The sequence below is a fragment of the Grus americana genome, chromosome 5 (assembly GCF_028858705.1).
Source record: "Grus americana isolate bGruAme1 chromosome 5, bGruAme1.mat, whole genome shotgun sequence".
Taxonomy (NCBI): domain Eukaryota; kingdom Metazoa; phylum Chordata; class Aves; order Gruiformes; family Gruidae; genus Grus; species Grus americana.
In genome coordinates this window covers 645,210-907,486 of record NC_072856.1, presented here as the reverse complement: position 1 = coordinate 907,486, position 262,277 = coordinate 645,210, and the positions used below count along the sequence as shown (strand labels likewise).

General features: G+C 49.9%; 13 protein-coding genes, 1 long non-coding RNA gene and 1 other non-coding gene across 25 annotated transcripts; 9 read left to right on the top strand and 6 right to left on the bottom strand.

Annotated features, from left to right (window-relative positions):
* Positions 1–8,087: 8,087 nt before the first annotated feature.
* Positions 8,088–46,472, top strand: BAHD1 (bromo adjacent homology domain containing 1). Its single transcript, XM_054828319.1, has 7 exons — positions 8,088–8,405; positions 32,893–34,545; positions 37,952–38,313; positions 40,300–40,459; positions 41,442–41,518; positions 43,930–44,021; positions 45,429–46,472. The coding sequence occupies exons 2-7, from the start codon at positions 32,910–32,912 to the stop codon at positions 45,616–45,618; spliced, it is 2,517 nt and encodes an 838-aa protein (XP_054684294.1). The 5' UTR covers positions 8,088–8,405; positions 32,893–32,909; the 3' UTR covers positions 45,619–46,472.
* Positions 46,473–56,926: 10,454 nt separating this feature from the next.
* LOC129207215 (uncharacterized) lies at positions 56,927–62,224 on the bottom strand. Of its 2 annotated transcripts, none has more exons than XR_008577402.1 (5): positions 62,005–62,224; positions 60,001–60,197; positions 59,619–59,775; positions 57,557–57,671; positions 56,927–57,130 (listed from the first exon to the last, which is right to left on the bottom strand). It is a non-coding gene; the product is annotated as an uncharacterized LOC129207215 (long non-coding RNA). The 2 variants fall into 2 exon arrangements; XR_008577401.1 differs by lacking the exon at positions 62,005–62,224 and adding an exon at positions 61,637–61,748.
* A 41-nt stretch (positions 62,225–62,265) lies between these two features.
* CHST14 (carbohydrate sulfotransferase 14) lies at positions 62,266–64,604 on the top strand. The gene has a single exon (XM_054827837.1). The coding sequence runs from the start codon at positions 62,393–62,395 to the stop codon at positions 63,479–63,481; it is 1,089 nt and encodes a 362-aa protein (XP_054683812.1). The 5' UTR covers positions 62,266–62,392; the 3' UTR covers positions 63,482–64,604.
* Positions 64,605–97,650: 33,046 nt separating this feature from the next.
* LOC129207048 (prolactin-releasing peptide receptor-like) lies at positions 97,651–101,212 on the bottom strand. The gene has a single exon (XM_054827355.1). The coding sequence runs from the start codon at positions 100,628–100,630 to the stop codon at positions 99,503–99,505; it is 1,128 nt and encodes a 375-aa protein (XP_054683330.1). The 5' UTR covers positions 100,631–101,212; the 3' UTR covers positions 97,651–99,502.
* Positions 101,213–110,612: 9,400 nt separating this feature from the next.
* On the bottom strand, positions 110,613–117,463 carry CCDC32 (coiled-coil domain containing 32). Of its 4 annotated transcripts, none has more exons than XM_054825928.1 (4): positions 117,347–117,463; positions 115,962–116,211; positions 113,791–113,947; positions 110,613–111,925 (listed from the first exon to the last, which is right to left on the bottom strand). In XM_054825928.1, exons 2-4 carry the CDS (start codon positions 116,200–116,202, stop codon positions 111,787–111,789), a joined length of 537 nt encoding a protein of 178 aa, XP_054681903.1. In that variant the 5' UTR covers positions 116,203–116,211; positions 117,347–117,463; the 3' UTR covers positions 110,613–111,786. The 4 variants fall into 4 exon arrangements, with proteins under 4 accessions (XP_054681903.1, XP_054681902.1, XP_054681900.1 ...); XM_054825927.1 differs by lacking the exon at positions 117,347–117,463 and adding an exon at positions 116,617–116,640; XM_054825925.1 differs by lacking the exon at positions 117,347–117,463 and adding an exon at positions 116,586–116,638.
* LOC129206547 (protein-L-isoaspartate(D-aspartate) O-methyltransferase-like) lies at positions 116,193–122,563 on the top strand. 5 transcript variants are annotated; one of them, XM_054825921.1, is made up of 9 exons: positions 116,193–116,216; positions 117,566–117,705; positions 118,548–118,652; positions 119,159–119,190; positions 119,682–119,787; positions 120,424–120,540; positions 121,217–121,302; positions 121,565–121,734; positions 122,056–122,563. In XM_054825921.1, the coding sequence occupies exons 2-9, from the start codon at positions 117,591–117,593 to the stop codon at positions 122,066–122,068; spliced, it is 744 nt and encodes a 247-aa protein (XP_054681896.1). In that variant the 5' UTR covers positions 116,193–116,216; positions 117,566–117,590; the 3' UTR covers positions 122,069–122,563. The 5 variants fall into 5 exon arrangements, with proteins under 5 accessions (XP_054681896.1, XP_054681895.1, XP_054681897.1 ...); XM_054825920.1 differs by having other exon boundaries at positions 116,195–116,216; positions 119,682–119,786; positions 120,420–120,540; XM_054825922.1 differs by lacking the exon at positions 116,193–116,216 and adding an exon at positions 116,770–116,843 and having other exon boundaries at positions 119,682–119,786; positions 120,420–120,540.
* A 236-nt stretch (positions 122,564–122,799) lies between these two features.
* RPUSD2 (RNA pseudouridine synthase domain containing 2) lies at positions 122,800–126,266 on the top strand. Its single transcript, XM_054825917.1, has 3 exons — positions 122,800–123,321; positions 123,687–123,983; positions 124,708–126,266. The coding sequence occupies exons 1-3, from the start codon at positions 122,947–122,949 to the stop codon at positions 125,509–125,511; spliced, it is 1,476 nt and encodes a 491-aa protein (XP_054681892.1). The 5' UTR covers positions 122,800–122,946; the 3' UTR covers positions 125,512–126,266.
* Positions 126,267–128,817: 2,551 nt separating this feature from the next.
* TRNAS-GCU (transfer RNA serine (anticodon GCU)) lies at positions 128,818–128,899 on the bottom strand. Its single transcript has one exon. It is a non-coding gene; the product is annotated as a tRNA-Ser (tRNA).
* KNL1 (kinetochore scaffold 1) lies at positions 128,886–155,257 on the top strand. The gene is made up of 26 exons (XM_054825914.1): positions 128,886–129,417; positions 131,259–131,328; positions 131,747–131,786; positions 132,025–132,084; positions 132,580–132,641; positions 133,123–133,178; positions 133,646–133,685; positions 134,991–135,028; positions 135,376–135,428; positions 136,793–141,898; positions 142,672–142,816; positions 143,792–143,859; positions 143,986–144,084; positions 146,677–146,792; positions 147,610–147,700; positions 148,686–148,802; positions 149,418–149,505; positions 150,239–150,307; positions 150,595–150,634; positions 150,752–150,853; positions 151,292–151,392; positions 151,681–151,749; positions 151,896–152,005; positions 152,462–152,580; positions 153,851–153,973; positions 154,085–155,257. Exons 2-26 carry the CDS (start codon positions 131,294–131,296, stop codon positions 154,188–154,190), a joined length of 7,053 nt encoding a protein of 2,350 aa, XP_054681889.1. The 5' UTR covers positions 128,886–129,417; positions 131,259–131,293; the 3' UTR covers positions 154,191–155,257.
* A 5,266-nt stretch (positions 155,258–160,523) lies between these two features.
* Positions 160,524–168,703, top strand: RAD51 (RAD51 recombinase). Of its 2 annotated transcripts, XM_054825918.1 has the most exons (9): positions 160,524–160,630; positions 161,110–161,247; positions 162,392–162,509; positions 163,029–163,120; positions 164,025–164,119; positions 165,854–165,967; positions 166,781–166,910; positions 167,182–167,303; positions 167,609–168,703. In XM_054825918.1, the coding sequence occupies exons 1-9, from the start codon at positions 160,544–160,546 to the stop codon at positions 167,730–167,732; spliced, it is 1,020 nt and encodes a 339-aa protein (XP_054681893.1). In that variant the 5' UTR covers positions 160,524–160,543; the 3' UTR covers positions 167,733–168,703. The 2 variants fall into 2 exon arrangements, with proteins under 2 accessions (XP_054681893.1, XP_054681894.1); XM_054825919.1 differs by lacking the exon at positions 167,182–167,303.
* Positions 168,704–183,052: 14,349 nt separating this feature from the next.
* On the top strand, positions 183,053–184,755 carry LOC129206544 (cytochrome P450 1B1-like). Its single transcript, XM_054825915.1, has one exon. It carries the CDS (start codon positions 183,054–183,056, stop codon positions 184,602–184,604), a length of 1,551 nt encoding a protein of 516 aa, XP_054681890.1. The 5' UTR covers position 183,053; the 3' UTR covers positions 184,605–184,755.
* Positions 184,756–189,436: 4,681 nt separating this feature from the next.
* Positions 189,437–230,099, bottom strand: RMDN3 (regulator of microtubule dynamics 3). 2 transcript variants are annotated; one of them, XR_008577248.1, is made up of 13 exons: positions 229,884–230,099; positions 227,488–227,683; positions 226,750–226,896; positions 222,720–222,987; positions 221,107–221,209; positions 220,188–220,248; positions 203,778–203,853; positions 202,893–202,970; positions 200,540–200,638; positions 198,575–198,628; positions 196,143–196,223; positions 192,419–193,745; positions 189,437–189,740 (listed from the first exon to the last, which is right to left on the bottom strand). XR_008577248.1 is itself a non-coding variant. In XM_054826272.1 (12 exons), the coding sequence occupies exons 1-12, from the start codon at positions 230,041–230,043 to the stop codon at positions 193,692–193,694; spliced, it is 1,377 nt and encodes a 458-aa protein (XP_054682247.1). In that variant the 5' UTR covers positions 230,044–230,099; the 3' UTR covers positions 189,437–193,691. The 2 variants fall into 2 exon arrangements, 1 of the variants encoding a protein (XP_054682247.1); XM_054826272.1 differs by having other exon boundaries at positions 189,437–193,745.
* Positions 230,100–234,293: 4,194 nt separating this feature from the next.
* On the top strand, positions 234,294–241,973 carry GCHFR (GTP cyclohydrolase I feedback regulator). Its single transcript, XM_054827135.1, has 3 exons — positions 234,294–234,427; positions 236,682–236,776; positions 241,075–241,973. Exons 1-3 carry the CDS (start codon positions 234,392–234,394, stop codon positions 241,196–241,198), a joined length of 255 nt encoding a protein of 84 aa, XP_054683110.1. The 5' UTR covers positions 234,294–234,391; the 3' UTR covers positions 241,199–241,973.
* A 244-nt stretch (positions 241,974–242,217) lies between these two features.
* On the bottom strand, positions 242,218–258,966 carry DNAJC17 (DnaJ heat shock protein family (Hsp40) member C17). Its single transcript, XM_054827133.1, has 11 exons — positions 258,794–258,966; positions 256,591–256,660; positions 255,358–255,416; positions 253,717–253,804; positions 253,249–253,331; positions 252,687–252,783; positions 251,023–251,072; positions 250,418–250,495; positions 249,653–249,733; positions 248,772–248,900; positions 242,218–242,440 (listed from the first exon to the last, which is right to left on the bottom strand). The coding sequence occupies exons 1-11, from the start codon at positions 258,869–258,871 to the stop codon at positions 242,318–242,320; spliced, it is 936 nt and encodes a 311-aa protein (XP_054683108.1). The 5' UTR covers positions 258,872–258,966; the 3' UTR covers positions 242,218–242,317.
* On the top strand, positions 244,009–245,322 carry C5H15orf62 (chromosome 5 C15orf62 homolog). Its single transcript, XM_054827134.1, has 2 exons — positions 244,009–244,233; positions 244,668–245,322. Exon 2 carries the CDS (start codon positions 244,792–244,794, stop codon positions 245,320–245,322), a length of 531 nt encoding a protein of 176 aa, XP_054683109.1. The 5' UTR covers positions 244,009–244,233; positions 244,668–244,791.
* Positions 258,967–262,277: the final 3,311 nt, after the last annotated feature.

The window sequence follows — 262,277 nt, the reverse complement described above, 5'->3', positions numbered from 1 at the left end:
CTCTCAGTGTGCTCTGAAGGAGCCGTACTGCATCAGCTTGGACTTTGGGGGAAAAGCAACTTTTGTGCAGGCACCAGCCGAGGAATATCCCTTGCCAGTTTTTATTTCAGATGGCCATCAGGCAACGAATGCCGATGGATGCAAAGTGGACTGAGAACTGGAAACCGGTTCTAACAGCCAGGGAACCTCCTAACACCCCTCCCTACTGCGCTTAAAAGGTGCAAAACCTGGTAGGCTCTCCTCACCTTTCTGCAGAGATTTAATAGAGTGAAGTCTCATGGGAATTGGATTTCATTATTTTCACAACATACACTACGGATGCCACTACGAAGTATTATCATAAATAATTCAAACAAAGCTACAAATGATAAAATAAATAAGCAAAGTCCATTCTGAGACACATTACCTTCCTTTTTTGCCTACGTTTTCTTTGCTTAGGTGCTAATTCACAATTCCAGCCGTTTGCAGCTGGCTTCACCGCAAACTAGCGCGGTTCTGCACAACAGCATCGTTAACCTGAAAGGTAGGATGGCAGAAGGGCTTTTTCTGCGGACGTCACAAAATTCCCGGCCAGCTCGTAATATTTGAGGTGACTTTTGTGGGTACGAGCCTTGATGACGCTCGTGTCAGGTTGGAGAACCAGGTCGCCCAGATTGATACTGGTGCAAGTCAGAGCAGACAGACGGAGGAGGGATGGTTTGCCTTCGCAGCTCAAACCACTCGGTTATTAAATCAAGTATCCTGGCTGCGGGCTGAAGGCAAAGTGCTCCTCGGTGCCCCCAGAAGCGCCCGTGGGGAGAGCGGGGATGCTCCTCACCACCACGCAGTCCCGCTGGTTTCCTTTGACTCCTGAACCCACGATTTCGCCTTTGCCTGGGACGCCAGAGCTGGGGACGTGGGTGCTGGGGCTGGTCGGAGGAGCGGCGGGGCGGGGGGGGGGCTGTTCCCAGCTCTTCTGCTCCTCGTTTGCCCTGCGGCTCCCTCGCCTACTCTAAGGTCGTGCCCGGCCAAGGCAGCGGCATCAGCACAGTACGGGGATATTTAGCTGCTTGTGCAACACCAGAACAATATGATCTTCTCTGTTTTAAGCCCGGGGAGCCAGAGCTGCGGCAGCCAGCGAGCAGAGGAGCCAGCTGCAGTGGTTTAAAAAGCTGCCACCCCTCGTCCTCCCCGCTTTTCCCCGGGAGACATCACCTCCCCGCCGGCCCAGCCAGAAAAACAGGCCGGCTTAACGCAACCACCCGGGAGCGTGGAGGAGCAGAGACGCGTCCCCTCTGCAGAGCGATGTCCCTCTCACGTCCTGTGCTGGCACGAGCTCCCGTCCGCCTGAGGGACACAACGAGAAGGGGGCTGAAGTTTGTGCTGGTGATGCAGCTGTTTCCTATGGAAACACCGATCAGCCCGGGCTGGTGCCTTCGGGATTTCTTATTAGGTTTCCTGTATTAGTTCTGCGCAAGGGGAAAAAGTCAACGTTTTGAGTTGTAAACATAGTGATGGTTTTGTTCCCGCTGACTTATCCAAGCTGATCGTAGCTAACGCGCTGCCCTGAGCCCAGCAACCAGCCGCGGGGCGAAGGAACGGCTCCGGTCGCTGCAGCCCTGCCGAGCGCAGCCCTCGCACGCAGCTGCGCTCGCAGCCCACTAAAACCCCATCCTTTAGCATCGCCGTTCGCAGATGGTCATATAATTACTGTTTGCTTTCCCATCGTGTCTTTTTGGGACATGTGTTTTGCGTTCAGATTTCTCCAGCCTCCCTGGTTTTGTGAATCACACTTCATAAAATAATGGCTACCTAGGGAATGTAAGGCATAACATTTTATTCTTCCCGTGCATATGAATTTTTCACTAGCGCTGCCACGATCCAGCTCATAAAGCAGAGTCCTCGGTTTTAATCCTTATTTTGCAATATGCTTAAGCACACACCTACATTCGTGGATGTGCTCCATCCACGATAACATGTAGGTACGTTTTTAACCCTTACTCCTGCGATTTTCTGCTTTAATTTAATCCAGGTCTCATTTCCTGGTCCCCACCAAGCTCATCTCAAGCAAAATTCATTGTCCCTCCGTTGTTATTCTCCATCAATAAATTTGGCTAATGATGCTTATATATTCCTCACTAAAGCACTTTAAAGATGAGAGGTGAAATAAGAAATACAACATAGCAATCCCCTTGCTTTTGCAGTGCACGTGGGCTGAGCTTCCCTGGCACTGTTGCTTGGTAGATAATAGCATCTGATACAAGCAGCAGCAACTTTTCTAAAACTAAAATATAATATAAATTAAGCCTTAATAGCAGTAACAAAGCTAAAAGCCTGCAGGTGATTCCCTGAGACACAAATACAGTACTTTTTATTTGCCTTTTTGCCAGGTAGGTAATGAGATCACGTATGATAGCTCTGTGCTGGCAGACCCCTCTCATCTAGCCCGAATCCCTCCTGACTTCTTTCGATGGAAAAAGGGAAATATTTCACCCAACTAAGAACCAGCAAAAACCTGATGTTTAAACAGAAATCCCAAAGGAAGCTGCCTATGTAACCGCAGCTGGTATGCTGCGTACCTAAATACTGACAGCCAATTTGCTTTTTTGGTGTAATATAATTCCAAGTCAGTCAATAGAGCTCCACCAGGGATTTATCTGGCCTTTCGTATTTACTGGGTTAGCCCTGGGGGGGAGGAAAGGAGGGGACCACTAAAACCCCTCTCTTTTGCCACTAGAGCCAGCGCAGCACAAGCACTTTTTACGGTGAGGCATTGGGTGGGATGGGAACACTCAGCTGATTCGGATTTGGGGATGTTTTCTTGGTGCCGGCCCATTTGAGGAGATGCCTGGAAAAGGAGGGAACCACGGGGCACACAGCGGACACAGGCTGAAATAAAGAAGAGTTTTTAACCCAGCCCTGTCGCTGCAATCGGCTAGGAGCCCTGTAAAGACACGACCGCGGGGATCCTGAGCAGACGGGACGGGTTTAAGCCCCATCTGCGGCCGCGGAGGCTGTTTGGGAAGGTGGGGGCTGGCGATCCTCCCCCTCGCAGATGCGCCGTGCTCTTCCCTGCAGCCAAGTCCTTCCCCGAGGCCTGGCCGGGGAACCAGGCGGTGCAGGATCCTCCAGACCGCTGCGACTCCTTGCTTTTAGCGTATGAGCTTACTCGGTTTAAGCCTGTTGCTTAAGCTTCCGTGCCTGTTCGCAAGCTGCCCGTGCAACGGGAGCTTTCCATCAGCGGCAGAGCAGTTTGCAGGTGCTGTCGTGGGTGCGCGTGAAGCTCTCAGTGCTGCGCTTCCAGGGGCGCGCTGCCTGCCCGCTCGTGCTGGAAAGGGGTGCCAACGGCCTCCTAGCGAGCACGGACCCGGGAGCTCGAGGCTTCTGTTCTCTGTCCTTGCAGCATCGCTGGGGGATTTTTTCCTTCTTCTTAGATTTTTCTGCGGCTTTTTAACACTTGCCACAGCTGTTGCTGAAGGTCGAAAGAGCTCTGAGTGTTGCTGTGGGGGTGCACAGTGCCAACAGCCCTTCTCCCAGCCTGGGTTGCCGATCCACAGTGAGCGGGGTGATGCTGGGGCTCTTCCCCAGTCTCTCCGCTGTACGCTCCCGCGGGACAAATCCAGCTTTTACTCCTGAAACGAAGAGTCAAGAAATGCAAAGATCTTTTCTTCCCAGTAGCCCGGTGTTCAGTGGTGAAATCCTCTTTTCCCTTCCTTTACCTTTCAGCGCTGGTTCAGTTGTGTGTGTCTCTCCCAACAATACCTGTTGAGATGAGGGTTGCAATGACAAATTCTGGCCCCGAATCTCTGCTGCTGCCCAGCCCGTGCTGGGGGGGACTGTGGGGCTTTACAGCCTCTTTTGCCAACGGGGATAACCTCAGCAAGTCGCTGCCGTAGCCCAAATAATGAGACGGGGATTGCAGCAGCAGCAGATCCCCATTCTGCTGCAGTAGGTAGCAGAGCAGTCCTGGATGTTGTCCCTTTCCCAAAAAAACAGGCCAGAAGTTGGGGTAGGAAGATCTCGTGTTGGGACTTTGGTGGTTTGTTCTTCCCAGTTAATGAGGGAATTAAAAAAAGCGAAGCCATTGTCTCGGCTGCGCCTCTATGCTGACAGGTTGAAGAACAGCAGACACGCAGCCATAGTGTTCTGTAATCAGCAATTAGCTTTATATTTTTTTTTTCCCCTCATTCCTTTGAGAAAGGGACAAGGAAAGGCCCCACTTGAGAATAAATTAGTTTCTCAAAAGGGAGGGAGCTCTGCAGATGGCTTTGTTGTGCTTTCCACTCTTGTACAGCTCTAGAGCACAGAGTCCTCCATCCTCAACCCCTCCGTGCTCCAGATGTTCTCCTATGCCAAACACCTGGAAGAGGAGAGGTGGCCTCACCTCCACCTTCACCAAAAAGCAACTGTTAAATGTCTGCAATTTATTGCAGCATTCATTTTGTCCAAGTATTTGCCTTCCGAATGCTGTGAAGCTGTAGGTTTATTGCTGGTTTGCTGGAGCTGCAGTACGGCTTCAGCTATGGCTGACTTGGCCCGGGCATGGCGGTAGGAATGGGGTGGGGGCTATTTATTAAAGAGCCACTAATTACAACATGGGGTTCATTCACGTGCCCTGTTTCTTCATGAAGTGCAAGAGTTCAACGCGTGTGCGAGGGAGGTATGTTTACACCGATACTCTTCTCCCACAAAACGACTGGCTGAGCAGGGAGGATTTTAGAAACCGCTTCAGCAGGCAGCAAGCTGCTGGCCGGGATCCCCATGCCCTAACTCATCCTCCTGGACAGACCCTCCTCTTCTGGGGAGAGAAACCCTCTACCCTGCTGCAGCCATTGATCCCCGCTACGGACAGGCCTTTTCTGGGGGTGGCTGTCCGAACCCCCAGGTGAATGCTTTCTCTCAAAACAGCCTGTTCCAATCACGCTTGGGGTGTTGTGGGGTTTTTGGGGGTTTTTTTTGCAGCCTCATGGTGGGTAACTCCGTGCAGGGGAAGGTTTTTGGCAGCCTGTTTGTAGCAGTGCTCTGCGGGGCTCTGGTTCTCTTTCTGTGCAAAACCAGCCCCGAGCATCCCTGCTGAATTATTGTATCTACACGGTGAACATCGCGGCAGCAACATACAGTTCCTGAAACTTTATAATTTCCAGTCTCTTCATTTTCCTGCTCCAAATATCGGTCCTGTTCAGCTAAGTGAGCCCAAGGCGGTAGATTTCTGAAGTCACTCAAACACATCTAACGACTGGCGGGGGTGCGCTCTGTATTACACTAAGATTTAACTCGCTCTGGTGCTCAGCAGAGCTTCAGTCACCCTCCTGTTGGCTGGGGCTCACAGCAGAGGGGGGACTTTACTAAAAATGTCATTTTTAGGGGTGGCTCTGGCAGCAAGATGAGCTGCCTTTGCTTTTCAGGTGGGGAGCAGCACAGTGCAGCTCTGGTCTGAGGAGAGAGGCAGCCCTTTGCACTTCTAGAGCGGCTCTCGGTGATGCTCAGCTGTGCTAAAGGGAGTCCGCGAGAGCCTCATCCGAAGGGGACATTTCTACACCGCAGCCCCTACGGGAAGCAGTGAAACGGGGTAAGAAAGAGTGGTTTTAGGGAGAATTGCAAACCCCTAAGGCAAGCGATGGAGAGCAAGAGGGAGCGTGTGGCACCGAGCAGGCTGTCATGTGCTTTTTGCCACAAACCCACTTATTTAAAAATTAAAAAAAAGTATAGTCCTGCACGGGGAGGGTAAAGTGTGGGCTTCAGCGAATGACTAACCGGAGGCTGTGACTGCATTGTAGAACATGGTCACAGCCCCCCGGACTGTGGTGAAATCCCGAGGCATCCCTATTTTTCCACCTCTTATGTTCGGCTGGGTAGGTAACGCATTTGCTAACTTCTCGTTTGATAATGATCTGGTGGTGGTCTCATAAACACTTCCCTGCATGAGTGGTTTCCCATCTGAATGCTGCCTAAACAGCCAGGAAAGCTTATTATTCAGTCCTATATGAGCGCGCAGGATTATATTCCGAGTACGCTAAAAAGGGGATCTGCTACGATGGGAAGGTGCAGATGCTGCTACTGCACATTGCCCTTGCGGGCTTCCAGGGTTGTAGCTGTTAAGGTTATTTATTTTAACTCTGTTCTTTTCCGCTGCATCACCAACGATCGGTATTTGTTTCGGGCAGGCTTCTGGTTTATTTGTATGTCACGCTCAGACGTGGTGCTTGCTGCTGGGGACTCCCATGCCGAGCTCTGACCCTCTAGATGGGCCTTCTCTTTGCCCAGGGCACTCCAGAAACACAGTGGTGAGCACAATTTATCCGCCCGGCTCATGTTCACTGATATACCAGCAGGTACAGTCCGACCGGGCAAGAAAAACGTGCCGATCCCTTTTCCTAGGTGTGCTACCCTGCTTGAAGTTGGTGCTGCCGAGCCGGTGTTGTCCGCAGCATTGCTTGGTCATCATGTGGGAGCCGCTGCTGCTCGGAGCTCACAAATCCGGGTTGTGGAGAACGGTTGGATTTATCGCTCATCTTGTACGCAGAGGAAGGAAGAGAAACTTCAGCTTCAAACTTCAGATACAAAGGAAGCCATGCATTTTTGGAGTCGGTGTCTCCAAATAGCTGAATTTTCCCTCAATCTTCTCCTGTGTAGCATCTGGGTCCTGCAAAGATCATACCAGCGGCTGATCTTGCTCTTGCTTGCGAGGTCCCTGTGGACCAAGGACCACAGCAACGAGGCAGAGAAAGTATTTTAGCCTTCCTGCAGTTTTGTTGTATTTCAAGCAGACCCCGAGGGCTTTGGGGGGTGGGCGGTTAACCCATCGTGTGTCTTTTTCTCCCCTGGTGTTGCTTGTCCCCATGCACTAGGTGCTTCTCAGAAGGTTCCTAGGTTTAAAAGAAATAGGACCGACAAGAAAACCCTTTCTGCAGCTGATGGAGAGACTTTAGCGGTAGGGGACTGTGGTCCTGCCAAAGACACCACATCACCAAATAAACAACTGCCAAGGCTTGTATCTCCTTTAGGGTTTTTAGCCCATTTTTCAGGAGAATACGGAGAGTTACAGACGCTGTCCTGGTTGGGAAGAAGAAATCGCCGCCGTGTCTCAGGCCTATCTGTGGAGTCCATGTAGACCAGGTCCCGGTGGGGTCGGGCTGTGCCGGGGAGCTCCGGGACACCCGGTAATTCCCCGTTGGCCTTTCCCCCCCTCTAAGGAGCGGGGCGTTTCACCGATGCCGGGTCACAGGGCTGCTCGGGGTGGGAAGCAACCAGCCACGGAGGGTCCTTGACCTTTCAGGTATGCCGGTGCCCGGCCTCGGCTCCTCCGGGACGAAGCGGGAGGGAGCAGCGGGAGCACCCGGAGCCCCGCGCCTTCGCCCGCCTCGCTCCCCTCCGCCGCTGCCTGCCGAACCCCCCCCCCGCGACCGCAAACTTTTCCAGAGTTTGGATGCAAAGACTCGGTTTCGGGCGGGGGGGAACCACCGGTGAGCCCGGTGGGGTCCCCCGGGAACGGGGCGGTGGGGCCCGGCTGCGGTCGCCCACCGGGCCGCGCAGGCCGCCGATGGCCGGGCGGGGAGCGCCGGTAGCGGCTCCGGGGTGTGAAGGCGTCTCGGGGAGCGCAGGCTCCGCTGGGGAAACCGCCGGTGGCCGCCGGTCCCCGCAGCCGGGGCGGCGCGGAGCTGACAGGAGAGCGCGGGGCCGCGCCTCACGCTCCCCGTCCTGTGAGGAAACCGCCGGGCTCGGGGGGGCTTCCCCGGCGCCCCCAGCTCGGCTGTGCCCCCCCCCGAGCGTGGAGGGGGCGGCACCCCGGCACCGCGGCGCTTATCCCGGTGCCTCCGGGCCGCGGGGGAAGGGGGGGGGGCCGGGCGCGGCCGGGGCTGTGAGGGGCTGGGGGGGGGGGGGGGGCCGGGGCCGGGGGGGGGGACCGGGGCGGAGGGGGGGCCGGGGGGGCGGGGGCAGACGCGGCGATTGGCCGGTGGCGGCGAGCAGGAGCGCGGGCGATTGGGCGACGCGGCGGAGCGAGTGGCGGAGCGGCGGCCGGCGATTGGCTACGGACGAGGAAGCAGGAAGGAGAACGGAGGGGCTCGCGGCTTGCGGGGAGTTCGCGGCGGCGGCGGCAGCGAGCGGCGGTGCCTCCTCCTCCTCCTTTCCCCCCCCCCCCTTCCCCGCGGCCCCGGCACCCGCCCCCGCCCGCCCGCTCCCGGCCTCTGCGCGCCGCCCGCCCGGGCCGTGCCGGATCGCGACGCCCTGCGGCGAGGGCGGGCGGCGGCAGCGGGGGCGCCTCATCCCCATCCCGCAGCCGGGCGGCTGCCGAAGAGGCGGCAGAGGAGGCGGCGCTGACGCAGCAGCGTGGAGCCCGGGACTCGGGCGCCTCGGGAGGGCTCCCGTCGCTGGATCTCGCCCCGGCCGGGGCCTGCGGCTGCCCCGCGGCGCGGGAGCGCGCCCCGGTGAGTCCCCACGCGGCCGTGCCGAGCGCCCGGAGGAGCCCGCGGCGCCGTCTCGTCCCCTCCGCCCCCGGTAACTCCGGCGGGCCGGGAGCAGGTGCCGCCGGGGCCGGGGGGGTGGGGAGGGTGGAGCGGGGAGGGCGCCGGGCCACCGGGAACTTTCCTCGCCGACGGGGGTGGGCGGCTCCGGCGCCGGCGGCGGGAGCCCTGGGAGGGCATCGCGGGCGGCCGCGGCTCGGCGCCCCGCGGGGAAGCGGCCTCGGCGGCAGGTGGGCCGGGCCGGGCCGCCCTCAGGTGCGGGCGGCGGTTGGGCACGCGCGGCGGCCGTTAACTTGCAAAGTCCCGGCGGTGCAAGGCCGAGCCTAACCCCCATCCTCCCCCCCCCACACCCTTCGGCGGGTCCTCCCTCGGGGCGAGCCCGTCCGGCCCCGGCGGCTCGGCAGGACAAAGGCGGCGGGGCCGGCGGCCGCCTGACAGGCGGGGCGGGGGGGGGGGGTGGCGGCCAGGCCTCCGGGCCGGGGAAGTTGCGGGAGCCGGAATGGGTGCGGGCTCGGTGGGGGCTTATCGCCCCGGGGGTGCGTGCGGCGGGATGGCGAGGGGTGTGAGGCGATGCCCGGGGAAAACCGCCGCTCTCCCCCGGCTCCCTCCGTGCCGGCCCCTTCTGGGGCACCGGGGAGTGTTTCGGGGCGGCAGCCAAGAGCAAAACCAGCTCTGCCCCTTGAGAAGTTCGCGCAGGGCGGACGTGGCGGTGGGTCGGTGTTTTGGGGGGGGGGGGAGGGCCCGGCCCTGAGCGTGGAAATGAACCCCTCGCCTGGACGGCCGTGAATTGAGCGGGTGAGTTTCTGGACTTTCTCGTCGTTCGCTGTGAGGTGTCGGCGATGCCGCGCAGGTGGGGAGCGGTGTGTCTCCGTGAGCGCAGGTGGCATCCAGCCTCTTCGGGGGACGGCGGCGGAGTTGGGGTTTTCCTCGTGTGTTAACCCCCCCAGCCTCCTCTCTGCCGCGCTTGCCGTGTGTTTCCCGAGGCCCTGGACATCTCTGTTTTCCTGTCGGTAGCTCCGGTGGCCGAGAGCTTGTTTCCTCTTCTCCTTTTGTGTAGCGGTAGCTCCTAATGGAGGCAGCTCCGCTGGCTCCCTCTTTTCCAGCTGCTTCTACGAGGCGCAGGAGCCAGCACATGTGACTGGGCAGATCTCGGCAGACTAGCAAGTGCTCTCCGGGCTACCGCTCGACAGCCGGCCGCCGATGCAGGGATACCCGCGCCCCGGCACCAGGAGTTGCAGGGACCCCCTCTCTTTCAAAAGAGCAGCCGTGAAAACTTAAAAAAATACAAGCATTTGGGATCTATTCTGTTTGCCTTTTCTTTCTCTCCCCCCCCCCCCCTTCCCTCTTTCCACGAGCGCTTATCTGAAAGAGGTTCTGGGTTTGTTTTGTTTTAAAGAATACAGCTGCCCCTCGTGCTCGCTCTCCATCTGAAGTAATCATTGTCAGGAGCAGGCAAACCTCAAAGCGAAAGGCTTTTCTGGGCTTTTGCTAGCCTGGTTAATTGATCTGTCCATCAGTTTGCCACAATTAGAAAGCGCTCGCTCCAGACTGGCGGGCTCTGTGTGATCTTTGGTGCCGCGGTTGCAGGACCCTGTTCTGGGGTCTTGGGTTTTTGTTTTAACGTTTCCAGTCCTTACGGTTGTGAGAGGTTGGGTGACGTGAGCTGTATGATAGACTGATGCTTTTGAAATCTTAATGTGATTTAAATACCAGCACGCTGCTGATCGCTTTAACAGAAATATCCTGTTAACATATTCATCCCGAACCATCCTTCACGTTTGTCATGTCCTGGCTACCTGAATCGTTCTCGAGCTTCAGCTGGCACTGTCTAAATATTTGCTTGCGATAGGAAACTGTGTGTTAGTCTGATTTAACAGGACATTTTGGATTTAAACATTGATTTCTGTTTGTTTTCCTAATGAATTCAGTGTAGCATTTTAAACGGAGCAGCAGCATAGGCTTTCCAACTGCTGTTCTCGACCAGACCAGAATCGCTACCACGGTGAAGTGTAGCAGTGCTTGTAGGTGTAAAATCAGCTGAAAAGCGCCAAACCTGCGGGTGAAAATAATTCCCTCAACTTTGTGAGAGTGAATCCTTTCTGGATGCTCCGTTCGCTGTGGGTTGATGGTGACGATTGTGTGGAAGAATATAATGTCGCTTAGAAGTGTAGCGTTCGGGGGGGAAAAACAGTCACAACCTTGGTCCCGTAGCAGAAATGTTGTTATTTCAGAAGCCGCTGAGGTTTTCTCATTCAACTACATCAATTAGTCTAATGTTGGCGCTCTGTCCTTCTTGCCAGTCATGTGCAGCACCTTTCTGTCTCCAGTCTGACAGCCTTATTATTTATCTGGGTTTTTTAACCTCTCTGGGCAGAAGACATAAGCTAATTGTGTTTGCTGTGATGGTGTTAATTGCTACTCTTTGATTCGGGGGCTGTACGGACCATGGGATGTGTGTACTGGTACAGGCTGTGGATATCTGATTTGGGTAGTGCTTGGCGATTATTTTGGGGAAATACACCCTTCAGCAAATGCTTTTCTAATACTACTGCAGCACTGAAAGTAAGCCCTTAGCAGCAAATCTATCCAAAATAAACAATTGAAAAATAATTAGGAATTGTAGGCAAAGGCGTGCTTGCTGTTTGGCATTAAGTTCAGATCACGAGAAAACGAATGATTATATCAGGTGCTGCAAAAATAGGAAGGTATGTGCAGATATTGCATCCGAAAGGAGCTGTGCGGGGCTTTTTTTCGCCCCATGTAATACTCAGTTACCCATGGCGAGACACCCCATGGAAGTAACGGCAGGAGCAACCCCTGCTTTGTGCCCAACCAGCCAAACTAATTAAGTCACAGCTATCATATTGTTAATAATACATGAAACGGCAGTTCAGATAACTGGGAAATACAAAAACTGAAAAATAAACACCCCAAAGAAGTCGTAAAACTAAAAATAGCTTCAAATACAAGCTGTGCGCTTTGTGCCATCGGCCGTCACGGGCCGGGGTAGCCGTGTACATGATGGCTGGGGAAGTTTGGTCATCCGGGAGCTTTCCTCCGAGTGCGGAGGGCTTTCTCACCGCCTGGCTTGGCTTTCTGCTTTGCCTCGCGATGTGTTTGCCTGCCTGTTTTCAGGCAGGTTATAGGTGAGCTGCGAGTAATCTGGTTATATTTGCTGCTGTAGATCAGTGTCTGTCTTCAGATATTCCCTCGAAGTGTAAAGACTGGGGAGCGTTCGGAGCGTCTGGGTGCAAACTGTGTTTCAGGGAAGAAAAAGGGGGATGCTTTGTACGGTGCTCAGGAGGAGTCGTGCCTCAGCGTGAAGCCTGTGAGACTTTGGGACAGGGGCTTCTTCAGAAATGCTTATAGCTGTCCGGCACAGCAAGCTCCTCTTCCATTTGGACCAAAGGCATGGTTTTTAATGACACAAAGTACTAAAATTCATGGCCAGATTGCTACTCTGAGTGAATGAGTTATCTGTAACAAGACCATTACGACTTAACCCTCTAAGCTTTGGCCCTTGCAACCCCCGTACTGGCAACCGATACTCTTTAAATGGGGAAAATGCACTTAAATGTAATACTACTGGTTTTATTTCTTACGACTGAAAGAAATGTGATTGTATGGGACAATGCAATAGGCCTTTATCCAGTTACTGTCCAGACTTGATATTCTAGCATGAAGCTTTTTTATAAAAAAGTAGAATAGAGCTGCAGTGGTATTTCATGTGAGAGTAAAAATAAATAAATAAAAAAAATCTTCCGTTAGAGGAACAGGACCGTGGAAATCTTTATCTTGCTGTAAAGTGAAGTGAGGGACTGATGTTATCTTTAAAAAGTTAAACTAAAGGATGTCATTAAGAAGAATAAATATAAATCTGACTTAAAATGAGTTTGTTTTGCACCTGTTCTCTGTCCCCATCAATATTTGTGCCACTGGAATTCAATTCATCTGTTACATGTTATTTCTTCTCTTGCAATGTGGGTGAAAACCCATTGAAAATGGGAGAGAGTATGGAGAGCTGGTGAGATGTGGTCAGCTGAGTGAAGTAAGCAACCTGAACCTCGTATTAAAATCTCTGAACTGTCAATATTACAGTAATATAATTTCCAAAGACTATTTTGAGTTAAATCATAGTGGAAGCCCCTCAGCTAGGGACGGCAGTGCTGCTCTCTGGTTCTGGTGAAATGTAGCTGCAAATGAGGATAACGTGTCTGGAGAAGCAGTTATTTTTCCCATATCCAGCTAATCGTTGATGTACATTGAATTTCATGAAATCTCTCGGAGGGTGCATGGCTATTAACTCCATGCGAGTCAAAAATAAGACGGGGGACGCTTCTGATGTTTGTCCGGGTTCTCTCGGGTGTGAGCCTGCTCAGGCAGGCGTTAACGGCCTCTCGGGGATGGGGGCTGAATGTCTCTGTCCTTGGCCAGTTACAGACCATGGGAATGTGCAGCATGACACGCCGTAAGTCCGGCAGCACTGAGCAAGCACCCTTGGTGTCTGAGCTGTGCCGCTGCAGTGGTGTATAGCAAAGAAACACCTATTAAGATGGGGAAGGAATGTGTGTCGGCTCACCGAGAGCACAGCGTGTTCAGGGCCTTGCGTCTACGCTTTTCACACGTGGCACAGCTGGGAATGCTGCTTTTATCTGGGTTTTTTTTTAATTCTGACTTAGATTATAGGTGCATCTTCATTAAAGACTCTTGGATGAAATCTTGCTGAGGGCTGCTTTCAGTCACTCGTTTTGTAGTTCTCCTTCCTTTGCCGTTTAAATTTCCCAGCGTGTTTAGAGACTGGCAGTACGGGCTTTCGAGAGGTGTTTACTGCAACACGTGCGGCCAAGCACCGTGACGAAAAAGAGTGTCGTGGCGTCGGCAGGGTGTCAGCTAATCTTGTCAGCACGTTGGGTGCTGTGCTGGCGCTGGAGAGCGGCTGGGGCAGGGAGGCTTTGGGATGTGTCCGTGTCGTGGCCATTTCCTTCCCCTGCCCGAAGGAGTGCGGCACAGCCCGGGTAGGCTTTTTTTTCCTGCCGCAACGCGCTGCCGATCGGGTGTCGCGGGTGTAAGCGCTTCTGGAAATTGCATGCGAAGCAAGTGGGCTCCTGCGTGGCTGTGCTGGAGTGGTTTTGGCATTGAAGAGCGTGGGGTTTGTGTTAAATGTGTTGTGTTCAGGAATAAGACGATGATTCGGTTCAGAGCTGCCGGTTGCTGTATTCCTCGTGTCCCAGTTCTCTTGAACAAAGGTGTGACTAAACAAGAAAATTATGATTTTCATATTTTTTTTCCCCCCTTTGTAAACCACATCACAGGAGTGCTTGCTGGCACCCATTGTTCTTCAAGCAGTTTTTTGAAGGGCTTTCTCATGCTCAGCTTTGGAAATATACAGCTTGCCCAGCTCAGCAGGCTTGATTTTTTTTTTTTTAATAAAAGATCTTGGCTTTTAGTGACTGCATGTGTATCAATATTTCAAATTATTTACGATGCTCTTAGGAATAAAAAGGAGGCATTTTCCTAGCATTGATTTGAATAAAACTGCTTTGCTGGCAGCTTATTTTTCGGTGTCTGAATTATCATCCTTTAAATAAAATCACAGTGCTAGAGAAGCATCGAGATCCATGGGCATCGCTGAACTGTGCTGCTTCATACGTACACCATGCATGGCCTTCTATTGTTCCTGGCTGTGGCCTGTGCAAAGCACTGAAAATAGCAAGCTTTAGCCTGCCTTCATGCAGTACAGCATTATCCTCTGCCGCTTGTCTTCATTGTATCTTCGAGTGCCTGCGGAATACCTGGAACGGGCTTAAATTGGCAGCGAAGAAAAGAAATTAGGAGTTAGAGGCATGCAAGGAAAAAGATGGTTGAGTTGACTTTTGCAGGCTGGAAGGGAGAAGGCGCTGCTGCGGGAGTGCGGCCGAGCAGCTGCAGCAGCACGTTGCTCGCAGAGCAGGCGGATGCTGCCCGAGCCGAGAAGCACCCTCTCACGCCGAATCCTCGCCGGGGAAGTTCTTTAAAGAGCGTTTTAACTAGACCCTAAAATGGAGGGGGCTCGGGGCTTTGCGAGAGCGGCAGCGTTACACGATCGTTTGCTGTGAGTATTAGGGCAGTTGGCAGCTTGAGCGCGTTCTTGCTGGTTTAGGTTTGGGAATACTGTAAAAAGGATTTGGGGGGGGGGGGGCGGGTGGGTGGGTGGAGAGGGGCACTGAGGCATCTCCCTCTGCAGAGGGAGGATGGAGAGGCACCGGGGGGATGCAGGCAGAGAGGAATAAGCAGCAATAATCACATATTGATAAACACAGAAGACTTGGAAGAAAGAGGAAAGCGCAGGCTTGTGAAGGAAACTAGTGGGCAGCAGCAGGGGTTTTTTTATTCTGTTTTTTTAATTTAAAAAAAACCCCAAAAAACAGATGCAAGAGGCATGTTTGGTTTTGTTTCTTTGTTTGCCTAGCTCAGTTAAAATCAGTTCAAGAAAGCAAGGTTGGAGGTGGTTGAGATCTCTCCAAGGTGAGCAAGGTAGCAAAGGAAAAGGATTTGGCAGCTATAATCACTTGTAGACAGAAAGGAAGAGATTTTCTTAAAATCCTGGCTACATGCCAGGTGGCAGGATGGGTGTGAAAATCCTGACGACTTGGACAGGTAAATCCCAAACTGGGAATTCCTTAGACCTCAGCAAATTGCATGAGCAGAGGGAGTGAGCTGGGCTTTTGGGGGATTTGTGCCCTAACCCAGCACTTGGTAACCCCAACTCTCTTGCGCACCCCTAATTATCTTGAGGTGGTACATACAATAACCAAGCAAGTGCTGGGCAGAGCGCCTGGCGAGGCAGAACCTGTACTGACTGCTGTCTGCCCCCCTTTCATTTGCGAGAGCCCTGTCATCTTGTCTCTCCCTTTCTTAGATGCTGGATTTCCTGAAAGATCTCTAGGAGTGTAGTTATTCGGGATTTCTACTGTTCTTGCGTTCTGGTTGCAAAGCAGTGAATCCTTTCAAATCCCGTTAGAGAGGACAGACAGCGTTATTGGGAAAGCACAGTTTAGCCAGCCTTCAAAAAAAAAAAAAAAAAGCCATTTTCATTTCTTGCCGTTTCCATTTCTTCCCACATAGTGGAAGAAGAGCCAGGGAATAATTCCTGCTTCAGAATAAATTACCAGCTTTGCTGAAATTGCAGTCCTGACACCTCGGGGGCTATAAAGGTGTGATAAAAAACCTGCCCCTCTTGGTGCTGGGGAAGAAGGGGGCCGCAGCTCTGCATGGGGGCTGCGGGTCAGCATCGGTCATTAGCAGCAAGTTCAGCCTAGCGCCGAAGTTTTTGATGCAAGTAGCATAATTACAGCGCGGATAGCGCACCGCTACCTGCGAAAGGCGCTTGTCTGCGCTCAGCATACGTGTGACTTGCATCAGTTGTCCTGCCCGAAACCGCTAATGAGCTTAAGAACTCTGCTGTTTTCTCTGTGCTTAACAAAAATTAAATCCTTCCCTCCAAACAAATGTTGTCGCGTGCTTAGCCCGATGCTTTCATACAAGTACAATGGGTAATCGCTGACCGTGCCAGAGATGCCACCTCAAAGCTCATTACTGAATAATTAGGTGATCCTTAACCTTTCCACAAAGTTTGGGGGTTTTGGGAGCTCGGGGCGGTGGGTTTTGTACTGATAACACGACTTATCCCAAGACTCGGCCTTGAATTTCAGGTACTGGGCTGTTCCAAACTCCATCTGTCCACTAAGTGAATGTCAATCCAATTTAAGCTTGCATATGTTTCCAAGGAAACCATCAGAGGCAATGGTGAGAAATGGACCACAGAGGGACGGGGAAGTAAGCGCAACAGCAGCATTTTTACTTTTCAGTACTTAAATGTCATTAAAACCTAGTTAGCTATAATAACCCTACATAGAGCAGTGTTTAGGTACTTGAAGGTCAGGGAGTTCCTCTTGAGGAGTCTGTTCTGTGTGTAAATGAAACATAGTCAATTTAAAAAATAAAAAAAGGGGAAAGTAGCTTCAGGTGCTGCTCCCGAAGTCTCATTCCAGCTCTTAGAGCTTTACACTTTCCCATATAGATTATGGTCTTACATAGTGCAGTCCTAATTTTCTTTCCTTTCTGGCGCAGGCTGGAAAACTCCTGCAGCCATATAAAAACCTGTCCAGCCCCTCAGCTGAACAAAGCGAGCTGTAAATTCTTTCTCCCTTTTCTACCCAAAGGACTCTTTATATGCATAATTAGACACCTCTCCCCAAAAATATAAACTGAAAGTGTTTAGATAAGTTAAAGATCAGTGTCCTGGTCATGCTAAAAGAGCAACAAAGCATCTTAGTGCTGCATGCTGTGTATTTCTGCGCTGGTTTGGAGGGCAGTAGCAGTGATGCGCCTTGCCTGAGGAGCAGGAAGGCAGATGAATATTTGGATATTTGCTTCTGATCACTCAGACCAACCCAAGGTGTTGTAGTACCCCAAGGGCTCATCTTTTACCCAAGGTGTGAGAATTTCCAGACCCTTACCAGCTCAAGTATGCCTTTTAGAGATATGAAAGGGAACCCATAAGGTTAGACTGAGCATAAGGCTGCGTAGGTTGGTTGCTGCTTGTTACCTTTTGTAGATCCTGCCAGCGGGCCGTGTCGACCACAGCAGAGAACCAGTGGGACTCGTGGCACGCCCTGTGTCCGCAGGGCTCTGAGAAGCATCTCTCAGCTCTGCTAGTGCTCCCGTGCCGCGTGGCAAAGTTGTGAGCAGAGTGGGAAGCAGCAGAGCAGTCTGGAGACTCAACGGCAGAATTTGTGCTTGGTTTCTGTTTAGAAGAAATTAAGGGTTTTTTCCCCATTTAGTGGAATTCATCTTTAATTGAGAGTTTAAATTCTGCAGAAGCTAGAATTGCAAGTCTGCCTTGCTTTCTGAAGAGAAGTGTATTTCTGCCTGTTAATACAGCCATTAAATAAAATGTTTATCTTGGTTATTGAAATGAGTAGCAAGGTTCTCACTTTGGAGCTCTAAAACGGGATATTATCTGTCATTTTAGTTTAAAGAATGCTGCTAGTACGTTTAGGCTTAAAATGTTTTACTATGACAAATAACTGAAGCAGGAACTGAAATTCTGGTATCTGGGGATATCCTGCGTGGGTATATTGTATCCTGGTGCATTGTAACTGCAATATGAGGCAGAAACTCCTCAGCTCAAAGCTCTGTGCAGCTGTTGTCCAGCATCAGATTCTCTGTGGATCAAATCTCCAGAGATTTGGACTGCCAGCGGCAAAACTGGCTCTGGGGAGGTGGGCACCCGGGCACGGGCGCTGGGAGACGTCCTTGGGGCCGAGACGACGCGGTAGCTCAGCGGTTCTGCCCGGCAGAGGGGGGGCTTTGCAGCATGTACCTCCTTATCAGCTGTTTACCCTTCCACGCCTGGGCATGGCATGGGAAAGCAGAGCTTGCTGCAGCTTTCCTGTATCTTCCGGCAGCTCCTGGGAACTTTCTACCAGTTCTTCTGCCGTTCGACCGGTAGCTGCCACTTTGGCTCTGCTTCAGCTGGCAGCTCCTGCAGCTGCAGGCATCCTTCTCTGGTCAGATTTGCAATGGTCTAGCTTCAGATTTTGTCTACTTGTACCCCAGCCTGCTGGAGTCTGTAGCTCTAAACTGTTTGAATCTTTTCCCCTAGTGCTCTTGTGTCAGTGACTTGGATGCATGAGGGCGTTTTTCTCTTCCTCATCTATCTGCCGCATGTGTTGAACATCTCAGTGTTCAATGTTCTCAAATCCTGTAGCTGACAATCGAGAGGTAATGCTAATTTTATTTTTTTTTCATTTCTCCATTTGTCAGTGCTAGGAGTTCCTCAAAAGCTTTACTTTCTTCTTCCCTGTTACAAATATGATCTCCTTGAAGCCAGAGCTGGAGGAAGTATGGGGGAGGGTGGGGAGGGTGGGGGGTCTTCCAATTATCAGAGCACTTGTTTGTGAAGAACAGCTTGCGTAGCACTTGTTAGGACTCTTGTTCCTGGTACTCAACGCACTTAGGTATTTTGAAGCCACAGCCTGACTTCAAGGGACCTTCCTGAAAATCCAGTTGGAGGCACCCATGACACTTCCATAAAACTAGGCTCAACTGTTTAAAAGCTTTGTGGTTCCCAAGAGGAAGTCATAATTATGCTCCTTAGCCAGAGATCTGATGGTTTATCCTCTGGACTTCACGCTGGCTTTGCTGTGACCTGCACTGGTGTGAAAATGGAAGTCTTCAAAGACTTGTTGCTGGGCTCCCCTTGAGATGAGACAGTGCCTCTGTTTAGGGAGCAAATGTCTAAATGGGCCCCTCTGGTAGCCACAAGTTTGCGTGTGAAACATTCAGGTATGAATAAAGTTAGAGTAACTGTAGGTGAGATTTGCGTTGGAGCTGGAAGACATGTAATGGAAGTGGTCTAGTCTCAAAGCAAATTGTAGCTCTTGGTGCTCAGGACTTTCTCTGCACAGAAAACGCCTGTGCTGTACGTGAGCTAAACTGCTTCTGATGGTTCTCTTGTAACGCGTGGCATGTAGCATGGCAATGTGGTACAGAGGTACCACAGCGCTTGTTTGGGTTAACTCGCCCCCCCCCCCTTTTTTTAGTGCAATCTCGTGACAAGTGCTGTTAGCCTGAAATTGCGGTGCTAGATGGATGTGGAAGTTGGGGAGAGATGCAATACTGGATGTGTGTGCTCTTAATATAAATGGTGAAAATAGCAGTCAAGCTTTAAAGCACCTTTACTCGCTGTACAGCCCCCATTTATGTGTACCCGTGGCAGTAGTGGGTCTAGAGAAGGAACTTGGAGTGGCCATAGTCAGCCGTGCTGTAGGGCAGGGGACGAATTGTACCAAAACATTGCTGACAGATGTTCCTCTAACCGTTCTTTTTAACCTCAACTTCTTCAGGCAATCTCCTGCTTTTTCTAGCCCTGCAGGAAGGAAAGATGTAGGAAAAGACTCCAAATCTCCGTAAGTGCAGTTTAAGTCCTTTCCTTCTCTCATTCCCTAGAGAATGCTATATCATCATCTTAGTACATGTTAGGAACTTTTTTGTCCACTCTGTTTTGTGATTGGGTTTTTGGTTTGCTTTTTTTATTGTATGACGTGAGCCCCTACGCCCTCTCCTTGCTGGTCATCTCCAAGCCCTTGGCCGTCGCTGCTCCCTTGCTGCTCCAGTATTGTGTGCAGCACGGAGAGCAGTGGGCCAGCTGGAGCCGGTTCCCACTTGGAGTCCCTCCACGCTGCGCGTGGTGTGGCTGACACGCAGCGCTCCTGGGCATCTACTCCCGGGGTGTTTATTTTTTCACGACAGTGGGATGTTGTTGACCCCTCCAGCTTGTGCTCCTCAATAGACCTCAGCAGCTTTCTGCAGAGTGCCGCCTTGCTGGCATTAGTGTGACTGAGAATTCCTGCCTGTCTGGTGTGCAAGTTGTGTATTTATCCTTGTTGGGGGGCTCTTTACGTGTTTTATTTTTTTAATGCTTCTCTGGTGCATCAAGATCATATGTGAACCCATAGCTTGTCTTCTGACTTGCTTGCTGTCTCTCCAAGTGTTACCTGCAAGTGAGTCTGTGACTCAGTAATAAAATACTGTGTGACTTGCTAATAAAATTCTGAATAGTCTTAGGCCTGCTCCCGAGGAACCTGCTGTGTCTGTTGGTGTGTCTTGTCACCGAATCTCGTTAGGTTTGGGGAAAGGCTGCATTGGGGTCTAGCGTCTGTGTTCTTCAGGCCATATGTCCCTGCCGGGGAGCAGCCTGAGAATAATTGAGGAGCAAAACCTAGCAGAGCACTGGGCGTATTCAGTGGCAGTAACCAAGCAGGTTCAATAGATGATTCCCAGATATTCTCCTTGTCTCCTATTCTGCCATGAGCAGGGTCTGCTCGCCGGTCGCTCTTGGGGCATGCTTTCTGCATAAGGTTGGGTGGCTGAGCCGGGTGTCTGTGCCGCAGCCAAGGGAGCGTAACCCCGTAGGGCTCCCATGGGACATGGGGCACCTTCTTCAACCAAAACCCCACATACTTCAATTCAGAGCTCTTGGTATTGTGTAACTCGCTCATTGTTCTTAATTGTTCCTGACTTTGTCTGGTTTTCTTTCCAGCTGTGCAAAATGCAACAGAATCTAAGTAGTACTTTGGTGTGATGTAGTTTCAATGGCTCACCTTATTGAAAACGCCTTATCATACCCATTGCTTTGAAAGCTAAGTGTGTTTAATCACTCCCTTTCTGAATGGCCAAATAGTGTCACGCATGTATAGGTAGATAAATGCCAGTTAATGAGTGGATATAAAACAAATCACTCCCAGCGCAGGTCTGCAAATGCTGTCCGGTCTATTTAAAGGTGATATTTGTTGCCATGACTGATCAAACCTGGGGTGCAAGCAAATGTGTGTATTTAAATATACCTCTAATGATATGGGTAAATGATGAAAGAGCTGGGCCAGCTTCTAATGGGAGTTAAATGGGCTCTCGTGGAAGTGGTGTTCCAGTGATTGGGCTTCTAGTTGTCGAAAGTGGCTGAATTGCCTGTGTTTGGCTTGTGGTTTCTGTTATTTTAATACCACTTAACAGTTCTTGTATGGAGACATGTAACAACATCCCACTGTCTTGCTTGAGAGCTTTCTCTCATCGGATTTGTGATGACAACATCACGCCGGTTGCCGTTTGCTAGAGGTGATCTTCTAGCTCTGTCTGGGACCTTTGGCAGCAGGGGCGTTGAGTCCCTCTGCTTTCCTGGGCTTAAACTGTCGAAATGAAGTTTTTGCAAGGGATGGTGATCCCTCCGCCTGGGCTGGGAGCAGTGTGGCAGGCGTGGTGCTGGCCACGGTGAAAGGTCCACACGTGGGTTTCCCCAGCCCCACCTGGACCCCTGTTAATTCTGGAAAGAGCCGGTGCTGGGCAGTTAAAACCTTGGAAGTGCTAATTGCTTAGTAATGACAAGTGTAATCACCAAGCAATTAACTTTAAGCACTTTGTGGCTGGTGGAGGTTCAGGCTGGTAACTTTAGGTTCCAGACTAAAATCTCATCCATTTTCTGTACAAGTGCGATTGTGCTTTGGGGCTTCCTGTACGCTTCATGTTGACTCCCTGAGTCTGTAAATGTCTTCCACCTCTCTACCTGCCACCTTACCGGAGTGTGTATTCCTGTGTGCTGATTCCCTTTAATGGAGAATCAGTTAATAAAATGCTCTTTTAAAAAACAAAGCAACTAAAACCCCCTTGTCTGAATTGAGCTGTACAGGTGAGTGTGTTAACACCACCTTAGGAATTAAGAAATTTGTTCTCCTTCAAGAAATGCAAAGGTGTTGCAGCACTGTTCAGTTGTGCTGAATTTTTTTTTTGACTGACCCAATACATTGAACCAGTTGAGTTGTGAAATTTTTAAGAGGAGCTTTTTCACTTACCTTGTACTCATTCGTAACCACTGTGCTCTCACATTAAAAAGAGGGGGGGGAAGGTACTACGGTGAGTTCAGGGAGGCTTGGCGGTTTTACCTTGGTTGTAACTGTGCCGCTAAAAGATGCGTAGACAGACATCTGTATGTGTAGTGTTAATTGATACTGTACTTAGTGAAGGAAAAAAGGAAATTGTAAGTGTATTTTTAAATGCATAAAAATATTTCACACAGATGTCTTCAGGTGGGTTAGTGTCTCAATGAAACCTGTGTGGACGCCTGATAATTATAGGTCCTGGGATGGTAATGGGAGTCCTGTCACTCTACTCTTCCCTGCTTGGAGCTCCAAGTTTCTAGACCTGCAGAAGTTGTGCCCTATTTGATGAGAAAGTCTGAAGCTTCAGCCACATCTGGACTCCTACTGCCTAAGTTCAAATGCTGCAGTCAGCTTCAGATTTAAGTTCTCTTTAGCATTCAGTGTGGTGCTGTGGGTTGTAAGACATCCAGGAAAGGAGAGTGTTTGGCTACAGGGGTCCTAGTGGGAATGGATGAGTTTTGTAAAGTCTGTCTTTGACTTGAATTCTGGATTGGTATCGAAGGGATTCCCCAAAGGGAAAACTGCTCAGCATGAGTTGTCGTCTGTCCCCTGTGTCCTCAGCTGGGGAAGTGTGTGGAGGATGCTGGTATTTCAAGTGGTGGTAGGAAAGTGAGAATAAAGAAATAGAAAGTCTGTTTTTGTTTGGAATATCTGTTGCACTTTGAATATAAAGACGGATCAAAATTTAGGATGGAGGAAACTTGAAATCCCAGAAAGGTGTTCTGCTTTATGGGCAACTGGCTTTGTATAGACCAAGCTGAAGTAATGTGGTACTACTTTTAAAACTGCACAGAAAGAAATGAAAGATGATACTGTGTTAAGTACTTAATCTAGAACCGAAAATACATTCAGACTACAGTTTTAGTCTGAAGAGGTAGTTCTGGTCAATGTATTTCAGCTGGGGATGAGTCAGAGCACAGGAATCCTCAAAAGTATTACATGAACTTGTTATTTAACATAGCCTTCTTTTGCCTGCCTGGGTTTAAGGCTGCTGTAAATTTCAGTCAAGGTTATAAGCATGTGTGTCTGTTAAATTTTAAAATCCGGTCTCTCTTCTGCACTCCTCTCGGAGATGATAACTGATAGAGTCCGTACCTGGAGCTGCGATGCCAAGGATTTGGACACGGAGCTGGGGCACTGTGTTGTCAGACGGTTTTGAGGGATGCTCCTCTGAGGCAAGGAAAATAAGATGGAGATTATTTAAAGGGAAAAAAAAATGTTCTTGAAACTGCATTTTGGGACAGATTTTAGGCTGGTTAATTAAATGTTATATTGAAGGAACACCTTGCCCTTCCTTGAATTTCCTGTGTTGCTTTTTTCTCCCCTAAAGCAACTTTGGAGTTTGCTGAGTAGTAACATGTTGTCTTTGGATCTCAAGGGTGCCGTGCTGACAGTTTCCAGTTGAAAGAGTTGAGAGAGTGAATGGAGACCTTTGTGGAGGGAGGCGGACCGGAGAGAGGAGAGGGGAAGTCCCGATCCAGAGATAGGATGGCAGTGACAGCTTCGTGGAGAGGAGCTGGCGGGGATGCACCTGCCCTCGACATTCCCAAAGGCAGCACGGTTTTGCAGATGCACGTGTAATACATGAAATCACGGCGCATCTTGAATTATTTAAGCTGAGCAGCTTGGAGGAAGTTCCTAAAGCGGTTGTGGAAGGGTGTGATTATAATATATAGAAGAGCTTTAATATTTACTATAGAAAAATCTTGCACCTTGTTCTTCAAAATAAAGTCTTGGAAATAATTTGTTATTCCATTTTGTCCACTCCAGGAGTGGTGCCAGAGCTATCTGAGCAAAGTGACATATGATTGATATTTTACCAGACTCAGCCTTCTGCCGTGAAGGAATTTAGTTTGCATTTTGCATACATGGAAAATCAGATGAGCAGGGCTTGGGTTTTTTTTAAACCTTGATTAACTTGATTGGCAAAGCTTGTGCTCCTTCTAAAAACATGACTGTCAAAGCTGTCCTGAAGTATTTTTGACTTGGTTTTTCAAACTACTTATAGGCATCTTACAGGGCGTTGTTAGTGTAGCCGTCACATAGACAGCTTTCTGTGGAACCTATTTAAAGTTCTAATAGGCAATTCTTTGTAAATGTGTGATATTAAATATATCTAGTATTTTATGTGTAGTAGTAGTTGCTGCTGATGTTCTCTGGGCTGTTTCAGAAGAATTGCCAAATCTGTGCATGCTTCAGCCTTCCTGTTTCTCAGGTGGTCCAGTCTGTGCACCTCCCGTCCTTTCTGGTGCTCGTCTTGCCTAATCTCTGTACTCTGCCTGCCTTCATTAAAAGGAAACCTTAATGACTGATTCACCGGGGAGTGATATAGCAAAGGCCAAGTGTCAAAGTGTCTCTTAAGTGTGAGTGCTTTAGTTCAAAGTTGTCAGCTTTGAGACAAGCTGAGCTTGATTTCCCACACGCACCTCCACGTACACATCTCCTGCACTTGCAAATGCCGGGGATTTCCTTTGCCTTACCTAGGCTTTTGTTGTTGGGTCAGGTTATCCAGGGTGCGCGCTCTGTTGTTTTGTTGGGGGTTTTCCTCTGGTTTTGAGAGGCGAGAAGCTGATGGTGGGCTCTGCACCATGGGAATAACAGTGTTTGCACTGGCAAAGAACTGGTTTCTGTTTGGGGAGGCGGTTGGCTTTCTGTGTGTGTGCTTGTTTGCTTGTGTCCTTAATGACATGGTTGCATATTATTTTTCCCTAGAGCCCCTGAACGGCTGGGTGCACAAAGAGATAGTTTAGAGAATAACATCCAAAGCTGGTGGCTACTGGCCCCAAATTTTGGAGTGGCCATGGGTTCCTGCTGCTAGGGCTGCAAGGCTCTCTTGGAGGAAGCACGAGTGGGGAAGGTAGGATCAAAATGCTGTTCGGGAGCTGCCGTATGCTTTACCACCCTTAAGACGTCTATTGGCCCAAAGTTTTGTTCTCGTCCTGGTGCATCCCTCTTTAACTTGTTGAAAGGCAAAAGAAATGTGTCCCCTCGGAGGAGGGAGGATGGTCACTTTGTCTATCTCTGAGCAAGCTAAGGGAGCAGAACAAAAGCCTGATCACCAATTGCTTCCAGTTTTTCCTGGTTTTGTAGTGAGTTTGGAGTTTTAGGGAGCTGAGGGTGGCTTTGCTTGTGGATAAGCACAGCTTTTGCATCTCTTCTCCAGGGAACGAGTATGAAGCTGTGGCTGTGCCGTTGCCTTTGAGCTCTAAACTCACCTGAACCGATTTCACGGTGCTGTTTGCCAAGGCTGTAAACAGCAAAAGCATCAGAACTTGATGCAGACACACAGAACACCACTGCTTTATGTTTGGGTCACAAGCAAAAGGCTTGTGGCAGCTATTGGGGGTGGAAACCTGTAGTTCCTATAGGCCATAGGAAGTGGGTTTTGCAAGTATTTGCCACGGCTGTACAAATAGGTGTTCAGCGAAGGCTTAGCATTCAGAAACTTTGGTTTTACTTTAATGCAAATATGTAAACAGACCGCGGCTGCTAAGCTTCATCTGGTTTTGGCAACTGATGTTTGAATTGCTGAGGTCACATATTACTTCCCGCACTTATTTTTTACTATGGCATTTACCGAATATTCAACCGAAGCGGCAGCCTTTCATTGAAAATGAATCGCAGGAATATGGCTTCTTAGCATCAGTAATGGGGAGAGGAAAGCTGGTGCCTTGCTGGAAAGGAATGTGCTTTTTCCAGGTGTTGCGTTAGTCCCCCAAACAATATGTCTTGTCATTGATTTTAAGGAAACATCTTCCCAGTCTCCCCCAAACTTGTACATCATTCTCTCCCAGTGGTACTGAAAGAGCTGGCTTTTCTCAACTAGATGTGAGTTGAATTAAGCAGTTTACTCCTAAGTGGAAAAAAAGTTACTTGGCAGCTAGAGTTAGTTGAACAGTTCTTGATACAATCTCTTCTCCGAAAGCATGTGCCTGCCTTTGTGGAGGATGTAAAGGTCTGAAGCTAAACCTCCCTGTAGCTGTGGGCATATCTGTGCAGCGCAGCTCTTGGAGCAGGAGCTTGCACGTGGCTGCTGGCTGGTCGCTGTGCTGTAGCAATGGCAGGGGAGGCTCAGCAGATGCGAAACGCCCTCCCTGCCCGTGCGGTGGGCCTCTTCGGGCTTTCCAAATTGCTTTTGGCCAGGGAGTTTTGAATTCCACTTTCTGCATTTGAGGCTATGAAAGGGCCATTTTCCCCGGGGCTGGCAAACTGTGTCGTGGTGCTGGTCGTAAATGCTGCCTGCAGAGAGGAGATGAGAGCTGGGATCGAGGGAGCGCCTTCTGCCCAGGGCTCTGCGCCTGCTCCGGATGCTCCTGTTTATTAGGCTCTCATGCGTTGAGGTCTGGCTTTGGTGGTGCAGCAGGGATTTCTCTTTTCATTTTTTCCTTTTTTTTTTTAAAAAAAATTCCTCGTGAATGCTGCTTGCTGGGGCTGTGGAGAGTGTGAGAACAGCCAGAGAAATTTAATTTTGGCTTCCCTGCAAAGCACTTCAGAGCACTGCCACTAGGCAAGGTCTGAAACCAGATAATCAAGGCTAGGACAGGCCCTCCCAAGAAATCAGCTGAGGAGCCTCTCTGCCAGGGTGTTAACAGGTCCAGCTCGTGTTTATGCAAGCGGTCAGCCCTGCAAGCAGGGACTGCACCCCAGCGTGTCTCATTCTCAGCTTGCCATTGCTTTCAGACAGGTACAGCACTTCTGTTTTTAAAGCATCGGATTGTAATTGCAGTTGTTTGAGCACTGTAATTTATCACGGCCACACGTGTTCTGCAATACTTCCAGCTGTGTGGCTGGAGCACCGGCTTTCGCAACGAAGTTATAATTACTGGTGTTGGACCAGGGAGTGGAGCGGAGCATAGTCCCGTACAGCTTCCAGAGAGCCTCTCTTGACTGTGCAAGAGTTGTCCCAGATCCCTTTTTCCAACCGAGCGTTTGTGGAGCTAAGGAGGCATGGGCTGCGTCCTCCAGTACAGTGTGCACGTGGCTTTCAGGAGGTGTTGGCAAATGGTTAGGGTTGTGTTGATGAGAGAGGGATGCAAGCCTTTTCTGCAGTCTAATGAGCTCTGTATAAACAGTTTTCTCTGGAGCATGTGGATGATGGAGCTTTCGATGGGCCTCTGGAGAAAAATTGGGTCTGGACCCTGGGAAGACAAATTACAGCCTGCAACAATTATGGTTTTTCTAAATTTTTGAGATTGAAACAATGCTTCCACTTGTGGGACTTGGGCAGCGTTTAGCTAATTCAGCCTGGGATACCTGATGCTTCTGTGATTTGTCTGGATTTCCAAGAGCTCCTGGGAGGCTTCCTTCATGCAACATGTTCCCTTATAGCACCGAGAGTTATTCGACTGTAAAAGCAGCAGGGAAAAAGGAGCCAATCCTCCAGATACTTACAGTTATACGGCTGTTGTCATAGCATAAGCTGCGCCAATTTAAATGGATATAACTTCTTCAAGTAGTCGGGGGCTGGAGGTTGACAAAACGATGCTGTGCATGGAGAGGAAGATTCGTGTTGTCGTAACTCTTTGTGTATTACTGAAGTGCCAAATGGATTAGGAGCTTTAAAAGCTTTAAATTTCTGTGCTTTTGGCATCATCTCCTTGGAACGAGTGCATCTCCGTAGTGAAGCTTTGGAAAGGAAATGGTGCTTGAATGGGTAGTCCCAGACTAGTTTCTTCTAATTTCACTTGCAATCAAGTGATAGAGAGGGAGAGACAGATGCTGCAGCTGCATGATTACAGAAAATGCAGCTGTTAACACACTTGCTTATTTTCCTGCTAATGAGGCATCAACTCTCTTCTGATTTTGCTGTTTGGGTAGTGGTTTTACCCTAGCAGGAAACTGGACCAGTGTTTGGGGGTTTTCTCTATTCTGATGTGGTTTGGGTTCAACAGCTGTCAAGACAGTTTTTCAGAACTAGTCCAGTTTGAGGGAGGAGGCAGCAATTCCAACTAGCTTTAAAATGCTCAGTGGGCTCTGGATGCAGCTGGTTAGACTGAGCTGCTGCTTTGAACTTGTTTCATTTCTGATAGTTATACCTGAATGTCTTCTCTCCAACAATTCAGTTCCTCAACTGCAAGCAGTAAATGGGTGGTTCTGGCTTAAGTATCTTTGCTTTCAGTTCTTGGATTATCTTGTGATTTCTCAGAGACCTCTGGCACAGCTGGTTTTTCTTCTTTGCTTTGTGAACCAATACAGAGGTGGAAGGAGGATGAAGAGCCCGACGCTCTCCCTTCCCAGCTGAAATGAGTACAGTGCTCGCTGTAAGTAAACTTGGCATGACTCTGCCTTTGAGGCATGATACACTTGACTGTCAGATGGTTTAGTTTTGAGCAGCGTTCAAAAGCTCTGCTTCTGTGTTATGCTGGGGGAAGAAAACGGATTGCTAGATCACAGGTAAGCCGGTAGTCTGAGCTGCTCTGTGCTTTTTGCTGAGAACTGAAGGAGCAGGAGCATCCCCCGGCAGTGCAATCCATGCAATACAGGTGACTTTGTAGGCATGGAAAGGTTTCTTGGTAGTCCAGCATGCTAAGGATGACCCTTTTCACTAGGGCGATCTTGTAAAGCTATTTGGTGCCTGTTGCTGGATGTGTGCCTGCCATGTGCATGAATTGCTGGTTTTGTAGGTTTTTTCTTCATGCCTATCAGAACACCTCTCCAAAACTGGTGGTGGCATCACTATAGCAGTCTTGTAGCAAGCCCTTCTTAGCGTGAGGCTCGGGGTGACTCTTTCTGCACGTGTTTGACAAATCATGGAGAACAGAAAAATAGATTAAATTCTCCAGGCTCCAAAAGAGATGTCAAGGAACAGATTTAAATGTTGCACTTGGTTTCTGTGGGATACAGAGCCAGCTGTTGGTATCTTCCCCTCCTCATTGGTCATGATGGTTTGTAGTAAATTCATGTTGCGTATGACTCTGGAACAACAAGATTCATTACAGATGCTAAACCTGGTTGTTCCCACCTCCATTAGGGTATTATGTCAGAACAAGGACTTGGGAGATGAACAACACTCCAGCTCCTACAAACCACTCTGCAGGTCGTGGCGGTGGTTTTGTCATGGTGATATCATGAGGAAGTTCCCTGTGTAGAAACTGAACCTCTTTTAACCATGCTTTGTAACTGATCCACTCAAACCTGGTTTATTTCTACTGATAATGTACTGATAATATGGAGCCAGTGCAGAGCAAATGGGATTCAGTCATGCATTTGAAGGCAAACAGAATTCACCTGACTTTGGACTTCAGATTTTTGATGGGATGTGATCTGAAAGAATGACTTTTGGTTTCCAAACTGAGTAGGTCGGAGAGAAACTTGGCTCAGGGGTTTTTTTGGGGTGGTTTTTGTTTTGTTTTTAGCCAAGGAATCCATCGTGGAAACTTTTGAAAGTAATGCTGCCTTCTGCATTTGCTTAAGTTACTTTGATTGTATTTCTGCATGTTGTCCTGTGTTTCTGCTGTAAAGCTGGATTTCAAAGGGTTTGCAGTCACATGGAAGTGTTGCTGGACAGTACTGGTGTTTTTCTTGCTGGCACTTAAAGGATTGACTTGGCTATGATGCCAAAATGTGAGGGGTTGGCTTATTTTTGTCTTTGCACAAATTTCCAGATACTTTGTTCTTCATCTACAGATAAGTGCTTTGTAGTATTAGAGCAGCTGACCTCTGAGTGTGGGGGAGAAAACTTAGAGACCAGATGCCAAGGAGGAGATCTGTGCAGATATAACCTCCTTTTATTACAAAATAATAAATAAAAACCCCAGCTGCCTGTGATTGCTTGATTACTATTGTGCCTAAGAACTGGTGTCAGAGGACTTAGGCATCTGAGAGTCTTAAAATGGATTGCATTGAATCTTAGTGCTCTTCCCGCTTTAATGCGTTTTTGACTCGATATTTCTATTGTCATCTTTGTGTGTTCAACTCGAGAGTTTCTCTTGACGTTCCTGGTTGCAGCCTGTCAGCGATGAAAGCTGGGTTAGAGTATTAGCTGTAAATGTCTTACAACGCGGCAAGACGTTGCTACCTGTTCCGTGCTGGAAGACGGGTCTAGCTTGGACTTTGGAGGGAGATGGATTTCTCACAGTTCTAGGAAATGCATGTAGAAAAAAAGAGGGAGGGGAAAAAAAAATCAGTTTTCATTTTGGGTATTGCTACTTAAAGCATTCCTATGCTTTAGCTTAGGAAGCTTAGGTTCCAGAAAAGATATTTTATTTAAGCTGTTGTTTGTCTTGGCATTCCTCATGGGGTCAACCAGGGAAGAAGGTCACTGTGCTGTTAATGACTCTACTTCCCTGATGGGAAAATCCCCTTCCCTCAATCCCTACCAGACTTTTTCTAACTGTAGAGCAGATGTGGCATGAACAGAGTCATGGCTATAGTACTCAGTTTTTGATAGGTACTGTAACTCGTTTGAATGCTAACGGGCTATAAAGCGCCAGCAAGTGAGGGATGTGTGGTGGGTGGCCAGAAGCTCAGGCTGCTGCTTGCAAAAGCTTGAGGGGAAAGAGGTGGCTGCCGCTGGTTTTAGGCAAGCCACAGCTGTTTATTTTGGGGTTTGCACCTCTGCCAGAGGCTCAGTCTCTTGGTAGGGACAACAGAAAGTAGCATGAGAGTTGTAAGGAAACCACTGGTCCATATAGCTGGGAGAAGTTATCCTCCCCAGGGCGTGGTTCTATAGGATGCCTGACCTACCACTGCCAAACCCTGCTCTGCCTGAGTTATTTTTAAAATTACAGTCCTCTTGCAAACTCCAGAGGTTGTGTGTGGTCAGTTTGGCCTCTTGTGCAAGAAGAATTCAAATTCTGGAGGAAATTGTCTGTCTGACTTGATAAGCATCCTCCTAATTTCCAGAACCTGTTTTTCTTATCAGCGAAACATGGATGTACATAAATGCTTGCTGCCCGCCGAGCACTCCCATTTGGGCACTAGCCGTGGGAGATATCCTGTGTGTAATGGGATGTAAGGGGGCAGTGACGCCAAGACATGTCAGGAAGAGCCCGATATCTAGAAAAGCAATGTGCAAACCACAGTGGGTTTCAATTCCTAAGTTTCTTTTAGTTAATGCATATATAAGCAAGTCAGTTAAAACACATTGAGCTTATTTCAAATAGATAATCTAATTATCAGCTTGATTAAACCATCTCAAATAAACAGTTCTTGTTGTTTGGTAGCTTTGCTCTAATTGCTGCAAAAGCAGTAGTAGCTTTAATTAAGAGCCTCAAAAGTGGCAGACCAGTGTTGATTTGTGTCAATTGAGAGGTGTTCCAGCAAATACCTGATGCAGGGAGGATCGAATTGCTCCTAGGTTGATGTTAATATGAAAACCGACCCTTTGGTGCCAATAAAAGGAATCTGCCTATTTATTAAATACCGTTAAATGCAAGCAGTTGCCCTTTTCTGCTGTTTCCAGTGCTCAGATACAGGCTTCATTAATCTAATCCAATATCACTCAATTAGGCTGACTTTTTTTTAATGTTTATAGGTTAGTATCACCTACCTGTAGCCTTTCTTGGCATTAGACCTACAGCTTATGTGAATGTGTGCTCCTCCAGACTGAAAAATTGCTTAATTCCTCCAATACCTGGCACAAGCCTGCTGCAGCTCACTTGCTGAAGTTGAAAGGCCAAAGATGTGGTAACCCTCCTGCTAAAAATGGAGCAGGAAAACTAAAAATCAAGTTTAGTCTGCTGGATAACCCGGGAAGTTAACACATGGCTGAAGGGGCTCTCCTGATGGCACTGTTCCTCTCGTATCGCTTGCTTACTAAATACGTAGAGGCCAGTGAGTAGTAAGCTCCTACTCATGGTGTGGCCAGAGAGCCTGCGATGCACTCATTGCGTGACTGCAGGAGAGCAGGCAGCCGCTGATGCTTTGGGTGAAGGCGATCAGCAGTTGTCTCCATCTCTTCTGGGTTTGATGCTTCCTCCCCGTCTTTCCGCGGAGACCTCTTGCAAGGTATTGCATGGAGGGAGCCATCCTCCTCTGGAGGCTGGCATGCCCTCTGTGTTGAGGCTGGCATGCCCTCTGTGTTTGCAGGCAAAGTTCCCTCTTCGGTAAACCAGAGCCAGAGCACTTCTGTAAGGTTTTGCCTGGCTGGGAAAGGCCAGATGTGCTGAAGCTGTCCGGTCTGCCAGCAGGTTCCGTAGGGTGCTGCGTGTTGGTTTGCTCAGCCCTGCCTTCAGCGAGGTGGATCCTGTTCCAGGTGCAGCTTCTTCTCTTTATGTTTTAGTAATTTGTGTTGGTTTTGAACAGTGACTTGACATAACGTCTAAGTGAAAAGTCAGGAATGACCTACAGATGAGTAATTATTTTTCTTCCCATAAATGTATTTTTAGGACCTCTCTGCTGAATGTGATGATTTGGTTGTTTAATGTCCACACTGTTTGTAAAATGCAACTGTAGGGAAGGACAACAGCAGTGGGTAGCCAGGTTCTAACCTGCATAGAGATTTGCATGTATTTAGTAATGTTGGCAGATCTCTGCTTAGTAGACCAAGTTTTCTTTTTACATGAGTAGGTGGACTTTTTGTCTAATTGTTTCAGAAAACAACAATGAAACAGCTTGCCTGTATCAACATGCAAGCAGTCAAATACCTGGTGTTTATTTCTGCTGTATGCCCTGGACCAGCATTCAGAGCAGCTTTAGTAGATTTGATGAGAATTTTGAACGTGTTAGAAACAGCATCGGTGTAACAGGGAACCTGCTTGGGCTGGGAGCAGGGTGAAGCAGCTTTCTGGCCGTACCCTGGTTTTCCCAGCTGCTGTGGCATTTGCTGTCACCACCTTGCTTTTAATTACTGTCATGTTCTATGGCTTAATATTAAACCACATCTCATTGCATCCTGTCCCTTAATTGGCTTAACTGGCCTTCACCCAAAAAGACTCTACTGTGTATAGAAACAAGCTTCCCCAAATACTTCCTAATTGGCGGTTGGTGCTTTGTGAGGAGATGGTTAATAGATGTTTTCTTCTGTTCATTCCCAGGATTGGACATTGATCCTATGACGCATGCCCGGAAGAAACAACTTTTCCTTCTGAAACATCCAACTGGTTCTGCTGGCCAAGCTTCATCACCAACAGGCGGCAGGAGGATGGACAGGACCGAGGCAGAGTGTGGCGAGCAGAGGGATGGAGATGCCACCGAGGCTGCGAACTGTCCGAGTGGGTTTGCAGGGACGAACAAAACCAAGAATTTGCATGAAGTGCGAAAGACGTACCCACTGCGGAGACGCATGCACCCCTCGGTGAACAAAAAGACCTGCAAAGTGCTCCTCACCAGGCTGGAGGATGTGGCTGGATCTCTGTCGAAACAGACCCAGAGCTGTAAAAAAAAGGACCTTCCTAGCTGGATGGAGGGTTTGGGACCTACTTTGTTCCCCGAACAGGTTCAGCCTGTGGGAGCAGGGAAGAGTGATTCATCTGGGGAAAAGTGCACAATAATGTATCCAGGGACAGAGCAAGACCTTGATACTGCTCAGTCAGAGCCCAGGAAGCGCAGGCTGGCCTCGTTGAACGCAGAGGCAGTGAACAATCTGCTTTTCGAACGGGACGACGGCTTATTATCTGGCAGGCGTTTTCGGAGAGACTCCGTTAAAGCTGGTGGAGACTGTGCTGTTAAGAGCTTGCATTGCAAAGCTGGTGACAACTGGCCTGCATTGGAAAAAACGGCGGTGAAAACAGGTAAAGGAAAAAACCGGCATGAGCCCAGTCAGAAATGCAATAGCTGTGACCATTCACTAGATGAGGTCTTTGATGATGGGACAAAGAGGGAGGATGGTGCCATCTCCTATCATCCCACCCCAAAGAGACTGGCCAGCCTGAATGCCGTGGCCTTTCTGAAGCTGACCCATGAGAAAGACCAACCCCTGAAGCAGAGGAGTAAATCGGACGGAGAGGGCAAGTCCGAGAACCACTGTTCAAAATCTACGCTCAAATGGGCCAAAGCCAGTAGGAAGAATTGTGTCAAATCCAAGAAGGAGATGGCTAGCTTAAAAATGGAAGGTCAGCGTGGCTGGCGAGGACTTACTCTAGGCGCTTTTGGGAAAGGAGAGCAGTGGGACTCCTCTAGGCTCTACGGGACGACAGAACCTGTCGCTTACGAGTCGCTGTCTAGTTCCTACGCTAGCACGGAGGGTTTCTACCACAGACTGCCTTTGCTTATGGGTGGACAAGCTTCCATGAAGCCGGAGTATGGAAGACCCGGAGAGAAATCCCCGACCCCCAAACAGGAGTTTCATCAGCCTTCCTTTCCTGTGCAGCAGTTCCCTCCTTTGCCTGTGCCCGGAAATCACACGGATTGTGGATGTCTCTACGAATCCTCGGATCTGACCCCATTGAACGGGTTTTACGTTTATTATGGCCAAAGTGGATACAGTGGCTACTCTCACTGCTCCGTTTATCCCAAGGACGAGCTTTCACAATCTGCTACCTGCGAGGGGCTCTTGGTATCGCCCAGTTCCTTGCCATCAGGTGCTCATTTCCAGCCACTCCACTGGTGTAACTCTCCGTACTGTTGTGGAGAGGGAACGGCAATTAACAGTTACAGCGTCTGTGGAGTCGTGCACGTGCCAGAGGGCAGGATTAGCAGCGTGCACGCAGGACGGAACAACTACCCTTACAAAATGCCTTTTGCAGCAGGTAAGGTGCAAAGTGCGAGCAAATCCTGTTTGGCGTTCCTAGGAGCAGAGGGCTGGTTCGGCACAGTGGCTAACGAAGGTAGCTCGTTGCCAGGAGGCAGGCCGTGTGGTGCAGCTCAGCTCTGGCAGCCAAACCGTGGCTCGGAAAGAATCTGCGTTTCACCTCCCCTTCCCCCATTTTTAGCCTGGAGGGTTTTTCCCACTGAAAGGTCTTATTGGTGTGGAAAGCATAGAATCGGTGGAAGGATTTGGGCAGTGAGAAGGTGACTTATGACTTGTCACGCCGGAGCTAACTGCTTAGCTTTGATCTGTGTAAAACGAGTGGGTTTTAGTTCCTACATGCTCTGCAAGGCTTCTCGCCATCCTGCTGTGCCGCTCTGAGCGGAGAGTCTAAAGCACATCGGGCTGAGTTACTCCTCCGTTCCCAAAAGCTCACTCTCAGGACTGAAGCATCCTCGCGGAGCGGCGTGAAGAAGCAGGCATTGCCTTGGTCATTAGACTCTTGCTGGTGCAAGCTGTGTGGGGCATGCGGTCTTTTCAGATTTTATAGATTGGCTCTGGCAGGGCTGTGTAGCAATTTGGTTAGAGTCTACTGTTTGGACAGATGCTTGAATTTCACTGTGGTGATAAAAGTGCCAGGTACACTCTTAGTTTGGTGAGTAGTGGTCCCATCTTTGCTCTTAATGTCTGAAAATGAGAACAGGCGATGGTGTAAGAGGTGATGTAGTTATTTGCCTGGCTCTCTTCTGTCCTCTGTCTGTTTTTAAGACTTTGTCCTCCAATGTGCTTTATCTTGGGGCTTTACCTTTGCTATTGAAAAATATCTTTTGAAATATTTAAAACTGGATTGTTGCGTGGGGGTTATCAGACACCAGGACGTTGTATAAAAGCCATCCTGCTAGACAGCGCCGCCTTCCGCAAACGGTGTGGTCTATAGATGAAGCTGCTGCTTCAGTTAACCACGTGCTCCAGTCAAAAGGAGGCATGACTTAGCCGCTTGAAACAGATTTTCAGGTAGGTGGATGAAGTTTTGGTTCAGCGCTCGGTTTGAGCGAGGCTTTGTCATCTTCCCTTGTAGGAAGCTGCTGAAACTCAGGAGCATTTGGTGGAAGTATAATTTCCGTTTTCCCTAAATATCCCCGCTGTCATGGTGCCGCTTCCTACGGTAGCAGCTAGACAGTGTTCGCTAGTGGCTTCAGTGCTCTTTAAAGCTGAGTGCTTGCAAGACAACCAGCTCAGCAACGTGTTCTTGTCTGACAGTTTTCTGTGTAGCGCCCCGAGGTCGTGTCAGTCTACTCCGTTCCTGAAATTTTGCATGACTTCGTGCAACCAGAAGGATGCAGGCGGTACAAACAAAGTATTTCTTGGAGTTCAGCCCTCCCTGCAAACTCGGTGATCCCTCATGGTGCTGGCAAGGGCAGTAGTGGTTCCAGGGACATGTATTTACTAGCAGTGTGTCACCCCGCTGCTAAGGTCTTTCTCAGTGTAGGTTTGTAAGTGGCAAGAAAACTTCTTTCTCTAGCGCGTGTTTTGGATGCGGTGCGTTCTGGGTTAAAGCTGGCTCTAAGTGTAAATGCTTCGCTGACTCTGATTTCCTTCCTGCGAGGAACTTTGATTTAAAAGCCTGCAACATCGGAATAATGTAGACGTCGTTTTGCGGATTGAAATGTATAAGGAGGTCTCCTAGAATATTAACAGGGACTTGGGCTTAGGAGTTGATTTTTATATATGTGTGCACCTCAGAAATGTTATCCTTCCCTAGAGCGGGTTATTTTAGTGAATTAAAGGAGTACTTTGGCTGGAAGCAACAGGCTTCCATCTGAGAGCGTTGGTATGAGGGGATCCAGCTTGTCATGTCACATGCCTTGTAGTTACATCTGTCTTATTTGGTGTGTTTGAGATGTTCATGTGGAAATACCAGTGTCCGTTTGGTATAAATTGAGGGATCAGGCTGTAATGTTGGACAGTCGTGGTCCCCCATACGTGGGGGAGAGGCATTGCTTTCCCCATCCCGTGCATGGTTTGCAGCACGCAGTGTGAATGGGCGTGAGAGCGGACAGGCACGAGAGATGCTTTGGTGCCGGTGGAGGGGCTGGAAGCGTGTGTACCCAAGGAGGAGGAGTCCCGTGGTGCCGGCAAGGCCAGGTCTGCACTGCTTTCCTGGAGTTTAGTAGATGCTTTTGTGGAGCTTCATCCTGCTTTAGTTCAAGCTTGAAAACTGCTTTTGTAAGCAAAATACTCCGGAGGTGATTCACTGCTCTCTGGGTGCTGTGCCTGCCAAGGCCAGGCAGGATACCTGAACTCGCATCCCGGCGTCTCGGCTCGCTGGGGGACTTGCTGCGGCATTTGCTGCTCGGGGTCAGCACGGTCTACGACGGTCCGTAGCAGCCCTCGCGCTTGCAGTTCAGCGGCAGCTTAGTTGTAGCCCTCGTGGGGAGGGTCAAGTGGGAGAGAGGAGGCAATAATTTCCTGTTATTGTGAGGGGATCTCAGCAGTTATTCAGCTGGAGCTTGGTGACTTCAGATGTTTTTTCACTGTTAGATCTTTTTTTGCAGCTCTGCAGCAGTGCAATCCCACAGATCTGCTTGGACGTGCTCCAGTCTGGAGGCATCTCCCGGAGGTGGCCTGAAGCTGCCCTCTTTGTCATCCCAAAAGCCCACTTTCTGACGTGGGGAACAGGGGGTGTGTTGTAGATTGGTCTGGGAGTTTGCTTCCTGCTGACAGCAGGTAATTCAAATCCGACTTGCCTTTGTCGGACGTGTTGGCCTGGGATGAGGGCTTGGTTTGTGACTCCTGGAGCGGTGTGAGGTGTTCTGGGATGCTTCTGAGAGGCAGCGTTAGCTGACTTACTAACCTGTTGTGGTTGATGCGTCTGCTTTAGGGACATGGTTTTGCTGAAGGCAGCACTAGGCATCATCTTGCATAGTTTTGTTCCACGTAGTTTCATATTGCTGGAGTTAATTCAGAGAATCTTCTCAATTTTCCCTGATTAGTAGAATTTGGCTTTTTGAAGGAAGCTGGCCGCTTCTGCTAGTGTGGTTTAATCCTTCCCATCGTTTTGATAAGCCTTTTATTTCTTGTATATGTATTGACAGGCTGGAGCTGCTTTGGAAACTGGCCAGCCTTGTGTGTATTACTGGCTGGCATTACTTCGGGGGATTTCAGATGGGTTTGCTGTAGTGCAGTGTCATCGGCAGCAACATATTGGAGCATCGCAGGCTTAGAAGTGTCTTTGCTTTTAGAATCCAGTGACGGTGCAAAATGAAATCGCAACGTGAAGAGTCTTTACTGCTCTAATGCAGTAAAGGGAATTTCGGGGGAAAGCGGTGATAGTTTGGGACAGTCTTGATGGTGTAGCCATCTTATATTTCAAATGAGATACATGCCTCTTTCTTCCCTTCTGTTAGAAGGCTGCAAGTCTCTGGACCAGCTGAACCTCACAATCCCTGTGGCAGGGCACCCCGCGTCACCTGCCCACCCGCTCTCAGGATGTCCTGTACCCAGCGTGCCACCGGCTGCAGAACCCGTTCCTCACCTGCAGACCCCCAACTCTGACCCTCAGACCATGGCCCGAGAATGTCCACAGAGCTCAAAGCCTCCCAGCGGCTCCAAATCCGGTCTCCGAAATACTACGGGCTGTCTCCACGCCTCTGACAGCAAAGCAGCGGGAGGGCATTCCCATCCAAAGCAGCAACGCATTAGCAGGAGGAGAGCTACCAACGGCTGGATGCCCGTCGGCACAGCCTGCGAGAAGGCCGTCTACGTTGTGGTAAGTGTCTGTGGAGCACGAGTGTTTGTGTGGCTACGGCTATAGCCGTTTGTGCTTCTTCAGGGGACTGAGATCATGAAGGCTCGAGAGAGTTTTGAGTCTCGCTTCAAAGCGGAGGTGGTCACTAGATGCCATCTAGAACCTCCTGCACAAGCAAATAGTGCCTTTTGGCTGGGTTTCGAGGGCGAGCTGCTGTTGGCTTTGTTTTTCTCGTGCACCCTGATATTACCTTCCACAGCATGACAGGCGGTTTGGAAAGGAAGGAAAACCTGCTACTCCTGTGCTAGCATCAGCTGGAATGCCGTGATGATGAACACTTCTGGCTTCGGCATTTGCAAGGGTGGCACCTGTTGCACCCATGAGTCTGTCCTACAGAGAGATCGTCCTCCAACTGCTTCCTCCTGGGTTAGGGCAAACCTGTTTGGAAAATGAGGGAGGTTTGAGCCTTGTTATAAGGAGTGGCTGTCTAAAGGTGGCTCTTACAAGGTTGTTCTCACTGATGGTGGCTGTAGCCCAGCAGGGATCTCCCTGAGAGTGCAGAGGACTGAGACGGTATCCCGGCTCCCAGATAGAATTTTTCTAGCAGCCAGTATCCCCCTTCTTATCTGGTGTCATGGCCAATCACTCCTTCAAGGATTTCTCGTCTGTACTTTCCCATTTGTTGTGTTCAGGGGCAAAGACTGGCTCCTGCAAGATGGGAGATTTCCTGCCAGAAAATTTAATTAACTGTACTAAAGTCCACTTCAATTGAGAGAGAAGGCAATATCCTTCACGTTATTAAAACATAAGAGCTGTGGACTTGAAATCTGGACCCACGTGCTGTCTGGGAAGGTGGGACACGGCATTGAACTGCGTGCAGTAAATGTCAGCAGCAAGGGGAGCTGTGGTCCAGGCGAGCTCGTCTGTGCTGCAACTTGGTGCAGTGGTGTAACCTTGAGCTGCTGAGAGCATCGTGCAGGACAGGTTTTGTAGCTCCTGCTCTTAGGGCTGTGTCCAGGTACCGAGGGCTGTGCAGGGATGATGCCCGTGAAAGCAGGAGACGGGCCTCTTGCATCCACCGCTGAGGCTTTGACACTCTGAAAGGAGCAGCGTGCCGTTAATCTCCTTAAGTCCTGGCGCATAATGCTTCCAATTTTGCCTGGACGATCTGGCCAGAGGTTAAACCCATCCTGCTCAGGCATTCTGAAATGAGTTTTCAGAGCAAAAATAAAATAACCCCCCCAGTTCATAGTGAAAAAAGTGAAGGTATTGTAAAGTTAGAGGGTACAGAGGAAATGTTAGCAATCTCGTTAAGGAAGGCTTTATGCTACCATCTCCCTGCCACTCCCTGCCCTGTTCATCTGAAATATTTCATGTTTTATTTGTTTTCTTACAATGTTTGTATCAGAGAAACACAGCATTCAAAATATGTCTAATTTTCCATGCTGTTGGATATGAAGGAAATGCACACCTACGGGTAGGCTGATGAAACGGTGATTTTTCTGAAGGTTGGTTTTTCGCATGCAGCATTGAAGGAGAAAATATTTTTTAATTTGAAATAAGGATATTAATTTCAGAAATACGTGCTTTTGTGAGACTTGCTGTCCAGCTGATGAGCTGCTCCTTACTGCCAGCACTATGTAGGAGGAGTAGCTGTGTCTTCCCCTAGTTGAAAATGATGGCTGTGTATGATCTGTGAGCACTTGGATGCTGTTCCCCAGTGAACTTCCTTTACCTATGAACGCCCTACCCGTAGAAAAAGGAATTCGTTTGACCCAATCTTTGTGGTTATAAACCATCCTGGTGGGAATAGAGATGCCACGAGTGCTCTAACTGTATGATGTCTCTCGGAGATCTCGTGGGGTGGAAGCACTTAGCTCAGAGTAGGCTTAGGCAAGTTTTTAGTTCACAGCAGGGCCGAAGGAGTCATGGGTTGGGGTAGCAAACAGTAAACTGACCCTTTGACTCTACGCTCAGGTTGCGTGTTTTTTGTGTGTGTTCTAATAGAATGAACCAGAGCCGGCTGTTCGCAAGAGCTATCAGGCTGTGGAGAGAGACGGCGAGATTATCCGGGTACGAGATACTGTCCTCTTGAAATCAGGCCCCCGGAAGAAATCGATGCCGTATGTCGCGAAGATATCGGCGCTGTGGGAAGACCCCAAAACAGGTACTGTGCCAAAAGAGTATGTCTTGCCTCTGTGCTTGACAGATGAGGGTGAGCTGGAACCGGGGAAGTGATGGATCTCAGGAGAGCTGCAGGCTTGTCAGGGTACTCCACTGCTGCCAGACCGGGTGATGAAGAGGAAGAGATTAGCTCCAGGGCTTTCGTTCAGATTGTTCCAGGAACCGAAATGCTCTTTAATCACTAGCCTGGGACTGGTAATCAAAATCTTCCTGGTCATGAAAGCAGATAATATCTGCCAAGTGCCTATCTTAGCAACGATCTCCTTTATTATTTCACTGCATCAGACATCCCAGGAGCTGCTGTTTACTCAGATGCTCTATCCAGCATCTGGGCTGGGAGTTGGTGTGGAGCACGGGCTGATCTGCAGAAGCTCTGGATGGGACCCGAGTAGAGGCAGTGACTGGAGTAGCGTGGCTTGATGTTAAGGTCCCGTGTCTGACTAGTGATACCTGGGCCAAGGAGGCTGTGCCAAATGTTCTAAAGTACAGGTCTTGCTTAAAAGTAAAAAAAAAAAAAAAAAAAAAAAATTATGTGTGAAAGAAGTGATCAGTGTGTGGTGAGGCCCATCTTGGTCATGTCATCCTGCAACAGCGCTTTTGCCATTAACCTGGGAGTTAATGCTTAGGGTGAGCATTTTTTCCAGCAGCTTGCCATCCGGATGGATACTTTTTTCAGATGGGAACATTTGATTTTTTTTTTTGTGCCTAACTGATCTCTTTGACGATGTAACGCAAGTAGAAGGAGGTGAAGGTGTAAGGGAATAGCAGCGTGACTGACTTCATACAGCTTCTTGCTGTAACAAAAGGACACCTAGTTCAGCATGAAATATTTATCACGGCACAGCTGCCTCTACGTGAGCGCTATGGGAATGAAAGGGATGAAGTGGGAGGAGGGAGCTGGATATTAGTGGGAAAACCCTACAAGAAAACTGAGGCTTGACATATTTTAATAAATCTTCTTGCAGGGGAGCTGATGATGAGCCTCCTGTGGTATTACAGACCGGAGCACACTCAGGGAGGCCGCAATCCCAGTATGCACCAGGTGAGCCATCCGAACGCCAAACTGGGGGCGAGGGCATCCTGGCACATCTGTATTCCTGCAGGAAGAAGGGATTGGCCCGAGTAGCTCCCTGCATTCCTGGGTGGCCTCAAACTCAGGGGACGGAGCTTCTGTTTTGAGTCAAATGGAGCTGTCTCTTGGCTGCGATGCAGCTGTTGCCAGATGTGTTGAGTGGCAGGGTCCTGTATATGGGCTTTTCCCCAATTTATTGTCATGTGTGGAAAGTCTGGGCTGTAACAGAAGCTGCTGCGTTCTTTACGTGGCCGCCTCTGTTAGCTTTTAATGTTTCTCCCTTTAACCTGAGAAAATCCTGTGCATTAAGTGAAAAGTTGTTTTGACTGCTACCTTAGGAGTAAGGAGGAGTGAGCTTATACTGAATCAAGATCAGAAACCTTTCCAAAAAGAAATTTCACCCAGAAATGCAGAGCTCCATGCAAAACCTCCAGCTGCAATTCTGCAAGACACCAGAGTACCAATATCATATGCTGCCTTTTTATCCTAAATTCCTTATTCTGCTGCTTAAACTCCAGGAACTTGTTTGTTTTGTGCAGAAACATGGATGCATCATCCTTTACCTGTATAGATTTATGACGAGAATTAAAGACTGACTCGAGGATGTTGTGCCAGTATAATAGAGTTTGCTTTTTAAAAGGAAAAATGCGTGAATCATTATGACTTCATGCCTTGCTCTGCTTTGCATGGGCTTGTGTTGGGTGACAGAACAAGCTGGTTTTAAATCGGGAATGGAGAATTCACTGCTGTTTTCAAACCACCAGAATACTTGGTGCCTGTTTACTTTTTTTTTCCACTTTTTTTTAAATAAAAGGGGAGGGAAGTGGTGAGAGCCAGACTGGGGAACAGCCGGGGAATCGTACCTGCCTGACTTGCAGGGCACAGATGAGTTTCTAAACCAAAATGTAGTGCCTTTCTGGTCCATAAATGAAGCATTCCTGTCTCCAGTTGCGTTTTGGCATACAGAGAGCACCAGTAGTCTGGCCAGGAAGAATTAAGCCAGTTTTTTGCACACCTGCTTAATTACACACGACCTCAAATGAGAGAGTGCCATTTGGGCTGAGAGCTGGGATGGGCTTGCCAAAGGTGACTCAGATAGTTCTGATTTAAGGAGTAGCCCAAAACCCCAAAGTGCTGAAGCAAGGTGTGGCATTTTCAGTTTCTCTGGTTAAGCGTGTCCCCGAACGGTGACCCTTTCACGAGTCTTTCCTTCAGCCTCCTTCCTCGGGGTTGTGAGCAGAAACAAAGCCTGCTGGTAATGCTTCCGGACTGGTGCAGAGCATCCCTGTTCCCAGAGATCATCTTTGCTGATCTAACCGCACCTGAAATTCTTTCAAATGGCTCTATCTGGGTTGCCCCATATCTAACCAATCCTGCCTGCTGCAGAGCCAAGTTTCCTAAATTACCCTGGGAAAAAAAGCTATTGCTGCTTCCCTCACCAAACCAGCCTTTTAAATTGAATTGGGATGAGGAAAGGGTTGGAAAAGAAGGGATTCCTTTAGCTTTGATATAGAGATGGCTTAGAAAGACTGGTCGCGTGTCAATGTGTAAAGACAGCAAAGTGCTATTCAACCTCCATTTCAATTCTTAACCATACAAACGAATTGTGAAGGGTTTCCAGCAGAAGAAAGGGAAAATGAATGAAGATGATCCCTGGGAGCTGGGAGGAATGTGTGGGTGGAGAATGCTCCGACCTCCTGCCTGCAGGAGCATTGCTCGCCGGGTTTTCTGGACGTGGTCTCAAGGCTCCTTCCACGTGGAGTCTGTGCAGAGTCAGATGTTAGATAAGCTGGAGCAAAGGCGCCTTTTGCAGAGATTTTTCTCTTTTGGAGCCTCTGTGGTACCTCCCCGATGGGACTCAGCCTTCCTCCCTCTTACCTGTCTCGCTGTTCCCAGACATTACAACAGCGCTTTCAAAATGCTGCTTTTATTTTTTTCCAGTGCAGCATTGCAAAAGCTCATCTCCTCGGACACTTCTCAGCGGTGGCCACAAGTTCTGTGTCATCCCCAGGAGGAAGGCGGAGGCTGAGGGGGGGTAGCCGGTAGCGGCCTTCTGCTGAAATGCTTTTGTGGTGTTGGCAGTACATGTGGGTTTTGGACATGGGCTCCCAAGCGTGCTGGGCAGCGTTAAATGATGGTTAGGACTCTTAATGCTTTGCTCATGTGTTGCTGGATAAAATTCTGGTGCATGCTATAAATAGGCCCCAAAACACATGGAAGGTGTCTGAGTCACGTGAAATACTCCTTAGAGTCAGTATCTGCTATGAGCATGCTTTGACAGACTCCTCTTTAAGGTGATGGGTAAAGGTGTGGAGCTGGCCCTGCCTCCCTGGGGCTCCTGGCCAGCTGGGTGACCTCTTCTGTCCTTCCTTCTCTTGCAGAATGAGATCTTCGCATCCCGGCATCAGGATGAAAACAGTGTTGCCTGCATAGAGGAGAAATGCTATGTGCTGACCTTTGCAGAGTACTGCAGGTAGGTGGTGCTCTTAACTTGCTGCTGCTCCCAGACCTTCATCTGTCTCCAGCTCTTGTCACTCTCTTCCCATTTCCAACCATCACCCAGCAGAACTGTCCCAGCCCTACAGACTTTGGTCTAGCAGGAGCTGGATGAATTACACTCTATGTACAAGTTGGGTATTGCAGGGTACTTCTTCCACGCCAGAGTCCGTGTGTGTCTGTTTTGTGTAAGATATATGCTTTGGAGGGCTCAGAAATGTTTATACTTGTATGACCTTGGTAACACAGCATGTCGACATCAGTGGAGGACAGCGAAGGAAAAGCCGTAGCTTGGAGCCAAAAGCTAAGGTGGCAGGAAGTGATCCTGTGCATCGGTCCCTCGTGGTACCCAGGTGCTGGGGCTGGCCAGAAAGCCAGCTGATGTACTTTTGTCGGTGTTGCTGCTAGACACTAGTGTTGTGCTTGCAGATCTGGGTGTTCTGGCAGCAGCATCCCTCAGAGTAGTGACTAAGGGTTTTACTGTTAAGCTCTTGCTGATTGAGCTGAAACTTTGTCAGGAAGAACTTCCGAGCATCCGTATTCAGGACTGCCATCCTTGGATGGATGGATGCGCAGGGCAGAATGAGCATAGGGGTTGAATGGACACACAGATCCATAATGCAAAATGGTGCTTTAAATCTCCGCAGCTTTGCTGGGTGCATCCTGTTGACTGTGCAGCCTTACAGCGGAGGGGATGTTTAAGCCCCAGTGCACTCTCCTGCTCCCAGCCTAGGGTTCTGCTGTTTGAATTTCTAATAACAAACTGTTTTACAAATTCTTTATAAGCTGAATTTTGCTCTTTCTTTTGAAAACACTTTAAAAAAAAAAAAAAAAAGACCAAAACCCAACCACAACACAAAAAACACCCACCCCAAAAAACCCCACCAACTGACCAAAAACCCCTGAGCTTTGGGTCCACACAGCTCATTTCTGTTCTAACAGCCCGGTCGTCTGGGCTCTGGAATAGCTATTGGCAGGAATTTTTTTGTGCTGTTGTGGGTAAAGTCACCTTTGAGAGAGATTCCCTGAAGGCAATCCTGAATTCTTTGTTTGCGTAAGCAGCAGCCTGATGCACAAGCCTTTTCTGGGGCTAATCAACGAAAATGAGGCCAAAGTAGTAAAAGCAAGGTGAATTAATCATAGTCATCTTTCGTACTGTATGGCATCCACCAGTATAGAATAGAAACCGTTGTGCTGCTTCCTGCAGTTCAGGGTGGGATCAAAAGCAATAGCTACCGCACATCCTCTGGAGCAAAGCTTAATTCCCCTTCACCCCCCTCTTCCTTGGGCAGCCACGGCTGTGGCGTCCGGCGAGACGGACCAACACAAACAGTGGGAGGTGACACGAGTTCGTGCTAACTCCTCTAATGTAATTGCGTTGCAGATTTTGTGCCTTGGCAAAGCGTCGAGTCGAAGGGATCCCAGGCAGGAAAACCATGATGGTTCCTCCCTCGGAAGAGTACTCCACACCTCTGCACCGCAAGGTGCCCGAGGACACTGACCCCGAGCTGGTTTTCCTCTGTCGTCACGTCTACGACTTCAGACACGGGCGCATCTTGAAGAACCCGCAGTAGCACCGTTCTTCGGTCGGACCGCGGTGAGGAGAAGCGGCACCGGAGAGCCGGCGGCAGGCTGACTGCCTGGGACATCTGTGCGCTCCCGATGACGTACCTTGTGCTGCTTGCGGACGAGAGCGCCCGGTGCTCTTCCCTCGGACTGAAAAGCGTGCGCAGGAGCAGATCCCTGCGGAGGAAGGCAGCAGTTGAAAGCACAGCACTTCGTTAAAAGCATAAATGAAAATATATACGTATAAAATAAATATATGTATATAGATATAGGTACTTGCATATGTAAATCTATATCTATATATGTATCTAGAGATGCATATATTGGGAGGGGTTTGCAGGGGATAAAAGCCAGTAAACTGAGTCCAGAGCCATCGCTGGTGGGGACGGTGGAAGGTGCAGGAGGGATGCTTTGGCACGTTGTGCGAGTCAAGCTGTGACAGTTCTGTGGTTTTTGTGCCCTGGCGTGAGGTGTGAGGACTGAGAGCGGATCCTTGGCAGAGCACAGGAGGCTGCTTTGTCCCACAGGACAGACTGTGAGGATTCCCGGTGGGCAGAGCTTCGTCACAGCGCACCCGTTGCTCTGGAACCTGCCTGGATGCAGAGTGGCCTTGTGTCGTGCTTGAATCGGTTTTGCTCTGTCAGGGAAAGAGCTGACCCGTTTTCCCTCATCCTTCTCTTCCCTCACTTCGCCATTCTGTGATTCACCGCCTGGACTGGGGCTCGCAGCCGGGCTTGGCAGTCGGCTCCGTCGCAGAGCAGAGCGGGAGCCGGCAGGATCCTGGGCTTTACATCCCCACGCGGTGTTATGCAGAGCTGCGCGTCTCTCGCAGATGCCCTGACCGTGCCCCGGAAAGCACAGCGCCGGCAGTGAACCGTGTTTCCTCCTCTCTCCCGAGGATTGCCCTTCCCCTGATGGCGTAGGGGGCCGCAGCGATAGCAGTGGGTTTACTTTCTTCCCGGTTTGTTTTCTTGTAATGTCGTTTACAGTCCCTGTTTAACCCCATACATCTTCAGAGTGAAGAAGCTAGAGGCTGGAGGGTGAAGTGGCAAACCCTTTTCTTCAGTGTTTTTGGCTTTTTTACAACTTTAAACCTCCTCCCTGTATGTGACTGTCCTGACCCTGGGCGTACTGTGAAGCCATCAGCGGCGCTGTCTCAGCGCTGCCTTGCAGCCTCCCCCCTTCCAAACTCATCCTGGCGTCCGAGCGAGCTCACCACCGTGGCTTCGTGGCTCCCGAAAGGAACTGAGCATGGTAAAGGTTCGCATCGGCAAATGCGGCCCGAGCCCCACAGATATTGCCTCTTGCCTTACGTGTATAGATCCTAGATAGACGTTAGTTTATCTTAACGCAAACTGTTTGAGTTAATTCTAAAGCAAACCAAAGGACAGCGTAACAGTCCATTGAGTCACTCGCGCCAAGCTGGGAGTCCATTTCTAGATTGCACTACTGTAGAGAAGGAGAACCCGCACCGCCTCGGCCCACGTTCTGCTGGCTGGCTGCTCACTGAAACTAGGGATCTGCATCTTTCCCGTCTTCTGGGGCTTCTGAACTGGTGTTAAATGGTGGAAGTGTTCATCCTGCTCTAACGTTGTCCTGTCAGTGGAAGCAGCACTACCCGCGCTCCCCGCAGACGCCGGTGCGGTGGGAACGGAGGGCTTGCTGGCTTGCTGTGACGGCTGCACGCCTGCCTGGCCTGGAGAGAAAACCCCACAGCATCAAATCCCTTGCGTGGAAATAGTTTGGTAATGCAGGAGTTCTCCAGAGATTCGCTCTACATACCAAAGAGGGGAACGTGTCTAGAGGATGACGACTTGATGAAATGACAAGATCTGGCACCCACCACAGAGGGCGAGCAGGGCACGTGTCTCCCTGCTGTCGGTGGCCGATTCCTGCTGGGTGTTGCAGAGGATGCTGGAAAAGTCCTATTTGTTCTTGTCTGGTAGCCCGGGGAAGACACTCAGCTCCGGGAGGGTTGATCCTAGGTGTGCAAGCAAGAGTTTGTAGGTGAAGCATCTTATCTCATTTATACCTCGAGATGCTGTTAGTGTCAAAGTAACTGCTCAGATTTCTCCTTACCGATTAACTCGGGCGCTGGCGGTCTCTTGGAACGCCGCGGTTGGGCTGCTGACGTGGTGGTGCCGTATCCGGATGGGAGGCAGGAGCGCTTCTGGGGCGCTCGGATGAAAGTGCCACGGGGGTGCAAGGAGGTGTTGGAGAAAGAGGATATCAAGTGGCTGCCCCCCTTAGCAGGGAGGGAGGATGCTGGAGAAGCAGAGCCGCTCCTGCCCAGCGTGGGAGGGAAGGGAGCAGCTGCACCCCGGGGCCGTGGAAGGTGATGGGAAGCCCTCAGCGCACGCGTTTGGCTCGGCACGGACTCCAGTGACGCCCAGCCCGCAGCAGGCAAGCTGCCTGCGGCCGCCTTGCTCTAGCAAAAGTGCCATCAGACGCAGGATGCTTCAAACCCCCCCGGCCAGGTAAACCCTGGGCGCTGCTGCAGTCAGGGAAGGGTTTGAAGCCCAGCCTTGGAAACACGGTAACTCGCTGAAACTCCTCCTGACCCCTCTTCCCCCCCGCTCCTGCCAACGTCCTGGCTCCTCTCCAGGTAGAAGAGAAATTGTACTTGCCCTGCATCTGGGACGGGCTTTAGCCCATGTCCGGAGAGGACAAATCCTGACTCCTCTTGTGTTAGAATCTGCTTCAGGCCAAGAACATCAAGATTCACGTGGTTGCTTATGCTGTTGCGCAAACAGCATGTAAATGAATTGAAATGTCTTATCCATAATGAAAATATTTCATGCTTTTTTAATCTATTAGATATGGAAATATTTTTTGAAACTGAAAATGCAGTCGGTAGAATTTAAATTGAAACGTAATACATGTAAAATATATTTTAGTTGATAATTTTGTAAAATGCACTTTTTTGTGTCTCTTCCCTGGTTTCCCAGATCTGTATTTCAGTGTTTACAGATGGAATGAGAACATTCCCTATACCCTCCTTCTGTGAGAAAGATATATTAGAAGTAATTCTTAAAAAATAAATTTGAAAAATCGTATTGATTTAGAAAACAACCCCGTGCCACACTGTTCTTTTCCTTGCCCAAGCCTTCCTCGGGCCCGCCGGGGTGCAGGAGTTACAAGCGGTTGGAAGGCGCCGCCGGTGTGGGAGCAGACCGGGGTGCTCGGGGTCGGGGGGAGCGGTCGGGATGCAGCCCAGAGATCAGCTACCGCTGCGTTTCTGGGGAAAATGGGGGAAGCAGGGTCGGCTGGCGCTTGGCTTGTTTCATTTTTCATTGCTCTCGATAGCTGTTGCTGCAGGAATATTTAAGGCTCTGCCTTCCAGGCAGGGAGGGTGTTGGTGGCAAAGCTTGTCTCTGCGAGGCTGGTGTGTCCGCCCGTGCTTTGGGAGCCTGGGAAGGAAGCGTTTTGAGATGTTGTTTTGGAAAAGCACCTCACTCGGAGCGCTGCCTGGAAGCTGGCCGACAGCTCCCTTGGGGGCATCGCTCTCAGCTCCTGCCCTCAGGTCCTGGCCCTGCGGCACCCAGCGCTACGCACGCGCGAGGACGGGGCCGACGGCCGTGCGGTCTGCTCAGATATCCCAAAAAGGTTCGTAAGTGGGAGCGAGAGCGGAGAGGGATAAAATAACGGTCTTGAAATGGCGCAGCGGGGTCAGTGCCCGCGTGAGGAATGGGAGCGGGCTGCCCCGTGGAAGTGTCTGCATTTAAACACGGGTGAGCGCTGTCTGCAGGCGCTGAGTGGGCAGCAGGTCTCGGGGTGCAAGGCCAAAGCTGCTGGGCTGCACAAGAGGTGTACGAAGGGATTACAAGTGCTCTTGCACACTCATCCTCGGTGAGAGCCACTTGCGTGGTCCCTGGATGGTGGCAGGGCTGTTTCCCACGTGGTCCCTTCTCAGCCGCTCCTCGAGCGGTCTCGCAGGTTCTGCGTGAGCCTTTTCGAGGTTTCCCTCGTGGCCCTGAGTGGACGTGGGGGGTTCACCACCTGCAAGGGGATCTCTCCTCCTCTTAACCATAAGACAACGTCTGTGAATCTCCCAGCGTATCTGGGAACCGTCTGGTCCAGCCTCGCTCCCTCGGCCGGAGCTAACTTTGTGTTTTGGCCGCCTTATCTGGTTTCTGCAGCACTAACTGAACGCTTAACGATTTCTAGGTGCTTCCCGGTTTCCAGGAAAGGCTCCTCTTAGGCTTTCATGATTTTTGCTCCCTGCTGAGACGGTGGTGTTTGCCTTCCCTCTCCTGGTGCTGCCCCTGCTCGTGCCGGGGATGCTGGGCAGGGCAGGGTCCCGCTGCAGGCTGCTCCGCTGGGACATCAGGGAACTCGCCCCAAAACCCCAGCGACCTCGGTAAGGGCTCGGCGCTCTTCCCGTGAGGGGCTGTGCCCAGCGTCCCCCCGTGGGTGGGTGCCGAGGGGTGGGGAGGTGACGCGGGTTAGTTCTTGGCTGGGCGGCTGGCCCGCGGAATTGGCTATCTCTATAAATAACGCCGTGTGTTAATTAGAGCTGGCCCCTTGCATGCCCGGGGAGGGAGAGAACGAGTTCTGGGAACAAAACGAGTGGGAAGAAAAAGCAATGTGCTACCGACGCTGAATTAGCTCCTAGTGACAGAGGGGAGCAAGTGGCAAGTGTGGTTTGTGGGCTGAACGCAGATGGGCTGGGCACGGTAACCGCATCCTTAACGCACACCTGGGGGGCCGGGCCGTCGTCTCCCCGAGCCGGGGAGCGGTGTGGCAGCAGAGCTGGGGTTTGCAGCGTCTCTCGCTCCCGGGTCGCCTTGAACAGGAGATTTTGAGATTGTCCCATCAGGGGAGCACTGCTCCAAGCTGCTTTAATCGCTGTCCCCTCAGAGCCCTGCCAGCGTCGTAGCCTGATCTTAAATTCCTGCTTGGACTTCTCGGTGGGACGAGGGGGGGGTTGCGGTGAGACGAGGGGGGTTGCTACAGGATCCCTGCCTCTTGCTTTCTGCGCCCGTCACATTTAACGAGGAGCCCTGTTACAGCCCAGCTCCTCGCAGGGAACGGCGGGCAGGTTAGGCGCAAACCTGCAGAAGCGGATGGAAACCAGAGAATTCAAGATGGTTTCCTTCCCAGCCTGATAAGTCACCGTATTAAGCGGTGAATTACTTCCCCAGAGGGAGTAAGGAGCTCATCCTGTGACATTTAAATTTGCAAGCCGGTGTGGGGTCAGCGGGCGTGATGTTCCTGACCCCATGGCCTTGGGTTTTTGCTGAAGAACCAATCTGAAATTTTCCAGCTGTATTTAATGTGACTCGGCTGCCGGAGGCATCGTAAGGTGGGTGCCAGAGACGGAGCTGGAGCCCTGCACCCCGTGTGCGTCCCGTGGCTCCGGCGCTTTGTTGCACGGGGACAGGCTCTCGTAGGGGTCAATTAAAACCGAGAAAAAGCTTTTCTGCCCCAGCTCTTCCTGCACAGTGAGCCATCGTCAAAAGGATAATCTGTGGCGGACTGAAAAGTTGGGATTAATGTCAAACAAAATTGGATTTACTGTTGAAATCTGCCACCCGAGGGAGCTGCGCTCAGTCGTGCCCAGCTCCTGCATCTGACGTTCACCAAACTCCCGCTCTCGTACCGTGACTTTCCGCCGCCACGTTGGCGGAGTCCCGCTGGCCGCAGGGTCGTCCTTGGAGGTGACGCCGTGCGTCGGTGACCTCACCCAGCTGGGGAAGGCGGCGCTGGGAAGGAGCAGTGGGGGCTGCAGGTACCCGCAGAGCCTTTGGGTAAGGTTTGGGCGCCGGGATGAGCGTGCTGGATGGGTGGGGGGTGTTCAAAAGCTCACCCTGAGCTTTGGGAATTCCATCCTTTGAGAAGCACGGCATGGTTTGTCCGATTTATTGCTGCGCTCTCCTGCAGCCTCGGGGGTGCTGGTGCGGCTCTTCGCTCCGTGGCTCGAGCAGCTCCGTGCGCCAGGGAAGACGCCAGCTGGGCCCAGGGCACACGTTGCTGTGGGGGCTCCCCCCGCCCCCCCCCCAACGCCTCGCTCCCCACGTCTCCCAGCCAAGCAAACCCAGCGTGACGTTCAGGACTTGCTCTGGATGCCGAAGCATCTTCCCACCCGGAGCAAAAGCCACGAGCTCCTGGTTACGTTTAACTGCTGCTGCAATGCCGCTAATTATAATTGACTGTAATTGTGCCAAAATTCATCCCAGCTAAGAGATGGGAGCAATTTGGACTGTCATATTAACGTGACGGAGCGCTCAGTCGCTCTCCCAGCTCGGTCCCTCTAAAGCGGCTGCTGCTAAAGGAGCTGTGCCGGAGCCCAGCGCCTGCGTGGGGTCTGCCCCGTCAGCCCCGGGCAGAGGAGGGGTGCACAGCCCCCAACTAACCCGGTGTCCCCGGGGACCTGAACCGCGGGCGATGCCCCGTTTTTACTGTGCCCGTCTCACCCCGTCCATATGGGGGGGAAAAAGGTTTGGCCCAGAGAGTCGGGGGTTTGGGGGGGGGGGATGACGGAGCAAACGCTCTCTAGTCCCCGCACGGTGCTGTTGGCTCTGCCGCGCGCCGCTCTGCGTGCTTTGGCCGCGCACCAGCAGCCAACGGGAGACACCAGCTCCGCTCGGCGCAGGCTCCATCAGATGGGAAAGCATCCGCAGCCTCTCAAAGCCATCTTCTGTCTTGCTCCTGCACTGGCTGTTTCGTTTGAAGCCGAATAAAAATGACGTTAAGCTTCGAATGTTCCTCTCCGGCTGCTGCTTCTGCCGGGTGCCGCATCCCCGCGCCTGCGCTGCTGTGACCGGAGCCACCAACGGCAAGTTCAGGGGCCACCGCATCGCAAGCGGCCGCTGGGCAGCGTCAAAGGATCGAGGACAGTCGGCGAGAAAAAGGAGAGCAACGAGCCCAAAATGAGGGGAAGGGAGGAGAAATAAGGTCAGCGTCGCCTGCCTCGCCGGGAAACGCGTACGTCCGCCATCCGTACGTTCGGTACGGGATGGGACCCCCAAGGCTTTTGCAAAGGACCCGCCGGCGCGATGCGAAGTCACGGTGCTGCGCTTGGCGCCGGCCTCAGGGAGGTAATTCATAACGGGCAACGCGGTAACGGCGATATTTGGAACGGGACGATAGAGCGGATCCCACGGAGCCGAGCGAGCCGTGCGGAAGCCAGGGGTGCGTTTGTGGGACTTGTTGCTATAGAGATGCGATGGCTTTTCTGTCAGAGCCTCCAGCGAGAGCAGTTAATCCATTTTTAAGAGGAAAGGATATTTAATAAAGGAAACAATTTAAACTGGATTTACAAGATACGCTGAATGGAAGCACCATTTATTCTGTGGTTTCGTATTTAATTTTAATATCTCAATAAACCTCTCCAGAGTCTTCTGCAAAAAGAAGCCGGAGTTGGAGCGGGTTCGACCGCCCAATATTTCTTAAAAGCAAATCAATTTGACAATGCTGGAAAAAAAAAAAAAGCCTGCATCTCAATGAGTACTTTTCCGCTCTCCTTAGCGGCAGGAGCACTGGAATAAGCGTATTAGAAAATGGACAAACTGTTCTAATGGAGAGGCGTTTTGGAAAGGATATCGAGTGAAAAAGCTCGGCAGAACGGGGTCGGGAGCGCGCGGGGCTCAGCGGCAGCTGGTGCCCTCGTCCCCGCAAACTGCATCCTCTGTGAACTACGCAAGATTTCGGGGATTGGGGGGGGGGGGTGTTAGGATGAAGCAAGAACAGAAGAGACGACGCTTTGCACGCAGCGGCCGGGATGGCCGCCATCCGGGGCCGTGCCTTCCCCAGGGTCTCCGTGAACCCCCCCTGTGCGACGGCATCCTCGGCACGGGGCCGCGGCGGCTGCCTGGTTTCGGGCGTAGCTGAGGGCGCAGCACTGTCCTGTCCAAAAGCCCCCCGAGCGTGAAGCGGGGAGGGATTCTTCCGTGCTCTTCGTTTGCTGCTCTGTGCCCACCCAACGGGGGAAACACGCGCGTGTCGTGCTTAATAACTAAGCCGGGGTGGAATAGCTGTTGTCTGGGTCCCCGCCGACTCTCGTGTAAAATTAATCCCATCTTTTGGACGTCAGAGACGCGCGTCACGAACCCCAGCGCAGGTGACGCTGCGCTTTTCCGCGTAGCCCTCGGAGCGAGCCGGCAGAGCAAAGCCACCAGGAATCCGGCCCCGGTGCAAACGCCTGTTCAACGCCGGCCAGCTTGTTAGGAGGAGTTTTCTTTGCTCCGAGTTTTCCCTGCACCCGTAAATAATGTGGTTTGTGATGGAATAGTTTCATCGATAACCCAGCTTTTCCTCCCAGCCATGCTCGCCGCCGTGCCCGTGCTGCTGCTGAGCAGGGATGCGGCGCTGGGAGGAGGGCAGGCTCCTGCGTGGAGAAGCCCGTCGGAAGATCGGGATGGGGACGGCGGCGCCCGGCAGCGCTTTGCACTCACTCGATAAATGAGAAGGTTACAGAAACGCCGCAGGATTTCCCGCTGGGAAGCGGTTTGTTGCCTCTTCCCAGAGCGTTACTGCTTCCCGTGCTGGGAACGTCGTGGTTTCACACGCAGCAAGCGCTCTGGGAAGAGCCGGGGGAAGCATCCCTCCCTGCCCCTCCAGGAGGTAAATTCTCCCTCCTCCTCGATGCCGCGGCGCAGGGGTGAATTCTCTGGGCTTTCCCCTGTCGCTGGGGATAACCTGGCCTTCATTTCCTCCTTAATACGCAGGGACTGAACCGCGCAAAGCCGGCCGCGGTTTCTCCTCCGTTCAAAGCACCAGATGTCTGTTTGGGCGTCCTCGAACGCCGATGTGGAAAGCGGAGCGCGGTGTCCTCCGCAACCTCGGGCTGGTCAGCAAGAGCAGCGGCGAGAGCGTTAAGGAACCTCGGTCTGCGCCTTCAGACGTCTCTTGCCTTCGCTTAAGTGGTTTTTCCCCTCGTTTTCCTCGTCACCCCCCAGGCAGATGAGCCGGCCATCCTCCGCCATCAGCGGGAATTTCTCGGGGAGGGGACCCCGAATTGCTCAGCGCGAGGGTCGTTTAGCAATTAATTGGTTCTCCTCCGTGCCAGCCCGGGGGATGTTTCTCCACAGCTCCCTTCCGTATCGCAGGGAGTAAGCAGGGCTGAATTCGTGCCACGTTGTATAATTACAGCCTATAAAAAGGGAATTATATGGCATATTAGTGCCATTTATTTTACCGTATTAGCCGTTTTCACGCACGCAAAGGAGCGTGGTCGGGTTTTGTTCTCGCCTCCCTGCGAGATGAAAGCTGGGATCGCCTGTGGGAATGGATTTCCCAGAGGGATGTCCCTGTCCCGGGGGCAGTCGCTTTAACGCCCAGCGGCAGCGACCCCGCAGACGGGGGGCTCGGGACCCGGGGAGCGGCAGGGCTTGCCCGCGCACCCACCCCGGTCCTGGGGACTTTGGCCAACTACAAGTGACCGCTTGCTCCCAACTCATTTATTTTTTTATCTAATATTTGCAAAAGCTTACTTCTAATTGTGCTTCCCCCCTTTGCAAGGGGTTTTGTTAGACGTTGTGATCTGAGGAGGATGACTGCGGACCTGGCTGGCGATTGAACAAACCGTTTTTCCCCGACCTCAAGCTCCCGGCGAAGGCGGTGACAAGGATCGCTGCATCCCAAAGCAGCCAGTGGGGCAGCGCAGGGCCGCGGCGTGGGGACCTGGCTCTGCCCCGGCGTCCTGGGGAGGGCCGCTGCCGCTGGAAGGCGCGGGCATCGTCGTGGGGCAGAGGATTCCTTTGAGGACCGCGGTGCTTCATCATCCAGTGCGAGAACTGCAACGCCTACCTCAGCCTCCTACCCAGTTCTCCTCTAAAATCTGGAAAGAATGCAACATTATTTGGGGGGGGGGGGACCCCTTTCCAGTGCTTTTCTGCAGAAAGACTCATTCCTCCATGGTAAGGAAGCAAGCGGGGGCAGATTTACTTATTTATTTTATTTCTCTGGATGTTTATTTTAAATTAATCCTGTTGGGACAGATGTCAGACTGGAATTCTTGCTTGAGTCGCTTCCTTTAGTTGATCTAATCAACAACAGCGCATGTTTTGTAATAATTCATTTCTCAAGAAGGATGGAATTTGCTTACTCTTTTCTGTTTCCTTTTACCTAGATCCTGAGTTTCCTCCCTAATTTTCTTCTCTCCAATGCTCATTTTCAAAACCACCTTTATGCTGATATATTTAAGGCTGGAAAACATTGCAAGCACCTTTCCAAACATGCTGTATTTATAGAAACATTAAGATTAATCATACGTGTTCGTTCATTTAAAAGCAAACCCCACAAAAATCAACCTTTGCTTGCAGCATCTCGTTTTGGACCTGGTTTGCCCACTCTCTGTCAGGGCAGCCGTGCGGCTCCGACCCTGCGGTGACGGCAACGCGGCTCTTCCCGGCACGCTGAGCACGTAGCGGCGATGCCGCAGCCCCCGGGCAGCCCGGGGCTTACTCGGTGCCCCAGGTCCGGCTGTACGGCGCGCTGCGGCGGCGACGGGGATCTGCATTGCGAAGATCCAGCTGTGGCTGCCATCTGGTGCTGGTTTTCTTCCTCTCTTCAACTGCAACTTCCCTGCCACCCCAAACGATACCTGTAACGCGCCGATCGCGTGTGCAATCTCAGGGCGCGTTTTAGCAAGCGCGCTCCTGGCCTCGCTGATGCCGACCATCGTCCAAGCGCGAGGCTGCAAGGAGATGACCCGTGTCCGCAAAGCAGGCAGAGCCCCGCGCGGCGCAGGAGGAGCGCAGCACGCGCTTAGCCAGCCTTCACCGTGCGCGTAGGGACCTCCCGACGGCTTCGTGGCAGGTACCGACGGAGACCTGCCCGCTCGCTCCATCCCTGCCCGTGCCAGGCGATCTCCCGTTTGGTTCCTCACCCAGCCCCAAGCCTTCCCCCCGTGCCCAAAGCCTGGGTCTGCACCGAACCCCGCCTGGGAGGCGAACGAGGTGCTGTCTGCCGTCGCAGCCCCAGGCCCTGCCTACGAACGGGTGCCTGGGCAGGGGATTAACTTGGGGGGGGACCCAAGGACAGAAGCAAACGTGAGGTGTGGGCATTAAGAAATGCCACGTCTAATGGAAACAAGGCTTGGCGAAACGGGGGGGCTGGGGGCTCGTGTGGGTTTTTCCTTTGCTTTCCAGGTAACACCCGGGATGCGGTGCCCTGCCAAGACGACGCTGTTCTTTTGGAGCCTGCCAGCCTGGGTCCCGCGCAGATGGCACCGCTTCTCCAGGCAACCCCCTCTGATGCTTGGCTGTCCTCTCAAGGACGAGTTCCCCTCTCTCAGAGCCATCATCTCCCAGTGTCCATCCGCCGCCCATCTCCAACCTCCCCCTCCAACAAATTTCCTGAGGCAAAGCACGTGGTTTGCAAGGTGTTTATTGCTCCCGACGCACGGAAGGATATTGCAAATTGAAACAGGGCTGAGTCAAATGGGTAACTATCAGTCCCTTTCTGCACACCGGGGTTTTTGGGTTTTTTTGCCTTCTGACGATGACTTCTGGTGTCGGAGACGAGATGCTGCAGGTTTTGGAGGCATTGGAGTAGATTCAGTCCTCGTCCTGCTGCCTGTGAAATTAAGTGGGTCACAAACATTAGTTGGACAAATTGAAGCAGCAAACAGGAAAAGACTTGTTGGTGCTGCGAGATACTAGGAAGCCACCCGGGTTACGGTGTGATGACCTGGGCTTTGACTCCGTACATTTTGCTGGGAAGATATTTCTTATCCTGATGTTTGATATTGTTTTATTAAGGAATGTAAATAATTTAGAGACAGGACACCCAGAAAAGCATTATTAGGAGCCGTGTAGCATTGACAGATATTTCTGCCTCCCAGTTAAGGCTTAGGAGGAATGCCTGTAACGAAGGCGGATGGTTAGGAACCCTAACCATCTATCGCACTCGCATCAGTGAGAACAACGGGTTTTCATGAGACGGTCAACCCTTCTGCAATTATTCTCCTACTGGAAACAACGTCTTGCCGAGCACACTTACGCTGGTGGTGATCCCCGGAAGGGACCTGCGGGACTCACAACTTCATTACAGCCCCACAAGAGCCGTTTGGGAGCCCCAGGCAGCTGCTTGTTGTAAAGAGTAGTAGCAGATACACCTAGAACGAGATAAGAGACTTTGAGACTCTCTCGCAACACAGGTTTCATCGCTGTGTCGGGTTTAACGTGTGTTTGTATTGAAAACTGGTGGTAAAACCACAGCTGGCTGCCGACCGCGCGGGTGTTTGCGTGCGAACCCGGTAGCCAGAGGTAGCCCTGCTCTGAAGGGGTTGAGGGGATTAGAGACTGGTCAGTGGGTTTGGGGAGGATAAAGGGTAGGAAAAAGGGAGTTGTGGTTGTTACTGACTTTAAGTTGAATATGCTCAGCCTGGGAACGGTCCCTGCACATCGACCTGCTCTTGTTGGGAAGGCTGGGAGCGAGTGCCCGTGGCAGCACCAGGAAAGCTCTGACTCATGGCGACAGTTACCCAAACGCCGGCCCCGTTGTGCTGGCGCCTGCGGTATTTCTGAACTTCCTCTGACCTCCTGCCCAGCTGGAGCGGATTTGCCTGCAACACTGGCTCCTATATGGCGTGCGCAGCCCTCGGCGGGAACGTATAGCCGTGCGGCTTCTGCCAGGCGCGCTGGCTGCCTTCGCAGGCTCCCGGCCGCCTCCATGTCTTGTCCCACAGCCTCGTCGTCCTCGCGATCCCTGGGGACCTGGTCCCCTCCTGTGCGTCAGCGTCCCAGCCCTGCGCTGGGAAGGTGGGCAAAGCCCAGGCGGGACGAGCTGCTGCTGACTGTGTGGGTGTGCGGTGGTTTTCCCTGCGCGGAGCAACTAAAACTCCTGAAATGGCTCGGTTCAAAAGCAATTTCATAGCTATGCACCACGGAGCAGGGGAAAACGGCACCAAGCTCGGCGTAAGGTCTTTGCAAGTTCAGCCAGCTGCAGATCAATTAATTTGCAGTTGCAAGATAAGCAGATCCTTCAGCACTACATTTGCCTTGAAAAAAGTGATTTTTGTTATGAGGGAGATAGACTGAGCCTATCGCAACAATCTCCTCCGAATTATTTAGCATATTCATCCAGCAAGTTTGACTTTGCTTAAAAAGACTTTTTTTTTTCTAGAGATAAGAAACTCTGCCTTACATAGCGAGCCGATTGTGAAATGGCTTCTATGCTTATCCACTTGGTTAAGAGGCTTTATTATTCTAAATTACTGGATAACCTTTGGACGCACAGCCACAACACCAGATTTCTTCTTCCTCTGCTTGTTTTACTTTTTGATCCGGAGCCGCTCAGCTCCATCCACGGGGTCTCCTTTGCCTACGTTAGGAGTCACTGTCCCATTGCTTGTTTGGAAAATTGGCATCAGCTCAAGCTGTTGTTCTTTACAGAAACCTCCTTTCTCTTGCTAAGCTTTTCAAGGGGCCTCCTTTTTGCAGTTTCTCAGATCAAAATAAGTATCTGGTCATGCCCAAATGGCCACTTTCCTTATCAGACCATCGTTTCTGATAGCTGAGGCTGAATTCTGCAGCCTGCTTTAAACCTGAGTGTGCCCCGCATAAATGGTGCTGGGAGACTAGCTCAGTGTAATGCATATCATACTATAATGCATATAATAGTAAAGCATTTTAATGTTACTTTTCTGCTCGTGTGAGTTAGCAGTGAGGAAAAGGCCGAGGGGATTATTCGAACCAGCGGGTGGTTATCTAGGGTGGAGGTCTGCTGCTGCTACGGTGCTCTGAAGGCAAAGGCAAATGTTGGGCTTTGAAAGCATCTTGGAAAGTGCTGAGAGTTACAAAACCCCTCCTTGTGTACCTGTGATTGTGGGGAAGGGGCTCCTGCTACAGCCCCAGGTAGATGAGGATTGCTCTGAGCAAAGCATTTCCACGGGCAGGGCTCCGCAGGTTTCCCTTGTCCCGTGGAGCTGCGTATGCCCGTGGGATGCAAACAATTTCAAGTGGCTTGGGGTTTTGGTGAATGGGTCTCACTTCTGCGCAGTTTATAGGGAGTCTAGGATTCTAGAGATGAAAGGCATACTTAAGCGCAGGCCACGACTTACCTGTAGATAGTAAAGTCAGCTGGGTTTGGTTAATCGATGGGCATGCAGCAAAGCCTGCCTGTTTTCCCAGGCACTCGCAGTGGGCTGGACTGAGAACGTCGCTCTGCGCAGTCACACGTGCTGTCCGAGTTACAGGAGGGCACGGGTTTTAAAGCTGCTGTGGATGTCGTCGTAAATGTGGAAAAGCAAAGGGACAGACTCTTAAATTTTACATTTGAGTAAGTTGGTACGCTTTACTTCAGACTGTGTTGAAGGTAGTTTCTTAACACAATGCTCTACGTGCTCTGGCAAGCCCCGGCGATAACATCGGGTTGCTGTGGCTAGTCGTGGCACGCTAGTCTGGGCTCGGCAACCAGGTGGTGACTCCTGCCGAAATACTTACCTGCAGCAGGGAAACAGGGATCCCAGTTTGTCCGGAGTGCAAGCGGCACCACGAAGTCAGCAGATCAGGCAGATGAAAGAGCACATCTGGAAGCCTCTTCCTTCCCAGGCTCGCAGTTTCTCATTAGGATCAGCGGACGCTCGCAGACGCTGTCATCGCCGGGCCTCCTGCTCCCACGTGCATCTCCCACACGGGTCCTGTAACCGGGGCAGAGCCAGAATATGGATTTACTCGGCCACAAGAAGGGGGGTTTGCCCTTAGCTATGTGGAATAACGTGACAAAGGTAAATGGTGGGGGCTGAAAGCACCTTGAAAAGGGCTGTGAATTATAAAAATCCTCCTGGTATATCTGTAAGAAAGAACTAAACGCTTCCATCACATGTGGTTTGTAGTATAAACTCGTAGGCAAACCACAGCAGCCTAAAGTTGGGTTTCCTCAGTGACACTTTGTTTTCTAAATGTACCCTTTCCGAAGGAATGGATCTGTCTGTGAAATACGTTCCCGTAGTTTTGCACGCTCTGAACATGAGGCTTCTTCTAACTGCTCTGAAAATCAAATTAATTAACATCCAGAGCGATCAATAGGCATGTCCAGTATAACCACGGTGACATGGGGCTTAGCCTGGCAAACGACCAAAGCCGCCCTGAAGCCCGTGTTTTTTCCGTAGCGACTTTGCATCCCCCCAGATACCTGTGCTACCCAGAGCAGTCCTTAAATCAAAGTTCCCTTGCGCACCTAGGAGAAACATAAGCCCACTGACATCAAGGGCAGCCTTCTATTTCTAGCAGTCCGCAATATACTTTCAGAATCACTCTGTTACCATATAGAAATACTCTAGACCTATAGATATGAGGGGTGAATAGAAACAAAAGAGGACAAGCGGTGCCAGGCTGTCACGCCTTCTAAGAAACAAAAATTTCCCTTGGCTGCTTTAGCACTAGTATTAGCGCCTGTACTGGAGTTTACCGTAATCGAAGTCTTTTTCTCTAAGAGGAGGGCTTTCCAAAGAGGCCTGATTCTCGCCTCGGTGCCACGGATTATATACATTGGTGCAACTTCGGTTAACGCTGGAGTTGAGATCAAGATCAGATCCTTGGACCTGCCCTCAGAGGAGAAATGTGATAACACTACAGAGCGTGCAGATTTACAGCTGTGCTGCTGGTGGCAGGGCAGAGTGCACCAGCTCTTCCTAGAGCTAATGCTATATTTACATCAAAATAAAACCGTAAAATGCAAAATAATCTAGCTTCAGGCTCTCACACTTCACTACAAATGCTTTGTCTGCCTTGGCTGACAAAACGCTCTTGGCTTTTGATCAAAGAAAACTAAGTGGAAGCTGTTTTTTCTCTTGATGTTAAGAAGGCTTTTGACAGAGAGTCCCTGCAAGACTAGTTAAGGCGTACAAGCCCCGTGGTACGCTCCGAAAACGCACTGAAGAAAATATGCACAGAACAATGCCGGTACGAAACCATTTCTGCTCACGTAGAAATGGCATCCTTACAGCACGCTGCTCAGGCTCGGCCCACGAGCCGCTGGCTGCAGCACGTTGCTGCTTTGGTCCAAGCCGCAGCATCGGGCGGTTTGCCTCGAGCAGAGGCCGCGTTAGGAGAGTAACGCTTTGGGGAAAACACCTACGAGGTTTTACAAATCCTGTCCTTTGGCTTCCAGGCGGTGGCACGGCCGTCCCCGGCGCGGGCTCGGTGGCCCTTGGTGCACCAGGTAATCTGTCTCTCCTCCTCCGGGCTGCTAAAACTGAGCGGTAATCAAGCATGGCACGACTACTAATTAAGGTTACTTTGGCCTGGTATTGCAACAACCACTACAGGCATTTAATTAAGGCCTGTATCGCTGCACGCAGCCACAGAAAAGGGCTAAATACGAGCTGGGAAGCACCGGGCGTTACGCTGTGCTGCGGGCAGCGCCCCGTGGCTCCCAGCAAGCCGCCGAGAGGGTTATTTTTAAGGTATTTTGGGGAGAGGGGAGCGTGGCCGTTACTACGACACCTGTTACAGGCAGCAATGGACGCGGCCGGGCGGTTAGAGAGCCCTCGGGGTGCCGGAGCACCGACTGGAACCCCGGCGGGGGCCTTCGGGCCCGCTGCCCCGCACGAAGCCGCCGGAGGGGCCCCGGCGGGGCGCTGGAAGCTCCCTCGCCTTCCCCGTCCGGGAGCCGAGCGGCGGGGCGGAGCCGCCGCGAAATGGCCGCCGCCTCCCCGCGGGTCGCGTCCCGCCCTCCGTGGCCGTCACTGCCGGCCGCCGCCCCGCCTCGCTCCGTCCCCGCGGCCCCCTGACGGCGCCGGCAGCCGGGCGGGGAGCCGCCGGCCACCCCCCCCCCCTCCATCCCCGGCATGCGGCGCAGCGGCTGAGGCGGCGGCCCGAGCCCTCCGAGGCCATGTTCCCCCGGCCCCCCTTCCCCGGGGAGGTGAGGCGGGCGGCCGCCTCGGGCCGCAGCCGGTCCCGCCCGCGGGGCGCTGGCGGCGGCACCGTGCTGCTGCCCTCCATGCTGATGTTTGGCGTGATCCTGGCCTCCAGCGGGCTGCTCCTCATGATCGAGAAGGGTATCCTGGCCGAGGTGAAGCCGCCGCCGCTGCACCCGGCGGCCGGGGAGCTCTCCCGGCGGGGAGGAGGTGGCGGTGAGGAGGCCCCGGGCGACCTGGACTACGAGGTGCTGCGGGACATCCGCAACCGCACCATCCGCGCCGTCTGCGGGCAGCGGGCCATGCCCCGCAGCGTCTGGGAGCTGCCGGCCGGTCAGCGGCGGACGGTCCTCCGGCATCTCCTGGTCAGCGACAAGTACCGCTTCTTGTACTGCTACGTGCCCAAGGTGGCCTGCTCCAACTGGAAACGCATCCTGAAGGTGCTGGACGGGGCGCTGGAGAGCGTCGATGTCAAGCTGAAGATGGACCACAAGAGCGACCTGGTGTTCCTGGGGGACATGAAGCCGGACGAGATCAGCTACCGCCTGAAGAACTACTACAAGTTCATCTTCGTGCGAAACCCCATGGAGAGGCTGCTCTCGGCCTACAGGAATAAATTTGGGGAGATCAAGGAGTACCAGCAGAAGTACGGGGTGGAGATCGTCAGGCGGTATCGGAAGAACGGGAATTCGGCGGGCGACGACGTGACCTTCTCCGAGTTTCTCCGGTACCTGCTGGACGAGGATGTGGAGAGGATGAACGAGCACTGGATGCCCATCTACAACCTGTGCCAGCCCTGCGCCGTCAGGTACGACTTCATCGGCTCCTACGAGCGGCTGAACGCGGACGCCGACTACGTCCTCGAGCGAGTCCAGTCGCCCTCCTTCATCCGCTTCCCCGAACGGCAGTCGTGGTACAAGCCCGTGACGGCGGAAACGCTCCATTACTACCTGTGCAACACCCAACGCCGGCTGATAAAAGAGCTGTTACCAAAATACATCCTGGATTTCTCGCTCTTCGCCTACCCCCTTCCCAACATAACCAGCGAATTCTGCAGGCAATGAGTCGTTCCTTTCGGGATCTGGTGTAAACTCTGCCTTCGCTGCGAGGATTTGCTCGTGCGGCCGTTGCTGCGACTACCACCTTGCTGCAGGGCCTGCAAAACACGCTCTTCTATGCATTATTTCCTAATTTTATACTTTTCAAACACTGTTTATATAAAATATTATATATTGCTTTTGCTACTAGAATAGTTTTTGTATTGTTCTGGTTTTAATGTGTACATATGCCGCTGACTTGAGCACAGTAGCTTTTGTATATCTATTTTGCTTTAAATTCTTTTTTATGGCACAACATGGAAAACATCCGTAAGGAAATTGAGGAATGGATATATTTTAAGCATTTTCTCCTCCTTTTTTGTCTTTTATACTAAACAGTATGTGGCTGAATTGCAATCATAATATAGTGGTTGATGTGCTAATACCAATATAGTGGTTGATGCGCTAAAAATTAGCGCTGTTAAAACTGGTTCTGGATTAGGCAGGAGATAGGTTTTTTGAGTAGAAGAAAAGGCTTTTATGATCTAGGCCCTATTTATCCTTTATTTTCTCATCTCTAGATGGTGCTTAAATGAGGCTGCTCTCTTTTTCTGTGACAGTAGTACCTCTGTCTTATTAATTATTATTAATTATTATTATTATTTACCATTCAAATAAAACTAGTGATAGGATAATATTCACTTTTGTGCAATTTTTAAGATTTGAAAGTACCAACTATTTACCCAGCGTAACTTATCAGATGCAATATCAAGCCATAACAATTTTCTCCCCTCTCTGTCTCTCTGCGTTAAAGCAATACAGATTTCTGATAAGCTCAGAACCCGTCCTGGTTCCTGGGACAGAAAGCAGCAAAGCCCCAGCCGCACGCAGCGTGCCAGCTCGCAGCCTCGGTGGTGCCTGCGTGCCCACGTGCACGCAAACCACCGTGGGAAAAATGCTTTCTCCGGCCCTGTTTGAAACAATGGCGATTTGAGGATTAGTTCTCCCTTCTTTTATATGCGCGCACGCCGTTTTTGTAGCTACTGGTATTTAATAACGACCGTTAAATTGTAAAAGATTGGGAGGTAACGTAGAATGTTGCTCCTGGGAGGCTGTGTCCTCGTTTGTAATAAAGTTTTTATATGAATTAGTCTGTTGCTGAGTGCTTTTCCTTCGATGTTAGTGTTTATTTGCATTCTTGCAGAGGTCGCCTGCCCCTCCTGCTAAGCCACGGCGTGGAATAGGCTGGAATAGGCAGTTCCTGCCCTGATTAATTTGTGTTTTAAGTGCCAGATCGGTGGTAACAAGTGGAAAAAGAAATGCATCCGAGACGATTACGCGACACGGGCAATTGGATGAAAAGCGGCAGTCAGCAGCAAAATAGGCGCCTAATTGCTGTGGAGTTGATACAAAGCAGTAGGGATGGATTACGGATGCTGCGGGAGCCGGTGGTTTCCCGGGATTAATCTCTCTAAAAGGGGGAAGGAAAATTAAGGTGTTTTCTTTAGGATTTGTGAAATGCCTGAAAGAAGGGCATGGAGCCACATCCGGGCGCTGGGATGAAAAATCCTGCCTAGGGCCTGACTTAAGTAACTTTCCAGATTTACCGTATCTATAAACTCTCCCGGCGAAATCACCATCTCCCGCTGTTGAAGCCCGCAGCTGAGCAGAACCTTTGCCTCGGGTGATTTTTACCTTTGCTGACGGGGTCGTGGCTGGGTACGAGAGCGATGACGGCTGCGCTCCTGGATTTCACCTCCTGGCTGCCTCCTTGCCTCTGCGGCCACCTACCCCGTACAAAAAATGGGGCAGAAATTGGCTTCGCTCCCCTCGCACCCTGTCTGGAACCTGCAAAATCTCTCTCTGTCCCCAGCGATTCCGGTGATGACACGGGAATGTTTGGTGCCCGGTGCTGGAAGAGCTGGAGATCTGACTTGTTCTCCAGCCAAAGGCACCAGATACCGGCGGGGAATTGGATTTGGTTTTGTAGAACAGATGCCGATGGTGGGGTGATCTGAGTTTTAATTAAGCCTGACCTTCGGGTCCCTGACTAGGAATAAGCTGGTTAGACGTCGCTTGTCTTTGTCTGCTGCTGTGAAGCTGAGGGAACGTTTCCTGCTTGTTTAGCGATTGGGTTTTTAATGAAATGTTTGTTTCTCAGTAGTTTTAAAGGTTTGTGCTGCTTGTTTGTTTATCTGCTGCAGCTCCTGTTCTCTATATTAAATTTTTGTCTCTTGTCCCCTTAATCTAATTTATTGCACACAGAGGGAGTTTGGTTTTTCTTTGACTGTCTCCTGCTCCTTTTCTGGATATCATTGATCACCTTTGTCTCTTTAAATAAAAGCAAACGGCCTCCCACCTCCTCGCACCCTCCCGTAAGGAGGGTTTTAACGCAGGCAAAACCTTGTAGCTTGGGCCGAAGTTTGTCCCATTCCTGGCAAAAATGCGTGGAGTGTGGAAAAGTCCCCCAAAAGCTGAAGCGAGGGGTGTTTTTGTGATGTCCCTCTAAACCTTATTTCTCTTACGTGATCGAGGTTACGGACCATCTCTGATTTTCTTACCCCTTTGCTGCAATATGAAAAATCAATTAGGTTTCCATTAGCAGTACTTCATTTTATCCACGGCCAATAATACAATTTCCTGAGAAAGCTTTTGGCCAAGTTGGAAGCAAAAAAAAAAAAAAAAAAACCAAACCTCATCTCCCTCAGCAGCTGTATCGTTTCTTTCTTTTGTCAGGTGTTTCTCCGGTGTGGAATAAATGGGGAGCAAATTCCGCAGCCGACGGGAGCGGCTGGAGGTGGGAGATGCCGAGCAGGATCCAGCCCTCCTCTGCGGGGAAAGGGGACGCGTCCGCGAGAGCAGGGAGGAGGGGACCTCGCAGCAGCTCGAGTACAAACGAGGAGGAAGCCATGAAGTTATGAGCTGTCTTGGTTTAATCAAACTGGTTTAACGTTTCTGCTTTCCGATCTGTCGCAGTGTGGCAGTTCCGTTTCCCACCCTTCCGTCTCCACGCTTGCAGTCACCCAGCAGAACAAAAAGGTGACCTTGCCTCTTGAATTACTGTATTTTACTAAGCCTTGACGCAGTACCGAGAGCCCCAAACTTCCCCAGGTAAACGACGTCAGGTTTTGGCGTTGGGGGTTTGTCGCTGCGTCTCCCTCCCTTGCTTTTTCCGATGCGTGTCCGTAACTCCCAGCCCTGACCCTGCCGTTCTCCTGGATTCCCCGTGGAAGCGTGCCTGGATACGTGGAGATGCTCCAGCAGTTTAATTCCACCCCGTTCTTTGGAGAACTTCCGATTCCCTCAAAATTACCACAATGTCATTTTATTAATTTGTCGTTAGTCCCTTTTTAGCCTGCTTGTCTAAAAACAGCCAAACAACAGGAAGCGTTTTGCGTGCTCGTGAATTTGGCCGCTTACGTGCGCGTGTTTATTCCTCCTTCCCAGGTAACTCTTGGACCTGCTAACCCATTTCCACCAAAGCTGAGAGGAGAATTTATTTTACTGCGTCCTTTCATTGCTCACAGCTCTTGTGATTTTAACGCGGTGCCGCAGAAAGGAATCGAGTGCTTTGCTCTTCTTGGGTGAGTGCTGGGGAACGGGGACCTGAGGGTTTCTCTTTCCCTTGAATCGGCGCCCGCACGACGTGCGGAGCTGCGTGCGCTTGCCCGCTCTGATGTGGAGCGATGCTTTTTGCACGGAGGTCCCTTTAGTCCCACAGGGGCTCAATCCTCTGCTAATATTTTTTCTGCCGGGGGGAGAACTCGGCCCTTTCCACCCGATGGCCGTTTGCATCACCCTAAGGTGACGACGGCACCTTAACGGCTGGTTTCACCTGGGCGCTTGGCTGCTAATTGCACGGCACCTTCCAAGGTGTTTTATGGATACCTTAATCTCTTGTTTAGGAAATGGCGACGGATGAAGAGTCTGGCAGGGAAAAATCTCTCTTGTCAGGTCAAGTTCTCCGAGTTCATGTTGCCAAATACGTGGCTCACGACGCGGTTCATTCGCAGGTGGGGAGTCGTGCTCGGGGCACCTTCAGTCCCGGGCTGCTTGCTGGCAGCAGTTGTGCCCAGCTCCAGGCAGGAATACATTCCTATATTTTATTTTGGTGTTATTTATATTATAAGGAATATGTAAAGATTTAACAATGTGAAGTTCTGTGCTGGAGAGAGGACGGGGCATAAAATCCTTTTTCTGAAGGATTTCGTGATCCAGCATCCGAAGATAACTGTCCCTTGTTTGACCCCCTGTCCCGCGTATCCCTGTCCGTCCAGTTTGCTGCTGAAGGGAAAAAAGACCCGACAGCAAGCAAGGAACGTTTTCCAAAGGCAATAACCAGCTTCCTAAATTGTTGAAACTCACCGTTACGGGATGCAATCGCAAGGAATTCCCTATTTATACAGGCAAGCGTTTATGCCGTGCTAATTTCTGTATCGCTCTGCTTTAGGAGTTCATTACACTCAGGATGGTTTTTCTACACACAAACATAAACCAGCGTACTCCTGCCCCACGCAAAAAAATGAAGATAGGCAATTGCAGCCTGGCATTACGATTGTTCCTTTGGTTGGGTTTTTATTCGTTTCCTGGGTTATTTCTCATAGCTCCTCTGTTATACCTGAGCTTGATTTCCTTGCTCATGGAAAAGTCTGGTTAAGGTGATCCTCCTGTGCAGGGAGTCTCGTGCATTCGGTTCCTTAATGAGCACTGGAAAAGCCCTTCACTTCTGCAGCCAACGAACCGGAGCCGTGAGCGCTTCCATCAGGAACGGCCGCTGGCACGTGGGACGAGGGAGGGAGGCAGGGTGCCTGTTTCCCCGCGATTAACCAGCGCGTAGGTGTTTTCTGAGAGGTGGGGGGGGAACTCCATCCCTGTTCGGTCTTCGCGTTGTTTAAATAATTGCAGCGAACGTGTTTAATATCTTCAGCATCGTGCTTGGGCCACGGTGGCGGAGAAGAGGAGGGCTGTTTGATTTTTGGCATTCGGAGCTGCCGGTTCGGTATTGCCCTTCGGACGAGGGAGCGGGACAGGTCAGGATCCTTTGCTGTTTCAAAAATCCCGTTTCGTGTGTCGTCTCGTTTACCGATTCCAAGGTTATGCCAGCAAAGCCTCCCGCCGGCGTACTAACGCCCAAGCGGTTGGCTTTTTGCAGTGCAACGCTGGGAATGAGTATTGAAGCTCCGTGGTTTCAGAGCACGCAGAAGAGGTGACTTTATCCGGGATGATTTGGGAGGGTGCATCGGCCACCGGCAGCAGAGCCAGCTCTGGTGAGGAGGAGCACTCGCTGAGCTAAAATTTGGCGTCCGCAGCCTGCTGTCCCTGAATTTCTAACCCGGGGTCAGCACAGTCAGCCGCTGGCAGAAAGCAAAGGGCTTTAATCACGTTCCCTCTGGTCTCCACGCTGAGCTCCAGCGCGTGTGTCGGATTTTTCCTCTTTCCTGTGGGCTTTTTCCTATTGCTTTTGCAGAAAGAGCTAACTTCCTTGCCAGGCAGCGGCGCTGAAGTGAATGCGTGAAGGCTGCCAGTCGCCTTGCTGGCTGGTAGCCATGACCCCGGATCTAACGGGAATAAAGCTTTCCGAAACGCGCCGGGAGTAAGCGGTGCCACGGGCGGCTGCTTTAATGCCCGCACGAGGCGTAAACCCAGCTCTGCTTCTGCTCCTCTTTGTTTTCAGCTCGCTTTATGGCGGAGCGGAATCCCCGCAGACCGCGGCTCTCGCTTGCGGCTGCGTTTCTTTTTTGCGCAGAAGCACGAGCGTCCTCGGGTCGTTTCTTTCATCGCAAGGTGGGATTTTGAAAGAGCCGAAAGAAAACGCCACTGGTGGGTCCGTTGTGTATAATGAGGCCGAGATATTTTGGTGGGGTCGGTACTCCGCACGTACCGGCTCGGGGCTCGTCAACAGTGTGTGATTAGTGAGGGTCTGAGCTGGCACTGAACGAGCTCTGTGTAATCGGCGAGTCCTGCGTCGTTCTTGAGGGGGTGCCTGTGGTTGGAGAGGGGCTCATCCGGTCGCACACGCTGTTCGGGAGCAGGGACTGGAGCTCCGGTCAAACTCAGCAGGGTGGTTTTTACCGAGATTTTTGGCTCCAGATGGAGGAAACTTCATGAGATGGGTCTTTCGATGAGATTTTTTTTGCCTTTGGGGTGCTTCTGAGCAGACCACGGAAACAGTTCTTGGGTCAGAACCTAGCCAAATCCCCGTGGCCGAGGACTGAGAGGTAAATAGAGTTTGTAAAATCTTTTGAAAGCCTTGAACTAATGCGCTACAAAAATGCAACGAGCTGTTAAAACAAAACCGTGGCTGCCCCCGTATCTGGCTCCCGCAGATAAGACGCTCAGCCCTCTGCATAACAGGGTGTGCACGAGCAGTGTGCTTTTCTGGGCAAGAGACTTTATCTTGGGTTTTCAGGCAGACTTTATTTGTAGATGAAGCCAAATCAATACCAGCCTGCTTTCCTGAGAACTTTTTATTAAAAGACGGAAAGAACCAGAGGCATGAACCTCTGTAATGTTAATCAGCGACGGAGCTCAGCGGTGCAGCAAGGAGTCGTCTCCTGGGATGGACGGGATGAAGGTCCCATATGTCCTCAAGATAGGACACATCCAGGTCTGGGTTCCCCTCCTGTAGCTCCCAGGCGGAGGCTGAGTGGTCCTGGGTCCCTCTGCCTCGTGCAGGACTCGGGGTCTCCGAGGGCTGGATCGCACCTGGAGATGCCCCGCCAGGGCGGGGTGTGGATGAGGAGGAGGGTCGGGGCAGGACCTGCGCTCCCTCTCCTTGCTCACAGCCTGGCTCATTTCTCCAGCGTCTCTTGCGGATGAATCTCGCCGTACGACCCACGACTGAAGTCCTGACCTCCGTGGTGTCAAACGAGGCTTTCCCCAATGAGTCTGCTGGGGCAGGGTTTTGGTGTGAATCCCCTCGGCGCGTTTGGTTTACCCAGAGCGTATCTCTACCCTTTCTACTGTTTTCTTCCTGCAGATGGATGTAAAAATTTTATTGCAGGTCTGCTTTTACGCGCAAGGCTCAGATAGCGTCTGCGCGCAACAGCAAGATGAAAATCTGGAGAAAACCACAGTGTTTTTGATTTGTGTGCTTCAGGCATGACTTTGCTCTTTACAGAGCCGCTTCCTGTGCTCCCCGTGAGTGCAAACGCACCCAAAAAGGCCGGTCCTGTGCCCAGGGGATGTCCACCCCCGGAATGAGGTAAACACCCTGCCTGGTTTTTTTTTGGTTAACTCACACAGAGCATGCCCTGCCTTGCCCTCTGGCAATGCAGGACCGAAGGGTAGCAAAGCAGCTAAAGATAAAAACGTTGAGTTAAAAAGGTGCTGGGGTGGCAGTTTGGGGTCAGACTGCCGCTGCCTCAGAGACCAGGCGTCTTTCCTGGTTTGTGTTTGCTGAGACCGGGATGCTGAGGGGGGGAAGAGGCAAGCGAGCTGCAGATGGATTTGCAAAATCAGCTGGAGCTGACACAAGCGCGAAAGGCTCCGGGCTGGAGCTGGGGTTTCCTCGTGGCTCAGCGTACGCACACACACGCGCCAGCGACCGCGGGACTCATGGAAGGGTTTATTTGGTGACGGGGGAAAAAAATACATTCATGGAGTGAAAACATCGCAGAGGCTTTTGGGGCCCTTCTGTGGGTAATGATATCAGCAGAGATTTGCCAAGACAGCGGAGCTCCGGCATCACCGTTGGACCCACAAAGGTCCCGGGAAAGGACGGCGGGGCCATGGTCGAAGGCATTGAAAAAGGTTGTGGGGAGGGGTGGGATATTCAATGCTCTCCTTTTGGAGGCCTGCGTTTCCCGGGTCTTTTTGTTCTTTCCAGGATTACAATTTAAAAGATGCTTCATCTAATTGCCCAGGCAGGCAGCGAGGCAGGCGGCACGGACCTGAGCCCACTGCGCCAGAGCCTGCTACTGCCGGAGCCGGGGAAGCCATGCGATGCTCGGAGCAGAACTGGTTTTCGTCATCTCCCTCAGGTTCTTAACGAGGTTTTACAGAAGAGATTGAAGTTTCTCTGGCTACCGGCAGACGGCTTCTTTTTGGGGATGCCCTGGCAAGGCTGCGTTTCCAGCTGCCAGCCCCGCTTCCTTGCCTCCCTCGTTGCCATCGAGGTTGCCTCCAGTCCCAGTTCTGTACTGGTTTGTGTTGGGAGATGACAGGAAAAGGGCTTCAACGAGAAGAGGTCGGTGCGAAGGGCTGCTGCCGGCTCTAGGCTGCCGCAAAAGTCAGCGGTAACAGAGAAAGTGAATGCACAAGCACGAAATGCTTCTTAGTTTCCCGCTTTTTCTAACGAACAGCCAGATTATTTGGCAGGAGGTTGACTTTGAAGTTAGTCGTCTTCTGGGAGAAGAAATACCCCTCTTACCCTAGGACGCAGGGCAAAGTTGTTTTGGGTGAGACCTCTGGGGCAAAAATTAGGGATGAGGCCAATGGATCCTCTAGGCTGAGATTTTGGGGGGCTTAGGAGACTTCCAGGACTCCGATGAGCAAAGAGCCAGGTACGAGCCGGTGTCCCTACATCCCAGCGAGGAGCTGGGGAAGGCAGGGCGGCAAACTCGCACGAACCACTTCTGATTTCTCAGCCCTGGTAGACGGGCAGCAGCGATGAGCCCCCCCGTCCCCTCGGGCTGGGGTTTCGGCTGCACCACGCGCTCAGCAGCAGCACTGGCATCTTGGGCATCTTTTCCCGGAGTGACGACACAGAAGCCCCTCCGTAGCACGTTTCGGATGTTAATTTTAGGCTTGTCGAGAGCTGAGAGGCGACGTGATGGAAGCTGATGCTTCCTGCGAGGAGGGGACGGGGGGCAGAGGACCTCTTTGGCCTAGGAAGGGGCTGGGGGGGGGGGGGGCTAGGAGGCATCAAGAACATTCCCACGAGGCCCCAGGGTGGTTTTGACAGAATCAGATCAAAGCTCCCATTGAAACAAAGAGATCTCTTTTCGGTAAGGAGGGGGAAATCCCGTTCAGGCCCATGCCATCTCTGGATGAGGCTCTTTCACACGGCGTAAACCAAGCGAAGGAGGAACGGTGGGATGAAAAGCAACGTGCCCAAGCGATGGGCCCCCCCCACCCCCCGCACCCCTCGGCTATTATTGCAGCTATTTTGCATTTGAATGAGAACTTTCTCCTTTCGCAGCCCACTTCCTTCTGGGGCTTGAATTGGCGAATGGAGTTGTTAAAAATCTCCAGTCTTGAGACCTGACAAAAGATGGTTGCTATGGAAATAATGGAAGTTGCATCGTGAGCGAAATATCTTCAGGCCCAGAGCCAGCGGGAAGGAGGAGGGGACACCTTGTCGGTCACGCAACTTCTGCAGGAGCCCATGTGCCCCCACGTGATTTTCCTCAGATACCCTTATTCCTTGAGCCAATTTGTCCCGTGGCTCGAAAGAGCCACAAATGGAGAAAAAGGAAACGTCAACTGGATGGAAAGGGCTCGCACGAACCTCATCTGCTTTTCCTCCAGCGCTAGTGCCACCAAATTCAGCGGAGTCGCCCTACACGCAGGTGTATTCCTCTGTATAGGGTTTGAATCAGTTGATTTATTCAAAAGCAGCCCTCACCAGGTTAATGAAAAATCTGTCTAGCAGTACTCCCATTCTTGGAGAAATTATATGAAGAAATTGGAAAATGAGGACAAATTCATGGCTAAAACGCTTGCCCGCCATTGTTGGGTGGCCACCCGTTGTGTTTGGCAGTAGACCAAGCCACGAGGTGTTGAACTTGCTTTCTCGTTTCATCAGTGCAATGTTTAACAATAGGCAGAAAGCTCAACAGAGGAAACCAAAATATATATCTTGTCTCTGGGAGTGACCATCCAAGAAAATCACACGTGCTAAAATCAGTTCGAGTGCTAGGATTTCCAAGAGCAACCACGGGATGGTCAGAAAACCGGATGATAGACTGCGGATCCAAGGGTGGCAGACGTGGGCTTCTTGTTCACGGTAGCATTTACCCGTATATTTGTCGGGATTTGGAGTCAAGGTGAAAGAATTCTGGATTTTAGGACTGAGTATCTTAGAGGGAGCTTGGTCTTCCCCAGGTTGGCATTAGATAAATGATAATCCTGGTTTCAAGTGAGGTGTGAATTTGGGATTCGATGGTGATGTGCGGCTCCTAGAGCGGGTCTCAGAGGGCTGCGTTTTACTCTGAAGATTTTCATCACTCGGAACCAGCACGTTTGCACCACGGCTGAATTAACTGCAAGCGTCGGGTTATGGCGACTTGGGAAACTGGGCACACGCCGCTGCCAACACGCAGAGAGAGGGGTCGGGTGGCTCTGGGATTAGTGGCGTGTTTACGGATCATTTTACTACATCAGCTCCCAGCTGTGTGGTATTAGGGGGGAAAAAAGGTACTATCTGGTGCACCTGATCCCTTGTAACCCCCCACACAAGGAATTAGAGGGTTTGGCTTTGCCACAGGTAATTGTCAGCCAGCCCAAACACGTGTCTGTGGGCACGTGGCTTTGAGGGACGTGACGCTACCTGTGATATTTAGTTGGAGGGGGTCACATCTTTCCACGGCCTTGCGGGGGTCAAGGATGGGAAAAGGCTCCTTTATCTCCTAGGATGTGGTTCGTGAAGGTGGAGGGAGAACAGAAAACAGGGCGCCGGCTGCGATGAAAAACGCAGGGTGGCACAAAGCCGCGTCTCACCTTGATGCCAGAAGGAAGAGATAAACAACGTACCCATGAAGATGCTGAAGGAAAGGAGAGGTGCTGAGGTCTGGGAGAGAGAAACCTGCCCCGGTGAGGTCGTATGGAGGAGAGGGAGTTCGCATTGCATGCACACTTCCTACCCCCAAACTGTGCTTTTTTTGGCCATCTGCTAGAGGAGCAGCCAACTCACAGCAAGAAAGGGAGGGCGGTTTTCTTTTAAAAATAAATAAATAAAAATCCCCCTGGTTAAAATCATGCCTGCTCTTCCTTGCAGCTGGCTCTGAATGGCTTGCTGACCATCAGCAATTAGCACTCGGGTATCAATGGCCAAACGAGGCAATTAGGAAAGAGCAGGAGTGTTAAAGCTTTGGCTTCCTCCCAGCTAAGTGGCAGAAGCAGAGGTCGAGCCTTTCCCGGGGCGGACGGATGGGTCCGCGTGCGAGGTCTGCAGGGACAGCCGGCTACCGACCAGGATGGCCAGGAGCAATGCCAGGCAGCCGGGAGAGACCTGTCCTACCTCCCAGCAAGTGGTGGCTGCAGAAGTTGCTGTTGATGTTCTCCTCAATGTCCATCGACTGGCAGATCAGCGCAGCCCCACGCGAGACGCCCGTTGCACCGAGCCCCTTGGCGAAGGGCTGGGAAGGGGCGTTGGAGAACGGGCATGGGGCAGGACAGGCTTGGTGCAGCCCAGGGACCCGGCTCTGCTCCAGCTCTTCAAATCTAACAGGGATTTTTCAGATTCTTCAGATAAATTGGTAAGCCTAGGCGTGGCTTTTAAGCACCCAAACTTCCACTCGGACTCTGGGAATGACGCTGGACTAAAGGAGCTTCTGCAGGACGGAACCTTCGTGGCTGTCCGCCGTCTGGCTGCTTCACCAGCACCGTACGCAGGTTGTGCTCGGGGGGACCTGCTCCCCCAGACAGCTTGTCCGCGTGGCTCCAGGGCAGAGTTTGGCCACGAGCTCCGCTGATGGCTAAGCGGGGAGGGCCACGGCCGGCTCGCTCACGGTCAGGACAGTTTGCCGGATTTACCTGTGGAAAAGACCGACTTTTTCCTCATTTTGGCAGATACGACCCCAGCACGTGCATGGAAGAGATTCGGGAGCAAAGATGTCATTCTTCTGACCTGAACGGAGTCCCGGTTTTTGCAGAACGAACCGATGGTTGTGTCGGGGTCTCCAGGCACGGCTCCAGCCCTAAGCACGGTCTGCTCTGCCTCGGTGGGAATTGCCCATCGCCCCACGCTTCCCGGCAGGACCTTTCGTCAGCCACGGGGAAGTGGGACGTGTTGCTACAGCTCCCTCCCAAAGGCGGGCTGATAAAGCCCTTAAAGAAAAGAAAAGATCCCTTTACAACCCGGGGGAGGAGAGGGAGAACAGCATCCTCTTGAAAAATCTGCTTTCCTGTGCTTTTCCCTCAGCACCCCGCGGCCGGCCGGCTGCTCCCGGCTTTTCTCCAAGTTGTGTGCGAATAAAGCAAACGGGTCCCTCAGGGGACTGTGGCACCCAGGGGTGCCCAGCGTTCCTGCCCTGGGGTATGTAACAGCGCCCCGGGAAGCGTTTCGTAGGGGCAATCCCACGCGAAGGGCGAGAGCGGCTCCGTGCCGACCGCGGCTCCTGGATTTTCCCATCTCCTTAGCGCGCGTTGTACGAACGGGCAGGAGGGTGATTTTTTTTTTCCCCCCCATCCCTCCAAACTTCCTCGGCGCTGCCAGCGCATGCTTTATATTAGAGCAAATGACTTCAGTGCGCGGCGATGGCGTCACAGGCTATTAAAAAAGAATAATGGAGAAGGAACCGTGGGAAAAGAGCCGTAACACTTCCGAGGCTCCCAGTGAGATCGCAGCCCGGGTTGAGCGCCCGCAGCGGGGTGTTGTGCTGCACCAAACAGCTCTTATATTTCCCCCCCCCCCCGCCGCTGTCTCATCGCGACGCGGGCAGGAACCGCGGAGCCCCCGAGGCGCTCGGCAGCGGCTCTGCTCGGTGAAGGGGCTTCGTGCGCTTCCATGCTGCAGCCCCGGGGTCGCAACACAGAGACCCCCCCACACACCCCCCCACCGTGTCCGGTGTGCACGGCCGCGCCGCTCAGCACAGGGTAACTCCTGCCGAGAGCTTGGCCGAGCCAGCCCGACAGCTCCCTGCGGGCTCCCTGGACCCTCCCTTTCTCCCGAAAATAAAGCCCATAAATCATTGCGGATCGATCCCAGCGTCCAGCACGCCCGCCCATTGCTGTTGCATTTTTTTTTTTTTTTTATGCTTCATCATCGGCCGCTGGCAAGTGCTGCCTGCGCCGTCGTTTCGGTGATGCACGAGCCAAAAAAAATCTCTGTTTGCCCTTAAACTGCAAGCGGGGTGTGCAGAGCTCGTAGGTCGGCCGGCTCTGACGGGAGCTGAAGGGGCAGCTCTGCAAAGCTGGGGCAGCACCCAAACTTTTCACAACCAGTTTCACCAGAGCATTAGCAGAAGTTTGAGGCGGCTTGGCTTACTCTGGCCCTAAATTGGGTCTCTTCCAGCAAGGCTGCAGGCGGCCGCGGCGTTATGACACCCAGCATTTACGCCTGTCTTCTGACTGCAATCTAATCGGGAAAACAAAAAAGGTTAACGTAGGTACCAGCAAAAGCATTTGGCAAATAAATCAAACCGATGCTCGGAGCTATTTGAGTCTGATTAAACGCGCGCTTCGAACGCGCGCCAGCAAGCCCCGCGTTCGTACGGTGCGACAGCTTTAACGGGAGACGCGCGGGGCTGCGGCGAGCACGGCCGGACGCCCTCTCCAACGCCGCGCACGCCCCGCCGGTGCTCCCCGGTGCTCCCCGCGCGAGAGGCTGGCTGCAACCTTCGTGCAGCAACGCCGGCGCGGGCGGAGGATGCTCTTTGGCCCCGGAGGTGCCGTGCGGGAGGCGAAAGGCTGCCTGCCGCAGCAGCGGTGTATGGGCTGATGGGTGTTGGCTTGCCGGGGATGAGGAGCTTGTTGCAGACCCCAGGAGCCAAAGGGTGGATTCTGTCCTGCCCCAGCAACGCCCCTCAGGGAAATCAAGGGATTTGCACGCCAAAGGGTGATGCCCGCCCGGGCGCTGGAGGTGGCTGTAGGTAACGGCGCTGTGTTAGAAACTCCGGGGTGCAGAACACGGAAATAAGCCCAGGCAGCTTTTATATCGTGCCGTCCTACCGCCGCTGTGCAAAAAGCTCTGGGTAAAAGCATCGTAATGACATTTTTTTTACTCCAAGTTAGTGCAGGTGGCTGTAGCCTTCCAAGAGACGTCCCGGGGGCGGTGCTGCTGCCGACCCCGTTTGGGTACAAACTCTTTTGTGCCAGCGCATGTACGCGTGCGCTTCTGCAGCCAAAAGCACAGCTCGCACCAAGTATCGATGGGCAATAAGCCCTGGAGCAATTTTTGCGTTGCTCCTGCAGCATTTGAACCTCTTGCGCACACAAGTCCTGCGCGCCTCGTAACGGTCGGGGGGACCGCGACGCGCTGGGCGTTCGGGGTCTCGAAGGACGTCGTTAGCAGGGCGGGGAACCGAAACTCAAATCCCAACTCGTGTAATAGGCGGGGGCCTCCTGCCTCGGTTATGTCCGACCCCCTCTTGGCATCAGGGAATTTTCCAGGTCTGTTTTCCACATGCCTATAAAGACGTACGAGGTGGCTTCCTTTTCTTCTGGGGGGAAAAAAAACCAAAACCCCAACCACCTTTGGTTTTTAAAGCTTACCCAAAGCCTTTCCCTTTTGCAGATCCAAAACACAGAATTACAAATCGCATCCGCTGTTTGCTTTTAGCACAGCTTGACGCGACGTCGAGCCAAGAAGGTCGATGAATTCGCTTTATACCTCGCCGAAGCGCCGACGGGAGCCGCGGGAACCTCGCTGTGCTACAAGAGAGACCGAAAGCAAAGCATCGGCGGGATTTATCCGCAAGCCGCAGGGTCTTTGGCGAGGACCGGCGACGCGGGGAACCGCACCCTGCAGCGGCGCTCGGGAGCCGGGTGGCATCGCGGCTGCGCCGGACCGCGTTGGTGAGCGCCGATGGGAGCTTGGGCGATGAAAGAAACGGGAAACAGCGGGACGCTGCGAGGCTTAAACGCATCCCTCTGCTCTCCTAAAAGCACTGGGGGTGTATTTCCCCCGCCCCGTCCAACACGGAGGGGTCGGCAGCTTGGAAACACGCTCACAGCAACCGGCAGAATCACGGTTATTGCTGTATCTCTGTTGGGAAGCATCAGGCGAGGCGGAAAATATGGAAAATAGAGATGCTAAAACCAGCGGCAGGGCAGGCGCGTGATGCCAACCCTGAAGCTGCGGCTGTTTAATAGACTTTTAAGATGCCTGAATAATAGTGAGGAGTAGAGGATAAATACCGAAAAAAGGATAAATACTGAAAAAAGGATAAATACTGAAAAAAGGATGATAAATACCGAAAAAAGGATAAATACCTAAAAAAGGATATATAATACCTAAAAAAGGATAAATACCTAACTAGCATGGCTGGGTACGGGCTCTGCTTTTCTGACGGGGCAGAATTGAGGCAATTCAGGCTCATTTGCAAAATAGCCCCTAAGCTGGGGGAAGGGCCAGGTGGGAGGAAAATGGCGAAAGCTCGAAATTTAAAACTTGAAAACATAATAAATGCACTTAAATATCCGGATCCCCACGGTCCCCGCTCGTCCCACCGCCTCCGTCCCGCTTCCCCGCGCTCGTTAGCAAGTCCAAGTGGGTTTTAAGCCGATTAGAGCTCTGCTAGCAGCGAGCCTGACCTTTGGGGAGAATAAAGTCGTTCTGCGCGATCGCAGGGGCTGGGAGGCGTTTTGGGTCCGTCCGGCTTTTAACGGAGCTCGCGCCGCATCGAGCGGCAGCCGTTAATGGCGAGGAGGTGGGGATGTTGGGGGCAGCAGCGAAAACATCTGGTTTATTGAAAAGCGCTCTTCTCGCCGGGCAGAAGGGCATATTTGTGTTGCTCTTCCCCACCGCGTGTTCGCAAAGAGCAGCGGCGCTGCCGGGCAGCTCCTGCTCCCGCTCGATGCAGCCAGGCGGGAGCTGGGACCGGGTTTGGCAGCAAATTCCCGGCGCTGGCGGGAGGATGCTGCCAAGGCACAAGGTGTGTACAGAGCACCGCACCGGATGCTGCCCCAAAGCGGCTTCTCAGGAATCCACCGTGATCTTGGAAAGTTGAGACAATTCCTTAAAAAAAAAAAAAAAAAAAGTCTTGCAATAGCAAGAACGAACCCAGCGTCTGGTTTTTACCGGATCTCTGAGTCGCTGCAAGCAGCTTTTGGAGCGGTTTGGGGCACCCGCCGTTCCCTCCGGCAGCTGCCTTTGCGGAGACGCAGCGTGGTCCCCGCGTGTTTTCCCATCTCGCCCGTCCCCGCGCTGGGCTGGGACGCTCCCGCGACGGGGCGCGACGTTCCCCGTCCGAGTCCCGCAGCGAGAAATTCTTCTCGCTCTGGAGATTTGGCACCGAGCGGCTTTCTGGTGCGGTTTGTGCCGGTGTAACTCCCGCAGCCGAGCTGTTGGAGCAGCGATTAGAGCAGAGCAGCCTCCCGAACTTTGAAATCACAGTCAAACTTTCTTTTTTCTTTTTTTTCATTTCTCTTTTTTATTTCTCTCTCTTTTTTTATTTCTCTTTTTTTTCATTTCTCTCTTTTTTTATTTCTCTTTTTTTAATTGCTCTTTTTTATTTCTTTTTTATTTCTCTTTTTTCATTTCTCTTTTTTTATTTCTCTTTTTTTATTTCTTTTTTTCATGTCTCTTTTTTTTTCATTTTTCTCTTTTTCATTTCTCTCTTTTTTTTTTCTTTCATTTTCTTTTTAACCAACAAACCCCCTATTGCTCACCGCTGGCGGCCAAACCTCCCCTCCTGCTTCACAACCCAAAGTTCTTCACCCCGAAGCCGTTTTGCATCCCCCTTTCTGTGCACTGGGGGGGGGGGGCGGCTGCCCTGCTCAGCGCTTGCTTCTCGCCCTTCTCAGCGATATTGCACCCCCGCGGGTCCGGGTCTCCCTGCAGCGTTTGAGCTCCCTCGGAGACACCCCGCTGCCGTCCCCCTCGGTGATGCTGCGCATAACCGGTGCCGCCTCCAACCTGCCGTTTCTCCGGTTTGTATCCGGGGTGGGTTCGAGGTGAAGCCACGAAGCGCCGCGTCGCTGGTCGCATAAACTGCTTGGGTGCGACGGGTCCTGCTACCGAAAAGGCGCCGCATCCAGCCCCGGGCCGCTGCGGGTTTTACGTGGTCATTGCGCGTCTTTACCGGGGTCGCTGCGTGTCGTAGTAGGTCACCGCGAGCGCCGCCGCGCGTTCTGCCAGATCGTCACGTGTTTCGCCAGGTCACCGCACGCTTCACCAGGGCCGCGGCGCGTTTCCCTGGGGCTGCCGCGTGTTTTATCAGGGCTGCGGCGTGTGTCGCCAGGGCTGCTGCGTGTTTTCCTGGGGCTGCTCCGTGTTTTATCAGGGTTAGCGCATGTCGTGCCGGAGTTCCGGCGTGTTTTTCCTGGGTCGGTGCGTGTTTTCCCAGGGCTGCTGCGTGTTTTACTGGGATTGCTCTGTGTTTCAGCAGGCTGCTGCATGCCTTACTGGGATCACCGCGTATTTTGACGGGGCTGCCGCATGGTTTCTCAGAGTTATTGCGTGTTTTGCAAAAGCCACGGCGTGTTTTACCAAGCTGCTGCATATTTTACTGGGATCAGTGCATCATTTGCTGGGGCGGCTGCGTATTTTACCCAGGCCTGTTGCACGTCTTGCCAGAGCCGCTGTGTGTTTGCTGCACGTTGCTGGGCTCGCTCGGTGTTTTACCAGCCCACCGCACGCTTTGCAAGGTTTGCTGCGCGTTTTAGCAGGACCACTGCAGATTTTTCTAGGGTGTCCACACGTTTTACTAGATCGCTGCTTTTTTTTGTTATTTTTCTTAACCTTCCCACTGCAAGTTTCGCCAAACTGCTGCATCTTTTCCCAAGCCGGTGCATTTTTCCCGGGCCGTTTCCCACGGATGCTGCACACGCCATCCCTGCAACCTCTCTGATCTTCCAGGGCTCGGATCCGCCTGGCTGCAAATGTGTTTAAAACAAACACGAGCCCCTCCCGTTGGCTCCAAATTGCTGAATATCAGGCTGTGTTAGAGCATTATTTTTTCCGAGGGAGCGCGGCCACCTCGGCGGGGGGGCGGGGGGCTCTGCCAGCTGCTCCCTCCGATACACGCGCGGCCCCGGAGGGCTCAGCAAAATTCCCCAGCCCGCGGGGATTGCTGGCAGGAAGCAATCTGGCAGACAACGTGTTTAGAGGAGACTAATGTCTCAGAGCCACTGAACCATTTAATTGCCAATAAATACAGCCCACGTGTAAACAATTATGGAGACCCAGAAACTGCGTCGTCTTCGGTGAAAGGAAGGAGCTGGCAGCCTGAAAACTCCCCGTGGCAAGTGTAGAAATGAAGATTTCTTGTCAATACGGGAGGAAGGAGCATCAATAAACCTGCCTGGGTGTCTCCTGGCGTTGCCTCGGGCTCGGTGGCTCAGGAGGGTGAAGATCCCCGCAGGGGTAAGAAGGGCCAGGCTGTGCCCTTGGCCGAGTTTGAGGGTAATTCTTAAAAATTCATCCTTTTTGCCGGGTCAAGCTTTGTCCAGGCTCTTGTGGCAACCCAGCGTGATTATTGCAATGCTCTTTTCTGCTGTGTTTGGTGAGATAAAGAGCTGCAAGGATCTTAGTCCACAGCTTTGGACCTTTACCAGCATCACGTACCCGCCGGCAGCAGAAGCAGACGTTCCCTTCAGAGCACCGATAAAACCTGCAGCGACCCCACCGAAACAGTGACGTCCCCGTCGCCCGGTTCTCTCATGCTGCTACCGCGTCGCTCTTTCCAACCCTCCTTTTTCAGCACATTTAAGAAAACGGTACCAGCGCTGGGCTTGCTGGTGAGCCGACCCCACCGCCCGTCACGTCCATGCTGCTCTTGCATCAATCTGATTCATGTTTTAGTTTAAATATGGTGAGTTTGGGGGCGAGGCGCTTTTCTCCCTTGTCCGTGCGTATCAGGAGAGGACCCTGAGTGCAGCCGCCGGTCCGTGCCGGGCTCCCTGCCTGCGTTACCAGCCTTCCGCACCCCGGGGCATCTCCATCCGCTAAGATCCGTCTGGAGCCGGGGGGGTGGTTCATCAGACCTCCACACCCCAAAAACGCACCGGGACCGTGGGCTGTGTCCAGGCACCTTGCCCGGTTTGTGGCACTTCGTCTCCTCGAGCCCACCTGTGCGGATTTCCGTCACTTTTATCGAGTGCGTCATCCCTCCGTGCCAGTGACGGGGCAGCAGGCACCTCCGGAGCACCTCGGGACGGGTTTAGACACCCAGGGCTGAGACACCCAGACCGAATTTTGGAGAGGGACATCTCCGGCTGCGTAAGTGCGAGGCGTGTCGCGTAGTTAGTGCCGTGTCACGGCAGCAGGGCTCAGAGCAGCGCCGGGACACCCTCCACGCCGCCGATTTTTGCCTCCTGAAGTTGCCCTGGCTCCGTTCTTGGGCAAGGAGGGGTGTCACCAGAAAGAGCCCCCCCGCCACCACCTCCGGAGGAGCCGTGTCGGTCCAGCAATTTGGCTTTTCCCCCGGGGTTGATGGGTTCCTATAGCAACAGAGAAGCCGCTCGCCGCAGCTTTTACCTTTATGACAATAAAAGAGCGCTCGCGCTCATTTTCTGAAATTAGCGCCAGTCACCCCGCACGCTGCGGGGCCGCTTGCGTGTCGTCAGCATGATTATACTAATCAGCAGCCGGTGCGTTGGCTGAAGCAAAGCGGAGCCTGAAGCGATTACCCCCTGCCTGGGACCCCGTGGTTGTAGGACCCCGCGGAGGGGTGTCTGCCCCTCTGCTGTGGCATCACCCCGAGTTCATTGCCGCCAGAGACGGCAAACCGGGGGCTGCAGGATGACCCCGTTCCCCGCTGCAGTAAATGCCCGGGTCCTATTTATCACCCCCCAAAAGGATATTAAAATGCATTACAAGCGATGCTTTGGTTGTGGGATTTTTTTGGGGGGGAGTCTCCCAGCGCTGCGCCATCCTCGGCGGTACCGTGCCGGGAGGGCTTTGGGTGACGTGGCCGCACGTTTCTGGGGACTGGCACACGGCACCCCGTCTCTCATCACCAGTTTGGGGAACAACGTAGAATTAAGTGTGGCAAATGCCAGATTTTTCTCTGAGAGAGGACATGGTGACCGTGGAGCGTAATTAAGGAGCTTCTCGCCATCTGCTACGGGAGCTGAAGGAAGGGTAAACTCATTGAAGGAAAAGTAAACCGGGGTTTAAGAAATCTTCATTAATTTGCCGCAGGAAGAGCCTGCTATGCTTGAAGAAATTAAAATGCAAGCTCTCAAAATCGTCTTGCAGCAAGCTGAGGAGCAGGAGGACGTACCGAGGGAATACGTAACGAGACGGAACCGGCTACATTCATAAATCAGCTGTGGCGCTTCTGGTAATTCCCCGCTGCTGAAGGATCCAGCAGTTCACGGAGGGGTAACATCCACGTGGAGATCTGCCGTGTGCCCGATCCAACGAGATCCAGGGCATTTCCCCGCAGCCCTTTCTGCGTGGCGGAGGGAAAGGGGGATTCGGCGGGTCTGAATAAAACAAGCGATCGCGTCTGATATTGGGTACGGACCACGCGCCCGCTGGAAACGGCCACCTACGGAGTGACCAGCAGTGGGTTTGGTTTCAGCCCTCAGAGGGTTTATTGTCGTAGGCTCATAGCTTTGAGTTAAACAAAATGATTTGAGTTAAGCAGAATAATTGTCCCAGCTCTTTGGAAATCAGGCTTTTAATCGTTGGTAGAGGCAGCAGGGGCGGGGGGCAGCACGGGCTGGAGGAAGGCCATTTTACAAGGCAGCAGCAGCAGCTCAGGGGTAAAAATGGGTTATTATATTCGTTATTTCATAGGTTATAAACCCAAGGTGAGTGTTTGGACGCTCTGAGGCTGGGTAGGTGTTTTGCCCGCAAACGACAGGTTGAGTTGCAAAGACGATTGTCCACGTGAACCCGGCCACGGGCTGAGCCCCCGGGGCTGCGACGCTGCCCGAGGCCGTTCCCGAGCCCCGCGCTCACCGGGACAAATAACGAGGAAAGAGAAAGGGGGGGTGTAAACCGGCTCGTCATTAGGAGGCTGCTCTGTGTTACCTTTTGCACGTCGCGGTTTTCCTTCTCCTTAGGGTGTAAGAGACGTCGAGCGTGGTTTACACGGGCTGCATTTGTAGTGCTGGTAGAGCGAGTCTCTCCAGGTAGCGGCAGCTCTCTCCTTCTGCCGTCCAGCTGGCTGCTCTCAGAAAAAGCAATAGTTCGTCTTTGGCAGCTCTTTAACCCCATTTCTTTTTTTTTTTTTTAAAAAAAAGAATATCTATGGCGGGGGGTCAGCCACCGCCGGCTCTGCCACATCCTCCGCGAGAGGTAGGGGAGAACGGGGGCTGAAGGGATGTGGAGGTGATGGGGGTCTTGTGGTAGTGGCAAGAAAAGCGATTGCAGTTTTAATGAGGCCGAGGAAAAGGCTTTGCTTTGAGCCAGCTCTTCTTCCAATTTTTCTTTTTATCGCTCCTGAAGTTACAGTTTGCACCCGACCTCAGGCGCTGCGTAAACAACCTCAATGGCTGGTAGCAACCCCCCCTTTAACTGAAATGGCTGAGCGCCCCGGAGAACAGGCTCCCCGTCCCCCCGAGAGCGGCTCGCTGGGCAAAGCCCCGTGCTCGCAGGAGAGGGATGCCCAGGGGCTCTGGTGGACACCAAGGGCACTTTGAGACCGTAGTTATAAGCTGTCGTTGAACTGTTGGGTACCATTGTACCGGCAGGTCAGCGTTCCGGGTTTACCTGTTAATTAGCTTTTTTCGCTGGGAAATGCTTCTTGCGATAGGGCTTCGCCAGGCTGAGCACTGCCGGAGCTCATAGGACCTCTTTTTTTTAAGAGGAGGAATCTCTGTACCACTCGACATCTTTCGTACCTAAAAAATGTCTTTATAGCAATTAAACCTCCTAATCCCTTTGGAATAATAACAGAGGAACAGCTCCAAACGGGGTCTGCTGCTGGATACAGATGCCTGAAAGGATGGGTTCGAAAGAAAGGGTGGGTAAAAGAGACTCAGCTTAGGACCCCCCAAAAAACCCAGCAGGACTGATGATGGATCAGGGCTTGGGATCGGCCACCCGCCGAGCTGGGCGCATTCCCGCTCACGCCGCGCTGAATATCCTTACGACGCTAAAAATCCTCGCGCTGGCAGCACGACCCGTGCAGCCGCGGCGCTCGCCTGCCTGGGGATGCCCGAGCGGTTTTACAGCCCGCAGAACCTCCTGCCCCCAGCCCCGGCCAGCTTCTCCACCGAGGCCGCTGCAAACCCCACAGCGGGAGTGACTCAGCTGCGTTAGTTAATAAATAATGAAAGGAGCCCATAATAACTGTTTGTTTTGCTCAGCCCTGGGAGTACAATAGAAAACTCTCAGCAATAAATGAAAATAGCGGTGCTTAACAAGTGGAGCGCTGCTTAATGAGTGGAGCGCTGCCCTTCTTGCTCCTTGGCCGCCGAACCGCACGCTGCTGTTGCAGCCTGTTCTTTCAGGGTTGTTACCTTCCGCCAGAAATAGACTTGCCAATGGTTTCCATTAGGTCCGCCGGACAAAAGAAGGCAAGAGGTGGTGTCGTTACAGTGAAAGCGTTTCCCCGCTGCTCTGCCCCATTATCTGTTCAATTTCCATGTGGTCTGGGGGAAAAAAAAAAAAGAAAAATCCTGTAAATTCCTACCTTGAGGTTGCCTGGATAAGAAATGGGAGATTTCTTGCCTGTGTCAGATTGGTTTCAGATTCATGAATTGGGGCAAACCAGCAGGAAGAAAACCTCTTTTTTTCCCCTTTGGCTTTGGCCAAACCCTTCTTCCTTCAGTGCCTTCATGCCGCTGAGCCCTGTCCACCACCTCTCCCAGCTCCCACCAAGCGGCTGCGTCTCTGCAGGACGACAAACGAGGCAATAACTCCTTCTCCAAAATACAAGTATTTAAAGTTCGTCTTTCTGATTCCTCACTCAGGCAATCGCCCACTAACCGCTTCCTGCAGCAGCCTTTTGGCCGACGCTCGCGCTTCCAGTGCCTCCCCGATGCCACCACCTCTCCCACCAGGCTTCACCCAGGCACGGTGTCACCACCCATCCCCATCCGTCACCGCCAGTACCTGGCGCACGCACGAAGACACACGGCTCTTGTTGCCCAGAAACAGGCATCTTCTAAAGCTGTTGGAATATTTTAAGCTCTTATTTTCGCGCCCCAAGGCCACGCGGGATGGTCTTTCGGCTACAGGGAGGTGCACCATCGCCTTTTGGCTGTCCTGGAGCCAGCCTTTTTGCAGACCTCCTCCTGTTTTTTCGGAGCTGAGCAGTGATTTAGCCAAATTTCCCCTCTCTTAGGTGTATCTATATTTAACTCAGTCTGGAGGCGGTTTGACTTTCTCTTCCTGAACTCTTGGAAATTTAAGATCCCTTCAGCCCAGCCCCAGCAGGTCTCTCTTCTCCGCAGCTGAGCCATTAGCACGTTATTAACCCAGGGAGGGATAAAGCGCTTAACTCCGCGTAGTTCCAGCGTGAAGCCTTTTTGTCTGTCGAACGGTACAAACCGCATGGAAACACAGAAGGCGATAACCGTGTTTCTTCCTACAAATTTCAACGGGAGATGAATAAATCTGGTTCCTTGCTAGTTCTTGACGGAGATGGGCTTGATCGGTTGTGAACCGCCCTGGGGGATGCCGGATGTGGTGCACCTGGTTTCTGAGCATCTCTGGAAGGTCCTTCTGGGTTAAAAAAGCAGCAATAGCTGGGGGTTGAGATTTGTACATGATGGCAGCTGGTCAGCCCTGAATTACTCCACATGCTTATACGGAAGGTGTTGCCTACCCCAGGTTTCCCTGAGTCCCCTTCCCTCCCCAGCCTTTAGCTGAAATCCCAATTGCTTCCGAAGCTTTGCTGGATTCCGGGGTACCGGTGGGAGATGCTATCACAGTTTAGTTTATCAGGATTTCAGAAGCGGCGCTGGCCCTTTCGCAGCTCGCTCTGTCAATGCGAGATATTGGCTTGCTGCCGGAAAGATGACACTGATAATATCGATGGGGAAAAATGAGGTTTGAGATAGGGAACGAAGATGTGTTAGCATCGATTTGCTAAGTGCGTTGCTCGGTCTGCAGCTTGTTTCTTGTCATCCTGCGCTGACCGAGGGAGTAAGGACCTGGATTGTGCTGTGACAGCTCTGATATTTAACAGGCGTTTTGGAATACCTACATTGGTGGTGGCCAAAGCAGAAGCTGTGACTCCAAGGAGCACCAGGGCAGCTACAGACGATGGGGGTGACCGCTGACCTAGTGCCTGTTGAGCATGTTCATCCCTCCGCATCCCTATTCTGCAGCCGTGCACTGCGTAACAGCATCTGCTCAAAGGCTTTGTAATTCAATTAACCGAGAGCTCGCGCCTGGAGGGGACAAACCAGAGGGCCAGGCCAGGTAGGTGGGGGACACCAACCCAACTGTGTGTGTTTTGGGGCGGGCAGTGAGCTCAGCAGCTTTGTCCAGGCAGGAGGTGTGTGATGCTGAGCAATTGGAAGGCAGCTGGAGCTGGCAGCGGTGGGTAAGGCAGTCTGTGTGCAGCATGACCCAGCCAGCATCCTCCACCAAAAAGAATGACTCATTTTTTTCCCCCCGGGGGTAAATGACTTCTTATTTCTGTAGAAGTGGGAGCACTCCGGTCTGCCAAGCCCCACAGCGCCTGGCAGGGAGCAAATTGCTGGAAGAGGAGCGTGACAGCGTGAGATGGTTCAAAGCCCATTTGGCTGATGATGCCAGCTAAGCAGAAATGGGGCCAACTGGCTTTTTTAGCAGTGATCTCCTGAAAACGCCAGCCCTTTCGCTGCCTGAGCCTCTTGCATAGGACCCTCACAACCCTTAGAAACTGGGGACTGTAAAGAGAAGCAAAGTGTTATTGTTTATATATGACTCTTCCCTCTTCACCTCTACTAGATGGGGAAAATGTCTCCAAGAAGCAAATGCTGGTGGCCAAGGAGCGAGCGTCGTGGCTGGCATTGCAGGACCTGGGGCTGTGACCTCCCTAGGTCAGGGTTAAGACGTGCAAGGCCACAGAGATTCATTTCTGGCAGAGCGAAATGTCACATTCAAGCCTAAACGACGAGGAAACAGCCCTTCTCATCCGGTGGAGCCCCAGTGAGAAGTCATCGCAGTGATGGACCCTTTCCTGGACCTCTCCCGCCTGTGGGCTCCTCAAGGCTCTCCATGGTCCTGCTGCTATCCCGAAGGAGATATTATCCCAAAATCAATGTGTGGGACATCGATGACGTTCTGCCAAAACAGTCTGTGCCTCCCAAAAAAAGCAGGAGGAGGGACCATCACTGAACCTGCTGACTGTTTTGGGGAAGGCCAGCAAGTTGCTAGGACCAGACCGCTGCTTATTAAGGTCAACCACATGCATCCTTGTCTATCCGGCACACACAGAAGATGATCCATCTTTAGAAAGAAGCCATTGCTCCTTATTTCTGCAGAAATTGCTTATCTCAGCTATTCCCAGGAGCTCCGGGAGCAAGCTTGTGTCTGTGATGGGGCTCTTGTGGAAGCTCTTCACTTCTATTGCATGACCATCTTGCAGCAATTCCCATCTCTGTAATAACCTAATGGAGCAGGGACGGGTTTATTTTTATTTCACTACAATCGGTGTAATAGAAGCAAAAGTGTTGAGGCACCTCATTAGCCCTCCCATCTCTTCCCCGTCGCTAACTGCTTCTCATTCAACCTGAACCTTGTCCCCAAGGAATTCTGTCCATCGGACTCTTCCATTTACTTCTGCTGAGCCCCGGGTACTTCGGCTTTCCTGGGAAACGTATGGCATTCACTTCTGGGGTCGGCTGGGGCTTTGAGCTTCAGCCCAAGCTGAAGAGATGGGGAGAAGGGGGAATTGTGTTTGTCTGCATGTGGACGGCTCTTCACCAGCACCAGCCACTGAGGGATCCTTCTAGGGCAACTCCATGACTCAAAACCGGGCACCCCCTGCTTCAACTGACCCATCGCTTTGCCTTTTGGCATCCAGGGGAGCATGGCAGCCCCACTCGACGTCTTTGGACACAGCCAGCTCTGTGTCCCGCTGCCATAACGGACAACAGACCAAGGCAAACGGCATTTCCACCAGGAAGAGCATCACCAAAGAGAGTGACATTAGAGAAATGTTTAAATCTGCTGCCTGGCATATAGCTGGGGGAGCCTGCCCGCGTGCCCTGGACCTCCTCGGAGGCTCAGAGCCTTTGCCTCTCCCCTCGCAGCCCAGCCCGGAGGAGAGCACAGCAGTTATTTATTTATTTATTAATAAATAATATTTATTAACCAGCGCTCGTGGTTAATAAGAAAGTCGAACTGGAGCTCAGAGCTAGGAAGAGTCTTTAATATAAGACAGCAGCTAAGCCAACAGACATGGCAGGGAAAGCTTAGGCAGGAGGGAGAAGGATCAGCGTGTCTGTCTGCTAACAGGCTTGGGCAACCACCGGCTTTGTGCCGGACTTCTCGGGAAGGAGAGGACGGGTGTTTCAACCCCGGCTTCAAAATGTCCGAATACCCCCGAGCTGCCCCTCTGCCCTCCAGACTTGCTCCCGTGTTTCTTAATTCCCGTGGTAGTTATCTCCTCCGGCTGTGCCCAGGAGCCCTCCATAGACGTGTGCGTGTATATATATATATATGTGTATATATATATATATGTATGTATGTATATTTTTCCCTTCTGCTGCTGGTCATCTTAGCTATCCTTTTAAATTTCAAAATAGTTAAGTTTGTGAATAAAAAAGAGACCCTTTGGAAAGGTGACTGGGGAGAAGAGCTGCCCTTCTGACAGGAAAGAAAATCATGGCTTGGGGCCTGAGCTGTAGTAACTGTGGTTTTAGCTAAAAGAAGTGAAAATAAGCCTAGTTTACTCGTGTACATGTTGCAAACCTACCTCTTTAGCTTGAACCAAGACCTGAGAAGAAAGAGATGGGCACAGGGAATCTCTGCTTACAGAGAAATGCAAAAGCTATTTTGCAAGACCCGTCCAGGAAATCAGAAATGAAGGGATCCCTGGCTAGAGTCAAAATATTATTCTTAATAAACCAGGAAATGAAATAAATCAACATTTCCTAAGCATTTTCCAGCCAGGTTCCTCCACGAACAAAATTTGCCTAACGATCCCAGTTCAGCAGAGGAGGTTCTCCTTTATTGGCCGTTTTGTCAACTGCAATCGTATTCATCACTGATGACATCAAGACAGAGCAAACATAACAAGGGGGAGCTAAAACCAGTGGAAAATTACCAAGCTGATTTTGTTTGCTGTGCCTGATTGGAAGACAAAGGAGGAAATTTCCAAGAGGCGATTCAGTACACATGAAAAAACCCGGTGATCCTTCATGTACATTTATAGCTAATGCTACATCTCAATTTATTCCGAAAGGCAGGACAAAGGATTTCATCATTTGCAGCTGTGGCAGAAACTTGAATGGTAATCAAATAATGGTAATAATACCTTGCATGTATGTAAGCTCTTTCAAATGATAATCTCTCGAGTGCTTTCGAAAGAACGGCACCGTAATAAATAATATTATCTTCCTCTTAGAGCCACAGCCATCTAAACAGACTAAGGCTAAACAGCCTGTGCCCTGGCTGTGGTTAAATCCTTCTGTAGGTCTGTCTCTAATATTTCCCCTTTTGGAGGTCTCTGATCAGAAGAACCCTGTTGGCAATACCCTGCCGCTTAATTTTTCCAACTTCCTTAACAGCCCAGGGCAGAGAGAGAGGAGAAATGAGTGGGTTTGGGAGGCTGCGGAGGACGCGTGGCTGCTCTTCCATCCCAGACGTGAAGACATCCCTGCCCCAAGTTGATGCCGGGGGGCTGCGCTGGAGAAAAAGGGATGTGGTTTGGAGGTCCTTGGAGGTGTCCTCACACGACTCGGTCTGGGAAGTGTCAGCATCCTTGGTACCGGAGGGTAAGGAAGAAGCCACCAAGTCACCGGGGTGGAAGAGGGAGGTTGTAAGGTGGGCATGGAGGACAAAAAATGGACTAGCTCAAAGCAGGCAGGCAAAAGTCACATGCCAGGACTATTACAATCACTAATTATAATCAATTTAAGGAGGATCACTTGAGCAAAAAGAAGATGGCAATCCACCTAATGCAGTATCACCAGTTTCCAGGTCAATGACAATTGATCTTGAATGCTCCTGGGCCATGTTCTACCCAATGGGAGAGCTACGGGCCACCAAATCTCACAAGAGAAGACGGTCGTGAGGTCTTTAACTACCTGTCTGTGATATGTTGGGAAAGATCTACGTCACTGTGAGGGTTTCACTCCAAGGAGCACATCTTGGAGGTCCCATGCCACCAGCGTTGAAATGTCTCGGGTATCATAGAGGACAATTTCATAAATCAAAAGTATTGTCCTCAGCTGAGAAGTGGATCATCGCGTGCCTCACCTTGGCAGTTAAAAAGGGATTAATCCCAGCATTAGAAATTAACTGAGATTCATACAATCGAGAATCGATTGGACATTTGCAATGTGCAAAGACCCCCAACGCGGAGGTCTTCTTTATCAGTTCTACCAAATCAATGATAAAACATTGAAGCAGGATGCGAACTGCAGAGAGAGCTGCTTACAAAGGTCATGCCCTGCATTCAAGACTCTCATACTAATTAAAAAAACTCTTCAGCTGTCTAACTTTTGGCTAATTTAGTACCTCTTCAGCTCCTGGCAACGGGCTGTCGGAAGGTTATTTGCGGGTTGTTGCTGAGACCGAGAGCAGGACCAAGCTGGCAAGAGCCCTGGGTTATCAACCATCTTTCAGCTGACAAGAGGCTTTGCAAGGAGGAAACGTGCTTAGGCAGAATATTCGGCAAAAGTCGTAATAATGGAGGACGGTCCAGCAAAATTATCCCTTTTATACCCGCCGGTTTCTGGTAGCAAAAGCTGACAGTATCTTCTTGTGGAAAGCTCTGCAGAATGAGCTTTCAAACATGTTTTTATCACCCATTTATCTAATTTACTTTCATTAAGTAAACAAATTATGTCCTTCTTTATATATCCAGTTTCTTTGAATCAGAGACTGTGGCTACTGGATTTCTGGAGCGGTTCTGAATTTATTCTCGGAAGATGCTTGGGTTTTAGCTCGCCCTCACAAAACAGTGTTTTCCCATTTCCCGCACATAATTTGGGGAGATGAGCAAAACATCTCAACAGGGAACCTGGGGGTGGGTGGGCATTTGTTCTCCTGATGGTCAGTAGCTGCAAATTCCAGTCTCATCTGGAAACATGGAAGAGGAAGTCTCGTACTCTTTGTAGATCAGTTCTCCAGGATTTTTATATATATATATATATTTATATTTATATTTATATATATATATATATAACTTCTTTTTTAATGAAACATGTAAATTGTTTCAGATTGTGGGAATGAATGGGTGATGGGTCTCCTCTTTCAAAGCCGCCCACCTCATCCCATTAGCGCCTGTGAGCCCGAGTCAGAAAAAAAAAAAGGACAAGAGGAGCTATTTAGGGCAATTTAAGGGGTTTTAATTAAGAGTGAAGTAATAGAGCTTGTGATGGGAGGAAATTAAGAGAGGAAGAATCGGCACTGGATAACAGCCGGTGGTTTCCATCCGTGCCTTGTTTCGCAGGAGGACTAATAGCCCAGGGCGAATAGTAAAACACCATCCTTTTAGGTCAATTAACGCTGAGTGGGAGAAAAGGGGTAGGGAGCCTGGCCAAACCCTGCGGGAGGGAAGGGCCGGGATCCTGCCCCGGTTCCTTCCATTTTCTAGCTTCATCTGCTGTCTGTTTATAGGCATAAAATTTTTATAAAACACCGAATCTGCGAACTCTGCCCATTCAGTCAATGCCTCTCATACAACCTCGGATTTAGAAAAGGCTCGATTTGACTTTGAAACTGCAGGGATTTTTATCTGTCGGCGAAATTAATAAGAAAAGGAACCTGCCGAAGCGGGACCTCTTCTTTCATTTTATTTGTCTGATCTTGAACAAACAGTGAATGTTATTTTCCTGTAAGAAACTTGCAGGGAATTGGCCTGCATTTCTCAGCAGCCTTTGGGAAGAAATAGGTTTGCATCACTGGCCGTGCCCTTGTCGCCTGAAGATGAAGGTAAAGAGTGTGTAGAATGGCAAACTGCGTACGGTTTCCAAAAAACCCACAAAAGCGTTGACCTTTCAGTATTCTCATGCACGCCAGCATGGCCGTGGCTATCGCACCAGCCTATTTCTGGGTGAAAGAACGCGACTGAGCAGGTTTTGTGCTCTGATTCTTTTCCTTTCTCGCAGTGGTTGAATCTGTCACGCCCACGGGGGACAAGGCATCCCTGGAGGTATTTGAGAGAGGTGTAGATGTGGCGCGTGGGGACATGGTTTAGCGGTGCCTTGGCAGTGCTGGGTTAATGGTTGGACCTGATGATCTTAAAGGTCTTTTCCAACCTAAACGTGGGAGGAGGGGCTGTCACCCCTTTGGGGCACACCATGGACGCGGGGATGAGCTTCACATCGCAGCAGCCACCCGTGATCCCATGGACCATGACGACTTCATTAACCCCCAGATCTTAAACGAGACCTTGAGCAGACCAGGTTTGGTCCACCGACCTGCACACAGCTGAAAAAGCATCACCCCCAGCTCCCCGCTCCCACAAACCCTGCTCTGCATGAAACCCCTCTGCCTGCCGGGATTTTGCTGGTCCTTCCCCACCACAACCAGAACCTGCGTCTTCTGTCGTCGCTGCTCCTGGCCCTTTCTGTGTTTCTTTTGGTTTGTGTTCAAGGAAAAAATAATTGAAGCCGGTGGGGACAGCCGCAGCCCCAACCTTTCCCAGCTGCATCCCAGTTTCTCACCAGCTGGGCAGCAGTTAAAGAGGCAGAAATCCCTGCACACGCTCCCCAGGGCACTAGGGTAAGGAAACGAGGGCTGACGCTGGACAGAATTCCTTATTTAAGACTTTACATCGCAAATGCTCAGACTCTGGTTTGTCTTCTCTGCGTCTTTAGCCAAAGGTCAAAGAGATTTCGGTTTGGCTGTTGTTTGCCCTGAGACTAAGCCAGAGGAGAGCCTGGCTCGTAAAGCCCCAAGTGGCGTTGATGTTCTCCAGACCGCGTCATCCCACGGGGGGAAACAATCCATATAAAGTCCGGAAAAGCTTCCTCCTGCCTCAAAACAGCAGCAAGAGCAGGGAAGCGTCCATCTGGGGAGGGATGCTCCAGCCTCACCCACCCCAAGGCGACTTTGCCTTGGAGTGTAACAGTGCTTTGGGGTGTGGGTCCCACAGCCCCAGCAGGACCCAAAACTCATCCCCAGCTTCTTCATTTGTTCATTTTGAAAGCAGAAAAATAAAAATCCCCTATCAGCAGGCATGCCCAGGCTTTGCTACCAAGATCTTGGCATCGGGAGAAGAGGGCGGCAGGCAGAACGTGCCACAAGCCCGGGCTGGGCACGGGGGAGAAGATCCTCCCCCACCATTCCCATGGCACCTAATGGGGTGGAAAGGTCGCCTAGATTCATAGGATAAGTGAAACAGGGATTTGGGGATTTCTGTGCGGCGTTCCACACGAGGAAATCCTCCTCCCGGCAGCTCTGCGACCCCAAGCATCCCGGCCGGGTGGAGCGAGCGTTGGTGGGGAAGGGAGAGCCCTGTGCCGCCCTTCCCTCTCTCCTGGGGATGCGTACCTGGCACAGAAGATCGTTCCCACTGAGGACAGGTCTCTATTTATTACTTTTTTTTTAAGCTGAGGCTCAGCTGAAGAAAGCCTCCCGGAGCTGTGTGTGATGCGGGGGATGCTTTGATTTCCCTCTGGGGAGGGGCTTGTCTAGGAGGGGGGAGGTCCCAGAATACCTGCAGGCACCGGGAGGGGATCAGGAGTGCTCCAGCCCTGCGATTTGGGCAGGAAAAAGCTGAATTGGGGAAGGGGAAAGACGCCTTGGTCCTCTACCCAAAGGAACTTCCCAGGGCACCCAAGCCCACCCTGGAGCCCCCTGAGCACCCACTCACGCCAGGAACCCCCCTCTGATCACCCACCGGTGCCCCACACCGCCTCGATATTGAACCGTTTGGATCTTTCAAATCCAAACCGGGTGCAAGCCCCGTATTACACCAGTACGAGTATCTGTCACGAGGCTGGACCCATACACCCCTGGCCGCTTTAGCTCCCTTTCGCAGCAGCACTGGCTTTTTTTTTTTTTAATAGTTATTTACTTTTCCACATTTCTAAGGCTTTGTGTGGTTTTTCCTCCTAGGCTTTGAGCCTGTTTTTTTCCTTGCGTAGCAGAAAGCTTTCAAGCCACGTGGCAAAATGAAATAAGCCGCATAGTTGAAGAATATAGATGCAAAGAGCTCCACGGTTCTGGGTTTTTTTAAACAGAAAAAAGAATGTGAAAAGGCATGTTTGCGTTTCTATTTGTGCTGGTTTTCGCTGGCGACAGAATACAACTGGAACGTGCAACGTTTTAAATAATCTAGGAAAAATTCTCATATATTTGGGCTTTATTTTTGCTATTGATTCCTAGGCAGCAGTTGCACTTGGCAGAGAAGCCGCGATGGCTGCATCCCTAAGAGCTCAGCTTTGCAAAGCAGCAGAAACCGCCTGGAGAACGTGAGCTCGGCAGATGATCCGTCTGTCCGTCCTCTCCCCAGCGCCGGCTCCGTGCTGCCTCTCTCCCGAGGAAACGCTACGCACAGGGCTGAAACCAGAGCTGCCGGCCAGCAGCCAGCCTCGTCCCGGCCACGTGGCTCGAGAGAGTCAAAACCCCGGAGAAGAAACCTGTTTAGTTTGCAATACGTTGATTTAAAAAAGCAAGCATGGGCTTTTTTGCTGATTCCTACCCGATTCGCCCCCGTTGGAGGCTTCCTCTGTGTTTAACAGCAGAATTGCAGCTCGGTTGGGAAACACGAGCCCTGGGTGACTGAGAGGGACTGGGTGGCTTAATCGCTTTTCCTTATCGTTTTTCCGAGCTAATTACAGGTAGGAATTATCATACCAAGCAAGAGCAGTTCGGTGCCAGCCATCGGCAGCTGGTGGTGGCCGCGGCCAACCCTCGCTTGAGAAATCCCCCCGGGGTTTTGGCGGGCAGGGTGCCTTTGCCAGCACTTAGTCCCAGCTTAGGGGGGGCTTCCCCCCCCCAGGTCCATTTTCCCACCGAAGCTGCAAGAGGCAGAGATGCTTTTAGTACCCCTGGGCAATTCTGTGCCTTCCCAGTGCCTCTGCCGAACCGCTAAAATGGAGAAAAAGCTCTCGTTTGCCCGGGCTCGTGGAAGATGGGACGACGGTTCCCATCCTTAGACACTCAGAGCTCCTCTTGATGCCGCAGAGCACCGGAGACTTTCAAGCGATGCTGGCTGCGGAGAAACCGTCTGGAATTTGCCCTGTTGAATTGGAAACCCCCGTAGTTCAACCCTGAAAAAATCCAGCTGACATATACCAGTGTTAAAAAAACCAGCTTTTAAACTTCATTACCATTTTCTTTGCTAGGTTTTTGTGTTGCCTGCTGACATTCGGGGTTTTCTGTCACTAATGGGCAAATTTATTGCATGAGAATACGCCCTGAAATTTGGGGTTGTGCCTTTCCCTGTAACTCTGGCACTTCTCCCTTCTCCTTCCAGCTTGTGTAATTTGCTCCGGGCTCGCCGCCGCTGCCGCTGGCAACATCCCGACCTCGTGTCTGCACGCTGCTTTTCTGGCGGGGAAGGTGGACGTCGGTACCGTCCGTCCCGGTTTTGGAAGCCAAGGCTGGGAGGTTAAAGCAGCTGCTGGGGGCGGCTTCTGGAGACGGAGCCCTTGGCAGGCATCGGGGCAGGAAGGCAGCGAGCCTGAGCGGGGGGGTGATGCTGGGAATCGGGATATCCCAGTTTTTCCCTTCCATCTGCAGGTGGCTCGGGGAGCCCACCCACGGAGGAGCGCTACCCCAAGTGTCGTGCAGCAACACCCAAGGCCAAAATAAGGCTAAAAAAGATGCCACCACGGTTCAACCGGCCGTGCCCGCTCGGTAATCGCTCTTCAGCTCCATCCCGAGCTCCACCTAAAGAAGAAACAATTTGGTTTGGGGGTTTACGGGTTCGGGTGCAACAGCCTTTGGCCTCTCGGCGCGCAGCCTTGAGCCGGGGCAGGGCTGAACGGGCAGCGGCGCGGAGCCTGCCCTCGCCCTGGAGACCAATTCTTTGCTATTGCAGATTTCAGGTAGACAAACACGGGGTACTTGTAGCGCTGCAGCGAGAAATCAAAGTGAATGAAAGCACGTCTTGAGTCATTACCTCGTTTAAACAAAACAAATGCATGTCCAACCTTTACTCTCCGGCCAGGGCTGGTTTGTTGCAGAGCTCCCCCAAACCCCAGCCCTGATCTCAGACCGACCCCCCCCCAAGGATCTGCCACCGCCAGCGACAGAGCTAAACGTGTCCAAACTGATTGGCTTCCCGGGATGTGATTAAGCTGCAGTCAAGGATAGCTTCTTTTTGTTGAATCTGAATCAATACAAACACACAGCCCGAGCTTTTTAAGCCTTTATTAGAGGGAAGGACAAGCAGTGCACCTTCTGCTTTGCTTTGCTCCTCCAGGACGAGCGATCCAGCCTCTGCCCCGAGCACAACCCTGCGTGGCCACGAGAAAGCTGTGAGAAGCAAACGGCGTTAGCTGCTTTGCGGGTACGCAACGGAGGTCACAGGCATCCACATCACTTTGCATTTGATGGGTCGCCATCTCCGCTGGTTGCACCACAGAAGATAACGTGGTCCTTCTAGGAGCACCATAAAGGTCTCAGCAGGAACGTGAGTGGGCAGCAGCTCATGCCTGGGCATAACGAGAATGGATTAGGGGTCCTGCTAGGGTCCGACCATCCGGAGGATGTCAAGCTGCTCTCTGAAAGCAGGAGTGATGGCCAACACCACGGACAGCTTTCACGCACGGTGAGGACATGCCATCTAGGGGCTTTAAAGTCCTGTCCCCGGGCATGAAGAGTGGTGGGAGATACATGGCTCAGCCCCATGGAGCACAGCAGCAGATGGTGAACCGAAGGCATGGCCTTGGGTGGCCAGAAGCTGTCGTGACCCTGAGACTTGGTGCTTATGGTGATGCTGGTGCCTGTGGGCTGTCCCCAAAGGCTTCCTCCCGGGAAATCAAGAGGTTAAAACCAAGGTGGGCATCTGGGTGCAAGGAGACGCTGCCTTCTCAGTGTGCTCCTTGCATGGACCCGGCTGACGGGCCACAGATGCACCAGGCATCTGGAGACACCAAGCAGCGTCCAAGAATCAAACCCACCCTTTATCCGGCAGTTTCTGGGTTAGAGCAGCCCTTCACCAAGATTCCCACCTCCACCCAAGGAGCTTGAACATCTCACGTAGGATCTTATACTACCCTGAGAGCGGACATTGAGATGTCTTCCCCAGCAAACACATCACTTGAGATCTTTCTGGGTGCCCCATCCCCTTGAGTCCTGCCCAGCTACGAAGAACAGCGATAATTTCAGATGTCCCCAGCTACGTCTGGCTTGTTTGGCTGCATGCTGTCAGCTGGAGAAATTGGGACCCTCCAGTCTGCTTATGCAGGTGGCTTCTTCCAAAAGTCAAGCAGGTTATGAAAGTCGCCCCCATTCAAAACAAGCCGTCTGCTTTCGGTGGCCGCGTGCTCCCACATGGTCTCCGACTGAAGAATGCACATTTCTGAATGTATATTGTCCTTTCACTAATGAACTGCAATTTAAAAGAAAAAAATGCGCAGCAATTTAACTGCTACCTGTGAGAGCCGGTGTTCTTCCAGAGGCAGAAAGTGCTCTCTGTTGCTTAGGAACAATCTCTATCCTACATAAAGAAGACATACGCTCTCCAAAGAGTGTTTTAAACACACCCGATGTGTGTTTGTCTTGCTTAGAAGCTGGCCTGCCTCCTAAACAGACCATGGGGAGAAGTCTTTGTGCTCCAAACACAGCGCCGGCCGCCTGCTGTACCCAGCCACGAGGTGAGATAGCGGGTACGGACCCCATACCCAGCCACGAGGTGAGATACGGGGTATATACACCTACCGCTGCTCCAGCGCGTCTGTACGTGGGACAGCAGGTACGTCCTGCTCTGAATTACTCTGCCTTGGCCCGGCTGCGGTGTTTGTTGTGGCACCGGTTTGTTTTCCCCAAAGAACAAAACATCCTTGAGCTGCCCAGAAGAGCTGCTCCCCGAGGACACAAAGCCCATCGGTTTGTTCCCTGCTGCTTGCTCTCCTTGCCAGGCACGAGAGATTTCTTCTGGGAACAGCAACGTACCACCACGACCAGCCGCCGGCTCCAATGTCCAGTCTAAAGCAAAGTGCAGACCAACTCCAAAGCAAACCTGGTCTCTTGGGGGCCCTCAGTTAAGAGAATCTCGTTTGCAAAGCTATCTTATCCAAGACCCCGGTAGGAGCATCTGCCAGGGTGGAGCAGGTATTGAATCGAGAAGCCTTGCAGGACATAATGCTGGAGCTCTTCTTCTTGCGGTAGAAGTAGCTGCTGAGGTGGAACCAGAACTTGTCGTGGAGGGAGGCATAGATGAAAGGGTTGTAGCAGGCAGAGCTCATGGCAATCAGGTGACAGGAGACCTGGATGACATTGACGTACCTCTTGTCCAGGATAGTGAACTCCTCGTCGATGTCTCTGATGAAGTTCACCACCTGGAGGGGCAGCCAGCAGATAGCAAAGCACACCACCGAGACGGTGAGCACCCGGAAGGTCTTCTGCTTCGTTTTGGTCCATTTGTCTTGGCAGGGATAGGCAGCGCCCGGGACGTTCCTCCTCCGCAGGTGGTAGGTGATGGCACAGAAGGAGACCGATACCGCCAAAAGTGGGAGCATGTAGGACAAGAGGAGCATCAAGCACGAGTACAGCAGCCGCTCTCTCTCTTCGTGCTTCCAAAACTCTTCACAGATGATCATGTCGTGGCCGATGGCGTTGAGATCCAAGTAGTGGGTGTGCAGTGATGTGGGAACAGAGGCCATGATGGAGAGTAACCAAATGCAGGCCACGAGGCAGATGCAGGACCTGCGGCTTATCCTCCTGCGAATAGGGTACGCCACCACAACGTACCGGTCGATGGCGATGGCGGTGAGGGACAGCACCGAGACGAAGACAGTGGCGGCCTGCATCAAGGTGACAAAGTAGCACATGAACATCCCAAAGAGCCAGCCCCGCACCTCGAAGGCGTAGGAGACGGTGAGGGGGACGCAGGCGAGGCACATGATGAAGTCGGCCACCGCCAGGTTCCCGATCAGGAAATTGGTGGTGCAGTGCAGCTTCTTGGTGAGGGCGATGAGGAGGACGAGGAAGAGGTTCCCCGTGCATGCCACTGCCACCAGCGTGGCGTAGAGAGGGATGAAGAGGGGCTTCAGCTCCAGGAGGAGGTCCAGGCCGGTGAAGAGAGGCGCTGAGCCGTTCTGCCAGGAGTCGTTGGGCAGCTGACTGTGAGCCATGCTACGTCTCTCCTGCAGCTGATGCTGCCTCTCCATGCCTTGAAGTCAAACCACGATGAGTCCGGTAGCCCTGAGGAGGAAAGAAACGTGCTTCGGTTGTACTGGGCAGAAGAACCCGTCCCCAGGGTCGCGGTCCTCTTGCACAGCCCCGTAGCGACGCACCGGCTGACTGAAAAGACGCTGCGACTTTTTAAGAGCGAACCTGCCCCGTGGCAGACACGGCCGAGCTTCGGTGCGGAGGAAGCGGGGACCCTGGCTATGAAAGGGTTAACCAGCCGGGCACAGCTCTGCAGCGGGACAGGGAAAGCAGCTCGGGATGCCTCATGGGAAGTAACCTGGGAGCTGTGCTGACACAGAGCAGAAAGAAAAGGCATTCCTGCATTCTTTGCTTTCCATTTTTCCCCTGCCAACTCCATTCCGACCTGCCAGCCCTGCCACTGCCCTCCGGCCACCCGGCTCGGCAGAAGGGTCCTCTCCATCTCCCGGCCCTCCAGCCCCTCTCCATCCCAGCCCACCCCACCGCGCCCCCTCCCATGGCGTTATTTTACCCCGTTGGTTATTCCTCCACCACGCACGGAGCTTGGGCTTCTCCTGTCCCGGGTGCTTTTCTCCTGCCTTCCCTCGTAGCGACCGTGATGGGGGGTGCGTGGCTCCCTGGGCACGTCCACAAAACTACTGACAGCAGCACAAAGGCGATAATGTCAAATATATTCTATTATATTCTATATTCTATTTTTTTTATATATATTCTATTATGTACACTAGAAAGTGTAAGGAAACGAAGAATTACCCTCCAGGACCCTCCTCTCGAACCCCACGCTGTCAAATTTACCATTTCATCCCCCTTACCGGGACCTGGACAGTCTCCTTCCCCCAGCAGAGAGTCAAAACAGCATTAATTAAGTAGCCCCCCCCCCCCCCTAATTAAACCGAGAGATATTACGGTTTTCTACTTCTCGGCTGCGCATGCAGAGTGTGCGCTGCGAGTGACACCGCCCCAGGTCCCCAGCCCTGCCCGGGACACAAAATCCAGCCCAACCCTCGCAGCCAGGAACCCACCACGACCCCTCCCTCATCTGCAGAGGAACCGTCCGGCTCCGCTCCCCGCCTCGCCAGCCAAGCTCCTTCTCCGGCACCGCATCAGCCCCGGCTGCGTGTCCCGGTGTCCCGCGGGGACCCGCCACGGCCGCGGCATTTGCGGGGTCCCGTCCCGTCCCCCCCCCCCCCCGCCGCGGCCCCGGCGCTCCCTTACCCGGGTGGGGGTAGGGGGGCTCCCCGCCCCGGCGGTGTTCCCGTGTTTCGCTCACGGGGGGGTGGTGGCCAGGAGACCTCCGGCAGCCGCAGCCCTCGCTTTGCTTTCGCTCGCGGTTTTTTTGTTTTGGGGGGGGGGTTTCCCCTGGTTTTTCTTTGGCTTTTTTCACCGATGCCTGAGCTTTTAAGCCGCGGAGGAGCAGGACGTTCCCACCCGCGGTGCTCGGTGTATTCCAGGTATTGGCGGGGACGCGCACGTCCCACCCCACCGTGTCCCCCCCCCCTCCAGCCCGGCCGGGGCGGCGGGGAGCCCCGGTGGCTCCCGGGGACGGCAGCGCTGCGCACGGCGGGGCTGCTCCGGGGCTGCTCCGGGGGTCCCCGCCCGCCCTCGGGGCCGGCTCCAGGCGACCCCCCCTCGGCAGGAGGGGAGGGGAGGGGAAGGCGCCGGGGGGGGACGGGGAGGGACGGGGCGGGCGGGCTCAGGGACCGCGCGGAGCTCCGGGCGTCGGCAGCGGCCGCCCCGTCGGGGGTCCCGGCCCGGGGGAGCGGGGGGCGGCGTGGGGTGCGGGCGGCGTGGGGTGCGGGAAGCCGTAGGGTGTGGGCAGCCGTGGGGTGTGGGCAGCACGGGGTGTGGGCGGCGTGAGGTGCGGGCGGTGTGGGGTGCGGGCGGTGTGGGGTGCAGGAAGCTGTAGGGTGTGGGCAGCCGTGGGGTGCAGGCAGCATGGGGTGTGGGCAGCGTGGGGTGCGGGAAGCCGTAGGGTGTGGGCAGCGTGGGGTGCAGGCAGCATGGGGTGGAGGGAGCCGTGGGGCAAGGGTGGCCCAGGTGCAGGACGATGGGGACCCAACCAGGAGGTGCCGATGGCCCAGCCGTGGGCAAGGGCACGTTGAGGGTGGTCCGGCCATGGCTTGATGGGCACCCAACCGTGGGATGAGCGTGGCCATTGGGGGCCACCAGCCAGCCGTGGCGTGGGGCGCAGTGTGCACCCCACAGCGCTGAGCCCCTGGTGCACACAAGCAGCAGCCTCTCCCCAAAACCAGGCGGCTCCAGCCAACAGCAAGGGCCGGGGTGGAGGCAGCGATAGCGAGGGGCGGTGGGGAATTGCATCCAGCCCACCGCCACGGGGTGGGGGAATAAAAATGCCATTTTGCATTTTATTTCCTGGTGGAGAAGAACAAACCGGGCCAGGCCGGGATCCCAGCCTGCTGGATCTGGTACTGCTGACCCAAAAGGCGCTGGGTGCTCCCCGTGTCCGGCCGCTCTGCTTTGTACCGCCGAGAAATTAAGCAGAATTGCCCCAAATGCAAACGGGAGCCGGGGCCGATCGTCATGCAGCTGTTTTTCTCTCCACCAAACCATCAGCTTTTCCCATTTTTCCAGGAATACCTCGGGTCCCTTTTTATCATGGATGTGCTCAAGAACCTCGGTGCTTGCAGGATCGGCACGGAGGCACACTAGAAATATGTGACCTTTTCAATCAATGGGCATTTACCTTCAAGGTAACTTCAATATTGACATTTTTAAGAGCTTGGGAAAAGAGCTTCGTCACTAAAATGCTCTTTGCACAGACACTTGGAAAAGCTTCTGCAAAGGGCGTTTTGGGCCATGCAAGAATCAGGATCAGATTTTTATTTCTTGGCTGTTCTCTACTCTGTGTGTTTACAAATAATGTAAATGTCTTTAAAACCAAATAAAACCAATCTCGCCATATGCTGTTCGCTCTTCGATGAAGCTGGGAGGATCTCAAATGGCAGGTGTGAATTTCTGTTCTTTTATTGATTTCCACCCATATTCACCCCCTGTGGGTTGCGAGTCTCAGTTCTGGAGAGAGCTGGGTGTGCGGGAGCAGGACATCATCCAGCCATGACATCATCCAGCCACGATCAAAGGGATTTTTCACCAAAAAAAGTAGTATTTTTGAATTTTTGGATTTAGGGCAAGCATTAACCATGTGGCTGAAGTCACAAACTATTTCTTTCTTAAATTCAGCTGTGCTATGCCCAGCTCAGCCCAGGTTAGCTGTGTGGGCAGAGCCTCAGAGGGCAGCTGCAGTTATTTTAACGAGCTTTCTCCTTTTTATCAGACATTTTGCATGCAGCTGGGCTGTAGGAGCGGGTCTTTAAGCCAGGTTTAAGGTCAGGCAGCTCTGACGATGCCCATGGGGAGCTCAGGCTATTGCTCTGCTAAAACACCGTGATTAAACGCAGCCGAGCGGCTGGGATGAGGTGCGTGAGGCTTCTGCTGTGCCTAAAGCAGCCAAAGGTGCTTCAAGGGCTGAAACGAATTCCCCAATTAGCTGTAAAAGGTCCCGCCAGGCCTTTCCTGCGAGGGGCTGGTTGTGTTTGGGGGTCGTTGTTCCTCTGTTGAGCCCCGTGAGCTGGTGGAGCTGAAGCAATTTGCTGAATTTAGAAATAGGGGTTTGAATGCTGCACGGAGCTTGGAAAAAAAATGTATAGTGGGGGGGGAAAAAAACACCACATTTTTTTCCTGCTAGTTGGGAGAGGGAAGAGCTGCCTTTGGTGGTGAGGGGGTTTCCACCTCCTTGGTGTTGTGCTATAAAGGTGCTTTTGTTCCCGTGGAAGAGCTCGATTGCGCCCATCCCGCACCACGTACGGGGCAGAGGAGTGAGAAGGGGTTACCCAAAAATGTAAGTACCAACGCTGGAGCTGTCGATCTGCCCATCCTTCCCCTGGGAGCACCTCCCTGAGGGTGAGCTGGGGGGTGTTGGGGAAAAACCAGGAATCTTTTTCCCAGCAGCCTCCTTAGCCGCTTTGCGGCCACGCGAGCGTGCCCGGGGCGTTGCTCAGGGCTTTTCCCCGTGGGTATGTACGTTCCCAAGCTGCCGGGCGATGGCAGAGGTGGCGTGTCCCCTTCCTCGCCCCGCTCGGCGCTGGAGGGGGCCGGGGGAGCCGGCGAAGGCAGCCTGGCCCGTGGGGGGGCTGCGGGAGAGCAGGCGGGGGGAGGCAGCTGTACCAGAGGGGCTCTCTAAGGCCGAAAGCTGAAATAAGAGGGGGAATAACGTAAGAGCGTGGCTGGAGTGCAGCGTACGGCGACGAGCGCGAAGCTCTTGGGAACCGCTCAGGCTTTGCGCAGCAGCTTCGGGTAACCGCATCAGCGGAGAAACAGCGACGGCCGAGCGGAACGTGGGGGCTGGGGCTGGACGGAGAGAAGGCAGCGCGGCCGTGAGCGCCCACCAGCCCTTCTCCCCGCTCGCTTCCACGCCTCGCAAAGACCGAGGGCGATGCCTTGGGAATCTGTTCGTTTTCTGCTGAGATCGCGTGTTTATAGGGCAGGTGTTGCATGAGGAAATTTCAGGGAATTCCTTTTTTTTTTGCTTGAAGTTGCTTAGGGCCCTTCCCCGTCGCCCTTAAACGTGCGTCTCTGAGCTGGGGCTTTGCTTTCCCGTGGTTAAAGGCGGGAGCGGCGTGGGGGGATGCAATCCATAAAGCACGTGGAGATCAAGGGCTGAGCAGCGTCGCTCCTGCCGGCGCCATCAGCAGCCTCAGCGAAGTGCGAGCGAAAGGCTCGTAGGTCGAAACGTGGCGCTGACGTTCGGGAAACGCGGTGCAGAGTCGCAAAGCGTCGTTCCCGCGCTGGAGGCGGGAATGCCAGGGTGACTTTGCAAGCGCTGCCGTTGGCAGGTCCCACCTCTCCTCCTGTGGGATCCGCTCGGGGCACGCGCGAGCTGCGGTTTCTCTTCCGTCCCCTCTGGCCGCCTTTCCTGAGGTGCTTTTTCTGCACCGGTTTTTCCCTTTGGAAATGATTTCCAGCTTATTTCGAGTTAGTGAATTGCCGCGCGATCGATCGATACAACTTTTGAAACGGGGGCTTGGGAGAAATTAGCCTTAATTGGGCGTTTATTACTGTAACGCAGTTGCATCTTGCAATTAAAAAGAGGAACCGGCTATTGCTTCGATGTTGATTTCAGTGGGAAGACGAAGTTAATAATGTACGGCTCCTAACGAGCTTTGAGTGGCAAACAGCAATACCAGTGTCCCGTCACTATAGTAATTACTTCATCTCCATTACGTTATGCAAGAGCGTTATGACAAGCTTGGTGGTAATGAGAGGTGAAATTAAAGCCGGGGATAATTACTGTGCTGACCTGAGCGCCGGGCTGATGTTCGGGTAGGGCAGATCGCCGCCGAGTAAAGGCTTTGTGCCCTTTGCTTGTCAGCGTGGAGGGAGCCCGCAGCAACCGCGCTATGGAAAAACATCCCTTTCCTGGGCCAAAAAGGGCTCCAGAATCAGCCGCGACCCCGCGGGTCCGAGCGCCTTCGGTTTCCCTGGGGAGCGGCAGGACTCGGCTGGGGGGGGGTTGTGGTTTCTGGGGAGGGAGGGGGGATCTCGGGGATCCCGGAGCAGGGGAAGAGTACAGACAAAGCTGGCAGTGGAAGGGGGAACCCTCCCCGGCCAGCCCGTGCCGCCGGGCTCCCCGCGGCCCCTCTCGTAGTTTCGGGTCGTTGCCGCGGGGCAGGGGGTTTCGGGCGGCACCGGGAGGGCGACGAGCATCCGGAAATCCAGCCTGGGTTTGCGAAGCTTGTCCTGAAAAAAATGAGCAGCCGCTTGCCCCCCGACCACAAACCCCATCTTTCTGCTAAAATACTGCTGTGACGTTTTTCTTAGAGGTGTCGGGACAGACACTGAAGCTCTCGGCTACTCAAACAGGCTGTCGGGGAAACCGCTTTGGAGCGGTTATTGCCCCTCGTGAAAGATTGGGGGTTTGTCACTTTTATCTGTTCTTGTCTTCTCCTGTGGAAGGAAAACCAGATCTTTGCTTCTCCGCAGGCATCGCTCTGAACTCAGACGTATTAATTACTGTATGCCGCGTAAGAAGGGAGTGTAGAGTAACAGGGCTGCCTGTTATTTAACCTGGCTGCCAGATCCAAAGCAGATTGTTGCCCATCAGCTCCGTTTTCCTTGGAAGCCTCTGATTCCACGTGCAGGAGCTTTCCTTCATAACTTAAATAAGGGAAAATTAAAAATAAGCATCAACTGGAAGAGGAATGGAAATTGTCTGGCCAGTCCTAGGAGAAGTTCTGCAAAATTATGACTTTTAGTGAGAGACGGTTTTTAATTTGTCTGATGGATGTGGGTTGGTGTCACTAAAGCCGGGAGCTGACTCCAGAGGCGAGCGCTCATCCCTGCCAAATAATCAGCGGGAAGAAAATCATCTTTGTCTCCATCTCACAGTCTGGCCAAGAGCTGCCGTTAATTTTAAACAGCAGAACAATCTGATAAGGGAAGCAGAAGGCTCTTAAAAGATCACTGGAGATGAGATGGAGTTTGAACGCGCCGGCGGAATAATGAATCGCCGGGGGCTGGGACAGAGTGTGTCCACCCCGAGGATTCGTCCGGGTCTGCCGTGGACAGAGCGATCCGGCAGCGATGCCGGGAGCTTTTCCCTCTGCACCCGCTTATCCTGGAAAAGCCTTTTCTGACCCGATCTTTACCGCTTCCAGAGACCCTGTAGGATAAGTCCCTGTTATTCCAAAGCCCGAACTGCCCCGCACCGGGAGTTTCTGTCTCTGAATGGATCCAAGCGATGGATTCGAAAGCTGCGACCCCGCTGATCCCCGACCTGTGAGCTGCGACGCCGCTCGAAGCGTCAGTGCTCGAGGCGCCTGCTCCGGCGTCCCGGTGCCCGTCCCTCCCCGTACGGACGATGACCAGGAATCTGAGTTTGCCGTGATTTTATCCTTTTCTTTGTGTCGGTCACCAGGTTGGCTTTTAGAAACAACTGCAGGTTCCAGCACCTGCAAGTCATCTCTCCCGAGAGCAACCAGAGCCGCTTCTGAAAATGTGTCTGGGCCACCTTTTCTGCAAAATGGCAATGGCAGCCCAGCCCTCCCTCCTGCAGCAGGCTGCGCTCTTCCTTAACCCGATATCCTAGAGAGCCTGTCAATTAAAAAGTAGGACAGAATATTCTCAGCGTCATTATACAGCGCTGCCAGCTCATGCTTCAATCGCTTCAGTCGGATTGATTCTGTCGGCTGGAGTACACCGCGAACCACCCCTTTCCCCCCCCGTACGGGTGGGTGGGAGGGAGCGCTTGGGAAAGCGTGGGGAGGATCAGGCTGCCACGAGCGCGATGCTCGGCGTACGTCAGGCACAGACAAACGGAGCCGACCTTGACGTGCGCGGTTGTGCTACCGGAGGCAGCTGCCCGCGCTCGTTTTCCCAGGGATACGTGTGAATCCTAGCGGCGGGTATTTGTGCATTGGCTTGTGCTTGATAGGTGTGTTCAGCAAATGCTTACGGCCGATTATATCCCACAGACACGCTAATCGGCCTCAGCCATTGCCTGATCGTTTGGTTTTTTTAGTCACTCACTGGTTTAGGTGCTGCTTTAACACAAAGGCGCTCTGCGGCACCTATTTTCCAGCCCCTCTTCCTCCTCCCCAGTCTTCTCTCGCTGCCTGCGGTGCTTCGTTAGCCCCGCTGTCGTTTAGGTCGGTGAGATGGGCAGCAATGGCCAGGCAGCGGTCGGATTGTCTTAGATTTCCCTTTATTCTGCCCCATCCTGACAACCAATTACTGTCAGCCTGGTGATGTGTTACGGTACCGCTGTGATCCGTCTTGCCGGGGAGTTTAAGGGGGTAGAGAAATGCTGTTCCGTGCAGAGGAAAGGGTAAAGCATTGTCCTAAAAGGTACAAACTGGCGGGGGGCTAACATTGCTTTTGTGAGTCTGAGTTTTTCCCACCTGAAAAATCACCTCCTGTGTTTGACAGCGGGTCTGTGCTCGTGCGTACCAGCCCGGACACGATGCAGACGCTGCTGCTGCGGGCCCCTCTGCACCTCCTGACAGTTTGCCTTTTCTCTGTCGCTGTGCCGGTATCCACGGCTCGTCTCTTTGTTTAGATTGGCGCATCTCCCAGCCTGCGAATTATTTCCACGTATAGGAAGGTTGGCATTGCTGTATAAGCCAAAAAAGTCACTAGTGAAAATGCTGCTTGTACCAGGAAGAGTTTGTTTGTTTGATAGGAGCTAAACAGCTTGCTCTTCCTAGAGTAAACCATAACAGCTTGAAGTCAAGCCCTTGCTAGTTAAACCGCATGTAGCATCACCACCCAGTGCACCAACGCTGCCCGGACACATCACGCTTCTTTCTTCACATACTCACGGTTTACGTGATCTTGTAAAGGAGTTCTTAAGGGTCTTAGCAGAGGAGCTCTTGCTGTCCTTCTGGGGATTTTAAATCCCCAAGTCTGATTTCTGCTGGGTCAGCGTCCGAAGGGTGGACGATGTGAAAGCTCTCAGCTTATTCTTCCGATCTCCTCTGCCGCGCTGCATTCACCGGGCAGTGTCCCTTTCCTTGAGCAACTCGGGGTTAGAGACTATGCAAGTGTAAATGTTTCTATACAGTAAAAGTGTGGTTAGGTTAGAACTAGATAAAAGATACCTCGTCTGCTTATAAACTAGCTTTCTTTTAGTCTTGTCTCTGTTCTTAAGCGGATAGATCGGGTCTTTCAGGTTTTTTTTTTTCTGTTTACATCCCCATTGAGTTAGACTGAGTCAGCCTGCCTCTGGACAGCCTGCAAATTGGTAGGGCTGGAGCTACTGCTTGGTCTGAAGGCAGACTCCAATTAAACGCCAATCTATAAGCGCTTTGGCAGGTTTAATTCTCTGCTGAAAAGATGACGCTGCAGTGCTTCAGGACCTAATTTACTGTCTTGTGCTGACATTACCGATCAGCAGCCACAAACAGAAAGCTGGTATTTCTTCCTGATCTTGTTTTTACCGCAAGTCCCTGCTATGATGCAAAGGGTCAGCGGCAGCTCTCCGGGCGCAGCAGTGGGACTTGCCCTGTCGCCCTGGCAGGGAGCCTTGCAAATGCCGAGGGAGGGGTGGAAGAGCTGCTCGTCCCCGCTACGTTCGCATGGATCCTCCCACACATGAAGGAGCTCGGAGTTGTTGTTGTTTGGCACAAATCAAGGCAGATAACCTTCTCATTCTTCAGTCGTCTGTACGTGGACAGATGTATGGAGCTAACTAACCCGCATATGTCTTGCCAGGGTACCCATGTGAATTCAAAGGCCTTGGCTAATTCTGTATTTGGACAATTCTTCCCCAGACCCTTTCCTTGGGCTTCTGAGCAATTTTTAAAAAATGAAATGGTGAAAGCTACTCTCTCTAAGGTCCCTCCCCTAGAGGCAATGCTAGGTTATGTGGAAGCGTAAGGGTGTCAGTACAGTTGTTTTGCAGACATTTCTTTCTCAGATAGCTTTAACAGGAATAGATAATATAAAGCACCTTCAGTCATTGCTAATCACAAGAAGGAAACATATTCACTGCGAAACAGCCTGGGTACAGAAAGAGAAGCTGCACCTTTCTCTCTTTGTACTCTGGTAAATACTCAGAAACATCTTCGTTATAGCTTGACATCGCAGGCGAGAGCTTTACAGCACTGTATCTGTGCAGGAAAGCAGACTTAATTTATTTCTAAAAATAAAAGGTACATTTAAAAGATGACAAAACCCACCCTCCAACAAGACATGAGATTTGCAAGTCTTGTATCACCGACACACAGGTGATTCACTGTATTTCTCAAGTCTTAAAAAAAAAAAAAAGTGTTTGTTCTAACAGAGAATTGTGACTGTTTTGTGACTGGTGAGCCTGGGGTGGGTGGTTAGACTGATGAAGCTGATGGTGGAAACAAACGCTGAGTCATGACACTGAAGGAGAAGCACCAACAGAGGAACAGCTGTCAGTGAATGAGATAACAGCACTGCTTATAATTATAAAGTACAGAGACAGGAAACAAGGAAGGTGGATCAAGAAGCTACTTTTAAAAATGTATTTTCATACAGATACATAATGAACATGGTATGACTCCAGTGTGCATAAACAACTAGAACTAACCCTACAATTTCTGTCTGAACGAGCTTTATCTGACAGAAAACGTACGCTGCTTCCCTCTATCGACCTTTAGCGTCAATGCCAAGACAGAAAGCACAGGTTAAAGAAACATCAGTCTTCTACAAGTACATGATTAGAGATTCATCGATTAGTCCTGGGAAACAATCCTCTGCAGAGTTAAACAGGATGCAAAACAATTAAATACTAGAACACATTTAAAGTCAGATAATTCTATGCAAGTCTGCGATGAAAACAAGTTATTTGTAGCCTCCCTGGTTATCACTCTTGGTTTCCTGATACAGGATCTCACCTGACCCTCCTTTTGGAGACCCTGAAGGAGATAAAGAACGGATACAAAGTGACCAACAAGAAAAAAAATACCCCCCTCCAGTCTATTCTGTAATAGTTTGGCCAATAAAGTGGGATGTTGTAGAAGGGTACATTACATAGAGAGGAGTGTTAAATAGTTACATGTCAATGATACCGCTGCAATCGTTAAACTGATGGTAGCTTCCTTCAGGGTTCCAAATCCACGTAGGTAAAAAGTATCTGTCTTCCTCCAGGCACAGCTCAGGGCCAACTCAGACTTAAATAGCGAAGATCTACAGAAAACACCACAGTGGACTTGGCAGGAAAGAAAAAAAAAATGCCCAATTGAGTGATAAAAAAGGTACAAGACAGGAAGAAAAACCAATTGAATGGCTTTATCTGTTCTATTCTAGACCGTTATGTTTTCTGATGCTTCTGAACAACTGCTTGTTTTGTTTAATATGTCTCCTGATGAATTACAAACCATTCACATTCAGACTGGAATGATTAGGTTGCTACAGGCTGGGAGAAGATCAAAGAAAGATTTCAGTTCGGCATTTGCTGTGTCACAGGCGCTCCGCTCTCATCCATAATGCCAGTCACTGTCTCTGGAGGTCCAGAGCTGGGGTTCTTGTGTGGGGTTTTTTGGTTTTTAAATGACCGATAATTGGCACTTTTTGCTCCCTCTCCCCCCTCCCCGTTATTACTGTCGCTGGATACAACTTTGCGAGGGCTCGGACAAGCGGCGGCTCTGCGGCACGGCCGGCGTGTATCTCACTGCTCTGCAGCTGGAGGTTCTTCCTCGGTCTCCTGCTTCTCTGGCTGAGATTCCGGAGGGATGAGGTACTGAACCTCCTCGGTGTTGATTGCTACTTTATCAGGTTGCAGCCATCGCTTCAGATGCTCTAGCGTGCTGAGGGAAAGCAAAGGCACAAAGCGAAACAAGTGAGCAACAAAGCCTCACAGCAACGTATGAGAAAGCGTCAGGAAAATCCTCCATGTGTATTTCTTTGGCCTCGGAGGGTATTCTTGTTGCCACAGTCAAGGTCTATCATGAGAGTGATCTGTGTGCCAGAGGAACAAGCAGAATCTTTCATTCTATGGAGACATTCTGCTGTAGTTGGGCTTGTTTGACTATGGTTAGAAAAGTTTTTACGCTCAGATTTTTCTCGATGAAAAGAATCCTGAGCAGGTACATCGACCTTTACGTTCTTGAAGCACTAGTCTGTCTCTGTGGCCCAAGACAACAATTCCATTTCCAGCTTTCAGGGCTGGAAGTAAGGAAACTAGTGTTAAACCAAACCACCCAACCCCACAACTGCCTAATTGTGGTGATTAGGAAATATGGGGGGGAAGGGAGGGGAACAAAACCAAGCCAGGAAGCACATATAAAAACGTGTCACCGTTAATAACTCCAAAAGATTAAAGAAGAAAAAGGCAGTACATGTACATTCTAGAATACTAACCACCCTAAGGATTCCATAGCAGTTTATAAATATAGAGCAGCATAATTACTGTCTTACAGCCTATCTCACAATAACTGGTCTGACCAGAACAGACCTAGCCCTGTCTCTGTTTAAATGCTGGCTATAAACCTTAAAGTTTAATATTATAACTCCTAAATGTATGCGTGCGTGCGCTCATCTTCTAGAAGTGTGATTCAAGTCATTCAATACCGCCACAGCGAAATTAACTTGCTCTTTCACAAGAGCAGAATTTCACTTGGTAATGTCCTTGAAATTATCTGTGTGCTCAGAAGTTAAGGCTTGTTTAATTACGCTGGTGGGTGAGAATCAAATACTTTGGCACTGTTCAGGAGTGACCTCTAGCTTCATAGTCAAATTCTAGGGAGGAAAACTCTTTCATGGATAACATCTCCAGCCTTTAAAAACAGAGTAGAAAGAGCACGTACGTCTGCAAAAGCTTGTTTTTAAATATAAATCACATTGAAGTTAACCGGTCAAAGAAAGACTCTAAAAATTCCCTATAAACATGGATTATTTTTCATACCTAAATGCCCAAACTAGCTTAAGTAGATTTTCTTCAAGGGAGAAGAATAATCTTCTTTTCAGCTAGAAGCAATCATGAAAAATGTCAGCTCAGAAAGCATAAATATGGAGAGCACTGTAAGTTATTGGGAATGTGAGAGTGAATTAAGATGAGAGTCCTTTTCTTTAGCATACATCATCTGTAAAAGGGTAATGGGTGAGAGAGCAGCAGCACCAAGAGGCGCACGGAAGGGAGAGCCACTCGGGAAATCTAATCTCAGGACTGGTACCAACCCCGTAAAGAACTTCAAATCCCACTTGTGTCTCAAGCCTTGCTTAACTGGGCCCTTACAAAGGGGCAAGGAATGGCTTGGGCTTCCCTTTTAAAGTTAAGTCTTAAAAAAAAAAAAAAAAAGGCACTCTGAGACACATTAGACATCCCTTCCTCTACTCCATTCCTTCCCTACCCCAAAGGTGACAAGGGAAGTTACCAAGTAGGTTCCAGTTGTTCCCACGCTGAATTGCCCCAGTCCAAGGGATGCAAAAATCAGTGAACAGCACTGACAGTTGAAACCCTACGGGCTCTGCATGTTCCCCTCTAGTACGATGCAAAGGGACATTAAACTGTTTCAGAAAGGCTGTGACAGCCTTACCAAGTTCCAGTGAGGTGTTATTTTTGTCATAATGCCCTATCACAAGTCCTGACAAAACCTTCTTTCAGTTTTTAAGAAATAAAGTCAGTTTGCTAACATGGTAAGCGGTAATCCCTTCTCATTGACTTGCTTGTTACCTCTCATCAGAGTCATGCCCCTCGATGTAAAATTCAGACTCAAACTTCTCCTGCAGGAACCTGTCCCAGCATTCCTTCTTGGCCTGGGACAGAGTGCGCAGCATATCCTTGGAGGTCACCTCTTGAGACAAGCCTTTAATTCTCATCAGTCTTCTCTCTGTGAAGAGGCAAAGGAGGGGTCTTTAATAATGGTTTTCTAAAAGGGAAGAAAAGAAATCTGGACTTCGGTATCAAAAAAGTTAAATTAACTTTTCAAGACTAAGTCATATTGGAAAAAGTAATGTTCCCCCCTTATTTCAAGTCTGCATGACTGTATTTCTTGTACATATACAAGATCTTTTTTTAGGTGATGCTTCTGAAGGAAATAAGGTTTACATAATCAGTCAACTCTGCCTGTTTTTGAGTTTTCATAACTTTTGCACTTACTGTCCAGTTTCTGTGAAATCACACAGGAGGGTACAGATTGCACAGGCATTAACTTCCCACAGTTTCCATGCAAATGGAAATCTAACTACATGAAATCTAACTACAATACACAAAGCTGTAAGAAAGCAAATTTCATTAATTCCTCTGGTCATGCAATCCCATTACAATTAAATTGGGTCAGGTATTGACTTGTAATCACACTTTTTATTGAAAAGCGTACGATCATTTGTTGAATCGGGCTAGTTCACAGCACTGGCCCACCTATTGGGCTTTCTGGGGGTTGTCTTGTATCACAGAATTGAGCTGTCATTGAAAGTCTCTGGCCCTTTCAATTCAGAAGATTTGAATTATCATAACCTAGAACAGCTTTGTATTTCCAGTGACTTAGCCAGAATATGCAAGAGAAACTTTGTGCTGGTGTTATGCTTTCATCCCGGCTGTGAGAAAACAGACACTGATCTGGTCTGAAGCCTGTTTGTAAAAATCCACTGGCATTTTCTGAGCAAGTCAGAACTGCAGCAGTAATTAATACCACAAGAGCCATTTCTGTCTTGTTGCTGTGGCACCCTTGATCTGATACTAAGAGCTCTACTTAGTGTACTGTGAAATAACAGTCTAAACCAGCAACTAAGGCAAGATGGAAGCTCTAGCAGAAATAAAAGCTTAAAAAGCCACTTCTGCCCCCATTCCTCCTGGCCTGTTTCTGCATGCAGCCTCCTACGCAGGCCAAGGCAACTATGCGTGCGGCTGCACTGCAAACCGGGTTACAAACTGACCCAAGATAAAAATAACACCACAGGACGGAAGGAAGGGGGGGGGGAAAAGAGCCATAAAGATGGAATGTTTTGCCACGACTGGAGGGAGCAGCAGTCCAGCTGCTGGAGGGCAGGGGAACCCCAGAGCTTCCTCCCAACAGGCAACTGCAGCATCCATCCCGGGGTTCAACGCTGTTGTACAACGTTCTCTGAAGGGAGGAGGAAACACTTAAAACAGGGTGACTGATTCCATGGCCTTAGAGCTAAAGACTGCAGCGCTGAGCTGTGCTAGGGTGTTAGCTCTAGTACTGGTAACCTTATCGTCCCTCCTATCAGGTGTTTCTATCAGCTCTTACACTGTTCACAATCAATTTATGGCGTTATCGGTTATGCAGGAATTAAGAGAAGCAATTGTGCAAAGATGATCTGTGTGATCTGTCACCTTAAAATACAGATTGTAGCAGGCATGATTTGGGAAAGGATCAGAGCTTTCTTTCCCATACCTGTTCCCCTCCTCTCCAACCAGAAAAACAGGTCACAGAAAGAAATTTCACTTTTCTCTTTCCACTCGGAAGCGTCTCCCGAGTCTCCATAAAAAGAATGAGACAAATTCTGGTAACAAAAAAACCACACAGGCTCTATAATGGGTTCAGAATGCATTTCCCCTCCCCGAGTCAACTACAGTGGAACTACATGCTCTTCAGAAAAAAACAGCAGTGTCCTTACCCCACTTATTTTTGGGGAAAAAAGCCAAATTATTTGGTTTGTACTTGATTGTCCTTTCTGTGGCATAGCTGAAGAAGCTATGACCGTGCTTCTCATTTCCACTAACGCGCGTGCCGTAAATGAGTCAGAAGCTCTATTAAACAGTTGCAAGACATCTTTCCAACCAGAGCTGTGAGCACCGTCACCTCAGCCGCATCAACACAGCCACAGCTGTCATCAGGCGCCTAAGCAAATGGAGAAGTCGAAGCTTTACCAGCCACTCACCTAGGGATGCTAAATACACCTCTGAATCATTCAAGGGCGCCCAGGGCTTCAGATGGGTTTGGGAAGAGCCGTCTGATCCACTGCTCTGGCCTCCTCCCTCGGCGTAGGAATCCATGAAGGAGTCTGTAAAGGCATCGCTAGCGTCCTTCTGGTCGGGATGGGGCAGGCAGGAACAGATTTCAGCCCAGAGGTCTTCGCTGGACCTGGTGACCACGGAGTCAACGCTCTCAATCATTCTCATCGTGAGGTCCTGAGGTGGGGGGAATTAAACGCTGAATACGAGCAGGGCACCCTCTCTCCCAGGCCTCCCTCTGCCCAAGTCCCGTCACCAGACGTTTCGGCGACCTCTCGCCCCCCCCGCCCCCCCCCGGGGAAGCGTGGGCTCCCTCCAGAGAGCGATGACACGCTCTAGTGCGTCACATTTCTGCCCGGGAACCCAGCGAGCCCCTCCGGGCCCCAGGGACCCCGCGGGGAGGCAGGCCCCGATGCCCCTGCCGGCACGGCGCCCTTGCCGGCCCTTCCCGCGGAGGCCCCTGTCACACCACCGGTCCCCGGGGCCGCCCGAGCCTCGGCTCGGCTGCCCTCTTCCCCGGGGGCACGGAGGGGCCACCCCGGTCCCCGCACCCGCCTCGGCCACCGCAGCTGCCGCCAGCACCGTAAACACTGGAAGCCGTGACAGCCTCTCACCGCGCGTTGATTGGCACCACGATCTGGCCAATCGGAGCGCTATCCCGGCGGCGAGAGGGCGTCTATTAGCCCACCGCCCCGCGGAGGGCGGGGAATCGGTGGGATGCGTGAGAGAGGCTGAATCCGCCGCGGCGCCATCTTGGTAAAGGGCGGAAGTTTTCCTGCGCGGAGGAGGCGAGCGAGCCGTTACACCTGGTAACGGGCGGGGGGGGGGCCTAGTGCGGCTGCGCGGTGAGGGCCGGGGCCGGTACCGGTACCGGTACCGGAGGGGCTGGTGTGGCCGTGGGCCTGTTCTGGGGAGGGGGCGGCCTGGGGCCTGTTCCGGGCCGGTGGCCGTACCCTCTCGGCCCCGCTTTCCCCAGCAAGGCGGCGGCAGCAGCAGCAGCAGCAGCCCAGTGCCGGCCGGGCCGGGGGGGAAGCCGCTCTCCGGCGGGGGGGGACGGACACGGGGTTCTTGCAGCTCCGGTGCCCGGGGTGCGCTCCCGCCGCCGGCTTCGCTACCTCCGACTCTGCCGCGGCCTTTCCGAGGAGGTGCCGCCCTCCTCCCCTTGGGGCCCGGGGCGCGGCCGGTGTGACCGTGCCCCGCACGGCAGCCGCCATCGGCAGCCGGCCATAGAGCGCTCCTTCCCTGCCCGCCCCCGCCGGCTTCGGGGATTTCGAGGCCTCAGCGTGAAGCAGCGGCTTTAGGTGGGATTTACTTTTTAAACGTGGAGCGCTGCAGCCGGCCGGTAGTTCGTTCTCGCAGCCCGTGCCTGTAGTGAGCGTAGCGGTGCTGAGGCTCTGACGGTCTGTCCTGCGTAGCGTGCAAGCTCCGTCGTGTTTCGAATCGTGTACTAAGTGCAAGGTAGCGTTACAGCGAGGGGGGGTTCGGTTCTGACGTGCCCGCCGAAGAGCTGGGTTTGAATCCCTCCCTCCAGGCAGGCCACTACCCGTCTGCGTGGGATGAGCTGGCTGCTGCCCTGCGCCGTGCTCACAGTCATGGGACTGCTCTTCGCCAGGACCATGGCCTGGACTTCCAGCGGGAAGACGCACCCTGAGCTAGTCAACAACCTCTACAGTGAGTACCGGCGCGGTTCCTCCTAAAGCACATCCTAGAGCCACCGACAGAACCCGTTGGCGCTTCAGCGTGAGGATGTTTAGCGTTTTACAGTGATAGGGTGGGACGCTGTTCGTTCTGAAGTGTTGGAGTTAGTATTGCCTGAATGTCAGCATTTGTCCCAGTGTGAACCTGTGCTATTTATAGTTGGAAACAAGGTGTTATGCCAGAAGTGGCAGGAAAGACTATCCACGTCCTTTCTTCTGTTGTAAATACACAACGCCTTTTAAAATGTTGCACAAGGTGACATCGCTCTGAGGACTGGAGTAGTGCTCGGTGCTGCAGCTCCACTCTGGACAGTGGGCTGGAACGCCCTTAAAAAGAGCTTTGAGTTTCCCCTGCAGCTAAAGCAGATTTTTCCCCTCTAAGAGTTCCCTCGGAGATGAGGTGTGAAGGGATGTTGAATGTTTCTGCAGTTGTCGCTCTTAGCTTTAATTTAGTCACCGTGCCAGCGCTCCTGAAACCCGAACTGGAGTCTTCGCTTTCAGGAGCGAAAGTGCGGCTCTATTTATGTCTTGTCACGTTGGACAGCCCCAGAAACATCGTGGGTGTAAGTCACCATCCTCTGAGCGAGTCTGGGCTGATGGTTGGGACCGTAACGTGATTTCATTCAGTGTAGCAGAAACCTAGAAGGATGTATTTCCATCTGCGGTTTTGTTTTCTGTCCCTTCTTAGATGGCTTGTTAAGGTTGAACTCTCCCAGTTCCATCGCTAACTCCCTGACCTATACTCCCCCCCTCCAAATCTTCTCTTGCTGCTGAGGATTTACGTCCTTTCTGTCTCTCTTTTCTTCTTCCTCCCAGAAAAAGGGATAATTAAATCCCAGCAAGTCTTTGATGTGCTCTTGGCTACTGACAGAGGTCACTACATCAAATATTTCCCGTACATGGATTCTCCTCAATCTATCGGTGAGTAACTTAAGGCACAGTATCGCCACTTCTACAGCGTGCACATCGACTGCGCTCGTCACGCTGACAGAGAGGCACGAGGTGGCTTGGCAGGTCCAAATTCTCCGCACGAACGGTGGCTGAGTTTTACGATAGGTCGAGTAGAGCAAACCCCATCAGTATTTCAGCTGCGGGATCCAGAGGAAAGAGCAAGACAGCTTTTCCACATTCAAAATGTTCACTGGTTGCTCTGCGTCTCGCGTGGGGGGTGGAAGCGCAGCGCAGGCTGCGAGAGCTGCAGGGTGTTCCGATGGGCGAGCGGGGGGCTGCAGCGCTGTGCAGGCATCCTGCTCGTTGGTATCCCGTGGGAGGAGGTGGTAAGGCAATGAACCGCTTTTCGTGCGGCAAAAGAGAAGAGCGTTTTCGTATTTTTAGGGGAAAGTGGGGGAGAATAAAGAACTGTCCGTGTTGGTAACTTTAATTGTAATTTCTTTATCACATAAGTGTTGTCACTCGTTTCCTTTTAGGATACAAGGCTACAATCAGCGCACCGCACATGGTAAAACGGAACTCTTGTAACAGAAATGGAGGAAACTGCTTGTTTGCCATTTTTTTTATTTTTTTCTTAAATACTAAAGTAGAAAGGTGAAACAGATCCAACAGACATGATAATCATGCTTGTTTCTTGAGGCACTGTATATGCGAAGCTTTTTTCTTTTTTAAGAAGTTTGCCCCATACTCTTTACGTTGCTTTAAAAGCATGCTTAGATAGCCTCGGTTGCACAGAATTCCTAACTGTTAATGTTGTCTAGTTTTTGCATGAGACCTTTTTTCCTACTGCTTCACATCTTATTACTGAACCTCTTTCTAAATGCTGCTCTGCAAAGAGATGTCCCAGATCAAACCCTTGAATTTCACTCTGTCTCAGACAAAATGCCGGGTGTGCTTTGCTTAAATCAGAGCAGGTAACGCTTAGAACAAGAAAAAAGTTTTAGGAGAGGAAACTAGAATGGGATGTTTCACACCTTCTTGTACTCATTGTCCACACAGCATGCCCATGCACTGGAACTGCTGAAGGATCGGCTCGTGGAAGGTGGGAAAGCGCTGGATGTTGGATCGGGAAGTGGATATCTGACAGCTTGCTTTGCCAGGATGGTGAGCTCACAGGACTCTGTTTCTAGAACGCGTTTCTTGTGGGGAGAGAAGGGAGTGGGGCACAGAGCTAAATTCTTCCCAGTCCACCTTGTAGTAAACCCAAATACAGTCATTTTTGGAATCTGAGTGGATGCTCTGTCTGCCGTGAGATGTTTTGTATGTTCACCCGGTTCAGATCAAGAGGAGCGTGTTAATCTACCATGTGAGTCCATTGTGGGTTCTTTTTAGTTTGCTTCTAAGTAGTCACAGTCTGTTTCTTTGTCTTCTAAACTCCTAAAAGTATTTTCTGTGAAGTGCTAGAAGCTGCTCAGGTTACTCTTCTCAGGAGGTTAGTTAGTCAAGGAATTGGCCCTGCCGCGGGAGCTGCTAATTTTACCAAGTAATTATTTCTTTGGAAATGAAGGGTCACTAGGAATCCCCATAGGCAGTGGCTGTGTATCCCTCAAGTAGCTAATATAACTGAGAATACTCAGCCTTCAAACCAAGGGGGCAGAGTATTTCCACCTCCTATTCAGAAACTCTGCTCTGAAGTTCTTCTGGAAGTTCTCCAATCCCACAGTAACTTGCCCTGTAAAATACATCTCTCTACCATTTGGGAGGAATTATGTGTTTGTCTGCCGTTCTTCTTTTTAGATGGGCCCAACAGGGAAAGCCGTGGGCGTAGAGCACATTAAAGAGCTGGTACATGAATCCATCAGAAACGTCCAAGAAGATGATCCAACTTTGCTGAGCTCTGGCCGTGTAAAGCTTGTGGGTGAGCTCTCTGCGACCCTGCTGCTTGTTCCTCCCTGTGTACGCGCGTGAGCTCCGGCTGACTGCAGAGCTCTGCTGCTCAAAGCAGTTGTTCCAGTTCGTGTTGAAGCTTGCCACGGTGTTGCCAGAAGCCACTGGCTAAGCAGGCCCCATGCCACGCTGACCTGAACCCTACGGTGTAAACAAGTAGTATTTAATGTTACAGGCAGTCTTGTCGTACGCCTTACTTCCAAGTGTGTAGTGACTATCTTAATTCAGGAAGAGACGCTCCTCAGAGAAGAGTGGTGGTGCCACGTCTGGGTTCTAGTTCATTTGTGTGGGTCCGCACACGCCGTGGTGTGGTTTTGGGAGGATACAGAGTCAGCTCTTCCTGTGTCTGGAATCTCAGGCCCGCACAAAGCCACTCTGTCATTGCAAGGCCCTCCTGGCTTTGGCTGTTTCCTCTTCTAGCGTGGCTCCATACCAGAAATCTCTCCCCTTTCTTAAAAAGTAAACCAATGCTACATTTTGAGCAGACAGGTCAGTGCTCTGGTCTGGAAATTCAAATTTTGCCATCACCATCTTGTTACAAATTTTTTGTCATTTTGATTTCAGTTAAAAGCATATAGGAAGAGTTATTTTTGTGTGGAGTTGTTATGGGAACAAAAGTCTTTTCTGCATGCTTTTTCCTCCCACAGTTGGAGATGGCAGGCAGGGGTACCCCGAAGAGGCTCCTTATGATGCCATTCACGTCGGAGCGGCGGCAGCAACTGTACCAAAGGAGGTAAGAGCGGTCACACTGGGTGTCCGCTGCTGCGGGCTGCCTGTGGTCGGTAGTTGTGGAAAAAAAAAAAAAAATTATGGAACCTCTGGTACCTTCTTTTTCTGTCGATTTTATGTGGAGCTGGCAAGCTTGTGGTTTTTGAGGTGTCATGACCTTCACAGTGTGGCTTATTTCTGCTTAACTCTTTTTGTGTTTGGGTTTTGGGGTTTTTTGGGGGGGTTTTTTTTTTTGGCGCTCTGATTCTGGTTTCTCTGCTTGCCAGTTGCTGAATGAACTGAAGCCCGGAGGTCGGTTAATACTGCCTGTTGGTCCCGAAGGCGCAAACCAAGTTCTGATGCAGTACGACAAAACCAGCGACGGGCAGATCATCGAAACACAACTGATGGGCGTGATCTACGTTCCTCTGACAGATAAGGAAAAGCAGTGGCCTCGGTAAAAATTTGTTCTCCCTTGAGGAGCGTTTCTTCCTCACCGCTGTCCCTGTGAGCTTGCTCTCCTTGACTTTACTGGCAGAGTCCTGGATTCCTAGCAGCTGCCGTTTGTTAAAAAGAGAAGAGGCTTGGCTGTGGTAAGGCACAGCGGGAGAGCAGGAGGTATTTGGTATGAGATAGGGCCTGCAGACTGAGGACTCGAGCTTTTTTTTTTTTCCCCTTTTTTTGGAGCCTGTGCACTTTCGTAAACACAGTAGCCATGTTGATTCTGTCACTGAACCGAAGGCCACGAATGGTAACTGTTGGTTTTTCTTTGCCTCAGGGATGAATTCTGACATGGATGGATATCTCTAAAGTGACCTCAGAAAGCTCAGGAGTGGGACTTGTGACTGTAGATGGTCTGTACGGTTTCGCTTTGAGCTCTAACTCTTGCGAAGGCAAGTTCTGCTTTAGCAGGGCTGGTTACGGAGGGAAGGAGAAACCGAAGGGGTGTTTCTCCAGCAGCAGGAGCGGGGGGAGGCTCTCAGAGGCCATGCCTGCTTCCAGAGGGAGGATCCAGGTAACACCAGCCGTCTGATAAGCTGTAGGTAACATCTGTGCACAGAGGGTTCCAAAAGCAGACAGGAATACTTAAACCTTCACTAAAAATACTCTGTAATATGGACTACTCTGCCTAACGCTTGAAGAAAATAGGACGCAATTACTCTTTCAGAGCAGCGATCTACCCTGATTTGTCAAAGTTTACTTATGAGAGCATGTTGTCTGCCTGTCTTGCATCAACTAATTTAACCTCTGGTTGCAACACTGAGAATTTTGAGGTTTAAGAAAAATCCCGGTCTCTTTGCTTCTCCCTGACGCGCCCTTCCTTCTCCTGCCGACTCTTGGCCGCACACGGGCGGCTTGAGAGCGGCGGGCGGGCCGCGGTGAGGCGGCGGGGTGTCCTGCGGGACGGGCTGAGGGCGGCGCTGTGCTCCCGGGGAGGACGGGGCGGGCGGCTCCGCGCCGAGCCCTCACCTGAGGGGACGAACTGCGGGCGGGGCGCGGGGCGGACAGCGGGGCAGGGCTGAGCGGCGATTGGCCGCGCAGCTGAACGTCACACCGTGCGCCGCGTTGCGTCACGCCAGGCGCCGGCGCGGTGTGGGCGGCCAGGTTGTGCTCGGTGGCGCGGAGCGGGGCCCGGCCGCCGCGGCCGCTCCTTCCCCGCGGCGGTGGCATGGCGGAGCCGGGCGGCGGGGGAGAGGAGGAGGAGGGCGGGGAGGAGGCGGCGGCGCCGGCCCCCAAGAAGCGTCGGTTGGCGGCCGGGGAGCGCTACGTGCCGCCGCCGCGGAAGCTGAGCACCGGGGTGAGCTTCGGAGCGGAGCACTTCGCCGAGACCTCCTACTACTTCGAGGGAGGGCTGCGCAAGGTGCGGCCCTACTACTTCGATTTCCGCACCTACTGCAAGGGCCGCTGGGTGGGCCGCAGCCTCCTGCACGTCTTCAGCACCGAGTTCCGCGCACAGCCCCTCGCCTACTACCGGGCCGCCGCCCGCGCAGGCCGCCTCCGCCTCAACGAGGAGCCCGTGCGCGACCTGGACATCGTGCTCAAGGTGGGCACCCTCCCCCCGGGGCCTGGGCCGGGTGGAGTGACCCCGTGGTGGTGCTAAAGTCTGCGGGGTTTGGGGGGAACCGGGTGTCCCAGGGAATCCTTACCTCAGCGGGGTCAGGAGCGTGCAGATCCCGCAGCCCTGCGCAGAGCCGGCGTGCCCCGCGGCTTCCTGCTCGGCCCCCTGGGAACCACTGGGAGATAGCGCTTCGCTTCAAATTATTGGATTTGAACGTCGATGAGCAGAGTTGTTGCGCTAAGTCCCGGGTCCCAGGACAAAAGGCCTTTCGTTCCCCCCCGCCCCGATACCAAGCCAGACGGGGGGGTTACGCAGGCTGGATTCACGCTAGTTGTCTGTCTGTCTTGCAGAATAATGATTTTCTCAGGAATACGGTGCATCGCCACGAGCCGCCGGTCACTGCCCAGCCTATCCAGATCTTGGTGGAGAACGATGAGGTGGTGGTTGTGGACAAACCCTCCTCTTTGCCAGTACATCCCTGCGGCAGGTTTCGTCACAACACGGTCATCTTCATCCTAGGCAAAGAGCACGATCTGAAGGAGTTGCATACCATTCACCGACTCGATCGCATGACCTCAGGAGTACTTATGTTTGCCAAGACCGCAGAGGTATCCAAGAGGATCGATGAGCAGGTTCGGGAGAGACAGGTGAGAGCTAAGGGCTGCAGTAGGTTTTGGCGTCTCTGGCACGCTGTTTTCTTGAAATGGGTTAGGGCCAAACTCGGCCAAATTTTTGGTGTAAACGAGCACAAGTTCCCAAAATGGCTTGTGGTCACCTTACCATTCTGATTGTATTATGCATGAGAGGCGTCAAGAGAAGAAGAGTTGAGTGAAAATGTAATTGATTTTGGTAATATTAGATTGAAAGGAATCCCCTTCCCTAAGGGACTGTGCAAACTGGCTGGGATTGTGCAAACAAGTTAGCAGTTTTATTTATCAGTAGAAGTGTTAATCATCTAGGACTTTTTCAGTTTTAGAAGTTTTTCTCATTTTTTCCAGTGGCTCTCAACCTGAACAGAACTGTAGCGGTAGGGCACTAGCTTCCAGGATTTGCGTCAAGGCAGTGGAACGAAGGTTGCAACGCAAAGCACTGAGAGCTGAATTTAATATGAGGAAGACTGGCCAGACCCTTACTGTCCTGATTGCCCAACTAGTTGGAGAAAGTGTGAGAGAAACTTGGCTTTAAGTAGCTGATTTTCTAAATTTCTTTTCCCATTCCTGTTGAGTCGTAATAACATTTTGGGAGTATGTTGCCTACAAATGCGTTTCCTTGAAGATAAAGAGAGGAGTAGCTGGGATGAGACTCAGGTGTAATCAGGACAGAGACAGTTTTCTCTTCTGTTTTCTGAAAGTTACTCTTGTCTTCCTGCAGCTGGAAAAGGAGTATGTCTGTCGTGTGGTGGGGGAGTTCCCAGAGCACGAAGTCGTCTGTGAAGAGCCCATACTGGTGGTTTCTTACAAAGTGGGAGTGTGCCGCGTGGACCCCAAAGGGAAATTCTGCAAAACCATCTTCCAGAGACTCAGCTACAACGGCCAGACCAGCGTAGTCAAGTGTCTTCCACGCACCGGCCGCACGCACCAGATCCGGGTCCACTTGCAGTATTTGGGGCATCCTATTGTCAACGACCCCATCTATAATATGGAAGCCTGGGGCCCTGACAGGGGGAAAGGAGGCAAGATCGGTAAAACGGATGAAGAACTCCTTAAGGCACTAGTAGAGGAGCATCGCTCCAAACAGAGCCTGGATATCTTGGGTATTTCGGAGGAGGACTTGAACTCCAATGCTGAAAATAAAGACTGTGGTAATTCAAGTGACTGCACAAAGTCTGCGCGGGCTGATTCTATAAATGAGAACTCCTGCCCTGCCGAGGACGGTAAGGATCCTGCTAAGGATCCTGAGAGAAATGATGTAACAGCTTGTCCGCTGAACTCTGATACTAACCTGGAAACACTTGAAAAAAATAACGAACTTGGTTCGTGTGAGAATCAGGACGGGCAAACGGGAGAAGGGAGTTCAGAAGAGAAGGACCCGTTGTGCGTCGAGTGTAGAATGAGAAGGCGGGACCCGTCTCCCAAGGAGCTGGTGATGTACCTGCACGCCTTGCGCTACAAGGGAGCAGAGTTTGAGTATTGCTCCAGGATGCCCGAGTGGGCGATGGAAGACTGGGAGGAATGACGGAGGGCATCTGATGCCTGTGGCCAGGGCAGCGTCCTGCAAAGACCGAAGACTGACTCTTTCACTGTGGTTGAGGTGAACAAAGTGCCCAGGACTCGAGGTGGGGTGGGAAGGATTTGCCTTTTGCCACAACCTCTGGGTCTGCTGTCGATTATCCACGCAGATAATTAAGTGCACGCGCTTAAAAGTTGGCAACTGGTTGTTCTTCTGGCCTGCTATGTTCCTGTACCTTACAATAAGAGCTGCTGGAATGTCTTTCAATGTGCTGGATGTCATGTCATACATAAAACTATTTTTACTGTATTTTGTTGTCGGACTGATTTTAAAACTCACATGTTATCACTGAGAGCACTGTAAGGTGAAAACAGCACACTGTGAAGCTGATCCACTTTGTGCTTACTGTTTGCCAGCAACGTAGACTTTGCTTTGAAATTGCTCTTTCAGTATTTGTTCAAATAATTACTTCAAGTTAGTAACTCTAGGGACCAGTCTCTTTATATTGGGCCCATTTTTGGAGGTACTAGTCCCCAGATTTTGTCCTTATGAGATTTATAAGGAGACTGATTTACAAGGTGATTTTTTTTTTTTGCCTTTCTGTTCTGCTGCTTCCCCAGTGACATATCTCCTGCCTTCCCAAAAACATCTGGCTTCTCTTGTGAGAACCCATTGACCTCCATCCCTTATGACTCATTAGGAACTTTATACTTGAGGAAAAATCCAAAGTAGAGGTCAGGCTGCCAACTTCTTCTTTTTTTTTTTTTTTTTTTTTTTTTTAAAACCATGCTATAGGCAGGTTGTTTCTGATCAGCGTGGATTTTTTTAATATTGCTTCAGTGTGACAATCAGCTTTAAAGAAAAACAAAAGCTGTTTTATGAACCAGAAGGCTTGTTTTATTAATACATTTTCTATTAACATGTTTCCAGGATGACTAAGACCACCATAGCCACTTCTTGGCCTCTGGGAGGGTTATTATAATAATTCTGCCGTCTCAGTTTCTTTTTCCTCTTTTTTTTTTCTCTTTTCTGTATGTGCCCCCAGTGGTAATGAGCAGCTCCAGTGACTGCTGCAGACGATCAAAACCGTTACTCAGGAAGAGCCACGTTGTTTCAGGACTGTTGCAGACAGCGGCTTCTAGCCCTGTTGCTCCATAGCCACCTCTCTCCACAGCCGTTCCTACGCAGGGTGTGTGCGTAGCGTTCTACGCTTCTAAAATATTAAAGAAGCCATTTTTAACGGTGAAGAAAGGAATCCAGGGAGCTGATACTATTCAGCAAGTGTGGCAGCAGCCGTGCTGGAGCGCAGTCCGGTCTCAAGTGGTGTCTCCGTGCCATGCTCTAGGGAGCTCTAGCTGTTTCCCAGCTGCCCCAGACGTGGTTTTCCTGCAGAGCTTTTATTACTGGTTTGCCCGTTTCACCCAGGTTTCTGGAGAACTCCCTGCTTCACCCATGCCCGTGAGTGGGATGCTGGGGACGGAAGGTTGGCTGGGCCCGCAGGGACGGCAAGGCTTTGCTCTCCCACATCCTGCCAAAGGTCTCTCAGGATTCTAATTTAACCACAGATATTATTATTTTTCCTGCCATCACGTATTAAGGCCAGGTCTAGTACTTAGCGACAGGCGGCTTGTTAAAGGAGATAAAAGGTCCCCTGTGTTTGAGAGATGATGCTAAAAACTAGGGTCATCCAGAGTTTTTATGTGCTGAAATACGTATTTCATGTAACTGTAAATGGAACTTGGCCACGTTCAGTGTATAAATAAGGATGTCTGCAGCTCTTCTAGCTTTAGATGCAAGGGAAAAGGAGTAGATTTGGGGGCAACAGCTTGAAATTAGACTTTGAGATGTCCCAAGTTGTATTGTCTGGGGTTTTTTTGGTTGGTTGAGGTTTTTTTTTTCTTTCCCCTCTGTAAGAAATAAGCTTCTGAAAGGGATTTTACTGACTTGTGCCAGTAGGTGCAGACGATGGCTGAAGGGCCTGATGCGGAACTGGAGCTCTGTGCTGGGTTCTCCCTGTTTTGCAGTTAGCATCCTTTAATTATCACACCTTGCTGGTCAGGAAACGCTGCAGCAGTGACAATTTAAGGTTGACTTCACAAGGAACATCATATTTAATGTTATTTCAGTTCAGAGCTGGTGTCCAGCCCATACGAACAGGCATAAGAAGTCGTTTGCTGTTTCGCTAATGGGGAAAGTTACTATTGGAGATGTGCTGTGATAAATTCCCATCTCAGAGTAGGTCTGAGGCAAATCCTGTGTCCTGGTTGTGGGGTGATTGTGGGCATCGTCAGCTGTGCCAGGTGCAGGGCCCGGAGGCAGCCCTTGCTCTGGGACAGGTTTAGTTTGATGCTACAGCGAAGGACGGGGAGAACGTGCATCTCGGCAGCAGCTAAAGCACTTACCTATACAAATCAACCCTGGTGGGACCTTCACCGTGCCTCACCCACCCGTTGTGTAGGACTGACTCGGAATTCACCCTGCGACGTGGCCAAGCTGCCCGCCTTCCACACCGCCGCGCTTTTGAACTGGTCCGTTACGGGACTGCAGAGTCCCGATCTGGCCGCTTTCTGCACAGGATTTAGTACAATCCGATTTCCACGAGGCTTTAAGCGTAGTTAAAACTGCCGCAGCGTGTGCCTGGAGGGCTGGCAGAGCTGTCCCAGCAAGTGATGCGTGCGGTGATGCGTTAACCCACGGAGCAGGGCGGTCTTGTGGGAGCTCTGGGTTTCGTTAACTTCTACTTCCAGGCTTTTTAAACGTTAACTATCGATGGATTAGGCAGGGGGGGAAAAGCTTTCCTGCATCTCTTCAATAATTTATGCTTTTTAAATCCTCATAGCTGCAAGAATTGTTTTTCTAAGGCCGGCCTTGATGTAATTTCCAGCGAGGCGCCGGGATTGGTTTGGCTGCAGCTCCCCCGGCCCCTCATCTTGCAAATATTGGTGCAAAAATCTCCTCCCGAGGACCCGGCCAGCCGGAACGTGGCACTTTGTTGGGGTTGCAGGGAGAGATTCCAAGTGGATTTGGGGCTCGCCAGCACGGCTGGTTTTTTTTTTTCCCTCGCGTGGGCAGCATCAGCTCGGGGGGCTGGAGCCGGAGGGGTGTCCCCGTGGGACGCGGGCCCGGCGTGGGGCTCACCCCCGAGGAGCGGCCCCTGCCTCCCCACGGAACGGGGCCCCCGGGCTGCCGCCGGAGGGCGGGCGGGAGCTCGCCGAGGCTGACGGGCCGGCCGTGAGCCAGAGGCAGCGAGCGCCTCGGTGTCCCGGGAGCTGAAGGGGGGGGGAATGGACGGGGAAAAGAAAAGAACTTTTTCGACGAGGATGGGATTCGAACCCACGCGTGCAGAGCACAATGGATTAGCAGTCCATCGCCTTAACCACTCGGCCACCTCGTCACTACACTCTGTTTGCTCGCCCAGCCTATAAGAAAGTCCGCCGGCCGCTCCTGGTACCTCCCGCCCGCCGCTTCTTCTGTGAGATGGCGCCGGCCGCTCGGCCCGTCCTCGGCGCAACGCGGAGAGAGGCCGCCGCGCGGAGACACAGCAGCCCTGTGCGGGACAGTCGCTGCCGCGCCGGCCTCATCGCTGCGGCTGCGGGCGGTGCTGGCGAGGGGGAATACTGATACGGCAGGCACCTGGCTGATTCCGCTGGGATCGCCACGTTGTACGGAGCGCTGGGAGGCGCCATGCCGTACGGCGGCCGCCAGAGAACGCCAGTCTGCTGTCGTCACGACGGCGATTTGGCGCGGGGCGCAGGCGCGCCAGGCGGCGGTTAGATTTGAATAGCGAAGCGGCGGCGGCCCAGCCCTATGGGAGCCGGGGGGCCGGGGGGCAGCGGCGGAGCGGAGCGGGAACTGTCTGGAGGAGTGCCCTGGCGGCAGCGGCAGGCGTGAGGGTCCCGTCCAAAGCAGGAGGTGAGAGCGGCCCAGGACGGGCCCCGGCGGGGAGAAGGCGAGAAGAGGCCGGGCTGGGGGAGCGCGGGAGCGACTGAGGCGACGGCCGTTGCCTGTCGCTGGGGCGGATCCTGCGCGGTAACGACCAGGGAGGGGAGGGCTGACAAAGGGCGGGAGGAGAAGGTCGGTCCCGCTGGGAGGAGAGGCCTCCCCCACAGACCTGGCGCCCGGACGAGCGAGGTGGGAAAGAGGGATGAGCGGTGCGGAGCCCCGGCCTGAGGAGATTTCGCCTGGGATGGCTGGAGTCGGGGACGGCCTCGAAGCGTGAGAGGAATCGCCTGGTAAACTGACCGAGAAATGCAGTCCTGACCAGTGCGAAGTGATTCCCGTTTGGGAAAACATCGATATAAGTGATACTGAGGTGTAATTTAGCTTTTGGCGGTCGTTCTGGGCAGCGCTCCCAAGCTGTCAGCCCTGTCAGGGCGGTAAAGCAAACGCCATGGGGGAGCGTGAGGGAAACGGCTTGAGAACAAAAAGGAATCGTAAAGAGACAACAAATAGATTCTTACTCTTAAAGAGGGGGAGGACTGAGGAGGGCTTGGGTTCATGAATGAACAGAAACAAATTCATGGAATGATTCTTCACGTTCACGGTGTGGAGCTGGGAGATACTTAATTATCAAGTATAAGAATAAAGAGAGATGCTTTTTCATAAATAGCATAACAAAGCATTATGCCATATGCTTGTAGGTCAAAGATACGTAAATAAGTTCAAAGAGGGATTCCAGAATGACTACGGAATCCCGTTGATTGGGATGTGAATTCCAGATTAATAGACCTCCCAGTACAGACTCCTAGCAGACTAAACGTGGCTGTCTATAGCAAATGCCTGTTCTTCTGCTCTTCTCTAGACACCTGTACGTGCCGTCTTCTTCTGTGTCACGTCTTGTTGTGTTTAGTCTGATGCAGTGCAGCAGTTCTTATGGTCAGAATCTTCCAGCTGCCAGCCTGAAAGCAGTGTCTCGGTTCTCTTGCCTCAGAGCTGCAGGCCCTGAAAGCCAAGGCCTCTCCAGCTGCCTTTCTGACTGGTACTAATGTAAAACCGCTATGTTTTTGGTGAGAGGAATTACTCTGCAAAAATAAACCAAGAAATTAATAAAGTTTGTTTCAGCAAATCAGCTTTTGTGTACAAGTACGATGTCATTCTGGAAAACTCCTCTGGCTCTTATTTGTTATACTTTCACATGTAGTGGTGTCTTTAAAATAGTGCTTTTTTTCTGTTTCAGCAAACAGGAATTTACTGGGGAAAAAAAGGTGACTGAAGTTATGAGGAATATTAATCTGGTGTTCAAAGCCCTGAATTTTTTGTGGTTTACAAGAAATGTTAGGCAATATTAAGTCTGTGTTAGCACTGGCATGCTGTCGGTGCGGGTTAATTCATTTTATCCCCTTTTGCAACTTTTGATAAGTGTTGTAGTTCTCTGTGCTAGTGGGAGCTATTTGCATTGACATCAGATATTCCTGGAGTGGGGGGAGAATTGGTGATTGAAAAATCGTCTTGTGTGTCAGAGCAAACTACCAAACTTTGTATTGTATAGGGTTTGATCACGTTTATCTCTAACACTTACCAGAATCTTAACTTCAAATAAAAGGACACCTAACCAGTAAGACTCAAACTCTTAGCACAGTTTTTTATAATATGATATGTAATAGAAGATGTGGACTTGAGAGGCCTTTTACACTTCAGTGTGTTCCTGGGAACAGAGAAAGATGGAGAGAAAAATTATAGTATCTAAGGCTAGTATCTAGTTGTGGTTGTATGCAATTTTCTTACTGAGGCTCATTACTATTTTTGGATTTCAGTACTGTATTTTATAGGAAAAGCACATCCTTCAAAAATGGACAAGATTTACACAGACCCTAACTTGGAAAAGTAAGTCAAAACCTTCTAAGAATTTTGTGGTATAAATATTATCATTCAGAGGCAATTTAATCCCTGCATGCACTTCAGCATCTCTTAAATGAAATATGTTTTCCATTGTGAAGAAGAACAGGAAGTTTCTTTGGCCGTGTGTAGGAAAGCTCTGAGGAAATCTCACAGCAGTGGATTGTCTGGAGACTAACTGACCATGGGGGTTGGAGGGCAACCTGCTGAATTTTCAAAATGTTTTTTTGGGAACTAGTGCTGGAATGATCTATTCCAAGCAAGCTTGTTTATTTTTTAATTTCACACTCGTAAAAATAATGGAGAAATCAATTTATTAACCTTAAAAAGGTAGTAGTACTGTTCAAGAAATACATCTTGGTTCAAGTTTATGCCCTAATACCCATTTCCCTTTTTCCCCCTCCAGTGATAATACAGAGCACATCAGAGGGAAGCGACTGTCCTCTGTGAGTAACTTATGGCATTTCTCAAAAGAAAACTGTGCGAGTGAGGGAAGGAAAGAAAGGGGAGCTGTAAAGAGGAACTTGTTTTCTCATTGCAGTTGAAGAAAAGCATTCCAAAAGCAAAGAAAGAGCCTATTAGATTGATATGACTGACTGGGGCACTGGTGGCTCTTGCAAACTCACTCCAGCCAAGTCATCACTTCTTGTAGTTGATCTTCTCAGCTATTATATTTTCTTTTAGATTTTAAAGGCTCCGCGAAATCCTCTTGATGATCTGGGAAATGGGAATGAATTGACGCAGGTAGGTCTACTGAGTCTTTTCTTGCTGATGCTCTTAACATCTTCAGTTTGCTCCCCAACTTGTTGCTGATTAAACTGTGTCACTAGAATAACACAGGCACAAAAACTTGTAACAACTGCTCAGGAGGATAGTGTTTGGAGGACTACTTAATAAGAAATCCACGAGTTTTTCTTATACTTCTGTTACATCAGAATATTTCTTCTATCAAGAAAAGAGGAATAAACAGAGATTAAGAGGCATAACTTGGTCCTGCTGTAGTCCCTTTGACTTGAAGTTTGATCCACCAGTGTACAAACTGGTATAGTCAGTAAGATGGTTTTACATCTGGAAAAAAACACCAATCTGTTGTACTTGTTGGACTCGTAGATTATTATTTGGGGGGGGGGGGCTGTGTTTTGGGGTTTTTTTTGTGTTGTGTGAAAAGCTATGGTTATTGTGGCTTATGGGATAAGAACAGTTCTCTGTATATCAAAGTCTTGTGTTCTTTATTGTCAGGATATCAATATAGAAAAACGTAGGAAAAACTCCCGCCGTGTCAGCTTTGCGAATACCATAAAGTAAGTTGGACCTGAAGGATGCAGATCTACATCTTTTATGTAAGCGTAAAATGCAGGCTATAGGTAATAATCTGGTATCCCCTAAAATTGCTGTTTGCATGTGTTTGTGAGTATCCCGTGACAGCAAAGTGGCGACTGTTGTTACATTGAGCTGATTTTAAGCCCCAAGAGAGCCATTTTTTCATTTTCTTTTCCTAGCCAGGAAAAAAAAAACAAACCCCAACCGTTTCAGTGAATTTAATATCATTAAATTTTTTAGTGTTTTCCATCTTGAGTATGATAATGGCATTTTCCTGCTGGAAAATATGGTTGGGTTCAGTAAGCTTCTGCCTTTTGGTATCTCATTTCAGAACATGCCATGTGGAAAAGATTGAAATTAGGGATTTTTTTTAACTTTATTTTTTTTCTTTGCTTCAAAACAGATGGTCTTGTGTTTTTCAAAAACTGGGTTGTTTAGTGTGTGTTGGTTTTTTTTCCCTAGCTGCAGAGTCTTCCAGCGGGATCTTAAGAATAACACAGCAGAGACAGAAAGTACAGGTAAAACTCCATTCTCTTCTCCTGATAGGATTCGCAGACTATTAGCAACAAGATTTTAGCCTGAATTTAAGAAGTCAGGCCTGTCAGTCACAGGTAAGGAACAATGTGGTCGGCTGTTTATCATGGACTGGCCGAAAACCCATTAGCCACTGGCATTGTGGACGTTGTAGCTCAGAAAAGGAGTTATGTTCTTACAGAAAATGCACCTAGAACAAAATCTGCCTTGGGGATTTAAATGAAAAGAAGGCTGGGCAGAATGTCATATTCACTCTGTCAAAGATTACCTAGGAAGAATCTGAAAAGCTAATGCATTTCCAAGTACTTTGCTTCTCTGGGGTTTTGCCATGATAAGATGGCACATCAAGAGTCAGGACTTCAGAACGTTCTTTTCTGTGCAGTTCACTTCTGTCTCTGAATGGTTTATTATGCTTCTCACATTGTAATGTCTAATTTCCTTACAATTTTAGAGTGTGCAGCAGATACGAGGGATGATGTCCTGCTTAATCAGTAAGTTTGAAAAAAATTCCCATGATTATAGAGTTCTGTCCTGCAAATACATTTCTTCACGTGACATACAACCATCAAAATACTATTCCTTGAAGAAATCTGGCATACGTATTTATCTAGATGTAAAATTGCTCAGTGCTTTTGATTGGTGAAAGAAGGGATACAGCAAAGAAAGCATATAGCCATACTGGTCACTCACAAAAAATATAGCAGTTTCTGGAAAACTGAGCAATTATGGCTTGAAACTGCTTCCTTCCAAAGCTGATTGCTTGGGAATGCTTTCCAGGTGTCCTGGTTTTTAGCTGGGATAGTTAATTTTCACCAGAAGCTGGGAGGGGACGCAGCCAGGAGTCTACCCTTGCATTTTACCTTTTCCTTCTGATTTTCCTTCCCATCCCACGAGGGGTGGAGGGGCGAGCGAGGCCGTGTGGTGCTCAGCTACCGGCTAGGGCTAAACCACGGCACCAGGAAAGACCTACCAGTTTCCATATCTGATAGACATAGCCTTTGATATTTATCACCAGAACTTTTTCCCTCAGAGGTAGATAAAGTGTTAGTCTGGCCTCAAAGTTCTTTTATCTAGGTAAAACACAATGATGGGATTTTAAAATTAAAGTGACCTGGTAAGGAAAATAACAGATTTAGACAATTTCTCTGTGTGAAGGGGAATTTCTTACCTTTAAAATACATAGCAAAGAAACAGCTTATGTACAACTGTAGTTAACTCATGCTTTTAAAGGTATCAACCCAATATAGTAACATATATACGTGTGTGTGCGCGCACGTGTGCACATATATATAAATAAAAATCGGTACTCTAGCTAAGGTTTCTTGGTCTTGAAAGAGCAATCGTCAAAACAGTGGAGAGCAGAAGGCATTAAAAGTTAGACAGAAAACCACACAAGTTCGACATTGTATCTGGCTTTTTGTTTTACAAAGAAATGATTTCAGGCTTTAGGAACACAGCTTCAGTTTCCCAGAGAGAAAGGAATGACTAGAAGTGGAAGGTCTGAGTTAAAAATAAAGAACTACTCTTTTCTCTTTTTTTACTTGTCACTGAGGAATTACAATGCCATCTGTATGCTGAACAATGGCTTTGTGGCATGCTAAGGTGAGAGAATCTCATGGGGAAGTAAGATTGCAACTCAGATTAGAATATATTGAAGACACATATGTAGTGTGTGGTATCTGCTGCCCAGTCCCGTATGAGCTATGCAACAGAATTCCCTGTCTTTTCGTTATATTGCTGAAGCCTTCTGTCTTGAAATCTTTTAACAAACTGTTTACCTAACCCACCTTTTGTAGAAATGAAGAACCCGAAGCTGTTCCATGTGAGATCACTGGTGAGTTTGGAAACAGATTTAATAGCGAAATGAGTATCTTTATTCAAAACTACTGATTCTGCTTGAGTAATTTTAACGTGCCTAGAACAATCTCCCTGACCGAGATAACTATGGCATGAAGGGGCTTTGTCTCATAAAGGTGTTTACAAGCTTTGTATTGCGGAAGCATGGGTAGCTCTTCCACATGCTGAAAGGAACATGGAAAATATTTTTCAGGACATGTTTGGTTTTAATCGTACTTACTTACTCAGTGGTATTTTTAAAACGAGTGTATAGATCTTCAGCTCAGTGAATAAAATAATAAGAAAATAGCACAACAAATGGATTATTTCCTTTTCTCTCAACAGGGATGAACACTTTGCTTCATGCCCCCATCCAGGCATTGGTGCAGCAGACTGAGGTATATGGCTTTTATTTTTTTGGTGCTGAAAATATCGGTGTCCAAAATATATTCCAATAATTTGTGTAGTAAAGATGAAAAATGTAACTCAGGTGCCTAAAAAATAAATGCTTGTATTCACATAAAGTTCTTCTGAAAGCTAATCTTCTACATTTTGAAGTATTTTCCAAACCTCGTAGGCATTATACTGCAGTATTGATACCTCTTGCTTCTAAAATTGCTTGCTAATTTTTCAGTACCTGAGCTAGTTCCTCCATTCTTTTCAATTCCTATCTGAGAATATGCAAAGGAGCTTATGTTTCAAATAGGTCTGGTTACATATTTTTCCTCTGCTTGTGTATTTTTTCTTCTGTGGGTTGAATGGATATGCAGATATGTACTCTCTGTTCCTGCTGTTAAAAAGCTTTAGACAAATTGCAATGATTAGCATAAAAAGGTAACTGAAATTCTTCAGCTGAATTGAGTGATAAAGCACAAAATTCTTAGCTAAGACCTTCACAGGCAGAATAGCACAGAAATCCTGATCTGTGGCACACTTCAGTGATAAAGTAATGGCACTGTGGTGTTAAACAAAGCCATTGTCAAAATGGTCTCCCTTACTGCAATGGCTTCCGACTCTTATGTCGAGTGTAAAGATAGGGCTTAAAAACATACGTTAGCTCTTGTTAACGAATGTTAAAAAAAAAAACCCTAACAGCAAAAAAAGTAGTTAAAATCTAGTGTGGATGAGAAGATATATACCATGAGGCTATAAAGGTCAGGTTGAAACTCTCTCTCTCCTTGTTTTGGGTAATGTATATGGTTGTGCTTTTCCTAGTATATTTTGTTTCTTGCATTTATAAAATAGCATATGTAATTTGAAGTAAACATGAAGCTGTTCTTAATCAGTATATTCATTATATTGGATAAAATAGTGTTATATCTTGTTACTGGCCAATTTTTTCCCACAGCTTTAAAACTGTAAATCCTCTCTATTAAAGAGACTAAAATCTACCTAGTCAGTGCTGGAAAAATCTCTTAAAACTTCCAACTTATCCATAAGACTCCATAATTGTTCCATGCTTACTAAGATATGCCTAGATGTGAAGTTTTTGCCCAACAGTAAAACTGAGACACATTCTTTCAAAAAAAGCCATTGAAATATGATATGCTCTAATATTTAAGTCATTGTGCTTTTCTTGAATGTGTTATTGCTTGTCAAGGAAGACTGAAAGCAATGTTGTTTTTTTTTTTTTTAATAAAAGGTATGTAAAGATAGAGCTATAACCCTAGGACTGCTTTAGTTGACTTTTGTTTTAAATAGCAAAATCCATTGTATCATTTAAGTGTCAGTAACTGTAATTTCTTGCCTTTGTTTTTTTTAGTGGCATGATGCAGACAACGCTATTCAAAGAACACATAGGCATGACACCACCCTCATCTTTTCAGATGAAAATGAAATGGAGATGACAGCTAGTCACACTGCAGTGATTACACGTAACCTGAAAAACAGTCAAGCTGACAAAACTGAGAAAATAGATATCACATCATTTCTGGCTGGGTTAAACTCTAACAATGAAAAGGCAGAAATGAGCAAAGAATTTCATTTCTTCTCTGACCCTACAAACATTTCGTGCCCATCTTTTGAACAGAAGGAAGATGCTACTACTGTAAAAAAAATAAATTTCAATGAATTTTTGATGAGCTTGAAGTCAAATGAAAAGGCACGCAATCCTATTGAGGGACCTGAAAAAGAGAATGTTTTTTTTGTCCCTTCGCAAGTCCCAGAAGACATGGCACAGTCCTCGGTGGAATCGGTATATTCCCATGAACCACTGGACACCTGCAATGTAACAAAAGTCTTTAGAGGGCAAGATGATGGAATGGAAATGACAAAATGCCAGGCATCTAATGTTAAAGCTATGTTTTCTGGTATTTGTGAAGCTCCACCGGAGCAATTACTGCGTGTGGATGTTACTGAGGCATTCATAGATGATGGAATGGATATGACAACTAGTCACACTGCAAAAATGTCTTTTCCCTTCGTTGGTGTCGAGAATCAAAGTCTAAACTTCAAAAAGGATTTCCCATCCACAGAGTTTGATAATTCTATATTAAAGAGAGCATCTAATCAGCACTTAATTGTTCAGCAGGACCCTCAAGTTTGTACAGACAAAAAAATAGTAAATGTTGAAGACAGACGAGATCCTACCATGGTGCGAACTGTTAAGCAAGAGGCCAGAACAATGTCTGCCATCCCAGGATCTGTTTCTTCTGAGACTGTCTTCCGAGGTGAAAAAACTGTTGTGTTTTCTAAATGCGATGACATGGAAATTACTGGGAATTATACAGATGTAATCTATAATGACAGTGCCAAAGAAATGAACAGTTCACACCATAAAACTTTTGGAAAACCAGTTAATACAAACTGTTCACTAGCAGAAAAGAGACATCCAGCACATGGTGACAGGGACACTATGAAGAGTCTGATGTCTTTAGATAATCGAGCTTCTCTGTCATATAAAAATAGCGCACTTGAACTGTCTTTAGGCTCAGGTGAACGAACTGAAAAAGTGACTCAGGATCACGGGACTGCTTCAGTGAATGTTGGCTTTGAGTCCTGTACGAATTCAGCATCCAGTGGTGTTTCTAAGGGTAGACTTCAGCACAGACAGGCAAACTCTCAACTTCTTGCTCTGCCAGGTGAGAAGACAGTAATATTCTCAGGAGAAGATATGGACTTGACTAAAGCCTGTGTTGTCAGGGATGACGGAAAGAATGTTGAAAATGAATCTCCTGCTGGAGTGTTCATCTCCGTCACCTGCAGACCTCATTCTCTTGATAACACATCTACATCTCCCAATTTAAATGAACAGGAAGAAATGGAAATAACTAAATGTCATGCTGTTGTTATTGATGATCAAAGCAATGGGATAACTGCAGAAGCAAAACGAATGCATTGTAAAATAATTCCAAGAAAGAACCAGAACAAAAATGTCAGTGAAGCTGCAAATTCTTTAGATATAGACAAGGAAAATCTTGAGGTGATCAGTATCAATGGGATTAAAAGAAGCCAGGCCATAGAAATGAATACTAAAGATCTCGAGATATTAATGGTTGATAAGAAGCTTGGAAACCCAAACTTTCAAAATGCTTCAGTTTCCTGCACAAATGACAAACCAGGCATGTTTTCAGATGATCAAAGCATGGACATAACCAAAACACATCCTGCTGCCTTTGATGTTGCTCCTATTAATACAGTACAAGAATACGAGAATAATCGTAATCAAAATAATGTAATATCCAAGCAGCTGCAAACCCAGACCTTCCAGTTTTCTGGTAGTTCTGGTGTAGATATCACAAGTCAGAGTGCAGCGATGGAATGTGGGGATTTGAAAATGAACACAAATAAGCAAGCTGTTACTCCTTTGGCTCCAAATGGCTCATTGATTTCCAGTAATGAGCCCATTCCCTCTGGAATGAAAGGAAACAAACAACTTGGAACAATATTAGGAATAAATGCAGATTGCCCAAACTCTGACAGGCAAGAGAAACCCCGTACTATGAAGTTAGTAAACAAAATATTGCCAACTCAGGTAGATTCTGAGAGACGCTTTTCAATTGGTAAAACAGTTTCTTCAGAAGTGGATTTTAAAAATCCTCTCTCAGCTGACAGCCTGCACTTGAGGGGTGCTGAAGAGCCATCACTAGCCAATACGTCTGAACCACATCAGGGAGGTTCCCAATTGCCTGCGTTTTCAGAAAAGTCAGTTGTGTTTCCCTCTGGTGAAAACATGGACTTGACTGGAAACTGTGCGGTAATGGTTCCTAATCACAACATCAATTCTGTCTTATCAGAGAGAAAAGCCGTACCTGGATACCTTGTTCAAGATGAAAATAAAATAATATTCTTTAAAAAAGGGGTCATGATGACAATAAATAGTCAGGAGCAGCCTGCGTGTGATGCGTACTCCTTGGAATCTGGCAAGAAAACATTAACCACGACTGGTTTAAAACATTTGCCTTTTGCAGGTGAGAAAACTACCATATTTTCAGAAGATGCTGATATGGACATCACCAGAAGTCATACAGTTTCAGCAGACAAAATATTTTTGCAGTGTAAAAGTTCAAATGATGACATATCCTTGATTTCTGGAGATAAAACTTGTATTTTTACCTATAACGATGACATGGAAATAAGTAGACTCGATACTATTGCAGTTGACAAATCTGCGGAAAAGGCTGCCTCTCAAGGGATGCTTAACGTGGCTAAAAGGACTGGAAGGAAAAGCTTGAAGGGAACAACAGGGGAAAAGACTGTTTTATTTTCACTGAACGATGAGAATAACGACATGGAGATCACACAGAGCCATACGGCTGCAATAGGCCATGAAATTGCCTCGCAGAATGAGGGAGGGCTTCATTCTGTCTCTTCGGCTCATCCTGTTAAAACAGCTCTGCTCACAGGTAGCCAGGCTGACATGGACATTACGAGGTCTTGCTCTGCTGATAAAATGACCGTAAAAGTTGTATGTGATGATAAACTGAACTTGGGTAGGGAAGTTGGACGGCAAGCACTTTCAAATAGCAATGCTACTGTGTTTGCTATGGATGATATGGAGATCACTGAAACCCACAATGTAGCTTTGGCAGAAAATTCCCTGCAAGGTAGGCAACCCAATCAGCCTGTTCCTTTAACCTCCACAATAATGTTTACGAGTTACCAGGCTGACATGGAAATGACCGAGTCTCACTCTGTTCAGGGAAGTATCGAAGGAGGCCTTTGTGAGGACAGATTACACCTGGCTAGGCAGGTCCGACAGGAAGCTATTTCGGATAGCAAAACCGTCATTTTTACTACGGCTGAGGATATGGAGATCACAAAAACTCCTACAGCTGGTTTCAGTGCTGAAATCAATGTACAGGACAGAGTGTCCATTCCAGCCACTTCTGCAGTTCCTGCTGACAAAACCATTGTGTTTACCCACAACCAAGATGATATGGAAATAACTGCATCTCATACTATTGCTGTTAATAACAATATTAATGGATTTGCGAACCAAGAAGTGTCACATAAAAGCACTCAGCGACCAGACTTGCGTAGTGAGTTGTTATCTTGCACAGATGAAATGGATTCCTCGCATACAAAAGACCTGCATGCTGAGTATCATACAAAACGTAAGGATAAGCCCAGCATTCCCCCTTCTGCTTCATCAGCCTCAGCATTTCCTCGTGAGAAAGGAGCTGTCAAAGTCCACAGTGGCACAATGCCACATTGCGTTTATTCTGTCTCACTTCCAGAAGAGACTATGGATGTGCGGGCACCACAGGATCTTGACCTTCCCACGGATACTTCTGTCCCTGTAAACAGTGAGCAGGATCTCATACCGCCAGAAAACCCAAAATCAAAGAGAGTGTCTTTCAAGCTTCCAAGTAATGGGCCCATGGACTGCAGTGAAGAAAGTGGCGATTTGGTATCCCGTGTTTCCCTTCCCATCCAGCAACCAGATTCTTTGACGGGGTCTCCAGATGCACATAGTACTCTGAGAAACCACACATTGCAAGCTGATTCATCTAGAAATGAAGATTCAGCTACAGATTTAAGCTTGGCTGGAGCAAGCCTTGTTACAACTTCTAACAAGGAATCAAAGGAAAACAAGGGGCTGTCGGCTAAAGGGGAGACACCTCCAAAAGACTTTCAGATAAACTCTGAACAAACCAAGCAACTTCTGGTTAGTGACAGTCCAAGAGATCAAATAGATCCCACTCTTGCACCTGAATTATCAGGTATCTTAAATGTTTGTTCAAAACTGAATAATATTAGAAGGAAATCTGTAGCTCTCTCCATTTCTGAAACTGCTTTTTCTGACCAGTTGCCCAAATCATCAACTCAGCCAGAGAATACCTTGAAGTTAGGAAAAAATACTGTAAATGAACCAAACAATTCATTTAACACCAAAGAGCAGGAGAACACGTGTCTTGAATCTGGAGCTGCTCCCATGGATGCAAATTTGGGCATGACACTTAAGGGTAAATATCAAGGAATAAATATCCCTCTAGGTATCTTCCAGCCTAAATTACCCAACAGAAGGACTCCTTCTGTTTCTAGTGTACAAGACATAAATGCAAAATCTTCAGACAAAGGAGAAGCACCACTTTCAGAAGTAAGTGTAAACGCTGGTGAAACCCCAGGTAACCAGAAGTCTAGTAGGCAAAATTTCAGCCCTTCTCAGTTTATAGCAGAAGAATTTCTTCCTGTCTGCCTAGAAGAAATGGATTCAAATGAATCTGTAAGCTCTGAATTCGTGGAAAATGCTTGCAACGAGATAAGCAAAAAACAAATCTCCCACAATGAAAAGAATCAATGTGAGGAGACAAAAACTTGCAACAACACAAAAAGAGTTTTGGGACTAGATGAGGAGGATCTTCAAAGTCCAAAGAAGCTCAAGAGGGATGAAAACTTGGATGGTGAGGCCTGCCAAGGCTTGCAGGTGAGCCTAATCGCTCATTGTAAGGATACAGTGAACACTAACAGGGCTTCTGTTTAAATTTGGGGGTGTAAGCAGAGCCATTGGTAGGTTTTCTTGTTTCTCTTAACCACCAGTTTGCTGTCATTTTGCTATGTTGTCATCTGTATTTTTCATTGTTCTGCCAAAATAGAAGAATCAGGTTGATGTGTGTGACTTTCCTGAACCATGCAAACCAGACAGAATAAGGGATATGTCAATTTAAGTAATTGTCTCCATAGTATCCTTTTAATCCTTTCTCGACTAACTGCTCTTAGTCCTCTGAATGAAACTATTGGCTTCTTGTTGCTTAGGTACAATGATAGAGTAATGCCTAAAGCATTTATTTAAAATCCAAACAGGGATGCTTAGTTTATATTAGGTTTTTTATAGACAGCACAAATTGCAGCTGAATCACAAAAATCTGCAAATATGGAACATTAATCTGACCTTAAAAATAAGTTTGTACATCATCAGTAGAAACTTTCTAGTTCCAAAAGCTGGAAGGGTGTGCTGTGGCAGCTACTGCTTTCATTGAGAAATGAATGAAGGATTTTGCAGCTTTACTTCCTTTATGTCATTGTAGGAAATAGCTTAACTAGCCATACGCTGGTTTGTCATGCTGATTAGATATAAAATGTGCTGATACTAAAACCGAAACAATTCTGAATGCCAAGAAACAGCTACAATAAACTACTGGTTGACTTACTATTGGTTTGTTTCATAAAACTTTTTTTTTTTAAACTTGCTAATATTAGGTTACACTTGGCGCTGTGTCTCACAGCCAAGTAGAAGTTCATGAAGGTGAAGATCCTCCAAATCTATCGGCTAAAAGCCCTGATTGTACTCACGCCAGCACCAGCTGCTCTCTGGATTCTGTTAAGGCTGACACAGAATTAACCAGTAAGGCTTCCTTTGTGGTAATGCTCTCAAACACTGGTGTTCTTTACGCTTAATCAAGGAAGAGCCCCAACCGTACCATATATTTCATCTGGGAAGGGCCCTGAATGCCTGTTGTCACACCTTCCCACTCAACGTGCTTTTACGTTCTGGCTAAGGGTCCAAGCCGTTCAAGGAAACCTGAGATGGGAAGAAAAAGGAGCGGAATTTCAGTACAGCTTTGTTTTCAGGGACAAGTTGGGCTGATGAGGCAGTTTAGTTACCTTAGAGCAGAGCAAAGCCCCAACTCCAACTCTGCTGGCCCAAAGATGATTTTAAGCTGGTTCTGTGCAGAATGAGCCAGCATCTCAGCACTGCACTCTGGGAAAAAGACTCCTCAGGGACAGGCTCTAAGCAGGTTCAGGCCCCAGGTTTAATTAGCTCTTGCTAATTAGCTGTTACTTAACAATGAGGCAGAAATTTGCCAACCATCTGATAGGTGGTATTTTGCCTCGATTTACAAAACCAATTCCAATTTTGGCCTCCTGCAACTGGGAAAGCATATGCCTTATCCAGTAGAAGCTGGGCTCCTTCCTTTGAGTGAGAAACCAGCCCGTTGGCTCAGAACTCAAATGCCGTGTTTTTACCTTGGATGCTTGGTCTACATAGGATGCCCTCTATGAACTAGTTGGAGTCTCTTGGTTTTATTATTTCTTAGTATGTTACATATGGCTTCCCTCCCATAGAAGTGAGTTCTGTCATTTCATTACCACTCTGACACAGATTTAATTTTACATTAGATTTTTAATCTAGTCCTCGTTATTTGTCCCACGTAGTTGTTTCCTCAGTTACTTCATTCAGCACTGGAAACACACATAAAGGTCAAGCTCTATATTAAAATTGCTTTTTTTTTTTCCTAGAGCTTAGGTTCATATTTCGATAAGAATATTATTAACGCCAGCAATATCCCTTTTTTTTTTTTTTTTTTTTTTTTGCTAGTTCAGCGAAGCAGTCAGATGGAGTCTCAGCTTCTCACAGATAGCATTTGTGAAGATAACTTACGGGAGGTATGTAAAGAGCTGAAAGATGCTAGCTTCTTGTCCTAACAGGAAAAATACTTGTGTCCTTACATACAAGTAAGCATTCTTGCTTGAAAAACGTACTGATCTGTATGTTTTTCCTAATCCCTACAGAAATTTCAGAGTGGCGTTATCACGGTTGGGGAGTTTTTTACACTTCTTCAAGTCCATGTTCCGATTCAGAAGCCCCGACATAGCCATCTTCCAGCCAATGTGAGTATCTGTCCTTTGATGTGCATAATATAATTGACCTTAAATTATATTCCTTTGTCTTTTCTTAATCAACTAACTGGTCTGTATTAAAGGCCTTTAAATGAGTTAAGACCGAAGTCAGTTCCACCTTGAAAAGTGTGTTAGACAGTGCATGCTTCCTCTTGTCTCTTTGCTTGTTCACCTCTAAGTCTGATGCGTTTTCTGCCTCCGTACTGAAAAATAGAATAGATTTCAATCTCTTCATGAAATACCATATATTCAGGATTATCTGTTCTTGGATAACTATGGTAATTCTTGCTTTTTAAACTTGTTTTAAGGACAATAAGTTTGAAAGTAAGAATTAGAAGCTCAGTCTAGCCTTTTTCACTTTTTCTTTTTACTATGTCCACCAGCCACTGAAATCAGAATCCTGAAATGCTGCTCTGCCTCCTCCTACCTGTTCTACTCTCTTCTTCATAAGTGCTTCACCATGACATCACTACTCTTTATTTCTTCCTCTTAAGTCTGTTCTTCTTGAACTCAGTTTCAGTATCCTCACCCTGAAAGGTTTCTGTTGAACTCTTGCAGATATGGGAACAACAACTTTTTTGCCTGCAGACAGGTACCGCTCACCGGTAGGAACTTGATGCTGAACAAGGCAATAAGCTTACTTCACAATCGTCCTGAAAACAGGGCCTTGGCATTTGCTTTCAGTAAAGGCACCTTATGTTCATATACAAGCTTTCTTAAGACTAGTGTTTCAGACTTGCTTATTCATACACATTTGTGTAGCCAACTGAATTTCTAACTGTAGGCTGGGGCTGGTCTCTGTTATCTGTCTGGGTTTCACCAATCATCTTTATAAGGAATGGTACGTAACGAAGTTGCGTGAATGAGCTGCTTAGTTTTCTGTCTGTAGGTATTATACCAACACGGAAAAGTTTTAAGTTTCATAAACAGAGATAGCTTGTTTGTAAGATTGCAATGCTTAGCATTTATTTAATGAAGTATATGGGGATTTAGTTCAAATACTTTCATTTCTCGCTGCTTACTGCAGTTTCTGCTGGCACAGTGAACAATGCAGTGAGGCAATGGAAGAGCCATCCCGGAAAGTGGAAAATCTTAGCAGCGTCTGCATAATTTTGACACTGGTTGGGGAGTTTCTTCTATGCCAGCGCTTATTCTCGAGTGCTGGAGAACTTTTCAGTAGTATGTTCAATGTTAAGTAAGCTCTAATGAGATATGATCTTCCCCCTTTCAAATGGGTAGCAGGACACTTGTTTTGGTAGGAATTTTTAGTATGTCTTTATGATAATAAGCGTAAGAGTGAAGTAGGTGCTCTGTATGAAAAGGTGCGGTCAAGACCGTATTCGTCACATGGAAAGTGGTATATTTGTGAAAGTTCTTTACTTGTGAAATTCATTCTAGTACCTCAGATTAGTTGAAAACTGGCTCCTGTACAACGAGGTCTTACTGCTGTAAGATGTCTCGTTGTCAGGGCAAATATGCCAGTAGAATATTCACATTAGAAATTTAGATATGTTCCTGGAAATAAGGACTGCAACTGTGGACCTTGCTTTGTTAGTATACAGAAAGCCAGTGCCCGCGGCTGGTTTGATATGTTTGTGGGGCACACGTGGTGGTGTGGTCTTCTGCCTACCTTCATTGCATCACTGCTGACTGAATAAAATGTCTGTGTGTCGACTTCGCAAGAGCAAATGAAAAGTCTGTCCTTTTAAAGTTCTTTAAAATGGTTATGATAAAAGAATGTAAACTTATTAAAAAGAATCACAGCTAAATTAATACAATTTCTATTGATGAAATTGCTTCCTTTATGACTTTTAAAATATCTTCCATTTTTATTAAAATGCTGTACTATCTTAGTCACAGTTTAGTTTACACTTCCAGTTTGCAAATTTATTCATCCTGAGCTGTCCCGAAATACTCATCAGGCTTACAAAGCTCTGATACCATTCATTAGTGACTGATCTCTGAGAAAAGACAAACATCATCCCCAAAAGCCCCTGAAAGCTTTCTCCAAAGGGATGGAATTAATGTCAGTTATTTACGTGCTTCAATATATAGGTAGCTTGCTGAAATACCCCTGTCATATTTATTTGATATGCTTAGGACTGTTGAAAATTGGGAACTTGGATTCTGAATCAAGCACAGCTATCTTGTTTTGTTCTAGAGCACTCTTGTTACCTAGATAATGTACATCCATTTTTCGAGTCTTCATCTAAAAGGAAGTTAACCTCTTTCCATTTTATTTATTTTATTTTTTTCTGGAGCTGTAGTGCTGAGGCATGTCTCCCAAAAGGAAGTCTGTGCTCAAAAGTGAGGACACATGGGGCATGGAAGCAGAATGAGCTATCTAAGATTATATCACTAACTTGTCTCAGAACAAAAGAGGACAAGTCCAGAATGAAAACAATCATTTAAGTATGTCAGGCTGTCTCCATTAGGGTCTGGGGTTTTTTTCTTTCTGTTCTGCAAAAATAAAAATTCTGGGCCTTTTGCTGGTTTCTGTACATTAATTGATTGGAAGTTACTGTTTCTGAAAAATATGCGTCTTTCTTTTTCTTCACAATTTTTCCCTCTGTTTTTCCCCAGTGTGCTGTCAGCGCACCGCCTACTCCAGAAGACCTCATTTACAGCCAATATGTTTATCGCCCCAAGCTGCGGATTTATGAAGAAGATTGCCAGGCCCTTTCTCAGATGATAGATGAGTAAGTGTTTTTTTCAGTCACTGAGTATATTAGTAATTTTATTTTTCAGCTCTGGTTGCATGCAAAGTGGCCTGAAGAAAGTTAATACGTTGCATATGGGAAAAATAAAAGATTATAGTTAACCTTTTTTATGCCGGTAGCCAGTTTATTACAGATTTAGACAGTATAGGGCTAACTGTTGGGGAGGAGTTGTGGTTATGGAAATAATTGAAGTCTGATTTTCCTCAAGTAATCTATCTTTTACTAATAGAGTGTTTCAGTTGCACATCAGAACAGTTAGAGTAAAACTTTTTAAATTGCATCAAAAATGATCAAACATAGAAAGCAGAATCATAAAAGGTTACGATCTGCTTGTTCCAATTTTCCAGTGTTTATTAGATTGGAATAGAGTTATATGATTTATTTTCTTATCTGAGGGACACTTTTAGTCCGATTCACTATGCCTTTTACAATTTATGTGCAAAATCAGGTTTTATGATAAAATTCAAAATCAGTAGTAAGGCTTTCCCAGCCTCATTAGCACCACTTCCTACTTTGGCGCTCTGGCTCTCCACCTCCTGTCCAGACCTGCCGTCAACAAAAAGACTATGGGAAATGAACTTTGCATTACGTGCTAGAGTTTAACAAAGATGGCCCCCGTTTAATCACAGCTTTAGAGGGTCTTGCCAAGGTGTAAGACCTTGCTTAATGAAAATATGTACGTTTCCATGTTTTCATTGGAAAAAGGGAATGAATGGTATAAATACCAATGTGCAGCTTTATGTGCTTGGTGCAGTTTCAACAAGACTTTCTTTCAACCTTTTTTTCCACATTTCAGGTTAAAACATTATGCAAATGTCCAAGATCAACTCCTGGTGAATGTGAATAAGAGTTTGTGGGAAGTAATGAGAACCTGCTCTGATGAAGAGGTAATACTACATGAAGAAATAATGTTGTTTCTTACATAATGAAGTGAGGTTAATTTATGTATTCAAATAAAACAAGAACCAGAATGGTCACAGAATAACAGTAGGCAGGTAGGTGATACAAGGCAAAATATTTTCTGAATATAAGAACTTCAGTATGTCAGAAGAATGCAAGAATATGTGCCCTGTAAAATATATTAAAGGTAGGTCAAGAGATTCTGTTTTCCGTGGTTCTATTTGATAAAAGAATTTTTCATAGTTCATAATTAGAATGATACAAGATATCACTAAGGCTAGGTTATTAACTAGATTCAGGAAGAATTATACTTACGACCAATGAAAGCACCTAAAACACTTAGTGAAGAATAACAAATTTGAAAGCTTATTAAGCAAATCTCTACACACTGCAATTAGAACGATACTACCTAGTGGAAATAGGCGGATAGCAAACAGTGTAGGAAAAAAGCTTTTTGTACATTCCTCTGGGGCTTCTGGATTGACAGCTGTCAGAGAAAACATTGAACCGCATGATCTGTAGCTATGTTCTGTTAAAACAGGTTTTGGTTTACTTCTCGTGGTTTGGGTTCTGCCTGGACTTCTGTGAGCATTACAGTTAGCCTCCTTAGCACTAGCGGGGCAAGTGTTCAAACACGTCTCAAACAGCTGGGTGAGACACATCTGGTCTGCTGACTGAAAGTGCTCTGGGCTTTGGGGAAAGCAGCTACTTGGACAGCTCCTATTTGAGTAAAGCTCTCATCGGATCTTTGCAAAGAAAAACAGTTACCTGAGTAGGCAGCTGTACTTGAATTAACAGAGATTGTCCAGTCTTAAATTTGATTGAATTTGCAAGTGTCATGTAATACTGCTACCACGGAAATGGGATACTGGGAGGAGCAGAGAAGGCAGAAAGAGTCTAAAGGATCGATTGAACAATCTTTTGTTGCACATTCCCATTCACTTTCTCTTCTGTATTTTCCATTCACGGCAGCTGAGGAGCTTTGGAGCAGAACTGAACAAAATGAAATCCTATTTCACCAAGGAGAGTAAAATCTTGGCTCACAATGAGAAGGTGACGTTGTACAGCAAATTGCTGCAGAGCGCGCAGGTAATGTGCCACAAGGCTGCAGAGATTTAGCTTTAAAAAAAGGAACTGCTACCATAGACATCTGTCAAGTTTAGGAGCCTAAGTATTGTATGTAAGCACACATTCTCTTGAAAGTTTCCTTCTTATTAAACATGCTTCCCTTTTATTTATATGCAAATGTAAAACATCCTGGGACAGTGACTTTCTTGCACTTACACTACAGGAATCTTCTGCCTGAGGGTTTTGGCAATTAAAGAGTGAAAAGTGGGAGTATTAAAGGAAATGTCATCAGAAATTAGCACGTTATACTGCAGTAACATCACTATTAGTAACTAACAAGGAAATGCAGAACTAATGCATTGTGATAGGTATCAGAAATTTGTATGTATTAGAAGCTCTAGAAATGTATTTATTTCCATGTCCTATCTCATCCCTTCATAAGAAAAGTCATTAGGAAGAGACATTGTTAAGTATCTAGTACTTTCTTACGCATGGTCAGTCTGCCTCTTTGTTCTAATGACAGATTACATCAGCTTCTTTAGTCTCTTAGCAAGCAAAGAGCCACGTGGTGGTCCCAGAAGACGATTCCGCTTTTTAAAAAATGTCACTGACTCAAGTACAATTTTCCCATCTTAGGAACAACATGGAAAGCTACAGTCAAGAATAGAGAAGGTGGATGAACTGCTGAAGGAGGCAGAGAGCTGTCTTGTTGCTCTGGAGGAAGGTAGGTGTTTCCAAAGCTCTGACCGATATGCTGATTTCTGTAGTTTTCTGCAGAGCTGCTGTTTAAATGGTCAGTTCACAATTCTGTGTTTGGTACTTGCTTGGAATTTTACAATCCTTTGTTACGAGTTAGGGCTAACTGCCTTCATCTGTGTCTGCAAACTTGTCAGTGGAAATCACTTACACTCCAAGTTTTGATATGATGTGTATCCGCACTGAAACACAGAATTATAATCGCAGCCTATGAACATGTAAGCAAGCTGGCTGAATCTGCTAGCGAGATCGGTCCAGCTGCTGGCCACACGCAGTTCGAAATGGCTGCAAAGCCTGCCCAGCAGTCCTGCAGGTAGGCACGACTCAGCTTTGCGCTCCAGGCCATGCTGTTTTCAGCGTCGTAGCTGGATGGTCTAAAACTTGTTGGGCTGCATTCACATGAGCTGCAGTCAGTACTCAGCATTGCTGCATAACGATGCTCTGTGTGTTTTCACTTTTCTTCCAACGCCTTCAGTAGAAATCAAATTGCACAGTAGCAGCTCTGAAACAATGCAATAAGAGTAGTTTTCCTTGTTATCTGTTACTTTTTGAGGGTTTTGGTAGATGCCTTCCCAGCTTTTTGTACATTTTTCTTAGTTAGCTTTGAAATACTAAGATTTATAGAACCCATGGACAAATAAAATAGAATCTAAGTATTGAATCTGGGAGTTCTGCAGAGACCTGATACTTCTTTGCCGTAGATTCTGACTGGGCAGAACGGGAAGCAGACTGCAGTGATGAAATGGCAGCAGGGAAGAACCTAGAGGAAGGTAATGCTACCAGCTGGATGGCACTTTTGTTTTGTTTGTTACATTCTGGAGAATGATATTCAACTCCCACCCTAAAATATTAATTCTGATATGGATGCAAACACTACTGCTTTCTTTTCCGCATTGGATATAGCTAATTACACAGATGTTAAAGTATGAAAAGGACAGTTTTTCCCCAGACATCCAGTTGAGATCTTTCATATGTTTAAGAACAATGACTGCAGAGCAAGTTAGGGCTTGCTGTGCTGCTGCTCTCTTCTCTCATAGCTTCTTTCCCTTTCTCGTAGAGTTGGAAAGCCTCAAAGCCCAAGAAGAGGAACTTCAAAGGTAAGATCTCAAAGAGGATCTATAGACCTTCAATAACATGTGCATATTCAGGTTTTAGAGGGTCGGTGGTTTTTTAACCAGTGAGCTACATCTCATGTGGTTGGTTTACCTCTGCAGAGAACTGTCAGATCTGGAGACTCAGAATGAGCTAATGCTTGCTCAGATGAACGAGCTAAAGGAAAAAGAAAAAAGCTGCCAGGAACTCCTGGAGACATACAAGTAAGGAAAAGACTTTCAGGTTTTATTTTTATCAGCTAGTTCTGGGGCCTTTGGTTTTTGTTTTTCTCGTTATTTGATTTGGGAAACCTTTGGATGCCCATCTCCTCACAGCTGAGGATAAGCAATAAAGCCTCAGTGAACTTGTGTGTGTGATGCATTGTTTTTTCTATCAACAACTTTGCAGTGGTACTCTACATTCAGTCTTTCTAGATCCAACTCTCCTCCAATTCCACAATGAACATTTATGTAAAATGAATACTATTATGCTTGCGTTCCCAACAGATTCTTACGTTCTGTTGGAAACCAAAAATTTCACTGGTATATTATGTGGTAAAAGCTGCAAATGCACTTAATACTCTGATCTTCGTCCTTCACACAATTGTTTTGGTTGGTCGGTTGAAACTTAGGGTGATGGTGGGTTTTTTTCCCCCTTTTTAGCTTCACCGAGTGGGAGATTACTGAATGGAGTGAACAGCAAGCAGTCTTTAATTTTCTTTATGATTCTATTGAACTCACAGTTGTGTTTGGACCCCCAATAGGTAAGTCACAAAATTGGTAGGTTTCTGTTTTATGAATTTGAAAGGTCAAATAGGTAATAGAATCCTGAAGTTTCTATATTTGTGAAGATCTCCTAAAAGGAAATAGAAAACATACTACAGTGGGAGCGTGTAAGCTGAGAGAGGTGGCTTTGAATATGTTTATCAGTGCTTTCTATAAAAATTCAGAAAAGTACGTAACGAATGGCTGTTTCTGACGAGGAAGAGCTGTAACTCCAGAACTAAGTATGGAAATAACTACTGTTTGGGTTTTTTTCCTTTGCTTCTCAGATGGTGATGTTTTTGGTGAAAATCCTTCCAGAAAGATAGCTAGCCTGGACTTTGAATCTCTCTTAGATGGTAAGATTTTTCAAGTAGCTTGAAAGTAGCTGCCCTGGTTATCTGTTCTTGGGAAGACATCTGTAAAATTGTGGTTTATCTGCTAATGCATTACTACGCGACTTTTAAAACATTTCTGGTAACATGTTTTTTCTTTCATGTTACAGAGGAGAAAGCTCCACCCTCCTCATGTTTAGTCCAAAGACTCATCTTCCAGTTTATTGAAAGTCAGGGATGCTGGCAGGAAAAGTGTCCCACACTGTACTACTTGCCCCAGGTAATGTCCCAGGAAAGCCCCTGAGACTCCAGAAAAACATTAAATCTTTTCTGTCATAGAGAATAGGGCTGATACTGAGAACAAAAACATCTTAATGAAAGCTTCATCAATGCAAATCAAAATCCGCTTCACAAATATTCTGAATATCCTTTTTTTTCTGCTGGTAGAAATTAAAGAATCAAGCTGAATGCCATTCTGCTTCCTGAAGGATGAATGGTTTAAATTGCCAAGCCAAACGTCGAGTTCCTGCATGTCTCTGTATTCCTGTTTACAAAGCTTAGGGCAAAGAATGTATTATTTGTTGTTATGCTTGTACAATTTCATTTTCACATCCAAACTGAGGGAGCAGTTACTACTTTTTTTTGGTATACTTTCTGGCATAAACTGCATTTTCAAGTGTCACATAGTTTACCAGCCTGAGTGCCAATGGGATTGCTTTTCTGATTGCCCGCTTAGGTTCTTCGTGACGTCTCTTTGGTGGTGAGTCGTTGCAAGATCTTAGGAGAGGAGATTGAATTTCTGGAGAGATGGGGTGGAAAATTTAATCTTCTGGAGACAGATATCAGTGACACAACGTGAGTAACTTCAGATGGAGTTCACACTGGTCTTTCAGAGAGCGTTTCTAGATAATCAGAAACACTGAAATATTTTCAATTTGGTTTTCTTGAAATTGAGATTTTATGCAACTATTTTTAACACCAATCTAATTTATTTTAATACTGTTGCTCTATAATACCCAAATGCATGGAAATTAAGCTGTTCTTGGATTCAGCCACTTCCTTACTATCATGTAATCTCTCCTTCCTTGCTACGTTCCTGTTTGACTTGACTCTCTCACGTAAAACTTTAGGCCAGAGTGTAGCAATGCAAAGGAAACAGAGCCAAGAGTTTACCTGTAGCTTAGTGTTTGTTTGTTTTAATCTTCTGTTTGCCTCAGCCAAGCAGAATCAGTCGTTGAAGGACGAATGCACTTAAAGTTTATTTTCTTTAGTTTTCATTTTCTCATACTACTTCCCGATTTTTGTGGCATGTCCCAATGGAAGCAGATAAATACTACTTCACCTTATCCTTTTATTATTGATGTAGATCCTTAACTAAGAAGTGTTCTGCATGCCTTGATGCTGTTCCCATAGGTTATTCTAATTTTGTAGTACCCGTTGCAAGAGTGGTGGTCTACTACCTGCCAAAAACTCCATAAAAGCTATCTTTAGTTACGTCAACAAAACAGGTACGGGGGCAACCTGTGCTCAGGAAGTTGCAAACTGTGGGAGATTTACCTGGAAAATACTGGTATTGTGCTTGTTCTAGTTTATACTATCCCAAAGCATCTACTTCCTGGTCCTCGGTGATGGTCCTACCCATATTTACAATAAAATTCCACCCTGGCCTTCCTGCACGTTGTCACAGACAAGTGTACAGTGCTAGATAGAAGTTTGGCCTGATTTTCATAGGGCTGGATTCATGAAACTCTTAGAATTACGGAATTGGAGGTAAATCAGCCCTACTTAAAACTTCAGCTACCTTGGAATATTTTGCTAATTAGAAAACATATTTTTATTATTACTCTGTATTCTCCCATAACTTTTGAAAGGTTCTGTGAATTGCGTGTATTAACTTTTTCTGTGAGTGAAGTTGGGGTTTTGTATTCTAACTGTTAGAGTGCTGATAGGATTAGAGTGGAAAGGGTCTTTCAACCTCTTTTATGAAGTTACTGTTAGTATATGCTGGAACTCCTTAGAAGTTATTGAGCTTGTTGCATCGATTACAACATTTGTTTTCACTAATTCAAAGGCGGTAGCTGGGCATTTGTATTGATCTTTTTGTTTGTGTTTATTTCGCATACAGAGTGAAGCTTTTGTTCTCCGCTTCCACAGCTTTTGCCAAGTTTGAGTTGGCCCTGTCTCTATCTGCTGACTACCCGTCTGCCTCACTGCCTTTTACTGTCCAAAACCAAATTGGGAATATTGGGTGAGTTGATCAGAAAGAACCACTCCGTATGACCCAAGTGTCAAAGCTAGGGATGGGGAATTAAATGTTCTGTATCCTCTCAAACACGTGTAATAATTTTGTCTTTCCCAGGGAGGAGGAAATTTCTGCTGTTCTCTCCAATGTACCAGTTGGTTACCACTATCTGCGGAGAATTGTCAGCTTGATTCATCAAAATTTGCTCCAGGACCCCAGATGATTCACTAGATCCACATGCAGGACTGAAGGAGTCAGACTGGATATTCTTTGATTTTAGTCTTGTAAGAATTCAAGCTCTCTCTCACCAGAATGGGAATGCTGTCAGCTGCTCAGCTCTTTAGTGATCTTGTCTAATAACTAGTTGATATCCAGGAGGACTGGTGTAGGCCACAAGTTTTTATAAAAGCAGAGGTTCCTTAGGAGGAGAGGGAAGAATTTCTTACGTCCTTTATAAATCCAATTTGCCTTTTATCTTCTTTCAGTCACTGGTGGTGTTGGCCTCCTTGTATAGTCTTTCCTAGTATGGATATTCTTCTGACGTAGCATGTTAATTTTGTTCTGGGTTGATTTTCGGAGCTCTTGTATACAACAATGATGAGTATGTTCTAAATTAACGTGACTGGAATTTACTTTCACTATCATTACTTCATTCCTGCATACTTTTTAACATATCACATCACGTTTGATTGTTACCAGTTTCCTGCAACCCCTCCCAAAACATAGAAAATACAGTCCTGCTTCTGATTAAGCAAATACCTTTAATAATTAACCAGGTGGCCAAAGTCAGAAGTACTTTTGTCATGAAGACTAAAGATCCCCGTGCTTGACCATAGACTTTGCAGTGTAACAGACTCAAAGCCATCAGGTTCCATCTGTGAGATCCTCTCCAACTGCAAGTTCGATCTGATATTCAGTGTCTCTGTCCAGTACAACCCGTCTCTTGGTTCTGGTACATTGTCTGAGTTTGTAATGCGTTAGAATTTTAGTGAGGAGACTGAGCTACTTAAATGTAGGAGGTATCTGTAATATTGTTGGTGCGGTCCAGATTGCTTTTGTATATATTCTGTATATTATGTAGGTTGAGCTGTTGTAACCAGCTGTTAGCTGATCTAACCCAGATTGAGTTCATCGTGTAGAAGTGCCTACCGTTTCTCAACTGTCCAGTCTGTAGGCAGGTGCAAATTTCTGCATCTCTGTAAAATATGTTGAATTTAAAAATGTTTTCGTATGTTTAAGTGTTTATATATTTTTGTCTTTTTACAATTTTTCCTTCTATTTGGAAGGTGGAAGTTCATTAAACATTTGAATTACTGCTCTTCCTTCTTCAAGTTGTGATTATTGGCTGTTCTGTTTAAAGTTGTGACTGTAAATTTGCCTACTACTATTGAAATAACTTTGTTAGCTATTTGGGAGGACTTTTCGTAGTATGAACTTGGGGTTTGGGTTTTATTTTCCCCTTGCATTTCCTACCGTTAGCTTTCTATGGCCTGGCTTTTGCAGAAGGTTTTTCTTTTTTTTTTTTTTTTTTTAAATTAGGGAAATAGCACCTAAGTTGCAAATGACTTGGGTTTTGTACCTGGAATTACTTTTAAATTTCCTAAGGTCGTTGTATCAGAGTTAACCAGAAGAGGGTGCTGCAGCAGTACGTCATGACCATTATCAACTTGGGCTTTTTCGTTCCTCTGGTTTAGTTTTCTTTCAGCATATTTACAAGCTAAAGAATCTGATAGCTATGAAGACTGAAGTGAGTTTTTGGTAGAGTTTGTTATATTGCTCTGGATATTGAATCAATGCAGGAGATGAAACAAAGCAAAACAAAGCCATGCATTTGCAGCAGAAAAAGGGGATTAGGCAGAAATTAAGCAGTTGCAGTTTTGTATTGAACTTGTATTTGTACTTGACACTTATTTAAACTCCTCTCAGGGCATTAGGACTTAAGGATCATAACATCTGTCATTGATGGGACTTGATGTGTTACTGTTAAAATCTTCATCCAGATAATGTATTTACAAAAACTATATTATTTTGCAAGCCAAATTTTGATGAGAATGCCATTACTAAAGCTTCTCACACACAGTGCTTATTGTAACCATTGCTCAGTCATGAAGCTGGATATATAATATTAGAGAACTCTTCGTTCCTTCAACAATCCACTGCGCTTCATGGAGTAAAGCTCAGATTAGCTCGTTATGGCTGTACCACTTTTAAGGATGGGGGAAGAGGTAAGGGAGAAGAAATTAATTTCATTTCAAGAATTAATTTAAATTTCTAGGAAAAAAGCCTATAGATGATGATTCTTGTTTCATATTTGATAATATAATACTAGCTGTGAAAGAATGAGCACTATCATGTTTTCACACTAATACAGCTGGAATGTTGTTTTGACTATGGCTTGCTTTATTATTGATATCCATAAGTCAATCATTTTTTTTAGTGCCCATTGTTTTACTGCATTTAATTTAAAGCACCTGCTCTTGCTAATTTGGAGATCGTCCATGAGCGCTTAGGCCCCAGCGTAAGTATGAATCCCCGGAGAATGTCAACCACATCCAAGTTTTAGTGTGTTACGGGGAAAGAACCTTCGATGGTCCTTCAATATTGCTAACCTAAGACTGGTATCTTTCTGCATATAGAAATGCAAACGCCTCTTGTGATCTCTGTTTTGTCTTCTTAAATGCCTATGAAATTCTTTAGCTCACTGGCAAAAAGGTTAAATAGTGAGGATGCAAATTGTTGTGCATTATTAGTAATACTCTGCTTTCATGTTCCCACCCTTAGTTTTCATGGGAAACATTCCAAAGTCTGGACAGAAGATAGGAGTGCTAGTGGAGAACGTACCCATTTGAACATATGGCAAGGCTTTGAGGAATGTCCAAACGTAAAACGAGTGAGTGATCGGTTTTGCAATTTGGAGTAAGGTCAAAGGACAGTCTAGCGCTAAAGCATGACTTTGGCTAACGCCAGAGCTGAGGTACAATTTGGGTACTGAACCAGCTTATTTGCTGCACCCCTCTGTCTCCGAGTCTGCAGCATCTACTGCTTGTAAGCAAGGTTCCTTAAGGGGATCATTGCTTCGCATTGTCAAATAGCTTCATGTTTCTAAACCTGAACTCTGCAAAATACCTCCTAATTTCTCTCCTTGCAGCTCGTGCTGCTTCAGTTGCAGCGACGGAAGCTACTAACACGAGAGATGGAACTGCAGAATTGCTTGCTCAGAGGCTGTGATGATCTCATTTGATTTGGAAACACTCAGCCATCACAGGTTGATACCACCTACCTTAACCTGAAAAGCTCTGGGTTTATCAGCCGCTCCACTACACCACCACAGGAGTGAGTAAAAACAGCCTTTACCAGGAGAAGCCAACACGTTTTCCTACCTACTCAGCTTCCGCACAGCTTCATCTCTTCTTACAGGTAGGCAGGATGTTGGTCCCGCATGCAGGAATCAATAATCTTCAATGACAGAATAAATGAGTCCTGAGCCAGAGTAGGCTTTTCTAATCATTTTCTTCAGTAATGGGGCAGCACTGCCTGCTGTGTGTCCTGGAGCAGTTACCGTAACAGAGAAGCTGCTGCTAACTCAGTTGACTTGCTCTCCAAAATCCTGTGCTCATTTAATCCTTGAGTTGTAAGGATCAATGGAAAACTCAAACAATTCACACCCTTGGACCGTGCGGGGTAGTGAGCTCAAGTAACGAGGCATTGTGTGCAATTAAGAGGTCAGGCACTCGGACGGGCAGGAAATGGGCTCTTCTTGCCTGGGAACAATTCATGTTCGGACTTGATCTCTCTTCACTTGCTTGTCCACGTGGTGGAGGACAATTAACACAGTAATTCTGTGCACCACGCTGTGCAGTGCCGTACACCCTTGGGGTGCAAAGGGACGAAAGGTCTTTATCTTCATTTTCTTTTCTGAGTCATCAGGGCAGAGTGCACATAAGGTACAAAGTGACCCTCTCTTCCTACTTCTGTGCTGTTAGATTCCCGCTTCAGGTACTACGAGGCCCTTTTAAAACTACCTGTGTAAATATTCTCATCTGTTTGTAAATATTCTCATCTATTTAATGCTAGGCTGTACCTCTTTAAAATCTCATGTCCTTTATCTTTGCTTGCCAGCACTAAAACGGGTTTAATAAACATTTTAATGAAAAGCATAAAAACTCTGCAGCTATTTCTGACACGCCTGGCCTGGAGCTATTTTGATGATGATGCTTTGTCTAGTGTCAGAATAATTTCCTGTCAGCGTCCGTGATAACGTGGTTCTGCTACGTTTCGTCCCAATGCCTGGTACTAATAACCAAAGCTGGGGGCAGGGGCAATTCCTTGTCAGTCGTGGTCCGCTGAAGAAACGAAAAGCGCTGGTGAAAAACGGATTTTCCCGTTTGGCATTACCCTTGCTTGCCACACAGAAGTCCGTCTTGCCGGGTATTTTGCTTCCAAGGGTGACGGCGGGGGGAAAGGCTGCATGAAATGCCCCCTGGTGCGGAGGGGTGGGTGTCCCTGGGCTCCCCCAGCTTCCCCTCCCCTGCTACCTCCGCAGTGACACCGCTACCTACAAAATGCTTTTGGTGTTTTAACGGATGCTTTTACATACAGGAAGAGCTCAGCTGCTCAACCGGGATTTTTCTGTAGCTGATTTATTTTTATGGAGATGCATATACACCCAGAGATGATGCAGACGTTGCTTCTCACCCAGGGCAGAAGCTCCTTCCTCCTCCTCCTCACTCCGCCACCTCCCCAGCTGTTCCCCCCGTGCCCCAATTTCATTATCCTTCCTTTTTAAAAGCTAATGGAAGACTTCACGTGCATGTACTGAGAATCAGAGGCTCCATCCTCACCCAGCAAGGCTTCGAGGCAAATGGCCTTCCTCACATTAATTAAGTTGAGGCTTAATTTGGGCCCCACAGGAAGGGGCTTCCGCCCCGGGACCCCATCACCTCCAGCCTTTGCTTCTGGGGGACCAGCGTAAGGTACAGCACAGTGGGAGAGGGGCTTAATGCACTGTCGCCTTTCCAATGGCGTAACTGTAGTGAGCAGCGTCACCGCGTTATGCTGATTTTAAATGACAAAAAAACACCAAAACAAGAAAAAAAAAACCAAACAAACCAAAGAAAAGGAAAAGAAACAAGGCCCTGCCCCCGCGGCGCTGTATGCTTGATGTTTATGAGCTGATGCTCACCCCTGCCCCGAGGGGGTCTACTTTCACGCGGGTGTGAGCAGCGCTTGAACCGTGCCCACGCACACGCGCGTTCCCGAGCGGGGAGCGGCCCCTTTAAGGCACCGCCCAGTTCCGCCAGGGAGGTGCGCGCGCGGAGGGGGCGGGCCTTTGCGCGCGCGCCGTCACGTGACGCTGTGGCGGGCTTCTCCGAACCGGCGGCGGCGGCGGCTGCTGCGAGTGTAACGGCCGGGAGCTGCGCCGGGCCCGGCCCCGCCGCGGGGTGAGTCAGCCGGGGCCACTGCCCCCCTCCCTGCCTCCCCTCCTCCGTTCCTCTCCGGTGCGGGGAGCAGGGCGGCTCGACACCACCGGCCCGTGCGCCGGACACCGGCTCGGCCTGGCGAGTTCCGAGGGAGGCCTGAGGGACGGGGAGGGGCGTGACCTGGGGCGGACTTGTGAGGGAAAATAAAAAAAAAAATAACAAAATTAGACGAGCTGAGAGCACCCGGTGTAGGAGGAACAAGGGAATTGCGGAGCGTCAGGGGGTCGATAAAGGCCGGGGTGAGCTGTGGGCGGTTTGGGGCCTGTGGGCGGTTTGGGGCCTGTGTGCTTGCGCGGGTCCCTGCCGCCTGCTCTGGGGCTCGGGCTTCGGGGGAGGTGCTGGGCTAAACGGCCTTGCTCTCACAGCGTGAGCGTCGCTTCTGCGGCTCTGCTTTACAGCAAACGGGCGCTTTGTGTCTGGGAGGGGCTGTTAGCCATGGCGGTGTCTGGCCCCCGGTAAAGTCCCCTGGGGAGCGTTACTTCCAAAGAGCCCGTGAGCTTCCTTATTGCCTTCGGTTCCCTTCACCGTTTGTGCCTCCCACCGTGCTCAGCGTTCGGGAAGGTGGTGCAGGTGCTCTGCCGTGTTTGTAAGGGCCAGGCGCGCACTCTGAAGCCCCTCTCGGACTCCTACAAGGGACTAGTGGTTGTGGCTGTCACGGTCTCTTAGGGACAACCAAGCCAGAACATCGGGTGCCAGTTTCAAGAAATGCGTCTTCTAATGTGACCATGTAACTTATTGCTAAAACAAGATACTGCTAATAGCAAATTAATTTTGTTATATTATACTTGTAAATACCATGGAGCTCTCTATTAAGCCGCTTCTTATTCCTTACCAGGTAACACAAGACTTGTTCAGGTTTTTTTTGTGTTTTAATGTTTAATACTACATAGGAAAGCACACAAAAGGTATTTCTTACAGCACTCGCGTACCACGAGCTAAGAGATACGGGAGGAGAGAAAACCATCATGTACTCCTTTGGACGGTCCATTAAGATATTTTGAAACGCTTTACACGTATATCTTGTTTGAGTTGTGTATGTCGCATCACAGAGTTGTTTGGTTTTCTTCCAGTGGGGCCGTGCTGGATACTTGGTGCAATGGCTATGCAGGTGCAGTTCGAGGCAAACGCAGACACGTCGGCAGAGGACGAGAGCTTTGGACCACAGCTCATATCTAGGTTAGAGGTAGGTGAGGAGTTAGCTCTAGAGTAAGTTTTCGAGAAATCTGCTAGTTTTTCCTGAAACACAAGTTGTTTCTGAAGACTGTGTTGCTAAATTCTTACTTCTGTTTTGTCAAAAAACCTCAAAACCAAAACAAACAAACAAAACCCTGATACAGTAACAGTTATGTTCTATGTTATGTTGCCTTGCTGTATATCCTTTCCTAACGTGTACCAGTCCAGCATCTGTTAAACCAAACAGAGAATGGTATCTTCTGCCTGTTCTGTGCCATCTGTATAGTTGATAGCTTATGCAAACGCTGCAGTGGTGAAAGGATTTTATCTTTTATGGCTCTCTCTGTATAAGTGAAGAGGGAGGTAACACTCAGTATACTGCCTTGTAATAACAGGGCTTGATCCAAATCTGCTGAAGCCAATTGAAGGTATTCAGTGGAGGTTAAAGTATTTGTGTCTTAGTGTGTCTTTTTTCTTCCCTCCTTTCAGCAATGTGGTATAAATGCAAATGATGTGAAGAAATTAGAAGAAGCTGGATTTCACACAGTTGAGGCTGTTGCTTATGCACCAAAGAAGGAGCTACTAAATATTAAAGGCATCAGTGAAGCTAAAGCTGACAAAATCTTGGTAAGGGTGCTATGGAAAAGCTTTAACCCAAGGTATTCAAGAAGTTTTATTTCTTCTGGCTTAAAGTGTTCTGGTGGTTTTGGAAGGTCTCCATTAGCGATATACTGAGAAGGGCAGTAAAGGTGATTAGAGGTATGACACAGCTTTTTATGAGTGGAGACAAAACTCACTAGGACCAGCTTCAAGAAGTGAAGAGAGAGGGACTATTAGAAAGGTCTGTAAAAAATTGTGGAAGGTATGGAGACTGTGTCCAAGGTGACTGTTATTGCTAGCTCAGTATTTCTTGTGATAGAAGGCTTATGATGAGCCTAACGCAAAGTACTTTTCCGTACAGATTGGAATTAAGTTACGGAACTCTTGTCCCAAGATGCAGTGGCCACCTGTGGCATAAATTGGTTTAAAAAGGGGCTAAGTGCAACGTTTGTGGGGTATCGTTCAGATCAAGCAGCTCGCTAACTGAACCCAGGAGGAACTGCTAGATGGAGGGTCGGTCCCCTTGTTCCCCGATTTGTTGCACTCTTTCCCTAAGCATCCGCTCTGGGCAGTTGGCAAAGCAGAGAATGCTGCGTTACGACGACTGAACTGACCTTGTACAGCTGTTCCTCTGTTATATTTTTCTTAGGCGTGTTAATTGTGTACCGTAGGTATTCACCGTGAGACCTGGGGTTTCCTGTTGGGGGCTGAGAGCGAAGCCCGAGTTGTAATCTCACAGCACGTTCTAGTTCAGAACGTGGAGTTTCTGCCAAACTAGTTCTCGTTTATGGAAGTCTGACCTAGCGCTATGTTTAACTCCGATACTTTTCTTACTTTGCTTATTTATTCGCTATTAGGAAGAGAGCATTCCTAGCAGGCTGTATGCCTGTCCTACGTATTTCACGTTTCACAGGGACAGATCTGAACTGAAAGAATGGGAGGAAGATTTCCATAAAATACCCAAAATGGATGTTGAAGCTTTTTCTTTGATCAGAATTTCAGTTCTTTTCAGAGATACCAACTAATATATGGTCTATGAAATCAAATGTATGCATCAAATTATATAGGTGCTTCTCCATTTCACAAAACAGAAAATTACAGTATTAATTCCTAGAGGGGGTAGATGAATGGGATGAGCACTCCTTGCACTGCTTAGTTTGGTTTTCTTCAGGCTGAAGCAGCTAAACTGGTTCCGATGGGTTTCACCACAGCGACGGAATTCCACCAGCGAAGGTCAGAGATCATCCAGATCACCACTGGGTCCAAAGAACTTGATAAACTTCTTCAAGGTAATAATTTTATTTATTGAGAGAAGCCTTCATTGTCTGCTTTTTTTTTTTTCTATGAACACGATCCTTGGACAAAACGACACAAGTTCTGGTTGAACGAAAAAGTTTTCTTTCTTGTATCACAACTGATTTTCTTTTAAAAGCTGTAGGAGTAGTTTGAAAACCTTTCGGTCATGATGCAAAACCCAGAGCTGTTCATTTTGGATGTTTCTAGTTTATTCTAGCCAATACCTATTTCAAGAAAACAAAACTAGGTATCATCTTCTCCCCATTCCTACTTGTAATCAAAAAATCAAAACAAGCCAGGTCAGCTTTTCAGCATCTTCAAAACTACACTTACCTAAACTTCTTATCTGCAACGTGAACAAACCTCCGTATGAAAACCAGTTTTTCCTATTAGAGTTTAGGAACTTTTGAAAAAACTAAGTGTTTAACTGAGTCTCTGTAAATGTAATGTTTTATACGTGGTCTTTGTTTGATGTATGAGGCCTTTTTAAAATTCTATTATTTTCCTTTCAGGAGGAATAGAAACAGGGTCCATAACAGAGTTATTTGGGGAGTTTCGTACTGGAAAAACACAGTTGTGTCATACCCTGGCAGTAACCTGTCAAGTGAGTAGTCCGCTTCATTAAAATCAAGTCTTCAGACAACACAGCTTTGGGATATTTGCTAATTTGTGCACTTTCCTCAACCAATATAAATGCAATGTACATGAACAGCTGCAAAGAACGTGAGTATGTGCAGCACCCTTGGCTGTACTTGCAGCTTTCTAGGATCCTTTGTTTCATGCTTAATCTGCTTACTAGGATTTCTTTAGCAGCAATTAAGTTTGTGATGTTTTTTGCCTGTTTGACATTTTCTGTAGCTCTTTTTTTTTTTTTTTTTTCCCCTCTCTCCTCAGTATTCTGACAACAAAATTTAACACATTAGCCTTGTAGCATCATTCTAGGTCTTCAATGCAGAGAAGCGTTTGATCTCTCTTCAGGTGCTCTAGACTGCAGAGAACCTTTCTTATTGCCAAGAGTGTTGAAAAGAAAGAAGAAACTGTGTTGGGTTCAACGAGTTTCTCTGACTAGCTGCTTTTTTCCCTAACATATCCTAAGCTTACTTGACTTTACTTTTGTCAGAGCCTTCAACTGGCTCCTGCTATCAAACAGTAGATCAGTCTGGAGTAACCTTTTCTCTAATCTTAGTTATAATAAACAAATAGTGTTTATTACTTTCCAGAGGTTGCTATTTCATAAACTATTAGAGGCTTTGGGCTTAATTTGATCATTTAGTTAACACCCTTACGCGCCCAAGCTTACCAGCTCAAAGTTAAGCACCTGTCCTCTTACGTAGGTATCGGAGGTTGAATACAGGAATCTTTCTTCTCCCTTTTCCCAGATAGATGTGATTTTAATCGCAATAGCTTGGTATGCTGTTGATTGTATGATACCAGTGGAGGGCATAAGGCAATAACTGGATTGTTTGTTGATGTTTGATTTCACGTTCGTTCATTTGCTCTTCCTTTAGCTTCCCATTGACCGAGGCGGCGGTGAAGGAAAAGCTATGTACATTGACACGGAAGGGACCTTCCGTCCAGAACGCCTTCTTGCTGTGGCTGAAAGGTCTGTACTCAGGGCTAGAAGGAAACTGGCATTCGTTGAAGAAAGGGATGCATTTACTCGTGGGACAACCTAGTTAACAAGGATCACTATGTAAATCAGCCTGTCTCCTTAAATTCATGGGACTGTTGCAGTAGGAACTGTCCCTGTGGCTTGATGCTGTGCCCCTGCAGGTGGTCCTGCCGTTCCTTTTGCCCCACGGTGTTTGCATTGGTGGCTGTTGGGCTGAAGCAGAGGAGTTGCTGCTGCAGTTCGCTGCAGGGCAGCGTAAATTGCTGGTGCTGGAGCAAAGGAGGGGACCGGAATGAGCAGCTGGAAGCAGAGAGTGAGGGGCAGGATTGCCGCTTTTTAGTAGCGCCACAGATGTATGAGGTAAGGCCGGTATTTATGGGCCTTTCCTGACTGTAGGTAGAAAAGTCAAATCAGATGTAGTACCAAACCAATATGCTGTGCTAGCCCACAAGAGACACTTCCTTTTCTTTATAGAGGGAGATGATGATCTAATGGACATACCATCCTAAATGAATGAAGTAAGGTCAAGTTACTGAAAAGTAGTAAGCTGAAGATTTGGGTCAGTATTGGATTTGGATGGTTTGTTACTGAAAGGCATTGGAAGACATTTTACACAGGCCCCGGAGGTTAATTTGACAGATGTTCACTTTGGAAACATCTGGTATTGCTATCCCTCTCCTCTCTGCTGCTACTCTCTCCCCACAGCTATTGTGTAATTGTCCCTCTGCAGGAAGTCATTCCTCTCTCTTTCTTGCTACTGGGAGGGAATGTGTGCTTCCTAACCAGCTGGGGACAGTGCCAACTAAGTCCTGATAACTCTCTTTGGAGACGGGTTGGTCTAAGCCTGCCGGCTTTTCCTGCAGCAAGCAGAGGGGTACCCCCATGTTCCCATATCTGCTGCTAACAGATATGTGGCAACAAACACCCCTTGGGCAGCGATGAGAGTGAAATGGCGTTTGCAGCGGTCATAGGTACGTCTGTGAGTGGGTATCTGCGTGGCTGAATAGAGTTCTTCTTCCAGTCAGTTCCAGCCCTCCATCCCTCAGTCTTTTTCTTCAGCTCAGCTAGGATGGAGGCTAACCGTCTTTCACCTCCTTTCTTTCTGAAGCCTGCCAATCTGCCAAGTGTTTGACCAGCGCCCTTGACTTTAATCTCGAATATGTAATATTTCAGTGTGGTTTTGCTTCAAAATGCTAGTCAGGATTGGCTATCATTCACCTTCAAATGTAAGGCGCCAGATTTCATTTCAGATCCAGGGAGATAATCAATCAGTTCTCCAAATTCTAAGGGATTTCTCAAAGTGCCATATAAATAATTTAAATGCAAGATGTTGAATGTAACTTTATTTGTTTTGGTAGTAAAACACTGTCAGAGGTATTGCAGGTGGAAGGCTGTTTATCATTGTGTGTTATTAGCAATATACTGCTTTCAGAATATTCTGCTCCAGAACAGTAGCTTTCCTTGCCCGTGGCTTTATTTTGAGGAAAATGTCTGGTGTTCTACTTTACTATTGCTCCTAGGCAGGAAATCAGTCTTTAAAAATGGTTTCCAATCCCTCTGTTCTCTTTTCATCACCAAGTTGTGTTGCATTTTTTTACTGTCTGCGTTTTTTTATCTCGTCAGACTCTCCCAGGAATGTGAATTTTTATTCTAGTATTTAGGTGAACCTATTGATGAAGTTGTCACTGACAGGTGTTTATTTCTTATTTTCACCCATTTCTCCAGGTATGGCTTGTCAGGCAGTGACGTCCTAGATAATGTGGCGTATGCCCGAGGTTTTAACACAGATCATCAGACCCAGCTCCTGTATCAGGCATCTGCTATGATGGCTGAGTCACGGTAATAAGGCTAATTGAGATGGAGTGATTTTTGTGCCGGTACATACTCATAGTATAAAGCGACCTGTAGGTGATGAACAAATGCAAGCGAAGTATGGGTTACAGAATTGTGAAATGTCAAAGTAAACCTTACTTCAGAAGTTCACTTTTTTGCAATATCCTTGCTTTCTTCAGTGCTTAGCTCTGTTAGATCAGGTTTTGTTATTCTCAAGCTGGATTATGCTTTGGCCTATCTGGATAGTAAGCGTGGTGTATTGACAGTGAGTTGTCCGTTAATACCACTTGCTGTTGAAGTGTTGGATCACAGCAACTGACCTGAACTGCGACAACTGACATTACTTTACAAAGAACAACTGCCAGCCTGAAAAACAGTTTGAAAGATCAGTTTATAATTGCTTTTAGTGACGGCGTGTTGATTTAGAGCGTGCGAAGCACCAAAGAAACCTGTGCAGGCAATTGGAGTTTGAAACTAAGATTTATGGGCCCCTTTAGGGGGAAGGAGGTGGTGGTATGAGGTGTACAGGAGCCTGTCCGTGGAATACCTGTGGTGTCCAAACATTAACTTCTGGGCTAGTTTATCAGAGGACAATAAATCTAAGTTTTTAATCATGCAGCAACTTCCTTTGGGTTTACTGGGGTTTATTGTATAGTTAGTAATCTGAACACTGCAGGTAGTTAAAAATAGTAATCCTGCGAACTGTCCGGTTGTGCTTACACCCCCGTCTGTATGCAGCCTTACGATTTGCTGGGCGCTGTCACCCTCCGATGGTGGCGTCGTTCATCCTGGAAATGTTTAAACCTTGTACTTCTCCAGGTATGCGCTGCTGATAGTGGACAGTGCCACAGCCCTTTATCGGACAGATTACTCGGGAAGAGGGGAGCTGTCAGCTAGACAGATGCATCTGGCCAGATTTCTGCGTATGCTTCTCCGACTTGCCGATGAGGTAAACCGTGAACTTTGCTTTATTCTCTGAAGGACTGGTGATCGCTTTTCTTTCTCTTGTAAAGCTTAGCAGTTTTGTACAAACGGCTTTCTGTCCGCTCAGTGTCTGCTTCCATTTTGTTTTGAGAGACATGATAGAGTGGTTGTGGAGAGCAGAGAGGACAGCAGAAGCGCATATGTCTGTCTCGGGTTTTGGGGGTTTTCTTTCTTTTTTTCCTTTGTTCAGATTGTGGAAAACAAAAGCATTTTGATTTGTTGCTTTCTCCTCGCAGTTTGGTGTGGCAGTTGTGATCACTAACCAAGTGGTAGCACAGGTAGATGGAGCAGCCATGTTTGCTGCAGATCCCAAAAAACCTATTGGAGGAAATATCATAGCTCATGCTTCCACCACGAGGTGAGAGAACAGATTATCACCTTCCTTTAGCCTTATTTTGGAAGATTTTATGAAACTAGCTAAGTACCTTTAAATTCTGGGTTTCTACGTGGTCTGTCAATGGCAAGTCCAGCCTGCTTTTCAGCAAATGTGCCACTCTGAGCACTCAGTAATCTGTGGTAAAACCAACACAACGTTTTCAGAGGTTCTTGCAGCTCCGCAGTGTGCTGTATTCATGTGCTAACACAATGTTTTCATGATTATGATTTATTGAATGTAGGCTATATGCCCTTACCTGTTTTTTTTTTTCTCCTTCTCCCTATTAGACTGTATCTGCGAAAAGGCCGAGGTGAAACCAGAATATGTAAAATTTATGACTCTCCTTGCCTTCCTGAGGCTGAAGCAATGTTTGCTATTAACGCTGATGGAGTGGGAGATGCTAAAGACTGAAGGCTCCGTTTCATGTCCCGTGTAACCCGAGACTTGGTGTCAGTAAAAGACTCCTTTCTTTGTGGCACCTTACACGTGTTTCCCAACGCAGCTGCTGTTCACATGCTGGCAGAAAAATCTGCTGTGTTTTGGCACAGAAGTCCATCAGGTGAATACATTTTGAGACACATCTAGAAGTGCTGCTTGGAAGAGATCTACCCTCTTGGGCTTTAGTCACAACTTAGATTGACGTGGTTTCTTGAGAGCGTTCTCAGAGAACCATAACCTTTGTATTTTCCTCACAGCTGTGGCTCCAGCTGGATTCTACTGGTGGATGTAGCGCAGTAATCTAAGAGTATGTGGCCATAGTTCATAACTTGGTGAATTTGAAGTAGCATTGATGGGTTTGTCAAATAAGAAAAAGTGGTGACTTAAATATTTAATAGATTGCTTTAATTATAAAGTAAAGCAGAATGGTATTCCACAATAAGAATTCGAGAATATTGCTGGGATTGGTGACGATCACAATCCATCCTCTTTATGTTAATTTTGTTTTGGATGCTGCAACGTGCTGGTTTTTTGGGAACTGTTAATTTACATTTCAATTACATTTTATTTTTTTGTATTTCATTAATTCTCTGTGGAAATCTGCTTTTAATAAAAAGGACCATGAAAATATTGACGACATTACAGGTTTCTGGGCTTCAGCCAGGTGTTAATTTAGACAGAAGCATTTTGTATCTGCAGGTAGGAAGAAGATGCATAAATCTTCAGTGAATCTCAGTCTGGAGTTTTCTTTTTCTGCTAATGCTAACAAAATGCATCACCTCCTTCTTGATTTGAGATGTGCAGTGCAACTGTGCTCTAAGTGCCCTGTAGATGTCTTTTAAGAGTTTTTTGAGGTTAAAAACGTTCTTGTATATTATGCAATATTTTTATATAAGCTATGCTATTGTGAACTACTCTGAACTTGATTAAAGAGAATAATATCCTAGTGGTGGTTGGCAGCAAAAAATATTTTCCTCATTCTTTTTCTCCGGGACAATTTTTCTGGGACAGATCATGAAGAATATGCACAGTGGGGTCCAACTGTCTCTTTACACGCTAGCGGGCGTAAGCTACACTTACTCGGGGACGTAAAGACTTGTGCTGTATTGACTACTCTACCTCATGAGATGGCAAGTTGTCTGCTGGGTCCTGAACACCTTTGTTGTTAAATTCAACGTAGCCACGGAGTGTCTGCTGTTTCTATCGGAGGATGTGCACAGAAGGCCCTGGCCGTCCCCATTGCCTGCAGCCGAGTTTCAGGTACCAAAACTGATGCTAAAATGTTAACTAGGGATTAAATTGGGGTTGAACTATTCAGTAGGGATCTGAGACGTTCAGTCTTTTTTGCACCAGAGGTTCAGCACTTGTTACTCACGCTCGCCCTACGCAGGGGTGAAGGTGGCACAAGGTGCTGTGTGTGATCGCTGCTGTCTGAGGTGACCGCTGGTAAGATCTGGTATTGCGTAAGCTGTGCTAATGTTAACCACGTTGGCTGAAACCTGGGGAAAGCGGCAGTCGTCAGGAGCCGGGCAGAAGTCCGGAGGTCTGAGACATCCTAGCCTTTCTGGTTTGGAGAGTCCAGCCCCAAAGTTCGGCAGAAGCCGGTCTCGGAAATGAAATGTCTCATGCTGTCCCTGCGGAAGGTTGCGTACAGGTGACCTTATAGTCTGTTATCCGCCCTGCGGCTTGGGAGACCTTGGCAGTTCTTCCTTTTTATGTATACCGAAAAGGAATCGGACTGTAACGGCGGTGCCGGGTCTGTACAGGTGCCACAGGGGCTGCGGTGTTCCTGGAGGGCACTTGGTTCAGGTACATAAGGGGAAAACCACTGGGAGGTTCCTTCTGGAATTCTTGGCCAAGAGAAAACTAGGACAGGCTGGGAAAACTGGCTGAGTCGTAGGGGCAAGTGAAGAGAGGGAAAACAGATCAAAAACGTGGGGAGGGGGACGTGCCGGGCGAAGGGGCTGTAGAAGGGAGCACGGCAGGGTGAGCTGAGGGCTGGGAAGGGAGCGGGCTGAGGAGCGGCTCCGCAGCTCCTACCCGGGGAGATCCCAACGCCCGCGTCTCCCCTGTGCCGGGTTTCCTTTACCCTAACGCTCTGTAACGCCTTTTCGGTTGCCCCCCGTATAAAGTAGAACATTCAAATCTTATTTCACGTTGCAGATGGAGTTTAAATGATCTGAATACCAACTTTTAACGTGCTTAAAAATTCCACGAGGACCCAAAGAGTAAAAGGAGCGCTGCCTCCGTACCGTCCCTCAGCACGACGGTCCGTGGGGTGAGCACCCCGGGAACGCAGGACACTGCCGGGCGGCACAGCCGGCCGCTCGTCCCGAGTTTCACAAACATCATCCGTTATTTAATAGGAAGGCTTGAGAGTACGCAGCCTGCAGCTTTGGTGTGATGCCCGACAATCAGCCGTGCTGGGCGGGGGGTGGTTTGGGTGTTCAAGTCTCGCGTTGTGAAGATGGACGTATCGTGCGGTGTCGTTTAGGTGTAAATGACGCTTTAGGGGATGAGGGAACAGTTTGTTTTGTTGCTTTTGGCTACTCTGAAATTCAAAATGTCGTGTTTATTTTCTGCTCCGGTGCTTCCCTTCAGTGTTCTTTTCGGAGAGGGAGTTTTGCCGTGCCTATGTCACAGTTCTCTGCTGTTTGTATCTCCTTGAATTCTACAGCGTTAACATACCATCTAACAGAACCTTTGATTTATTTTTTTTTTTCCCTCCTTTTCAAAGTCTGCTTAGGACTTTGAACAACTAAAACTGCATCTGAAGTCCCCTCTGTTCGTGTAAAGCTCAGCACAGAACCCGATTTTCCTAACGGCCTGCGGTACTCGGCTAGCTGCGAGGTTTGTGACTGACTGGGAGAGCCGAGGGAAAGGAACCAGGAAATATTTGTGCCTCTTCTCGAAGCTCTTAGCGGCTTAGGCTCTGAACTTGGGGGGATTTTGGGGGTTTTGGTTTGTTTCTTTTAAACACAAGAACCTTTTTCAAAAGATCTCATGACGTCCCCGTAGCAGCTGCACAGGCCAATATTTCCAGAGAGGGTTTAAGTTGCTTATGACACGATGCTATGAAACGCTAATTAAATAAGCTTATTGTCAACATTGCTTTAACCTTGAGGAGGCATAATTAATATTCCTTTAGTAAACATTTTCCCTGCTGTCTCCTTGAAATACTTCTCTCAATGTTTCCCCAAAAGTTCCTCCCCAGGCAGTGGAACATGATTAGGCATCACACTCCCTTTTCAATTCTAAAGTGTTTGTGCGTTTGCGCAATCGCCTGGCTCGTGTTCATCCAGCCCCTTTGCTGGGTTTCAACCCGCGCCTGGAGGGGAAAAGCAAATTATCGAGGAATTGAGATGGGTGCAGAACTGCGTGCGTTACTCTGAGCTACTAACGCTCTCGTTAGAGCGCGACGGCGAGCGGCGTGATTAATTAAAACGACATCGATAGAGCCTGCGATGTTTTGTTGCCGTGAGAGTCGCATTAGTCTCCTTACAGCTGTCGGCTTCGCTGCCGGCATCGCCCGCCGCTCCGGTGAGTTGCCGGTCCCTCCGGCTCTGCCCGTCCCCGCTGCATCCAGGAGAGCTGGCGCTGCCATCGGCTGCGCACCTTGCATTTTGTGCACAAATTAAAACCCCCTCGTCACGGGAAAACGCCAAGCGCAGAGACCGCGGGGAGCGAAGCGAGGCTCGCAGTTGGAAGGACGCGAGCGTAGCGTCGTGTTGAGAAATATCCCCATGTTTTCTTTCGAACAGCCACGTCTCGTAAGTGCGTGCGTCTCGCTCTGCGGGCAGATAGCTGGCTGGCTGTACAGCAGCGTGTGTGGTCACTGAAGTTCTCCCAACTACCCAGCTTGAGAAGCAAATGTTAAATTTTTCCAGATGCAGCCGTGGTGGTGCAAGTGCGAAGTGCTGCTCCGTGCCTCCGGCGCTGCCCTCGGTTTGTTCGCTTTGCCGATACACAAACCCGCTGCGCGACAGCAGCACTGCCCCGGGGCGCGGTCTGGATTATGGGGAGGGATCTTTGTTAAAGGTCACAACCCGCACCCGAAACGGTTGGCGCTCTGCATAGATTTGATGTCAGCTCAGTTCAGTACGCCCGGTGCCTCAGTTTCCCCACTCGACCCGAGGCTGCAGCACCAGCCTTACGCCGTGACCTCGTACGACCCGTGTTACTCCGGCCGGGGAGGAGAAAAATAACCGAAGGTGGATGTGCCCAAAGTCTAAGGTAACCGTTAGTTATTCTCACTGCCTAACTTGAGGTAATTAAACTACACCGACTTGTACGTGAGTTTATGGTTGTGCTGCTGACCCTGGCCGGCAGCGTGTGTCAGCCGCGGCGGCGGCTGGCTTCTGTTCGTCCCGTCGTTAAATACGAGGCACAGCGGAGGTTTTAATTACCGTAACCCTGAGGCTTCAAACGAAAGGAGAAGAAAAGTAAGATAGAGGGAACGCCGCAGCCCGGAGTTACACCCAGCACACTCAGAGCATCTTACCAGAAGCTGCAGCAGCACGGCCAACGATTTCATCACCGCCCGCAGACAAAGGGAGAGGTTTTGTTCTTCCTGTGCAGCAACGGGCAGCGCTGGCTGGTGCGTCGGTGGGGAACGGGCTTTGGGGAGGTGGGGGGCAGAAAATAAACCTCGAGACTTCAACTTTCCCTTCCAATCGTTCATTTTTATTAAACCAGCTGTACGCTACGGCTTCTTAAATTTATCCTGAGGAGTTTTAGTTTTCTTTGGCAGAAGCTTGTCTGTAAGCTAACTTGCCTGTACTTGTTTCTACGCCCATACGTTATATAAAATATCATCCTTTAATTACCGATGGTCCATCGCGTATTTTAAAAACATCTCAATCTGCTGGAAAAAGAGAAAATTGCAATTGTGTGCGGATGTCCCCCAGGGAAAGGCTTTGCTGGCGTCAGAACCCCGTGGGGCTGGCAGTGAATTCCCCCGCGGGCAGGGGAAGCAGCTCCAGCGCCCATCGAACCCCGGCTGTAGCAGCGGGGTCACATCCTGCACTATGCCTTGGACCGAAAAGTGAAATTAATGTTCTCGCTATTCTGTTAAACCAATCTGGGGACAGAACGCACAATCAAAGTCACCTTTGCGTGCTTTGCTCCGAGACCTGCTTCAGTAACGGGTGTACGGAAGAGAGGGAACAGCACAGCAGCCACGGGGCAGCAAAGAGCGTGGCACGTGGGGGGGGGTTCGGGAGGTGGCCGTGGTGAGCAGGGGATGGCCATGGTGAGCAGGGGATGGCCATGGTGAGCAGGGGATGGCCGTGGTGAGCTGGAGATGGCCACGGTGAGCTGGAGATGGCCATGGTGAGCAGGGGATGGCCGTGGTGAGCTGGAGATGGCCATGGTGAGCTGGAGATGGCCGCGGTGAGCTGGAGATGGCCACGGTGAGCTGGGGATGGCCACGGTGAGCTGGAGATGGCCACGGTGAGCTGGAGTGGCCATGGTGAGCTGGAGATGGCCACGGTGAGCTGGAGATGGCCATGGTGAGCAGGGGATGGCCACGGTGAGCTGGAGATGGCCATGGTGAGCAGGGGATGGCCACGGTGAGCTGGAGATGGCCACGGTGAGCTGGAGTGGCCATGGTGAGCAGGGGATGGCCATGGTGAGCTGGAGATGGCCATGGTGAGCTGGAGATGGCCACGGTGAGCTGGAGTGGCCATGGTGAGCTGGAGATGGCCATGGTGAGCCAAGGATGGCCACAGTGAGCAGGGGATGGCCACAGTGAGCCAGGGGTGGCCATGGTGAGTAGGAGATGACAACGGTGAGCCAAGGATGGCCACGGTGAGCAGGGGATGGCCACGGTGAGCCAGGGATGGCCACGGTGAGCAGACGATCTGCCTCAGGGTCCGGGGAAGCTCAGCGCTGCCCGTGCGAGCAGACTCCTGCGAGAAAGGCCACCCCGGGGATGTTCAGGGTGAAGCCCGGGGGGGTGCCAGGACTTCTGAGGGGCTGCACGAAGCAGGGCGAGGAGCAGAGCAGTTTGTGTTTGCAGTGGCAATAAAATCCCGAGTGCGGAGCCGCTGCCAGAAGCGCGCGCGTGTGAATTTGTCAGAGAGCGGGCAGAAGGCACGCGGGCGCCGCAGGAGTCGAGGGGCTCTGTAGCTCCGGGGAGGTTGGGCGGCCGGCAAAGCTAACGAGCAAACGAAGCTGCCCGCAGAACGAAGCAGGTTTGGGGCATTTCAGTTCTACTCTTGGTCCTGGGTTTCCCCTCCTGCCCCACATCTCCTCCAGCCTCGTGCGCACTCCCCATCCCTCAGCGGGCAGGGACGGGTTAAAGGCGCCTTCCCCAAGGTGGGAGCTGGCTGGAGCAGCGCGGGGAAATCGGTCACACAAGGAAAACCGTGCTGGCTCCGGCTTCTCACGCATTGCCGTGTAACCCCGTCATCTATCTTGTCACAGGCCAGCCCTCCCGACAGCGTTAATCCACGGCGACGGTGGATTAATCTCTTCTCCCTCCCAGGGGCCAGACCGCGGCGGGGGGAGCTGGTCCCTGGCCAGCAGCCGGCAGACGGAGCGTGGGGATTATTTCCCATTATTGCACAGCGTCGGAGGGGACTTGCTCATGGTGGCCCCCCCCCCCCCCTCGCTGGCAGGACACCCTCCCTCTCGCTGCCAGCACGCAAACACCCCTCGAACAGCTTCTGATTACAGGAAAAGAAAGGCTGCCAGCCCGTGCGCGGCATCGCTGGGCGCGCCGCTATCGGCTTCTCGAGCGGGACTTTCAGGACCGGTTCATTAAGTGAGAGAGAAGCAAATTATTTCCCCTGGAAGGCTGCGGCTGCTGTTGCACCCAGCCTTGCAGGAGACGTGCAGACCCTTGCAGGACCATTTCAACACCGTCTGCGGCGTCTGAACCCAGCCGGTCCGTAAAAGGCGGGACCCAAGGGACGAGCCCTCGCCAGCCTTCGCGCAGCTACTCGGTTATCACAGCCCTCCCGGGGCCAGAGCTTCCAGCTCTGCCTAAGATCTGTTTTTCCTCCCAGACAGAGCCCTTGTTTCACCACAACCCCCAAAAAAAAAATTGAATTCCTGCTAGCAATGAGGGCGAGAGTCAAACGAGACGGAGCCTTGCCCTTCCTGCCTATAAATCCAGCGTTAAGAGGTGCTGCCATGGCTCCATCTCCTGTTACCTCCACCAGCCTGGAAGACCTGAAAGGTTTCTGCCTTCTCCCGTGGGGCACAAGCGCCTGCAGAGCCACGCGCACCCCGATATCGCATCGCTCTCGCATCGTGCCGAAGCTCCAGCTGCATAAACTGGGGCGTTCCGGCTCTCCCTGTGTCGAGCATGGGCAGGTTTGTGGATTTACGTGCCAGCATTCAGCATTTGTGCCGCTAACACGGCGAAAACGTCCTCAGGGTGCCCGGGACGGAGGGTGACGGTGCAGCCCGGACCTGCAGCGCCTGGGCCGTGAGATGGCCGCGGTGTTGTGCCCCCCAGCCCTCCCCTGGGGTTGGTTTTGAGGCTGAACGTGGGGCAGCAGAAACCCACGGTACTGATCCCCGCACTCGGAAACCCGTCTCCCTTTGCTCTGGCTCTGGGGCAGATCCCAACCGAGCTCCCCCCCCGTGTGTTCCCCCCCCCCTCCAGCAGCTTTTCCAGCCCCTGGGCAATCCAGGGCTCCCCGGCTTCCAGCCAATTGCGCTGCTGGCGCGTTGCTCTTCCAAAACGCAACGTTCTCCACCCCAGTGTCTCATCAAACCACGTACGACGGGCCGACCCCGCACACGTAAAGCCCTAGGCAGCGCCGAATGCAGCACGGGCAACGTCGGAGCGCCTAGCCGGGCTAGAAGCTTACTCACAGCTCGTTAATGAGCTCCACAGAGTAATTACCTGCAACTCCCCTTTGCCCAGCCCGCGCCCGATGCCTTCCCGAGGTTCTGCCAGCATGTGGCCATCACCAGCTCGTCCCTCGCTTGCTCTCGACAGCTCCGAGACGCCGCTCTCACCAGCAGCAGCTGCCGAAGCCTCCCGAGGAACGAATTCATCGCGCCTTCGAGATGACCTCACGGTCCCCGAAGCCACCCGTGGGAAGCTCTAAGCAGACCCGCGGGTCCCCGGCACGACCCTCTGCCGCACCGGGGACGCTGCCGAGGTTTTGGCACCAGCCGCCGGCACCGCGCGAGAGCTGCAGGACCAAACCCCCAGAAGCAGCCGAAGGAAGAACGGCCCCAAACCCGCCGCGAGGTGGGCAAAGGCGTCACAGGCGATTCGGGGAGGGGGGGCTGGGGCTTTGGGTAAGGTGAGGCTGCTGCCCTGGGGGCCTGCGTGGCGCTCGTCTGCCGCGGCCGCAACTCCTGCGTTGTGCGCGTCCACTTTGGGGGGAAATTTTGGCTGCCTCGGGATTAGCGAAAGGGGCTCCCGTCGCCTTTGGCGGGGAAGAAACGTCCCGCGTTGCTGTTTTAATGGATGTGTCAGGCCAAAGTGGCCTGAGTCCAGCGAGAGGGGGACGGGCGGCTTTCGCTCCTGGCTGCTCCAGCTCTGCGCGAACCCAAGCTGCCTGGAAACAGCGCGTTGGCGTCTTGACATCCGAGTGCTCCTGCTGGTAAAGCCCGGCCGGCGGCAGGCTCCCGGAGGGATGCGGCGCTTTGGCATCAGCTCTCCTCCTTCCGCTGCCTTTCCCAGGAGAGCGGGGAGTTCGTAGCACGGGCGGGCTGCGGTCGGCGTGGCGTTGGTTTAGGACGGCTGTCAGGACCCCATCTGGAAGCAGGATCATTAATCCATGGATTCGCAGGTTGCAAAAAGCCCCTTTTTTTTTTTTTCAAAGGGCTTTCTTTCAACCCAACCTGAGCCATCGGAGCTCCCGACTCCTCGGACATTGGCTGCGCTTCGTGCTGCCGCTGGAGCAGAAAACCCGCACGAGACGGGGCCGGAGGACTCGGGGAATGTTATCGACCCAACGCACGGATCAGGTGGGACCCTGGCTGCTGGATGTGGGGAGGAGGGGAAAAAAGATAAACCACCCCAAAAGTCGACACCGGCGACTCCAGGCACCGCGGGAACAGGGCCCGGTGCCCCGTCTGCTCCCGCAGCTCCTCCGTGGAAGCCATCCCGCGACGGGGGGGGCAGGACTCCAGCGCGAGCTCGGGGGGGGTCAAACCGCCCGCCTGCCCCCCAGGAGCTTGCCCTGGGCTGCGCCGGCAGCGCTGCGAGCCCACGGCGGGCATCCCCCTCTTCGGGGCAGCGTGGAAACGCCTTCGCCGCAGAACCATCAGGCTCAGCCTGCCGCGGCTCCGGCGCTGGGGCGGGGGGGGGGGGGACGAGGCAGAAATGGGGGGGGTCAGCCACCCCACGGCAGCCCCGCAGCGCCTGCGCACCTCTGCCAGCGGCGAGAGAAGAACCCGGCCTTTGGCTTCGCGGCCATCGCGGTGCAACCGAGGAGGCGACTCAGTTCCAAAACGCCTGAGATTTTTAAGAGATTTTTTTTTTTTTTTTTCCTTGCGCCCCCCCCAGAGAAATCCCGTACCCCAAGGGAAACCAGCCGGGCCGGAGCGCTGGGCCCTTCCTGCAGCCCACCAATGCTTCAGCTCACGAAGCGCCGGCAGTAACGAGCTCCGAGTGTGTCACCCCGCGGCAGGAGGACGGGCAGACACGGTTTGCTGGTGCGGTTTCCAGCTGACCCCCCCCTTAGCAGTGCGTAGCTGTCTCCGCTCCTCGGGGGGCCCGAAATTAAGATTCCCCCCCCCCCCCCGCCAAGGAACCATCTCGGGGCGACGCTGCCGGTGTCTGCTCCTCCCAACAGCTCGGGGAGGTTGAGCATCCCTTTGCTCCTCCAGGCTTTGCGCCCAGCGTCACCGGCTGCTCGCCCAGCTCCCTCGTGCGTATGTTTAATTAGGTCTGAAGTGATTACTGGCGTCAGGATTTACAGTGAGGAGAACGACGTTTCTGCCCTCGATGGGTTTAGTAAATCTAAGTCCGATTCATTGCAGAGATTTACGTCGGGGAAGCAGAAAGGGGAACCGAGCCTCCGGTCTGCGATTTTGGGGGGTAAACGATGGAGAGGAGAACGAAAACCAAAAAAAGCCTCTCGGCACTGCTTTACAGCCGGGCTGAGACCCCCCCCCCTTAGCAAGGTGACTCGGGTCAAGCGATGCGCCATTTATTTCGAAATAAAGTTGAAACCCGTGAGAGCCGGCAGGGGCGTGGAGGAGGGGTGCGGAGTGCAGGGATGCTCCGTGCCCGCAGACCCCGCCGGGATGCCCGGAGAGGCCCCTCCTGCCGAGGCAGGTGGATTTTCCCTGTCATTCCACGGCCGCGGTATTTTTGGGGTGGGTTTTTTTGTTTTTTTGGTTTTTTTCCCCCTTCTTTGACTGATTTCCCACCTGTCTCCTACATTCGTTTTTCTGTTCGTCTCGTCGTCGACCCAAAGCTCACTGCTGGCAGCGGGAATCTGCAAAGCCCGACCTCGGCGTCGGCTCCGGCTTTTCGTAGCTCAGGCAGCGCCCGAGTTCTGTGCGTATGAAAAATACGCTGAGGAAAATGCCGGTGCGTTGGTTCGCGGCAGGGCGCTGCGGGAAGGACGCCCGGGAAGCACCAGGTCCCCTTAAAAAGAATTCTCTGACTGCGCTGGAATACAAATTTCAAATATATTTAGAGTGATACGGGACTATTGGTTAATTGGGATGAGTTTGTTAATTGGATCCCTAGGGAAAAAAAAAAAATACATCATTTCTTGTGTCCATTCTAACAATTCTAACCTTAAAAAAAAAAAAAATTAAAAATAAATAAAGTAAAATAAAAATTAAAATTAAACATTTTAAAAATCAAGATTGTTGGAGGTCATTATTATTATTATCTGTATTATCATGTTAATAAGTAATGAAATTGTTATCCTTACTCTCTCGCTTGTCGCCCCCGGGCCGTTCCAAGTGAAGAACATTTTCATGCCATGTCCAGCTTTTCGGTCCGGTTCCTGCTCTGGTTCAGCTTTGCTGGAGCCGAGCGTCCCCCCCCCCCATCCTCCCTACAGATTTCCTGCACCCGCTCCGGCTCAGCATTTGCTGAAAAAACCCAAAACAAACCCAACAAAAAAAAAAAAAAAAAGAAAAACCAACCCAAAAGCCACATCGGAGCTATTTTAATTTGATGTCAGAGCCAGAAGATTTCAGGACTAACGGCAAGGTGTGCCGCCGCCGCATCCCCCCGTCCCACCACCCTTGACGCATATATTCACGTGCTATGTCCACGTTTCTGTATATATTTATGTATTTATCTAGTCGCGCGTGTACATAGTCACAGGTTTCTATATTTCTGTATAAATAATTGCGCGGGTGAGCAGAGACGCTGCGTTTAGAGCATCAAACCGGTCTGCGGGGCTGGGCCAGGGACGGACCCCCCCGATAGCCGTAGCTGTACAGAGTTATGCCATAGCCGGGGTCAGACTGTCGCCCAGCCGCACAACGCTTTATCTCTCTCTCTCTCTCGAAAAATATATTAAAAATACATATATATACAAGGACACATTTACAAATACCTAAATACATAATAAAATAGAAGTTTTTCAAATCAAATGGGAGGCAGTAAGTTGGAGGAGCCCTAAAGGAGCCCCCCCCAGCCCCTTTTCACCCCTTTTTTCCCCAGGACAGCATTTTCGTTTAACGCTGAGCAGCCCAACGTGTGCCCCAGGGGAGCGACCCGGAGCTGCGCCCCGTCCCCTAAACTCCAAATGGGGAAAAGACACCCCCCCCCCCGCCTCTGCAGGAGACTTTTTTTTTTTTTTCCCCTTTTCATTACTAATAGCTTAATTATTAATGATCGATAGCTTAATGTCAATAGCTTAATTATTTCCGATGTTGTAAGGACTGGGCACTTACCCAAACCCAAAGTTTTCACCCTCGACTGACTTAGACCGGGAATCCTGCTGGGAAAAGCTTTCCTGCTGCTGCCTCGAGCCTCCGGAGCTGGAAATTCCCATCTCCTCCTTCGCCTTCCTCTGCCCATCCAAAAAAGAGGAATAACCCAAAAAAAGGGGACGAAGGTGCCAAAACCACGCGGCTGCATTAAGGAGCAATTCCCTGTTTTCCCACAGTTTGGGGTTGGTTTTTGTTTTTTTTTCCTTCTTCTTAATTTTCTTTTCTACATGCCCATGATGCTACATCCCCCCCCCGGGTCCGGGGTGCAGGTCAAGGCCCCCAAGGCAAGGACGGAACTCAAAGGGCAGATCCTGTGTCAGCCCCTTGCATCAACTTGAACCCCCCCGAGACGTGACACCCCCCCCCCGATGCCATCGCCGCCGGCACCCCGCTGCCTCCCGCCACCCCCGCTGGGACGGTACCCAGCCGTGGCGCTCCCCCACCCGTGCCCCCCAGCACCAAAACCTCCGCCACCGCTCGCCCCTGCCCTGGCCACGCACCAGCCTTTGCGCCGTGCGGCCGATGGGGTTTTCCCTCTTGGGATGCTTCGAGGAAAATAAAGACAAAAAAAAAAAAAAAAAAAAGCAAAACTCAAAAAAAAAGCAACCCCAACCTGCTGAATTGCCCTGGAACAAGGCTGTTGGGGGGGGTGGCATGGGCTAAAGCAACCCCTGGGGTAGCAGAGTGAGTCTGGAATGGGCTCTGTGGAACCGGTGATGATGATGATGATGATGATGATGGTCTTGCTGTGGCTGCTGCTGCCTGCAGGTGCCCAGGCCCCTCCTGTGCCACGCTGCTCCGCACACCCTGCTCCGGAGCCGACGCCAAAGAGCCCGGTGGGAGCGACGCACGGTCCCAAGACGCTGGATTTTTGGGGGGGGGGGGGGGGGGGGGGTGGGTGAGCAGCATGGGAAATGGCCAAGGAAATTTCCCATTTCACGCTGTTCCTGCAGAATTGCTTTCCCTTCACCCGAGCAAACAGGATTCACTGCTCCGCTGCGCTCAACGTGCCTGCGCGGCGCCCGGAGCTTCCCCGGAGCATCCAGGCAGAGCTGCCGGGAAACGTGCCCAGCCCCGCCGCACGTGTGCACCGGCCCGATCGCAAAACTCACTAACTTCGGTGATTCAAATAAAAGGGAATGCCAACGGGAATGGCAGCCTAACCTCACGCAACGCTGTGTGCCGGAAAACAAAGGTTTGTGTTACAGGAGCCCAAAAATTGCAGCTTAATCTAATCAAGCTTTATTGTTTTGCACGCCTGTAACTATGAGGAAATAAATGATGGGGTTTTTTTCTCCCTGGCTGGGCTTCCTCAGTCCAGCAGAAACCTTACGTGATGTGAAGTTTAATTCCTGAAAAAGGAGCCTCGATAACAGGCGTGATGCCGGCTGTAACGTTACAACGTGTAAAACCGCACGTGAGCTCCACGGCTGAGCCGTAAATCTGGAGGCTGTGGAAAAGCTGCCGGAGGGAAGCGAGGGGAGCACGCGCCTCTCCTCGCTCCGTGCCCAGCGCCGGCTCGGGATGCTCCGTAGAGCTTGGGATGCTCTGCCGTACACCTCGCCCCCACGCCGACACGCTTCAGCTGGCATGGGCCTGAGATTTGCTTTTTTGCCTTGCTGTTCCCATGGGATCGCCAGGGAAATGCCTCTTCCCCAGCACTGAGCTCTCACACGCCCTACAGAAATCCCAATTTTTCATAGGAAAAACACGGCAATTACAAAATCCCTCTTGGAATGCCAAAGTCACTGCCGCATAATCCTGATGCCGCGCTAAATGTCTCAAGGCTCCTGCCACGAGAAGCCCCAGGCATCACCCGCTGGCTTCGCTCCGCACGCGCAGGCACGCTTCTTTTTATTCTCCGTCCACCTCTGACAGCTCAGGGCCGTGGTTTTGGCGTCACGGGTCCCTCGGGGACACGAGCATGTCACACCGAGTGACACCTCCGTGGCTAAACCCCGTGCGACCCACGGTGCTCACCCACCCCCCCACCCACCCCCGTGTGACGGCAACGGCACCGGCTGGGAGTCCCCGTTGGCACCGACCCTGGGACCGCTGCTCCTCAGCCCCGCTCACCCTAATTTAGCTGGGGAGCAGCGGTCTAACGCACCCGACGACCACGTAAATGCTACGGCCATTTTACCAGACCACACACACACTCCGCTCTCTCTTTTTTTTTTTTTTTTTTTTTTTTTTTTTAATTATTCCCACCAATACCACATCCCTTTTATTAGAAGAAATCTGGTTTTTCTTCTGGGGGCATCGCCAGCGCCCAGCTTCGCTCCATCCCGCCTGCCCCGAGCGGCCGTGCCAGGGATGCTGCTCCCCGCGCGCAGACAGCCCGGCCGGAGGCAGAGCAGCTTCTGGAGGGGGACAGGCAGGGGACAGCCGCTGGGCAGGATGGCGACACGTCCCCAGTGTGACAGCAAGCGCAGAGATCCCTGCAGCACCGGGTTTATTCCCCTCCTGCTCGGCAGGACCTTCTTCTTCAGCATCCCGGGGGCCGTGGCTGAGCAGCGCACACAAGGGGGGACACGCGAGAAAAAGCCGCCTCTCCTGATAAACCCAGCGCTCTTTATCACGTCTCGGGCGCTCCGTCAAGCTGCTGGGCAGCAGCGGGCGGGTGTGAGTGCTTCGCAGCCGGGTGCCAGGAGAAAAGACGACCGAGAGATTTCAGCCTGCCCGGTAACGCAGCAAACCCGACACGTGGCCGCGCGTCCCCGCATCCCATCCCGGCCGGCACCCGCAGCCTCACCTCCGATACCCGGCTCCAGGTGATGCTCAGGACGAGGCGACGGTCAGGACCGAAGGCCGGTCAGGATCAGTCGACATCCAGCGCCAGATTCACAAAAACCCGCCCAGAGCCCAAATTCCACCAAAAAGCCGCAGCGTGGGGCCAGGCTCTCAAAAACCGCGAGTGCCGAGGGGCCCTCTGCAGCCCTGAGCGGGGGAATGGGAAGAGGGGAAAGCGCTCGGTGGGGACGCGGGACATCGCGCAGCGCCCGCTCTATGGCCCGGGCGGGTGTCGGCAGGGTGGCAGGTCTGTGTTTTGCAGGAGAAGAGGTCATTACACAAATTCCTTCCCCCCCCCCGATTAATTTTGGCTGCCGCTTACCTCTCCTCATTTCCACAGTGGCTCCCGCAGCTGGGCACAAAGCCCAGCACCCCCCTCCTTTTCCACACCCCGCTCCCCCCCCGCTCGCCCGCATCCCCCGCGGCTCTGCCCGGCTCCGTGCGCCCCGTCGGGGCCGCCCCCCCCCCCCCGCTCCCCCCGCCAGCACCGGGCGGGTCCTGCCCGTCCCCCTCCGGAGCTGGCGGCGGCCGGGGCCGCTCCGGGGGAGGGGAGAGGCTCGTCCCCCCTCGGAGGCGGCTATAAAGCGGCTCCGAGCCGCGGCCCCAGGCAGAGCGGCCCCGGCCATGAGCGCTGCGGGGAGCCCCGACGGGGCGGCCGCGGGGCCGGTGCTGCTGCTGCTGCTGCTGCTGCTCGGCGCCCTCCTGCTGCTGGCCGGGGCCCGCCGCCACGCCGGCACCAAGCGGGGGGGTCCGGCCGGCCGGAGCCCCCCGGGACCCTTCGCTTGGCCCTTGGTGGGCAACGTGCTGCAGCTGGGCCGCCTGCCCCACTTGGCTTTCGGCCGGATGGCGCGCCGCTACGGCGCCGTCTTCCAGCTGCGGTTGGGCCGCCGGCGGGTGGTGGTGCTCAACGGTGAGGCGGTCATCCGGCGGGCGTTGGTGGGCTTGGGCGCCCGTTTCGCCGGCCGCCCCGATTTCCCATCCTTCGAGCTGGTGTCCGGAGGGCGCAGCGTGGCTTTCGGCTCCTGCTCACCCCGTTGGAGGGCTCGCCGGCGCCTGGCCCACGCCGCCCTGCGCGCACGCTCGACGGCGGCCGAGGTGGAGCGGCACGTGGTGGCCGAGGCCGGGGACCTCGTCCGGCTCTTCCTGCGGCGCAGCCAAGGCGGCGCCTACTTCGAGCCCTCCCCGCTCTTGGTGGTGGCCAACGCCAATGTCCTCTGCGCCCTCTGCTTCGGCCGCCGCTATGGCCACACTGACGGCGAGTTCACGGCACTGCTGGACCGTAACGACCGCTTCGGGCAGACGGTGGGGGCGGGCAGCGTGGTGGACGTGCTGCCCTGGCTCCTGTGCTTCCCCAACCCCGTGCGCCGCGTCTTCCGTGACTTCCAAGCCCTCAACCGGGAGCTGCACGGCTTCGTGCGCACCAAGGTGGCGCAGCACCGCCAGACCTTTGACCCGCACGCCCTCCGCGACGTCAGCGACGTCATGATCGCTGCCGTGGAGCGCGGTGACAGGCCCCCCGAGGGACTGGGACCCGAGGACGTGGAGGGTGCCATGACCGACATCTTTGGCGCGGGGCAGGACACCACGTCCACGGCGCTCTCGTGGGTCCTGCTGCTGCTGCTGAAGCACCCGCGGCTCCAACAGGACCTCCAGGCCGAGCTGGACCAGGTGGTGGGACGCTCCCGGTTGCCCACGGCCGAGGACCGGCCCCACCTGCCCCTCCTGGAGGCCTTCATCTACGAGACACTGCGCTACAGCAGCTTCGTGCCCATCACCATCCCACACGCTACCACAGACGACGTGGAGCTTGAGGGCTTCCACATCCCCAAGGGCACCGTGGTCTTCATCAACCAGTGGTCGGTCAACCACGACTGCGGCAAGTGGCCCGACCCGCAACGCTTCGACCCCACGCGCTTCTTGGACGCGCAGCAGCGCCTGGACCGCGACCGCGCCGGCAGCGTCATGATCTTCTCGGCCGGACAACGGCGTTGCATCGGCGACCAGCTCTCCAAGCTTCAGCTCTTCCTCTTCACCGCCATCCTCCTCCACCAGTGCTCCTTCCACGCCAACCCGGCGGAGCACCTCACCATGGACTGCATCCACGGGCTGGCGCTGAAGCCGCGGCCCTTCACCGTCACCGTGCAGCAGAGGCACCCCGCGCTCGCCCAGCCCTGAGCGTCTGCCGGGGGGGGGGGGGGGGTCCCGTCTGCGCTGCACCCCCTGGGTTTGGAGCTGGCAGTGCCAGGGCGTGGGGGACGGATCCTGCTTTGCCCTACCCGTCTGTAGGGTGACGGGCAGTGAGTCCCCGCAGCAATAAACGCCTTTGACATGGGACCCGGCTCCGCTCGTTTTCTCCTGGGGGGGTGGTGGCTGGAAGCATCCGTCACGCCGAGCCCCCGTCCTGCACCCCCTGAGCTCTCCCACCCCAGGACAGGTCAAAACCCACCTCCCCACAGCGACCTCCCTGCCAGGAGCAGACACCCCCCCCCCTTTGCCCCAGGGGGTAGCAAGGAGAAATTTGCTTCGTCCCCCACAGCACAAGGCTGGGCAAGGATATTTGGGGGGTGTGTGTGTGTGGGGGGGTGTGTGTGCACTTCCCAGTGTCAAGGGAAGCCACGTGGGAGCCGAGAGAGGCCGGGGGGGGGGGGGTCTTATTGATGGAGCTCAAGAAGAGTTTCAGGACCAGTTGCCGGGGTGGGAGGATGGCCCCATCACTTTGAAGCCATGAGCAAATGTCCCTGCTCCGGTTTGGGTGTGGAAGGAGTTCTGGGAAGGTTTTGGGGGGGGCCTTCTTCTCCTCCCCCCCCCAATCCCACTGGAGGGGCTCGTGGTGTGGAGGGACATGTCCCTGGGCACGGAGTGACCCAGGGGAAGGTATTTCTCCTCTACGTGCCTTTGCTTGAAGCAGAAAGAGGCTTTGGGCACCCAAAATCAGGCTCTGGCAGCGTGCACTGAGCTGCTTTGCTGAGATGGGCCCTGGCCCGTCTCCGAAATCAACCTTCCCCCCCCCATTCAGCTCCTGAATGACATCTGGCAGCACGACCTGCAGCTGTAAGGAAATGCGCTTTTCTTGGGCACAACCCCCCCACGCACCAAGGAACGCCATCCCTGCCGGGCAGCCGGCAGTCCCTTGCACGCCGCCGGCACACGGCCGCACCGCATCACCGAGTTGCTAAAGCAGATAAACCTTAGCAAGCGTTTTTTTTTCACGGTCCAGCCGAAGCTGATAGAGTTGGCTTTATGTCAGGGTGTCTTCAGCTCTCTGTGGTCCCAGAAGGGAGGACAGAAGCAGCCACACGAGCTAAACCCGTGCTTATCTCAGTGCCACCCGAGGAGCTGCAGAGGACGGCACGGATCTCATCCTAACGACAATGATTTACCAGCAGCCAATTTCTCTCCTTCAGAGGCTTTACCAATCGGTAAGGCTGGATTTATGTATTTGGGGGGGGAGAAGGTGGCCTGTGCTGGTGTTTGCTCTCATGGGGAGAATGATGGTCCTAAAAAAAAAAAAAAAAAAAATCACGTTGGGCTTTACCCTGATGCCCACGAGTCAGTTGTCCCGGTCGCAGCTTCCTTTCACCTCCTGACTCCCTTTCCACTGGACCCCTTGAAATGGTGCCCCAGCGACGTTCTGCGCTGCAGCGTATTTTAACACCCCCCCCCCAGCTCTTCGTGTATTACCAACAGCGCAAACCCCCGACACAAATCCTCACCCCCCCCAACATGAACACCACGAGCAGGATTTGCACCTCCTCCGAAGGACAGCACGGAAATGCAGCCCTGGTCGTGCCCTGCTGAGCATCGGGGCTGGGGGGTTCCCGCCGCAGCGTCCCCCCGGGTGCCTCCGTGGGCTACGGAAATCACTGAGCACGAACGAGACAGCAACAGCTCTGTGGTTCCGAGGTGTGAAAGCAAGCGCAAGTTTTCTCCTCCTCTTCAGAGCCCCGTCTGGGAAAGCATCCCTTGAGATGTCAAAAACCAGAAACCAGCAGCTATCCCGGCATCGCACTCTGCCCGCTCCGAGTTCTGCCACCGACGGTCACCTCCAGCTTTTGCGGTGCAGCCGGAGACCCTCTGCCCGCCAGCAGCCCCCTCGGGAGATGCCGACACCGCAGGCGCCTGGGCCGGGGGCCAGGGTGGTCCCCTGCACTGTATGGGTACCCCAAACCAGAGGGGTGGCTGCGGGAACAGCCCCAGCCCTCCTCTGTAACCCATCCCGGCACACGAGGACGCTTTCCAGGCCGCCTCACCCCGCAGCGCTACCGGCGGCACCGGTACGACCGTGACGCCCGTGGTCGACAGAGGCAGCGCGCCCGCCATGACCCCCAGGGACCCGGCGCCAAGCGAAGGCGGCAGCAGCCGTTCGAGTGGAAACCTGCAGACTGGGGGCTGCGTGCGATCCCCCCCGCTGGCGAACGCCGCTTGCTTTGGCCTTGTCCCGCGGCGATTCCCTACTCGCCAGCAGCTGACACGGAGCCCGGCACAGAAACGCCGCGTGCCGACCATCCTCTGCCGTTACGGCTAGGCATCCCCGCGCGCTCTGCACGAGGAGGAGGAGGAGGCAAAGGCGCTGGGCTGAACCAAGAGCACCGTGACTCGCGCCCACGCTGCGGCAGAGCCTACGGTGCCGCCGGGCCGGCACCCACCGCAGTCCACCGGCCGTGCGAGCATCCCTCCCCGCGTCCCCGGCCGGTTTGCCTCTGCAGCTCCAGCTCCTCCCCTACCCGTACGGCGTTTAAACCTGGGGCTCTTTGCGCCCAGATCGTGAAGATTGAGGCGTACGCCTTTGCCGCGGCACCGAAACGCTGCTGCGCAGGAGGTCACGGCCGTGGCGTGCAAAGCGCATGGCTGCAGCTCTTCTTTCCACGGCGGGGGGAGGAATCTGCTTCCAGCACTTACTTGAATGATTTTGCAATACTTTGACCACCTCATTTCTCATGTTTAAGGAGAGAGGCTGCCAGGAAATATGATTTTTTTTTGTTTAATATGGAAGCGGGATGCTGGGAAACGCCTTGTGTATTTACAGTCCCTCGCGTCCAAACTCATTCCCGCTCCTCGGCCGCGGCGACGGCCGTCTTTGCATGCAGGCAGGTACCGCGCCGCTCCCACCACGGCTTTTCAGCCACCGAAACGCTGGAACACGCTCGCTATCGTTAAGCAAAAGACACTCGAGAGACCTGGCTGCAGAACTAAGCCTGCTACTGAGAAGAAAAGCAATCGGCCCATCGTTAATCTTGCCTTCAAAACAATTCACTGCAGGTATGTAAGCAACCAGCACAGGGAGCCTGGACACATCTCCGAGCCTCTTTGCTTTTCATAAACAACTCAATTATTAAAACCTGATCCAAAAGGCCGTTAACTTCCACGTCGCGCTCAAGCTGACAACGGGCCAGTAAATGAGAAGCTGCCTTCGTTACGGGATGCATTTATAACGATGGGACTCTCCAGAGGACAATCCTGCCTTATCTTTGTCGTCTTCAGGGTCTTCGGCCCTTCGCAGATTTTCTTTGGAGAAAGCAAAATCGAAACACATCCTACGAGAAGTAAAGCCCTGGCTACTGAAGTTGCCGAGATCACGTTCGCACGCCCAACACTGCCGTGGCCGCCGGCACGTGCGAAGCCCGGAGCGTGGCAGGTCTCTGGCAAGCTGGGATTGTGTTCAACCTTACCTTGCCTTCCCCCCCCAGTCTTCACCTCGCTTGCCCTTCACAGTGAAAACATTTCCCTAAGGTCAGCTTCTCTGCTTTTACTACGTGCTTCGCACACGCTACTCAAATATTAGCCAAGTCGACTTACGTACATTTTAATTCTATCGGTGTCTGCTGCTGAAAAAACCCCCAAGAGTTTATTTATTATAATATTCAGAGACTCTGAGGTGGGCTCATGCTAAATAACGCAGAATAAACCGGCAGCTGCTCCTTCACGCCAACCTGAAGGCTGCTCACGCCGCACCAGAGTGGCTGTAGGAAGCCCCTGTCGCCGGCACTCCTCCCGCTTCAGGTTCTCTCTCAACCCAAGCAGGGGCTGCGCAGGTCTGGTTTTGCCAGGGAATTTCCAAGGAATCACAAGTGTCATTGAACCAAAGAAATCTGGGTTTAGCAGAAATAAGCCGGGGTGGGAGTCGGAATGACTGTCCCGTTCCTAGGAGGAAGCGATGTTGACATTTCTATTCCAATACTGAGTCAGAAGTTTCCCAGCACATGGGAGAGGTGGTCACGGCTCTGGTATGCTTTTTGTTGGAAACCAGCTACAGAACTGAGTTCGTCCGCTTTTAAATCCCTTTTTCTGCACAGGCTACCCTGCCCCAAGCCATAGGGTCAACGCTGAGCTCCTCGCCCAGATGTCAAAGTTGCTTAAAATCATTTTCCCAACCGTGCTCAAGCCACCGCTCCCTGGATCGCTGGGTTAACACGCGAGCATTGCAAACCGTCCCTTTCAAAAGCCACTCCGAAACTTCTGATGGCCCGAGAGCCAGAGGCTTACGCTGGACCCAGGGCACCCTGCACGTCCATCCCCGACTCGGTGTCCTCAGTGCGTCCCACCTTGGCTAAGCCAAAGACACGCCGGTGCCACAGGTCCCATCCTGCACAGCCCCGTTTTCTGCTTCTGGGGTGCTCTTCCCTCCAAAGCAGCGGACCTCGGCGGGACGCCCCTCGTACGGGCGCTGGCTGCTCTTAGGCAAATCAAAGTTCTCTCTGAGGTGACCCAGTGCGCTGCCGTGGAAGTGGCCACGCAAGTCCTGCAGCCCAACCAAAGCCACCCCCACCTATCCCGTTAGGCAGCCTAAACCCCGTTTCCCGCTTTACGACGACTGCTGTGTTCGAACTCCCGAACTAAGAGGATTCTGAGGAACGCTGAAGCGCAGTCGGTGTTATCATTCACTCTCTCTGCAAAGTAACTTGAAATAAAAGGAGCTAGAAACCAGGCAGAGCGCCAACCGGCAAGCCCCCGGTCATGGCTGACGTTGGCCTTTAGGATCAGGACGGTCGCAGAATACTCACACCGGCTCCCAACTCATTATCCGCCTTTATTTAAAAACAACTTCACTTGGAGTACAGCGTCTGCCACCGAGCGTGGCTGTGGTACTTTGGTGCATTTTAAAAACATCAGCAGTAGTTGTATCGCCATACAAAACCCGCTACGGGTGTAACCCACGTTACGACGTATACAAACAGCACTATGGAAACAGTGAGCTTGTCCCTTCCTCTCCCGCGATTTCCTATTGCCTTTGGCACGGCCGCCCTGCGTGCAGGTACAACGACGTCAGGTAGATGATCTCGAACTGGCTGTCGGGTTTCTTCACCTATACATCTATTGGCATAAAAAGCAAGAGAGCAACACAGGTAACTTAAGCAGGATCCCCTTCTCCCTATAAATAAAAGTACTTTATTTCAAGCAGAACAGTGCAGCGAGGAGAAGTTAGTTAAATAGCTTCAGTTGTTCTTTAGCATCATAATTTAACCACAGGTAGGTACGTTTTAAAGTTAAGACAAGAGTAGCTCCAGGGAATGATTCTCTCTCACCCTGGGCTAAGTCCAGAAGAACCCATCTGGATGGGAACAGGACAGTCTCTCTACCAAAACTGTACCAGGGAAATTAATTTCTTGTGGCCCTGGAACGCATACAGTGCAGGCAGCTGAGAAATTCACATTGTACGCTGGGATCAGTACACGAAATATGTGCAAAGTTTAAAAATTGGTCTCAATCTCCGTGTCGTCCAAAAGCTACTGAAGTGCATCTCGCCTGGCGAAGAGGAGGAACGGCTTCCCCTTCCCTGCGTGCGGCACAGCCGGAGCCTAACAGGAGGCTGCACGTTTTATTGCTAAAAAAATACATCAATCCCAAGCACGGCTCGCTGGGAAGTGCTTTAGCTACACAGCCGTGCCTTATCTCCACATCGACCTGCAAGCTACGCCATTAGTTACATTACATTAATTAGTCACATTCTTCTCATTCACAAGAAGCCAGGAAAAGGGAAAACCAAAGCGAAAAAAGTTCTTTTGATCATTATGTCATAACTCGCTGGAGATCAGACTGAAAACGGCAAAATACGGCTTTTATCTGCACTTGAAAGGGTTTGTGAGTTCTGGCATCGCCTTTCATCGTCGTCTGAAGAGACGCGTTAATTAGGTTCCAGCAGATACAGCAGACGAGGAAAACCGACGCGCTAGACAGGAGCCTCCACCCAGCTCTCCAGGCAGGAGCTGTGCCTCCGCAGGAAATCTTTCCTGTATCAAAACCAGAACAACAGACCTCTCCGCTCCGGATCCCCCGGAAAGGGCCAGACCACACACACAAAGGATACACGGGAGCGAAGCGCCAGACCCCGCTCTCTCAAGCCAAAACTGAAGTCTGTTTAAAAAACCCAACAAACCAGCACAAAAGCGAAGCAGGCAAACGCAGGGAGAGCTTAAAGCGTTCACCGAAGGTCTGAAACAGAATAATAGAGTTGAAAGGCTGCGCCCGTGTGAAATCATCGGAGAGTGAACACCAAGTGGGAAGAATTACCACCATTTAACTGCCACCTCTTCCTCCAGGGAAGCAGGTTTTTCACCCAAAGACAGCAGAGGTTCTGGGCACAGCCCAGCACCCCGCACGACTGCGCCAAACGCCTGCTCCCCCCCCAAAGAAAATGACTTCGGGTTCTATCGGTCAGAAAACCAAGATCTTGGGTGCCAGTTCCCCACCACGCTGCTCAGCCCGCAACCCAAAGCCGTGCTCTTGCAAGCCGGCATTTCTCCCCTCGAGCCTACAAGCCCTGGTTGGCTGGAGACACCCCCCCCCCCCAAAAAAAAAAAAATTAAAAAACTTAAAGGAGAATTTTGATCTGTGGAACCACAGAGTGACAATTACCTCCAGAAACCCCAAACCCTAAAGTCTCCTCTACACAGTTCACGCTTTGACACCCCAAACAACAGGTGAAGGCTTGAGGGAGTTTGCAAGTAAGCAAAGCTGTGGGCTCTTGGTAGCGTAAATATTTCCTTTTCGCACTCTTCCCATTCCATACGCTGACACCATTTAGTTTAGCGATGTTTAAACAACACACAGAACAGCAACCATCGCTGATTAATATCACTCCGGGACTTGCTGGCAGGGAAAGGCAATGCAAGTGCGGCTAACTACACGGCTGGTTGGAGAGCTATTATCATTTTTCTGCAGGAAAAAAACCCCTGCAAATCTTCCCTGAAAGAATCAAGTTGCTGATCATCATCTTTTGGATATCACTGTTGTGGATTTCCCAGCCTGGCTTAAGCAATCCGAAAGAAAATAGCTGAAAGACTTGTGCAAATATTTAAAGATTGGATGTTTAGAAGAAAAAATAAAACTGGCCCTCCACTGGGAATATTCAAAACCAGACAGACTCACACAAAGGAAAAAAGGCGGCTTCGTCATTCCAGCGAAGAGCCCAAGGCAGAGCACACGTTAAACGTAAAGCAAGGTCCCGCGGTTACAGATCAAGTGCCCGCTCGTGGCATGGGGAGCTCCCACGAACGACGGGATCGGCTGGAGCCTGCCAGGACTCAGTTCTCCATTTAGCAGCGTCAACTGTTGTCGTTTCGAGCAAATGAAGCTAATTGCACACTTGCCTGGATCTCACGGGAGGAGTTCAGCATCAAAATTTCAGAGTTTAATTTGGACAAGCAAACAAAAAAGCTAAAAAGCGCCCAATCTATAAAATAGGAAAGTTTTAAGGTCGAGTTCGCTACACATTTCCCCTCCAGTGTTGTTTTCACAATGTAAAAAGCCCCATCAGCTCAACGTACGTGCGCAAGGGACTAAAAAAGGTGATTAAGAAGTTTCTCACTCTTGCGCTTTTTTTACTCTACACTTCACAAACACTATACAACATGGCAAGACGTAACAAAATATTAAAAAAAAAAAGCATCCAGTTAGCTGCCAGCTGAAACTTGAAGGGGTATCAGGAAAGCCTTGCTAAATATTCGGGGAATTTTTGAACGCAGTTTTTGCGGCAGCGTGCAGCGGTTTACCTCTCCTGCCTGGTACCCAGAAGCTGCCAGAGCAAACGTCAGTCGGCAGCTCCACCATCGCGGTGTCGCCCAACGAGTCGAGAAGAACGCTGCAGGGAAGCGCCAGCTTTGCCCCAGAATATCCCGTTCCCGTGACCAGTCTTGCGTTGATAAATAACGACTTTTCAAACTAAGTCATTACAGCTAAGCCCCAGCAGCGTAGTTTGGAGGGACACAAGTAGTTTTCACTGTGAGCGAAGGGGGTAACGTCACCGGGAGGAAGTCCTAAAGTTAAAAACTTATCGCTCACTCCTCCGACGAAAGCAACGCCACTCTTAAAAACAAAGCGTGTGCTGTGAAGGCAACCTCGTTGGGCCCCGGGCAACGACGCACTACGAGGAGCGGCGCTGGTTTCCCCCAGCAGAAAACCAGTAAGGTAGCTTAGGCACAGCCGGGGAGGACCAACAAGAGTGTGTTTCGGACACCACCCCCAGTGCTTTCACAGCAAGGAAGAAAGGGCCAACAACTCGCTCTTTCTAAGTCACTGCGGTCGGGTTTTGGGGTGTTGTTTTTTTTTTTTTTTTACGTCAGCGTCAGTGCCCGTTGAATCAGCAGGCCGAGGCAGTGAGAACGTCCCGCTGCCTCCAGTGCGTCACACTGGTGACAATCGGCGGCTCTCTGACACTGAGCTCGACGTTCTGTCTCACCTGAACGTCCGTGAAAGGCATGCTGTCAGTTACCGCAACTGACTCAACGACTACGTCTTAGTGAGGAAAGAGAAAACACTGAATCGGAAGAAAACGTTGGCTGACGACTTCCTCAGGAATGAGCTGAGAGAGCTCCCCAGCAGGCAGGCCTGGAGTTCAGGTTGTCAGCTGGGGAGTTTGTGATATAAAATATACGTGCGTATCTATAAATACGTATATACTCATGTATCTATATCACAAAGTATCTCTCTCACATATATCTATGATATATATAAAATCACAAATATTTTTATATCACAAATTCTACCTATCACCCACCCACATCTGTTTTTAGGAATTTAACATTTTTTAGGAATTTAAAAATCAAACATATGCAGTGCTGTAAGAAGGAAGATGATACAAAATTTTATCCATTTAAACCCCAACAAGATCTTTCCTGGATGTGCTGATGAGACTGCGGCGTGTTTTTTCCTGTAAACTCTTGTGGCTTATCCACGAAGTGCAATTGAAGTTGTCAGGATCATGAAACCCCTTGAACTGGAATTCCACTGTCTGTGCAGTATCAAGTGGACTGAGCCTTTACATATTTATTCTTGCCAGACCGACCGCATCTCTTCAAGTTCTCTCTCGCTTTCTGCATCCTGGAAATGCAATACAAGAAGAGATAAACATACAGCCCAACTGGAACAATCAAAAAAGAGAATTTCCTTTTTCTTCTCCAGCCCCAGACCAGGTTTGAAGTAAACCCCCAGCCTTACAGTTTCCCTCCTAATGCTGTTTTTCCCCTCCCCTGTACTTCCCTCTCGACGCTACTGTCTTTGAAGCCTGTTTAAGTTTTCCAAGTATCAAAGAGTTTCTCTCACGTTTCCTTTTGCGAGACGAGAACTGACAGCCAGAACAGCAGAACTCAAACCCCTGCTCCCTCACCGACTTTCCTACTCTGGACAAACGCTTTTGTTTTTCCTTCTCAACACGATGGAAGTCGTTTGATTGACAACGAGAACTAACATTTGCCAAGACTTAACAAAGCCACTTAAGCATTGGCTTCCTTACTCGACTCCCACTTTTAATTTCAGAGCAGGAGAGAGAATTAACTGCTCATGACTTTTCTGCCCACAGCGCTCTCCTGGTCCTTCCTGAAAATCTCCGTGCTTTTCTGATTAAACTCCTATGCCTCCGACACATGTATTTCTCGTTCTTTTGGAACAAATCCTTTCTATTTATCAGACATACCATTCTAACTCTGTCTAGAGAGATTTCCAACCAGCGTACGGGGAGGAAGCTCCCCGTCAGGCAGAGCCAGGCTGTTTCCTTCTGCAAGAAGGGAATTCATTCTGCTCCGTGCCCGGGTCTCCCCAGACGCGGCAGCGGCCAAGCGGTTCGTGCAATTCTGGACGGTGCCCTGCAGGTGGTAGCACAGGCAAGCCAGCTCCTTGCCAGATGGTTTGCCAACGTCTCTCCCCTACTCCTGGTTGGAATCTCAGCACGATACTTCTGCTACAGCAACCTAAAGGCTACTTATGGCCTTCAAAACGAGCGGCGTGAAAATGCTGCCTATTTCTATAATTCTGCCTGCCACCCAGAACGTTTATTCCATCAGGCTGAGGCTGCAGCTGTAAGAGCCGGAGGTCCTTGCTTACATTACTTGCATTTCTCATGACGATGCAAGGAACAGCAGGACAATATTAAAAGCTGATGTGTTTTTACTCAGTTTTTAACTGGCAGTAATTTGAGGGCACCTTCTATACGGTTTCTGCGTAACAGAGAAAGCACAAAGGAAAAGGAAAGTGCAAGAGAGCTCCCAGCTGGGGAACACTGCCAGATGGCGGTTTCTAAAACGCAGGACAGTCTGCTCTCCAAACCCTGTAGAAGTAATAAAAGAGCTGAAATATCCTAGATATTAAAACTAAAAAATAAATAAATGCTGGGCAGCACACACAAACTTCTGAATGGCTCAGCACAATCTGCTCCAGCCTGGGGGGGCTCAGGACCTAACCTGGCACCCAGAGAGTTAAACCTTGGCTGCTCCTCCAAAGCTACAGGGTGCTCAGAGGGGGCACTGCGGGGCTCCATCCAGCCCTGGGACCCTCAGAGGGGGCACTGCAGGGCTCCATCCAGCCCTGGGACCCTCAGAGGGGGCACTGCAGGGCTCCATCCAGCCCTGGGACCCTCAGAGGGGGCACTGCAGGGCTCCATCCAGCCCTGGGACCCTCAGAGGGGGCACTGCAGGGCTCCATCCAGCCCTGGGACCCTCAGAGGGGGCACTGCAGGGCTCCATCCAGCCCTGGGACCCTCAGAGGGGGCACTGCAGGGCTCCATCCAGCCCTGGGACCCTCAGAGGGGGCACTGCGGGGCTCCATCCAGCCCTGGGACCCTCAGAGGGGGCACTGCAGGGCTCCATCCAGCCCTGGGACCCTCAGAGGGGGCACTGCAGGGCTCCATCCAGCCCTGGGACCCTCAGAGGGGGCACTGCGGGGCTCCATCCAGCCCTGGGACCCTCAGAGGGGGCACTGCAGGGCTCCATCCAGCCCTGGGACCCTCAGAGGGGGCACTGCGGGGCTCCATCCAGCCCTGGGATGACCGCTCAGCCCGAGGGGCCCCATCTGCCCAGCGCTGGCCAGGCACGATAGTGCCCTAAGGAATAAACCTTCCCCAAAACGGGGTGCTGGGAAGTGCCGCAGTGGCTCGGCGGTTCTGCAGATATTCCAGGTAACGAGCTGCAGTGCTGGGCACGTGCAGGGCGTCCAGATGTGCCTACAGCCTAACCCTGCAAGCAGCACAGCATTTGCGCGGTGGCATGCCCGACTTCTAAGCCCGCTGTCAGACATACTCTCAACTTCTTAATATTTTTCATTATTTTGCTGAATTGCTTTAGGCATTTGGATAACAGGTCCTAAGAGAAGAAAAGAGTCCATGCTAAGGAACAAAATACTTTAAAACCTGGGCTTACAAGCTGGAACATCTTTTAGAAAACAATTTTATCTCTGTAACCATTTTATCTCTGCTCATCATCAATGAGTGCTTACTGAGACAGCTACCTCTTTTGTATTAACTGGCAGCTCCGAAGCGAGATTCATCCAGAGGTCAGCCGCAGAGTTGTTCCCCAGGTCCCTGTAACACTGTGAAGAAAAAAATGACATTGTGAGAAGGGTTAAATGGGAAAAAATAGGCAGCAAATGTAACTGAGCAATTATGGACCATGGCAACTGATAAAAAGAGCTATTTCCGCCTCTTAACCATTTGCACTGTAGAGTTTCAGGCTTCTGACATTTCCTGCAGTATTCTTCATTCACAAAGCATTATAATCACCATCAAATTATGGAATACTAGATTCCCTGGGGGAGTTTTTTGTTTGTTTTGGGCAAGGAGATTGGGTTTTGGTTGGAGATTTTAAGTTTTCCCTGTGATTTTCACCACTTTCCAAGCCTGTATTTTTATTTCCACTTACACGGCCACTATTCCTCACACCACTTTCATCATAAAACCTCTGAGAGCACATCATCTTACGAAACTTTCGTTCCCTAGGCTGTTAAAAATGAGGTTCAACTGCAAGCTCTATAACAGCTAGTATTTACAGGTCCCTCAGGTCTCACAATAGGCGTGAGAGATTCTTCAGCAAGAACTCTTCTCCAACAGCAGAGAAACAGTCGTCCCTCTGCGTAACAGGAAGGGTTTTGGTGCCGAGTCACGGAGGCATTTGGGGACGACAAAATAAGCATGGTAAAAGGAAGCGGTTGCTAAAAAACCCCCAACCCTCAGCAACGCAGTCAATCATTGTAATAGCCATAAAAAGCCAACATTCGGTTAGGATAGGGACAACAGTTAAACTCCTGCGGGGCTATTACTTCAGACTCTGAAACGTCACTGCCTGGTATGCGCATGTGTGTATTTTGGTGATTTTCCTGTTCTGAAAGAGAACTGTCTGTTCTGCTGGGAGCGCTGTCAAATTTCCGCATCTGGTGAATTCAGAATAGACGGAGTGATGGACATCCGCGAAGCCTGCGTCCCTGCAGATCAGTCAAAAATGTCAGGAGATGACTAATAAAACACAATTCCTTTTTTTCTTTGAAGCTTGACCCATCAGAGCACTAGCTCCTTCAAAATAATTAGATACCAATTGCACTTTTTAAATTTTGTGATTAAGGATGTGATCCAAAGTGCCAGAGCCTGGGATTAGGAAAAACCCCCAAACAAACCAAAATCAAACAGACACAAGTAGTCCTATTAACATCTATGCTAATTTGTGTTTGCAGAGTACTTCTGAAGCTTGACCACATCTGCCAGGCATGCGGTGAACTATTAGCCCAATAAAAACGTATTAGCCTGTGTAGATCACACATAATGAAACCCAAATTTTTACATCAATTCTGAAAATCTATTCAGATTAAGACTTGCAAGGATTCACTGCTGCAACTTCACCGGAAATAAGCTCCAAGTCTTCCGTTCTTTACTCTGTACAAGACATCTAGGGGCAATTCTGAATTTCTATGAATGCTGGCTATTTACAAGCAGAGCGAGAAGCAATTAAGAGCACATTCATCACGGTACATAAGCAGCCAGAACCAAAATGCTAGCTGATTTACAAATATGTAGCTGCTTTTACCTAATGGACTCATGACTAAATACACGCAGTGAGCTGCAATATAACAAAGACAAATCCAGTTGGTGTGAAGGGTACTGCACCTCTTGCTGGGTTTTCCTCCTCTGCTGTCACCTTCATTTTCCTTTAACGAGATGCTTATTGTGAAATAAATTCTGCACCTAGGTTCCAGTAATAATGTACTCCAGACCAAGCAGATCCCGCGACTCGCACGCTACCCTGATAAAATTCACATTCTTTGGGACATTGGGAATTCAGGAATTTCACGGATGACTAGGGCTACTCTTTGCTACGCCCACTCTGGCTAATATTCCTCAAGCTGTTTGGGTTTAAAGTATTTCTAGACTCCAACTGGAGGTTGTAGGAATTGAGCAGCGATTTTAACATTTAAGAGTTCAAAACCAATTTTGCCCTCAATGCAAACAAAAAGATCTCTGGAGCTCCGGTGCATTTAATCACCGCTCAAGACTCCCATCTGTATTGGTAAAATAGAGACAAACTTTCTCCTTTACTTTCCCCCGCGATTCTCTTTCCGTACACACCACGGCAATCCACGGTGGTGGTGGGATTAAACCTCCAGCCTGTGGCTTACAAGTTACCAGTGCCGCTTTATACAGAATTTGATCTGTTAAAAACCAAGAAGGATACTCCACTGGATGACTCAAAAGCAAAATCCTCCCTGAATTTGAATGCCGCTGCACTGATGATTTGGCCTTTTTTAGAAATGTTACCATCTTATAAAATCTTGCTTCTGCATGGAGTAATTTACACGTGCTTAGCACTTTACAGCCAAAGATATTTTTTTAATACAAATATTTCTTATCCTAGAAGCATATGACTGGACTAAAGAAAGCAGCAAGTGACGGTTACCTTGGCAATGTATATTCTTCCTGCTTTGGAAAATCCTGGGCTCAGTTCCTCAACCTACAAAGAACAGAGGGTGGGAGAGGCAGAGAAGAGCGGACATTAGGATATGCAGAGGACACAGTTAATGCCTGTATCAGGCTTATTGCATCTCTTTTTAAAAAAAAAAATTAAGAACCCAAAGATGACTAAACCCTACTTTTGTAAATACATGGATCAGCGTAAGAATTTTTCACAGGCTTGCCTGGTTGGGTTAGTAAAGTCCTCAGGTTCTCAAAGTGCCTGGGACTCAAAGAACAACATTCATACTCTCACCTAATCTAAGCGTCATGGAAGAACGGCAAGGCGGTGACATCGAGCGCTCAGAAGCTAAGGGGAGCTCAGAACCAGCCCGACGATCTCCTCCCGCGCACGCACGATTTCTAACCTCCCTGCCCATTCAGAGTCCTCCCCAAGGTGCTGGTGGTGCCAAACCTCAGCAATCTTCCCCCAGTTCTGATGATCTCCTTCCCAGCTACTAATTCCCAATTTCCTCGTTCCCCACGTCCCTCTGCCTGCCTCCATCCACCGCGGTTACAGTCACCACTCTCCACGCAACTCTGTTCCAGAATGCTCCTATCACAAACCCTTGGCTTGACCCCTATCCCAGCCACATTCAAGCTCTGAGCCCAGACCTCAGTGGAAGCACAGAGAGCACAACACAGACACCGTTCCTCCCCTTACCCGTTGTCTGGCCTCAGAGCTAGTTCCGCTCGTGCCTAACCCGGAGCTGCAACCTGCCGAAGATTTCCATTCTCTGAAGCGTGCCAGCTGTGGCTGCAAGCTGAGAGGGACCCTGCTGAGCAGAGGGGACGGGCACTCCTCCAGGGGATACCTAGCTTCCAGAGGGATGCTTCTGGGTCCTTTAAATCTCTCCCCGCATTTGAGCAAAGAAAAATGCAAGTTCCTGTTTCAAACCACGGCGCCGCTCTAACTTATCAAAGTGACAAGCTGTGTTTCTCTCTAATGAAAAGAAACAAACACTTTGCCTCAAGCTTATCTCTGAAATGGTTTAACCACTTTGGCTGAAAAGTATATTGCCCAGGGCAGATACCTATCGCAAACTTCCCTCTCAAACAATGACATTTTGGCAAAATTATAAGAAATTGAAATAAGTATAATATTCCCTGACACTCCGCAGAAGCGCTGGCCCAGTCCGTGAGTTATAAAGTGGTAGGGCAATTTGTTTCTGTAACACTTCGTCAGAGGCACTTAAGAGCAGTTCTCACGGGCACAGCCAAAGACAGTCTGTTTAACTCATTCATCTTGTGCAGGCCCTTGCAACAAGAGCTATATGCTCAAAACCACAACTCAGGCCACGTCTTAAATCCATTTTCATCAACAGGAGGACAAAAAAAAGCCATTCAGAGGGTGGGATTCTTACACCGTAGGGAGTACTCCTAAGAATTTCTTTCTAGAAATACATAAGCAATGTGCCCCTGAAACCTTAAATTAGTTGTCTTCAAAAGTTTGAAATGGAGAAGTCTGACCTAATCAGACAGCCTTTTAATAAAATATTCCAAGAGAAATTGAAATGACAGAATGCATCTACACAAGCATTCCCAGGGATGAGCTCAAGCAGATCTCTCAGACCCTGAAAGAGTACAGGCTACACCCATTTAGCGTCAAGCAATGAATCCCTCCACTACGCGGCTTTTAAAAGGAAAACCAAACCCCTTAAAAACAATTCTGACCACTTTGGGTCTAGTTCTGATGTCTTCGAAATCACGTTCTTCTGTCTGGCTATTCTATAACAGAGGCTCCAAAAGTTTTTGCTTTCACCAGGTTTTCCTCCACAGGTTCTAGTCCTTGGAGGTGTACCACGGAGCCCCGGGGGAGCGAGCGGTTTAAGCAGAGTATAAGTACTCCAACCCCACACTTCTGATTGCATTTGTCAGGCTGGCGATTCCCTCGCTTATCAGATTTCATTACCCGTAAGAAGTTTTGCAGTGCGTCCTGCACGGTGGCTGTAGGAGGGGCTTCAAACAAAGCAGAAGCAGTCTTTTTTTCAAGCCATCCCAGGTGGGAAACCTGCCAAGACAGTAAGAGGAAACCGTCAATCCCACCAGAGACACGGCATGTGCAAAGGTTTACAGACAAGGAACTAACCACTTTCTTGTAGCTGGCTCGTACGCCTGAGAGAGAGCCGGAGATCTCGGTAGTGTCGGCAGATTCTGCACGAGTATCAAAGTCCGGCCACAGAATTAAACCCGATTTGCTTTTCCTTGTCCTGAGTCAGCTTTTGCAGCTCCATACATCAGCTGCCACATGCACGGTGCTCAAAGCAAGATTTATCTCTACCACCTGACCATTACAGCCATGCAACTGTGTGGGTGGTCCGAAATCCCAAACCGCCGTACGGCAAGCGCACCAGTTCTGCAGCTCCCACCTCTGCATCAGAGCAAACACACGGAGCCCTCCCGTCTCCCATCCCGTACAAGAACGTGTTCTCGCCATACAAAGATCCCTCGAGAGAGGCGGGCTAAAGCCTTCCCACCAACAGATATTCACATTTTGAGAAACAGGTAGCTATTACAATTATTTCATGAAATCTTATTCTCCTGCTCCCAGCTCCTCTCTGGTAAGAAACACCCTGAAATTTCAGTGGGGAAAAGGATGCATAGGACTGTAACTTCTGATACTATCTTCTCGGTTTAATGCTGTATAATTCTTATAAGGCAGAATAGCAGAAGCACTAACATATTTCCGCATACATCTGGTTTTGTTTCATAGCTTCAGCAGCTCCAAGAGCATTGAGGCTGAGTAGAAAGTCCACAACAGAATAAAAAGCGAGGAGCTTCTGCTAGTTTAGCTTACTGCTCCTCTGTAATTACTGGTGTCGATTATCTCAGCTACAATCTCTGCAGTGTGACTTCATTTCTGACAGCAGCAAAGCACTTTCAAATCGTATAAACTGAAAAAGTAGATAGTTACTGCAAACTCTTATTTCTTTTTATAGGCACTAAATCTGATTTATGGTATTTGACTCCAAGCTTTTTCCTGTCAAGAAATATAAAGCAGCCGGCACGCTTCTTCTAATACCTCCAATGCTCTGTGTAGCAAGGGCAGAGGAAACACATGCAAAGGATTATACAGATATACTGTGTGCAGAAGCTCTTGCCAGCCCTGAAATGTCCCTGATCACATCCATATGTGCTTAACGGATTGAAGGCAGTTTGTTTTTACAGAGTAAAGCACGGGGAACAGTAAGCCGGTTCACAGCTAGTGCTCTTCCTAATCTGTCCTTTGCCATTTCACCTCCCGTGCCGCGACTAGAAAACTAAGTCCGGAGCCCCGAACCCTTCGGAGTTCCAATTCAGAGCAGCTCAGAAATGACACTTTTAGCAAACAGCTTCCCTCTGGGAAAGAGACAAAAAACAGGGGAAAAACAAAGAGGAGAATAGTGGCAATAAATAAATGAAACAGCAAAAGCCCAGCAGCTTTTACTCTGGCGCACAGAGGTGCGCCAAGCACTTTTAAAGCCTTTTGTTGATTTGGGGACAAAAGTACTACAAAAGCAAGAGCAAATGACATTGCCAGTAGGAAACAGCACTCTCCGTGCTTTTAAAAACTTCACTCTGTCTTCAGTACCACTAACCTTTCTCCACGTTCTTCTGGCCTTCGATGGTTAGCACCGCGCTGGGAACGGGCTCAGCCAGCGCTTGTCCCGGTCACCAGCTCAATGCTGCTGCAGTCCCTCTCGCTATGGGGGACCTGAACTTACATAAACTCTTATTAGAAACCTCTACCACTTAAAATCTAGTGCTTCAGGAGGTAACATCAGTATGAAGGTACACATTCTAGGTTTAATAGGAGGCAGACGAAAGGGAGATGCACTGCCTGAGGTGTCTCGATTACACTTAAGAAAATGACTTACATGAAAAGTGGAAGGACTCTGAACGACACTGTGTCCTGGCAGACAACAGTGCTTTTCTAAAAGCATCGAGGTGCTACACGTACAAGAATATGAGCTTTTACATCAGAAGAGGTTTCAGAATTCAATGCATTTATAGCATTCATCAGCGGAGTGTTCTTCTCGGCACTGCTTCAGGACTGAAACAAAGAGTTCCTAGATCCCACACAGTGCAACTTTTAAACTCCTTCTTCAAGCAACTAGGATATTTTCACACCTCTGCTTTCCGACAGAATATCCGAGTTCAGCAACTAAAGAGAGCATCCTCAGTCCTTATGGCTGGTGGCTTGAATCCACCTGTCTTTCATTCAAACGGAAAATTAAATCCCAATGAGGAAGAGAACAGCAATGAGTAGCAATAAACTATTTTACCTGGTAACACCACCTGCCCAAAAGATAGTAAGACTTTGGATCCTCTGGTTTCAGTTCAATCGCTTTATCGATGTGTTCCTATGGAAAATCATCACCAACACACATTACATTTTTGTTATAAGCAAATACAATATCCACAAGAGCAGGTGAACAAACGTGGAAAAAGGAAAGGAAGAAGCCTGCAATTTAAGTGTCAGTGATGAGTAAAATTACAGCTACAAAGAGATTCCAAATTTTCTTAAAATGGTTTCAGTGGCACAGAAAACCAGCATTTTATCAGCCTCAGAGACAACAATTACTACACACAAAAAACTGAAGCCGCTCTTCATTTTATTCTACCACCTTTCCAGAGCTTTGACATAACTAAATTACTGGTCACGCCAATAGCTGAGGAGGTAATAATTACACACAGCCTGTTCTGCTCCAGGTGCATCCTCTTACCCAGTAAGATCCCCACTGTGGATGAAAGGCAAGTAAAGGAATCTGAGGCAGATTAACTCCTCTCTGAAAAAGAACTGCTCTGCCTTTACGGGAGGGTGCGAGCATGCTCACAGGCAGTTACTGCAGAGTTGGTGCTGTATCTTATTACCACAGGGTAATTTCACGTTTCAAGTTCTCAGTCTCATCACATACATACATTTCATTTGCAAGACTTTTCTTCTTCTTTTTTCTGAGATTATAGCATGCAAAGGTGCAGGGCCAGACCAGTCACCCTCATCAACATCGCTGGAACTGCCTTCCTCACCTCAAACCACCCACTCATAGCATCTCTTTGAGACCTATCGCTTCCCTAATAAGAGCTGGAGCCAATTTTCCTAACTTATTACTATAGAAATAAGTATTGTTCAATACTTACACAAAAACCAGCACGTCCTTTCTACTCACCTTAAAAACATAGCCAGTTTGAATACGCTTCTGAATACTCTCATGTTCCGATAACTGCCCACAAAGAATAGCATACCTACACAGAGGAGACATTTGCATGAAATCAAACCGTTACAAATATCCACTTACATCCTGTTGGTATCTTCAGAAGGAAGACGTCTACGCGCGTTAGAGCTTCACAGCTTACTGGGGAAGACAAGGAACACCGTACGCCTTTTACAGGGAAGAGACGTACGCAGTAAAAAATTAGTGCGGAGGAAGGTATTAGCTGGAAGGATGCTGGCAAGTCAACAGGAGCGGCTCGAGGGGACGCAGACCTTCATTGCTCTGACGGCTGGAAAGCCCTCCTTCCACATAAACACTTCTACGCCCTAAATTTCTTCGCTCAGCGACAAAACTGCGTCAAAACACAGAGCAACGAGGAATAAACACTACTGCAGCAAGAGCCAGAACTACGACAAGCTCTAATGAACTAAGGCGTGCAGCGATCTTCCCTACACACCACCCAACCTATAGCGCAGCGGCTGTCTGCTCTGCGGGAGAACACGTTGTGAAAACCTACCTCTATCCTGCAGCACCGCACGGCCCCCAGGCTGGGGAAACAAAATAACGCCTTTTCAGTGTTGCAAGTGCAAAGCCATTTCCTTTTGCCTACTAAGAAACGGTAAATTCTGACCCTGAGAAGCACAGTACCTAGCAAAATCAGTTCTTTCACGAGCTGCAAAAGTGAACGAAGGTTAATTACGCGTGGATTTGCACCCTCCCATCTCACCTCCCCGCACCACAGCGGTTCAGACCCCCTCCCTCCCTCCCTGCAATGCCTCCCAACAAACAACAGATCGTAGAGGCATCGCGGGCACCGCTGCTAAACAGAGCACGCAAACTGAAGTTTCTGCCGCGCCGATTCGGTCTTTGACCTCTGCCATCCCGCCCAGGCGAGAGCTGTGGGAATTTAAGAGGCTTCCCCCTCTTCCCCGAGTGCGGCTCAAAAAATATGAGGCGGAACGGATGGACAAACGAGGAACGCAAGTCTCGTTCTTTCAAAAAAATAAAGCTGAAAAAGAAGAAAGATGCAAGTAAACCTCCCCTGAGATTTCTTTTACTACACCCAGATCCCGGTGTTGCTGGACGCTCTGTCTCATCTCGCCACACAATACCCAAGGCATCCCTGGTGATGGTTAACCGCAACAGATGTTCGTGCAGGAATTTGTCAGAAGACTTTTGCATCTCCAAGTACACTTTCTTCGGTGTCAGGAAAAAACCCACAAGACATTTCACACCTCATTGCTCTTGCCTGAACTAAGTTTTCAACGTGTGAGTTACAATACAAAGAAGTTGCGCCTCCTGAATGTTTACAATTTTGTCATTAAATCTCATTCCTTTAAAATGCTAATTTTCTTGTGAAAAAACCTCTAGTTCAGTTCTGAAATTTTTATTTTTCATGATAATGGAAAATATTACCAGACCACTGTCTTGATTGGTAAAGTTCTTTTCCCCAGCTGAAAAAAGCTGACAGCTGCCCTGCCACAATCTGTCCCTTGCAGAGGATGAAGTGGGTTTATGATCTGCCCCAGCTTGCTTCACAACAAACATCAGCCTGCGCTAAATACCCCCAACCACAACACGGCCAGGCTTTAGAAATACAAGCCAATAAAAGGCTTCTTTTCTAGGATCACAAGATAAAGCATTGCCATACAATAAATCACGCAGTCTGTAGCCCTCACTAGCGCGTAGGAACGTGCCAGCATAAGCTCCGACAGCCACGTTGTTTGGGCTCCCGAACACGTGGGCAGGCATGAAATACAGTTAGGTCAGGTTGAAGGATTTGCACCAAACCGGGGAAATACTGTGCCTTTTTACAACGGAAACGCTGCGCAACCTCCCTTCACAGCACCCCGTCCTTCCCCGGGAAAGCCTAAGGAGCCCCTGCAATAAACCCGGCGGGACGCCAAGCTGAGCCCGAGCCCCCCACCAACAGCCACCTAAACGTCAAGTGGTGCGATACGCAGCTGCCAGGGAACCCAAACGCCAGATTTATATTTATATAAGAGCCCGGTGAAGTGTTACATAAAATAAGCAGTCAACAGCAGTCCTATCTTTGTGTCATGAAATAAGCTACACAAAAACCAAACCAAAACTGGTAAGAAACGGGTTTTTCAGTGCAACCCCAGTAAAGGCGACTCTACCCGAGCCGGCTTTGCTGTCTCTGCCCTTTGCATGAACCATCCTTCCAAGCTGTGCCGGGAGGTCCAGGCCCACCAGCCTGTTGGTGACCTTCACACGCGAGACACCGCGGTCCTGAGATTTCAGGCTCTGGAGGTCTTCAGATCCCGACTTCCCTTCCTCGCTCGGCAGCGCCAACGGGCTTTCTGCTTTTATCTCTTCCGCTTGTTTAGCTTGGCTTGCTGGAGCTATTTATTCCGGTTCGTTTTGCGAAATGCCTTGGGATGAATGTCACGCGAGGCACCGCTGGGCTGCGGGAGGACGACGAGCAGTAACAGGGTAGATTAGAAATAATGAGTTAGGGACGGGGATTTTCGTCTTCTGTAAACACTATGTAACCTCTGAAGCACTGTTCAGATCGATGTCTCAGCAGTTACCGAAACCTTATATTATGATATCGCTCGAGTAATTATTAACCAGAACTGCTCATTAAGCTGCTGACACCGGTCAAACTGCAAGTTCCCATCGGAATCTCGGCTCAGTAAGGATTTCCCCATTTATTAGAAAATAAACTCTGTGGAAGCAGATATTAGCAGACGAGAGACCGTCTGTTCTTCCGGCTTAAATCCCCGAGCTCAGAGCACGCAGCTTTGAAGACCCTTTGCTTTTGATGCTGCACTCTGGCTGACTCCCATGGAAACGGGACTTTTGGCCCCCGAACACAAAACGCGCAGCTCCGCGCAGCCCGGCACCTCCAGCTCCGCGGCCAGGGGGGCGGTTTGCAAACCCAAACACATCTCTTATCTCTCTGAACTGTTTCGGAGACTGGCTAGCTGAGCGTGCCGGCGCTCCTTTCTGCAGAAGACAATCGGTAAATTAAAAACAAAGAGTGAGGCAAAGGGGAATGAAAGGAGAAGGGGAAAGGAGTGGGGAGAAGCAGCTATTTCGCGGCCAGCTGATAGAAGCGAAAGGGAGCGTGTTTTATATCGCCGGAGATGAGTCAAACAGGAAAGTCTGACCACTGACAACAGCACGAAGAGATGCAAGTCCTGTTCCATTCATTGATTTCCTTTTATTTGCTTCAAATGTATGTAACTAATTTTTCATCGCGACGCCCAACAAACTGGTGAGCTAGAATATATCCCTATTCAATCGGCATTAGCTCTGCACTGAATCTATCGAGGCTAGCCTGTTCAGCGCCGTTCAAGCAGCATCGCTAGTAAATCAAGAGGGAGGTTTTATCGCACACAGACAAGGAGATTAAAAAAAATCCTCCTCGGAGCTCAACTTTCACTTACCAGAGTCAGATAAAAGCTAGAAGAAAAAAACCCTTTCTAGTCAAATAAATACTTTGGAGAAACAGAGCTCCAGAATATACATCTTGAGAAAGAATTTAGAAGTTTTCCCAATATTTTATCAGTATTACCAGTTATTCGCCTTCCTGAGCACTGAGTAGATAGATGTTAGCCTCTTCGCTTGAGTAAGGGAAGGAGACAGATAATTAGCATGCAGGTATTCAGACAGCAATGAAACACATTGAAAATTAAAATAATCATTCCTTTAGGAATTAGTACCTTGGGAGAGACAGCAGAATTCCCAGTGACTTAACCTGAAATTAATGATCGTCTGGTCATAAAGAGCTCGGAAAAAAGCTTTAGGTTTTCTAAGGGGAGACAAGATTGAAGGGAGGACCGAGGAAGGCAGAAGCGCTCCTCTGCTGGGCATACGTCTTCCTAGATACCGGTAAGAATTCATCAAGAGCCTTGCTGGCTTGACATGGGAGATAAAAGCCCAGTTTGAGGTCAAAAAAAGCCAAGATTTATGCAAAGATAGCAAATCTGTATGTACAGACTAATTGAAAGGGGTCCTTGACGATGATGGCATGTATGCTAGAAATTTAAGCACAATAAATCATGTTCTGGATTAAAACAATGCTAATTTTCCACTGTCAGTGTCTCACTTTTCCATGGCAATTAAAGTTTTAGACATGTATTTTCACACTAAGGGTTCACATCAAAAACTGAAGTGATGAACATTGCCTTCATCCCTGTTCTGACTCACAAAAATACTTAGAGCTGCTCTTAAACTGTAAAAATAATAATAAAGTATGCATACAGGAACGCTTTCCAAGGTGCTTTCCACCACCCCTTGCATAAAATTTCATTTAATAAATCCTGAAAACTGGCCACTGCCCAAAGAGTTTTGAGACATCACATGTTTTACCTTTGAATGATCCACACGGGTTACCATATGCATGTCAGTCACAACTTTTTGAGTAGCTCACAGGTAAAGATGAGGCCCTATATGTAACTATATAGCTTTGCCGTACGGGTTCGCTGTTTGTGCTAAGCAATGCTTCATCCACCAGGTTTTGCTTTGGCTCTCTGTTCCAGAAACCTGACAGCATTTCCTCACGGAAGGAAATTCCTCTTTGCACATCTCTGTCCCAAACCTGTAAATACGGTGAGTTCTGCAGCATGGCAAGCTCCTTTTACACAAACACCTAAGCTCCCAACCTGGAACAGGCAGCTAGCAACAGCATCCTCCGTGTCCCGTGCGCTGCTGGTGTTCCCAGCCTTGTGCTCGATGAGCCACGCTAGATTTTCTTGATAAACGTACCTGGAAGGTTGCTAGAGCCAAGCCTGAACCCCTGTCCTAAAAGCAGAGGTCTTCTTGGGTAAGGCATTTTAAGGCTCTATCCTTAAAATTAAAAACCAAGTCCATGAATGAAAAGATTGTGAAAGATTTTGCAGGAGCTCCTCCTGTGAAGTCCTCCTGAGGACTGTGTCCTTTCAGGAAAAGAGGCTTCTGCTTCCTACAGAGCGGGACCAGACTTGGCCTTACATTATAATTCAAGCTTTGACACATACCTGAGCTACAGGATTACACAGAAGAGGTGCCAACAGCAATATTCTAGAGGGCAGCCCTTGGTCTTGCCGGGCATCGCTCTGACCAAGGACACTGAACGTCAAATCCACACAGCTTGTTTGAACTGTCCATGAGAAAGATGATGAGTTATTCTAAAGAAACGAAACCTGCCATTCTTCCTAAAATAATATTTTTCCTGGCACGCCATTTGATGAAGCCTGAAGATACGTTGCCAAGCGAGGACAGCTATGCCGGATGAAACCAGAGCTCACCCTGGCCCGCTGTCCCTGTACGCACTGCTGGAAGTGGCTTGAAATCAGGGGAGGAACCGAGCCATCGCCTGCTGGAAGCTGGGAGAGCAACCAGCTTTTATCAAGGTCTTAATGAGGAACCTGAAGGTCAGTTCACTTTCTTCCGAGTTGAAAAGTCCCAGTCTATGTAATTGCTCCTCCGAGTTTCCTTTTACACCGTTAATCATTCTTATCACCTTCTTGATAGTTTCTCTACCTCCTTCTCTAGTCCAAGAGGAAACTGCCACGTAGATGCACTAGAGATGTGTGCAGCGAATCAAGATGCTTTCTTGGTTCTCCTCTTTCAACCCATACTTTGCCTTTTGACTCCTGGGAGTGAACACTCTCAAATAACTGCTTAATTAAGATGCAATCTCTCTTGTTTTAAAAGACCATCATTGTACATGCGTAATTAGGAATGCTTTTCCCCCGTGACTGTTCCTTTGCCTCTGCTGACAACATCTCCCATTTTTGCGTACTTATTTGACGCAATGACACCCTTCTGCAACTTTCAAAAGTCAGGTTTAGCTCAGGTTTTAGCTCTATTTGGGAATATGCTTAACAGTACACATCGTGGCGCAGACTCGGACCTCCCCAGCTCTGAAAGCTGAGCACATCTTCCCTTGTTTCCCATCTGTAGCCCATCATTAAGCCAACGCTGTTTACTCACGACAGCTCAGTCTCGCTCACAGACCTGCACGAGGGAATTTGCCCAGGACTTCCGAAGCCCCAAGAACACAGTATCAGCGGGCTAGCACCCTCACCCACACTGCGAGGCGCTTCCGTACAAGAGCTGCATGTTCTCGCGGAGGTGGCATATCCTATTAGTCTCCGGCTTATATTTAAAGTAGGTTTCCGTGACAGGGCAGGCAGGGAAGTTGGATAAGTTGCTAGTTTCCTCTCATTGCCCCCTAAAAATCAGCATTACATTCGCCACCTTTCACTGCTCTCATAGCGATGCAAATTTAAGCACTTAATTATGTATCACAGCTAATATTTCTCAGTTTCTGGCTTTAACGCCTCTGAAACATTCTAGCAGTGCTTTTAATTTAACTTGCTAAGAGTTTCCTCCCTGTTCTACATTCCTCTGCTGTACAGGACATTGAAAGATGTCGTCTTGTAGTTCTAACAGTCTCCTCTGCTGTTTAAAGGAAATTTTAGAAGAACCATGATTAAAGGCTTCTTTTATTATTATTCACCCTGAACCTCTCAAACCCTGCCTTTAAATAAGCTTTGAGTTATCTGCAAGCACTTTATTCCCATGGCAATTCCTGCACTCAAGCTCCCTCATAGCCATTCCATTTCTTTTGAAGTTATCATTACTCGCTGAAATCTTTCCCATGTTCCATCTTAGCATTCATGGTAATGACGATAAAGTGGGTTTGTTGTTACAACACCTTGAACCAGACCCTGTTCATTGCTCAGTGCCAAATCAAGACTTGTTTCTCTGCTTTTAACACTCCGAGACACTGGCATCGTCTTATCATATAATTTATGGTGCTTGTAAAAAAAACCAACAAAAATAATTGCTACGGTATGTTCCAACATGACACTTAGCGAGTCTTGGGGGAAAGCAAAAAACAGAAACAGCCTTCTCGCATTATTGTGGATTCTGCCCTAAAAGATATTCTGGGCGCCGTGATTCTCTTTAGCTTGCCTGTCACTATCCAAGCCAACTAGTGTTATGCATTTTCTATGTCAACATGGAATTTAAATTCATGGGGATTCTCTGGTATAGCTGTTGACATGTTTAACTCAGTTATGTTTTTTTAATGCGCAACACTCATCCCCCAGCACAACAATCCTGTGATAGAATTTGCATTCTGGCATTACACCCAAACAAAGTAGGTAGCTGGGTTTTACCCAGATTATTTCTTAGTCCTGTTCCTCACTATTTCCTATATGAGTTTTTCTAGTTCTATCTTTCCAGTTTAAAAAAAAGTTATCCCTTCAGGTATATCAAATAATCCAAAATCCCACAGATTTTTAGAGACATGTTCATCATATTCCCACTTCACACAAGTGTAACTCCCCCGTTTTCAAGTTAAAATTTACTCATCACAGTCCACCCTGAGCTGTAGGTGCAAAGATTTGTAAGACCAAATGGATTTGTATCCATAGATACTTATGTAAACAAGTTTTTAATCACTGGAGCGTGATGCTGAGAGTACTTAAGCACTTACTGGTTTAGTTGCAGACCGCCAGCTCTGGTGAAACAACCAACCTGACCGCTTGCTGCATGTTAATTCCCCTTACCAAGTTTTAAACCTGCACAACACTAAGTCACTTGATCGATAACGTGGCTTAAAAGAGACACATACGCACGTACGCTTTCCGAAGCCACAGATTTGTCTGTGCCCCTTGTTGGGTGGGTTTTTTCCACTAATATAATTGTTTTACTTGCATGTGTGAACCTTCTTCCGCAACACACCATAACTAAACTGTATATCTCCTAATCTAGAGGCTGGTATATTGATTTTAACTGCATGGCCACATCCAAGTATATCCATGTATAACCTAAGTGAATCTACTACATAACTAAACATTTATTTTAATTACATAAACTATATAATGGAGCTTACCATTTATTTTAACATAAATGCCCTCAGCAGAAAGCAAAACAGGCTATTCTATGGCATACAAATAAGCAGAAGGATTTAAATGATTTACTAAGTCCTACAGTAGTATTTTGTTCATAGAGAAAGCGTGTATGTAGGTATGTACACGTGTGTATAGTGGAAAAGTGGGAAAAACCCTAATTTCTAAAATTCCCACGGAGCCGCTCCAAACCCTTTATCTTTCAGTAGCTGTCCTCCCATCCCATCCCATGCTTGCACAACTCAGCGGAAGAAGCAACGGAATACACAGTTCTAGCTGAAGCGATACGGCAACTGGGAGCAAAACTACGCACAAAGCTCCCCGTGCCTGCTCGGGACGGCAGCCTGGGAAGGGCTGCAGCGGTACTTACACAACTGCAGGAGACCGCGCTGGAGTTTGACTCGTTAGCAGAATCCACAAGAGCCACAGTTATAGCAGTACGAACGTTATCCCACTGCCAAGCCGTAAAATTCCCAAACGCCCAGATATTTGTATGAAGGTCTTCACTATTTTATACGACAACAAGTTTAATTTTTTTTAAATTGAGACAATACTGTGTTTTTATTTTTGTCACACACAGCCAAGACAGACCGTGGCTCATGTCTGCCAAGTAACAAACTTCGCCGCTATGCTGTAGCGGAACCAACAAGAACACAACAATGGAACCAACTCATGACAACTCTCGTCCTGTGCAGAAGCCACAGCCTCCGCACAAGCAAAGCCTCACCCTTTCCAGGGCCATCGGCCGCATCGAGGCTGTTTTATTTGACCAAGATGCATTAAGATGAAAGCAAGAGCCCAGCACACACAAGTGAGCAATTCCTATACCACCTGAAGGGCTTGAGGCAGAATATCACCTAAACCAGCATCACACTCAAGTGGGAAGACAGACAAACACAACCCCAGGAACCCCAGGATGAATTTGGACTCAAAAACCGCTTCCAGGTACAGGCAGAAAATCTGCTCAGGAACATGAGGGTGTCTTTATTTCCATGCTTTGCACGGCCACTATCAATGCATCGTTCTCAGTTAACGCAGACCCAATGGCTTGGCAACAGGCGCTCAAAAAAAACCCCAAACCAGCAAAACCCCAGCCTTACTACATACGGGATGCCGACGTTTCCAGCAACTTGAATTCCCAGTCTTGCCAATAAGAGAGACAAGAACAAAATATCAGTGATCTGAATCTCCTCCTTTGAGAGGAACGAATGAGGACGAGAGAGACAGACTGACGTCCAGTAAGTTTCAGGATCGCTAGCATCCTTTTTGTGAAATCCTGTAAGCAAGCAAAGGAAACCTGGCGTGGCTGGAGCCGGCGTAAAGCTGACCTGCAGTTCACCGCAGGGTGAACGTGGGAGGTTCATCGCTGGAGGTCTGTCAGATCTGTTTTGAAATGTACCCCTCGGAAAGAACGTGTCTTTGCTTTGGAGTGAATGAATTACCTGAGTCTCCTTCACCCTAATTTTTCCATGGTTGACCGTTCTTTGAAACTTACTGCGAATGAATAGACGCTGGAGTGGCAAAAACGTTCCCTGACAACAACACTGATGCTACTAAATAACTCCATGAAGTTGGGTAATATAGCAGAGATTAAATTTAAATAGGCTGCAGACTAGGACATGCTAGAAAATTCATCAATTAATGGGGGGCGGCTGCAGAGAATCAAATTTAAAGGTCACAGTAGATCATAAGCAGCCCAAGGCAATAATCTGATGCTGTACTAGCAAGCCTCAGCTAAAGCACTATATACAATTTTTGAGTAATAAATTAAAAAGAAAAAAGGACAAGCTGGAGAGAGTCGTAAGACACAATGAGGAGAAGAGATTTGCAGAACACCACCACACTAAAGGGTTGTGACCAGGAGGTCTGCTTGCTTTCGACACACTGGATGAATACAACAACTATTGTGTTCTCTTACAAATAGTTCCTCATGTTAAACTTTTTTTCCATGTCTAGAGAGGACAGAAGTAAACCCAAAGCTTAGGTTGATATCAGGAAAAATCCATGTAGTTATATATATTTAATATAATTTTTATATAATATCCATATAATTAAGTTCACTACTTGCTAAAACAGGAGAAAGGGGAGAGAAGGGGAGAGGACAAGCCCCATCATGAGACATTTTTAGGGATCAGGGACAGTTTCCGTATACCCGGCATGCACCATTGCAAGACGATGAGTGAGATGACTTTCTGGAGGTCCCTCTCAACTCCATGTTCTTCATTCCTTAAATACTAGACCCCAAACACTCGTCTGGATCAATGCTCCATTTCCTACTTAATTCACGTTCCTATGACCATATTCAGGTTCCAAGGAGACCTGGCAAATTATGTCAGTTATGTGTTAGCTAGTAAGGACTTTACTCCGGCACATGGCTAAAAGAAATCATAAACGAAAATTAACTTTAAAGTCAAAATTCACATGACTGCCACAGAAAAGACAGGCTGAAATATCCCCTTCTCTACCTCAATCCTTCTTTCCTTGATCCTAGAAAAGCTAAAATCTTCATTAGCTATCTCAACTGGGACATAAGATGTGTCTTCAATTTTGTTCAACTTCTGTGTTGGTTTTATCTGCTGCAGATCTCTAGTTTGCCTCGGGAGGTGGTAGGAAAGGCCCATGTGTTCTCCTTGAAGAACAGAATGTATTCAGCCCCAGCAAAGTCTGAAGATACAAACAGTATTTATTGTGTAGAACATACAATTATTATGGAGTGACCTCATGCTTATTTAAACCACTGGTTTTGCTCAGAAGACTTGTAGTTTCAGCTGTCCTCCCAAGAGCTACCAGCAAAGAGCCTGGACATACCTGGGCAAGATGTTCAAACCATAAAAAAAGACTGCAGGAACTACTAGTGCTTGAGGAAGGTGTCACCTGTCAAGTTACTTTACTAACGTCAAGTTACTTCACTATTTCCAAGAGGAGGAGGGAATATTGGTCCCTGCTGAGATTTCTTTTGTCCCTACTCTTCAGTACTTTCTCTTCCTTGGCTCCCGTCTGGTGTTCCCACTCCCAGAGCCTCTGTGGCTGGGGACATGGAGGTGTTTCGGGTACCAACACCCCGATGAAGGGAGGGATGCTATCAGGCGGCTCTAGCTGCATACCATTTTCCCTCCTCTAAGTGCTGACACACCTTGTGATGCCTATTCCCACTTGCTATAGTTGCTTCTGCCCCTAATCTATATTGTAACTTCCCTCTTTAATCCACCTGGGGAACAGGAAACGCTCAGCTCATAAATCCAGACGTAGCTCTACGTTGGCCAGTAATCCACAAAGAGTTAAATCCTGAAATACTGCCAGTTGTTAAAATTAAAGCTGTCTTCAAGTCATATCCGGAATGCTGTCACTTTTCAAGAAAAACGATATCCACCCAGGGGACAGCCAGATGTACCAACAGAATCCAAAAGGGCCGGTACACAACTCGGTGCCTGTCAAGTGTGCAAGATGCTCCACCAAAGCGCGAGACTCTTTAGAGGAGAGGGCACACTTTGGAGGCTCATCCAACCCAAGAACGCATCCCCCTCCTGCTTCTCTATAACATACATAGTATCTCAAAGAGGGCCAAAGCTTATTACTTCTTCTGCAATGACAGCTTTCAGCAGTCAGCAAATAGCGTTTCATTTCCAATGTGAAATACTCAACTCAAACAAAAGCTGGTAATACAGCACCTGCAAAATGTTTCCAGATGGACCTCTGAAATCCCTTGCTGCTCTGGCTGTACTTCCAATATTTCTTTTAACAACAGGAGCGGAGGCCAAGGCAAACACACAGCTCACTATCCTTTCCTGATCCCTAAAGCTGCCGTTACGTGCCTGCAGTTGCGGTGGGAACAGCCACACCAAAACGGCCAGGGGATTCTAACACAACTGTTCCTCTCACTTCGTTTGTGAGGATGTCACATATTCGTGTCTAAGCAGCAAACGGCACAGGTTTGTGCGATGATCGACGCCTCTTCCATCCATCCCTAAAGGCAAACAAGAACAGACTTACGAACTTGTTCTGCTGTCTTGTTCATGAAGTGCAATCAGCTAAGGGAGTAATCAGTTCAGTTGGACGTAGTATCTATCTGTTCAGAGATCTTTTACGATTAAAGCACAGACTGACTTTGATCTGTGTCAAAACTAAGAATCAGGTAATTATAAGACAGAGGCACTAAGAACACTTGGTATAATATCAACCAGCCGACAACATACAGATCTATTCTGCAGGTACTAAATACATCAAACGCCCAACACAACACTCAGATGTTCCTACATCCCTAAGCCAGATGCCAGGCTCGCTGCATGCAAAGCCTGACTGGTCTGTGCAGCCCCGATCCAATCTCAGCTCTGTTCTGACCAGCTCTGTGGAGATGGCTCTCTTGGGACCAGCTGACTTCCAAGAGCGAGCGACGACAATAACAGCTTTGTACCAAATCTAATGTCAAGACGACCCAAGAGATCCATGAAAGGACTTTCCTTCGTATTTAGGCAGATCCCAAGGCTAGTCCAGACAGTCCCAGACACTTACTGCTTTCTCTGTCATTCTTGAGAAACCACTTACCACCGCGCTGCCAAAGCCCTCCAACCATCCAGCCACAAAACGCTGCGAGGCTGCAGGCAGTCACGCTCCACGCAGCGCTGCCTTCGCCAGCACTCAGAAACTCCTTCTCCTTCACCAAGTTATTCTCTTTGTTTGTTGCTTTAAAATGTCAGTCATTACTGCAACGACTAGAAGGCTCAGAGAGGGGAAAAAAGTTTTACTTGCAATGATGACCGAATGCAAAGTGTCTTCTGTCTTGCTTGACAAGCATCGCACCTTTAAAATCAATAAACCATGGAATGATTTGTGCAACAGAAGCAAATAATACATCACAGAGAATGGTGAATAAGCACCGACAACCAGCACAACCGCATCTTAAGCAATCCATAAGCATTCAGTGGCAATTGGTAAAATAGAAAAGGACGGTCAATGTGAAATAACACGCACAGGAAAAATGCAGCCGTGCACAATCACAGGCTTCACACTGCCTGTGCCACACATGAGAGACACTACAATCACTGGGAATATTCCTGTTAAAATGTCCATTTAGTATGTTGTGAAAAGAGAAAAGACAATGTTGACCACTGTCTGTGGAGTAAGAATGAGAAGGACCATCACATTAGCAGTACACAAATCCATGCTGCTCCCACAACTTGTGTTCTGCAGTGAATTCCCGTTCTTTTCTCTGAAAAAAGGTAGGGTAGAAAGAGAATAATATGGGAAAGACAACATGGGTGATGAGAGGTAATAAAATGATTCCCTATGAAAAGATAATAAAAGATTAGGATTCTTCAGCAAGGGAAACAGATACTAAAGAGGGAAGTACAACAGAATAAACCCGTACTTTGCAAAGGAAGCGTGAATAGTCATTCCCCGTTTACTTCTCCGTAAAACAAGAGCTAGGGCATCAAACCAAAACAGCTTTAAAACCTCTGCTGGCAATTTTAAACAAAGCAAGCGGGTGTTTTTCTACGCAGAGCACGTTAAATTATGGGATCTGTCCCAGAGGATGGTATGGAAATGGAAGGAACCAGGCGGCTAAACCAAGATGACACAACCTGATGGAGGATAGCTCCATCATGGGCTGGGAACTCAGTTCTGCTCCTCTCCCCGCCGCAGGGAGGGAAGGACAGCACACTGAAGGAAAGCCATCATTGTATTCTTTCCTTTCTTCTTTTTTTTTTTTTTTAAATATTTTCCTAAACATTGCTACCACAGACAGGATGGTGACCTAAACGTAATTCTGAGCAATGCACCCATTACTTGAGCAAAAGGAAGACAATCTATAACGTCTTTTGGAATTGTGTTCTATGTTTTTTGTATATACGTCTCTCTTCCTGTATTAAGCATCATTTCACTAGGAATCATTTTTTTCTCAGGGTAATATTAATTAGAATAAAAAGAGACTGCAATTAAAACAGCTTGCAACCATCCCATGATCCACACAGAGCTGGAAAGGGAATAATTTCCTGTTCTGTTCATGGCAGAAAATAATTATTCCTGCAACTGATAAAGGTAGTTACATATTCATTTCCAATAAATCCCATGCCTCCCACATGCTGCTCTGCTATTTCCTTTCTCCAGCTGCCCTTTCTGCAGCTGCTCTCTAGAATGAAAAGCAAGATGTAGACGTGCGGAAGCCTTACCCCTGTTTGGAAAAGCAACAGGCCTAACAGGACAAGAATTGTGCGCTCTTTGACCAAACCGTTGTGGGAAGGGGTGGGCACAGGCACAAACAGAGCCACTGAGGAAGTCTCAGCTCAAAAAGCTTCAGATTTTCTACTGGAGACCCACGACTAAACATCACATTACAGCCAGTACTTCGGCTCACTATAAACTCGGAATTACAAAGCTAAGCTTTCAATATTACACCCTGAAGTAGAGCCTCGCTTTGTAAAATAGCAAACGATCAAGTATCAAAGATGTTAAACCAGCAGACAAAGCCGAACACCGTAATCTGCTAGAGATTACTCACATTGTCTTTCCCAGTATTTCTCCTTCATATCAAAGCTTTAATCAAGAACCACCATTCATTACTCAGAGCTAAAATACATGGTCTTTTCATGACGATAAAGGCATTTATTTAGATGCCAGTAGTCCAAACCAATCCTCCAAATAAATTTACTCATCTCAGAAGAGCGCCGATCTTGTTTGGTAAAGATATTCAGCATCCTGCTTTCCCAATGATTTCCATTTAAAAAATCATTTCTCTTTTATTCTCTTTTACATGTTGTCAGCCCTTCACAATAACTGCAGATAAACACCGTTCATCAAGCACCTCACCAGAATACCAGAAAAGCGTATTCCCTTACCTCTACAATTATCTGTACCACTCTACAAACTCTCTTTCGCTGTGTTTTCACAAAAGGAGAGCATTCCTTTCGATCCCGTGAGTTGCAACCAACGCCTGTTCATTCAGGCTGCTGAAGAGAGCCAGGTACCGTCCCTCTTGCCGACCTCCCCACTGAAATCCTAACCAGCTGCAGCAGCTGTGCAAACACAGAACACCTTGCTTGGCTAAACTGTGGATCATCTAATCTTTTATTGTGGAAAAAAAAAAAAAGTAAAATATCTTTGTAAAAAAAGAAAAAAAAGCGCCATATGCTGCTGTCTCAATTCATTTCAAAGCCAGAGCGCTTTGCAGAGCGACAAGCAGCATCCATGAGCCAGGATGCAACTGCACCCAGTGCCAGGCCTAAGACACTCTCCAGAAGACTATAAAAAGGCTGTCTGAGAAGAATGATGTTTCTACTTACTCCAGAATTAAGATGAATGTAAGAACATTGGCACAGCACTAAGCCCACGCTCACAGGCCTAGCTGACTGAGGCAAACGCATCACCTCTTGACATAAAGCAAGCGTCTCTGCGCAGCAGAGCATTTTTGAAATGTCAGTAACAGGGTAAAAACCAACAGTTAACCCAAGAATGTTGGGGGAACACAAAGGAAAAACCTCATTCATGTTTAATATGTAATTCTTAAGAGTTTGCCCCCGCAGCTGCGCAGCTGGCTGTGAGCTTGGCTTTGAAGGACATACACATTACTCTGTAGGGGGCTGACAAGGGGCCAAAGGAAACAGAGGACTCATGAAAGAAAATAAAGAGAGCCTCACCATATTGAGCTCTCAAACTCAGGAACCGGCTTTCTGCAAGTTATCTGCGTGAAACACGCTCTTTGGCAGCCCATCTGCACCCAGCGCAGAACAGGGCGCTCCCGTACGCATTTTCCCAGGGTCTGCATGACCCCGAGCGCTGCCGACGGAGTTCAGCTCCTTCCTGTGCTGAGACCCTGCGGCATCCCGCCCAGGCACACGCACCCGCCCGAAAGCCAGCTGCTCAGCGAGCCGCAGCCTTCCCCTCCCTGGAAGGGAAACTGCGCAATTCCCAGCAAAGCTCCTAAACAAACTTTCCTTGACTTCACCTTTTCAAAATATATGCACTTAAGCTACGCCTAGCCCAAAGAACGTGCAGTTTAGTCTGCTAAATTTAGCCTGGTGAACACCAAATGGAGCTCGTTGTACTCATTCATCTCAAACTCATCTCTCCGAGCCTCATCTGGACGTTCATCCTTCACTACCACCACCAAAGCTCATCGACTTGTTAGGTGCAGACTCACAAAAGCCTTGATGCAATCTGTTCTTAGTGTCCAGAGAAGCTCATTATTCTATTTGGGAGCTTTTGCTCAAGAACTCTGCTGGCCATCTCATCTCAGAGAGAAATTCATAATTAAATTGGCATAAGAAAAGCAAAGTTTATTACTATAATCACAACCCAACCTACCGTCTGTCAATGTCAATTTACCAGAGCTGTTACAAATGGCTTCTTACAGAAAATAACGTCAATGTAGTGTACTTCAAGTAAGAGCAAATAAGATTATTATTTTTTTTTTAGTTTTTAAATGCAGCTCAGCTCACAACAATCTCCGAGTCCTCTTCCTGTGCGTCTTAAAAACAAGAAGTAAGAAGTTACATACCATTGATGGCACTCAGCACTTTGATCCCATTTCCGTAAGGCAATTTCTAGCTCTTCTTTCCCTGCAAATAAGTGGGCAGAGGTAAGAAATTCAGCTGCTTTCTCTCTTCACTTCTTTCTCTGAGGCTGTTAGAGTACAATAATAGAATGACATAAAATTCATATATTTCTTAATTTTATAATACATTTGTCTTGAAAATGTCCCGTAAATAATTTCATGCTCTTGCAGTGACATGGAACATCCAAGACCACTCAAAGAGATCATGCAGATCTGCAGCAGAGGAGCAAATTGTGTTGACTTGTTTCATGGTTTTGCCTCATTTGGAAGTACAGTTACCTACAGTGAAACATCTTCCACACCATGTTAAGAAAAGTTCATTAGAGCTTACAGTGGTTTTGTTCCGATGCATTTCACAGCCTCAGATCTAGGACCTGCCCCACTTTCCCCTCTCCTCTGAGACCCTGCAGCTTCAAAAAGCTGAACACTAAGCGCCTACTGAAGGCTAAAAGGACTATCAAAATTAAACTTAAAATTTCATGTTTTAAACAGCTACGCTGATTTCCAGAAAAAAATAATTATAGATAGTTATACTATTAACTAACTCTAGTTATGGGCGTAACGAACAGGACAGAAACTATTTAGAATAGTATCTGCTGTTGCATATCTTAACTGTAACAAAGATGATTGTTTCATTCTGACCCACCGACAATCTTGCAAACAAACTGCATTCAAGATAGCGAAGAAGAATGAGGGAATGAAACCAAACTGATTCCTCTAAGTAAACACACATTTGAAAAAAAAAGATTACAAGGAAAAAAACATCCACCACAGTGTTTGCCGGCGTAGGGTTTACAACTCTGAAGTGCAACGTCAGCGTTGAACAGCCCCCTTGCTCTGCCTCAGACACACAGTTCCTTACCATCGGATGCGTACGATCTCTTCTCATCTATGTCTTCTGTGGTTTCGCACATATCGCTATGTGCTCGGGCCAGGCGCCAAAGAAAGTCTTTCTGGTCCGCATACTGTGGGGAAAACAAAAATGTTGTATATCAAGACCCATTCTGCCATTGACAAAGAGCATCAGAAAAATCAAGTGGGGGTGTATAGTATAAGTCGCACAGATTTTTTCTGAAACCTTAAAAGGTCCCAACTCTACAAGAACTGAAGCAGAGCCACAAAAGAGCAACCTGGATGAGCAAATTTATAATTAAGCTTACAATGCTACACTACTGGTACGGGTCTAATTGTTGGCGCCTTCTAACAATGAACCCCTCCATTCAAAGGCCATACTGGGGGCAGCTCTCCAGCAGTCTCTGCTGACCTCAAAACACCGGGAGAAAAAGTCACCCTAAACCTTAGCACTTCATTAAAATTCACAAATTGAATTTTACTTTTTACATGTTTCAGTCTGCACTCTGAAACAGTTTCACATCCTGCCTCGTTCTTAAACCCGGGACAGTACTGTAGGTGTACTGCTGCATTTGAAGCAGTGATGTTCTGACAAACTCAGACTTACTTGCAAAAAAAAAAAAAAAAGTAGAAAATTAAAACACGACCACTTAACAGTCTGGTTTCTCTTGTGATAGTACTGCAAATAAAAGAAAGTGGGAGAATCACCAGAAAGAAGCATGCAAGAGAATTTCAGAAGCCAACAGGTCTGCCATTTCTTCCTGGTGGGAAGGAAACAAAACCCAGTCCACTTGAAATTAGAACTGATCAAATTATCAGTTATTTCTTTCCTTCTGTTCCTCTTGGAAATACAGGAGCCAAAAAGGTTTTGCTTTTTAAAAGGCTGGTAACTCAAAACATTTTCTTTGCTGGCTCTGCAGCACAACACAGCCGCAGCAGGCCACGTTTCAACGCTGGGTGCATCCGCTGCGTGTGGCCAGAGGTATAAGCTAGCTATCTGCAACAGCTCGAGTAAAACTGCCACAGTCCCTTGCTTGTTCCCACACCTCAACGGCAGCACCAACGTTCACTGAAGCAAGGGATCAATTCACATAGAGACGCATTCTTTAAGGTGGCAAAACACCTGCACCATCCAGGGTTTAATCCCATTAACTAATGTATGCATAAGTGTTGCCTAACCCTTCTGTTTGAATATGCAACTTATTTATTTCACGAACCACCGCACACGTGCACTGGGCAGTGCTCGGAAAGACCAAGTTTCCTGAACGTAGAGCTATTGCATATGCAACGAGGTAAATGTTCTCAAAACGTTTGCCGAGTTTACTGTATACATGCAGTACTGTTACTTTACACATGTACAGTGTGTTCGCTCAGGGAAAGCGATGACATGACGAGGCACGGAGTTCCAAGACAGCAAGCGACTGGGAACCGGCTGCTGCTGTAGCCCGAAGAGCTTTGGCCTCCAGCCCGCTCCCAAGCTGCTCCTGGGGAAGGGGGCCACTGGAACCTGGCCCAGCTGTTGTGTAGGACCTGGACCCTGCGAAGATCTGCAATTTCCTCTTTCCCAGCTATTTAGCTGAAAACACAAATCATTGCTGGATAATAGAAAAAGGCAACCTTTACCGCCAGTTTATTATTCAGCAGCAGCTGGAATCCCTCTCTCTTCTCCTGCTCATCTCCGTTATGCAAGCGGTCAGCCTGCTGCAGTAGCTGACCCAGTCCTTCCTCCAGCGAGGAATCTAAGATTAAATGCGTTTCATCCTCGTTGACGAGATCCAGGGAATCCCGTCGCGCAGTTCGCACTGTTTCACAGCTCACTTCATCTTCCCCTTCTTCGCTCTCTCTCTCAGACTCCCGGTCGTAATCAGACTCAGCGTTGGCTGTAGTGTACCTGTGGAAAAAACACCACAATGAAAAGTCGGTTCGAGGAGATGCTGTGCAGCCTATGACAGCTCTATACGTATGGTACAGAAAAAATAGAGGCAGAGGAGTATCTTAGTTTATCCTGGAGAACACTGTACAACCCAAGTGTCTCAAAAACCACACCAATCGTTATTTCTCATGTCACATACACAACCTCAAAGAGCTGAAGAAGGAAGGCCCCCCAAAAGTTAAGTAGAACTCAGTCACAAGCGTCCACATCTCACCTGCACACCGTAACAGCTTCTCTCAGGCCTTCCAACTTCAATGTAGGAGAATTAAACAACAAAGAACAGAGCCAGGACAATTCGGTTAAATGTATGGATTATAAAAAAGAACGTCAACAAAAAATCTGACACACTCATCCATGTGGAAAACATAACCTGAGGTTTTTAGCCTGTTCCAGGAAATTTCAGACACAACAGCTGTTTTGGCAATATCTAGTACCTCCATCATCTTGTCTGAGCGTGAAATGCAAAACAGCTTGTTCACAATGACAAGTGAAAAGGTGCAAAACAGTCGGAGAGCAATCAAAACTACGTCACACGAGCAAGAAGTCCAGCAAGGAGCCAGCAGATGAGCCACAAAAAGACACCACATGTACAAAAACCCAGGCCACGATTAGCTCCTAAATCAGTCAAATGAACCAGGATAAAGCTCAGATCCAAGTTTCTGAAAACGGCTAAAATTAAGGGCCCCCCCGCTGCATACGCAGGCATGTAAGCTAGAAATTTAAAATAGCATTATATACGGACCGATACCATTGCAGTGGGCTGACTACTTAAAGAGCTAATTTCTTTTTAAAGACGACTCTCTATTTGCCCCCCTTACGTTTAGCTGCAGGCTCTGAACTGAAGAATAAGCACAAGTCAGCCAGTAATTCAAGAATGTGCTCTTTTTTATTCAGATTTTGATGATTTATCTGAATAGAAAGCCCTCTTCCTGAAGCGAGCTACTTCAGATCCCATAAATGCTTAATTCTAGGGGATGTTTGTAATTGTTACCCAAGTGAACTGTGTCCAAGCCAACTTTACAAGTTCTGCTAGAATTAAGACGTCGCAGTCCAGGGGCACACAGGGTAACTACAGCCCTAGTCCCTTTTCTCCGCTCCAAGGGAGGGCCTCGTGCTCTGTGTGCAAAGCTGCTTTGTCTGGAGACAAAGATACGTGAGCAAAGTCCGTATCTGAAGAAAGCAGTTATGGCACTTTGGCCACGCACAGATAACAAGACACGTTTGGCTATCGAAGCTTCAACTTCCTGAGAACTATCAATTATAACCCAGCATTTCCCTCTCTGGCAGAGGGTAAACAAATGCCCTTGCTCACCACGGCCTCCAACTCTCATCCGTGACTTCAGAAACGCGCCACTTTGTACTGAAACATTTTGAGACAAGAAACAGAGAGTCAGCCTTACCGCCGCAAAGCCGGGAGAGCAAGCACTACAAGATGACAAACTGGAGATTACGGAGGCAGCACTAAATTAATGGATAATGTAGCAGCACAGTGGTAGGTGACACTGGCACGGCTCTGTTTCAGATTAAGTTAAAAGCTTCATTTCTTGATATTTTCTTAAGATTAATGGTATTACTAGTTCTCGAGACTACCTCATTTTTGGCAATTAAAACACAAAACGCCTCAAATTCTCTTATTTCCCATCCTGACCCACTGCGCAGCTGCGATACTGTCTCACTACAGCATTTTGCTGGCAGCTCCCAAGATTTCAGTACTTCAGCTGAAAAACACTTTCCACATTGAAGGCTCCTGAAACACGACACGGTCTTTAAAAACAGGCAGCAAGGGATGACTCCTATCCACTTTTTTTCCTCCACCGCAAAAATGTGTTTTCTCCAAGACAGCTCATACAAGATGCTGCCAGTTTAAAAAGACAAGCAATATCGCATATAACTTCATAAACTCAGAGTTTTCAGAAAGATTAAGGGATTTAGATTTTATCAGCCTGTTTTCTCAAGTTTACGATGATGGAAAGTTCCTAAATGCTTTAGTATGTTGAGGCTTCTGGCTAGCACGCATCCTGCAGGAAAATGAAAACATACTATCTGGAACGGAACAGCACATGGAAAGAGGAGGAGAAGCAGCCCACAAAACCAACGCAGTGCCAAGGCAATACAGAGAAATTAAGCAGCCCGAGACCCCTGGGCTCCTGAAAGCTCGTGATGATTTTTGTGAATTGTATACGAAATCGGAGAAGATGCTTGTGTCCATGTGGTTTACAAAATGAAGCTGAAATGCGGTTTTTCTTTCTGAATTTCATTAAAAGAATACAATTGCCAGAAACAAACACACAGCTGAAATCTATCCATTGAGAATAGTCTCATTCTTCCTCCCAGCGGCTGCTAAAAAGCTTCAATAGTCTTTTCCGAAAATTTACATTTCCTACCCTGATTTTCTACTAGGAAATGTTAGTATTTACGCCTCCAAAAGTCAACACTGCATACTAAAGGCAGCTGGTCCTGAACAGACAAATATTGTACCTATTGGTATAGGACAAATACCAGAGTGAGAAACTATATACTATTGAAACTTTTTAAAAAATCAGATGAGAGCTGCTTACCCACTGATTCTCCACAGTGGTCATTAAACGTAATTACAGATTTTTAAACAAAACGTGAGAACTCCCCCAACCAGCACTAGGTTCCCAATAAAGCGATGAGGCTTCGCAGTAAAATACATCCCTGCTCCACAGTTCTCTTGAGATCCCCTGAGGAGGGGGATTTCTCTGAACCTCAGAATCGTCGTCAGCCTCTATCGTGACTTAACATTTTCTAACCATCAGATGACACCTAGGGCTGGTACCTGCCGCCAGACACCGTCCTTTTCAGCACCCTGCGCTACCAAGGGTCAGTTTCCTGCCTGGTCATTCAGGTGCCACCAACCAGCGTGTCGTGTCCGAATTCCGCCTGCCTCACTCTCTGTGCTATAATTAACTTCAAATCAGAGAATCATTTAGGTTGGGAAAGACCTTTAAGATCGAGTCCAAACCTCTCTCTTCAAATAAATTACATTTCGACTTCCCTTGGAAAACGTATACGGCCAGCGCTGCGTGTTTCAGAACACACTTACATACCTCGAAAGCTATAGAATCCGTCCGATTAAGGCAGAGAAGTGTTTCATCAGAAAGGCAGCAGTCTCATCCACCTATGCAGCAGACCTCACTTTCTATCTAGTATCACAATACTTGCATCTATATTGTATTTTTTACCATTGTTCTTAAACTACCCCGTGGTTTTCACCTGGTTTTAAGAATTTATGCAACATAACTGATCAGTGTGACACACTGAGAAAAATCGGTAAGAAACACCCTAGCCAAAGACATTTTAGTTTTTTAGTTTATTTTTAATTTTCTCAAGTTTTCCAGACATTCTAAAATATCTTATTGTACAGAAATTTTATTTATAAACTCTCTCAAGTCCCAGGCTGGACCTCCACTTCACTTCTTCCTGCAAAGTTCCCTAATCAAATCATTGCTTAAAAAAAACTTCCAAAACTATTTTTTTTTTCTTTCCCTCCTTTCTCTAAAAAGTCAGAATCATTGCACTTCTCTTGATCTGGCCCTGGCAGTAGTAGACTTACTGTAATAAAAGCAAATAAAAATAGGATGACAGACACATAGTTGAGGGGGGGGGGAATCCATCCTTTATGTTATAAACTGCTCAGATGTAAGTTATTGGGCACCAACACCTGTAAAAGCTGCTTTAACCTGGTGCTCTGCTTACCCTCCTTCACTTTCTCCGTCGTCTGTATTGGCTGCTCCTGAGCTGGCTGTGAAATAAATTGAACTGGAGCCCGTGGAATCGCTTCTTTCTCTAGGAAACGGGAACCGCCTCCGGCGAGTTACTTTCTGGGTTTCTTCCAGATGCGACCTTTGAGGAAGGCAAAGAGAGAAACAAATAAACATTTGATGGTGAAACATCTGCGATTCCACTTCCCTTCTCCTCTCCAGCAGATTCTATCCAGTTTGCTTTATATCCAAGGAATTCACAAGGTGACTTGCTCTTGCTTATACGAAGCTGCAATCCACATACAAAGGGGCAATCGCGTCACACACACTCCTCTGATTTCCTCAATGAACAAGACAAGGGAATCTTGAAGCACCTTGTGGAATATACGGCCTTTTATTCTCTTGTATCAAAAGTTACCTAAGGTTGGCAGCAGAGAGAGAATAGCAGGAGCAAGAGACAAACATTTACACCACAAATAACCTTCCCAGTCTAGAATATGAAGCAAGTGTCACTACTTAATACCCCATTAAAAAAACCAACCAAATCCAACCCTGGCTAAACATACAAATTTTTTTACATTAAGCTCACTGGAGATTAAGATGTAATGCCAGGGGAAACCAGAGAGAGACTTTCTCCACTTTCGGATTTTAAATTTAACACACTCAATCATGGCTACGGAGTGAGTAAATATGTGCAACAGGAGACAAAACCAGAAAGGAGAAGGGTCGATACCTGACTTCGCCAACGATTTCTGCAGCCAAATGCTGCAGGCTGTTTCGCAGCTCCTCCACTTCCTTTCTTAGCTCTGAAATGTTTCTCAAGACGAAGTCAAGGCGCTCCAGCACATCCACCTGCTCGTCCTGCGTCAGGAGAGGCGTGCGCATAGCACCATCTCCCGCCTCTACAGGGACCGGCACTCCGGGCACCACTTAAAGAAAACAGGAGGAGAAAAAGTTGATGAGATGCAAATGGGAAAGGATTTCACATGGGAAATCTTAGTACAACGTTGTTTTCGGAAGATGAGGCTCGGTCTTGAGTATTGCCGCCTGACCTGGCCTGAGGTTTGGGGTTCTTCAGCTGGTTTACCGCTCCCTTCCCTGACACCAGCACATAGCCACAATTAACTGTTTTGCAATGGCAGCTGGGGGTAAATAAAACTCTTTTAACCACACCTCTGTACAAATCCCCTTGTAAGTTTTCTTTTAAAAGAGCAAAATCTGTACTGAGTATTACAAAGACCACTGTAGATGAGGAAACTGCTGCTGTTTGGTTTTGGTAGTCTGTTGGGTTTTTTTTAAATCCTTACTTCAAATTAATTTAATTCCTATTCTATTAAGATCACACTGAAGAACCACACTCTGCTTTTCTCCCGAACTGTGATCAACCCTGGAGACCCTCAGCCAGGAAAGCAACCAGCTTACAAGATAACATGTGACAATGAAAGCTAATTTTGGGTAAAAAAGACCAATTCTTTTAACTAAAACAAAACCCAACCTCTATACTTATTCAAGGAAAAAAGCCCCACAGACACCCAAAGCTTTCAGACTTTAAGTAGCAGCGTAGCCATTAAAATGCATCATTGCCTTCTACTGAGTATCGAGAACCTTCACCTGTCTGTCCGATCCTTAAATCTCCTTGCCGATACCGCCTGATCAACCAGCGCGTAAGAACACATTTACATCTGTGGAGTTCAAATGTTTTCTGGAAAGCTCATAAATGTTACATATAAATATACTACCAGTTAAGTCAATTGTTTAACAAAGAACACTCTTTTTATATTAACAACAACAAAGAGAATCACTCTCCAGAAATCAGACAGATTTGCAGAAACGAAGGGCTTATCTTCCAGGGTACCCTGTGTCGACGCACCTAAACTCAGAGATAATAATCTACATTCTCTTAAACAAAGCAGCACTGTGATCTTCTCCCCACTCTTCTTTTGCTTCTCAGGAACGACGCTGCTTGCTGTGCTGCTTTCTCAAGGAGGGGCTGTACAGAATCTGTCTTGTTTTCGAGCGCCTGCCCTCCTCCAGCAGCATGTCTTGCTGCTCCCGTTATCCCATCAGCAGAGGCCGGTACTCCCGGGCTCCCCAGTTCTGCTGTTTCAGGGCAAAGTCCCGTGAAACTGGATGAACCGATTCCTTCTAAGGGGTACGGTCAGCAACCGGGGCAGACCTTTACTGCACCAACAGTTACCAGCCTATCATACAGGCGTATTTGCTCTCCCGTTACTGCGTAGCGCTCGTACGGTATATGTACACGCAGGAAAATATTACGGTACAAGGCTCTACAGCCTGGTTCTGCAACGTCACAGATTAAAAGACTGTTCACAAGCTACCCCCGCCCCGGCACAGTACCAACGACAGGCCCTCACATGCCCCAATGAAGACATCCAAGTTAAAGCTTCCTCCTCTAAGGAGGTTTATTTTTACGTCTAGTCTGCTGAGCCACATGTGTCACTGCGGGGAAACAGCCGGCACCGGTACCCGCTCATCCCCCCGTGCTGCCGGCCTCGCTTCAAAACCTGAGCGACCGCTACCAACAGGCGCGGTTGGGCTTTCTGCTCCCGCACCTCTGCACGGACAAAAGCAAGCTCAGGTTCCTGAAGTTACCTTTTTAAAAGTCCAAAATGTCAACCCCAGCGGCGCTCGGGAGCGAGCGGGTACATTTAAAGCTTTACCAGAGCTCTTAAAAACACACCTCGACGGCGAGGCCGGAACAGAGCCTGCCAGCCGAGGCGGCCTTTCCACCAGCACTGCCCAGAGCAGCGCCCAGGGAGGCGGGCAGAGCTTGACGGCCCGGCCAGGCCCCGCAGGACGCGCTCACGGCCCTGGGTGCTCCCGCCTGGGGCTGAGCGGGGAGGGCAAAGGGAAGGGAAGGGGGGGCGGCAAAGGGAAGGGGGGGGGGGGGGCAAAGGGAAGAGGAAAAGGGAAGAGGAAAAGGGAAGAGGAAAAGGGAAGAGGAAAAGGGAAGAGGAAAAGGGAAGAGGAAAAGGGAAGAGGAAAAGGGAAGAGGAAAAGGGAAGAGGAAAAGGGAAGAGGAAAGGGGAAGAGGAAAAGGGAAGAGGAAAAGGGAAGGGGAAGGAAGGGCGCAGCGCCCACCGCCCCGGCCCCGCGGTGCTCTCCTACCCCGGCTCCGGCGCCCCGCGGCCTCCGCCTCCCGGCCGCTGCCCCGCCGCCAGGGCCGCCCGCCGCGCCGCCGCAGCGCCCAGAGCAGGCCCAGGCCGGCACCCAGCGCCAGCCCCAGCCCCAGCGCCAGCCCCAGCCGGCCGGGCCCGGGCCACGCCATCACCGCCCCGAGCGGGGCCCCGCGCCGCCTCCGTCCGCACGGCGCGCGGGAGTGACGCGAGCGGAGACGCGCCCTATGGCGGCGAGGGGCGTCATCACCGCGCGACGCGCGACGGAGGGGCGGGCGCGCCCCGTGTGACGTCACGAGGACGCCAACGCGACGCCCGCACTTTACACCTCATCGTACCTACAGCTGCCCCCCCGCACCCACCCCGGACTCCCCGGTCCCTACAGCTCCGCCCCCAGCACCCCACACACCGCCCCACGTCACCCCCGGTACGGCTGCCGTGCCCCGTGCGGGAGCTGCGGGGCGTGGGACGGCCCCCCCCCCCCCCCGAGCGCTGGCGCTTCCCCCGCCGTGCCCCCGGGCCCTGTCCCTGCTGCCCGTGGACGTGGCGGTGTTGGGGTCGGTTCGAGCAGAGGGAGCCATCGCTCCACAGACGGACCCGAACAAAGGGGCAGCCGTGACAGATTAGAAAACAGCTGTTAGGTAAGCAGCTCCGGAACAGTCCCACGTTAAACAGCTCGGCCGGGGAGGAACGGGTGCGCAAAGATGAGAAGGCTACGAGGCGATGCCAAGAGCAGCCTCGAGGGATGAGGTGAACGCGATGCCAGGGCTGAGTCTGAAGGCCCCGACGACCGCCCGGCGGTGCCAGCAAACACGTACGAAGGACGGTGGCGTATGCTGACGAGTCCCGGGAAATCCGTGAATGCGATAAGCACTACTCGGGATACAGTGACTATGTCTGTTAACGTCGGAGAAACACTTGCCAGTTTTGTCTTTTGGGTGCGCACGTCAGGTGGAGTCATCCCCCGCGCACCCAGCGCTGCAATAAAGAATGCCTGCTTTCTAAAACCTCAAAATAAGCCTCAGAGAGTGAATTGTGTTGCCACTTTCCGGTAGCATCCCCGTCCCGCCAAGCGGCAGGCGTGGCGACACGGCTGCGGTGCCGAGCCCCGGGCGGGATGGCGCCTGGCAGCGCCAAGGCCTGCTCCGCCAATGTCAATGCTGGTATCAGAGCGACCCCGCGGGCCCAGCCCGGCGGCTCTTCCCTGCCGCGCTTGGGCGAACGTCGTAACCCAGGGCGCGAAGGAAGTCACGGCCGCAGGGAGCAGGCGCTTGGCTCCTTCCCCCCGAGCCCTGCCGCGCGCTGGGGCCGGTGGGGCTGAGCCCCCGCTGGGGGTAAGGGAAACGCACCTGGGCTGGTTCGAGGTCTTCTCTGCGCTCCAAACGCTCGGCTTTTCCTACAGCAACCTCGTGATTCGGTTTTACAAGGACACCCTGGGCCTGCTCGCCGCCACAGGACTCCAGCGGACGGTGAGACGCTGGGAGCAGCGACACGTGGGCTCGCACGACGCATGACGATGCCAGGAGCAAAAGGGGGTTGCGGAGTTGTTTTATGCTCAGCTCTGTGGGGGAAAGTCTTTATTTCCCCCGCCGCGCGGCAGCAAAGCGTGGCATGAAAACCACCGCTCCCTCATAAAAACGAGCCCACGACCTCATCCCCCAAGGCAGGGGATGGAAAGAGCCGCCGGTTCTTGGGTCGAGATCGCAGTATTTTAGGTGGAAATAGACTCCATGTGAGGCGAAGAAGACGGGAATGGCCAAATAATCCGCCCGAGCCTTTTGGGTTTGAATTTCTCCGTTGTACAGTAAGTGCAGTGAGCGGGGGGGGCAGTTACCTCTCTGGTGCGATCCCCCAGACCCCTGGGCTGTGAGAACTTCCTTACACCGGGATTAGTGGAACTAAAAACGGCTTTTTCTGAAGCAGCCGACGGAAAACTCGCGATGCCTTTAACACCTTCTACAGCGTATTCATTACGAGCTAAAAAGATGGATTAAAGATACTCCGTTATTACTGTGTCCCAAGCACAGCGCTGCTCAGCAGCAGCCTGCGATAACGAACAAAACCATTTAATCAGCTTTATAACGCAACCTCTTGGGGCTTTGTCCTCGCAACCAGACAGCGATCAGCAGTTTGCTCGTCTTCCACGGTGCCGTTCGCCTTCAAGAAGCAAACCCACACCTCGGGGTCAGGGGGTGCTTGTCCCGAGGTGCTGCCCGCCACCCAATTAGTAATACTCTGGGCAGGAAATTTAACTGGGTGCTGCAGAAGGAAGAGGGTGTTAATTAGAAAAAGTCGCTGCTGTCAGAAGAGGGAAAATAAAGCTCTTCATATGCCCCTTGCCTCTCGTAAGCGTGGGTAACGGGGCGATGATTTCTGGCAGAGCCAAATGACCTTTTGCTTTTCTTTTATCTGAATTACTGGGAGAGATCCAAGGCCGGCAGCTCCCTCCGGCCCCTGCTTCTCTCCACGTCCGACGAGGGCTGCGAGCAGACGGGTCGGAGCCAGCGCCAAAGGGTAATAAGTTGCTTTTGGATGATGAATGGTACCGCAGAGATACATCGCACTGTATTTTATAGCTGGTTCTCACGCCACCGCAGGGCTGAGCGCTCGGGCTGTCTCTCAGATTTCGGTATCTCATCAGGAAATTCAATACTGAAATATTGTGTGCAGGCTCTGTTTTCATTTCCCTCTCTTATTCCCCCTGCCAAGGAGGAGTGGGGTACGAGCCAGACGGACCGGCGAGAGCGAGAGCTGGGCAGGCTGCCATGCGGCGAGAACCCTGGCTATTTTCTTCTTTCATATCGGATAGACCGAAGGGTCTGGATTTCATATCTGTATTATTTTCTGCAGCCGGCGGGACGGCAACCATGGGACCCCGCTCGCAGTGAGACCGCCCGGTTGAGGTCCGAAGGGGTGATGGGTTTGGGGACGCCTGACGGAATCAAACACAGCCCCGGTGAAATGGGCAGGAGGCAGCGTTTCCTTGTCGTTAATTGGGCAACAGAGGCGATAACGTGCTCGTTGGTCGCACTAGAAGCCAAGTGCAGGTTTACACTGGAAAATAGGAGTTATGAGTAAACATTCGGACTGTTCTGGCAGCAGGGATTTGGGGAAGACTCTCCTTAGGATGGAAATGATCTAAAGGAGCTGATGTTTAACCCATGGAGTGGGGTATCCCCCGTACAGCTCAAAATGAATACACTGGGATATCTGGGGCACATTTTAGGAAGACGATACCATCAACCTCCGTTGGTTATTTCCTTGTATCGTGCCAGTCCCAACAGACACATTAATAATAATGGTAACAGTAGCAGTTAGCAAGGGTTTGGCTTTGTCGGAGTGTTTCCCTTAGCCTAGCGAGCAGAAATGTTAATTTTCTCCCTTGCTCCCTGGTGGAGTTAATCACTAACCTGGGGCAGCGCAGAGAAACCGTCCCCAGGTCACACAGGAAGGACGTGGCGTAGCGCAGCCCAGGCTCTTCGGCACGGGCACATCCCCCTGCTTTCTTCTGCCGTCATTTATTTCTGAAGATTATTAGAAAAATTAGGTATTGATTACAGCTTGTTAATGGTTTCTGGCGAGCTGCATGGAGAGGTTTCTGTTCAAGTTTTGAGGCTAGGGAACTATTATTTGCTATTTATGGAAATATTATTTGCTTTATATGCGGTTTTCAAACTGCTGGGGTGGGTGTCGATGGGGGGAATTACTCCACCAGCACCTGCACAGGAAGCACCTCTGCCTGTCCCGGTCTCAGGAAATCAGCTTCTCCTCAAATTTTGAAGGGATTTAAACCCCCGTGTTTCCAGATGAAAGCTCAACAGCCCATAGGAAAAAGGACCTTTTTCCCAGCAGGCTGGTTATGCCAACCCCCCTGCTGCAGGGGAAGGTTTGGGAAGGGCCCCAGCGTGGCGCCTGGGATGCTCTGCGGGGCCCGGGGCTCCCCACCTGCCCCGCTCCTGCTCCGTCACCTCCCAGTCCTCATTTCCCTGGCCATCAGTTCCCAGCCCTTTATTTCCCTGTTGCTCATTGCCCAGTCCTTCGTCTCCCTGTCCATCATCTCCCTGTCCACTGTCTCCTGGCCTCTCATCTCCCAGTCTGTCATCTCCTTCTCCATCACCTCCCATCTGTTGTCTCCCTGACCATCACCTCCCTGTCCATCACCTCCCTGTCCATCACCTCCCTGACCATCACCTCCCGGTCCATCACCCCCTCTCCTCCGGGAGATCCGCGGCCGGGGGTGCCCGACGGGGCCACCCCCCACCCCCCCAGTCCCCGGCGCTGCGTTACCCCGCGGGGCCGCGCCGCACGGGGGGGGTTAAACCCCCACCCGCCCCCCCCAGTCCCCGGGACCCTCTGGGGGTTCATTCAGCCCCGGACCCCCCCGCAGACGGGGCGGGCGGGACCCGGGACCCGGTGGCGGGGCGGGACGCTTGGGGCCGCCCCCGGGCACGGCCCCCCGGCGGCGGCAGCGGGAACGGGAGCGGGAGCGGGAGCGGGACCATGCCGTACCTCCTCATCAGCACGCAGATCCGCATGGTGAGGCCCCCGGGGCGGGGGGGGCGGCCGGGCCGGGAGCAGCGGGGGCAACGGGCGCGGGGGGGCTGCCGGGGGGCGCGGGGGGGGGGGGGGTGCCCCGCAGATCTGGGGGACCCCCGGGCACGGCCACGCCGTTCCCCAGCTGCGGGCGACGTGTCCGGCGTGGGCTCGGTGCGCACCGCCGCCCTGCCCGGTCCTGCCCCGTCCCTGTCCGGTTCTTGTCCCGATCCCTGCCCCGTCCCTGTCCCGGTCCCTGTCCGGTTCTTGTCCCGATCCCTGTCCCGGTCCTGTCCCGTCCCTGTCCAGTTCTTGTCCCAGTCCTGCCCGGTCCCTGCCCGGTCCCTGCCCCGTCCGGTCCCCGCAGCGCTGCCCGGGGCAGCGGGGGTCGGGCAGGAGCAGGGTACCGGGGTGCCGTACCCCCACTCCTCTCCCCCGGGGACCCTCCCCTCCGGAATGGCAAGGAACGTCACTAGGGAACCTTGTGGTAGGACCCCACGAACGTCAAAGAAACCAACGTCTGGCCGCGTGTCCTCGCTATAGGTTTTCCCTCGTCCCCCAGTAGCCGTTTCACGGTGGAAAACGCAGCCAAAGGGAAGGGCACGGCTGGCAGCGGCAGGGATGTCTGGCCGAGACCCGGGCTGAGCGCGCAGCCCGTTATTCCCACATAAAGACATAAAGGAAACGTTATTTCCTAACGATTGCAGCATCTGCAGCCCAGAGCAGTTGCTGCGGGTGGGACTGCAGGAGCAGACAGACTCGTACGTGTCTGGGGTTGTTTTCTTTTCCCAACGCAAAGGGGAACGATACCTCTGGAAGCCAAAATAGGACAGTGCGGTTTTGCAATGGGAAGGGGGTAATGGTGAACAAAGCCAATCACCAAGCTGGCAGGAGCTTGGGGAAGATGCCGCTGCTGCCGTTGAAGATGTCCCGTTACACACGCGTCTCAAACCAAGCGAGTGGGGAACTGAGGGCAAGGACGTGTGGGGATGCCGCGGCACCGAAGCATCTGTTGGCAGCGATACTTGGCATCGTAGGGGTTGATTAAGTGCTTGTGGCCCGAGACACAAAAAATGCCACATGGTTGGGGTTTATCACGCTTAGGGAAAGGCGCGCAACAGGGCGGACTGGATTATCAGAGCTTAGCCCGTTCCCCCTCCGGAGACTTTGGAAATGCTGCGCTTTAGGGGTACAAGGCAAACATTTCCAACCTGGAACTTGGCCTTGAGCCACGGCTGGAAACAGCCCGTCCTGGCCTAGCAGGGGCTCAGCCACTTTCCTGCTTTTTCCCGGCAGCGGCCAGGGCAGGGACGAGTCGCTCCCTCCCGTGGCACGTTCCCCCCGGGCTGCGGCGAGCTGAGAGGGCTCTTGCTCTGCTTCGGTTTCTGTCTTTTCCAGCACTCCAGGCAGCGCAGCGTGCCGCATGTTTGCACAGCTCGCCGCTCAAATATTTAATTAGTGGCGCTGTGTAAGTGCTTCTGGTTGGGATCCCATCGAGGCTCGTGATTTACACACAATTTGCCGGTGCCGGTTGTAGATGGATGCTGTCGGGGGGGATTTCACCCCCTGCTGCATTCAGTCCTCCCCCAGCCGCTCTCCCCAAACCGGCTCATTGGTGCTGTCGTTATCTGCTGTGCCCTGGTACTTAGTTCTGGAAAACCTCCAGCCCGGGACTATCTCCTAAAATAACACTTCTGGAGCGCTGTACGGGACTGTCCCCCCGTATGACGTGTGAGAAGCTCACCACGCCGGTAGTGGGACGGCTCGCGCCTCCCCCCACTCCTCCGCTCTCCCGTCGCTTCCAAGGGAGCGTGACTGGCCCTCGCCGTCCCGTGGGTGATCGTCTGCCCCGGCACCCTGCGGCACCTCCTCACCCCGATCCTCTCGCCCCTCCCAGTTAGCAGAGCCATGCCCAAAGCTGCCTTCCACCAGGACAGGCGAACGGTCCCTCGCTGGCCTGGGGATGCTCACGCCGGGGGAAAACGCAGAGATGTGCTGGTTGTGCAGGACGAGGCTGCGCGTAGCACCTCGTTGCTGTCCTGCAGACTTCCCGCGGTGGATCCCGGAGGACCAGAGCCACCGTGAGCTCCACCAGCAGGTGGCCCTCCAGCAGCAAAGCCACCGAGGTCCTCTCCTGGGCCGGGCAGGTGGCTCACACTCATTCCCTTCCCAGGAAGGCTCTTACTGGAGCTGTGCTGGGGAGGGGGTGTCCACGCCGCCGCACGTCACTCACCCGCTCTGCTGCCTTTCCCTGCAGGAGGTTGGCCCCACCATGGTGGGAGATGAGCATTCGGATCCCAGCCTGATGAGCTTCCTGGGGGCCACGAAGAGGAACATGCTGGGGAACCACTTGTAAGTCCTCCTCTGCGACGTTTCAGGCTCTCCCCTCTCCTTGTTTTCCCAAGAAAACACGGAGCATTTTCACTCCTCGCATTCACCACGGCACCTTCCAGCTGCACGTTTAATCCCAGGACTAGTTCGATGCTGAAAGGGCACGCACGTGTCCTTGCCCCTGCCTGTTAACGCTCTCCCAAGGAAACGCTGCCCGATAGTTTTAGTTCGTTCTTTTTCCTTGCTCTGACCCCGTTTCAGCACCCGGCCCACCTCCCCCCTCTCCTTACCCCTTACAACCTGGGGATGCGCCTGGCCGTGACCCGACCTGCGCCCTGGCTGAAATGGAACCGGCCCAGGGAGCATTTGAGGCTGCCTGCATAACTTTATTTGCCTTCACCCCACCCTTAATCCTGCAAGACGGACCTCCTCTGCCTTACTGTCCTTTCCAGCGCTGAGGTGCTCAGAAGCAAATGGTGCCCATCCCAGCCTTGCTCTGCCGTGGCTGTTTGGGTGCCGAGCCACCCGACACGCTCATCCGCAGTCTGTCCCGTCCCGTCGCACTCTCTAGTGCGGCTTGGGGTTCCTCCCCGTTACCGAGCGTCCAAGCCAGCCCCTCTTGACAGCTCCCGAAGCTTTTCCTCGGGCTGCCGAGCCCCAGTGCCGGAGCTGCTCCCCAGCGCCTGCCCCGACTCCAGCCCATTAGCTGCACGTTCCCAAGCCGTACGTATCTGACGCTCCTCCACGTCCCTGTCTCTCTGCCCACGCCGAGCTCGACACCAGCCTTCAGCGAAGCGTAATTTGGAGATGTTACCAGCGTGTTCTCTACATCTTGGCCCGCTTTTTTTGTCTTTTTTCCCCACTTGATATCTCACTACTTGTTTTTCTCTGGAGGGGGGGGGAAAAACCCCCACAAAGCAAAACAAAACCCCAAATGCAAATTAAAAGAAGGGAGAGGAGCGGTTAGATTTCTGCTCGAGCTTGCCCACTCATGCCATGGCGCAGAGGAGGAGTGGGAGGAGAACCGGGCGTTAAACAGACGGGGCCTCCCGGTCCCTGTATGTTCCCAAACTTCCATCAGTGGAGCTGGGAAAACCCACCTACACGGTGCCAGCCTGGCAAACACCGAGGTCCGGGTCCTCAACTCCTGCAGCGTTAAAAACCTGAATGGGGTGGGAGAACGTGAAGAAAGAGGAGATAAACCCCCAAATGCCGAAGGCCCTGTTACGGAGAAGCCCCTCCAAACACAAGCTCAGGTCAGGAGGGCCGACGGCCGACCCCTGCTCTCGCTCGTCTCCCTGCCGCGCAGCCCTGGCCGCGCCGAGCCGTCTCCACGCCGCTCTCGCCAAGGCTGTGGGTGGCCGGGAGCTCGGCGGCAGTGCCAGCTCCGTGTGGGCAGCTGCCTGCCCTGCCCAGCCCAGCCCAGCCCAGCCCTGCAGCAGGCAGGGAGCTCGGCAGCGGCAGAAGGGAAGACCCGAGAGCCTCCAAAAAAGAAGTAGGTGCTGCTGGCTCCTGAGATGGGGCAAGGATCCCTAGGGTTCGGGTGGAAAAAGACAGAGAAAGATAAAATGTCTCCGTGGCGTCTGCCCCAGCGTTACAAGGAACCGGAGTGCCACGTTTTGCTTGTTCGGGAGAAGGGATCGGAGCTGTCTGGGGGATCTCCCTGGTGGACTCACCACCTTCCTTCCCTCCTTTGAGCTCCCTCTCGCCCCGCCTGCCTCTTGGTACGGCTGGTGTTATACCCAGGGTAACTCCGCTGCGTCCCTGCGGCACGTCTTCCCCGTTTGCGCTTGAGCAACACAGGGTGGAGAAAATAACCTGGCTGGAACGTGGCTGCCGACAGCCCGAGGGGCTCGGCGGGGTGCCAGCGGGATCACCCCAGCCGCCTCTGCCAAAAACCCCAACGAGGGATGAGAGCTCCCGCGTTTGCGGCACGGCAGGACCCACCTGACCGCGAGGCTTCGCTAGCAGCAAGCCCAGCTCCAGGGAGCTGCAGAGCTTACCCTTCCCCTGGCTCCGTGAGCCCCAAAACCTTAAACGTGACCTTGGAGGGAGCCCGATAGAAAAGGTCTAAGCAGCACGGACCTGCTGGGGCACTGGAATGTGCAGATGAATGTACAGATGAAGTGCTTAATTGCCTCTAATAAGGGGGAGCACTGGCCCTGTTAGGCAGCTTGGCACTACCTCCTGCAAACGGCCCCTCGTTAAGATCAATCTCGCTCCTACCTGATGTGCGGGGGCAGAACCCGGGGGCAGCCGGGCTTTAGCAAGGGGGGAGCCGGGCTCTGCCCCAGCCTGCGCGGGGCCGAGGATCAAAAGCCTGAGCCTGCTGCAGAAAGGGCATCCTCCCGGGGCCACCCGGGTGGCCGTGCGTGCGTGGGGGACTGCTGGGCACCATCCCCTGCATCTCCTGTAATGACAAATGCTATCAGCAGTTTGCTCTTAAATGAAAACCAATGCGCCTCTGCTAGATTTTGGGAGCTGAGGTCGGAGGCACCAGCTAATACCTTCGTTTAGCTGCTCCCCAGGGCACAGCCAAGCCCTGGAGGAAGCCGAGAGGGCAGCGGGGCAGGTGGCACTAGGAGCTCGCCTGCTCCATCACTAAAGCGAGCTGCGCGGGGAAGACGCTCCTGCCCCAGCTCGGTCCCATCCCAGCTGGGCTCTCTGGTTCTGGCAGGTCGGGGAGGGTGGGCGCCTGGGCTCACGTACCTAACGACGTGCAAGCGCAGAGCTCCTCTCTGCTCTGGGGTGACTTTTCTGGTCCTGCTGGCCATTCCCTGCAGGAAAGGCTTTGCAAACGTTCCCAGCCACTCCGTCCCGATTCAGACCCGCTGCCCGCGGAGATGGCGGTGTAGCTGATACGCACCACGTGCGGTCTTTTGTTTCACTCGGTACGGAGTTGCGTTCGGAGCCCTGGGCAAGCCAGCTTTCCTTCTGCTTTTAGCTCAGCCGCGCAGTTTTTTAGGTTCCTACAAACAACAAACAATCCCTGCCTCAGCTCCTTCCTCTGCATAATGGGAATAATATTTACCTACTCCAACATGTGGATCTGAAGGGTATGTGGCAAGCCTCTTAGAGAAAGCAGCAAGTTCAAAGGCACTTATAATAATACATATTATCTTCACACCACATCTATAATTACAGCAAAGTATAGTTTGTCTTGAGAAACTGAAAAAAAGCTTTCACATCTTGGTGTTATTTCACACTTTAAAAGCACTCACCACTCCATTAATGTTTTGCAATCTTAGCAAGAGCAACTTTGGAAATGCTTTTGGGTCTTTTTTTATAGTTATTAGTATGAAAATCAGGAGAGTCTTTGTTAAGGTGCCCAAACAAGATCACCAACGATCCTGTAGCCCATCATTATCAGCTTATCTGGCACAGTGAGTCACCCAGGAGCTAAACGATTATGAAGCTCGCCCCATCTGCTTGAATAAACGCAGCATCCCAAAGCAGCATGTGAAAGGACCAGGAAAGCTGCCAAACCCAGCACTGGAGGTTACACTTGCCATTTCAGCTCTGCTCCTTGCCCACCTAATTCAGCCTGGTTTGTCTGTACGGCGCTACTCTTCCACTCCGCAAGCGCCAGCCGTTTCCTTTGCGGTGGGAGCAGTCTCACAGCCCTCGAGTCTTGCGCAGAGACGCAGGCTGGGGGGGCCGGGTGGAGGGAAGGAGAGCTTCTGCCCCAACCACAGAGCCAGCAGAACCTGGAGAGGGACGATGGCTGGACCCTGGTCCCAGGGGTCAGTTCCCAGACAGCCGCAGCGTGCGGCTGCCCTGAGTTGCCGGGGCAGAGAGGAGCCCGTGCTCCACCTTACCTGGCAGCTCCGCCGAGGACTGATGGCTTCTGGTTTCTCAAAGCCTTAATACTTGGCTGAAGGCAGCATCTTTTTCCAATCCCCAGATTTCAAGCACAGGCTCCAAAACCCACTCAACTTACAGACATGCTCTGACACGGGCAAAACGTTGGGTTTTCATTCCTTAGAAATACCTGACTCGTTCTTCCCCGCTTTGCGGGGATTACCCTCTTTTTCCATGAATTCCAGCAGGGACCCTCCCTGCAGTTTCAGCCCAGTTAACTGAGCAGCACGTGGCTTTGGAACCACATCTCCGTTCAACATGACCCCTCTGTTTCGGCCAGGCTTCCTCCTTGGTTTGGTGGCTGCGGGTTTTGGCCTTCCCCATCTGGTTAACCAAGACGTTGCGTCACGCAGACAGCATGCCAGGTGCCTCACTGCAGTGTCTTACATTGGTTTAGGGAATTCTTGTCGCTTCCTTCTCCACCTCATTTTATTTCTTCTCCTCTCTCCTGCTTGCAGCTGGGAGTACTACGTGAACGACGCGCCGCGGGTAGTCTTGAACAAGCTGGAGAGCTGCGGTTACCGGGTGGTGAGCATGACAGGCGTGGGCCAGACGCTGGTCTGGTGCCTCCACAAGGAATAGCGAGGAAGACTTCTGCGTTCCTCCCAGACACGGCCTTGCCGGGGACCATCTCACACAGGACTGACAGCAAACGTTTCCCCTCAGATCCTTTCTGTCCCAGGCTCCAGGCGCTCGGGCACGGGGGGGAGGAGTGGTGTAGAGGCAAAACTTGACCCAATGGAAACTTGCCCTCCCCGCCCATTCACGAGCCCGGGGGTGAGGAAGGCATGCCCTGTCCAGGAGAAATCACGCACGGAGAACAGATGGCTCTGCCTTCCTCCGAGGCAGCCTGGCAAATACCATCTTTTTACATTTTAATCATCTCCTATTTAGCATGCGTTGGGGAAGCTCAAATTACAGACTGGTCTGCCTGTTCCTCGGAGCTGCCCGGAGCAGGACGTGGAGCTGTGAGCCCAGGGCATGCCTTTTTCCAGGCCACGGGGGCGGGAGGGGAGGCCGAGCATGGCTGGCCTGCTGCCTCATCCCCAAAACACAAGCGGGAACTGCTAAACCTGCACGGTGCTCTTTGAGAATCTCTTTGCTCGGCCGCAAGGCCGGTTTCTCTCCCACCTGGGACTGTGGCTGGCAGCAGCAGCCACCTTTCAGCCCCAAGAGCACCCTTCAAGCCTAACACATCGTTCCCAAAACAGCCTTAGAGCGGCACAGAAAGGTCCTGTGAACAGTTAAGGTGTGGGCTCTGTAATCTTAGCAGCAGCAGCTGCGATGCTGGATTGTTTGGGGCTGTGTATCAATCCTGCTGTAGGGGTAACGCCAATAAAACATGTCTTTAAAGAGACCAATAGTCTTCCCGTGGGTTCTTTTAAAGCCTTCTGGATCTACAGCTCCTGAACAAGCTTCCAGGAACTAAAAGCAGCACCAGGGTTTGGTGTTCTGATGACACCTCTGACACCCAACCCTCTGTGCCCGGGCAGCTGCTCCGAGTACACACTGACACGTTAATACACTCACTCTGACACTTACGCAGCCGTTTTTTCCCCTGCTCTGGAAAGGGATAAGGGCTACAGTCACTGAGAGCCTGTATTCCTACAATGATTTTAGAAAAAGGGGTTTATTGACTTAATTTAAGAAACAGCTTTAGAAAGGAAGAATGGTGGGGTGGGGAGAATCCATACTCTCATGCTAGGTGTGAGACTCTTCCTCATCTTCTCGCTGGAGCTGTTCGATGAGCTGCTGCCTCTCTGCTGCTTGGCGCATCCGCATCATCACCAGGCTCTCGTAATCCCGCTCTGACACCATGGATGCCTAGGGGCGGAAAACAAACGCAACCTGTGAAGGACAGTCCCTACCCCAGCCCCGCTCTCTATAAGCGACGCTCACAGCGTGCAGGAAGGTGGTTCGTGGCAGCAGGACCCCAGGTGTGCAAGCTGCCTGGCCTGCAGGAACCGGCTGGCTTCCTAACGGTGTTACCGAGACCGAGCGGGACAGGCAGGGAGCCCGAATCACCCTCTTGCTGCTGGAGCTATTCCCTGCTCACAACAAGGGTGGACAGGGGCGCACGGCTTGCCTCGCTGGGGCTGCTTATTTTGGGTGACAAGCTTGCTCTGCAAGCACAACACCACTGCACAAAGTCTCACATATGCTTCATCTGTTATAAAGACTAATGCCATTAAAAAAAAATCAAACCTTCCTGCGGTTTAGTCACAAAAGTGGCTGCAGAAAGAAAACCATCAGGTATGTTCCCAAACCTGGCACAAGAGCGTTTCAGTTCTCAAAAGCTCGTGGAGCCTTTCTGCTGTGTGTGGCAGCAACTGTCACGTCAACCAAGTGGTGATTGCAGACTCTACCTAATAAATGTAGGCAGCAGATGACAGCTGCTATCGCAGAACAAAGTGGTGGTTTTGGCACTCTGCTTTCAAAAGCCACTTAACATTAGTAGGTGGCCTTACTATTTCAGATGTATTCAGAGCTCTGCAATGCTTGGAAACATCCATCTCATTTGCTTGACAGTTCAGGTAGAACTAAAAGCGTCTTGACAGAAGGTGAATGAGAAAATAAAAATCTCACATTCACTTTTCTAGGAACTAGATTTAGTGGTGAGTTAAGGACATCTTAACTAGAAAATAAAGGGATGATCAGGCAATAGAATAGCTAAATAAGATTCTCCATGAAAATGGAGCAAGTGCAAATTTGTTATCAGGTGCCAGCGAAGTGGTTCCTCCAGCTGCAGTGTCTGCCTGCAAGGACAAAATAGAAGCCCACAACAGATGAAAAACTTGGACGGGGAAATTAAGAGACTAATACGCCATAATTGGTATTTTAGGACCTGCATGAATGAAATAATCTTTCAGTGCTGCACAGCACAGAGGTTCACAGTGTCTGAGAAAGCACCAGATTGTATCAGCCTTCAGTGGCAGAACTAGGTTCTTCAAAGTTCCTGTCCACTAACCACAGATACTTACTCTCATTTGCTTGGCTGAATGAAATAGCCTACATGAGCCTCATGCAGATGAATCACCCGTACAAACCTGAATGACTACCTCACACTCTGGGTTTAAATTTAAAACAGACGAGATCATTTCCGGCCTCATTTGGGAGCCCTGCCGACACAAGAAGCCATCTGAAGTGGCAGAAGGGAGAGCGCCAAGAGAAGAAACGGTTTGATTCAAGATGGGCTCCAGGTCGACATTCCCATCGCCAGTTCTCAAGCGATCTGGGTGCCTCTGAGGGAGCTTGCTTTCTCCCCAGGCAGCGTGTGGGCCGATGCTTTGCCACTCTACACACCTACTTCCTGCAATCCTGGCAATTACCAATAGTGTAAAACCCAGTTTCTGACGTGGCTGACTCAGCAAGGGCTTGGCTCAAAACAAATACATACGCACAGGGAGCTGCAGCCTGGGAAGCACTGACAGGAGGCACATGAAGAGAAGGAGGCATTGGGGAGTTTTAGCGTTCCGGGTCCAACCTGGCTGAATCGTCCCTGGACTTGCTTCTTCCAACGTCCCAGCGTACCTGTGAACGTGGTGGTCACAGTTCTCCGAGTGCTTCAGCAGTTCCTTCTTGCCGCCTGACAGACTCAGGTGCTGCTCCGACACAGCGTAAGTCCCTTTTGCATTCAATTTTCCTAATGTTTGTCTTTTACATCTGCGTTTTGTTGCTTTTTCAGTTTCCAAATGACTGTATTTCTTTGGTTTCCTTCAGTGTGACTGAGTCACCGTCTCCCTTCCTACCCACCCACTGAGATTTTTATACTGTGCCCTTCACCACGAAGGTGGCTGGTTACCATGGTACCAGAGTGCCCTTCTGTTCTAGATGCTAGATTAAATCTGTTCTCATGGTGACTGTCTGCCTTTGCTATTCTTCACCAGCTTGTTTCTGCAGCACAGATTTAACAAGCTCAGACATCGCCATTCCTTCTCCACTGTGGAAGGAGACTCCTTTATATCTAAGACAGGCCGATTGCTCCTTAACACAGGGACGTAGCGCAAAGTTTGCATTTCCTGCAATACCAGCCTCTCTGTTTTCCTTCCAGCTACAGGAACAGGGAAGGAAGAGGTTGTTCCTGTTGTGCGGCTTGCTGCTGATCCTGCGACTTAAGTCCAACACCTGACTGCGAAGAGTCAGCAGCTTCCTTCTCCTCGTTGTCTTTCATCAGCATGGATACTTGGCGGAGAGGGTCCATTAAGTCCACAACGTTCTTCAGACGTTTCTCACTCAGGAGGCACAAAAAGCTGGGCAACCAAGTCATCATCTTGAATCAGAACAGCCACACTCTGGACAACGATGGACAGTGCCAGAAGAGGGAATGCTTGAGGGATCTGAAGGACAAGTCTGATTACCTGTCATGTCAGAGTGAGCAGAACCTGGCCAAGGCACAAGCACCTCCCAAGCCTCCCCGGCTGTACCTGGACAGTTCTAGCTGCCCTAACATCATTGATCACACAGATTCTCACTCTGACATCTCCTTTTCTGGTGCTACTCATCAATACCACAAAGCCACTCAAACTCAGTTCCACAAGGACCAGGCTACAGACTGCGGGACCTCAGAGGCAGGCTCCCAGAACGGCACCGCTCTTTCTGACCTGTCTGATCCCTTCCTGTCCTTCAAAGTGGATTTGGGGCTATCGCTTCTTGAGGATGTTCTGCAGACCCTCAGGAAACAGAATCCAAGAGATTACGCCATTTGAAGGTATTTATCATTTAACATATCACATTTACTTACTGCTGCCATTTCTCTAGTCCTAGCGGGAGGAAGGATACTGCAGCATTCCTGTTGTGTGTGGCCTGTTTTGTTGTTCTCGCCTTACCCACCACAGACTGTCCTTGTCCTTGCCAAGGAGTCCTTCAGAGCAGAGCTCGCAGGCTCCATGCTCAGATGACAGCACTGTCTGCTGGAACCTCGTGGGCAAGTTTCCACTCTCCACGCTGGGAATTTCCCACTCTCGACTGTGCGTCTCCTCCTCGTGGAAGAATGGCATTGTTTGGCAAAAGACTGGTTATTTTGAGGATGTGGCTGTGACACTGCGGCACACAGACAGAAAGGGACGTGGCATACATCGTTGGTGGAAAAGCAGGCAGCTTGCAAGGAGACAATAGCATTGCATCTCAAAGCCATAGCTACGGCAAGGGTCAAGAGATAGAAACTGGTGTTTCTTCTCCCACCGTGTTTGGATGTGAAAAATCAAATACGTTCCTCCTTTTTTTCCTTGTGGGTTTCTTTTCCCCTAACTCAAGTGCAGTTGGCACTCCCAGCCTGGAAACAGGTAAGCATCCACATAGGCTCATAATACAGCAACAGCAGTTTGTTTATCTTACTAGCAGAAGAAATTTCTCTAGAAACTGCTGCTTGAAGCATGCACTGATCAGCTGTACAGATCTGGAAGAATAAATGTATCTGTGACTGGAAGCGTCTTGTTGCCTCATTTCATTGGTAGCAAGCCAGAAAAAGCCCAGGCCCCAAGAGCACAGGTCCCTGATCTGTAGTGACCAAGATCTATCCTCTCTGCCCCTGCAGGTTTTTAAGAGGGTGGGGAAGCAGGGTGGCTCTGCTTTTCTGGGCTGGGAGAAGGCTAGAGCTGCTGGTACTTTATCTTCCCCTGAGGAGGGTGCACAGAGTTCAGGTCAAGCCCCTTGAAGTGAGCAGATCTTTACCCCATGAGCTGGGCAGTGGGAAGGGCTCTCCCAGGCCCAGAACATTTTAGGCAGTATTGGGGCAAACTATTGAAAGGACACTGCAGAAACTACTGGGTCACCAAATCTTAACTTTTTCATAGCTAGATTAGATACTAAAGCTCTTTTTAAAAAAATAAAACCTCCATGCACACAGATAACCCTAAGCTTTGGAAGCTGGCTACAGCAAAGCACAGAGACACTTCAGAGAAGGCACAGACGGCTCTTAACCTACCAGATTCACGTCAGGCTGTAAAGTCAGACAGTGTAAAACAAACTTTATGGAACCTCAAAGGAGCTTAGAAAAGATGCAAGAGTGCTAGACAGAAGGCTTTTCTCAGCACTTTAATATGGCTGAGCGCATGGCCCAAAATGAGTGAGGAGCACTGGCAGGGAGATCCTACTACTAAAGGTGCAAGGAAGACCTTCCCAGAACCAAGTGCTTCACGCTGTTGTAGTGGCAAAACACGCTCTTCACAGCATTGTACAGCTGGTGTGTGCTTTGAAGCACTCAGAGCTGCAGCAATCAAATAGTCATTGCTCTCAAACAGCCTGGAGTAACACTGGCCCAATCCACAGCTTTTGTAATTCAAGCAAAACTCGCCTGTTTGGCTCCAGCAGCTCTCCAGGAACTGCTGGACAACACGCACCCATTGCTGTAGAAGAAAACAAGCCAACCGAGACTGCGGAGGCAAGTATCTTGCAACTCACTGCCTCCTCACAGCACGACTTTTCAACAGTCAGCCTTGCTTTCACCTGGGAGCTGCTTCCAAAGCTCCCCTGGTCTAGTTAGCGTGTGGCTGTCCTTTATTTGAAGACTTTGGCGCACGGCTCCTGGCTGGCCACCCCAGGCAGGGTGCAGACACAGCTCTGAAGCGGATGAGTAGCGAGTGCGTTGCCATGAGAACGCTGCAGGGCTTCGGCTGTTCTCCGAAGCAGAGCGGGGAAGGAGCCGCATTTGCGGCGAGTGGGAGCAAACACGGGGGTGGATCTAGACAAAAATAGGAGCAACACGGAGGGAGCAGCAAATGGGAAGTGAGGGCAGCTTAAATCAGAATGAGATTAGCGCAGCTTGAAAGCAAGAATGTGGACCCTGATGGCTGGGAAGCCAGACTGGGTATGAAACGATGAGGCAGGGAGTAGGCTGAGGCAGTGGCAAGAGATATCTGAAAGAGCTCATTTTGCGTGGTCTAGAGTTGAAGAGCTGAGGACAAAGAATAAGTCAACTGGAAGCAGTACAGCCAAGGGAAGCTATTAGCACATTACAGATTTTGGAAGCATCCTAGTGGAAGCAGCAGCAGGATTTGGGGAGGGTCTGGAGTAGGAACTAGGAAAAGCAGGAACCAGAGCAGCTTGGAGATATTAGCGCAGACAGCAAGCCTGCTATGTAATCAAAGAAATTGCAGCTGCTTACACATAAAAGCAGTAGAAAGGACAGACAAGCATCAGCAGTGCAATTCTTGGGAAAGGATGCAAGTCACTGGCCATAACTCCTCACCATTTTGAGAGCTAATATGGGATAGACGAGGCTGTGCTGGGCAGAATTGAGTCACCACCTCCACACAGCGTGAACACCATTTGCTGCTTCAGCCTGCTCTCCCTTGCTGCTCCACCAAGCTAATCCTTCACAGCAGGCAGACGCTGCAGTTCCACACTAGCAAGCTCTGGCCAGGGAAACAAGCCAAGATAAACTCAGTCAAAAGCCAGGGCTTTTGAACCCACAGAGGCAAGAATCCACCACCGAGCTCCACCTGCACCAGCAACCCCCTTAGGTATGAATGAGCTCTTCAGAGCCAGTTCTCACTCTCTACTAGCAAGAGATACTTGGATAAACTGGATTTGAGTCTGCTTTTCTCCCCAATTTGCCTTCTAACACTCTGGCCACCTCTGTGAATCTGCTGTGTCTGCAGGACTCTCACTGGTTCTACATCGTGCATGGAGATCTGCCCGGCTCCTACGATGCTATAACTGCCTTCGTCCGGGAAGCTATGCTGCCCAGGCCGGGCTGCTCAGACAAAGAACATGCATCCTAACTGAAGATATACCACCCTGAACAAAACTAGGATAACCCAAAGACCTTCTAGGAGACCCATTTCAACCAGTTATCAGCCAGAGTATTCCCAGAGTCAAAGCATATTAGAAAAAATTCCAGAAGAATGGCATGAGAGGCTTTGGGCTGAGCAAGGAACATCCTTGTTTTTCACTTGGAAGAGAGGGAGTGAGACTGTGTGAAGATCCAGTCACGCAAACAGCTTGTGTTCTCAGTGTGCTGCTACTCAAGCAAAAGGTCCTTTAAAAAAGCCACTGCTTCAGCACAAAAAGGCTCATCAGAAAGCCAGGCCTTTCATTAAGAGCTTCTTTTCGGCTCTGCTGGGAATCAACATATCTTACCATCAACACAAAACACACTGTTAAGTTGGGTTGCCTTAGAAACAGATTTATGTAACAGCAGCCTATGTCTCCTTACCTGTGAAGTCCTAGGCTGACTAGTGCTGTCAGAAAGGACAGGGCTAGGATTGTGCCGGGGCTGGCCCTCCAGCCAGGAAATCTTTAGAGGATTGTTTATCAGGCCAACTTCATTCTTCACAGCCATCTCCTAACAATGAAAACATTGTGCCATCACCACCTGCATATCAGACCCCACTCCCTCACAAGAATTTTTCCATCTCAGCCTGGCATCGAGGCCAAGCAGGGCACAAACAGTGAAGATGTCACAGCTGCCCTACGTGACAAGCACCCTTTAAGGTCCATGTCTGCATCGACAGAACGTATCGCTGGCCAGTACTTTTGATAAACAGGTCCCAGACAATTCTGGGGGGTTTGATTGTTTGGATATATGAGGGGAAGAACAGGTGACAAGAAATAAACTTCTGCTGTACCGGAGTCTAAGTTGATGGAACTACTAACATTAAGGGTAACTGATGATTTCTGTTTCCACAGTCACATGAATTATTATAACTCATAGTGACTCAAGGCCTTTTGATTTCTTTTAAACTGCAAACGCCTGATATAACCTCTAAAACTCATTAAGCCCATCTCCACAATGGGTAATTTACCTTCAGTGAGAGCTGAGTAAATGGCTCAGAGCCTGCTTTTTAAAGCAGTGTCTCCTTCCTCAGCCTTTTACGTGCACAGCCTGTTTGTTGATGTGCATGATCTACTCTGGGTTTATGCCTCCAGCTTTGCCACTCCCTCCGTGCATCTGTACCTTTAGACTCTCATTACCCTTCTCCACTGCCTTAATGACAGGGCAGCATCTCTGGGCCATCAGGCTGCTAACCCTCCCCTTCCACAACACCCCTTCTTGCCCACTCTCCACCACACGTCTGTGGTCTCCACCAGACTTACAGCAGCCTTAACCGTAGCAAATTCCACGACTGCACTCCCAGTCTTCCTGCTTGAGATCAACAAATTGAGCACATCGCCATACTGTTACAACAAAGAAAGAAAAACTTAATTACAGACCCAGAAGTCAAGTTTATCTACGGAATGAATGCAGAGAAAACACATGTTTTCACAGACATGAAGCTTAAGCCATCACCCTGTCCTGCACGATGCTTCCACTGAACCCAACCTGTCATAATTTCTGTCCCTCTGGGAAATAATTCTGGGGAGGCATGGAGCTACACACTTTGCTTCTAGCAAGCCCCAGTGCAAGAGGGCTGCTCAGCTCAGAGCCAGGACTACAGGAGATACTTGCATGAAGGGAAAATAAAGACCACATGCTGGGATTAATCAGATCAAAGGCTTGTCTATTCCTGTCTCTGAACTTCCCACAGCAGCTAATGAATGGTGCTTTGAGCGAAGGCAAAAGTGCACCACAGCCAGTCTAACTTTTATCCAGGGCATGAACCATTCAGTTGGAAGAGTTTGCAGGTGCTCTGTTTCAGCAGGAGTCCCTGCTGGGAATGAGACAGAGGTGCTAGCTGGGGAGCAGCTCACAGCTAATCAATCATGCTGCTGATCTCTGAAAACAGCAAAAGTGAGAAAGGTGGACAGAGGAAAAAAAAGTGAACCACTCTGGTTTTTAAGTACCTTCCCAGAATTTACTACCCTTTCTTATACCATTCAGAGCAGGGGAAGATCAAGAAGTAGGAAAGCGTCAGACAGGACCTTTTGTAGGATCCGCAACAGAACGTCTTTTGAGTATCCCCCTCTTGTCTCATCTTCTTTCCTGCATTTCCATTTTAGCTGGGAAATAAACACGACGAGTTAATTTTGTCCATTTGACTACATGTTGCCACATTCAGTGCAGCTCCTGCCACCTGCACAATAATTAAGTCTGCTATTTACAGCTACACTCCCAGAATTGCCAAGACAGTGATTTCAACATCAGAATGTGCAAAGGGAACAAATTATTTGGGGAATTGGGAGAAACACTGCTCACTGAAATAAAAAAGATAATACTTCAAAGCATACTAGCGGCTATATCAGGGTAATAAGCAGATGTTTGCCTGTGCCTAAAGCAGAGACAACTCAATTTCAGGCTCAAAACTCTAGACCAGACAGCAGAGAAAAGTGCGAGAGAGGAAGGGTATCTTAAAGGCAGTGACAGGAGCTGTTCGTATGCATGATACACATCAGACAGTACAGTGGAGGTGAAGTTCCTCTAAAGGACATGCCAGTTCAGCAGAGTTGAAGTGTCCCTTCTGTCTTCCAAAGCTACATAATGTTCTATCAGTTTTCCCCCAATGCCCGGCTTTGTAATGATGTCTTACCTTGAGTTTGGGAGTTATTTTGCCTTCTGCTCCATTTCTTTCTTGCTGGCCTGAAGAAGGGAAAGGAGAAGAAAAAAAAAAAAGGACATGGGTGAAAACTCCTTGGCTAAAGAGCATTTAGCACAAAATTTGCCCTGAAAATGTATGTATGGCAATAGCAAACACTTCTGGATTTCCACTAGACCATTTCAGCCCCCAAAATCTTGTGCAACACTATCAGCAGGAACTGCAGTACAGCCTGAATACTGGATGTCAGCACTTTTCCCTTCTACAATGCCCAGACTTGCCACGATCAAGGCTAGAAACAGCTAAGTAAAAATACAGGCAGGAGACCAACAGGAGACAACAGGGGACCAGCAGGAGACAACATTTTTCCCTGCAAGAGGGTTGTGCTGGTGGGAACAAGTGTGGAAAAATTAAGGTTAGACAAAAAAAAGATAGCATAGCCTAAGAATTTAATCTGGCCCTGCAACTAAATACTTTATAATGATGCCCTCTCGTTGCAAGGATCTCAAAGTGTTTTACGCTAAGCAAGTGCTCAACATCTTCCCCAATTCCTGGCATGTGAAATTAAGTTAAGAAAGGCTAGGGTGGGCTGAATGATTTACCTACAGTCCTACAGGAAAACCCTGGTGACCCCAAAAAGACTTTCTGCATCTGGACCTCTGGTGGTGGTTATGGATTTTTTTTTTTTAAACTCATTAGATGAATATTATTCCTGTGAGAAAGCAACAGATCTTATCCTATAGCCTCTGCCAGAACAAAAGGAGTAGGAAGCAAGAGACAATAAATCCTCCCATTGAACTGAAAACCTGAACAGCGCTCTAATTAGTTTTGAAAAGAACAACAGAACTTTCTGACACATAAAACTGTATTTTAAGCCCACAGAGATACAGAATATTAAAAAAGACAATTCAATATAGAGATGTGTGGATGGGAGTGAGGTTCAGGATGAGGTTTTGGGCTTCTGGAAAAATCTCATCCCCTCCTGTATGAAGGGGGCTAACTACAGCTACTGAACAGCCCACGAGAATTAGAGGGAGACAACTTCAAACATGATAACTACCTATTGCTGTACAGCAGCACAGATTGCAGCACGTTGCTCATTTCCTGACAGATTTGTTGCTGGTCTTTGTACCAACCTGGGACAAGGACTGCGTACACCCAAGGAACAGCAGAGAATCAAGTTCTGGAAAGCAAAGTCTCAGCAACCATAAGCTGAACAAAACATTATTCTCTATACTGAGTCTCTTTGGGTGATAAGTACTGAGAACTTTCCGGGGGATACAGAAGTAGCAAGCCAGTGCAGTTTTTGCAAACTTGACCCATTCCCTGTTTTGAGTCTGCAACACTGACTGCTGTAATTGTGACAGATGAGCAGGACTTCAGGCTCCCTCCAGCTTAACTGTGGGCTCCACAAACTGTCTAGAGTCAATGCCTTGGAATATTTACTGAAAAGGAGCAGCAACAACGTATTAAAGAGCAGCACACCACAGAAATACTAGGCTTTTGACTTATCCCTGAAAAAGGTCCTAAATAGGATCCTATATACGGCAATGTGACCAAGTCAGGATGCGGCATCTGCACGTGAGCTCTGCCTACAGAAAAGCTGAGTCCCATGTGCACATAGTTTGGCCGAGGGCTCCAATCTCATCTGTTCTCACCTTGGACGTGCTGCTCTCTTTCAAGCCGGATCTGTTCTTGAATGAGTCTCTGCTGCTCCTCAAGCTGGCGGGAGCCTTCTTCACGCAGGCGTATTATCTACAGCAGAGTTAAGACAGCACGGACACCTAAGGGCACAGTTCCACAGCTGGTTCATGGCAGCTAATGACTGCCAAGGAGAGCTTTAGTCTTATACCCGTCTCCCGGGGCAAGCCCCCTGCTAGCTCCCCTGTGACAGCTCCAGTGCCCATAAAATCAGACCCCTTATGTTCCTAGTGACACAGTTCCTACCAGCCAGCATATACCAACCATATAGGGTTGGTATTGTCTGCTAGGCAAAAGGAAAAGGGCAGGCAAAAAATAAACCCAAGACTGACACATTTGCCAGACTGCTACAAGATCCTTTCCACGTGTCTCTCTTTCACAGAGCCCATTAATCCAAAAGGCTGAAGGATCACTATACATAGATTTGCTGCTTCTCATCACGTGGTTTTCACGATGATTGTAAAGACTTTCAGCAATTTTTCTCAAAAGAAGCAGAGAGATTTAAGAATTTATCATTACCTCTTGTTCTAATGATCTTGTTATCCTGATCTCCTCCTCTTCACTCTCACGGGTCTGGGCTTCTCGTTCTCTGGCTTCAAGATCTGCAGAGAAAGAAATAAAATTAAAACAATCCAAAGAGAATTATCACTGCTGACCAGAGGCGGATGGAAAGATCACAAACTTGGCGACACCTACACCAGCTTCAAAGCAGAGTATTGATAGCTCTGCTACCTCTCCCTGCCCAGGCACATCAACGTATCAGCAGTCTTAACAGTCATCCAGCTCTCCAACTCCTTCCCAGAGCAGGACCATCCCCAGCTGTGACGGTGGGAGATTTCAGATGGGTACGGTATCATACTGGGCATAATGAAACCAGAGCCATGACAAATGCACAGCAGATTAATCAACAGTGAATTCCAGTGAAGTGCAAATACCCAGCTCATGAAGACTTCAAGCCAAGAGAAAATGAAGTTTTTGTTTTATTACCAAGCTTTACTTTCTTTCGCTTCTCGTCAAGTTTCTGTGTCCTTTCCGCTGCTTGCTTCTTAGCCTTTCGCACTTTGTCATAGGCCGCCTGTCAAAGAACCAACACAATAATGTGAAACTGCATAAAGCAGAAAAAGATAAAATGGAAAGCAGTGAATAAAGGCGAGATCAGATACTGAAACACTGTAAGCAGAGGTGAAGCATTTTCTGCCTCTTGCTAGCATTCCTCCTAAAAGTGTTGGAAGTTAACACAAATATCCTGAAAACATGAGAAGAGGCCCAAGGATCTCCAGATGGAGCCTGAAGGGTGAGAAAGTCCAGGAACAACTGCAAAGTGTACTGGAGAGAAAGCCTGACCCATCTTCAGAGGTGGGAAGAATATTTTGGTTCCCTGAACATGCCAGAAGTAGCTTATGGGGCACTGGTACCAGATCAGGTTTGGAGCGAAGTTTTACAATTAAAAAGGTCTATTTTATACAAAAGATTTATTCACAAGACATGTTTGACTCACATGAACGTATTAGATCAAAGAGCACCACAATTCTTCAGCGGCAACACATCAGCATCCATTTAGCACTATAGAGACTTAAGAACTGGGGTAAACTGGCAATTTCCCTGGCATCTGTTTAAACTAGTTGATAACGTGTTCATCAACCTACACAGAACCTTTCTGTAGTAGGTAAAGCACAGATCAGCACAAATACTTGAATATTACTTGTGAAATTGTTCTACAGGAAGGCACTGCTCTTGTTCTATAAGCTAAAAAAGCTGATATTTTTCCTTCCTGCATGGAAAGGGTTCGCTATAGACTTTTCCCTTTTTAAAATGTAGAAACCATAAAGTTATTGGATGCCAAAAGCATAATTGCCCCTTGGAGGGGAGATTATAAACTTTGCCAGTGTTTGGAAAGAGGAGAGTGATGTCACGGTTTTAAACCTTATCACTCAAAATTTTAATATGCCTTCTCTCCTGAGTTTATCTGGATAGAGTTACTTACTCATTTTTATTTTGTTTTCATTCTTTCCCTTCACACATCCAGATTACTCTCAGGCCTCGAGCAGCAGGCACTCAGCTGCTTCCTCACAGCAAGAACAGAGTCCAAGCTACATCTGGCAGCCTGCAAAGCTCTTGCAGCGAAAGGACAGAGATCGTGACTATGATTCAGCTTTTTTGTTTACAAGTCTCTTGTGCCCCATGGTAAAAAAAGGCTTTGAGCCTTAGCAATCACATCCAGATATTATTTATTTGTCAGACCCTGACTTCAAGGGAACTGCAAATGCACCGTTGTCATGGAATTTAACGCGTCCTGAATCAGTGGTGGCTGTCATTTATTTTTTTAAATGTGATATGTCCCTGTCTAACACATTATTAAAGATGGTATCTCAGCCTTGCAACAAATGAACAGAGCTACTCCCAGCACATCAAACCAGAAAAAGAACATTTGTCCAAGTTCTTATCTGGCACCTACTGTTTGATCTCATGGAGGACTACAGGGAATAACAGATGAGACTCGCATTCACAAAGTCACAATCAGAGAAGAGAGCAGGACAGACAGGAAGGGAGTTTCCGATACTTCTCCAGCATGCTTGCAGAGAGTAACACCACACAATCCCAACATCACCGAGGGACGGGCATCCTTACCCTTGCTGCTGCATCTGTTAGCACGGCTAAGGCCTGAGACAGTTGGTGGAAGACTTCCGCTGGGAATTAGAAGAAAAAAGGGTAAGATGCAGAAAACCATGCCAGTGGCCTGGAGGCGAACCAGAAAAGACAATCCCTTATGGAAGAGACCTGCAGAACATCAGAAAGAAGAATAATCCTTCCAAAGCATTTGTAAGCCAGTCTATAGCCAGGATGACCTCAACTCAGAGGACAGCACTTGTTACATAAGCTTCAGTGTAAGAAACAGAGAAACAAAAACTGGGACCATTTCATTTTAACAGCAATCTTGCAAACATGAATTCAACAGAACCCATCTACAGAAATGTATTACTCAACCTGCAGTCAGTCTGAAATACACTGTTACAAAAAATTGCTCCCCTTCATACAAATAGCTTTTCAGCTTTGCGTTTTATATCAATATTGCTGACCTCCTTCCTGGAAGGTTACACGTATAAGCTGGAGGCCCCCTCACATACTTCAAATCACTTCTGCAGACATCAAGGCCCTCGGCTTGCCTCTCATTGCTGCTAAAATCTTTTTTTTTTTTGGTGGAAAAATTCTCTCTGTACTACAGTTATAAATTTTCAATCCATAAGGCTGTAGCCTATCAAATTTGAAAATGCAAGATACAGAGCCAAGTTTATTTTGAGGTGTCTTGATGAACAGCATCCTTCTAGTTACCACTGCTGTTACCTGTAGCTACAAAACTTAAAGGGAGTAGCTGCAGAAGCCAGCCCTTGCTAACAGGTTAGGTATACTCAGTTCCACAGAGTCAGGGCCTTGTCTCTAAGACAAAAATGGACATTACCCACACATAATATGATTTATAAGCTGGCTATTGAAGTTTTGACTGTGGGAGATATGAATTAAAATAGTGACCAGCCAGTAAACACTGGGGACAGCATGGTCAAAGGTCCAGGATTCAAGTACTGGGTGGGAAGATTTTGAGAGGTGCAAATAAAATTTCAGCACTGACATAACATTGATGTTTCTAAAACCAACATGTATTCATTCAACCTTAAAAACCAGAGCTCTAATAGTGATGAAAATAACTCCTAGTCCTTCATATGTATACTTCACATGACATATACCCAGGCATTCCCTTAATTACACACAAAGACAGACCTGAAGTTAAGCAGAGCCACTTCCAGGAGTCTGCGCACATGAGAAGAAACGTGAAGAGTTGTTTGTGTCTGCACAGCCCCATCCTACCTGCTCGGGGATTGTCCGGGTTCTTATCTGGGTGACAAGTCAGGGCCTTCTGCCGGTATGCTTTCTTAACCTGCAAGAGTCAGAGTTGAGATTTGCTCAATTTGGTTGGTGCTGTTTGGTCTGTGTTGAGAAAAGCAACTTGAGGAAGAAAAAAAACAAACAAACAACAAACCCAAAACCAAACCACTGCAGAAGCAAAAAGTTACTGTTCAGAGGGTTTCTTTTGTTGTTGTTTTTGATTAATTTAAGCCACCTCCTTATCATAAGTAGAAGACTGTGGTTGAACCAACATCCATTTGCATGACTAGATGTCCCTCAGGCCCAACGGAAAATGAAGACCATGTCTGGAGTGCCAATAGCTCCATTATCCCCCATACTGAAAGGCAAAGCAGCCTTCTCCAACAGCAAGACACCTCTGAAAAGCTCAATTTTCAACCTCAACACAGTGACTTGTCCTTTTTAATCACACTGTACTGCAAGGATAAGCATTTCAGCCCTGGACACTTAGTAGGCAGGCAGCCATATTTTGCATGAGTCTAAGCTTTTCAAAGCCCAAAGTTTTACTTCTAGGTGGATTGTATTACAACAGTCAAACCTCACGATCGTCAAAGCCAAGTCTGGTTCACAGAGGCAGTTTTCTAGCCAGAGGGATACCGTGTTCCTTGCAGCTGTAACTTTGGGACAGAGAAAGTACCATGTACTTTGCAACAACTGAGTTTGGCAAGGTGAGGACATTTTGACCAAAGCCTGTTTAATCTCTTCTACGCTTCAAACAAAGACTGACAACTGTCTGAGCTGAGCCACTTCCAACAATCTGAGCTCCCCTTGTCAGGGAAGCATCTGCGTGCAAGGAAGGAAAGGAGGAAAAGCTGCAGTGTTCTGCTGCCAAGCTGTCCTCTGCTAGAATGAGTGGAACAAGCGGTGGCCCGGCACCACCTGGTGGACAAGGCTCTTGGAATGGAAACATGCAGCTGAAGCCTGACGGCCTAATGCCATCTCCTGCCTAAGCAGGACTCCAGCTGAGAGAGAGGTAAGTCTCCTCCTCATGCATCAGTTATTACAATAAACCACTCTACGTGGCAAGTTCAGGTGAGGCGTCTCTAAACAGCGAGGTTAAATTACTTTAACAGCCTCGCTCCCCTTTGTTCGTGTCTTTCGGCCACGCTGCTCTGCATACAAAGGGTCTGTGGGTTGCTGCGAGTACTTTACATCAAGGATCAGCACTCCAAATTACACCTGTCAGGTTTTTAAGTTAAACCATAACATCCATTTTCTCATCCTTTTTCCCCAGTGACTAGCTCGGCAGCGAAGCTGAGGTCACCCAAAGTCTTTCATTTCATTTCATTCAATCCTGTGTGTTACACTCGGCTCATTCCCTCGTTTTGTGCTTCATGCAGGTTGAATTCCCAGGCAGCCTCAGACACAATTGCTGGTTGAGCCCAGACTGTAGCTTCCAACTTTTACCCTGTTATACTGCTACTGCTCTTTATTGCCAAAGAAAAAAAAAACCAAACCAAAAACAAAACACGAAACCAAGGAGAAAGCCTAAGGAGGAAAATCAAAGATTTCCTCTCAAGTTTAAGTTCACTCAGTTACAAGGAGTTTTACTCAGAGCCTTATTTCCCTTGGAAAGGTCACTTGCCCAGCTTCGTTGCTGAAATCTTGTGTTCAGTGTTGACCTTCCAACTAAATTACAGAAAAATACAAACATGTCATTCCAAACCCACAAAACTAACAAAGACGACGCATGGCATTTAGCACCTAAACCAACCTCCGACACCCGGACTTTGGGTACGCACAGGAGCAGCTTTCCTTCTGAGGGCACACCGACAAACAAGGCGAGAGAAGGAACATCGGAGCTTCACAGTTCTCTCCGACTGATTTCACGCTCTTCCAAAGCCAGGTCTCGCCCCACAGGCTTAAGAGGGGAGCAGGGAAGGGTCAGTTGAGGGCAGAAAGCCACCGTCAGAACAGACGCGCTTTCCCACGTACGAACGGCTCCAGCCGACAGCGATACCACAGTGAAACAGCGCGGGGAGCAACCGCTCCGCTAAACACCCGGAGAGCGACAAGCGCAGCCCCCGGTCCTGAGGGAGAGGAGGGGGCGGAAGGGCCGGGCCGGAGGCGGCGGGGGAGGGAAGAGAGAGGCCCCGGCCCGAGCCTCCCAGCGGCCCCGTCAGGGTTCCCGGCCCGCGGCCCTCACCTCCTTCTCCGACGCCTTCTCGCCGACCCCCAACAGACCGTAGAGGTCCAGCTGCAGCAGCTCCTTATCGACCGCCATCTCGCCACTGACCGGCTTCCCCCCCGCTCCCTGCCGCCGGGCCCGCGCCGCCCGCCGGGAAACGCAGTCTCCACTCACCACCTCCCGCACCGGCAGCCGCGGGCAGCCCGACTACATATACCAGGATGCATCGTGATTCCCGCCGCCGCGGCGCTCCCAGCGGGCACGGCGGGGGCGCGGTGCTTGCCGGGCGATGTAGTTTTCCGGCGGCTGCTGTAGGCGGGACGAGGCTGCGGAGGGACTACAACTCCCGTGGGGCCTTGCGCCGCCGCGGTTAGCTGGGGCCGAGGGCTGCGAGACGTAGCCGCGTGGTGAAGCCGTTCGCCGCTGTGGTAGCGAGTCTGCGCTGAGATTTGCGTCGGTGTCGGAGGAAAAAGCTCCAAACCGGCCCGTCACGATGCTGGTCCCGCTGTGTCCGACAAAGCCAGGATGCCGCTGGCTGCCTGGGCCGGGTGCTGCTCCGCCGGGGCGTGCAGCCGCTCTGCCCCTGGCTGCAGCGCTGCCCGGGGTTGGTGTGGGCGCGGGGCAGGGCCCGGCACTGAGCCCCGCTCAGCCTCACACAGTCGCCTCGACTCGCGTCCCTCTGCCTCGGCGGATCAGCGCTCCCGCCCAACGCGGTGTCATCTGCGAACGTGCTGACGGGCACCCCATCCCCTTTTCGTTAATAAAGCTATTAAAGAGAAGTGGCCCCAGCACCAAGCCCTGGGGAACACCGCCTGTGACAGCCACCGGGTGGGCTTAACTCCGTTCACCCCAACTCTTTGGGCCCGGCCAGCCAGCCCATTCCCTTCCCCAGCAAAGCGCGTGCCCGCCCGAGCCGTGAGCAGCCACTTTCTCCGGGAGAATGCTGTGGGAAGCGGTGTCAAAGGCTTCACTCAAGTCCCCTGGCTGGCGCGGGCAGGAGGGCATGGACGGGGGCAGCAGGCTGTGTCGCCCGCAGGGACCCCCCGCAGCAGCCAGCACCGCCCTGCCCCAGGGACACCCTTCCCTGGTCCGTCCCCCCCCCACCACCACCTGCGGGCCCATCCCGCTCTGAGGTTGCCGACACTTCACAGACACAGAGCGACTCTTGCAGTGGGGTAAAACTAGGCTTTAATGGGAGTCTAGGAGTGACTGTCTGGCCCCTCTTCCCTTTCGTCTTCCCAGCTGTGTCGCCCCCGAGCCTCTTCAAGGTCTCCTCATTGCCGCTGACATGGTGGGCACCCACAGCCCCGCGGCCGTCTTGTCGCTCCCCTTCCCCAGGTGCGACGGAGGGGAAAGAGGTGGTGTGGGGCCAGGGCTCTGCGGCACGTCTGGCCGGCTCCGGCTCCGGACCATGTCCTGAAAGCCAGACTCCAACGCCTGCAGGATCTTCCTCCTGCTCCAGCGCAGCGTCTGGAGGGAGACTGGTGGGGAGCTGCCCGGGCCCAGGGAGGTGCTGGGTGCTGTGGCGGCTGTGCGGGGTGTGCCAGGCAGGGTGCTGTCCCGCAGGGCCGCCCGGCTGCCCTCCTCCGCGGGCACTGCTCGCTCTGATGGCCCCTCTGTGCCAAGCGGGGCCCTGCAGCGCTGCAGCTTCCTGGCGTGGACATGCGTCCCCAGGGTCTCGCGCTGCTCCTCTGGCACAAACGTGGCCTCGGGGCTGTAGCAACACGTGGGTGCCGGGCAGGAAGGCAGTGTTGCAGAGGCCACCGGGCAGGCGAGGGATGCCTCGGGCTGCTTCCATGCAACCTGGTCTGGCTGCAAGAGGCACTGGGCTTTGAGGAACTGGGTGTTGGCATGGTGTGTCCGTGGGGAGCCAGGGCCAGTCAACAGGCGTTGGGGCAGTGACTGATGCCGCATTTCCATGGACTGCTGCACTGCCATGGGCAGCTTTTGCAGCTTCATCTCCAGGCATCGCCTTGCCGTGTGCACCCAGAGTTTGCTGCGCATCTCCTGGCTCAATTCCAGCTTTGAGGTACCAACGGGCGCCGCAGCATTAGGCCAGCTCATGTCTGCAAGGTCGGCCTCACACCTGCCTCGGGTGGTAGCAATGTTGGTATGAAGACCAGCATCCTCCTTTGGTGGGACCGAAGCTGCTGCTGCTGCTGCTGGGCCTTTTGCTGGTCCCGCTGCCTTGTTGTCCAGGCTGGGAAGGGCTGGCTGGGCCAAGGATAAACCAAGAGGCCACAGGAGCTCTTTCCTCTGTGGTAGTGTCCCATCAGGGCAAAGGATGCTCTCACGTACAATGTTCCCCAGCGCTGGTGGTTGGATGGAGGAGCAGACGCCCCTGTTGGCACAGAGGGGAGCATCCAGGTGCTGGTTGCTTGCAGAGAGGTCCGGGGGAGACATCTGCTTGGCGGCTGTCCTTGTGCACAGGGGCACAGGAGTAAGCACGGACTCCTCAGAGCCGTGCCAGCTGCATGGCTCCTGCTTTCCCTTCACAAGGTGCCGCACTGCGCTGGCCTGTCCCAGGGCCCGGGGCCGCCACACGCTGTGCCCCTGGGGGAGCTGCGGGTCCAGAGGAGTGAGCAGCAATGGGGGGCACGGCACCAGCAGAGCCAGGGACTCCTCAGTTGGGTTGGGTTCACCCCACAGCCTTCGGACTTCCTTCGCTTTGATGACGTCTGCGATGGCATCCGCCTTCCCCTGCAGCGAGGGGCACAGCCCACGCCGTGGCAAGGGCTGTCTCTGTCCCGGCTGGATGAGCTTCGGCAGGACACGACGTCCCTGCTGCTGTGCCGCTCGCTGCTGGGACAGCTGCACTGGCACGGGCAGGGCCCCCAGCTGCACTTCCAGGCCTTTCCTTGCCACGTGCATCTTCAGGGCTGACCATGCTCTGCCACCACGCACGGGTCCGAGGGAGCAGGTGGGCCCCAGCTTTACGGGGGCTGCTCTGTCTGGGATCAGGTCGATGTTTTTCAGGCTCGCAGCGAGGCCGAAGCTCTCAGAGGAAATGGAGGAGTTGCAGCTGTGGCTGGGCAGGCAGCCCTGCTCCCCCAGCTCCTCCAGGTCCTGCCACGCCGCCTGCCAGATGCGAGGGTCCAGCGTGGCCAAGGAGCCCAGCCCTGGTGAAGCTCTGGGCCTGGCCCACGCCAACAGCATCACTCGCTGCAGCTCCTGGGCAGCCTTGCTGCAGTGGGCGCAGCTGTGGCCCGCCTGCATTTTGCCGCCTGCAAAACAGGGAGGGGTGCTGAGCCGTGGGGCTGGGGACACTGGTGCCCCCCAGGGCCTGCCCACCTGTGCTGGGGCCAGGCTGCTCCAAGGGGCCCGGCCCTGCCCCGGGGACATACCCTGGTACCCCCAGGGGCACAGGGTGGACCTGCAGGCAAATTACCTGGCTTCAGTGCTGTCACTCGCTGCCACCATCTCCAGCGTTGCTGGCTCCATCTGTCGTCCTGTGGGCAGAGGAGCAGAGTACCGTGACCCAGCAGGGGCGAGCCCCTGCCAC

Excerpts from the sequence above, each read along its gene's own strand:
- BAHD1 (XM_054828319.1), top strand. The coding sequence starts at position 32,910 with ATGACGCATGCCCGGAAGAAACAACTTTTCCTTCTGAAACATCCAACT. Across the intron at positions 40,460-41,441 it reads GTGGGAAGACCCCAAAACAG|GGGAGCTGATGATGAGCCTC; the intron begins GTACTGTGCCAA and ends ATCTTCTTGCAG. Across the intron at positions 44,022-45,428 it reads ACCTTTGCAGAGTACTGCAG|ATTTTGTGCCTTGGCAAAGC; the intron begins GTAGGTGGTGCT and ends ATTGCGTTGCAG.
- CHST14 (XM_054827837.1), top strand. The coding sequence starts at position 62,393 with ATGTTCCCCCGGCCCCCCTTCCCCGGGGAGGTGAGGCGGGCGGCCGCC.
- LOC129207048 (XM_054827355.1), bottom strand. The coding sequence starts at position 100,630 with ATGGAGAGGCAGCATCAGCTGCAGGAGAGACGTAGCATGGCTCACAGT.
- CCDC32 (XM_054825928.1), bottom strand. The coding sequence starts at position 116,202 with ATGAGAATGATTGAGAGCGTTGACTCCGTGGTCACCAGGTCCAGCGAA. Across the intron at positions 113,948-115,961 it reads GGTGTATTTAGCATCCCTAG|AGAGAAGACTGATGAGAATT; the intron begins GTGAGTGGCTGG and ends GCCTCTTCACAG. Across the intron at positions 111,926-113,790 it reads GGGCATGACTCTGATGAGAG|CACGCTAGAGCATCTGAAGC; the intron begins GTAACAAGCAAG and ends GCTTTCCCTCAG.
- LOC129206547 (XM_054825920.1), top strand. The coding sequence starts at position 117,591 with ATGAGCTGGCTGCTGCCCTGCGCCGTGCTCACAGTCATGGGACTGCTC. Across the intron at positions 119,191-119,681 it reads CAATCAGCGCACCGCACATG|CATGCCCATGCACTGGAACT; the intron begins GTAAAACGGAAC and ends TTGTCCACACAG. Across the intron at positions 119,787-120,419 it reads CAGCTTGCTTTGCCAGGATG|ATGGGCCCAACAGGGAAAGC; the intron begins GTGAGCTCACAG and ends TCTTCTTTTTAG.
- RPUSD2 (XM_054825917.1), top strand. The coding sequence starts at position 122,947 with ATGGCGGAGCCGGGCGGCGGGGGAGAGGAGGAGGAGGGCGGGGAGGAG. Across the intron at positions 123,322-123,686 it reads ACCTGGACATCGTGCTCAAG|AATAATGATTTTCTCAGGAA; the intron begins GTGGGCACCCTC and ends TCTGTCTTGCAG. Across the intron at positions 123,984-124,707 it reads AGCAGGTTCGGGAGAGACAG|CTGGAAAAGGAGTATGTCTG; the intron begins GTGAGAGCTAAG and ends GTCTTCCTGCAG.
- KNL1 (XM_054825914.1), top strand. The coding sequence starts at position 131,294 with ATGGACAAGATTTACACAGACCCTAACTTGGAAAA. Across the intron at positions 133,686-134,990 it reads GATGATGTCCTGCTTAATCA|AAATGAAGAACCCGAAGCTG; the intron begins GTAAGTTTGAAA and ends CACCTTTTGTAG. Across the intron at positions 147,701-148,685 it reads GAACCTGCTCTGATGAAGAG|CTGAGGAGCTTTGGAGCAGA; the intron begins GTAATACTACAT and ends CATTCACGGCAG.
- RAD51 (XM_054825918.1), top strand. The coding sequence starts at position 160,544 with ATGGCTATGCAGGTGCAGTTCGAGGCAAACGCAGACACGTCGGCAGAG. Across the intron at positions 160,631-161,109 it reads AGCTCATATCTAGGTTAGAG|CAATGTGGTATAAATGCAAA; the intron begins GTAGGTGAGGAG and ends CCCTCCTTTCAG. Across the intron at positions 165,968-166,780 it reads GCTATGATGGCTGAGTCACG|GTATGCGCTGCTGATAGTGG; the intron begins GTAATAAGGCTA and ends GTACTTCTCCAG.
- LOC129206544 (XM_054825915.1), top strand. The coding sequence starts at position 183,054 with ATGAGCGCTGCGGGGAGCCCCGACGGGGCGGCCGCGGGGCCGGTGCTG.
- RMDN3 (XM_054826272.1), bottom strand. The coding sequence starts at position 230,043 with ATGGCGTGGCCCGGGCCCGGCCGGCTGGGGCTGGCGCTGGGGCTGGGG. Across the intron at positions 196,224-198,574 it reads GAAGAATATACATTGCCAAG|TGTTACAGGGACCTGGGGAA; the intron begins GTAACCGTCACT and ends TTTTCTTCACAG. Across the intron at positions 193,746-196,142 it reads TGCCAGTTAATACAAAAGAG|GATGCAGAAAGCGAGAGAGA; the intron begins GTAGCTGTCTCA and ends TTGCATTTCCAG.
- GCHFR (XM_054827135.1), top strand. The coding sequence starts at position 234,392 with ATGCCGTACCTCCTCATCAGCACGCAGATCCGCATG. Across the intron at positions 234,428-236,681 it reads TCAGCACGCAGATCCGCATG|GAGGTTGGCCCCACCATGGT; the intron begins GTGAGGCCCCCG and ends CTTTCCCTGCAG. Across the intron at positions 236,777-241,074 it reads AACATGCTGGGGAACCACTT|CTGGGAGTACTACGTGAACG; the intron begins GTAAGTCCTCCT and ends TCCTGCTTGCAG.
- C5H15orf62 (XM_054827134.1), top strand. The coding sequence starts at position 244,792 with ATGGATACTTGGCGGAGAGGGTCCATTAAGTCCACAACGTTCTTCAGA.
- DNAJC17 (XM_054827133.1), bottom strand. The coding sequence starts at position 258,871 with ATGGCGGTCGATAAGGAGCTGCTGCAGCTGGACCTCTACGGTCTGTTG. Across the intron at positions 249,734-250,417 it reads TGTTGCGGATCCTACAAAAG|TATGGCGATGTGCTCAATTT; the intron begins GTCCTGTCTGAC and ends TTGTTGTAACAG. Across the intron at positions 242,441-248,771 it reads GTCAGCCTAGGACTTCACAG|GCATCCATGGTGTCAGAGCG; the intron begins GTAAGGAGACAT and ends TTCCGCCCCTAG.